At 35.3% G+C, this 288,358-nt stretch overlaps 1 pseudogene; it reads left to right on the top strand.

Moving 5' to 3' along the window:
• The first annotated feature begins 135,139 nt into the window (after positions 1 to 135,139).
• Positions 135,140 to 276,139, top strand: LOC118622425 (annotated as a pseudogene).
• Positions 276,140 to 288,358: the final 12,219 nt, after the last annotated feature.

Raw genomic sequence — 288,358 nt, 5'->3', positions numbered from 1 at the left:
CTGAAACTTATTTTAATTGGGAGATTTATAAAATTTGATCACTATTACATTTTATTTTCCAGTAAGGTCAGTATTGATTTCTTCCCCCCCGTCACCATTTCTCTAGAACTTTGGGACAGGCTTCCACATTTCATCTCTTCAATTTGCCTCCTGTATGTACCTTGATTGGGAACCAAACCAAGAACTTAGCCATGTGCCCCCACCAGGAATCAAACCCACAACCTTCTGGTACATGAGATGACTCTCCATTCAATTGAGTGACACCGGCCATAGACATGGCTCAGTCCTTAAACTTCTGCTTCATTGCCATTGTTACAATCTTATTATTATTCTAAGCTTATCTACTGGATCTAATTTTCTATTGTGTCACAAGGGAATGAAGAAATTGGTGCGAATAAGGATGGTAGGAAAAAAGAAATACTGAACAAAGTTAAAGAAGAGGTATTATGCTACATTTATGGTCCCTTTCATGCTTCCTCAGGTCTACCTTTGTAGGGACTGAATTCAGCTATCCAGTTTGAAGAAGCTAGAGAAATAATAAGCATTCTTAGAAAGAAATAAAATTTTTCATAAGCTCTCTATATGTAGACATACATAGGGATCTAAAGTGAAATTACTTTTAAAACCTGCTGACTGACCCAAAATGGGCCTCAATTCTTCCCCCAAATCATATTTTCTCATTTTCTTTCCACTTCTCTGATATCCTGGAAAATGATGCATGCTTTACTTTCACACTTATCCTTCATCATCATTATTCCCAGCCAATGAATTTGCATCTTACTTCAAGAAAAGAACTTGGACCAACTTCTTCTACCACCTGTCTCTGTCCATCACACGGCCATCTGGCTGTTACTCAGGACCCATCCATTCTGCACCTGAATGAAATCCTTCCTCTTGCCCAAGAGATCTCACACAGTTAGGTCTATGCAAGAAATACTTTTCTTTTTTGCAACTTTTCCCCATCTCTTTGATATATTTGAAATAAAGAAAAAAGATGTCACAGCCTGTTAGAATACTGATGGGAAGGACAGCCAACAACAATGGGAAAACAGTCATAATATTGAAAGTGAATATGTGATGAAGGGAAAAACACTTGAAAATAATAAAGTGGATGAAACCAAGTGCACAAGTTAAGTAGCTAGCTTTTGCCACTCCCCCCTTTTTTTCTTCTTATTGCTGCATGACAGATCACTCCAAACATAAAACAGTGTATCATAAGTTATCATTTTGTGGATCAGAAATTGGGGCAGGCCAGCGTGGGTGGTTCTCTCACTTTAGGAGATGTTGTAGAAGGTCACATACTGGTAATTAGCTGTCAGATAGCTGCTCTGGAGGACTGACTTTTTTCTCATGCTTGGTGCCTTGGCAGGGCTGGCGAGATGACTAGGTGTAGCTGGGACAATTGACGAAAAACCTTCATGTAGGCTACCTACCTTTGCAGTCTCAAGTAGTCGAAGACCTTACAGGTGGCTTGGTTACCTCAAAGGGATAGGGCCAAAGAGTCCAGGCACAAGCTTCAAAGCACCTTATGAACTAACTCAAAAGACACAAAACTTTGCTACAATCTATTAGTCAAGTAAGTCCCTACATTCAATCAAGTTCAATAAAAAGGAAATTAGACTTCACTTATTAATGGGAGCCTTGCAAAGCATGTGTAGTGTTTTGTTTTTGTTTATTTTTTATAATCCTCCTGTATGAACCTTGATTGGGGATGGAATTTGCAACCTAGATATATGCCCTGACCTGGAATCAAACCAGCAACCTTTTGGTGTATGAGACTTTGCTACAACCACCTGAGCCACAGGTCAGGGCTATGCAGTTATTTTTAATCCACTGGAATGTTATATAAGGGAAGACAGTTCACCCATTTGCTGTTGAGGATAAGTCAAATATGTAGATACTAACACCTATGAATTAATTGGTTTCTTGGTGGTTGAATAATGATGCAATATTTTCCTGAGAAGTTCTATTTTTTTTTCAAATGAAAAGAAGCAATGTGATCCCAGATTTTAGTACATGTTAAGCATTTGAAAGTTTTAATTTATTCAGGGATTTATTTAAAATGTTCTAAACATGTTTAGACTCTAAACTTTAAACATGTTTAAATGTTTATTTACTTTTATTTTCTTTGGGAAGATGCCATTAGACATTGGTACCAAAATCACTTTGTGTTTTAGATCTAAAATCACTCTATTGATTTTTTTCTTTTCCAATAAATGCATTTTGATATTTATATTAAATATTGAGTCAGTGAGTAAATTATATTTTATTTGATACATATCAAGTTTTAGATCATTGTAACTTTTGACAAACACATTCTTTGTTCCAAAGTAGCATGCATTTCTGAAGTACTCCAAATTGAAAACAAAATAAGATACAAAGGTTGAACTCAAACTGCATATAAATGATCTGCAATACAACTCATTATTTTTAACAAAGTTCATTTTAACGTCCACAATTGTGTGTGTGCACACATGTGCAAGTTGGTAAAAGAGAAAAGTAATTTCCGAAGTAGAGGCGTGATAAGGAAATCGGAAATTTTGAAAAGAGAGCAGCACTGAATAATAAGTACACCTGGCCAGTGCAAAGAGAAAAAAAAAAAAAAAAACTAAATTAGGGGAGGAAGTGAAGGGAAAACCACAAAGTACAATAACTAGTACTCTCACAATTTGTCGTGTATTTTCCTTATTGAGAGTCTCCCCATCCTTCTGAAATAAGTAATATTCCAGATGTGAACTGGAATGTGGGAGAGAAATTGTCGTGTGGTATGTGCCTAACAGAATTTCAACCAAGTTAGTTTTACTAATGAGATAGACTTTCATACGAAAGGTCGTATGAATAGTCTACTGTTATCATTATCCCAACTTGGAAATAGTAAATGGTTTGATGAAGGTTAAATAAACCCAACTTTTTATGTTGAATATTTAAAGTCAGGAAATCTGTGCCTGGCTGGTGTGGCTCGGTGGCCTGAGAGCTGACCCATATGCTGAGCGCGCCCTGTTGATTCCTGGACAGGGCACATGCCTGGCTTGTGGGCTCCATGCCCAGTAGGGGGCGTGCAGGAGGCAGCTGATCCATGTTTCTCTCTCACATTTATGTTTCTATCTCTCTCTCCGTCTCCCTTCCTCTCTATCTAAATAATCAGTAAAGACATATTTAAAAAAATAGAATTAGGAAACACTATTTCATTTAAATTTAAAGACATTGAAATTATACAAAATATCCATTCAAGTTGATAATTTTAAATTAAAATCAATAAATAGATAAAGTTGGATTTTTGAAAATCAATATGATTTGGGAGTCATAAGTATTCCAAAAGAAGTTCTAAAGTCATAAATATTCAAACTAAGAAAATACTAAGATAATTTTAAAATGTACATAATATTTCACCAAACTACAGATGAGCTTTCTTGTTGCTGTTTGTATCCCATCTGTGAGCAATGTGAGGAAATACAGCTGCTACCAAATTAAATATTATTATTCTGATTTGCATCTTTAGTTCAGTAGAAAAATGATAAAGAAATCAAAAGGAGAAATTAAAGCACAGGTCACTGAGAACAACCAACTGCTACAACCCAAGTAGCAGTTCACATGTGTGTGTTGTCTTCTAAAGTAGAACTATCAGTGTATGAGAGATCCAGACTAAAGTCCCTAAACAAATAAATAAATAAAGCAGAATATTTTAAAATAAAATAAAACCAATGAGTAATTGTCTTGCTTCTATTATTTCACATACAAACCTTTATATTAGTGAGAGTTCTAATTAAAAGTAAGATCTGCTCATCCCTCTTTCTCAAACAGCAACTTTCTGGCACAAAACTACTTGGACATTCTGTATTAAACCATACCCTGGCCCTGGCCAGTTTGGCTCATCAGTTAGTGTCAGGGGATCACAGGTTTGATTCCCAGTCAAGGGCACGCACCCGGGTTGCAGGTTTGATTCCCCAGCCCCAGTCAGGGTGGTGCAGGATGCAACCAATTGATGTGTCTCTCTCACATTCTCTTTCCCCCTTCTTCCTTTCCACTATATCTAAAAATCAATTGAAAAATATCCTCGAGTGAAGGTTAACTATCTATCTATCTATCTATCTATCTATCTATCTATCTATCTATCATCTATCTATCTATCTATCATCTATCTATCTATCTATCTATCTATCTATCTATCTATCTATCTATCTATCTATTTTGCATTTATCTTCAGATAGAGTGGGAGGGAAAGGGGCAGGAAGAGAGAGAGAGAAACATTGATGAGAGAGAGAGAGACACATCGACTGATTGCCACCCACATGTCTCCAACAAGGGCCGGGGACAAACTGCAACTGAGGTTTGTGCCCTTAGCAGGAACTGAACCCGGGACTCTCTGGTCTGCAGGCCGATGCTCTAACCGCTGAGCCAAACCAGCCAGGGCTATATATGTCAATTCTTTAATACGACTGAAATACAGACTGAAATGAGGTGTCAATATTTTGTCCTACTTCCTACCACCTCACCGTCATCCTTACCCACAATACCCTCTCACTTTTTACTCACGTCATTCTTTGTGTTCCAAAGCTTTTTTTATTTATTTGCTATTTATTTTATTAACAATTTTTATGTTTCCTTTCCAACCATTCATCATTCAATGGTCCACTCAAATTCTACATCTGTACTTCTTTAATTTCTACACTCTGTCGAAATTCACATCATCTCTCTGATTATCACATTTTAATTTATTCCTTAAACCCTTAGCTAATTTATCTCATGGTGAATTTTGTTGATCTGTTAAAATAACTCCAAATCTTTTAAAAATATTTGTGCCTCCTTATTGTAGACAGTTGTTCAGTCTCTCAATACATATTTAATACTTCAAATACATGTATTCTTAAGCAACAACGATTACTTGTACAAAAATAACTCATTTAACAGCAGTAACTAATAAATTGAAAATGGAAGAAAACATTATTAAATTTATTTTTACTGAATTTAGAACATAGGTTATTTACAGCCAAACCCTGCATCCATAGGTATTTTTTCATAATACACATTTTATCTTCAGAATTTTTCCTTAATACTTTTATTCCTTGATTTCAGTCTACTAAAAATTGAATTATTTTTTATTTGATTTTCTAATAAGCAAATACATATTAAAATGTTAAAAATATATATTTTTTGCAGTTTTCAACTTGGTGCTTTTAATTATCTTACTAACTGACCAATTTATAAGTATAAATTTTTTTAAAAAACTAATGGTTTTAATTTATAGAATGTTTCAAACATACAATAAAATGCATTATCCTCATTGAGGAAGAAGATTTTAATTCTAAATATTTATTTAATTACTTCTCATTTCTGAAACTACAAATTGGGAATATTTTCTTTGAAAATGGATGTAAAGGACTGTCATATTTTCTTCTTAAAGCTTTCCCAGAGAAATGTTGTCTCCATATAAGGTCACATCCATTAAAATACGCACAACGGAAGTTACATAAGTTAACCCTAGAGACTTAGCTTAAATAAGTAACATGGACATTCATCTAAAAAGAAACATTTACAAAAAAGCATTAGCAGAGATTCTTAAGGCTTTTCATGTCAGCTTAGGGTATGATTATAAAGCAAGTTTTCAAAATCTTTACAACAATGGTATCTTCGTTGAGATAAATGTATAGATAATTTAAAAGAGAATGGAATATAATATATGCTTTGTCATATAAGACATTTCCTTAATAGTTTTTTTTGGCATGTGCCAGCTTGCGTATTTGTTTCTTGAACTTATTAGCACACTCAGTATTGTGTTTAATACAGTAATATGTAGGCAGTCTTGTTTAAAAAATCATTTTTGCACCCAGCTGGTGTGGCTCAGTGACTGAACATCGACCCATGCACCAAGAGGTCGCCGGTTTGATTCCCGGTCAGGGCACACGCCCAGGTTGTGAATACAGGAGGCAGCCAGTCGATGTTTTCTCTCATTGATGTTTCTATCTCTCTTTCCCTTTTCCTTCCTCTCTCTCTAAAAATAAATAAAGAAAAACATTTTCAAAAAATTATTTTTGGAAAAACTCTTTTGAAAAATAAGAAAAGTTAAGAGTGTTTCTTTGAGTTACTTTCAATGATAATGGCTAATTCAGAAATTGGTGTTCTATAGCCTTTAAAAGAGTTTAGTAAAATACCATTTATTAAGACTTCAGGTTTGTGTTGCCTTTCTGGTTTTGAGACAGATATCTGAAAGCAGTAAGACGGACAGCTCCAATAGCTAAAGATATTAATGATTAAAAAATAAATCTTTGGCCTGGCCAGTGTGGTTCAGGATTGAGCATTGACCCATGTGCAAAGAGGTCACCAGTTCGATTCCCAGTCAGAGCACATGCCCAGGTTGTGGATCAAATCTCCAGTGGGAGAGATGCAGGAGGTGGCCATTTGATGTTCTCTCTCATCGATGTCTCTGTCTCTGTCTCCTTCTCTCTTCCTCTCTCTCTAAAATCAATAAAGAAAAAAAATTAATTAAATAAATAAACCTTTGCCCAGCTGGTGTTGCTCAGTTGGTTGAGTGTTTTCCATGCACCAGGAGGTCGTCAGTTCGATTCCCATCAGGACACAGGCCTGGGTTGTAGGCTCAATCCCCAGTGGGGGCCACAAAGGAAGGAGTGAATCGATGGTTCTTTCTCTAAAATCAATAAAAACATATTAAAAAAAATTAAAACTTTATGTGAGTTTTCCATATGTGTTAAAAAGAATAATTAAAAACATTTATAATTTTATTAATATATACTATAATTTTTATAATAAAGCAAATAATAAACATAACACCTTCATAAACTTCTTACTTTATTTCAGATAGTCTTTGAATTTAAAAACGATTCTATATAATTTCAGTCATTGTAAAATAAAAGTATTTTTACTATAATGAAAGTAAATTAGATATCCAAGTAACCTAAATGGCCAGATGCTTGGCAAACACTACACTCCAAAGACCCATTTATCATTCATGGCTGCCCACTTGGCTTATCTTCAAAAGATGTAGTCTGTGATTTGATTCCCAGCATCTGAAACTGTGTGTTTCACTCATTATTATTATTATAGCTGTTTTAGGTCTTTCATTAAATTTTGGAGGACAGTGATGGTCTATCATCATTTTTTTCTTGACAGACTTTTATAAAATGTCACTTTTCTAATAAAACATATAAAAACATGATTTTTCGTAAAAGAAAATTTTACATGAAATAAGCTTTTACATAAAATAATGTTTTTAAATTAAATAAATTTTATAGAAAATCAGTTGATATAGAGATAAGTTGAGGCCTCATTATTAAAAATTATAGACCTATAAGAACTTTGTATTGTTTTAGATGTAATGTACTCAGTTCTGGTTCATTGTGTCTTAGGTGAATTAAGATGATATTACAAATTTATACTCTGAAAAATATTCATGATGAAATTTACTTCCTCCATTTCCCCTATTAAATATATATATATGACTAGCCCTGGCCAGTTTGGCTCTGCGGTAGAGTGTAGGCCCATGGACTGAAGGCTTGTGGGTTCAATTCCAGTCAAGAGAATGTACCTGGGTTGCAGGTTCGATCCCTGGCCCCGGTTGGGGTTGTGTGGAAGGCAACAAATCGCTGTGTTTCTCTCATATCTATCTATCTCTCTCTCTTTCTCTCTCCCTCCCTATCTAGAAAAAAAATCAATGAAAAAAAAATCTGTGGGTGAGAATTAATAAATATACATAATTAAATTTTCTGTATTTTTATTTGAGGCGAACATTTTCCATATTTTAAAATAGAACATTCAGCCATTTAACAAAATATTGTGATAAATGAAAGGCGTACAGGACCTATACCAAAGATGGCACAGGACACAGAGATGGAAAGCAAACCACGTGGTCCCTACTCTCACAGAGCATAAGGTCCAGTAAAGGGTAGTAGTCAGTAGCACTGAAATACTTGGTAAACTTGGTAACAGCTGCAAAAAGGGGGGACCATGGGAGGTAAAACATAACTGTGATGCGGGAATCAAAAAATATCTCAAAGTATAAAAAAGAGTGTCATCAAAGAGAGAATCAGGTTTTCACAGATAGAGATGATGAAACTTTTGACTGAACTATTTAAAGCATTGGAAACGTATCTGTGTATATTGATAACTGAAATGTTAATAGTTTAAAATATTGTATCCAGATGTTAGAAAGTTATCATGATTAGACTTCAAAATTACAGAAATTATAGAAAATTTGATTTGGCAAATAGAAATAAAGGTAACAAGAACCTAAAGAATGAAGTAAAATTATTGCAAAATGTTCTTATCTTCCTAGAGCTTCTGTTTGAGACCTGGATAAAGAGAATAAATTAGAGTGCAATAAAATGTAAAATACCTGTTTCACTAAATCTCTCTACAGGGAGTGCCAGGCAGCAATCATGCCAGCAGTTTCAGTAGAAGTTGGACATGAAAGGCTAGACACAGAGTTCAACAATTCAGGCATAAATTTTTAACAGTCTTGTCATAACATAAAAAGGCTGAATCAGTTATTTATTGATCCATGTAATTCATTTATTCAACATTTTAAAAGTGAGAACTATGCATCAGCATCTGTGTGCTAAGCATGGGAAATACTGCAGTCCAGAGGACAGACTTCTGTTGTGGTCATGAACACTGAGACATCAGTAGCAGAAATGGAATTTTACAACAAGTTACAACAGGGGTGATGAGTGTTATGATAGCAGAGAAACTGGAGAGCGAGGAGAACGCACCTTGCCTAGAAGTTATTCTATAGTCGTGAAACATAAGCTGACACCTTCAGTATGAGCTGCAATTTGCAGGCAATGGATGGGTGATGTGTGCCAGGAATGGCTCACCCATAGACAGAAAAAAAAATCCCACATGTGCAAAACCCATAGAGATGGATTATAGAGGCTGGAGGAAAGCTGTTCAGAAGGGATCTGTGAGGGCATCCAGAGATGAGATCTTGTATTCCCTTGTCCATAAAAAAAAGAGAATCACCAAAGGGTATTAAGTATTGAAACCAAATAATCTGTTCTGTATTTTTAAAACCATGAGCAGCCATAATAAAGAAGTGTAAGTCTGGCCAGTGTAGCTCACTGGTTGAGCATCAACCCATGAATCAAGAGGTCGCCGGTTCGATTCCCGGTTAGGACATATGCCCACGTTGTAGGCCCCATCCCCAGTGGGGGGCATGCAGGCAGCCAATCAATGTTCTCTCTCATCAATATTTCCGTCTCTCTCTCCCTCTCACTTTCTCTCTCTCCAAAATCAATAAAGAAACAAACAAAAAAAGAAATGTAAGGGCCTGTGTTCCTTGCCCTGTAACCTTGACCTGAGGTCATAAGTTTCAGCCTCTGATGAAAAATTATGGCAATGCAGACAAAGCTAACTCTTCCCTTCTTTAAAGTCTCTTCTCCCTTGTTGAAGATTAATGAACATGACATTGTTCATACCCTGACTTCTGAGGCAGGTAGGGAAACACTGAAGTAGGCAGGAAGGGAAGGGACCAGGTTTATGTTATTTTTTCCTGCTTTAAAAAGTCCCACTAGGGATCAAAGACAAGCCCTCTGTTCACAGTGGGCATACAAATAACTTAAGGCAATTCAACCTTGACCTGCTGGAGCCTTCTGTGGAAGTTTTGCTTTCCCTTATTCTTAAGATTGGGGAACTAACTACGGTCAAGCATAAGTTACATACATACCCAGGGACTTCAGGGGCTGTGCTAGAACCAACCTGGGCCTTTGTGGCTCCTGGGCAGCTAGGGCAGGACAGATATTAATCTCTACCCTGAAGGTGCTGTCCCTCTGGAACCTACAAAGTAGGGTCTGCAGAATAAATTAGACACTCAGTAGTGGGAGGGGCTCAGGAAACAAAGCCTGGTTTGTCTTCTCTCCTCTGAGTTTGGTGCATGCACAATGCCTGCTGTGACCTCTCTCTGCTTCGCACAGGAGAGCAGTCAGGGCTGCTGAGGCAGTCTGTGCAGGGACACTAGAGTGGGGCTCGAGTCCATCATTCACAATCAGAGAGGCATCAGAAAAGTCTGCAGTCCTGGGGCCTCTGGCAGCTGTGCTTCCAAACATCCGCTCAGTCTGTTTGGCCCACCTTGTTCCACTTTGAGGAATCCCAAGGTAGGCAATTAGAGCATCTGAGCCGAGGAAGGCGAAACTGCAGAATGACTGTGGCTTATATATGTGTTTCAGAAAGAAAGCGGTGATGCATTAAGGAAACAATCACTGCATGTATTGTAGGAAATAGCGTGAGAGGGAGAACATAAAACAGAGTCCAAGGAAATAATTTAGGAATCATTTTAAATTGTCTATGCAGAGAAATATGTTGATTAGCTGGTCTAGCATAGTATCAAAGAAGCAGGACAGGGCTTGGTGATTTCAAGTTTCATGTGATGATCCATTGAAAGCTAATCTTCAGTTCTTTGACCATTTCTCTACAAATAAATTCCTTTGGTCATAACCACAATCCTTTCATGACCAATAACTGCAATCTCTACATATTCTCAATTTCAAGGGTCTCACTGAACTCAGACCACCAGCCATTTTTCCAGCTCAATCTTTAGATTTTTTCCCCTGGCTTCAATGGTCCTCTAATCCTACCTGGACTTCTAGTACTCGAGGAAAACAAAAAAATCCAGGCTGATGAGAACACCAGCCGCAATGACCAGTTTACAGATTGCAATTTTTTTTTTTAATTGATTTTTAGAGAGAGAGGAAGTGAGAAGGAGAGAGAGATAGAAACATCGATTAGAGAGAACATCGATTGGCTGCCTCCTGCATGCCACCCACTGGGGATCGGGCCCACAACCTGGGCATGTGCCCTGACCAAGAATTGAACCAGTGACCTCTTGGTGCATGGGTTGACACTCAACCACTGAGCCACACCGGCCAGACCAGACTGTATGTCTCCAGCCTCCTCATTCTCCCATGCATATACGTGATCACTTTATATTTTCCTCTCTCCTCAGACTTTCAGCTTCTCTCATCTATTTTCAGTCCTAGCTTATAAAGTTTCCTATTTCATGGAGAAAACAGAAAACAAAATAAAAATTTCCATGACTGCCTTTCACTAAATCTACCCACCTATCTGCATCTGTGACCATTCACTCTGCCTTCTTCTTTACTGTGGAAGAACTCGCCCCATCTAAGACCAGACTTCTATCTGTGCATGAGATTCCAGATCCCCCCACCAACATAGAGTTATTACTTCAGCAATCTATCTGTTCCTCTTCTGTATTAACTTTTCTTTCTTCCTTTTTTTTTTTTTTTTTGTATTGTGTCAGCTGTGCCAAAATACAAATATTGGCACGTATTCCTCCTATATTCTCATTTTAAGAAAATCATCTTTTGATTTCACATCTTTCTTAGGTTATTAATTCTGTTCTTTTTCTTAAATTTATCTTTATTGTTGAAAGTAATATAGATGTCCCACTTTTTACCTCATTGACCCCCTTCTTGGTTCACGCCCCGCCCCATGCCTTCAACCACACTATTGTCTGTGTCCATTGGTTATACATGCATGCATATAAGTTCTTTAATATATCTCTTTCCACCCTCCCTTCCCCCTTTCCTCTGAACAGACTGTTCTTCAGTCTGTTCCCTGCTTTTATGTCTCTGAATCTATTTCGTTCATTAGATTCCACATATAAGTGAGATCATGTGATACTTGTCTTTCTCTGATTGGCTTATTTTGCTAAGCATAATACTCTTCAGGTCCCTCCATGCTATCTCAAAGGGTAATAGATACCTATTTTTTATAGCTGCATAGTATTCCATTGTGTAAACATACTCAGCTTTGTTACCCACTCATCTACTGATGGACACTTAGCGATTGTAAATAGGGCTACTATGAACATAGGGGTGCATATGTTCTTTCTGATTGGTGTTTCAGGCTTCTTAGGATACATTCCTAGAAATGGAATCACTGGGTCAAATGGAAGTTACATTTTTAACTTGTTGAGGAAACTCTATACTGTTTTCCACAGTGTTGCACCAATCTGCATTCCCACCAGCAATTTACTATGGTTCCTTTTTCTCCACATCATAGGCAGCATAATCTCAGACATCCCAAGTAGCAGAATTTTCACTAATACATTGCTTAGGGCAAGAGAAACAAAGGAAAAAATAAACAAATGGGCTACATCAAAATAAAAAGCTTCTGTACAGCAAAAGAAACCATAAACAAAATGAAAAGGGATCACATTGTATGGGAGAACATGTTTGTCAATGATACATGTGATGAAGGTTTAATTTCCAAAAAAAAAAAAAAAAATGATACAACTTAACAAGAGGAAGACAAACAATCCAATTAAAAATGGGTAAAGGACCTAAATAGACACTTCTTTAAAAAGGACATACAAATGGCCAAGATTCATATGAAAAATGCTCAAAGTCAGTAATCATCAGAGAGATGCAAATTAAAACAACAATGAGGTGTCACCTCACACCTGCCACATTGACTACCATCAATGAACCAACAAACGACAAGTGCTAGCAAGAATGTGTTGTCCTTCCTTTACTGTAACATTTTTGTGAAATATTGACTATAGGAATTGTCTCCAATTCCTTTCCTCTTATTCTCTATTAGAACCTATCTAATAAAGCTTTTATCTACACTATTTTATCAAAAATACTCCTGTGAAATTATTATTATCTCTTTGCTAAATCTAATAATTTTCATTTTTGAAAAACATTCTCTGTATTACTTTAAGGACATCATGCTCTCCTGGTTTTCCTCCTACCTCACTGGTCTTCTTCTCAATTTTTTAATATATCTCTGTATGTACCTCTCTCCGGCTATGACATCATGCTTTCATATTCCAAATCTTAGAAATACTCACTTCTCTAAGGGGAGGAACAAAAAGAGTCTGTCTATCACAGCACAAAGCAATTTCTTTCTGCATTACTTCTGTATACTTACATTTTGGGGGACACATATACTTTGTGTCTTACTGTCTTATCATTTTGGCAGCAAAAATAGGCTGTTCATTGTCCAGCACTAAAAGTTATTGCAATCAACACATCTTTGAATCAGCAGCAGTGATAGTAACAAAATCATTGGAGTACTTCAATAGGCTGGTCTATTTTTCAGGACCATCAACCTCAAGATATTAACAGCAACAAAGGCAAATTAGAAAGCAAGTAGAACCTATAGCAAGCACTGACAGCCGACAGGGCAGATGCCTTCTGCCATTTCAGATAGCCAATAGGGACACACTTGGTATGAAGTCAGAGATTCTTCCCAATATCACATACTTTCTTTATAGTACATACAAATTTATGTGGATGTCCAGAAATGTACCCTCTAGAGTCCTGTGGATTAGATGTTAAATGTCTAAATTTTAGGATAGCAAATCAAAATAAATTTCTGGTAATTCGTGCTATCTCTTAATAAGCATAGTCGGTTTTACACTGAGGGCTGCTGCGTGTGAGTTTCAGCAATGTCGATTTCTTTTTCTAAGGTCTTCCAAATGCTAATAAAAACAGAGTATGCATGGAGAACGTTTGCAGATTAACTAGGACTGGCTGTGGATGCCTACCATCTGGTGCTACAAAGCATGCATGGATTAGTTATAACAGCAGAGAAAATGAAATGCTTTGCACAATCAGATGGTAAAATGGCAGTAATGATCTGTGCACATAATCGAAGTACAGTGTGCAGTAGACGGAATCCTGGCAGCCAGAAAGCAAGAAAAAAGCTAGAGTAATTCTAGTAATTCTACCATTGGAAAGCTTACAAATTAATATTGTGGGGACATTACAATGTCCAACTGGGAACAGCATGCACTATATTCCATTGGAAAGTTAGAATTTAGAGAGGTAGCTGTTCTTTTATTTTCCACTAACTAGTATTTATTGGCAAGTCAAATATTGCACTAGAATTTGTAAAAATAAAGCAATAAAGTAAATTAATGTTTAGATTTTTATATGTCTATAAACTGAAGAAATAGATACACACACACACATATATATGTATATATATAAACAAATGAAGAACAATGAATGAATTTAAGCTACCTCATAGTTTTTGGAAAATTATCATTTTACAGCATGCTCAAAAGAAACAGAATCATTAATGAAGGGGAAAAAAAACAAGACGTTTTTATTTCTGAAAAGAGTATACATAAAAATATATTTATACCAATCAACGAATAGTGAGAAATTTCTGAGAAAGTGAATATAAAATATATCTAATACACTGACACACATATACCCATAGAGAAAAGTCATTTTAAAGGTGAAGATATTAGTCCGGCTGGTGTCGCTCAGTGGTTGAGCATTGACCCATGCACCATGAGGTCACTGGTTCAATTCCTGGTCAGGACACATGCCCAGGTTGTGGACCCGATCCCCAGTGGGGGGCATGCGGTAGGGGACCAATCGAAGTTCTCTCTCATTGATGTTTTTGTCTCTCTCTTTCTCTCCCTTCCTCTCTCTCTAAAATCACTAAAGAAAAAAAAAAATTAAAAAGATGAAGGTATATATAGAAATTACATTTCCTTTAGCCTCTATATGCATCTGTTAATAAATTACCCACAGATTTACTTTATAAGTCAGACAAAGCCATGCAATTTATAAGAAATGCAAATATATAAACATAGTAAACCCAACAAATGCAAGGTTATTAAAGATGTGCACCAGCCATGAAAATGAAAGGGATAAAGAAACTATGAGGATATTTGAGTAAATTAGTTATAACCCTAGGAAACAGAAACAATGAATAATTGGTTTGAATAATTGGTTATGAAATGTGGTCAATGAAAGGTACTTGTGATCACAGGCACCAGAAAAAAATAGCTGTTCTTTCTGATAGCAGCTTCAAATAACCAAGTCACTTCAAATAACATGATTTGTAATGAATAAAGAAAAAAAAGAAAGATGGCTGTATGTTTCATTATTAAACAAATGTATGATTTAGCTAAAACATCAATTTGTTAAGCATCATTTTGAGAGAATTATCTTAAAGGAAATATACAATTAAAAATGAATGCAAGTGGTTGAGATATTTGAACTTCATTAGAAAGCTCTGTATGCTCTCCCAACAAATGGGGGAATGTTTAGAATTTAAAATCCTTAAAATTTTTTTTTTAAAGAACTAGATGTTTAAGGTGGCAGGAGACTGGTTTAGATAGTTGGTCCTGAATGGCTGGAACAAGCATTTCACATCTCAAATGCATAAAAAGGAATGAGGCATAGATGCCTAGGTCACAGCAGAGTAATATTCAAGACCGTTCATTACAAAGAGAAGTGGCGTGGGTAAATTTGGGGGTGAATATAGAGGCAAGCGTGTTTTCAGAGCTAAGTGTGGAAACATCACCCACTCCTAACACATACATTTTCTCATTTGAAAACAGGAAGCGGATATGCCCTAGCTGAAGGATGGGTGTGATCTCCTTTATTCATCGTTAACTGTAAATGTGAATCATATCTTCAAAATGCTCCACAGCAACGTCTACACTAGCATTTGACTAAACACCTGGGTGCTGTAATAATCTAGCCAGGTGTGACCTCCCAACACAGTGGGATTTTTTTTTTCTTTTGTTTTAGGACTCTGTTAAAGTATTGATCAACTTTATTGAGTAGAACCGACAAACCGCAACAGTGTTGTTTGAAAGACTTAAGTGTAGAGTATCTCAGGCAAACATGTCACGTGTGCCAGGGGAAGGAGGGTTCCTGTGTTTGAGAACTGGCACCTATCCACCTGCTACATGCTGAACAATTATAGCCACATATAAATACTCTGTCTCAAGAAAATGGCTCCTTAAGGGGGCAACAGAGATTGACCTCTACCCATCTGAGAAATTATTTGAGCAAGATACTTTCAGCCAGCTAGTCACAGGCAGAGGTAGATAAGACAGGCCCAATATGTAAACTACGTGAAGTTACCTAACACATCAGCATTGGATATTTAGAGATTCATTTATGGGAGAGTGTTCATGAAAGGAGGAGTGAGCAGAAGGACTCTCTATTCTAAGGCCAATATCTTCAGGTCTTGGTCAGACAAGCGCACACCCAAATGCGTTGATGTCAGCATAATGCCAATGTCACATTTGAATTAATTCGGATCTGGCATGACAACCTCGTAGAACTGATGAATCTGTTATAAAAATGGTGCATTGCACTTCCTTTCTTGACACAGCAATGACTACCTATCATCAAAGATACCTACTCATTCTGGATATTAGGACCATTTGAATTTATTATGCAGAAGATTTGCCAAGATACTGTTACATTCCCTAATGCTTTGAAATGCCTATTATTTTGTCTTTATAAGGTAGACAACTTGATTTAATTTACATTCTAGATACTGTTAAAAAAACTTAAGGACATTAAATTATACCTATTAAACCAGTTTGATTTTTCCCTTTGTGTTTAGACATTTGCCTTGATTCTATATCAAATTATTTCAGTTTCCACAGTTTTTATGTACATAGGTACAGACATACTTCAGAAATATTGCAGATTCATTTCCACACCGCCATCATAAAGAGAACATCACAAGAAAGTGGATCCCACCAATCTTTGGTTTCCCAGCTCATGTAGAAGGTATGTTTATACCAAACTGTAGTGTATTAAAAATGCAATAACATTTATGTCTGATAAGACCATGTACACACATTAAAATTATTTTATTGTTAAAAAATGCTAACCATCTTCTGAGCATGTTGAAAATGATATCACTGGGCTTGCTCCATGCAAGATTACCACACACCTTCAATTTGTAAAAAACACGGTAACGCCCTGGCCGGTTTGGCTCAGCGGTTAAAGCGTCGGCCTGCGGTCCGGAGAGACCGAGGTTCGGTTCCCGCTAAGGGCATGTACCTCGGTTGCAGTTTGTCCCCGGCCCTGGTTGGTCGTGCGGGTGGCAGCCACTCGATGTGTCCCTTTCACATCGATGTTTCTCTCTCTCTCTCTCCCTCCTGCTCTATCTGAACAAAGAATGAAAAAGTGTCCTCAGGTGAGGATAAAAAAAAAAACAAAAACAAAAACACGGTAACTACGACATGCAATAAAACAAAGCACAATACAACAAGGTGTTCCTGGACTGTGGAAGTCTGCTAATAATTGTTACAGCCAGTGCGTAATTGTTGCTACATTATACAGAATGCCAAGATAAAGGACAGGCAATCTATAATTTTGAATCAAGTTTGTGATTTTAAACACTTTTCCACAATCTGTTAGATCACCCTGGAATATTTTTTCACACCGTTTTTAACACTTAGGAGATTGCATGGCTCACTCTAATCCCATTATATAAGAGGTTGTACGATTATCTGATGTTTGCTGCTTTTTGTTCTTTACTTCATTTTTTGTCACTTTCTGCTGTCAGAATCATGCACCATAAATGCTGGAAATAAGCTTATCTTTAGTTTTGCTATCTTTTCTATTTAATGTGATCAAACAAAGTACCTACAGGAACACTCTATTACCACAGCTCATCCATGCTGCTAGATTTAGTTGCTTTAATCACAGGACCATTGAATCGCTCATTCAGCACTGTGCTGCTTACTTTCAGGGAAATACGGATTGTTCCTGGCATTTGAGAGGTATATATTAACTCTCAAGATTAGTTCTGTCTTTGGACTCAAATTCTAAACAGTTGCCAAATAAGCTTCTTAGTACCCCTTTGAGAATGTGAGTAGAGCTTTATTCCAAAAGATAAATTTTCTCTTTTAATTAATTATTAACTAATTTTTATTTTTACTAAATTTATTGAAATGACATTGGTTAATAAAATTATATAACTTCCAAGTGTACAATTCTATAATACATCATCTGTATATTGAATTGTGTGTTCACCACCCCAAGTCAAGTCTCCTATCATCATTTATTCCCCCATACTCTCTTCCACCTGCCCCACCCCCCCTTCTCCAGCAACCACCACACTATTATCCATGCCCACGAGATTTTCCTCCTTTCTTTTCTTTCTTTTTTTGCTCAATCTCTCTACCTCTCCAGTCCCTTCATACCCCAACAGCTGTCAGCCTGCTCTCTCTCTATGAGTCTGTCTCTAATTTGCTTGTTTGTTCATTTTGTTCATTAGATTCCATATATGAGTGAAATCATGTGGTACTTGTCTTTTTCTGACTGACTTTTTCCTTAGCATAATGCTCTCCAGGTCCATCCATGCTGTTGCAAAGGGTCATTGTTTTGATGACTTTGATGGAAAAGATTGTCAAATGTAATTATTCCACTATATTCTTTCAGAACATGTATTTTACACATTTATTTGTTTGTTTACTTATACATTATCCATCTCTTTATTATGTAGATGACACATTTCTGGGAGATGAAACTTTATTTTATTATTTGTGCTGACCTGACCACCAACAATTTTTTTTTTATATTTGAGGTATCAAATGGAGAGTTATTAAAAGCTTAAAATATATACTGAATTGGTATTATGTCACTTAAACTATGTTATTATAATTTTACTCAATTGATATAAGAACACAATTGAACAATTTACTTTGTGACACAGTGGTATATACATTGCTTTGTGTGTGTGTTGTGTGGATTTAACACTCTCCTTAATTGTCCTTTTTGAAGTGATTAGTTTGTACCCAATATTGTTTTTCTTATTGCTGAAAACAACTTTTGAGATGCATTTTAAACTTGCTTGGAGGACAATCAGAAGATGGCAGAATAGGAATTTTCAGCTCTTGTCCCCCGACCCCCTGCTCTGCACAGAAAACCAAATTAGACAACTACCCATTGAAGAAGGAGAATGTCACTTTATTGGGTTACCCTTCTCCCAGGCAGCACAACTCAGGGGGGAGAGATACACCCCTGATTTCTCTCACGAGGAAGTGAGAGCGTAGTGAGTTCCAGTTTCACCATCTATTTGGGAGGCAAGAACACACTCATGAATAACCCATGATGAAAAAAAATAAATAAAAAGAAAAAAAATATATATATACAAAAATAGAAACAGAACACATCAAAATGGGATGGAGCAAAAGCAATTCTAAGAGGAAAGTTTATAGTGATAACTGCCTATATTAAAAATCAGAAAAAGAAAAGAAAGATCTCAAATTAACAACCTAACTTTGAACTTCATGAAACTAGAAAAATAACCATCTAAACTCAAAGTTAGTAGCATAAAGGATACAATAAAGATTACCGCAGAAATAAATAAAATAGAGAATAGAAAAATGATAGAAAAGATTAACAAAACTAAGAGCTGTTTTTTTTGTTGTTGTTGTTTTGGGGGTGTTTTTTTTTGTAAGAAAAACAAAATTAACAAAACTTTATCTGGAATAACAAAGAAAAAAATGAGAGAAATGCAATTATAAATGAAAGAGGGAACATTGTAACTTATAGCACAGTGATGCAAAAGATCATGAGACTACTATGAATAATTATATGCCAACACCTGGATAACCTAGTTCAACTGGGAAAATTCCTGAAATCATACAACCTACTAAAAATGAATCATGAAGTAAAGAAAATCTAAACAAACCAATAATAAGTAAGTAGATTTAATCAGTAATAAAACACACACACACACACACACACACAGAGCCAACAAACCCCAGGATCAGATGGCTTCATGGGTTAATTCTACCAAAAAAATCAAAGTAGCCCTGGCCAGTTTGGCTCAGCAGTTAGAGCGACAGCCTGCTGTCCAGAGAGACCCGGGTTCAGTTCCCACTAAGGGCACGTACCTCGGTTGCAGTTTGTCCTCAGCCCTGGTTGGGTTGTGTGGGTGGCAACTACTTGATGTGTCCCTTTCATATTGATGTTTCTCTCTCTCTCTCCCTCCCATTATATCTGAACAAAATATCAAAAAATGTCCTCAGGTGAGGATTAAATAAACAAATAAATAAATTAATTAATTAATTAAATTAAATGAATGCCAATGCTTCTCAAACTCTTCAAATAAATAGGAGAGGGAATAATCCTAAACCTTTTTTCTGGAGCGGGAATAATCCTAAACCCTTTTTCTGAGGCCAATATTACTCTGATATTAAGGCCAGACAAGGACATGGTAAGAAATTAGAGGCCAGCCCTGGCCAGCGTGGCTCAGTTTGTTGGAGTGTCATCCCACACACCAAGAGGTGGTGAGTTCAATTCCTGGTCAGGGCATGTACCTAAGTCTCGAGTTCTGTCCCTGGTCAGGGAGTGTGTGGGAGGCAACAAATTGATGTTTCTCTCTCACATCAATCTCTCTCTCTCTCTCTCTCTCTCTCTCTCTCTCACTCCTTTTCTTCCTCTCTTTCAACAAATAAAAAGAAAAGAAAAAGAACCCTGGCTAATTTGGCTCAGAAGTAGCACATCAGCCCATGGAACAATGAGTAGCCAGTTCAATCCAGTCAAGGGCACATACCTTGGTTGCTGTTTGTTCCTGGTCCTGCTTGGGGTCATGTGGGAGGCAACCAGTTGATGTGTCTCTCTCACATCAATGATTCTCTGTCTCTCTCTCTCTCTGTCTCTCTCTCTCTCTCTCTGTGTGTGTCTCTCTCTCTCCCCCTCTCACTCTGTCTGAAGACAAATAGAAAAATATCTTCAGGTGAGGATTAAAAAAAAAGAAGAAGAAGAAAGAAAGAAAGAAATTAGAGGCCAATATCCCGAATGAACATAGATGCAAAAATCCTCAACAAAATATTAGCAAACAGAACTTAACAGCACAGTAAAGGGATCATACACCACGATCAAGTGGGATTTATTCCTAGGATGTAAAGAAAGTTCAGAAATGCAAATCAATAATGTGATACACCACATTAGCAGAATAAAGAATAAGAGTCACATGATAATCTCATTAGATCCAGGAAAAGCCACATACAAAACTCAATATCTTTTTTATGATAGGAGCAATCAACAAATTAAGTGCAGAAGTAATGAACCTCAACTTAATAAATGGTGTATCTGACAAACCCACAGAAGAGATCATACTCAGTGGTGAAAGGCTGAAAGTTTTCTTCTAAGATCAGGATGCTTACTCACAGCTTCTGCTCATCCTAGTACTGAAAGTCCCATCCAGAACTATCAGTCAAGAAAAATAAATACAAGGCATCCAAATCAAAAAGGGAGATGTAAAATTGTCTGTTTGCAGATATGATATTATAGATATGGAATACAACAAATACTCCACCCAAAAACTGTTAGAACAAATAAACAAATTCAGTAAATTTGTAGAATATAAAATAAACAAATAGAAATAACCAGTGCTTTTATAAATGACAAACTATAGTAAAGAGAAATTTAAAAAATAATTCAATTTAAAATAGCATAAAATAAAATACTTAAGAATAAATTTAACCAAGGACATGACATATCCACATATTGGAAATTATTATTTTTTATTTTTTTTATCCTCACCCAAGGACATTTTTCCATTTTTTGTTCAGATAGAGTGGGAGGGAGAGAGAGGACGAGAGAGAGAGAGAAACATCAATGTGAGAGAGACACATTGGTGGTTGCCACCCACACGACCCCAACCGGGGCCGGGGACAAACTGCAACTGAAGTACATGACCTTAGCGGGAACCGAACCCGGGTCTGTCGGGGCCGCAGGCCGACGCTCTGACCGCTGAGCCAAACCGGCCAGGGCTGGAAATTATTTTTAAAACTAGATGAAAAAAATAAAGGAGACAGACACAAATAAAGAAAAAGATACCCTTTTTCTTGGATTGTTCATGGATTAGAAGAATTAATATTGTTAAAATGTTCATACTACCCAAAGTGATCTATAGATTCAATGCCATCTGTATAAAAATTTCAATTACATTAAACAGCACTGGACAAAAATGAATATCCACACACAGAATGAAAGTGGACCTTTATCACACATCGTATACAAAAAATCAACTCAAAATGGTTTAGGTCTTAATTTTAAGATTTAAAACTGTAAAATATCCAGAATAAATATAGACGAAAATCTTGATATTTGTCTGGGCAATGGTTTTTTAAGATACAACCCACAAAACACAGGCAAATAATGACAAATGAGATTGCTTCAAAATAAAAGCTTTTTCATAGCAACAGAAACAATCAACAGAGTGAAGAGACAACTTTGGAATGAGAGAAAATATTTGCAATCATATATCTGATAAGGGGTTAAAATCCAAAATATATAAACATTTTTAAATAGTAAAAATAAATAAATAATCCAGTTGTCATGCACAGATAGCTCATCTGGTTAGAGAATTGTCCCGAGATTATAGGTTCAATCCTCGATCAGGGTACATACAAGAATCAACCAATGAATGCATAAATAAGTGGAACAACAAATTGATGTTTCTCTCTCTCTCTCTCTCTTTCTTTCTCTCTATTTCTCTTTTCCACTAAAAATCAATAAAAATGAGCAAAGGGTCTGAATATACATTTCTCATAAGAAGACATAAAAATGGCCAACAGGTGTATGATAAGGTACTCAGCATCACTAATTTCTGAGGGAAATGAATATCAAAACCATAGTTATATATCACCTCACACCTTCTGGAATGAATATTATTAAAAGACGAAATATAATATTCATGCATGAAGTAATAAATAATAAATATTGAAGAAAAGGGAGAGAACCCTAGTATACTGTTAATGGCAATGTAAATTAGTACAGCCACTATGGAAAACAACATGGAGATCCTTCATAAAATTAAGAATAAAACTACCATATGACCTAACAATCCCACTTCTAAATATAAATTCAAAGAAAATAAAATCATTGTCTCAAAGAATCTCTGTACTCTCATTTTCATTATGTTATTAATAATAGCCAAGATATGGAATCAATCTAAGTGTCTATAGACAACTTAGTGCATAAAGACAATATATACATATATAATATAATATATTTATATATAATAATAGAATATAGAACAGAATATTATTCAGCTTTTTAAGACACTCCGGATGATCCTGGAAGACAGGCTAAGTAAAATAATACAAACGCAAAAAGAAACATTTTGCTCAATATAATTTATATGTGGAATCTAGGAAATCAAACTCATAGAAGCAGAGAGAAGAATGGTAGTTAAGAAGGCTGAGGGAATTGGAGGATGTCAGAAAGGGAAGTGTTATTCAAAAGGTATAAACTTTCAGTTTTGCAGGATAAATGAGTTCAGAAAATCTAAAGTATAGCACAGTGATTATGTTAATACTACTACTGTATTGTGTGCATGAAATTTGATAAGGGATTAAATCTCACTTTTCCTTTTTATTAAATTTATTGAGGTGACATTAGTTAATAAGATCATATAGGTTTCAAGTGTACAATTCTATGGTAAGAGAAAAGACCTTAATTGTTCTCACTAAAGAAAGGTAACTGTGTGAGGTGAGGATATGTTAATTAGCTTCACTGTAGTAATTATTTCACCATGTAAATGTATGTCAAAGCATCACATTATATACCTTAAATATATGAAACTTTTGTCAGTTTTACCTCGATAAGGCAAAAATAATGAAGCTTACTTGAGTGACTGGTTTGACAATGCTTAGAAACAAGTCATTCTTTTGTCATAACAACTTTAGAAAACAACAGTTAAACCTTTTTTAAAAGAATAAAATTTTTGTTCATGGACCTAAAGCATGTGAAGTACGATCAGGTTTCCTAGGAAAGCATTATAGTAGCAAAACATCATGTATAAACTGTTCTTCAAATAAAATTAAACAAATATAACTTTTTGTGTTCACCTTTAAAAGTTTTCTTCTTGCAAGACTGCACCTTAGGCAGATTATTAAATAAATGAAGTTGTTTTCATTTATTAGACTCACTGTTTGTAACTCAAGGCTGACATAATTCTCCATGGTATCTTGGAAACTTAAAGTGGGAATAATTTCCCTGACGTTATACCTGGAAATATTTAAATCTTCTGGTAATTCAACAGCTCTTCTATCCAGAGCTAATACCACTGTATTGTAGTCTATTCCCCAGGAGCTGATGGCTTCTTGACTTTTCAAAATAAATCTCTCATAGAATATTTAGGACACCATTTATTTTCTTAATTGATTAAACTCTATTTTTTTTTTTTTCCACACTGTGTGAGGTAAATCAGGTGTCATGGTCTGAATTGTGTCCCCTCAAAATTCTTATGATTAAGCCTTAACTCCTAGTACCTTTTAAGGTAACTGTATCTGGAGATAGAAAAATTTTAATGGGATTAGATTAAACTGAGACCATTAGAGTGGTGCTAATTCAATCTGATGGTATCTTTACAAGAAGAAAAAAATAAGTAAACATTCAAAGAGACCGTAGGAATGCATGAGCACAGAGGGAAGGCCATGTGAAGACAAGGAACAAGTGGGAGAAGGCCATCTACAACCAAGGAAAGACACCACAGAATAAAATCAACCCCACCGAAACCTTGATCTCAGACTCTTAGCCTCCGGAACCATGAGAAAATTCATTTCTGTTGCTGAAACCACCCACCTGTGGTATTTTGTTGGGACAGCTCTAGCATATTAACTCACCAAGAAATTGCCCAGCTCTACAGTGGTGCTTGTGTTGTTTACATGTTGGGTGTCCCGGTGGTGTCTGCGTTGATTTCTTACGCCAATGAACGTCAATATTCTCTTGAGAAAGAAAGAATAGAAATAGTAAAACTAGTTTTCACTCTTTTACCATCTAACTGTGTGACCTTTTGTGATTCACTTAACCTGTCTGGTATTTTCAAGTCTAAATCTGTCAAGTGAGAAAAATAGTGCTAGATTAGCCTCTTTATAGTACTGTTGTGTTTTTATGACGTTTAATTGTAGTAAAGTTCTTGATAAACTTCCTTGCAAGAGTAAGAATGTAAAATTCTTAAGTGTGCACCTCTCCCCTCTCCAACCAAATATATTTTTTAAAACCCATTTTAAATCTCACCTTATGTTTTATAACTTTTCCAAAGACCCAAAAGTGAATTGGCTGTTTCATTTTATTTTGTTCTCCTTTAATTTTTTTCCTTTATTGATTTTAGAGAGAGATGAGGTGAGAGGGAGATAGAAATATCCATGTGAGAGAACATTGGTGGCTGCCTCCTGCATGTCCCCTACTGGAGATCGAGGCCCCAACCTGGGCCTGTGCCTTGACTGGAAATCAAACAGGGACCTCTCAGTCCATGGGGCGATGCTCAATCCACTGAGCCACACCAGCCGGACATTTTTCACCATCCTTAAACACTTACTTTGCTGCACTATAATTTATCTGTTTATAAGACATACTTTCCACACAAAAATCTTAGCTTCATTGTAGCAAGGATAGAGTCACACATATTATTATCAGTGAAGTTCGAGTACACTAGCACTGTGTCTGGAATATATGAGATGTTCAGCTCAAAATGAGTAAGCAAATGTATGAAAATGAATTAAGTATATACAATGCTATTAGTTAAAATTGGGATTTATGAGGAAACCAAAAAGATAATAGACATTCATAAATATGTGATATTAAAATATTCATATTGTTCAAATTTTTATGATTCTCATGCTACTATAAAAATGAACATGTTAAAATTTTTATTTAACTCATTATTCAATGAGAGAATCATACAGATATTATAACCACCTCAAAAATGAATGAAAAACACAGGCATATTTACATACCACAAATACTGAAATGAATGTGCAAATTCAGGCAATATCACCCTCCTTTCCCTCAAAACACAGGAAAGTATGATTAATCCTGAAAAAGACAGGATTAATTTATGTATCCATATACAATAATTATTTTACATCTCCATTAGTCATTGGCCACTTAAAGAACTGAAACAGCTCCCATATAACCAAGGCATGGTTTTCCATGGCGCCAATTCTCCTTCCCTATAAAATCAAAGCCATACATTTTCAAAGGTTAGCTGCATTTTTTCTTCCTCAGTAGCAAAAGATTGGTGAATTTTAGCTGAAAGAAGATTAATTGCTGCCTTTTTGTTTTTGATGGACAACTTTCCTGTGTATAAGGCATTGGAATAATCATTTGAGGAAAATGTGCATGTGCATGAGGGGATTTTACAGGTAATGCCAGCAAGGTCAGTGTCAGCTTAGATTAACTACGGCTTGGTATCTGTCAGCCAAATTAGTGCTGCCTAGGAGGGAAGGTTAACCTGAACACTCAACTCTTCAGGAAGGTTTTCCTTCATGAATCAGCAATTCTCTCCACTCCCTCTTTTATTCTCTGTGAGGTCAAAAGGGTTTTACTATCCCTATAGGCCCACTGTACTTGCCAATTGGTTTATACCCTTTTCTGGCTGAAAAGCAACTTGTTGCCCATTGTGCTCGACAGACTACTGATAAATTACAATTCAATAGACTTTTCAAAGAAGCATCACTTACTTTGTGTGTATGCATGCACACACCCGTACACCTATTAAATAATATTTCAGCATATGTAGGACACAGGTCCTTTATGAAAATACCATTTTTATCATAGTGAAATGTGTAATGTTTTATTAAAAGGTATTGAGAATAGATCTCTACTGAATTGTGACCTGGTCACAGAATCCATTCTTGAAGTATATCATGCAGTTGATGGAAAATCCTAAGTAGATGTGTGTTTGCACAGTACTGACAGTCTCTCCTTAGATGTTGAGAAAAAAAAAAAAGATAATTAAGGACATCTACAAAAACTCTGCCATGTGTTCAAATTGTATCATAAAAGCAAAAGGTTTAGAATATCGTCTGTCAGTGATAATTTGGAAGGGCCTATTGCATAATAATGGTAAGTACATTTTCTGTAATATTCGGTTTCTTTCTATAGGTAAGTGGCAACTATAGAGTTGTATAATACCTCTACAGAGAACTTTCTGCAAAGAATAGAGGCAGCCGGGAGGTCCTAGCTGAAATATCCTCATAATCCACTGCAGAGTGTTACTGAGCTCTTGCTGTTTTAAGGCGGCATCAGCCAAAACTGAGTATGATGTGCTACTGTGGCCAGACTACGCCTTTCTAATGCAGGACTTTTGCATGGGGGAATCTGCACCTGAGCTGCCCTTTCTGAGACATTGTCAGAACTGAACTACAGCAAATGCCCTTCCACGTTTCCTCTACATAATGCATTTCTACTCATCCTTCGCACTAGTCCCCAGGCATCTCTCTAACATCCTCTTTCTCCTACGGCAGTTTACTCTTACTTTTCCATGTAATTTTATTTTCCATTAGAGTGAAAATATTCAGGGGCATGACCTTTTCATCTTGCTTCCCAACACCTGACATGAAGTAGTCAGCAAATTCTCACCTTGGCATTTAATTACTTTATAGACTGTCACTATTCTAAATTTCCAGCCTAACCGTTCAATTAACTGTCATGCAGACTCTGATTCATTCAGATTAGTCCATTTACTATGCAAAGAGTATCTGAACACTTGAACACAGTTCAAAATAATCAAGCAATCAAAGTGCTTATACTCTTTTCTCCAAGACTAGCTTTTCTCTCCTTTCCCACCATTTCATATGCCACTGGTTTTTTTCAATGCTATGGGGAAGTTTCACTGATGACTATGTAGTGGAAATGTAAAGACCAGAAGTTTTTTCGCTGTGTTGTTGTTTTGTTTTTTTGTGTGTTTTCCCCAGCTCTCTTACTAGCTAATTATTGTACTTTGGAAAATGTACAATAAGAGATTATAAATATTCTCTGTACCTCACTGGATTATTTTTAGTAAAATTAGATAATTTATACAGAAATACTTTGAAACACATACAAATTTCAAAAATTCTATAAATTTCTATGTTCACAAAAAGAAGCATAATCTCATGTAATAGGTTATAAGGCAAAAATAATATAATACTGGGCAAAAATAATGATTTAATTGTTATAGCTAAAAGATAGGTAACAGTTGGAGATGAATAGGCTATTTGAAGTAACTAGGACATCATTAATACAGATTCCACATTCTGGACATAGCCTTTGAGACACTAAAGTTTTATTATATTATTTCCTTAAGTAACTAAAAATCTTAGAACCGAATCAATAACTAAACTCAAATGAAATAGCCAAGCCAAAAGAGATTTGTATATTACCCAAAATGCAAACATATTTGACTGAAGCACTATTCTAGAAAATAACTATATCCTAGAAAATAACTAAATAAACACACTTGAAACACAGTTTATTTCTTTGTAAATGTAATTGGACAGGGACGAGTGACTAAAATGAAACACAGCTGACCCTTGAACAACATGAGTTTGAACTCTGGGGGTCTACTGACAAGGGGATTATTTTCAATATATACTGTAAATATATTTTTTTCTTTCTTAAGATTTTCTTAATAATTTTTTTCTCTAACCTACTTTATGTAAGAATACATTATATAATACATATAATATACAAAATATGTGTAAATCAATTTTCTTATTGAAAGGCATCTGTAGGCTATCAGTAGTTAAGTTTTTGCTATATCAAAAGTTAGTTATATGTGGATTTTTTACTGTTGTGTGTGAGAGGGTCAGTGTTCCTAACCCTGGCATTGTTCATGAGTTAACCTTAGTTTTATTGTATGAATTTCTCCTTTCCACAAATAAAGTGATTTCAGATTAGATTATTGTTAACGAACATTTAATATGTGCAAATTCTCTCTTCTGGATTGGTTAAAGTCTTACATCTAAGATGCTTATTATTTAGTTACCAAAAAGCATCAATTGATACTTAATGTAACAGTACTTCTGAATAGGATGTAATTCTTGTAGGTTGCATTGCATCATTTACACAGCTTATCAAGTCTAATGGCAGCATGTCTCAGTTTGACTTCAAGCACCCACTGGCCTCTTCAGCAGCATGTGCAAAGCCATTCATCCTTATAGGAAAGGTTAAGTTATTGATGGTCGATAAGTCATATTGTATGCTTAAGTATATCCATTTTATTCACAGTGGGTACCATTTCCTGAGCTCACTGTCAAATTCTGAAGTACCTTGGAGATATGGAATCTACAATTTCATGAGGTTAGAAGAACTACATGAGCTTAGATAATAAAACTTACCTTATTTCCACACAAGTATATAATTTGTTGATTGAAAATATGTCTCATACACATTCTTTGCTGTTTATCACACAGATATTTGACTTCCTGAAATGGTTTGTTTCATTAAACTTATAGTAGTGTATTTTCTTTGGCTGCAGCCAAGTGTGCAAACTCGGTGATGCAACACTGTTAGAAATCTACATTTCATTTTACCACCAAATTTCATCCTAAATTCTGACAAGTTTTGATAATAGATAAACATATGCAGCCACTTATTGAGCACATAATAGCACTGAACCAGATGAGATGTATCAGGTTACTTTCCACTCTTACAATTATATGACTTTACTAATTGTATTTACTACCCTCTAGACAAATTAGAATTCCCAAGGAAAGGGAAAGGGAGAAGGAAAGATATTGCTTTGACACTCTAAGATAAGGTAACAGAATTAGACATATCTGGCATAAGAAACCTAATTTCCACTCCTAAGTTTTTAATTTAAACACAGGACCACAACCCAGTGGTCAATTAAAGATGTTAACCAGGAATTCCAAAACATGGTTGAAATAAATGCATTTGTGTGAATTTTTTTTTCCTTTGCCACTATTGGTTTAAAACACACAGTTTATTTGGTGTTTTAGGCAAGATGTGGTCAGATATTTAACTTTCTATTCAGTTCTACCAGTAAATTTGCTTAACTGTTTAGGATTTTCTGTTAAAAATGGCAGTTTGAATAGATGTATATCATATATTGCATGCAGAGTGTAAATTTCAATGGATGGAAATGGCAACTCTTTCCATGAAATGGACAAGATGGGAAGGAGGAGGAGGAGGAGGAGGCAGAGGAGAAGGAGAAGAAGAACATATGCTTAAAAATAAACCACTTCCGCAGTTGCTCTGGCTGAATGGATTGAGCATAGTCCCATGGACTGAGAGAGATCTCAGTTTGATTCCTGATCAGGGCACATGCCCAGGTTGCAGACTCATTCCCCAGTAGGGAGCATACAAGAGACAGCTGATGGCTGTTTCTCTCTCACATTGATGTTTCTATCCCTCTCTAAAAAATCATTTAAAAAAATAAATAAACCATTTGATTAGTGAAGGTAGTTACCAAATTCGGAATCATTCAAGTTCTTAAATTGAATTATTTCATAATGCTACTGAAAGTTGTAGTTGTTTGGATATTAAAAGAATATCAGACATAGATTAAAAGTTTTATTATATTCCTAGGCATTCCTCCAGAATTTTCATCAGGTGAAAGTCCATTTTTTCATCAGGAGAAAAAAAAGTTTCAACCTACTAGAGTTCTATAATATGTAAAGATTTATCTGTTTTTATTTTGTAAATATTTCAAAAGATCTTCATATAATTGCAGTTTTCAAAAATAAAATTAAATATTTATTGTTCAATAAATTCCAGAAACTGTGATATATGCTGTCCTTTTTATTAAATTTATTTGTTCATTTAAATATTTTATTTTATTTTTTTTTAGAGAGAGGGGAAGGGAGAGGGAAAGAGAGAGATAAACATTGATGTGAGTGTAAAACATTGATTCACTGCCTCCTACACATCCCCTAGCAAGGATTGAGCCTGCCACCTAGTCATGTGCCCAACCAACTGAGCCAAACTGGTCAGGGAACTTTTTTATATAAGTATAGTTGGTAAGCAATCTTATATTGCTTATATTAGTTTTAGGTCTACAATGTAAATATAGTGATTTGACATTTTTATAGTATGCAATCTGATCACCTCACTAATTCTAGTAGTTATCTGTCACCATGTAAATTTATTACAATATTATTGACTACATTTGCCTTTCCCTTTTCACTCATGCCCCCAAGTCTTCCATTTTGGTAACCAAACATTTCCTCTCTGTTTCTTTGAGTCTGTTTTTCTTTGTTTGCTTGTTTTTTCTGTTTTGCTTTTAGATTTTATGCATAAGTGAAACTACCCCAGCTAACATCATACTCAAAGGTGAAAACCTGAAAGTTTTTATTTAAGATCAGGAACAAAACAAAGATGTTCACCTTTTCCACTGTTATTTGGCATAGTACTGGAAGTCCTAGCCATAGCAATTAGACAAGAAAAATAAATAAAAGGCATCGAAATAAGAAAGGACAAAATAAAACTGTTACTATTTGCAGATGACATAATATTATACATAGAAAACCCTAAAGAATCCACCCAAACATCAATAGAATTAATTTTAAAAATTCAGTAAATTAGCAGGGTATAAACTTAATATATAAAAATATGTTATGTTCTTATACACTAATAATAAACACTCAGAAGGAGAAATGTATGGTATGTTAATATTTACCAAATTAAGGTTAGTACACTTATAATTTTCAACATATAAAAGTAATAATCATATTTTTAAAATAAAGAAAATAGTACATAATTTGTCCAAAATCACACAACTTATGGTTTTCAGAGCAACATATAGATGTATGTTTTTCAATTATATTTTAAATAATATGTTTCATTGTACACATTGGTCAACTCACACATCCTTGTTCCATCTTATCTCTCTCACTCTTTTGTCCCCTGCCTGCATTGACCAATGCTCTCACCTCTGACAAAATCTTACTTGTTCCTCATTCACAGCTTTGGATACCAGGCTTCTGTCACTTCAATTTTAAATTTCCTTTATATGGGCATTTCTGACCTCCAGGAGCAGTGTTTAAAACACTTGCTTCTCATCTGATGCTATTTACTTTGGGGATTCTACCTGCACCAAAGCTTTGGGTGCGGGTTTCGTGTTGTAACTATTTAATGCCCTGTCTACACAGATTTTACATAATTATTTAGGGTCTAATGATCTCTACCTATCTTATTTTAGAAATATATACATATTTTATTCAAATGACAATGTGCCCTGTTAAAGACTCAAGTTGTCAGGCTCCTATGTAATTAGTGGTAGCCTAATTGTGTTCTAGACAATGAACTGTATAAAAATGTATTCTATGAAGATTAGAGGAAAGGTATTTGCTAATTAAAAGTTAAATTCTTAATTTCTTAATAGGCATCAACTTTTTTATCTTCATTTAGTTTTCTCTCTCTTTGGGACGTGCATGTGGTCCATGTCGCACAATAGCCATACTGTGAGCATCAGGGTAAAAAACACAGTCTAAAGATGAAAGAGTGAAAAGGAAACAAGAAACTGCCTCTCTTTTATTGTCATGCAGCCATTATAGTAATCTTGGACTACTTACTCTGGGTTCATATTTTCTGGGAAATAATAATTATCTACTTGACCAAGTAACTCTAGTTGTGAGTTTATAATATATCTTAACATATCTAGTTAAGAAGCTTAATTCCATTGTAAATGTCAGTAAAGCACTGGCTCTGTTAATATCTAAAAAAGTGATTAATCTCTTCCCAATTGTACCTTAGATAATAACCATCAAGAGTTAAAACTGAATCGAGTATCCATTTTGTTGAGTAGTGTGTCGAGACCAGGGGGAGGAAGAGCAATGGGGTTAAGAATTAAATACCAGTGGTGCATCCTGACTTCGGGATTCTAGAGCCTTTCTTAGTAAGACCTGTGAAAGCAAGGAAGTATGTACTTTTTATTTCCCCTGAAGGACACAGCACATCAAAGCCCTCTTGAAAAAATGAAATTGTAACAGTTTTATATTTATTTTCTCTTAGATTATTTTGGAACTTAAAAGATAAATCTAACCTCAGACCCCAAGACTTTTTATAATATATAAGTCCTCTTGCTCTAATGCAAAATAGCTTTTCTAATGTGGAAAACTATCATTTATGCCACAAGTGCTCTTTAAACGTACAGTGACTGTCCAGTGTCCCAGGAATATGAGGAAGGTCAAGAATGATTCTTTTTATTTAGAAAACTTACAGAGTAATAGAGACAGAATTGGAAAAAAAAATATTTATTACCTCTTGCATTAACTTCTTATTATAAAGCAAGCGAAATATCATCCTCTTTGTAAGGAGTAATAATGATTCTCAGCATTATAGGGAGAGGTGTATATTGATGTTTATGTTTTTATAAATAGAAGAATTTAAAATTTGTTCAATCAAATCAGTCCCAGATAATAAAAGCTGAAATGTTTCTAGGTCTACATGTAACTATGTGACTGACCATGTAAAATAAACTGGTTATCAAAATATGATTCTAGCATTCACATGAGAAATAATTGCTACAATAAAATGTAAATAAAATCATTTTGGATGCTTTAATATATACTTAAGGATCTTAATCATAGACAGAGATGACTTGTTTGAAGCAAAAAGCCCTCTTGGAAAAGTACTTAAAGTATAAAGAAATGTGTATATATATATATATATATATATATATATATATAATATTAATAATAACAATTATTATTATTATCCAGATATGCTCTCTCATGATCTGGAAGCACAACTGATACCCTCAATGCATCTAATAACCAGAGATAGAGTTTCACTCAAAGCACATGAATTGAAAATAGGAAGAGTATATATTTTAGAAGAATTTCAGAGAAATTTCATTTAAAGTTAGACATTAGAAATGCCAGATAAGCTCTTAAAAATAACAACACATGCAGACACACACACACACAATGACAGTACATTCCTGAACAATAGGCACCTCTTTTCATAACCTTTAAAATATTCCAATCACCTCTGCTCTCTAATGTTTCTATTCCTTTAAGATATAATTCTGAATTGGTCAAATCCAAGTGGAAATCAAATGTCAGAGTCAGGTCACTAATGGTAGAAACACTGATAGAAATCCTAATTAGAGCTCGGCATTTAATTATCTTTTTGTTCCTCTCGTTTCAGCATTATCACATATCTCAAATGACTTGATTTTTTTTTTTTTTAATTACTAAAAATAGCTATCCATAAAAAGTTTGTTTAACCCCAAATCTCCAAATTCAAATTCTGGACAAGAATGTTGAAACAGTTTATTTTATAGAAGAGAGACTCATCTTTATAAATAAGTGATATCCTGTGCTCTTTCTTGTAACTGCATTGCATTGAAAATGTACTAAACTATAAAAAACACTCACTGGCTTGAAAACCAGTTTACATTGATTTTTCAGATGTACTGAATTCACAACTGCCTCTAGAAACCTCTATGAACTTTTCACATTCTAGCCATAGAAAATATACAGTAATAACAAACTTTAAAAAAAAATACTCCTTAGACTTCTATGGTAGTAACATTTCAGAATTTTGTGTTATTTCCTAATGCAGTGCTTTTTTGTTTGGTATTTGTTTTCTCAATCTCTAGCATGACAATATTTTTTTAAGACAGTATGTATGTCCTTATCTGTTACCACACTGATTAGGCTGGACTACCTACTTATTTTATCAGCATCGACTGCTTTCCTCAACAACTTTTGCAATGAATATGTGTTCTACGGCTCTAAGTTTGAGAGAAATAGACAATGAGCTTTTTCAGGTGAGAGAGTATTACAACAGTGCCACAGTTGCACTTTCCACGGTTTCAAGTGTGGTGAACTCTGCTACAAAAATATAAAATGAAAAATTCCAGGAATAAACAATTCATGTTTTAAATTGTCCGATATTCTGAGCAGCGTGACAAAATCTCTCGAGGCCCTCTCCAACCCACTCAGGCCATGACTCATCCGCGGTCCAGCTTCTCCTTCCTATTGACTCCCCCACCCGTTAGTCACTTATTACTCATCTCCGTGATCAAATCCACTGCTGTGGAATCATAGCACTTATATTCAAATAACCCTTATTTTACTGAATAACGGTGCCAAGGCCCAAGAGGGGTAATGCTGGCAATTTGGATTTACCAAAGAGAAGCTCTAAAGTGTTTCCTTTAAGTGAAAAGGTGAGTACAGTACAGATGTTTTGAAACACATACCACATTCTAACTTTGATTACAGTATAGCTAACATTGTTCTATTTTATTATTAGTTGTTAATCTCTTACTTTGTGGAATTTATAAAGTATATTTTATCATAGCTGTATGTATGGGATAAACTATATATATATGTGTGTATATATAAATACACACATATATATAATCTGTGGTTTCAGGCATTTGCTGGGGATTTTGGAACATATGCCCTGGGGATAATGGGGGACTAATGTCTTATAAATATGTTCAGAAAAATCAAGAAAGAACAGGATAGATTTGCAAAATTAGGATAGAGTAAAATTACTTTTGTTCAGACTACAGTAAAAATCCTAAATATCCAACAATAGTTTTAATTGTCAGCTAGTCTTTTAATTCAGCGGCTGTCTTCTCTGCCTGTGTATTTCTTTTCTTTTCACACTTAGCCAGAGTATCCGGCTGGTTGCAGTTTGTGTCTTGATTTGAGCTCTTCCTACTGGCTTTGTTGTTGTTTGTGAGTTTCACATTGAAACTCTTCAAGTGTGAAAATGGATTAGATATTTTTGCTCTTTGAGAATCTTCATTAATTTAAGGACTGGTAACCGCCCACCTCGTAAATCTCTGCTCCAGCCAACAGTTTTCCTTTGGATCCGATAACTGTCTTTTCTCAGTAGTGGGTAAAATAGTGATTAGTTGAGCAAAACTATGCTAATGTATGTATGTATCAGAGTCTCATTCAGCAGTTTTACTTACAAAGGGCAATGTAGCGGATAAAGGCTTTGGGACTTCCCAATATCTATTTTAGAGGGACTGGTACTTAAATTTTAAAAGTATTGCTCATATTTATTGGTGTTGTTATGGGATAGATAACCTCATACACTATTGGTGAGATTCCAGGTTCTCTGCACAATGTCAACATATTCTCGATATCTAATAGTAACAACATTGTTGATTTCTATGGCATCCAAAATTCCCTGAGGGCTTTGAATAGGGGTTAATTTTTATTTCTCTAGTGAGTGTATACCATTTAACTCTCAGACAAATATTTACTTAAACCAGAATATATGCCAACTGCCAAACTAAAAAATAGAAAAGAAAAAATGTTAAAAGATTAAAATATGCAAACTTCATTATATAATATGTCTAAAATCTGATTCTGTTAACCCAATCTTTTAATGTTTCATGGAATTTTTTTTTATTTCTAATCTTTGTTAAAATCACAGAGTCTGATAATTCTATGGGTTTCAAAGTGAGTAGCTTAATTTATTCATAGGAATATATTATGTTTTGCCAATTCCATGGAAAGATACATTGGTAGTAAAACCAAGTGGTGGTGTTCCGGTCCAGGTTTGTTGCTTGCAAATTTAAAGCATGTGTTTATGAACCAAAGGGTAAGCGAAAGGAAAGTTTATTTGAAAGACAGACAGACTACTCGCAGCAGGGAGTGGACCCAAGGGGATTTGCCGGTTTGGCTCTGTTGTCTAGGGGTAGATATATACTTTGCTAGCCTCTGGTTGGTACTTTCAAGGAATTCTGTCTTAGCAACACCCATACATTTTAAAGCTTGTGTTTCCCATCTGACTGTGTTCAGCCCTAGGTCATCAATAGGGGTCTTTGTGGCTTTCCTTTTTTGATAATTTCAACTTCTCTCAGACTATTAGTGAGGAGGAGGGGAAAGGCCTTTGGAGCAACTCTATGATTGCTTTTGGTTTCTCCCCAAAACCCTATCTGATTTTCTATAATCCTTTTGAAGTTGACCTGGCTTTCTGCAATAGAAACACACTCAATAGTTTCACAGCAGAACTCATTCAGCAATCCTGTTGCCTTGCTCCTATAAACCAGTAGGTCTATTCATTGGAATAGGTCAGAATGACCAGCACTATATTCTTTAACAGTAAATAAAATTCATTTGCCAACCCATCAAGGTCCCAGAGAAAGGAATGGGTACACTTGCCATTATCCTCTTGCATGAAACCAGCCTTTCTGGGTTTTGTTGTTGTTGTTGTTGTGTAACTGACCTGTGCTCCTTCCAGGAGCTTCTAATTTACATTTCTATAAATGGGGGCTGGGAGTTTCAGGCCTTGGAAGCACAATTACCATTTTGAATTTAGTTTTATATTGATATCTGTAGAGTCCAAATAACCCTCCAGATATGCTGTTCACTGGGTTGCCTGCCTGTGTGCTGAGCTCCAGGTCATTTCAAACTTCCCTGGGTCTCAGCCTCCCCTTCCCATGTTCCCGTCATCCACGGCCTAACCTACCCCTGTCTCCTCAGGAGTAATATGTAAAATCAAATGAGCTGAGTTTTGTAATAAAAAGCAATTACGTACCCCAAAATTTAGAAAACTAGAACTTTATTATTTTACATAATATGTATTTTTAATAGAAAGATGAAGGCAATGCCAGAAGTTTTATTTCAACCCAGTGGTAATTTTATTATATTTTAAAATGTCCTTTGAACTATGACAAACCAAAAAGAATGCAATTTTAAGAATTAACTTTATTGATATTTACCTCAGAAATTTCTTCATATTGCAATGCTAACCAGATGTTCATTTCTAAGATGGTAGTTCAATTAAAATGATGGTTTACTTCCTCTATCAGTTATAGTCCCATTTATTTTATTCTCATAAAATACCAAAGATGTACACTTTTTTAAAAAAACATCGATGTGAGAGAGACACATTGACTGGTTGCCATCCACACAACCCCAAATGGGGCCACGGACAAACTGCAACGGAGTCACGCGCTCTTAGCGGGAAACAAACCTGGGTCTCTCTGGTCCATGGGCCGACCCTCCCCCCGCTTAGCCAAACTGACCAGGGCCCAAAGATGTATACTTTTGATAAATAAAGTTAATATTCTATTTTATGGATGGTAATAAGCATATTTTTTCTCTTCCCCTTCTGTATGCACTATTCCTGAGGCCCCAACATTCATCATTTACTTTGCAGTGGACAGTGCAAGTAAATAAATGAATGAATAAACATTTTAACAAACTATTAATGAACAACAATAAAGTTATATTGAAAATTATATTTCATATATGTCCATGAGCCACTTAAGATCAATAAGTAACTCTAATTCATGTTCAGGTCCCCACAGACCAGCAAAGATTATGCAAATTGCAGGCATTTAATATTTATTTTAAATGATGAAGGAATAGGTAGCAAACCTTAATCTAAATGTTGATAACCATTCTTTCTTTCAATAAAATTAGAATTTGAAATAAAGTGGGTTAGGGAAGAAAATTTAATCATCTTAAGTGTTGATTGAATTCATTTACCATTGCACTAATATTAGATTTAAAAATGTAATAAGGTTTATATGAAGTTTCCTCAAAAAATTAAAAATTGAACTGCCATTTGACCCAGTGATCCCACTTCTAGGAATATATGGTAAGAATCCAGAAACACCAATCAGGAAGAATATATGCACCCCTATGTTCATAGCAGCACTATTTACAATAGCTAAGATCTGGAAACAGCCCAAGTGTCCATCAGTAGATAGGTGGACAAAAAAGCTGTGGTACATATACACAATGGAGTACTATGCAGCTGTAAGAAAGAAAGATCTCTTATCCTTTGAGATGACATGGAGAGACCTGGAGAGTATTATGCTAAACGAAATAAGCCAGTCAGAGAAAGACAAATACCACATAATCTCACTTATTTGTGGAATATAATGAACAAAATAAGCTGATGAACAAAATAGACCCAGAGACATAGAAGTAGGGATCAGACCGACAAAGCTCAGAGAGGGGGCTTTGGGGTGGGGAATGTGAGAAGCAATAAAGCAGATAACTTACATGCGTACATGCATAACCAATAGACAAAGACAACAATACTGTGAAGGGGTGGGATGGGAGCAGCGAGGAAGGTGTCAATGGGGGAAAAAGGAGAGACATCTGTAACAAAAATAAATTAATAAAAAATGTAATAAGGTTTACAATGGGATTCATAAGAAAATGTTTTAATTTACTGAAAAATTAGTAACTTTCACATTGCGAATGAGAGTGACTGTCTTTCAACTTAATTAAATATAAATCAAATCACTTATTTCAGAGTGATGTCATTCTTTTTGTATGACAAGATAGACAAGAATCTTCCAAGTTTACAGTCAATAGACGATGGCTAGGCTGGCAAAAGTCCATTTACCCAAACCTTTGAAAGAGACAAGTGGGATTTTTCTGGCAACTAGAATGTTAAAAAAAAAAATCTTTAGCTCCAAGTGCATTGCCCATCTTAAGAAGCAAATTAAGCCTGTCAGAAAAAGACAAATACCATATGATTTCATTATATGTGGGATCTAATGAACAAAATAAACTAACAAAGTAGAGACAGACTCGTGGATACAGAGAACAGACTGACAACTGTCGGAGGGAAGGAGCGTGGGGGCTGTGAGGAGAGTGAAAAGGTTAAGAAAAGAAAGACTTAGACACAGACAACAACGTGGTGACTGAGAGAGGGTGAGGGGAGGTAGAAGAGAGTAAAGGGATAAATGGGGATTGAAGAAGACTTGACTTGGGGTGGTGAACACACAATACAATATAAAGATGATATATTGTAATACTGTCTACCTGAAAACCTATATAATTTTATTAATCAGTGTCACCAAAAAAAAAATTCAATTAAAAAGTAAATACTACTATTTCATCTTTATCAACTAAAATAATACCATAAAAATGAAACTGTAGATTTCTAAAAGTATATTATATAATTCTCTTGTTCAAAATCATTGGAGGAAATTTTTAAATGTCTATTCTCAAAAACATGTATTAACCTTCACTACCCTATTCAAAAACCTAATACAAATATATTTTAATAAAGGTGAAGCAATCATTGTTATCTTTCCACTTTAACTTTTATTTTTTTAAATATTTTTTTCTGTACTGATTTTAGAGAAAGAGGAAGGGGGAGAGAGAGACAGAGATAGAGATAGAAACATCGATGAGAGAGAACATCAATTGGCCACCTCCTACATGCCCCCCACTGGGGGTTGGGCCCACAACCTGGGCACGTGCCCTGACCAGGAACTGAACCCATGACCTCTTGGTGCATGGGTCGATGCTCAACCACTGGGCCACACCCACGGGGCTTTACTTTTACTTTTAAATTTTTTGAAATATATATGTCACTTATTATATAAATATTTTGACACATTTACTTTCTCCCTCAAAGACAGACCCCAAAACACACATACATCATATTATATTGTTATTTGTTAAACAATTTCAAGTAAACTGCAGATACCACAGTTTTGCACTTCTACCTTTCATAGAATTCATGAAGAATTTCAACGTTGAGACAAAACTATTTTTTAATATCCAGACCGTATTCAAATGCTGCCAATAGTTGTAATAATGGATTATAGGGTATTTTTGCTTAGAGGAAGAGTTTAAATTCTGTGAATTCAAAAGTTGTTTTTAAACTTTGGAATACAGCTCTATACATCGCCTCTTCAATGGGGCCCTGTTACACAAAACCTCACAAGGCTCCCAGTGGCTTAGGGTTTCATTGTACTAAGTAGGTGGGTCCTTTGTCTTCTGTGCTTACCGCCTGGAAGTACCTGATGTGGGAAGAGCTAAAAAATGGGTAGACTCTGGATCTAACGTGGGCTGAGAGTTTGTTGATTCTTTTAGGGTTTACTTCTTTTACTTTCTCTCTACTGTAGAACAAGAGGGCTCATTTCAATGCCCACATTTTTGCAACTAATTTTAAAAATCAGCATTTAAACTCCTTTGGGGGTGTTTTTGTACCTTCCTCTTGTAAGAAATCATATTAGTGAATAGGATTTGTGAATTCTAACAGGTTTAAAATAGGCAGGTATAGCATCCATTTTGGAACTTTCACAATTGTCATGTTCATGAGTAATTGAGAACAAGAGGAATATAGCACCCAGCACCTGCTGCCTGGGAGGTGTCTTCATAGGAAAAACAGTGGAGGCATTGTGAAACCGTTACAATCACATCAAGTTCAAAACCATTCCAAAAATGTTCAACAGTATTTTAAATTGTTTATGCTATTTTTATTCTTCACTTTCTCCATCCATTTTTTTTCCATCTTCCGCTTTTCTGATAATCACTTAAAGATTCATTGGCTTATAAAAACAAAACTATTCTAATATACAGTAAGTTCACTGATTTGAAAACTCTATACAGTAGATTAACCAATGTATAAACTGTTTTAGTTATGTACAATATTTAGTTTACAGTATGTTTTAATAATTGGTGGTATTAGACAATTTGCTCTTTATTTGGAAGTATATTTCTTTTTCAAAATGAGGCATGTTTAAATGTAGAATCAGACACATTACATTAATAGTGTGTATTTATATTATTTAAGTGTGTTGGCTTTTGTAAAATTGAATTTAAAAAGTACTTTCCTATTCAGGTCTAAGTAAAAAAATATTTTCTAATGCTAAACAACACAGGCAGAAAAATAGAAATTATATTTTAGCAGGTGCTAGCTACAGCTAATACGATTTTCTGTCAACACAGAAACTATGAGTAGTATGTTTTAAAGATTGCAGTCAAATTGTTTTCTTCAGGAAATAGAGGCTAGATTCCTGGTGTGTCAAAATGATGCTCTCTGAGAAACAATGAAATTTTGCATCAAAACAACATAAAATTGCCAGCCATAAGACACATGCCTCTAGCTTACTTCAAATTCCAATAAGCTACATTGAAATTCAGGGTATAAGCCTCTGCTCTGTAAATATGGAGACGTATATGGCTGTTGTAAGAATAGAGTCTTGAATCAGGAAAGTACTCTTTTTTCTTGTCCTCCATCATTACAGATGGCATAATCAAAATATATTAAAATAATGAAACTTGTGAAATAATATTTTAGTCACATAAAACGCAGGCTCTCAAAAGCAGAGAACAGATTGGTGGTTGATAGAGACAGGGATGGTGGGTGGGCAGAGTATGTGAAGGGGTAAAAATGTACAAACTTCCAACTGTAAAGTAAGTCATGGGATGTAATGTACAGCATGGTGGCTATCGTTAATAATCCCGTTATTATATATTCCAAGGTTGCTAAGAGAGTAGATCTTAACACAAGAAAAAATATGTGACTACATGTGGTAATGGGTGTTTACCAGACATCGTGGTGATTATTTTATAATATATACATGTACTGACTCATTATGTTATACAACCGAAACTGATTCCTAAGTGTCAGAAAGAAACTGAAGTGTGGGCTCTCAGAGAGCCTGTATAATTAGATAATATCCGAGAATAATAAGTAGGATGGGATCTCACTGGCTCCTATTGATCTAGATGACATAAGAATCACAGAAGACCTGACAACCTCTTCTGAATTTGATCAAGTATTTTCTTAAGAAAATAAATGCAAAAAAATATTTTTGAAAATGTTATCAATAAGGTCAATGATCCAAACTTATTCTGACAGTCTATCTCTGACCTGCTTAGGGTTATTGTGCTTACTAGCCCTTTAAGGATCAGTTTAAATAAATGAAATAACACATTCCTTTGATAAATGCTGTTGATTTTTTCCAAAAGCAAAACAAACAAAAAAATAATTGTTGTTGACCAGTAATTAAATTTTGAGTCTGTAGTTTTATATACATGTATTTCTTCTGAATAAAAATCTACCCAAAGAAACTCTGGAATTGTCCTCACAGATAGTCCTTTCTAGGAGGATAGCAAATATGTAAATACATTTCTGTATAGAATGCTTCAGAATTGCACATTGCGTTTAGTCTATGTTTTCAAGTTGTTTTCCCAGTAATTCTTTAAATATTTATAGAAATGGAACAATTACAGAAGTTGTGAGATACTACATAGAAAACAAGACATATGTGATGGCTTTATTTATTTATTTTTAATCTTCACCTGAGGATATTTTCCATTGATTTTTTTTGATAAGGTGGGAGGGAGGAGGGGAGAGAGAGAGAGACATTGATTGGTTGTCTTCCACAGGACCCCATCCAGGGCTGGGGATCAAACATGTCCTCGACCAGGAATCAAACCCACAACTCTTCAGTCCTTGGGCAGACGCTCTAACCAGTGAGCAAACTGGCCAGGACCGTGATGGCATTTTTAACAAAGAAATACAAACAGGCATATGTAAGTTTATATGAGTTTCATTTGGTTGTTTCTCTTGGATTTTAACTTGATTTATCAGAAGGCATTTTTCTCTAGGTGAGCATTCTTCTCAAGAGACTTTATATTATTGTCAACACTAATTGGATTTACTGTCCCCTCACCCTTAGTTTTTTGATAATCAATGCAATGACCACAAGGTTTTGGTAGATTTCTTTGCCCAAGTGCCAATTTTATAATAGCTCAGCAGACCAGAAGGCTAACGTAAATTGTCTCATGTCCCATAGTTAAGTAGTGGTAGAGCCAGAACTGAAACACATGTTTCTAATTCCAAATTCCTGTAACCTGTAACCTTTAGGGAGATGACTTAGATAACTGTGTATTTCACAGCAACTGTTTCTCGTTTCAGTGGTTACTATATTTTTTTCCCATTTACTTTCTTTTTATTTTCCATTTTTCAGGATGGTCCTTTAATTGCCTTTGGCTAGCCTGGCACTTACATTTTCCATGACATCTATATTTTTAGTCATGAAACTTTATTTTATATGCTATTAAACCTATTTGCTTGAACTTAAGCTTTTAGAGAAAACCATGGTTAAAGCAGTACACTAGTAATGCTGAAATAATTGAAATAATTTGTCTAATTTTAAAAAGTACTGCTCAATAATGCATTAGAGATAGGTGCGTCATTCATTATTCTGACAAAAGATTGTTTTATTAAATGGTATTTACATACTCATGTTTTTTCTGAACAATTCTGGAATCTGTAGTAAACATTGCCACATTTTAAGATTTGACCTTATTTGTTAGGGAATAAAGAATCTCACTGTAGTAAGTAAAATGTTTGAATAATATGCAGTATTTGATAGGAAATTACAAATATTTTCTATTCTCCATTGATTTTAGAGAGAGAGGAAGGAAGAGGGAAAAAGAGAAAGAAACATTGATGAGAGAGAACATCTATTGGCCGCCTCCTGCATGCCCCCTACTGCAGATTTGGCCCACAACTTGGGCATGTGCCCTGACTGTGAATCTAACAGGTGACCTCCTGGTGCATGGGTCAAGACTGAGCCACATCAGCCAGGCTTGACCGTAAATTATAACAGGATACATTATCTCTCTGCTAACTTCCAAAATATTTTGCGGCACTTCTGTAATACAGTCTATCTTATCTGTGAGTGTCTGTCTCCTAAACTAAAGAAGAAACTTATGAATTAGGTCTTATTCATCCTTATAGCAAAACACAGTGATAGACATTATGTTGATTCTCAATTAACATCTGTTTAATTGAACTTTACTGATTAGTAGATATGGTTTTTATGTATTTAAAACTTGCTCCTTACAATGAGATCATTGCTTTGTTTCGTTTGGGCTCAGGAATGAATCTATGTGTCAGTCTTGACAAGTTGAAGGTTTTCATATCTCTGACCACGTGATTTGTTGAAGGGAGGTAGGAAGACCCAATTAGTTCTAAGGAGACACAAAAGAGAACTTCTCTGGGGCTGCTGGGTAAAATGTTTTTTTTTCCCATGCTTGGGAAAGTTGAATAGTTTTAAGGTCTGGAGCAGTTTTAATGTATCACTGAGCTCTAAAATCCCTCTATGCCTGAAGAAAACTCTACCCATGGATTTCTCATTTACATGATCTAAAACATTGTGGGTTTTTGTTTTGTTTTATGTGTGAACCTTGTTTTTGTGTCATTTACAATGGAACCACCATCATATTTATCTTATTTAACATGTACAAATACTCATTCAAACCACTTTTATTGAGTTTCTGTCTTTCAAACTCAATGAGAAGTTCAAGGAACAAGGTTTCTGCAGAAGCCACACAGTGCCTGGAAAAATGCTTTATGGACTGGAGATTCTCTTGCTTGGCCTGAGTTAGACTGAAAGTACACAATTTGATCTTGAATTCAGAAACATGAAAATAAGACTCGTTCACATATATACCCCAAAATGTCCCCCCACGTACACACAGAAATGACACGAGAAGAATTTCAGCCAAATCACTAAATTTGTATGTTTTGATGTCCAGTATGTGCCACAATTAACATGATACTCTTTACCCCAGCATAACCTTGTTTTATCTCCCTTTTAATGGATCTGGTGTGTAACTGGTGATATTCCGGTATGATGTACCTAAGGAGATCTTACAATAAGAAAATTTAAGACAGTTATGCTCTATTAAGATCATTTATCAAAATGCTACTCTATAAAATAAAATCCTATAATATTTGCTAACATGTAAAATCCTAACACACACACAAACAGACTTTCAGCAGTAAAAAAACAAACAAACAAAAACAAACTAAAGGCATGTCATATAGATGTTGCTATTTCACAGGATCATGATTTATAGGGAAGTGTTAGGGAACAAAGAGGTTACATTCTAATTAGTCAGTGGATACTATCTCTGAATAATAGCTGCCCTTAATATGCTGTGTAAAATTAGTAGAAATAAATATTAAGAAGATACAAGTACATGTCTTATGTACAGGAAACTGAAAAATCAAATTCAAGCCACTTATTAGCAAAGGGCAGCAAATCAGATATTTTTGATATAACACTTTACTGACTTCAACTCTTACTATTTAATCAGTAATGATGGGTGGACATTGCATATTATAGTGTACTAGAAAAGGGCTCATTTTAGTAACACAAAGTTAATTAAAGGAGGTTATGCTTGAAATTAAATACCAAAAATAGACTATTTTTGGAGCTGATTTGTGATTTTCTGCATAAGACATACAAATATTCGGGTGACAAATCATAAATCAAATCATCACACAAATTATTTCTGACTTTCCTGGAGTATAAAATAATGATGTTTTATTTAATAATAACACATAATGATTGACCCCAGAATACAATAAGTTAAATACAATACTAAACTAAAATCAGGAGCAGGTTAACAGCTTGCCCTTTGCCTTAGATAACCCACAACTGACAGATGATGTGATGTCTGATGACATACACATTCTGATCTCTTCTCTTTCACACTATGTGTGTGCGAGTGCGTGTGTGCGTGTTTGTGTGTGTGTGTTTATCATAATGGTTTCTTCCAATAAAAGCAGTTCCAAAAATTCTGATAAAATGTAGATCTTAATTAGGGACAGGTGATTCCTAACAAATGACACAGGAGCTGAAACAACGAGTTTACATTCCCACTTCTATTCTGGCCAAAAGTCTTCTCCAGGAAGCTAAATATTTTAGAAAGAAACTTTCCATTAGAAAACTGATTTTCACAGTTTTGGATTGTGCTCTACCTGCTGATATGGAGACATCAAACAGTTCTGAGAGTACTTAATGTTCTCTTGCACCTGGAAACAAAATTCACTATAGTCACTCAGGCATTGAGTGACTTTCTATTTCTCTTTTATTGAACTGAATTTATTGGGGTCACATTGGTTAATGAAAGTACAAAAGTTTTAATGGTATAATTTTATAATACATAGTCTGTATATTGTATTGTGTGTTTACCAGCCCAAGGCAGGTCTCCACTCATTACCATATACCCCACTTTACCTTCTCCTATATCCCTCCACCCCTCTTTCCTTCCAGTGATCACCAAATTCTTGTCTCCTATGAGATTTTTTCTTAATCCCTTTCCCTTTTTTACCCAACCCCCTTCCTCCCTCTCCTCTGCCAACTGTCAGCTTGTTTTCTGTATCTATGAGTCTGTTTCGATTTTGTTTGTTAGTCTATTTTGTTTGTTAGATTTCATATATAAGTGAAATCATACGGTATTTGTCCTTCTCTGACTGGCTGATTTTATTTAGCATAATAATCTCTAGGTCCATCCATGCTGTCCCAAAAATTAAGATTTTCTTCTTTTTTGTGACTGACTAGAATTTAATTGTGTATATGTACCACAGCTTTTTTATTCACTCATCTACTGATAGACACTTGGGCTACTTCCAAATCTTAGCTATTGTAAATAATGCTGGAATGAACATAGGGGTGCATATTTCTTTCAAATTAGTGTTTCAGGTTTCTTCAGATCTATTCTCAGAAGTAAAATTGCTGGATCATAAGGCAGCTCCATTTTTAATTTTTGAGGTGACTCCATACTGTTTTCCACAGAGGCTGCACCAATCTTCATTCCCACCAGCAGTGCATGAGGGTTCCCTCTTCTCCACATCCTCATCATCACTTGCTGTTCTTTGATTTATTGATGATAGTCATTCTGATAGGTGTGAGGTGACACCTCATTGTAATCTTGATCAAGTTATTTATCATCTCTCTACTTCAGCTGTTATCAATAAAAAAATACTTAACAGTCCATATTAGCTAGTTGTTAAGAATTTAGGTATTCAAACTGAAGTCTGGATCTAGGTACCCCAGTCTGACAAATTGCATAATCTTAAATAATGTATTACTTTCTGAGGGAATGGAAGAGAAGAAGGGAGGGGAGATGTGAGAAAGACATATCCGTTGGTTGCCTCCTGCATATGCCCTACCTGGAGCCGGGCATTAAACCTGCAGCCCAGGTATGTCCCCCTGCATGAGAATTGAACCTGTGACTCTTAGGCTCATGGGCCAGCACTCTAACCACTGAGCAACCCATCCAGGGCCATTTCTCTTCATTTTGACAGATAATGGAACTAGGAACCATAATTATGGCATCAAATTGCTCATTGCCACTTTTTATCTCAGTTTTTTCAGCAAAAAAAAATGGGAAAACATAATCATAACTAAATATTGTAATGAAGATGAAGTGTGCATTCAAAGCTTTTATTAAAGAGCTGTGTCATTCAGGACTGAATATATGTTATTATTGCTATTGTTATTATTACCATTACTCTTTCTTATATAATGCCCTGACATTTCTGAAAGATCATGCAAATATACTACAATCTTAGTAAGATACAAAATATAAATAATCCAGTCCGGGCCAATTTGGCTCAGTGGTTGGAGCATTGGCCTGAGGACCAGAGAGTCCTGGGTTCAGTTCCCACTATGGGCACATACCAAAAAATAAAAATAAAAAAGTATACACACACACACACACACACACACACACACACACATATGTAATATATAAATGAAATCTAGAAAATGTCACCAAATAATGTGCATACATGTTCACATGCATGAATACACACTCACACATACACAACTGTTTATATTATGTCACCTATAGGTCCATATACTCTTCCTCTGCATCTGCTCCTATTATTACAGCCTAACAGCTGAGGATTACTTCTAGGGTTTCTTCAGAAATTCCATAGTAAAATATCTATAGGAAAAACTTTTCTCCTGATAATTTTTCTCTGCTTTCAATGTATAATTTTAATGTAGGTATGATCATCTGAGTGAGGGAGACAAAGGGAGAAGGGGGTAGAAAACTCACTCCTGTGGCATTACCGGTATTATTTCTAATGTTAGCATAATAATCATTAATATAAGCATAATAGCTTCATAATTATTTCATCCTTTTTCTCTAAATCAACTAAATGTTGGGGTTAGACCATTTTTTCTCTGTCTAGTTTTTCCCATTCAATTATCTCATTCAGTCTCATGAATATAAATATTATCTATATGCCAGTGAATCCAAACTTATAGCTTTTTCTTAGATATTTTAACTGTCAGAATAAAATATTATATCTATTATGTATCTTCATGCTTAGCAACAGAGACTCATTATTTGAAAAGCATATATACTTTGAATGACTTTTCTCTTGGCAGTTTAATAACCATCTCAAAATCTCAAACATAATAGGCCCCATATAGAATTCTGTATTTGCAGCTTACCACTAACGCTTTCTACTCCTTGTTATATATCCACCCAAGTGTAAAAAAAGAGTCATTCTTGATTCCACTCTTAAGTCTCCACATTAGCATCGTATTACCATCATGTATTAGCTTTGAGTCATAGCTGAAGATAAACTATATCTTACCACTGTACAGTTACTGCTACCCTTACAGTGCAAACTGCTTTTGTGTTTCCAGCATCAATCCCAAGACTTCCTAACTTGTCTCCTTATGTTCTGTCTTTCTTCCAGCAGCAGCCAAAGTAATTCTTTAAAATCAATTCAGTTTATGTAACTCTTCAACTTATTTTTTTTCTAATTATTTTCCATCTCATTTAAAATAGAATTCAAGATCTAGATCTTGCCTAATCTGCACCGTGAATATATTCCCATCATCCTTCCTTTCACTCTGGTCTACTGCATCCAAGTTGTGTTCCCTTCACCTGAAACTGCCTTCCTCAGATATCCTTATAGTTTTATTTCCTCCAGGCTGTCACATCTCTGCTTAAATATTATCTTCTTGCATAGGGTTTTCTTGACTATTCTATCTTAAATAGAATTCTATCTTAAATATTCTATTCTATCTTAAATATTTTATTCTATCTTAAATAGAATTCTCCACCCATTTTCCTATATCCCATTTTATTTTTTTCATAAAATCTACTATAAAATATTTTATGTTAAACTATTTTATGATATGATATAATAAAATATATAATTATAATATATCATATCATATCATATCATATCATATCATTTCATATTTTTAAAATCTTGTCTGTTTATTCTCTGTGTTCTCCTGACAGAATGAAAGCTTCATGAAGGAAGAGAATTTCTTTATTTTGCCAACTCTGGACAACCTGTGTCTAAAACAGTTGTTGAAATATACATTCTTTTTTAAAATATGTTTTTATTGATTTTTTAGTGAAAAAGAAAGAGAGAGAGAGATGGAAACATTGATGTGAGAGAGAAGCATCAATCAGCTGCCTCCTGCACGCCCCCACCAGGGATCAAGCCTGAAACCTGGGCATGTGCCCTGACTGGGAATCAACCAGGACCTCTCTCCATCCATGGGAGGACGCTCAATCCACTAAGCCACACTGGCCGGGAGAAACATTATACATTCTTAATAAATATTTTTAATGTGTAACTTAATTGAACTCTGCCAGTTTTACCTTGTCAACGGACAACATTAAACTTTACTGAAGCTCTTAGATCCTGGGAAACGGGGAAGGTAGAGAAATCCCTTCACCTTTTTGTGTTCTGTGAAACAGCTGATACAAAGGACCATTCTTTCCCATATGACTTACATAGGACTTGGATGCCTCCTTGTTCACCTATCACAAGGCCAGACACAGACCTTCCAAATTCCTATTCTTTGCCTCATAAATACTTAGCTGAATTTTTGTCCCTATTAATCAACTGAAATGCAACTACACTGACTTGATCAAAGTCGTGTCAAGCTTCTGTCTTTCCACATGTTCCTAACGTTTGACCCACATAGCTTGAGTCATACTAGGTGCCTTTACAATCCCCCCGCAAACAACGCCCTTACTGTCCTCTCTAGAGTGTAGACGGACATCACTGCAAAACTTACTGTGATCTATTGTCCAGTCACACTGCCTCCACACTCTTTGTCCCACTTCCTGCACATAGGCCTCTCTAGTCTTGCTTACTTTTTCCTTTAAAATAAAGTCTATTTTCTGCCAGACTTCTGAGGCATTCTTGTCAGAGTAATATGAGGCATCATACTCAGAGTATAATACTTTTGAATAAAATCTCTCCTTACCTAAATCCAGATTTATTTTTATTATTTTTTATTTTTTACTTGACACACTATGTCCTCATTTTATGGCTGGCCCCTATACTCTTACCTCTCTAGAATCCATTTCATATACAGCAACCTGCATAATTTTTTAAATAGCACAAATAAAATTCTATGATCGCCTGCTTAAAGTTTACTAATGACATCCATTTACTTCAGATCCTTAGGACACTGTATAAAGTCTTAATGCACCTACTTTTTTCCACCTCTCTAATCTTATCTCCCAGCATTTTCTCCTTATTTCCCACGCTCTTGCATACTGGTTTCTTAATTATGTGGAGCTGTTTGAGCAAATAACCTCATTAATATTCTTTGAAGACTTATTTTCTATGTCAGTGGATATTGGGAGTGGGGAATGAGTTAATCATGCATTATTCATTTATTATATTCAAATTTTTGTGCAGTATTAGATTAAATATATTATCTTAATAGGGTAGGAGAGATACTTTAAGAACCTCTTTTACCAAGCACTTAATTATAAACTCTGAATGAAAATTTTTTTTTCTTTATTGATTTTAGAGAGAGAGGAAAGGAGAAGGAGAGATAGAAACATCAAAGAGAGAGAACATCATTTGGCCACCTTCGCCATGCCCCCCACTAGGGATTTGACCCACAACCTGGGCATATGCCCTAACTGGTAATTGAACCGGCGACCTCTTGGTGCATGGGTTGATGCTCAACCACTGAGCCACACCTGCTGGGCTGAATGAAAATTTAAAACTGTAATGGTAATTATACATTTATTGACTATAAGACATTGTGCTATTATTTTTAACATTTTTTTTTTTAATTATCAGAATAACCTATGAATTGAGTACTATTGCTTTCAACCTTTTTATAAATGGAAAACATAAGGCTTAAGGAGATCAAATAGGCTAAATATGGACATAAAACAAGTGGTTAAGAATTGAAGATCTCAATGGCTGCACTTAAGATTTCAAAATATATGTTTTATCTTAATACATCATAGAATCTAATTAAAAAACAATGAAGAAAATTAAGAGCATGGTAATAAATGTTTCAAATTTAATTTTAATTATATAATTATTTTCTAATATTCATTAACAATGTCATATTGGCCTGGGAATTTGAACAAGTAGTATAATTATCATTATTTATTTGAATTCTTTAAGATTTTTTTGAGATGAAAGAAACATTATGAGTTTTATTCTTTTGGGTCATCACATTGTAAGTTTTTTAGATATTTTGTCAGTGAAAAGCAATAACTTTAAGAGCTTAGTCATGTTAAGCTTATTGAAATAGTAAAAAATAATAAGTTAAGAGTGATGTTTCTATGGTTCCACAACTCATATGATGAAAATTTAGAATGCCATCTGCTATCAGAAATGTTGTATTAAAATTGTATTTAGTTACAATAATTTTAACATGAAATTTTTCTTACATTATGTAAAGGAAACCTATAGTATTAAAATATAAGACTATAAATGTTCATTAGTACATTTAATACAATATTGAAAATCAACATCAAAGTGTTCAAATATGGGCTACTAATCTTGAAAAGGATAGTTTAGTGGTATATTTAATGGCATTAAAAGTATGTTTACTAAATATTCTCAAAAAAAATCAGTGAATGCACAATGATCATATTTATATTAAACATACTTTATATGTGACATTCATAATTGTGTTGCATATGAAGAATTAGTAATTATGATCGTATTCTCATAGAAAACAGTAGTGTTTTTTGTTAAGAATGTGGTCACTTTTACATTCCGTAATTAGCTCATCTACACTTATAATATTTTCTACAATGATCATAAACTATGTGCACAATACAGACTACAAAGATAAGGAAAATATGTTAGGCCTCAAATTTTATCACTGAAAGGGAAGTAGTTGTGGTGATTTAACAATGAATGATTTTCTCTAATACTTAGTAAGGCAACTGCTGATAACAATATGTATTGAATCAGGGATCAATTTGTTTAGAAAGGTAGGTTTTCTAAGGAAAGAACACTTAGTCAAAAAATTTTCACACAGTATATTATTTTATTTCTTATAAGAACCAGGGGGAAGCTTACTGGCCAGGGTCCTGAGACAGAACTGCAGTTACATGTGCTCTCATTGTCATTACTGGGCATCTTCATCAGACTCCTGGGCGCTGACAGACCTTTGGAAAACTTTTTGGATACATTTTTATTTCTCTTTTAATTTTTTATTATGAATTATTGACAGCAAACAACATAAGACAAACACACATTCACACACCATTAATTTGATCAAACCATACTATATAGAAATTAATACATAATTACCACAATTATTGATGTTTTCTGTTCTTCTACAATCCTGCAATTTACAGCTTTCTAGGAAACTGTTCCTATCTTCTTATCCTTCCCCTGTCTTTCTTGTCCTTTTCCTCACACTCCCACTTTTTCCTTCCCCATTCAATAGTTCTTTTGTAAAATTATTTTTTATTTTCAATTACAGTTGACATGTATCATTACATTAGTTTCAGATGGACACCCCAGTGACCAGACAGTACAAAACTTAATAAGTGATCACCCCAGTAAATCCCATACCCATCCAGCACCACACCTAGATATTAGAATATTATTGACTATATTTGTATGTTGTACTTTACATCCTTATGACTATTTTGTAACAACCAACTTGCACTTTTTTTCATCCTCACCCGAGGACATTTTTACATTTTTGTTCAGATAAAGTGGAAGGGGAAGAGAGAGAGAGAGAAACATCGACATGAAAGGGACATATCGAGCGGCTGCCACCCGCATGACCCAACCAGGGCCGGGGACAAACTGCAACCGAGGTGCCTTCCCTTAGCGGGAACCGAACCCGCGTCTCTATGGACTGCAGGTCGATGCTCTAACCGCTGAGCCAAAACAGCCAGGGCCAATTTATACTTCTTAATCCCTTCACTTTCCCCAAAAAACCTGTCCCCTCAACTCCCCTCCCATCTGGCAACCAACAAAAAGTTCTCTGTATCTATGAGTTTGTTTCTGTTCATGTTGTTCATTTTATTTGTAGATTCAATTGTTGATAGATATGTATATATTGCCATTTTATTGTTTATGTATTTTATCTTCTTTTTATTCTTAAAGAAGACCTTTTAACGTTTCATATAATACTGGTTTAGTGGTGATGAACTCAAAGTAGGTTGCTATTTGAGCCCTGGCCGGTTTGGCTCAGCGGTTAGAGCATCGGCCTGCGTCCCGAGAGACCCGGGTTCAGTTCCCGCTAAGGGCATGTATCTCGGTTGCAGTTTGTCCCCGGCCCTGGATGTGTCCCTTCACGTCGATGTTTCTCTCTCTCTCTCTTCCTCTCTCTCCCTCCCTCTCTATCTGAACAAAAAAATGTCCTCGGGTGAGGATAAAAAAAAAAAAAAAGTAGGTTGCTATTTGAGCTTTTAAAAAAAGCCCAGATTTTTGTGTATTGACTCTATTAATATTATTTGTTCATTTTTTTATTACATTAACATGTGGTCTTCCTTTGTTATATTATTTCCTTTAATTAGTGTTTCTCAGATGTTCTTTATTGAGCTTGCACATTTGAACTTATACACTTACATAAAGCAATGATTTTACTGATATAAATGTATCCATAAATTCACTTTTTTATTGATTCCATATAATTTATTTTCAAATATTTTGTCAACTTCATTGTGTTACTTAGAATTGGGTTGTATATTTTAAAACTTAATATTTTTAACTACTTTAAATTAATACTATTTAAATATTTATTATCAAATATTTTGGACCTTATTTTGAGATACTTTATGGATTTGTTTGCAGTACATAAAAATAATACATCTTGTATATCTGAAAAAATATATATATAATCTAATGTTTTCTTTTTAACTAAATAAGTTCTGCTTTTTTGAAAAGCAGTACATATACGATTTAAAATGTAAAATTATATAAAGAATAGACACATAAATATATGCCTTTATGTGCTCCATCCCATCCTCTTGCCCTCTCTGTGTTATTATTTTGTTTATATTATTTCAGTAGTTCTTTAAATAATTTAAAAAATATTCTTAATTGCTTCTTTCTGACACAGAATGTAATATTATATATCCACTACTTTATACCATGCTTTTTCCATCTACGAATATGTACTAGAATGTGTTCTCTCCATATAAAAATATTTTTCATTTTTTTCAACACTATGATGTTCTGTTGTAGATCATCATGGTTTACTTGATAGTAATATAAATTGTTTTCAATCTTTAGCTACAACAAAAATGTGAACATTACAGTTATAGTTTACTATGATTTTTTAAAAATCATGGGCAGGAATATATGTAGGGTTTTACATCATGAGTATGATTCTGGCTTCAAGAGTAAATACAACCAGATCATCTTTCCCTCTTGTCCATTTTGCATGTCCACTGAGATGGATGAGAGCGCCCCAGGTTTTACCATCGCAGTGTTTTGAAAGAGGTCTGTGTTTTTGCCATCTGGTGAACAGATAAGTATACCATGTTGTAAAACTAGGGAGAAATTAAGCATCTTTCATCAAGTGCTACATTTATTTTAATGTTCTGTGATTTCTGTTTCCATGTGATTTTTTTTGTTTTGTTTTGTTCTTTGATTTTTTTTTTCTTTATTGATTTCAGAGAGAAAGGAAGGGAGAGGGAAAGAGAGATAGAAACATTGATGAGAGAGAATATCGATTGGCCACCTCCTGCATGCCCCCCACTGGGGATCTGGCCCACCACCTGGGCATGTGTCCTGACCAGGAATCAAACTGGTGACCTCTTTGTGCATGGGTCGATGCTTAGCCACTGAGCCACACTAGCCAGATCCATGTGGGTTTTTTTTTTGTTGTTGTTGTTGTTTTAATTTTTGTTGCTTTCCTCTCAGTTTGGGGATCTCTTTAGGTAAAAATTTTAAAAAGAAACTATCTAAATGTTTGTGATATATATTATAAATATTTATGTCAGTTTTGTATTTTTGTTTGCTTATGGTGTATTTCACAGACAGAATTATTTTTCTTGAGTTAGTTTTACACAGTCAAATTTATCAAATTTTCTTTTTATTGATTTTTTTGTTTTTATTTAAATTAGAATATATTCTCCCCATGTAAAGGAATTTATTCACAATTTCTTCTAGTATCTGCATTGTTTCATTTTGTACATTTAGTTTGATATTGTTTATAGTTTATCCAGGTGGATGGTATGAGGAATTATTCAATTTTGTTTTTCAGACAGTGAGCACATAATATTCTCTTATGTATTAAACAGTCCATAATCACTCTTAAAATCATTTAGTCTTACTACTGTCTGTACATTTTGTGATATTGGCCCGTCTATATATTCATGCATGAATTCCACATTGATGAATACTTAATTTTAATGGTAGGTTTTACAATTACAAGAGTAATTATCCCCTCATATTTTCTTCTTCAAAACTTTGCTATCACTGCTTATTTTTGGTGTACATGTATTTTGGGCGGTTGCTTCCATATAAACTTTAGAATCAGAATGATTGAAGAAAGTGATGCACATAGGCTATCAACCTTGACTGCATTCAGGAAATCAGTAAGGCACATTCCCAGTTATTGTCACTAGGATCATGTTAGCGCAGCCATGATAGAAGTTCAAAAACAAAAACAAACGTGGGCTCTAGGAGTAATAATAATAATGACTATTTTTCATCAAAAACTAAGGTAGCCACCACCTGAACTCGCAGTCTACAGCCACATTGCACCTGCTATAAGCCACACGACCAAAATGGACACTTCCACTGCCTCGCCAACTTACTCAGTGCTGACCCAAGTCTGTGCAAATGCATCTAATTAACAAAACCTTCTTCCTGTATGTAACTCCAACCACGAAGAAATCTAGATAATATTTAATGTTTTTCTATCTCTAAATATAGGAGGGTACCTTTGCAAGAGGCTAGGATTGCCAAAATATTAGATGGCCTCTATCTCACAACCGTATCTGTACATTGACCTCTTTAAGGATCCTAAACATTCTTATTTCAAAGGCATTGCTAGATGCATGAAAGGAACTTTATTCAAATAAATACCCTTTATGATTGTTCATTTGTTGGAAAGCTTCCTTGACATTAGCTTGTTTATTTTCCCCTATTTTCTCTCATTTTTGTAAGCAGGACGGTTCTGAGTGATTTCTGTTTTGTGTGAGTTTTCCACCTTCACGCTCCCATTATATTTTGTGAATCTCTTCGTGGTTTCCAAAAACTTACGCAATGCTTTTCAGATCCAATGTGTTTTTATTGGGCTCTTACCCAAGATGATACTGAGGATATCACAGATGTTGTGCCTGATGGAAAGGACCCTGGCTGGATGCCTTTCTCTCTCCTCTGCCTGCTCACCCACAGCTTCCCCAGAACCCAGAGCTCCAGCAGCAGCTTGTCAGTGATGTACTTCATCTCATTTTATGATTCCTAACTAATTACTTCAAGAAGTGAGTTTCAGAATTCTATATAACTTGGAGAAAATTTAATCCCAATTAATACACTACATTTGAATTCTTGGTCATTATTTTCTTTCTGGACTGGGAGCTCAGCAAGCCCACAGTGAGCAGAGCTCACTGCTGGTGTTTCTGGGAGTTTTCTCGTACTCACAAATGTTTCCTTTTAAGGACAGTTATGTATGTTTTTGTTATTTCTATTTATATATTTCCTATTATTTGTCTTTGGAACAGAAAGTCTGCATGTGTGGAGATGTGAGCTTCATTTTTTGTAAGTCCAAAGAGCTAAATTTGAGATTAAAATATTTCAATGCAAGAGAAATTTTTAATATTAGCTTTTTCCAATCCCACCCGTCCAACCTTCTCAGTTTTGAATCTCTTTGAAATCTTCTCTGGTGTCCTGATTTTTTGAAGGACGTGTTTTTTGTCTAGAAAGGTTACTGTACAATAACTTTCAAGACTGACACCCAGCTCTGTGAATAATCTGTACAAGAAATAAAGTTGATGCTATCTATTCTTTTCCAGGACATTTTGTAGTCCTGGTGATGTTGGTGGATATTGCTGTTTAGAATCGTTATTTGTCTTGTTTATATACCTACTGCATTACAAGCTGAGATGTCGATCTGATAATACCAGAGAAAGGCTGCAGATATTGAAGGACATTCTTGAAATGAATAAAACACTCAAAAAGCAAAAAGTCATGACTATACACTCTGGGAGGAAAAAAAAGACCAGTTTTAAATCTCAATTTCAGTCATGTTGAAGAAGGGTCTTTTTCCTTTTAAACAAAATTTAACTTAAATTTTTATTTTTTCATTTACAGGACCGGCCCTGAGAGTTCTATTAAGCAGGAAAAATAACAACTGCTGAATAAATAGAGCAGCTCTCTTCACTCTAGAAGCAACCAGGAATTTGACTTGTTTTAAGATTAAATGATAAAACAAATAGTCACCCAATCAAATGAAAACCTTATGTTGTAATAGATTTTCCCCTTAGTATTTTATACTACCAACTTAAATAGTTGATATTTCATAGAATTTTTTTCATTAATTTTCTCCCCTTATACTCCACCACCTAACTAGAGCTATTTGAACAATTCTGCTACTTACATATACAATTACTTTAATTTATTTTATTGTGATACAATATTTCTTTACACAGAATTCTATTTCTGGATTTCAGAGAAATTAAAAATTAACAAGCATATTTTTGTTATCAATATAATTTTTTTAAAATTTATTATCTTGAATGAATTGCTGATCTACATAAGATTATTTTGAAAAATACAAATTTTAGGAACAGTTAGTATTAGATTAGAATTCTTGCCCCACTCCTGATGTAGACTTTGTATAAATCATTCATCTCTAGCTCTTAGTATTCTCATTCATATGATGGGATTAATAATAGCATAGTCATAGGTTGTTATGAGGATGGAAGCAAAGTATCTAACATGGCGTATAGGTAGGCTGACCACACATCCCAGTTTTCATGGAATAATCTAGGTTAACACCTAAATGCTAACCCATTCCCAAAATGTGTTTTGGACAATTCATTATAATACTAATATATGTGAGTTTCTTGAATATTTATAATATTTTAAAAATAATTAGTGCATTTTTGTGATCAATTATTCATTGAGATTGCTTGGATGCAGTTCATAATTTGAAAATAAAAAATACAATAATATTTACACTAAGGGTCATTAATTTAAGTAGTTCAGACCAAAGATAATTTTTACTTTTATCATTTCTCTTATATTATGTTTTTACGCAGAGCAAGAAATTAAAGAGTGTTTGGAAGCCCATTTTTCTCTAAGGCAAAATGTTAAACCCAAACAGTTTACTATAGAAAGAAAGTTTGAAGATAAATAAGATCTTAATGAAAACAAAAACTCTGGTATTATTCTTGTTACCATGGTATATTCTGGGTTCAAACTTTAGTAACACACAGGGCCAAAGAGGTTCATAGCCAATGTATCAACAGTATATGATAATTTTTTTGAGTTAGCCAAAAAAGACTAACATATTGTTTTTATAATTTTGTAGGTACCTTTGAATTTATACTCATGAAAACACAATTTCAATTACTGCTAATGTGCTGTGTTGCTGGAAATATCAGGAAGGCTTTGCATTTGTTAAATTTTATCTTGTTACTCCATATTCTGGAGACATCATTTAATTCTTTAAAAAAAAATACATGCATTTGGATTCTGATGTTCTTTCAATAGCAATTATTTAAATTGTAGAATCTTGGCCATATTTATTTTCTAAAAATCCTGTTGATATTTGCTCCAATTTTCCTCTTGTGGAGAATATAGAGTGAAGAGTCAGAACTAAGTCTGGTGTATCCTTCTTGTAGTTGACTGGAAGATTTGTCTGGCTCCCTCGGGATTCGGTATCTTTCAAGCCAATTAACTGCCCAGGGAGTATGTCAGTATTGCTTGAACTAGATCACTTTATTTTTCTGGAACTTTGAATGCAAATATTTGTTGTTGTTTTTTAATTCAGGTACATTATATTGAATTACATAACGATTGCTTTGATTCATTTGTTTTATTTTGGGATATGTTAATTATTACTATCTTGGATCATTTGTGTTCTTCAGTAACTATCAATTTCTTTATACTTTTTTCGTGAAACTTTGGTCTTTAATAAAATTTGCTCAGTTATCTCTTATCTGTTCTATATGTTACATCTGTGTCTATTTTTCTTGTATAGTCATCTAATGTGTCCTTAATTTTCTGAACTTAATTTGTTTTTTTTTATTTTATATTTTGTCTCTTCCTGCTCAGTTATTATCTTCTTTTCCTTAGTTGCCATTTCATTCCAGAGCTTTTACTTTCTACAGCTTTGTGACAAAGATTTTAATATATAGGGTGTCCTCCAAAATGTATACACAATTTTGATGATTATAAAGTCACTGTTTATTAACATATATTTTCAAAAGTTAAAATAATCTACAGAGATGAATAATTTATTTTTTTGGTCAACAGCTGTTTTCAGAGTGATGACCATTCTGGTCCGGGCATTGCTGGTAACTCGAAGCCAAGGAACAGCAAACATCAGGAATCATGTCGATCAGTGTGTGTGAACATTCTCTTTCAATAGCTGCTCTCAATGCATCAACTGTTGCCGGTTTTGTACCGTAAACTTTATCTTTAGGTATCCCCATAAAAAAGCCTTTGAATAAATTTTCTTTATTCAAAGTTTAGTATGGCTTCACTCATTATTTCAAACCAGTTAAACCTGAAAAAGAGTTAAAATTAAATGAGTTATCAACTATTATGTGTGTATACATCTTTTGGGAACACCCTGTATTTTTTATAATAACATTTGTTTATATTTTTACTGCCTCTCTGCCATAATCTTTCTGTATGTTTATTTGCACTCATGTACATGTGTGTGCATGTATATGCAAGTTGTGTGTTTCTGTGTCATTTTTATGGCTAAATATTACACTTTTCCAATATTGCTTTGTGGTTATATTGCTTTTTATTCATTTGTTTCTTTATTTTAAATACAGGAATATTTTCTTAAATATTTTACATTTAGAGGACTAACTGAGAAGACATGGATGGGTTAATAAAGATAACAGACATCTTAAATAGTTGCTAGATTGAGTTTTATACAACCTCTATGGAAACTTTCTTATAAGCAATCTATTATAGGACAATAATTGTCTTAGGCACACATGACCTTACACACAAAGGAATCTTATATCATATATGTTTATGTTTTCATGCATCTCTGCATGTGTATGCATGAGTGTGCGTGTGTGTGTGTGTGTGTGTGTGTGTGTGAACTACATTATACATCCTCACAAACTGTCAGGCATCAACATTTGTCAGCTTTTAACACATAGCATTTTTTCTATTTCAAAACATCTGAGGTCTCCATTTTCTGTAACTCTTTCTGCTTGATTAATCTTAATTTTGTCAAGTCCCTTATACCCTTTATTATGTTAAAAATACGTATAAAATTGTTCTCTATAATCTCCAAATGAGGTATTAATATATCCCAAAATAGAGATTAATGGTTTTGCCCACTGTGTAGTGAAATATTAACTGAGAAATCTAGAAATATTCAAACCCTGTACATTCCAAAGAAAGAATGGGTCCTTGACCCACTCCTGGGAGATAACTTAAAAGAACGTACAATATCTTTCCTAATGAGTATCTCTGCCTACATGTGGCCTTGAACATGCCAAAGAGTTTATGATAGCAACGTGATTTATGGCAGGAACCTTGGGCCCTGGTATATCCTTTTGACCTCCAAAGTGTCTGGAGGCTGAAGACTGAGTAAGGACAGTCACACAGATACTATATACTTATGAGAACACTTAATAAAACACCTGGACACCAAGGCTAAGGTTAGCTTCTCTGGTTGACAATGTGGTCATTACCCATCATTTTTAGAACAAAGTAAGTATAATCCATGTGACTCCAAAGGGAGAAGATTCATGGAAGCTTGTACTTCTTCCCTCCTTGACTCTATCCCATGAGTTTTCTACCTTTGCTAAATTTAATCTGTATTTTTTGATCATAATAAAATATAACTGGATATAGCAGCTTTATTGAGTTGTAAGAGTGCTTCTCATTGATTCTGAGGATGATCTTGAGAACCAATGACACACTTCTGTGCATGCCCACCACTTGACGCGAACTTGAAGAGGTTTAATTTAGTACTTCCTGTCACATTACTGTGGAACATGCTTCTCTATTAACCTGGTTTGACTGTACTCATGGTCTTTCTACAGATAATGTTGTTTCAGATGTGGTCTGTTTCATTGTTAAAGATAATGCTGTTGCAGATGTTTGTTGTTTTCATGTTTTATTTGGATAATTTTAGAGAGACAGGTGCAGAGAGGAATATTTACAGTTGAAAAGCAAAAGTTTACTGTTTCAGTAGTATAAATCTGTGATATTTAAAAACCTGGTATTTATGTAATAATTATGAGAAATATTTTCTAGTAAAAAAGTAATGGATTCATGATCCATCACCCCTTTTATAATTCCCTTAAAATATGACACAATTGCTCAAATATTTATAGAATTATACTGAAAAAAAAAAAAATGTGCTGCTAATGACACATTTCAACAAATTACTAAAAGTGTACTCTCTGAAGTCATACTGTCCAAATCCTAGCTGTTCCATACAGTATCTCTGTAATATTGAAGAATTTAACTTATCTACACTGCAATTTCTTTGTGAAATTGGGGTAATAACGAACTCAGCCCATAGGTGTTTTGATTTTCTTTGTTTAGTGGGACTAAATGAAATAATATGCAAAGTACTTAGAAAAGATACTGGCATAAGATAACTTTTTGAGAAATGTGAATTATGAAACTAACGAAACTTTTTATTAATGAGAGTCAAATCTGCAGCAAGCTATTTATGAAACCAATTAAAATATTTTTCTCTTGAAAATATAAATATGAATTCATATGTAAATATGGACTAAATATTTGGTGAAAATTGTTTTACAGTAGTAATTTAAAATGTATCAAAGTCATTTTATGGACACATTACCATAATGCAGTTTATAAAATTAATTTTTGAAACATATGTTTCAATTAATCATAATGCTAAACATTCTGTTATTGGGAAGATAAAAGGGACAGGACATATTAAAAGCTTACAGTATTGTAAAAGTGGAAGTTATGCTACAACTGGCCACCTTCTCTGAAAGTCCTAGCACCTCCCACAGCTGTTTTATTATGATCATAATAACTATAATGTTATTAAGTCTTCATGACACTGAAGAGGTTTAATTTAGTAAATAAGATGCCCTGAGCTACAGTATGCCTATGATTCTTAAAGACATGGCAATTATTTCTAGTCAAACTCAAACAATAACATTAAAGTAATTGGCATTTTCAGAATGAAGTCCAATGTGTTAAAAGCTAAATATATTTAAAGCTTGCTTTATGTCTAACAAATTTATGCCACTGTATATCACACTTAGTCTATTCATTTTAACTGATAGATGAAGTTGTGATTATAGTACCAAAGCAAGCAAAAAAAAAAGAATCCAGTTAAATCAGCAAAGATCAACATAAATTGCATGAGGTCCTTGAATACATGAGCGCTTAATAAATGCAGTAGTGTTAGATGTTAATGGTGATGGTCATAATTCTCTCATCACAACCAGTGGGAATACATAATCACAGTCAACAAGTGGGAATATTTTAGTTTTCCAGAATTTCTTTCTTTTTTTTTTTATGCTCATCATTTTCCCATTTTTGTTCAGACAGAGTTGGGGGTGGGGAGGAAGAGAGAGAGAGAGAGAGAGAAACATCGACGTGAAAGGTACACATCGAGTGGCTGCCACCCGCATGACCCAACCAGGGTTGGGACAAACTGCAACCGAGGCACGTGCCCTTAGCGGGAACCAAACCCAGGTCTCTCTGGACTACTTTTCCAGAATTTCTAAAAAAAAAAAAGCAAAGTGGTATAATTTAATGTATAGTTGAAGTTATAAATAGAAAAAGATAAAATAATACACACACAAACATTGTTTCAAGGTTTTTGTGTTTCTTTTGCAGACCCTTCACTTACAAAATTGTAACAATTTCTACCATTTTGATACATATTCTGTGTTTAGTCATAATAACTAAGGTAGGTATAAGATCTTGTCCATTCAAATGTCATGTACCAGAAATAATGTTTATTTCTGGAGGTAGAGACACAAATTACATGCCTTACCCTCAAGTCGCTGTAGCTGAGTTGGGAAGAAAGCCACTTGATTGCCCAAATGTACCTAATGTTATATAGGTTGTTTTAAAAACAGAAATTTTATATGTTGCTGACATACAAGGAAAGGAGTGAACAATTTTACTTTAAGAAATTAATGAAAAACTTTATAAATAAAATGAATAAGGTGACTCCTAAAAATTATAACATAATGATGAATAATAAGCAAAATAAACATTATCAATGATATGGGTTACATAAAAAACAGTCTAGTAAAATTTTACTGACAAAGACATACATTTCTAAGTAAAAAATAACCAGTATTTTAATAATCAGCAATGTAACAATTCAAATAATAACTCACTTAAGGATTTAATTTTTTAAAACTGTTAAAGCAGAAATATTTATGATGAAATATAGAAATCAAGAAATAGAACAGAAAATAAATTTACTAAGCTATTCTGAGTTTTAAAATATTCAAGGAGTCTCAGAAGGGTTAAAAAAAATCTTGGTAGATTTAGACTTTCTATTGAATTTGTGTAGCAATATAGGTTTTTATATTACAAAAAAATAAAATGATTCTAATATTTTTATGTGCTATTCTATTTTATAGTAATCTCAAATAGAGAAAACACAATTGGTGCAGGCAAAAGCCTTTAAAATCAATATAGCCAAATAAATTCTTTTTGTATTTTATATTAAATATGTCATTTTCAGCCAAGGACAAGTCCTTTTGTCTTTAATCTCATCTCTAAACTTAGGAGTTCAGAATAAAATAATTTGAGCTGAACATTGTATATCAAAGGATATTTTACATTAACATCAAGAATATAAATACAAACACAAGGGAATTTCTATTATATTTTTTAAATACCTTCTCTGACCACCATTTAGTTGTAGAATTGACATGCTGAGTATACCTGCTGGTCTTTTGACACTGATGAGAATTCGATCTCAAGGATGTAATGGGCTAATAATGCCTCATATGACTAGCAAAGGATAAGAGTTCTATTGGAGATAATGTATTTTTTCGTTTCTATGCATTTAGTTCAAGTAATCTGTGTAAGTAATAAACATGAATACTTATATATTCTGAATAGTTTATACCAAAACTGTGATTCAAATGCTAATTTAATTTGTTCATGCATATGTGTCATGACTTACAGTTTAATGACTTAAACCATAATTATTTTTGTTATTTATAATAGTACATTGCAAATGAATTTAGAAAATTTTATGTAATTATCTTCAGTATAGACCATTTGAACTACATCCTGACTTTTTCCTCACTTACCACCCACTCTGGGACCAAACCTGATCCTTGCTCAGCCTTTCCCATATTAAATAAAGTTATCATCATTGACCCAGACTCTGGCTATCATCTTTTATCTGGGATAATTCTAATAGCTTCTTAAATTGTTATTCTACTTCCAAAAATATAAATCGCTCAGAGATATAAAATGGCAGCTGAGTGAATGGAAGCCGCATAGACCATCTCCCAGAACCAAACCGGAATTACAACTAAAATGAAGACAAATTATTGGGAAAAACCAACTGAAAAGCAGCTGTAGAGAACTCATATAACAAGGGAAAGAAAGAGGGCAGGCTGGGACCCTAAGAACAACAGCTGAGTGTGGGCTGTATTATCTGTGAGAAGTTCCCATAAAGAAAGCAGAGTTTTATAAAGAACCAAATCAGCTACAGCCACTCACCTTGGGATTCAGCAGAGGGAGGGTGGACTGGGCTGAAACTGTGTGGAGAGGGTCCAGGGCTCCTGGCTCAGGAGAGAGCTGGAGGGGAGGACACCAGGAGTTTTGGGTTGAATCACTTCCACATAGGACAGTAGCCATCTTACACAAAAAAATCCCTTCCTAGAGCCTGGGTAGAAGCAACAGCCCCTCCCTCAGGAATTCAACACCACCAGGCCAGGACAGAGAACTGTAAATTGAAGCTAATTAACAGCAAGCAATTACCCCAACCACTGGAAATGCTCTTACACCTGAGGATTTTTCAGTCAGCTGATGGCTACAAATTGAGCCTGAGGCTCATCAAGTTACTGAGACTAACAGCCTCCAGGAAAAAACTAAAGGATAACTGAACTTTTCCTTGGCTTGTAAATCTACCAAGAAAAGTAAGACTTGACAGTGGTATTTAACGTGGGTCCTCCAACACTCAAACCCTGTAGAAGGAACCACAACCAGCAGAACACCAACACCCACAGGGAAAATTTGGCAGTCTCCAAAATCAACTGACATAGCCAAAATGGTGAAACAAAGAAACAAATCCCAAATAAAATAACAAGATAATTATATAGGAGAAGAGACAAATAAAATGGAATAAGCATGATATCAGAGGTCGAGTTCAGAGTAATAATTATGAGTAAGCTCAACAGCATGAATAAAGACATAGAAACATTGATAACCAACCAATTGGAAATGAAGAATGGCATAACAGAAATAAAAAACTCATTGGAAGGATTAAGCGGCAGAGTAGAGAAAGCTGAGGAGATGATAATGAATTAGAAGACAGAGTAGGAAAAAATTAGCCAATCAGAGCCTGGCTGATGTGGCTCAGTGGTTGAGCATTGACCCATGCACCAAGAGGTTACTGGTTCAATTCCAGGTCAGGGCATATGCCCAAGTTACAGGCCAAATCCCCACCGGGGGCATGCAGGAGGTGGCCAGTTGATGTTCTCTCTCATTAATGTTTCTATTTCTCTCTTTTTCCCCCTTCCTCTCTCTAAAATCAATAAAGAAAAAAAATCATCTAATCAAAGAACTAAAAGGAAAACACAATTTAAAAACCAGAAGACAGCCTAAGAGAACTGTGGGACAACATGAAGCATAACAACATCCACATCATAGAGTGCCAAAAAAACAAAATGAGCAAAGGTTAGAGAGTTTGAAGAAAGAGTGACAGAAAACTTCACTAACTTGGTGAAGGGAAAAGGCATACACGTTCAAGAAACAGAGAGCCCCAAGTAAAAAGAACCCAAACAGGCACACATCAAGACACATAATAATTAAAATGCCAAAAATTAAAGACAACGAGAGAAATCTAAAGGCAGCAAGAGAAAACCAACAGGTTACCTATAAAGGAAACCCCATAAGACTATCAGCTGACTTCTCAACAGAAATAGTACAGGCCAGAAAGGAATGGCATGAAGTAATCAAGGTAGTAAAAAACAAGGATCTGAATCCAAGACTACTCTATTTGGTAAGGCTAAAAGGCTAAGGGAATATATTAGCGCCAAACCAGAGCTCCAAAAAATGTTAAAAAGACTGCTGTAATAAGCAGAAGAAATAGGAAGAGAAACATAACCACACTAAACAAAAATGGCAATAAATAAGTACATATCAATAATAACTGTAAACATAAATGGATTAAATGTTCCAATCAAAAGACACAGAGTAGCTAAATGGATAAGAAAGTATGAGCTATATATATGTTATTTACAAAAAATCCACCTCATAACAAAAGACTCACATAGGTTGAAAGTGAAGGGATAGAACAAAAATTTTCAAGCGAACAGAAAGGTAAAAAAAGCTGGGGTAGCAATACTCATATCTGATAAAATAGACTTCAAAATGAAGGCCATTAATAGAGACAAAAAAGCCACTAAATAATATTAAAAGGATCTATCCAACAGGACGATATAACAGTAGTAAATATATATGCACCCAATATAGGAGCACCAAAATATGTTTAAAAACTTCTGGAGGACTTCAAAGGAGAAATCGACAGCAATACAATCATAGCAGTGGACTTCAATACTCCACTGACATCACTGCATAGATCCTCTAGATAAAAAATTAACAAGGAAACAGAGACTCTAAATGATGCACTGGATCAAATGGATTTAATAGATATTTATAGAAAATTGTACCCCAAAACTGCAGAATTAACATTCTTCTCAAGTGCACATGGGACATTCTCAAAGATAGACCACATGTTAGAACACAAATGAAGTCTCTCCATGTACAAAAAGATTGAAATCATGTCAGGCATCTTCTCAGATCACAGTGGCATAAACTAGAAATCAATCACCACAAAAACATTCAAACACATGGAGGCTAAATAGCATGTTATTAAACAATGAATGGGTTGCCAAGGAGATCAAGGAAGAAATTAAAAACTCCCTGGAAACCAATGAAAACAAACACACAACAATAAAAAAAAATTTATGGCATGCAACATAAGCTGTCTTGAGAGGGAAGGTCATGGCACTATAGGCCTACCTCAAGAAACAAGAAACAAGAAAAAATTTCTAATTGACTTTCTAATCCTACAATTTAAAGAACTAGGAAGCAAACAAAATGAAAAACCTATAGTGTCCAGCCGATGTGGTTCAGTGGATGAGCATCGACCCCATGCACCAAGAGATAGGTTTGATTCCCGGTCAGTACACATGCCTAGGTTGTGGGCCCGATCTCTAGTGGGGGGGCATGCAGGAGGCGGCCAATCGATGTTCTCATTGATATTTTTATTTCTCTTTCCCTTTCCCTTCTCTCTCTAAAATGAATTAAAAAATATATTTTTTAAAAGAAAAAGAAAAACCTAGAGCAAGTAGAAGGAAAGAAATAGTAAATGTCAGAGTAAAAATAAATGACATTGAAACGGAAAACAATTCAAAAGATCAATGAAACAAAGAGCTGGTTCTTTGAAAAGATAAACGAGGTTGATGGAACCTCAGCCAGACTCACCAAGAAACAAAAAGAGAGGACCCAAATAAACAAAATTAGAAACTAAAGAGAAGTAACAACTGACCCCACAGAAATACAAAGGATACTTAACAAATATTATGAACAATTATACACCAACAAACTTGACAATCTAGGTGAAATGGAAAAATTTCTCAAATCACACAGTTTCCCAAAACTGAACCGGGAAGAGAGAGAAAACTTGAACAGACCATTACAACTAAGGAAATTGAAGATGTAATCAAGAATCTTGCCCTGGCCGTTTTGGCTCAGAGGTTGGAGCATTGGCCTGCAGACCAGAGAGTCCTGGGTTCGGTTTCTGCTAGGGGCACGTACCAAAAAAAAAAAGAATCTCCCAGCAGCAAACAAAAGCCTGGGCCCAGATGGCTTCAAGGGGGAGTTTTATTGAACATTCAAAGAACTAACACCCATTCTCCTCGAACTATTCCAAAAAATTAAAAAAGAAGGAAGACTTTCAAACTTGTTTTATGAGGTCAGCATAATTCTAATTCCAAAACCAGATAAAGATACTAAAATGAAAGAAAACTGCAGGCTAATATCCCTGATGAATATAGATGTCAAAATCCTTAACAAAATATTAGCAAATTGGATCCAGCAATAATGTGATATACCACATAAACAAAATGGAAGATAAAAACAGTATGATCATACCAATAGATGCTAAAAAAGCATTTGAAAAAATCCAGAACCCATTTTTTATTAAAACACTCAGCAATGTGGAAATAAAGGGACCATAACTCGATATACTAAAGTCCATATATGTAAAACCTACAGCCAACATCATACTCAATGGGAAAAAACTAAAAGCATTTCCCTTAAGAACAGGAACAAGACAGGGATGCTCACTTTTGCAACTCTTATTTAACATAGTTCTGGAAGTCTTAGCCACAGTAATCAGACATGATGAAAAAATAAAAAGGATCCAATTTGGAATGGAGGAAGTGAAACTGTCACTATTTGCAGATGACATGATATTGTACATAGAAAACCCTAAAGACTCCATCAAAAATCTACTAGATTTAATAAATGGATTTGACAAGGTGGCAGGATACAAAATTAACATCAAGAAATCGACAGCATTCTTATACACCAATGAAGTCACAGAAAGAGAAACTAAAAAAAAAAAAAAAATCCCATTTACCATTGCGACAAAAAAATTAAGATACCTAGGAATAAAGTTAACCAAAGAATTAAAGGACCTATTCGCAGAAAACTACAGAACATTGGAAAAAGAAATAGAGGAAGATATAAAGAAGTGGAAACATATACCTTGTTCACGGATTGGAAGAATTAACATCATTAAATTTTCATACTACCCAAAGCAATCTATAAATTCAATGCAATCCCCATTAAAATATCAATGACATTTTTCATGAAAATAGAACATATATTCCAAAAGTTTATAAGGAATCACAAAAGATGCCCTGGTTGGTTTGGCTCAGTGTTGGAGCATTGGCCTGCGGACCAGAGATTCCCAGGTTTGGTTCCCACTAGGGGCACATAGTAAAAAAAATGAAAGGCCCCAAATAGCCACAGAAATCTTGAAAAAAAAAAAGAACAAAGGAGGAGGGATCACAATACCGGATATCAGGTTATACCACAAAGCCATTGTAATAAAAACAGCCTGGTACTGGCACAAGGACAGGTGTACAGATCAAGTAACAGAAGAGAGTACCGAGAAATTGACCCAAGACCTTGTGCTAATTAATATTTGACAAAGGTGGCGAGAGCACACAATGGAGTAAAGACAGCCTTTTTAATAAATGGTGTTGGGAAAATTGGACAGCTACATCCAAAAAAAATGAAGCTAGACCACAAACTTACACCATACATGAGAATAAATTCAAAATGGATAAAAGACTTGAATGTGACATTTTATGTGATTCCATAAAAATCCTAGAAGAAAATGCAAGCAACAAAATTTCAGACATCACACGCAGCAGAATTTTCACTGATACAATGCTTAAGGCAAGAGAAACAAAGGAAACAATTAATACATTAGACTACATCAAACTAAAAAGCTTCTGCATATCAAAATAAATAAGCATCAAAATAGAAAGAGAATCCACTGTGTGGGAGAACATTATTACCAATAATATATAGATGAGGACTTAATTTCCAAAATACATAGTGTACACAGACAACTCAACAAAAGGAAGACAAAGAATCCAATTAAAAAATGAGCAGTGGATCTAAATAGACACCTTTACAAACAGGACATATAAATGTCCAAGAGACATATGGAAAAATGCTCAATGACACTAACCATCATTGAGATGTAAATGAAAAGGACGATGAGATATCACCTCACACCTATCATAATGGCTGCCATCAACACATCATAACAAGACAAGTGCTGGCAAGGGTGTGGAGAAAAGGAGACTCTAGTACACTGAAGGTGGGAATGCAGACTGGTGCAGCCACTATAGAAAACAATATAGTGTTTCCTCAAAAAATTAAAAATTGATTTGCCATTTGACCCAATGATTCCACTTCTAGGAATATATCCTATGAAGCCTAGAACAACAATCAGAAAGAATATATGTACCCCCATGTTCATAGCAGCACTCTATGCAATCACTATAATCTGGAAACAGCCCAAGTGTCTATCAATAGATGAAAGTAGAAAAAAAACTGTGGTACATATATGCAATGGAATACTATGCAGCCATAAGAAAGAACAACAATCTCTTATCCTTTGAGATGACATGGAGGGACCTGGAGAGTATTACGATATGTGAGATAAGCCGATCAGAGAAAGACAAATATCACATGATCTCACTTACTTATGGAATATAATGAATAACATAAGGTGATGAACAAAATAGACCCAGAGACATAGAGGTAGGGTACAGACTGACAAACCTCGGAAGAGGGGGGAAGGGCAGAGGGACGAGATAAACCAAAGAATTTATAGGCAAATATGTATAACCAATGGACATAAAAAACAATGCTGAGGGGTGGGTCGGGATCTAGAGAAGCATGTCAATGGGGGGAAAAGGAAAAATTCTGTAACAAAAATAAGTTAATAAATAAAAATTAAAATAATAAATCAGTCACTCAAGATAGAAGGTGGGGAGATTAGCCAAAGAAAATACATGCATAGTCCATTTACACAAACAACAGTGTGGTGAAAGCCAGGTTTGCTATGTGGACTTTGGCAAAGAAGGGGAAATGGGGAACATTTGTAGTAGTGTCAACAATAAAAAAGACGTGCCAAAGGATTTCTAATAAAACAAATAAATTTCAAATGATTTCTTCAATATGGTCTCGATTGTCTTAATTCTCCAAGCTCATCTCTTACTGTAGTCTTCTTGCTCTTCTTCAACCTTCTGAATCCCCTTGCTATGTCTCAATCATACCCAGTGCGGTCCCTTTTGTATAGTTCTGCAGGTACTTTCTTGGATCCTGAAACATTTATTCCATATATATTCATGAAGCAACTCTTGTGTTTCAGGACTTCTCTCAATTGTCACTAATTTTTACCATTTCCTTCCTTCTACTCACTTTGGGCTTTGTTTACTGTCCTTTTTAAAGTTCCTTTAAGTGTAAAGTTAGATTTCTTTTATTTGAGATTATTCTTGTTTCTTGAGATATGCTTGTAATCCTTTTAGGATTGCTTTTGCTGTGTCTCATCGATATTGGGTTTGTTTTCTCATTTTCATTTGTTTCAAGGTGTCTTTTGATTTCTTCCTTGATCTCGTTGTTAACCTACACATTGTTTAGTAACATGTTATTTAGCCCCCATGTCCTTGTGTTTTATTTAGTTTGATTTTTTTTTTTTTTTTTTTTTTTTTTTAGTGATTGATTTCTAGTTTTATGGCATTATGGTCAGAGAAGGTAACTTGATATGATTTCAATATTTTTTAATGTATTGAGGCATGTTTTGTGTCCCAACATGTGATCTATCCCTGAAAATGTTTCATGTGCACTTGAAAAGAATGTATGTTCTGCTGCTTTGAAGTAAAATACTCTGGAGATATCAATTAAATCTATCTTATCTAGTGTGTGTCATTTAAGCACGCTGTTTCCTTGCTGACTTTGTGTACAGTAGAGCTATTCATTGATGTCAATGTGGTGTTAGATCCCGTATTATAATGATAATAGTGTTAATCTCTCTCTTTATGTCCATCTAGATTTGCTTTACATATTTAGGTGTTCCTATGTTGGGTGCATAAATATTTACAAGGGTTGTATTCTCTTGTTGGATTGCTTGCTTTATTATAACATATGGTTCTTCTTTGTCTCTTACTGTAGCCTTGCTTTTAGAGTCTACCCCATCAGGTGTGGCTTAGTGGATTGAGCATTGTCCCATGAACCAAGAGTTTACAAGTTCAATTCCTGATCAGGGCACATGTTTGGATTGTGGTATTTACCCCCATATGGGGCATGCAGGAGGCATCCGATTGATGTTCTCTCATTTTGTTTCCATCTCTCTCTCCTTCTACCTTCCTCTCTCTCTCTCTCTAAAAATAAATAAATGAATCAGTAACAATACTTTTTTTTTTTTTTTTTTTAAAAAGAACTAACACTTATCTTTCTCAAACTATTCCAGAAAATGTAAGAGGGAAAACTCCAAAGCTCATTTTAGGAGTCCAGCATTATCCCAAATCCAAAACCAGATGTAGAAAATCATAGGCCAATTACCCTGATGAACATAGATGCTTAAATCCTAAAAAAAAAAAAAAAATTAGCAAACTGAATACAGCAATTTAAAAAATCATACAACATAATCAATTGAGATTTTTTTCTGTGGATGCAAGATTGGTACAATACTCACAAATCAGAAAATGTAACATACCACATAAACCAAATAAAGGATAAAAAATAAATGATTATATCAATAGATACAGATGTAACATTTGACAAAATCCAGCTCCTATGTATGATAAAACTCTCAGCAAAGTGGGAAGAGAGGGAGAGGGAATGTACCTCTAGGTAATAAAGGCCATATATGACAAACCCACATCTAACATGCTAACATTGCAAATACTAACCATAAATGAGTAAAAGTAAAATTAGTCTTCTGAAATGTATTCTGTGTTTTTACACTTTTAAGTTCCACAAATAAAAAATACATTCATTTTCAAACACACACACACACACACACACACACACAATTGTTTCCCTTAAGATTGGGAGCAAGACACTGACATCTGTTTCACACTCTTATTCAGCATAGTACTGGAAGTCTTAGCCACAGCAATCAGTTAGGGAGAAGAAATAAAAAGCATACAAATTGGAAATGAAGAAGTAAAGCTGTCATTATTTGCAGATGACATTATACCATATATAGAGAATCCTAAAATTCCACTAAAAAACTACTAGAACTGATAAGATTCAGTAAATTAGGAGAATATAAAATAAAATATTCAGAAATCAGTGGCATTTTTATACACCAATAATGAACTACCAGAAAGGGCAACTAAAAATAAATCCCACTCACAATTGCTTCAAAAAGAATAAAATACATAGGAAGAAATTTAACCAAGGATGTAAAAGCCCTGTACTTGGAAAATTATAAGACACTGAAGAATTCAATTGAGGAAGATACGTGTAAGTGAAAGCAAGTGGCGTTTTCAAGGGTAGAAAGAATTGACATCATTAAATGTCCATTCTATTCAAAGCAATCTATAAATTCAACATAATTTTTATTAAGATATCAGAGGAAATTTTCACAGACCTAAAACAAACATTCCAAAAATTTATTGGAACCACAGAAGACCCCGAATGGCAATAGCAATCTTGAGAAAGAAGAACAAAGTTGGAAGAATCATGCTACCTGATATCAAACTATATTACAAAGCCATAATAACCAAAGCAGCATGGTATAAGCATAAAAGCAGACATATAGATCAATGGAACAGAAAAAATAGCTCAGAAATAAACTTACACCTTTATAGTCAATTAATATTTTACAAAGGAAGCAAAAAGATATAATGGGGTAAAGACAGTCTATTCAATAAATGGTGTTGGAAATATCAAACAGATACATACAAAAAAAAAAAAAAAGTGAAACTAGACCACCTACCATACACAATAATAAACTCGCTATGGATTAAAGACTTAAATGCTAGACTCAAAATCATAAAAATCCTAGAAAAAACATGGATAGTAAAACCTCAGACATTTCTTGAAGCAATATTTTTTGTGATATACCTTCTTAGGCAAGAAAAACAAAAGAAAAAATAAACAAATAGAACTATGTAAAACTAAAAAAGTTTTTGAACAGTAAAGGAAACCATCAACAAAATTAAAAGATAATCCATTGAATGGGAGAATATATCTGCCAGTGATATATCTGATATTGGCTTAATATCTAAAATGTATAAAGAACTTCTAAAACTCAGCCCCCAAAAAACAATTCAATTAAAAATGAGTAAGGATCTGAATAGACACTTCTCCAGAGAGGACATACAGATGGTCAGTAGACATATAAAAATATGCTCAGTGTCACTAATCATCAGAGAAATGCAAATTAGAACCACAATGAGATATCACCTCACATCTGTCAGAATGGCTATTAGCAATAAATCAGCAAGCACAAGCTGGCAAGGATGTGGAGAGAAGGGAACTCTCGTGCACCATTGGTAAGAATGCAGATTGGTGCAGCCACTGTGAAAAGCACTATAAAGTTACCTAAAAATATTAAAAATAGAGTTGCCTTATGATTCTGTGATTCCACTTCTGGGAATTTATCCAAAACACTATTTTGAAAGAATATGTGCACACTTATGTTTGTTTCAGCATTACTTATAATAGCCACTGTTTTGAAGCAGCCCAAGTGTTCATTAGCAGGTGAGTGGATAAAAATGCTGTGGTGCATTTACCCAATGGGACAGTAGGAAATCTTACCCATTGTGACAGCCGGAATCAACCTGGAGAGCATTATACTAAGTGTAATATGCCAGTTAGAGAAGACAATTAACATATAATTTTATTTATATGAGGAATCTAGTGAACAAAAGTATCTAATAAGCAAAATAAAGACAGGCTCATAGATAGAGAGGAGGCTGGGGGAGAGGGCCGGGCGGGAGCGGGAGTGTGTTGGAGAGATTGAGATTAAAAAAAAGAAAAAATTCATGGTTCCGGACAACTGTGTGGTGATTGCCAAGGGGTTGAGGTGGAGTTAAGAAGGGCATGAGGGGGGTAAATGGACAAAGGCTTGAGTTGGGATGGTGAACACACAATACCCTGTAGAGATGATGTTTCATAGAATTGTGTACCCGCAACCTGCGTAATTTTGTTAACCAGTGTCACCCCCATAAATTCAATAAAAAGGAAAAATAAAAATAATATAAACATAGATAAAAAGCAAATTACTTTTATTAAGATATATTTATTTTCTTGGGAAAATATTGAACTTAAAGACAATGGTTTGATATTGAATTTTTTTGAATTATTTGATGAATGTCAGTCAAATACTGGCTAACCACACACTAACAAAATAAGTAATTATTGTTTAAAATAAAAGTAGGTGAATGGAAGGTAGATTTTATATGTCTTTGTTAAAAAATATTTTGAATTATTTCTAACTTTTGAGTTAATATGATTCGAGTGTTCTGGCTATTTGTCTTAAGTTTTGTTTTTCAGTATTTAGTATAGCATTTATATACCAAGAATAAAAGTAACAATATTAAATCAGTAACACCAATCAGGAACACAAAAAGTCCAGTACTAGAAAAGGAAAGGTCTGAGGGAAGCAAGCATTCCAAACAACCAAAAAACCCTTTGGGTGTTTAATGAAATGCTAATTTTTATCATTATTGATAATCATAATATTGCCTAGTAGGTGGGAAAGATTAGCAGGTAAACTAAACTACCATTCTCTGGAACATTATCTCAATCTGATGAGGATTTACTTCCCGGGCTTTGTTGACATTTTGGCTCAAATACACTGAAAAAAAATCTTTAGAAAAAGAAATTCCCCAGGCAACACTCCACCTAATGCCATAGCGAACAAGGTCTCTCCAGCACTCCCCATTCCATTACCCAGAATACGTATTTGAGTACAATTATTACATTTTTAAACTAACTGAATATAAATTTCACAGACTATAATCTCAGCTGTTTCTGAAAGGTAAATTTGACCAGGGGTTGCTGCTTACTTTCTGTCTCAAGTTTCATTGCGCTGAGGACAATTTTGGTGTAGTCACAGGGAAAGCAAGTCATGTTGTCATTTTTCTTGGTCTGTGTGTATGTTTCCCATCTTCTTGTCCCCCATTGCTGGGTCTACATTCTGGGAATTTGTGGAGAGGAGCAATGAACAGCATGTAGTTCTTGGAGGAAGAAAGGACGCCCTCTTCTTTCTCAGTAGGCAGCACACAGGAGAATTTTAATGTTCACTTACACTAATCTGGACACTAGGACATTGATTTGTCTCCCTAACTCCTTAAATTTGTCTTATCTCTTCCACTTTTCTAGATTTCTTCTTCATACTCACAATTTAATTAATTTTATTTTGCTTATTGTAGAAAAACTAATTTATATCATCTTCTGGTTTGCCCCCTTTTAAGGTTTATGTTATAAATATTAGGCCCTGGACCTTCAGAATTTGGCTTTTGAAAATTTAGTTTTTGGAAATGAAAATAAATTTTCTCAAACTCTTCTTTTGTCACAAGTTTCAAAATCCTCATTTTAAAACTGAAATTAAGCACTGAATCTGTATTTTCTCTTGATGTTTCTTTTGTAACTATCCTTCCCTGAGACTATGAGTGGTATCCCTAGTAATGTGGTATCCCTAGGATGGAAAGAGACAATGTTTGTCTAGTTCTTCACAGTACAATCCATGAAAACCATGTGGCTCACTCTTATTTTATGTATTGTGCCCTACCCCACCATTATAAATATTAAGTACTTTCTTGACCTATGCACTGAACTATTTTACTGCACCTGTCATTTAATATATACATAAATATTTATAGAAGGACATTTCTATAGTTAAATTATTTGTCTCAAAGTAGATTAGTTTTGATTTTGCATATATATAATTCTATAAAGGAGTGTGGAAGAAGTACTGAATGCAATAGAATAATTTCTAAGGTTTATTGCAGGCTAAAAATCAGTTAATCAACTTCATTCAACCTGTAAATTCTAAAGTATACACTAGCTTGGCAGAAGGAAATGACGACCATATTGAGAGAAGAAATCCATGCTCTATCCATTTTTCTAGTCCTTATCCTAACCATGACTGTATGTGGAGTAAATATGCAATAAATGCTACACAAGTAGCTTAGTTTATCTATCTGTTTACGGTGTTTCTCATTTTACACAGGCAACATAGTATTTGCAAACAGAAAACGTGTATAAATATGTGTTCTGGATTAAAATTGGTGTTTTGATAGTAGATAAAATTTCAATCAGTATTACTAATTTTTATTTTTATCAGAAAGTAAAATAAAATGTATTTAATATAAAGATCAATTGGTTGAAAAATTAGAATATATTCAAATTATTAAAATTTCTCTATGACTTAGTAGAGTTGATTATGTCTGTTACAAACAAAAAATTACTATGAAAAACTTATGTTACCACTTTATTCTGAAATATAATTTATGATAGGTGAGTTCAAATATCAAATAATCGTCAAAATATTCATTAGTATGTTTATTCAAAAAGTGCCTTACAATATTCTAAACATTGTTGTAGTTCTTGAGAAAAATCAAGGCACACAAGAAGAAGCCCTTCCTAGGAACGCTTCTCACTGCTGACACTTCCTGCAAAGCCCCCTGAAGGCCTCCTGGAAAGCCACGGGCCAATGCTTTTCCTAAGTTAGTCCTCCACCTTTTTCTTTGGTAATATTGTGTTGACTACTCTGTTCTTTTTTGTTTTGTTTTTTTGCTGTTGTTCTTTTTCTCCATATAAACTTCACAATCTGTTTGAATATCCACAAAATAATTTGGGATTTTGATTGGGATTGCATTGAATCTATAGATTAATTTGGAAGAACTGACGTGTTGATAACATTGAGTCTTCCTGTGCTTGAATGTGGAATATCTCTACATTTATTTAGTTTTTTATTAAGTTCATTAGAGTTTTGTAGTTTTCCTCATACAAGTCTTATACATATTTTATTAGACTTTTACCTAAATATTTCATTTTGGGTGTTCTATTGCAAATTTTATTGTATTTTAATTTAAAACTCCACTTGTTTGTTGCTAATATATAAGATTGACTTTTGTATATTAACATTGTATCCTTCAACCTTGCTATAATTGCACATTACTTCCAAGAGTGAATTTTCAATTGTTTTGAATTTTCTACATAGACAATCATGTCAGCTGCAAAAAAAAGAGATAGTTTTATTTCATCTTTCCCAATCAGTGCATATTTATAATTCCTGTTTTGTCTTGATACGTTAGCTGGGACTTCCTGTACGACCTTGAGAAGGAGTGATGAGAGCACATCCTTGTCTTGCTGTTGATCTTAGTGGGAGAGCTCCTAGTTTTGCACTAACTATGATCGTAGCTATAGGACTTTTAGATATTCTTCATTAAGTTGAGAAAATTTCCCTCTAATTTTAGTTTGCTGAGAATTTTCTCATGAACGAGATTGAGATTTTTGTCAAATGTTTTGTGGGTTTTTTTGCACCTATTTATATGATCACGTAATTTTTTTCTTTAGCTTGTTGATGTGATGGGTTACACTAATTGATTTAGAATATTGAACCAGCCTTGGGATAAATTCCACTTGGTCATGCTACAAAATTATTTTTACAGTTTCTGGATCTGATTTGCTAATATTTCATTGAGAATTTTCTATAATTTTTTTCTATGAGACATGAGACATATTTTCTTTTTCTATAATGTTTTTGGTATTGTGGCATAATGCCTTTTTTTTTGGTTTCAGGATAATGCTGGCCTAGAAGAAGTTAGGATAGATAGAAGCTACTTCTACCTTCTGAAAACTTATAGAGAATTGGCATACATTTTTTACTAAATCACTGGTAGAAATCGCCGATGAATCCTTCTGAGCCCAGTGCTTTCTGTTTTGAAAGGTTAGTAATTATTTATTCAAGTTATTTAATTGGTATAGGCCTTTTCCTTTTCTATTCTTGTGTGAGTTTGATGTTGTATCTTTCAAAAAATTGGTCCATTTTGTCTAGGTTATTCAATTCATGGACATAGAACTGTACACAGTATTCCACTAATATCCTTTTTAATTTCCATGGAATGTGTATTAACGCTTCCTCTTTTGTTTCCAAAATAAGTAATTTGTGTCTGCTCTTTTTATTAGCCTGGCTAGAGGCTTAACAGTTTTACTTCTATTTTCAAAGAAACATATTTTGGTTTTGTTGATTTTCTCTACTGATTTTTTATTTTAACTTCATTGATTTTCACTCAGATTTTTATACTTTTCCTTCTGCTTGACTTTAGTTTGCTCTTACTTTTCTAATTAATTAAGTTGGAAGTTGATTATTAATTTTTAGATTTCTCTTCTAATATACACACTCAATACTATAAAGCACTCTTTTTATGGCATTCTATAAATTTTGACAAATTATCTTCATTTTCATTCATTTTAAATTTCCCTTGATATTTCTTCCTTGACTTGTGTTATTTAGAAGTGTGTTGTTTCATCTCTAAATATTCTGGGGTTTTCCACCTATCTTTCTGTTACTGATTTCTAGTTCAATTGCATTGTCTCCTGAGAATAGATATTGTATGATTTGTGTTCTGTTAAATTTGTTAATGTATATTTTATGACCCAGAATGTGATCTATCTAGTTGAATGTTTATTGTGAGGTTGATAAGAATGCATATGCCCCTCTATAGATAGGTGTTTTTTCCAGATGGCTTATGTCAGAATTTTTTTTCTTTATCTTTGATTTTCTGTAGTTGAGTAAGATTTGCCCAGGCATAGCTTTCGGACATTTTTTCTGCTTTGTTTTCTCTGAACTTTTTGGATCTATGGTTTGTTATCTGAGATTATTTGGGGAAATTCTCAGCATTCTTCTTCTTCTCCTTCTCCTCCTCCTCCTCCTCCTCCTCCTCCTCCTCCTCCTCCTCCCCCTCCCCCTCCCCCTCCCCCTCCCCCTCCTCCTCTCCTCCTCCTCCTCCTCCTCCTCTCCTTCTCCATCTCCTCCTCCTTCATCTCCATCTCCTTCTCCTTCTTCTTGTTCTTCTTATTATCATCATTATTTTAATTGCTCTTGTCTTTTGATTCTCTTTCTGATAATCCCATTATGTGCATGTTACTTCCTTTGTTGTTGGCCCACAGTTCCTAGAAATTCTGTTGTATTTTTTTGTTCAGACTTTTTTCTCTTTGATTTTCAGTTTGAACAGTTCTCATTGATGTCCTCAAGTTCAGATAGTATCTTCTAAGCTATGCCTCGTCTACTACTAAGCCCATTAAAGGTATTCTTTGTTTCTTTTGCGATATATTTATTTATCTCTAGCATTTCCTTTAGGTTCTTTCTTAGGAGTCCCATCTCTCTGCTTACATTGCCCTTCTGTTTTTGTATGCTATCCACTTTTGCATTAGAGCATTTATCATCTGAGTTACAGATGTTTAACACATCAGTCTGATAATTTCGACACCCCTGAAATATCTGAGTCAGGATATAAAGATCATTATATCTTTTGAAACTGTTTCATTTTTATTTTTTAATTTTAATATCAAGCTAGCTGATGACAGGGGGGCAAGGCAAGTGGAGGAAACCAGATGTGCAGAGTAGTTCAGTGTGGTTTTGATATTGAAGAAATGTGATGTTCCAAGAGAAAATTCTGAGAAGAAGCTGCACCCCACTTTAACACTTTTGAATCTTATATAGATAATAAGGAGCCATTGAAAGTTTTTAAGCACAAGAATGATACAGTCAGTTTTAAATGTTTGAAAATCACTCAGGTTGCAGAGTGGAAAATGAAATAAAATTTAGATAAATAATGATATTGTCGATCTTTGCAAGAGAGTGGCAGAAGTCATAGAGATAGAGAGATGTGGATAATTTGAGATCTGTTTGGGAAAGCACATGGATAGGACTCGTTTTTGTTTTTGAATCGGAAACAATGAGTGAAGCAGTCACGTCTCTGACCAGAGCAGCTGAGATGGTAATGGTGTGTCTCTCTGAGATGGGGAACACCACAGAAGACCTACTGTGGAAGGAAATAAATCAATTTTGTATTATACTTGCTGAATTTGAGCTATTTTTATGAGTAGACATTTTTGTAAGGAGTTAAATATATGAATATGGGGCTCAACTGAGTTCGAAATGTTGATTTGGGAGTTAGTTGCCTCAGGATATGTTCACACAGGGAGCATATAGTTAGTGCTTAGTAACTTATCCTTGGAGTTTTTCTGGATTGAAGGCTGGTCCACTTCATTCTGGATGTATGTTCTTGGGCAAGTTATTTAACATTGTTTTGTCTCACCGATGTGTGAATAACAGACAATAATAGTTCCCACCTTTTGCAGTTATTGTGGATAGTTAGCTAATCACTACATGTAAAGGGCATTGGAAGTTTCCAAGTTCAAAGCAAGTGTTCCATGACTATTAGTTCTTACTATTGCTATTGGTGTTACTATTACAGATACAATTACCAAAATAATACTTTGTTATGTGATACCATTTAAGAACCAGCATAGGAAAAGACATAAAGGAGACCAACAGCAAAGGGAAAATACAGGGAAGAGAAAGAAAAAAAGGAAAAATTATATATACATATATATATATATATATATATATATATATATATATATATATGATGTATTATGTAAGAAAAAATGATGGAGATGGTTATTCAAGATTAAAGTAATAACATAAGAAAAACTTGAAGTCAAAAATGGGTTTTTAAAATAAATGTATTATTACCTCACAGTCTTCACTAGAGGGATGAACATGCTACTTTGTTAATGTTTGCAAATAGAAACAAAAAGAAGAAAATATATATATGTAGGTTGGTGTCAAGAGAATATACGATGAGGCATACATAACTTTTTATCTACATTGCAATTTTTTCTAGACTAATTTGGAACTGTTTTTGAGTGACTGGGTTCTAACTACACAAAGTATACTCTTTTAAAATAGCAAGCAGTGGAGATGTCTTCTTTCAAAGGAGAAACTTATTATATATTTCATCTGTAAATCAATACACTGCCTTATAAATGGGAATTGAATCCACCTAACTGCATCAGCATGAACATGGGTTCCTTATTTTAGGTGTATAAAGAGACTATTGTTATTCTTTTGAGGATAATCTTGCTGTGCAGTTTTTCTGTATATGTTTTAGAAGCAAATGAGGCAGGCTGCCCGTACTGTTCTGTTCAGAGCCTGCTCCCTTTGTAAATGCTGTAACTGGCCATGTTAATGGGTCTGGGGTGGATGTGGCTGTTGGGGGTGTTGCAGAGATAATAAGGGGGATCTGGTGAATTAAGTATATGTGTTCCTGTGGAGTGATGGAAATAGAATAGAATCATAATGAAATTTCAGCCCTGCAGCTGTGTTTCACCTAAAACACTCTGTTCATATGATTTTTCTCTTCCTTAGGCTTCTAACTACCTGAGAGGGATAGAGAAGATAAGCTTCTCTGAGACACAAACTCTAATTTTTACAGAATAAACTTATTCATTTATATAGGTAGAGATGAATAAATATTTTGCTTTAAAAAAAGTTAGACATCTTACTTAGCAATATTTTACATAACAGTATGCTACACGCATTTTAGTATGTGTAATGATCCTTGTAATATAGAGAGAATTATGTGTAGTAGTATCAGACTTGATTCTCATGCAAAATATCAAAACTTATTCTCTGCTAATTTTTATGTATTCTTTCACAATACAAGCTATAATGCAGTTCTTTCATCTTCTGATAATTAAATGTTTATAATGCAAACTACGAGGACTTGGTTAGATGAATTTGGTTAAAAGTTACCAGAGGAATACAATTTCATGCATGAAAATATTGTTTTTCACCATTATGGTATATGAGATTTACAACACCCATAAGAGCAAGCCTTAGATAAACTGATAGATTGTATGGTTACTCAGGGTCTTTCACTCTCTTTTCTGGAGGGATTAGTTCATTCCTCCTTACTGCATGTTCTCTCACGACCCGCACACTGTATCCCCACCCTGTTGTCAGGCGCTCCATGCCTTGCTCTGGCCGGTGAAACAGGCCAGGAAATGATGTGTGCCAGTTCCAAGCAGAAGCTTCAAAAGCCATGTGTGTTTCTGCCAAGTTTGTTTCAGTTTACCCTCTACCACGTGACTGCCATGGCTCCAGAGGTTTGTTTTCCTTCTGAATCCTGAAATGAGAACAAAATGGGTAGCAGGAGCAGAGTCTCTAACGTAACTGTTTCATGAGCCACTGATATTTCCTACAGCAAAGCCAGCTAATGTAGTAGGTTTTGTTAAAGACTCTATCACATGTTCTGAGAGTAAATCAATAAGGACTTTCAGATGAGTAGCAATTGTTTTACAATAAGGTTTTCTAAGGCAATGTCTCAATTTAATTTATATTTGAATTGTCAAAGTCTAATATACAGCATGACACCTAATCGGTAATAAATAATTATCCACTGCCTGATGGATTGATGAATGAATGAATGAACAAATGAATAAGAATATGGCATATCCAGTAATAAACACATTATATTAAGTACTAAAAATTTAATAAGATATGAATACCTTCAAAGGATCATAAGAGGCTCAAGGAAAATTGTGTGAGTTAGGAAAAATACATGTTGAAAATAATTACAAAGACAAAATTAAATCTCTATTTTAGCTCATAGTGTACAACGGGTCTGTGAGAAAAGAACAGGGGAAAAAAATCCAAACCAAGCACCTTCTTGCAATTTCTCTCTGCTGCAGAAATGGTATGTTCCTAATGAGGCAGCTCAGGGTTCTGAGCACTTAGGCCTTTAAACTAGCAAGGTGCATCCCCCAACCAGACTTTAAAAAATCTGTGTTTTATTTTAACATCAGAAGAATACTATTCTGATTTTCTTTTTACACTTTCTGACTACAACATTAACTGTGAAAGATAAAGATACAAATAATAGAAATATATAAAAGCTGTCCATAAATTATATGTAATACATAAACTATAATGATTTCTGAATTTTGCATACAAAATATAAATGGATTATGCATACTGTAACTTTAGTATAAATAATGTAATTTTAACAAACATTGCATATTTTATTTCAAGATATTTGCACATCTTTTCTATCTCAATCAAATGTGCAGAAAACCGTATCATTACCCCTGTTCTCTGCGTTAGGCGAATATTGGAATTTTCACTCACTTGGGTGGATAAAGGGATGCAAAACATTGTCTTGCGTCCCAGAAAATAGTCTCTGCATTTTTGAGCTACATTATCTGCTTCAGTAAGTAAGTGCTGTCATTCCACTTGGTTTTTCACTCCAAGTTGTCAGCTGCAGGGAAACCCAGATTAAACCACCCGAACTACAAAGCAGGGAAAAATACTTAAAGCTGTCTGACACTAAACTTACCATGGCGTCTTTAATTTGTGCAATGGTAAATATTAGCCTCTTCCTTGATCTCTACCATCTAGAACTCCTGATGGAGAAAGCAGTTGGCTTCATTTGTGAAGCTTTTCTCTGAAGACAAGCAAGCGGTAAAAATGCACGAGTTTATCAGAATTCTTTAGAGATTTTTATGTGTACACACTTCATTGATTGTCAGTTTTCTGATGAGGCTTGCTGGAGTTTAGAAAGCTCCCTAGAAAAAAAAGATTCTTGTTCTCTGGGAAATGAAATCATGCTCTGCTAGCTTGGAAACAAGAAAAGAGTGAAGGGGAGGTAATGGGAGAAACGGATTTCACATGTGGGGTTTAAACCTGTCTTAGCATCAGTGATGGGCTGGTGAGGTTTTCCTGGAAAATAATTCAGCGCTAAATTTGGGTGTGAAATATCTCATTCCATGTCTTTGACCTGCACTTACATTATACTTAGAGGGAATTCATTTCACATATTTCCACCAAATTGTTAATACGAAGTAACTGTTATACTTTCAGAATTTGCAGGTAAATAACTATGGAATACATGTGAATAAGATTACTGTAACATGTGGATAACTGGAAAATGTAAGAACTTAACACTCAGATATAAAAACAATACACAACTGAAATCACATTTTCTGTGGGCAAAGAAAAATAGAGTAATTTATGGACTAGAGTATAACCAGCTATCTATAAATCATCACACAACTTCAATATATCTTACTGAGCCACAGATACATCCTCTCAGTGTGAGTATTTTGGATAGGATGTGCAGTAGTAAAGTTGAAGTAACATGAAAGACTGTATTCTTTCCTCTGAAGCGCATCCACTGTAACATGACTACCTAGTGAAAGCCCTCTGCTTTGCTGCTTCTTCCTTTAAATTGTAACCTGTTGCATTACAGTGCTAAGATTTAGAATCTCTGGGTGTTAAAGCAAATACGATACTGATTACCAGATTAAGCTAAGCAAAATTGAATAATATAAATATAAATATTGCCATTTGTAGAAATTGATCATATTGATTCTCTTTTCCTAAATCAGTGATGCACTAAAATAAACTACATCATTTGAGTACATAACTAATTTTTATAGAAGACATACATTAAAGAACAAAAGTGTGATTCGTGGAAATCAAAATATACCCAGAAGACTGTTTTAAAAAAACTGAGCCATAGACTGACTGGTTTGGCTCAGTGGATTGAGCATTGTCCCATGGACTGAGAGGTCCCAGTTTGATTCCCAGTCAGGGCACATGCCTGGGTTGCTGGCTCGATCCCCAGTAGGGGGTGTGCAGCAGGCAACCAATCCATGCATCTCTCTCAAATCAATGTTTCTATCTCTCTCCCTTCCTCTCTCTAGAAAATCAATTTAAAAAAATACATTAAAAATACTGAACTGTAAAATGTACTACAAATTTTCAGATTTTTAAAAAAATATTGAACTAGAAATGACGAACCTTAGTTTTAAAATAAGCATAATGGCCAAGAAAAATTTGGACACAATATCATAGTTTTATTTTAAAGCATAGAAAAAATTACCTAAGCAAAATTGTCTCTTTTTTATGTTAGCTCCTCTACATAGCTTGATTAATTTTTAAATAGCAACTCATTGCATTTGCTACTCCACTTAGCCAGCATCTTTTAGGATGTACCTGAATTTTTACTTGCACTTTATGCAGATACATTTCAAATTTACTTCTACAGGTTAATTAATCTACACCAAAGATGTTTTTGTATTCTAATATTTCTGATCTGTGGCAGTGGAATATATAGTCAGCCATATGCATGTATTACATGTGTGTGCTTCTCATGAAATAATAACTAGTATTTTATTTAAATGTAGGAAGGTAATATACATGCCAACATTTTAGTGACTTTCTGATAATAAATTATTTTCTGTACTATTTTATTTATAACACACATTTTTTATTTATTCAAGACATTGATCTAAATATTTTGTTTTAGTTCTTTAAATAAAAATATACATAGGAAACAAAAATGTAACATAAAGTACTGATGGCTTTCTCTACATGAATATTTTGCTGGTCAACAATATTGATCTAACTTAAATGTGGTGTAAAATGAAAATGAATCTGGACTGGGTAAGGAGAGACTATTCATAATAAGTTGCAAGGGACCAGAAAGAGACAATCGCACTAGGGGGAGGGCTGTGACCTTCAGATCTGTAAGCCTCTCTCAAGTTAGGTGAAAAGTGTTTTTCTTTTATAAATAGGAAACAAGGCTAGAAATAACCAGGTGTGGAAAAATGAGCTAGATGAAAGAGTGTCATAATCTGGTAGTCGCAGAGAGAATTTTATCCTGAGGTAAGGCCGCTTTCAGGAAGTGATGTACGCTGAGGGTGAACCTAAATTCAGGTGCCTGGAGGAAGTAGAGAAGCTTAGCATAGTCTGGTGAACAAACATTTTATTCTGATGAATTAGGGGTGAACAATTCAGCTAATCTTATATGAAATAAATAAAGGGAATTTTAAAGCTCTAAGTCTGTCCTTATCATAGGCAAACAAGAGGGGCATCCCTGAGTTTATTTAAGTCATTTAAGAAAGGATGGTTCTTTGCAGTAAGTTATTTTTTAGAACACAAAGGGTGGACAGATTTCCTAATCTTTACTGTTTTCCAGGACCACAAGGCATAAGTAAAATTCAATATTGTCAGTAATCAACCACTTTAGAGACTTTTCCACTGAAGCTTTATAATTCTTTACCCATCAACTTATCACAATTGAGAGGATAATATAAAAATGCATAAAGATGTGAGTTACACCTTTGCTATAGCTCTGTGTACAATATCCCACAGAGGATACTCCAAGATACCCAGTGAATCCTGAAAGGGCGAATAATACTAAATCCTCTATATACTATGTTGTTGTTTTTTTTCCCCCTATGTATACATACTTAAGATAAAGTTTAATTTATAAATTACTCACAGTAACAGATTACAATAATAGTAAGATAGAACAATTATAACAATATAAAAGTCAGGTGAATGCAGTCTTAAAGTAGCTGTTGCACTGCACTAAGCCTTCTTCCTGTGATGATGTGAGATGATAAAATGCCTTCGTGATGAGAGGAAGTGAAGTGTATGTCCCAGGCACTGTGATATAGTTAGGCTACTGTTGACCTTCTGACATTGGAGGGTGATCATCTGCTTCCAGTGACCCTGGATAATTGAGCCATGAGGATGACAACGCTGGGTTTTAGGAGCAGATAATGTCAATGGCTGGGGACATTTATTATTTTTAGACTGATTGACTGTGGGTAACTGAAACTACAAAATAGTGTGGGTAAAGGAAAAATACTTATTTGGGGGATTAAAGTAGTTTTAAATTAATGTTTCCTACCTGCATACAGTAAGAAAGCTCTCTGACTAGGTTAATATGCCAAAATATTGTCAATGACTTGATATCCACCAATGAAGAAGTGGATAAATTAAACGTAGTGTATTTGTACAGGCATTAAAGTCATGTAGAAAAATGTATTTAAAAATATATAGGTGACAGCCCTGCCAGTGTGGCTCACTGGTTGAGCATTGACCCATGCACCAAGAGGTTGCTGGTTCAATTCCTGGTCAGGGCACATGCCCAGGTTGTGGGCCTGATCCCCAGTGGGGGGCATGGAGGAGGTGGCCAATCTATGTTCTCTCTCATGGATGTTTTTATCTCTCTCTTCCTCTGCCTTTCTGTCTCTTTAATATCAAGAAGGAAAAAAAAATTAACATATAAATGACATAATTGCCGAACAAAATGCAGATCCAATTTTTGTGAAGCATAGAATTACCCCAAACTATTACACGTTAAAAGTCATGAGATAATTTGTTTTGTGATTTTTATTGATTATAGAATTTTGGGTGATATTATTTTTTTTCTATTTGTACTTATCTGCATTTTCTAATCACCCTACAATGATCATAGTTTTGTTATGCCATAATAAAAATATAGTATCTGAAACAAAGATTTTTTGTGTACTGAACGTATATGGTTGAAACCAATAGTTGCCCTAAATTTTCTATATGAAATTGGCCTATAAGGATGTTTATAAGAAATAATTTTAAAGTGTTTAAAATATTTTTGGGTAAATAGTGAAAAAAATATGTTTAGAATAATTCACTTTTATTATAAAAATAACTTGTTAATATTTTCTCACTCCATATGCAATTTCTCTCTCCTACAAATCATTTAATTTGCTATTTTTGCACTCCTATTGAAAGTCTATCATATTCAGGCTTGCATCACGCATATTTATTTACCAATACATTTTTTTCTAATTAGATTGAAAATTCTCAATGATGCAGTAGTGAAGAGAAACCAGACTTTGAATTTCAACTAGGAACATTTGTAACTACTCACTTGTCTCATTAATACAATTACCACCTGCATTATATAATGGGAACAAGCACTACATGGTGGGGATAATACAAATGGTGAACATTACAAAGATTTGAGATATAAAGTAACATAAATCATTATGTGTATACTTTCCTTGGTTTTCTCTACTTTCATCCACACAAAAATAATTTGCATTGATGCTCTAAAAGTCAAGTAGTATGACAATGTCACAGGGAGTTGTAGCAAAGACAGATAAACTACCATGACTCACAAAATAGGTGTGTTTGTGATTTTCAAAATGCATCATGTTGATTGGCTCTAAGATGCTACAGTTATCTAAAAAAGGAAAATAGAAATTTTCTGTATGTACATTATGAAACAAAAGAAAAAGAGGTTAGAATTGGGGCAAAATATAAAAAGTACAATCAACATAAACAATTTTCCCAACAAAATATTGTTTCTATTTTTTAAGTCTTATAATTGGCACATCTTAATTTTACTATTATTTTTTTTACTGCTTTTCTATTTAAACTTATTTTTGTAGAGACACAGTAAATGACATTTTGGTTGATTGTGTGTGTGTATGTGTGTGTGTGTGTAAAATCCATGAAAAAATAAATTTAAAATTACATATATATCTTTATTCTTTTTTTTTTTTATCCTCACCCGAGGGTATTTTTCCATTTTTTGTACAGATAGAGTGGGAGGGAGAGAGAGGAAGGAGAGAGAGAGAGAAACATCGACGTGAAGGGACACATCGAGTGGCTGCCACCCGCACGACCAACCAGGGCCGGGGACAAACTGCAACCGAGGTACGTGCCCTTAGCGGGAACCGAACTCGGTTCTCTCGGGACCGCAGGCCAACGCTCTAACCGCTGAGCCAAACTGGCCAGGGCTATATCTTTATTCTTTTGAAACAATTTTTTTTTTGCATTTCTTGTGTTGTACTTAAATATTAAACATTTAGGAAGATAATATATCAATTAGAAATATTTTATATTACACTTATATATCAATTTGAACATATAACACACATATGGCATTTCTGAGCAATAATGACACACTCAACTGCATGCACAGCACTTTATGTATTTGATTATATTTATCCTCACAGCACATTAACTTTATATTTTAAATCAAACAACTGAGAATAAGAGAATTTACAGTATATTTATTTTTTTAATCAACTAATAAATGTCAAAGATTGCCTGGATGCAAATCCAGATGTGCCCAGCATCTTAGTAGGTGAAAGATTTTACACACACACACACACACCAGAATTTAACTCAATGTTAATACAATTAGCATTAATGTTCTATCTGACTTTATATTATGCTTACATGGAGCATAAGTATTTATGTCATGTAGATGTCCCTATGTATCTATAGATAGTAGTAAGGAAGAATATATATTCATTTTTATGTTTAAAATAAATTTACAAGAAATATGGATTACTATAGAATTATACACTCATGATATGTCAAGAATATATATTCATTTTTATGTTTAAAATAAATTTACAAGAAATATGGATTACTATAGAATTATACACTCATGAAAATTATACACTCAGTTGTAAAAGTACATCAATGTGACAATATTACTTTTAGTTTGGAGTTTCCCACTTAGGAGAATATAATGCATGTTCAGAAAAAAATCAATTGAAAAGGTCATCCATTTTATTTGTGTGTGTATGTTGGGGATCTGACACACAATAATGAAAACAAAACACAGAAATTGAATAAGAAATTACAGCAGGCTTTACCTTCTGATCTCTAAATGAAATGAAATGCTATTCTTTGCCTAAAAAAGAGCAAATTGTAATACAATGAGCTAACTGTATAGGAAAGTTTTTTTTTATTTTTTATTTCTCTACTTTCTTAACAACACATTCTATTTATAAATTGTATTCCTTTCTGTTGACTTGGTGCTAATAGTATACATTATATTTATAAAATATTGTATATTGCTACTTAGGGATATGAATTAAAGCATGTATGTAGTATATGTATTCTTGTAAAGTGAAATGCAAAATAATATATCAAAACAACTGCTAAGAAACCTAAATTTATATAGTTAATTGACTTAACTTTGAGGGGAAAGTAGCAACTTTTATTATTCATGCAGACTTGACGCTATTTAGAAATGAATAAAGAGGTGGGAACATGGTTTGCTTCTGTAGATTTAAATTTTAGGGCATTATTTACATGCTAGGTGGCTTTGACTGAAAATAATTTTAGATTATTGGACAATAAATAAATATAAAACTATAATTTTTATGGATGTTATTTAAAGCAAAATTAACATAAAACAATTATGAATATCTTTTCAAAATTAATGCAGCAACTCAGGCATAGTTATCTGCAAATGCCACACTGCTATTTTCTTATTTTGTCAGTAAAAACCAATTTAAATTATGCTATACAAAAATGCATGGGCATTTTGAAATTTCTGTCACCTGAAGGATGTTTATATACATTTACTTAATTTGAAAGTCTTTTAATTTTTGCATAGAAATGTCATCAGTTTAATGCATTTTGGTAAAAACAGATATATAGTTGAAACAAATTTTTAAACAAGTATTTTTATTTTATTTTTATATATTTTTATACTTTTGCTTACAAATTTATCTTAGGGATCCCAACCAAATACTATAGTCATTTAAAGCAATTGAAGCACATGTAGATATATAAAACCTTTAGTTAAAATGTTTTGAAAGTGAATTTTTCAATGTTTTAAATTGATTCAATATATTCTTGTGATATATGTGTTTTATAAAATATTTCATGGGCAGCCCTGGCCAGTTTCGCTCAGCGATTAGAGTGTCAGCCTTCAGTCCAGAGAGACCCGGGTTCGGTTCCCACTAAAGTCATGAACCTCGGTACCTCAGTTGCAGTTTTTTCCCGGCCCTCTCGATGTGTCCCTTTCATGTCGATGTTTCTCTCTCTCTCTCCCTCCCTCTCTATCTGAACAAAATTTGGAAAAAATGTCCTCGGTGAGGATTAAAAAAAAAAATACTTCATGGGCATTTAAAATATATTCACTACAGTGGTACATTTAATAAGCACAATATAATTTTTCATGTTTAAAATGTAAGACAGCCCTGGCCGGTTTGGCTCAGTGGTTGGAGTGTGGGTGGGCCTGCGGACCAGAGAGTCCTCGGTTGTGTTTCCGCTAAGGGCACATACCAAACCAAAAAAAAAAAAAAGTAAGACATTACTAATATATATATATATATATATATATATATATATATATATATATAACAAAATAAAAGATTTATTTGAATACTTAATCTTTTCCTCCCATTGGAAAAACATATTTAAATCTTTTAAATAAAAATATAATATCTATCTCTTACTTTCCTCCATTATTAATTTTTTCCCTATATTTTAAAGGTAATTTAAACCTTATCTTTCTTAAAAATTCTTTACAAAGAATTTGCCTACTTTGGGGCTCACATAATTGCCTTGCACACAAATTATTTAAAAGCATATGTTGCTCATTCCCACTTGTCTCAATAACTTGTCATTGTTCAGCCCCACTAAATGTACTAAGGTTTAAGAGTTAGCAAACCCTTGCTTTAGTTAAGGAAAAAAAAAGAAATGTTTAGGCAGGTCAAAAGAATTAGAAAACAATTAATTAAAAGCTTTGAACTATTAATCTCATTTTCTGTATTTGTACTGTATCCTAAAATTAGAGTTTACCACTAATATAAATAGAACATAGGACAAATGTATTGGCTAATTTAACCATAAAAATATTGACAACTATAATTTTGGAGGAAGTTGCTACTCGTTAGCTACAGTGTTAATTTTTTGACATAGTGTTTCTCATTTAATTTAATCAAATTGAGGACAATTATATTTTTGCAATATCATATATTTATTTGTATTTACATATAATTATATGTATACAAATTAATAAATCAATAGTACCACTTAAAAAAAAACCTACATTTATATATGTATTAGCATTATTAATATTATTATCTCATATTTCAAAACCAAAATTTAAATAATTCATGGCAGTTTTAATGAGGAAATGAGAAAAAAGAGATGAGTCAAATTGAAATCTATAAGGTTGATAACAGGAATGATAATAATAATGGTCAAATAAAATAAATATTACTATTTCATGCATGTGTTTACAATATGTCAACTTAAAATGTTTTATCATCTTAACTGAAGCAATATGGACATCTGGAAGAGCACACAGATCACAAACGCACAACTGAATAAGCAGAGTAAATGCATTTGAGCAACCACCATACACATATAAGAAATTGCTAGGTCATTTTGGTGCATGCATGTTTAAATGTAATATATAATGTTAAATAGGATTCCAAAGTCCTTGTAGCAGTTTATACTCCCTGTCTGTACTGTATGTGGGTTTCATTTTCCTTTTGAAATGTATTTACCATCCTAAATATTTTTTTTTGAGGCACTTTTCAGTATTTTTGAGACATTTAGGAATTACATGTTATTCTAGGTATAACAATAAAGCTAGTCCATGACTAACCATGCATGATGAACTTCGTCTACTTCTGTCATTAAGATGAAACAATATATAAAGGAAAATAACATTTTATATAAGAACTCGATATACTTTTGAAATTAAGACTTTACAGTTGAACAATATCCTAACACTCGGTGAAAACTTTCTTTCTACCATTGAGATTTTTAAAGCATGAAAAAGCAGCTGTCCAGCAGTTCAGAGAATTAAGGGAGGTTGTAAAGCCCCTTGGATCACCACTGAAGCCATTCATACATAAAATCTGAGAAGGCTTTTGTGGGCTGGGTGTAGTAGGTAATTAATTTGGGAAAATTCCAGAGGTTAAGACCAGATGAGCTGATCTAATTTTTCTGTCCTGCTGCTGCTGAGAAATGGTTGAGAGGTTTTTGTTTATAGGCATTGGAAGAAACTTCTATAAGAGTTCTTTCTCTCCAGTATAAAAACTAAAAATCATTGTGCAGTATGGGTTAAATTTCACACCACAAATCACATAGATGCCATTTTACAATGTGACTTCTTCCAAATGACACTTTCTATAGCTCAGAGAACCAGAAATTGGTTGTCACAGAACTTTAATGAGACTGATGCAATTAGTCCAAGAAGTACCATCGTGTTCTCTAAAGTAGGAATTGATCTAAACACTCAGTATATATAGTGAGACTCATAAGACTTTAATATAAAAGTCAATGTCTATTGTTACTTAAGAAGAAAAAGAATGGACTTAAAAATGACAGTTATTTAATGTCTGCACTGTGAGATACTAAAGAAAATATTGTTAAACTTATGTAGAAGACAATGCTTATTATTAAAAGTATAATCAGTAAACCTCTATAGATGTATAACAAAATTAATGTAAAATTTAGCTAAAATAGTTAATAATAGTCCTGTGATTGTCATAATAATGATATTAGAAATATCCTAAAAATCCTAATGTCACAATTTGTTTAGAAACTGCAATTAAATAATTTAGAAATAATTAATTCAGAAGACAATCCATTAAATTATAACCCTCCCCACAGGTTAACTTGGTGCCAAATGTATTGTTTAATTTATCATTCTTAGTATTTTTAGGTGGCCTCCAGGCAAAGAATGAAGTAATAATAAATAGGGAATAATGGATAATTAGAGGAGGAAATGTGGAACAAAATTACTAAGGGCTTTAGGTGAAGTTCATTATTACTATTTAATAGTGCCCAAGAGCATTCGATCAAATTATAGATCAAGTTTAAAAGTGGGCTGAATGAAATCCTTGTGGAGAAGAGTTTTCTTACTTTTTTTTCCCCCTCAGCATTCAGCTAAATGTTATAAAGTATATTCAAAATCTCTGTCACACATGGTATTAGACCAAGCCTTATGGAGAATCACTTTGGGGAAACTGCATGTGTATTTTCAGGAAAAAAAGTCAGATATATTAGTTTTAGAAAGAGCAAAAAGATAATAGAAACAATGAGAAGGAGAAAGTAAAGAACCTGTAGGCTGTGCGCCATGCAGACTCAGACCATTCCATGATTCAGCAGTAAGGCACTCCAGGGGTGACAGACTGGTTCAGTGACATATTGTAGTACAGCCCTTAGGCCATTTACTACATGGGGAATTCTTGCCTTTCTAACTGTACATATTTTCTCTTTTCTTTTGGCTCACCCTAGAGCATCAAATTTTTTATTATTAAACTTTAAAAGGGTATAAATGCATAATTTATTTGTTTTTCTTATTTTGTTTTATTTCATTATCATAGTCATGACTGTGCACCCCATGAATGCTCACCAGCCCACATGTTATAGAGATATTCCTTCTGGTTTCTTAAGTAAAGCCAGCTTATTTGGGTAATGAGTTAGAACTGTAGAGTTTCTGTGTATGCTGTACGGAACTAGGGGACAGAAATTTAGGGTCAGTAGCAAGGAAGTATGTTAGGCCTATTTATTCAACTATATACTGCAGGCTGAGTGACACGTTTGGAAATTCTATTGGTACTAATAATAACAATGCTAATATTAACAATAGCACCTGCTTACTTCATGAATTCTGAGAAACCGATGTCTTATTCGTGTACAGCTTGACTTCACTGGCAATGCTTGTTATCGTACTAAGTAGCAGAGACTAATTCCCAAATTTCATCATGTTTGGCCTATAAATAGCACTATTTCAAATGTCCTCTATACAAATGATAGCTACATCATTGAATATATTAAAAAATCATTGCGAAAATAATTTCATAGTTGTCTAACCTGTGTTGGAAAATATATTTATTTACAAGAGAAGCATTTGGGGTACATAGCACTCAAGAGAAATAAAAAGAACTAGTTAAATGCATAATAGCATTAAATGAGTATAAAATCTCAAGAATAAATCACCCAATTTTATCAATCACTTATTTGTGAATAATCAGTATTATCTCAATGTGATTCAATCAACAATTCTAAAATACTCACCTTTTACCATGCACTTTGCTGGAACCTGGGGACATGTGGATTGATAGGTACTACAATGCAAAGGATCCAAAATAAATAGGAAAGGTAGATCCAAACTCATCTCTTTATAAGTTGTATGAGCTACGAAAGGCATCAACAAAAAAAGATCATAAAAGACTTAAGAAGAAGAGGAAAATTTGCTGTTTTGTGTGACTGTTTTTTTCATGAAGATGGCAACAAAAGAAAAAAAAAAAAAGGAAGCCCCAGCCCCTCTGAAAGTCAAAACCAGAGCAAAGGCTTTGAAGGCAAAGAAGACAGTGAAGAAAGTTTCCCTCAGCCATTAAAAAAAAAAAAAAAAAGAATAACCTTACATCACCCCCCTTCTCATGCCAAAGACACTCTAAGTCCAAAGGCAGACGAAATATCCATGGAAGAGCGCCCCCAGGAGAAACAAGCTTGACCACTATTCCATCCTCAAGTTTCCCCTGCCTACTGAGTCACCATGAAGGAGACAGAAGACAACAGTATACATGTGTTCACTGTGGAGGTCAAGGCTGGCAAATGCCAGATCAAATCAACTGTAAAGAAGCTCAGTGACATTGATGTAGCCAAGGTCAACATCCTGATCAGGCCTGATGGAGAAAAGAAGGCATATGTTCAACTGGCTCCAGACTATGATGCTTTCTTGCCAACAAAATTGGGATCCTCTAAACTGAGCCCAGCTGGCTATTCCTAAATCTACAGTTCTACACAGTATGAAAAAGAAGAAGGCTTTATTGAAGAGTTATATTTTGAGATAGGTTTTGAGGTCTTTGATTTATATTTTTCTTATTGAACTAGGTGGACAAAGACTCTAAGAAACAGTATTAGAAAAGACCCAACTTATTGGTAGCAATGGTAAGTAGTTGCTGGAGCATAGAGACTGAGTATCAGATAACATTAAAGTTGGAAGGAAGTTGGGTACTACTTTGGAGAACTGTAAACCCAATGCTAAAATTGTCATTAAATATCCATTAATAATGAGAAGTTATGGGATGATTTTAAGAATGGCAAGACTTATTTCCCTTATTTCAAAAAGATCACTCTGATTTATGAAAAATGGATTATAAAAAGAGAAGACCTTAAAGAGTTATCACATGAATAGAAGTATAATATTATTCAGTTAGAAAAATTTCAACTTAATGAACTGGATTGTCTTGAGGAAAATGAGAATCATTGGAGAGATATCTGATAGGTGCTTATTGCATTTTTCAAAGCAGAGATGATTGCAGTTTGAAATTAATTTATAGAATCTCTGCACATGATTTAGGTATGTGTCAGGGTGTTGATTCATTAGGGCAGCAAACAGAAAATAATGACTTTTAAGTTTGGAAAGGATGGTCTGGATGGACCAGGATACTATGTAGTATGAAAGGAAAAGCTGAAATATGAGCAGCTTGGGGGGTAAAAAAAGATAGTCAATTTTGAAAATCATAAACCTGAGGTACTTGTTAGCTGTCTAGACAAAAGTGGCAAGTAGATGCTTAATTGATTTTAGGTATGATGGAGCATATGAAACATACTATGTCTGGATAAAAAAATCTTAGGGAATGCATGTGTGTGTGTGTGTGTGTGTGTGTGTGTGTAAACTACATTAATCTGTTGCCTCTAGTACATACTTAGGTATGTGTCCAGATTGGGAAATGAACCTACAACCTCTTAGTATACAGGATGACGCTCTAACCAACTGAGCCACCTGACTTGGACAGGTCATTAAATTTTAGATTTTAGAGTCTGAGTAAAGGAGACAATGTTAATAAAGAAAACTGAGATGTGTTGGTGAGGCATATAGAAGCTAGGAAAAGAAATCATATCTCAAGACATTGGTCAGTTTTCAAGTGCTGACAGTTTGGGTGAGAAAATTTAGAGACATAGAGACAATTGTGAAGTTTTAAAAAAACTTCACTAGAGTTGTGGTCATAAAAGTCAGATTGATAAAGACTGCCAGAGACGTGAGAACCTCTATCAAATGTAGATAACACTTTCCAGATGTTTGGATAAGATGGGGAACAGAAAAAACAGATGGTAGCTAGGGCACACTACTGGGGTTTTGGAGTGTCATCCATAATATGCTTCCCACAGAAATTTAAAAAAATAATTTACAGGTAGACACAGGATCCAAATGAATGGAATAATAATTATGCAACAAGGCAGTATCGGTTTTAGGCTGGAGGATAAGGCTAAAGTATGCTCTGCTCCACCTCACCCCAAAAAACATTAAACTTTGAAACGAAGCTCACAAGGGAAAGTTTATTTCCTCTGCAGACATCCTTATCCAAACTGTTGCTTAGTCTCAGTAGGGATAGGTGGAATAGTCTGAATGCTCAGTCAGTAATAGATGAGCTTCACCCAGTAAGGAAACCAGAAATAGGACTCAGATTAAGTATATATGCCCTGCCCATATTCAGCACTGAATTATTTTACCTGCTGGTTACAAATTTCACTCATCCAGGGGTTAGTTATCCTCTTTGGAAGAAAAGTACATACGTCTATCAGGTTATCCTACTCTTAGCTCCATTAGCTGCTTTCAAATCACAAATATACCTTCATCAATTACCCTGGTTCCCAAAGAGGGCAGTGCAGAATCTTCCCTGAGAAAGCAAACAGCATGTTACATTAATCTCAGTCCCATCCTGTATCCAAGGCAGAACATTTACTTCCAACCCTGCTATCCATCCAAAATATCTCCAACCGTGGTCTTCAGTTGATTTGACCAATTGTTTCCAATGAGATTAAGTCATAATAGCCATGTAATGCCAAAAATACAAAAAATATTCTCTATTGCCCTGGCCTGTTTGGCTCAGCAGTTGGAGCGTCAGCCCGCGGATCAGAGAGTCCGGGTTTGGTTCCCGCTAAGGGAACGCACCTTGGTTGCAGTTTGTCCCTGGCCACAGTTGGGGTCGCGTGGGTGGCAACCACTAGATTTGTCTGTCTCACCTCGATGTTTCTCTCTCTCTCTCTCCCCCCCCCCACCTTGTTCTATCAGAAGATAAAGCAAAAAAATTAAAAAATGTCCTCGGGTGAGGATAAAAGAAAAATACTCTCTATTTATCTATTTATTTATTTTTTTGTCAATCCTCATCTGAGAATAGTTTTCCATTGTTTTTAGATAGAGTGGAAGGGAGGGGGGAGAGAGAAAGAGAGAGAGAGAGAGAGAGACATAGATGTGAGAGAGACAAATTGATTGATTGTCTCCTGTACAACCCCTACCAGGGCCTTGGGGTCTTGGGGTCCAGGGTGATAACCTGCAACCCAGGTACATGACCTTGACTGGGAATCAAACCCGCAACTTATGGGCCAAAGCTCTAACCTCTGAGCCAAACCAGCCAGAGCAAAATTACCATTTAGTTGAGTAGTTCCTTTATTACTCTGAAGGAGGGAAAATGTGTATCTCTATCTTACTCTGCTACTGTCTCCCCTTCATTCACTGGATATGACTTATTTTCCAGCCTAATCAATGTAAAACCAATCAGGACAAGCCTGTAGTCCCACAAAGGCAGGTTTATGAGCCGATCTCAGTGAGGAAGCACTGGAGGAACTATGGTAGTCTCCACAAAGGAAAAGAGAGAGGCATTATAGGATTTGGGACAAGTGGCATTTTGGTGAAATCTAAAAGAAGCAGGGTTTTGATAGGCTGAAAACAAAGCTGAGCTTTGTGTAAAGGGGTCATCAGGAGGAGGTCTGAATGGGAAAGTGGACCCAGGATCCTGTTTCCATGGAAACTACAAAGTTAATTTAAATGTGGAAGGTTGTATCCAGAAAACCATTATCTGCATCTTTGCACCTGGATTGAAAATTGCTGCTGCTGCCCTGCATCAAAATGACTTACACACCCAGGTAGTTGTGACATGTTTTATTCTTTGCAACGTGCTTGCAAATCACCTCGTTTCTGATGGTGTGGCTTTCAGGTGACAAAGTTTTTCAATGATTAAGAAATCAGAAGTTCCTAGAGAAGGGAGTTGTTTTGACACTTTCAAGCCCCAGCTTATGTTCGATGACGCATCGTTTCGTGTCCGAGCTGGCCTTGTCTGGTATCCTAGCCTAATGAAGAAGAGGACCCATTTTTACTTTCTCAGTAGGTGCCAATTTTTATTTTCTAGTTAGTGATTTTTACATGTCAGGATTTCTTCATTTGCCATTTTCTCAGTCTGGTCTGGAATGGTCTTGCCTCACCTACTCCCATTGGTCACACAGCCTCCTCCCTAATATTCCCAGAAGTCATTGTCAGTGCAGCTTTCTCAGCCTATCTAAAATGTCAGTTGTTTCTCCTAAAACTTATCTCCTCTGAATTACTTTTTTTTTTTTTTTTTTTTAAGCCTTATCCCTTTTACTTCCTCACTGCAGGAAGCAGCCTCTACCCCCGCGATCCTCACCTCAAGCCCTTAGGTAATTTTCTCTCCTTTATTTTATTTTTAAAATATTTTTCTGCATTGATTTTAGAGAGAGAAGAAGGGAGAGGGAGAGAGAGATAGAAACATTGATTGGCCACCTCCCGCATGCCCCCCACTGGGAATCGGTCCCACAACCTGGGCATGCGCCCTGACCAGGAATCCAACCGGAAACCTCTTGATGACGCTCAACCACTGAGCCACTCTGGCTGGACTGATCTTCTCCCCTTTCAATGTACAGTATATTGACTAATGACTGCACTTATGAGGAACCCTGATCTGGAAACACCTTGAATACCTGCACCTGGATTTATAACCCACAGTATTTAAAAAAAAATAATAAACATTTTAAGTTACTTTGGCATAATTGATTATGATACTAGAGAACTGTTATATTTATTTAGCTTGATTACCATCTCACCAGCTATAATGTTAACCCCTGGAGGCAGTGATTTGTTTTTTGGGTTTTTTATTTTTATTATTTCGCTGTTTTACCTTAGTGCTTAGAGCTGGGAATGGCACTATAGTTGCATATTAATATGTAACCATAAGGTGTCCAAAATTTTTACTCTGATAAGCAAATAGAATATTTAATCTTTTAAAAATACTTTGTATGTTTGTTCTGCACATATTCTGAATGCAATAAATTCACGATCCTCTACAACATTACAAAGTAGAAGTACACATTAGACACCAAAACCCTTGACCTCTCTTGCATAGTCTCCACCTTTCATTAAATTACCCCCTATCTATACTTTAGACTGGTTAGTGGTTATAAATGGCTAAACAAACAAAAAGAAAAAAAGAGAAAAGATTGCAAAGGTCTTTTAGACATCTGTGTAAGTTGATAACTAGAATGTTATATAAGACTGTGATTAATAAAAAATATTAAATAGAAGTTAATGCACAATTCTTGCATTACTATCTTATAATAACATGCATTATTAGAGGCGAAAAGGCTGCCACCCTACCCAACGAAGAAATACACATGGGCTTGTTCACTTGCTGAACTAACAGAAAAAAGAGTGGTTAAGGAGCATAGGTGTGGCTGGAGTAGACAAATAAAAAATTATTGTTGCAGCAAATAAGGTTTAAAAGGTAAATTGATTACATTCTCAAAGACCTTGTAAGTTCAACACACTTGAACTTGATCCTATGGGCAACAGAGAGACAACAGAGTTATATGCAAATGAATGAAATGATTTAATTCGATTTTTAGGAAGGTAACCAAAGGTAACATTGATAATGAATGAGAGGAGGGACATTAGAGTAATCCTAGAAAAGGTAATAGAATTAACTTTAAACCATCATAGTAATGATAGAAGAAAAAGGGGGTAGATTGCCAAGACATTTCAGGGATAAAAATCCCACGTTTTTCAGAGCCAGTAGGTTTATTATAAAACAATATAAGAGTGAGGAACAGAGGAAGATTGGACTTGTGTCCTGGGGATGATGAGCAGTGTTATAGTTTCTGTTTATATGGCACATCACGACTTATAAAACACTTTTATTATATTGCTTTCCTTGTGATACATTAATATGTATTAAATAACAAATAGCATTTATATAGTAATCTTAAAAAGGCTCTGACCACTACTAAATCATTTCTTTACAAGATGCTGCATGCAATAATCTTTTTTCCTTATGAAGTAGAGGTTGATTTGTGTTCCCCTCTTCAAAAGATACATGTGTGTACCTACATTGTCTTTGATTCTCCCCATGGTACTAGACAAATGATGTGTTTACAACGAGCCTATTTAATGGGCATGTGTGTAGTAGGTGATGTCTGTGGGTCTCTTAAAAAAAAATATTTAGATGGTACTTCTCAAACTTTGAGCATATGAATTATCTGAGGATTCTGATAAAATGCAAATTCACCTTTAGTGGGTCTTGGATGGGGCCTGAAATTCTGCATTTTTAACAAGCTCCTCACGATTTCAATGCCACCAGTTCATGAGACAGATTTTTGACTAGAAAGAATTTTGACCAGGGTCACACACATGTCTGTAAACACACACACACACACACACACACACACACACACACACACCCCAAAGTACCTTTGCTCAAGCAGTTCTTGCATTCTGAGACAACTACAATGTACCTGATTTAATTTTAAAATTCTAATCATTTTCTAACAGGTTTCAAGGTGCACATAGTTGCTGCCAATTGTATGAGTATTTCCTTTATGTAATATAACTACATTCCACTTATGTCTAGCTTGGCAAGCATTTCCCTGAAGTTTTCTAAACATTTGAGTGGTCTTTTTAAGGAAGAGATCTTATAAAGAACCACCTTATTGTTGCTTGTTTATTAATAGTTCTTTTACTGACAACTTGGATGCATGCCTCTTTATTTTGCAAGTATTTTAAAATTGAAATTACTTTCAAAGCATTTTAAATACTTCTTCTGGCAGTAACATCTGCTTGGAAGCAGAATCCTTAACTCTCCTTTCACAAGTCTTTTTCTTTTTCTTTCAGTGTGGCTCTGGCTGCTGTGGCTCAGTTAGTTGAGCATTTATCCCCTGCACCAAAGGCTCAAAGGCTTACTGGTTCAATTCCTGGTCAGATCACATACCCAGGGTGTGGGTTTGATCCCGGGTCAGGGTGCATATTGGAGGCGACAGTTCAATGTTTCTCTCTTTCTCCCTTTCCCTTCCTCTCTATCTAAAAATCAATAAAACATGTTTGAAAAATAAATAAATAAACTGAATAATGTGTATTTACCACCATTCTTATGGCTAATCATGTGAATGAGCCACATTTCGTTCATGTTACCAGCACACATGGCACTTCTGAGGGTCCTTTTACAGATCACCCTAATGTTCATGTTCTTGGTTCTTGTCTTGCTGGACATGAATTTTGTTCCCATGGCATCTTTCTAAGAAGATACTTCTGACTGTTGGAGTGGACTGCTACCGGTGTTAAACTCTTCGTGGACTCTGTGCTGTGCCCTGCAATGCTCTTCCTGAGATGGAGAATATGTAACCTCAATATGTCATTCTTATCTAGTACAGGGGTCATTTGTCTGATCACACAGAAGGGTTTATTTTCCAAAAAAAGATTCATTTAGCAACAGGCACACACACAAAAAGAGTAGCCTGCAAATTTTTACTTCTTTTTGACACACATGACCCACATTAAAAATGGTGGTGACTACTTTGGTTTTCATCTGAATGAAGAACCTAACAGTACAAGAGTTCATCAGCTCTACCTTGATCTTTTCCTCAATTTTTCAGGGCTATCTAAAAGAGCAAGCCTCAAACAGATTTCATACTATCAGTTTGCTAAGATACAAGAGCAATTTAATAATTATATAGTAATGAGGAACCCCAAACAAGTTGAACTTGTCACTGAATTTTTGCTTAGCTTTATCTAGCAATTATCAAAGTGGTTTTATGAGTTGGTGTGTACTCTAAAAAAATAGCATATATTTTAAAATTATAATAATTTTTTTCATTCCAGTTCTGGTTCCTCTAGTTCTTTCATTTATTAAGTTTCATATTGGATAATAGCTGGGACCTCCACTCAATTGATTTAGCTAATTTTACTATGTCCCAATATATCCTATCTTAACAACTTCAGCTTTATTACAAATCTTAATGATTGTTAAGGCAAGTTCCCCTTCTTTATTTTTCTTCTTAAAGACAGTATTTTTATACTCTTGGGTATAACTTCTTCATAAAGGACTTTTTGACCTTTTCTCACAGAATTGTGAATAATTTAAATTAACCTAGACATCAATTAGAAAGAAAAAAATCTTTAAAATATTAAGTTTATCTTTACATAAGCTTCTTATACATATTTAATTTCTTTTTAGACACTATGTTTTGGTTTGCATAGTGGTATCACTTTTTAAAAGTGTATGTCACATTCTGTATCAGTAGTGAATACAATTGTAAATGACAAAATATCTTTTAAACTACATTTATCAATTATAAAGATAAATCTTTAATTTTAATGTAACTACATTTATCAATTCTTGCCTTGTCATTTGCTCTATAAAAGTTTTATCCAAGAAGTTTGTGTTTTTTTTGCCTCTAGGACACAATAAAGTTTTTCTTAACTTTTCTTTATTAACTTTACAGTTTAACCTTCAAAATTAAATATTCAATCTATCGAGGTTCTGTTTTGTATGTCATGCTTGATTAAGTTTCTTGTTCTCTGTATGGAGATCGAAGTTTCCTGATGCCATCTGCTTAAACTCTCCATCTTTCCCCAATGACTTATTGTAATATGTTATTGCATATGAAATGCCCATGTATACATGGTCTGTTTCGACCTCTCTATTCTTTCTATTGGTGTATCTGTGTGTTCTTACTCATGCCAAATTTAAAACATCACTTACATACACTATAGTATCTTGCTGTTACCTTATTTTAAAAAGGCAATCAGGTTTTTGTGCACACATGCTTATAATTCTTTATACATTTTAGAGCATTTTTAAGGTTTATCTAAAAGAAGAAAAATCAGAAATTGAGATTGTATGGAATTTATATACACTTAAAATATAATGGGCCCTGGCCAGTGTGGCTCAGTTGGCTAGAGAGTCCTCCTGAGCATGGAAGGGTCACGGCGTTACATGAGCAGAGCAGGGACAGTGGGCCAGGTGCAGAAACTCACCAGGGCAGAAAGCCCCGGCTGCCTAGCATGGCTCCAAACTGGGAAAACAAGAACTCAGCTCCAAGCGCAATCTTTCCTCCCTAGCATATCACTGTTCATGCGCTCAGACCCCCTGATCATTTCCCTCTTAAAGATAACATCTAGGACTCAGTTGTACTTCATCTCCAGGCCCAGAAACACAGCAAAACCAGACAAGTGATGCCGAGACTGCCTCAGGAGCAGCTGCATGAACTAATGACCCTCCCCCCTGGCCCGCATGGATCAGCCTAGACCAGGACCCTGAAAGAGCACACCTGGAAAACTGATGACTATTCTCCTGAGACCTTCTCCTGAGACCCCCCTAAGATTCCAGCCTGCAAATGAGAAATAAATATCCTCAGCTCAAAGGTTGGGAATGAAAGGTTGCATTTCCCCCAGAGGAGCACACCTGCACCATTTCCTTCCCCCTGCTGTTTTCTAAGGGACCCCAGGAAATTACAACCAGGGCAGTGATGAGCAGCCGCAGCTAGTCTCAGGCTAACCCCTGAACCTGTCTCCAAGACGCCTTTTCTCTGACTTCCCCGTGAGCCAAAGCAGCCCAGCCCAGGCTCTCCTGTTGCTTCTACGTTCTTCCTGCTTTCACTGTCTAAGTGTGTTTTTGCTGAGGCCAATAAATTCTTTCTTGCTTTACTTTCATTTTCATTGGCCTTAAATTTTTTTCTTTGTTGGCCAGAAGAACAGAGGTCCCAGCCAGTAACTCCAATCAGTAGCAACACATTTGATTCCACATCAGGTCACATACTAGGTTTCGGGTTTAATCACTGGTCAGGATACGCAGAGAAGGCAAGCAATCGATGTTTCTCTCTCACGTTGATCTCTCTCTCTCTCTCTCTCTCTCTCTCTCTGCTCCCTCTCCCTTCCCCTCCCTCTAGAATCAATGGAAAACATATCCTTGGGTAAATATTAAAAAAATGTATAATGAAAATATTTGAAAATTTATAACACAAAATTATATAATTTTATAGAATAAAAATCATGTCTTCAAATTAACAATAAAGTTACCAAAGTTATAAAAGAATGTGCGTAAAGAATATGTGTGTGTATGTGTGTGTGTGTATATATATATTTTTTTATATATATGCCACTTACAAAAAAGGAAATCAAAAAAGTCAATACAGATCTGAAGAAATGCTCATTGGCATTTAAAAATGCAAATTCAAGCAACACTCGGATATCATTTTATACCTCAATTACTGTTGAAATTGAATACTTTATAATTCCAAGTTTTGATGGGGATGTGCAAAATTGTAAAATCCCCTTGGCCATAAGAATATCTTTGAAACTCCCAGAAATCCAAATACAATGTCTTATGCTTAGCAGAAAATACGTGCTTTTTTTGTGTGTTTACAAACTGACTTAGATAATCAAGCTCAAGAAAAATCACATCATAAGAAAACATGTTGACTTGAACAGTGACACAACTTTTATCTTATCTTGCTCAGTAAGGGTAATAAGGCATGCAAATATGTTGGAATTCCTGAAACACATATTAAAATGAATTACTAATGCATACCTCGCACAGATAAAAGGTTACCTAAGAATTAATTTTTATTAAGATAATTTGGGGAAACTTCACAATGTATACATAGTAGATATGCAATCTTTTCTATAAATATTGAGGGAAACTAAACACCAAGTAAAATACAGATTTACATCTCTTAGTCATGATACTTTTTTATTTTCTTGGCTCTCATTTAAATTTTCTACTTAATCAAAATAAATTTTACCCTTTACAGTACATTATTTGTGTATATGCCGCATCAAAAACCTAACTTTAGTTATCTTAAAGCAACAACAAATCTTTTTTCTTCACCATGATTGGCATTCACGTCGTTGTGTGGAGCCCAGGAGCAGCACAGAAATGAATATGGAATCACAGCGCAGATCAGGGAGACCTAGGCTCAGGGAAGGCGGCCATGACAAGAGAACCATAGCTCAAACAGAGTCAGAAGGCACTATGTAAAAATCAAAGCAATAATGAATTTCACTAGACACAACGAGCCCTACTGTCAGTAGATGAATTGAAATCACTTTCTTTTTTCTTTCAGGGGTGAGTGTAGAAAATGCAAATGTCAAGAGACAAGTGAAATTTAGGAAGTCTAGAGAAAAGTAATTCTCTTCAGACAGTTTCTTGTTATGGATTCCATTTCATTTCAATGAATTTTCCATGCATTCTTAGGGGGATGATTAATTTCCCAAATTCTGTCTGTTTACTATCACTATGAAATTCCAAAAATACGATTTACAATAATTATTTACCCTAGTTTATGGAATGATTTCAAAGATAACATGTTTCTCAAGCTAACTGAAGTCGTTAGGTCAGGCACACTGTATTATTAGTAAACATACACTGTACTTTAAAACGTTATATTTGAAAGATATTCTAAAAAAAGAAGCGGAATGTAAACAAAAACCTAGTTCTTAATCCCAATGCTGAGTTTCTGCCATGACTACATCTATTATGACATTATTATAGAATCAGTATTAGTTAGCTAGTCCAGCAGACACAGAATGAACCTTATTTAGGTTTGTACTTTTAGGTAAGACAGCACTAAGCAATTATCATGCTAAATCTGGTACATTCTGATGATGCTAATGATGCTCTGTGAAGCAGTTCAAAAATATAATCGTGTGGCCTGGCCAGTGTGGCTCAGTGGTTGAGTGTTGACCCATGCACCAAGAAGTCACCAGTTGGATCACCGTCAGGGCACAGGCCCAGGTTGTGGGCCCGATCCCCAGTGGGGGGCATGCAGAAGGCAGCCAATTGATGTTCTCTCTCAACAATGTTTCTCTTTCTCTTTCCCTCCCCCTTCCTCTCTCTCTAAAATAAATAAAGAAAAAATATATATAATTGTGTGCGCTTCGTAGATATATTGTTGTGTTTATATACTTTATACAGAACAGTTCTAGAATTATCTTATTCGTGAAACAAAACTTAATTTTTGTAAATACTGAAGTATTTGGGCTCTAGTAATATAAAGAATCAGAAAAATAAAATTGGGGAGGGGACAGGTTTAGCAAAATGGCAATAAATTCATAAATGTATTTTGGACAAACCAGCAAAAGCAGCTGCAAAGCAATGTGCATATAAACGAGGAATGTATTTGTGGGAATGACCTGGTGAGATTTAAGAAAAAAGAGGAGGGGGAGAAAAAATCCACTGGCAGAAAGAAGAAGGAAAGAGAAACATTAAATGAGGAAGGAGGAGAAGCAGGAAGAGGAAAAGATCTGATAAGGGAACTAATCACATTCTTCCTTCACTGCAAACCACGAAAATGACCAGCGTCTGTGACGACAGGCAGCAAGCTGTTGAGGATGTTCAGTGCTTCATTATGGGCAGCATTAACTCCACGGAAGGAACTTATTTCTCCCTCTATTCTTTCCTCCAGGACTGTCTTTTAATATCCACAGACTGAGACATTTTTCTTTTTATTAACACCTCCGTGTCCTACCATACCTTTCATTACACATTAATTATTGACTTTTCATTGTACTTCATGTGTAAAACACTGCCTTGTTTGTTGTTCAGCTTTAAAATAGGGGAGATATATAATTATAATTTTATACTTTTGTCTTTCTAATTAATTGTCAATTTTCCTTATAAGACCAGGGAGAATTGTGAACAATGATTCAATATAATGGACCCTCCAAAATTATATTTTGTTTTTTGTAAGCTTATTTGCATGGTATTTCAAAAACATTTTTTTATATATATTGTTCATTTTGCTATTTTAACCATTTTAAGTGTATATTCCATGGCATTTATTACCTTCACACTGTTGTGCAACTATCACTCTATTTTTAAAATTTCATACTACCTTGACAAAAACTGTTGACCAAATAAACAATTAAAAATATGGAACACTACAAATTCACATGGTGCTCTTGTACATGTGCTAGGCTATGCTTCTCTGTATCATTCCAATTCCAGTATATGTGGTGCCAAGACAAGCCTGTGTGGCTTTTCTCAAAATAATTTCCATGTAGAATTTCAGGAAATCAACCAATGGAATGATGATATTCATAATCATTCACAAGAGAAGAGCAGTGGATTTCCATCAGACATTCTGTTGGGAGAGGCAGTATCCACAGGTATGCAGTTTTCCCACCTACCCTTGGCTGCGTAAGACTGAACCTGGGCTTAGAACATGTCATTACTAAGAGATAAAGAGCCACAGAGCCTGTTCGCAGATGCTCCACTGAGGAAATTTCAAGGGTTTTAGGAGCTCTGTTGGCCACCACTCCACTCGAATGGACTCTGGGAGGACAAAAAAGCCTGCCATGATATCAGATTGGTAAGTGTCCCCAGGGACCCAGGACTGAGTGCAGGCCCACCACTAAGGTGGGAGGGGAGCTTGATCACCTCCCAGGCGGCACAGACGCTGTGGAAGTTTAAATTCTGTGTGATTGTGTGTGTGAGTGACTGTGCTCCACAATACCTGTTATGGAGCCTGCGTGAGTCCCAACCTGTGAGATCGGGGTGCCCTCATATGGCTCAGGGCAGTATTAGGTTCTTGGGGATATTTGAGCTCCACCAGGGGCTCATAATGACCTACCAATGTCAAGAGGTGCCTAAGTCCCCGTGAGGGGAGTGGCCAGGTGGACAAAATGAGAGTTCCCTCCTGGTTGACACCATTCACTGGGAGGTTTGCTTAACCATCTTTGATATCATTATGGGGGGAAGTCCCTCTAAACCCACTGCTATGGAATGTATGATTCAGAATTTTTAAGAGGGGTGCTCAGGAGATTATGAGGTCAAATTGACCCCTAGAAAGATGTTCACCCTCTGTGAATTAGTAGCAGAAATAGTACAGCAGGTAGCTAAACTTCTAGGCACCAAATGGAATTTTCACATGACCTACCAGCCTCAGAGTTCAGGGAAAGTAGAATGCATAAATCAGAACCTTAAGCAGACCATGGCAAAACTATGTCAAGAAACCAACCTGCCCTGGACTGATATACTGCCCCTAGCTCTCTCACCAGTGCGTTGTAGCCCTCAGGCAAAGATAGGATTCTTCCCTTTTGGAATCCTATATGGGAGACCTCCCCCACTGATCAAATTCAATGAAGACATAAAAGAACTAGGAAATTTAGAAATCCAAAAAAAAAAAAAACTACAAGGACTAGGAAGAACCATGCTTGAGGTACATACATGAGTAACCGATAGAATACCAATTTCCTTGGAAATAACGGTACACCCCTAGGGACCCAGGGATCAAGTGTGGGTAAAAGACTAGAAAAGGGAACACCTCAAACCAACCTGGAAAGGGCCCTATTTAGTTATACTAATGACTCCCACAGCTCTCAAGGTTGCAGGTCTGAATACCTGGATCCACCACTCATGGGTGAAGGCAGCTCACCTGTCACATGACAACCAACCTACCTGGAGAGCGACTATTAGCCAGAACAATTCTCTGCAGGTCACCCTCAAAAGAACAGCAGAATCTGCTGATCAGTCTACTACAAGTGCTTGAGGACTCTGCCAGTAGAATTGATGGTCATCACCTGCTGAACTGATCCTGGCACTGGAGCCTGTATCCTCAGTTTCATTTCTCTGCTAGCAGTGTCAACCTTTTTCCTCCTCCTTACACCTTGTTGTCCCCAACCAAGATAGGCCTTTACCCAACACAATGAGACTACTCATCTTACTACAACTAACCTCTCTTAGTAGGGCCAAGCTGCCACCGTGTTCCTGCTCAGAGACTATCCAGTCTGTCTCTGCAAGACTAAGAGACAGTCCCGGTGCAGGCCTTTGGAGAGCCTATCTCAGGAAGCTGGGCCCCAACTCAACTCAGTTTTGTCAGGTACACCTAGCAGCCCCAGGCATGCTATACCTCCTCTTCCATGTGTACCTGGAAGGAAAAAACTTATTGGACTGGTCAGGTTAAGCTGAGACATCGGTGGGCAGGACATAGTTGTCAAGGCACTCCAGGAAAACAGGCCTGGTGGACCTATCAAAGCCATCTGAAGATGTCCGATGGTGGGGGAGTCCAAGATCAGCCACACCATGAGAAAATCTAAGATGTAACAAGGAATTTGACACAGATGAGTCAGACAGTTTCATCCTACTCTCTTTCAATGCTTAAATTCAACATGCCCTATGACTTAGAGCCCCATCTGGATCAAAATCTAAATTCAGCACATCACAACTCTGGTAGCCCTAGGTAAATAACAGTGCAGGTCGGGCAACCATTCAATAGACCAACTCTGGTGTCACTGTTTCCCAGGGATTTTCTTTGTATGTGGAACAAGTGACTACTTGTGTCTACAAGCTAACTGGACAGGAACTTGTACTCTAGCATTCCTAACTCCCCAGATGAGCATTATTCCCAACAATCAATCTCTTATAGTACCCCTGGCAGCACACACTCAATCAAAAAGGGCCATCCAGGTTACAGCCCTATTAATCAGGCTAGGAATCACCGCAGGAGTAGAGACTGGCATTGGAGGGTTAACCTCATCAGTCTCTTATTACCAAAAATTATAGAAGGACCTTGCAGATGACATAGAACAGGTTGCAAAATCCTTAGTAGCCTTATGGGATCAAACAGATTCCTTTAGTAGTATTACAAAATAGAAGGGGGTTAGACCTACTGACTGCTGAAAAGGGAGGAATATGCCTCTTCTTAAATGAGGAATATTGCTTTTATGTTAATCAATCAGGAATAGAGATATGGCCCAGCAGTGAAATGAAAGAATTACAAAAAGAAGACAGGAATTATCAGAATCTTGAAGTTCCTGAAGTAACATATGGAACTGGGTATCTTAGGTACTCCCACTGGCTGGTCCTCTCTCAATGCTTTTTATAGCACTCCTGTTTGACCCTTGTATTCTCAACATGCTAACCTGTTCCATTTCCTCTTGCTTAGAAACAATACAGCTCCAAATGATGCTTCAAATAAGGGGCCCCAACTACCATTACTCTCCCCTGGATGGTGAAGAACTCTAGTTGCTGCATCCCCTCCCCTTCAACCCCTCTATTCATCAGGAAGCAGTCAGAGAGATTGTCACCCCTCTTCCTCACGAGGCACAAAGGCAACTCCCTGTCCAAGCCCACGCTTACAAATACCATATAAAATAATGTTCTCTAGCCCTGGCCAGTTTGGTTCAGCGGTTAGAGCGTCGGCCTGCGGTCCTGAGAGACCCGGGTTCGGTTCCCGCTAAGGGCGCGTACCTCAGTTGCAGTTTGTCCCCGGCCCTGGTCGGTTGTGCGGGTGGCAGCCACTCGATGTGTCCCTTCATGTCGATGTTTCTCTCTCTCTGTTCCTCTCTCTCCCTCCCACTCTACCTGAACAAAAAATGGAAAAATGTCCTCGGGTGAGGATAAAAAAATAAATAAATAAATAAAATAATAATAATGTTCTCTAAGTCTGCTAGGAGCAGCTTGAGAATCAAGAGGGGGAAATGAGAAGGCAAGCCAGGTGCAGAAAACCCCTTTAGCTCGTAGTGCAGAGACCTTTGTAATCCCCTTTGCCCCATACATCCCCCAACTGCTTAAACTGCAGCAGAACTAGTAAGTCCCCAAATACTCAGAAGCTTATCATGTATAAAAGGCAGCTGGAACCGAGTTCTGGGCTCAGCCTTTGGAGGTGACTCTGCTGGGCCAGCACCAGTGCGCATTAAATAGCTGTTTTCTAACCCTCCAAAGGCATGCAGTCTGTTTCTTCCCATCGACCAAATTTCTGCCACAACAAAACCATTATCAAGTAACCAGATGTAAATCCCTTCACCCCCAACTTGGAGACTTACACAGTTCAGATTGTCTCTCTAGCATCCTGGGCAGCATTGCATTTATTTTAAGTTAAATCTATTTTTATTTTTATTTGCCCTATATTTGAAAATAAGTCTTATTCCAATGATCTATAGATCTAATCCTCTTTGTTCTTCTTTCACAATATCATCTCTAAGAAACTGCTAGGATATTAACCTGCTCCATTTGTGAAATTTTAAATGTAAAATTTCACTCTATGACAGAACCCTCACAGCTGAAGCATCCTCTTATTCCACAATATGCTGGAAATTGAACGGGTTTTCAAGTTTATATATAAGCTTTACTCTTGCTAAATATGTGATTTGGGGAATAATATTTAAGCCCTGAGCCTCATTTTATTCATATAAAAATTTTAAATATGTTATTTATTCCAGAGTTTATATCAAATATATTTCAATATCTCTTTAACTATAGTATACCAACTTTCATTATTGCAGACAGCAGTTCATTATATGTTTCTGTACTTTGAACAAGTAACCAACAAGGTGTCAATACTGCTTTTGGCTCTTACACACCATATATAACTGTTTATTAACTGATATTTATGTCCTTAGTAATATCTCAATTAAAGAAGGGAATTCCCCTATTTTTTGGCTGTCAATAATATTGTTGTTTTTTTTTCTCTTTACCTGCAAGATACTACTTTCAATATTATCATCTCTTTCTTTTTAATTTTATTCTCTCACAAATTTGTGAGATAAGGAGGATACAGGCGGCCCTCTTTTATCGCGGTTAATCAGTTCCAGGCGCTACCGCGATAAGTGAATTTCCACTAAGAAGGATTCTTTATTTATACACAGTCGTCCTTCGGGCTTTGACTTTCGGGGCTTCACTCTATCGCAGCTGGGAAAGTTGAAGTGTGAAGTGGTGAGGGATGACTGTAATACGGTTAATAACCAATTAGAACCAAGGAGAGCCTCACTGGAAGATATCTGATACTATGGAATAAGAAAACATTTGTGGCCCTGGCCGGTTTGGCTCAGCGGTTAGAGTGTCAGTCTGCGGTCCAGAGAGACCCGGGTTCGGTTCCCGCTAAGGGCATGTACCTCCGTTGCAGTTTTTCCCCGGCCCTGGTCGGTCGTGCGGGTGGAAAAATGGGAAAATGTCCTGGGGTGAGGATAAAAATAAAAAGAAAACATTTGTGATTGATCATTATTACTGACATAATTGACCCTTTGGAGATAATTATATTTTGACATTTCTTATGTCTGATTTCAGACAGGTAAATAGATTGTTCTCACACACACACACACACACACCAACCAGCTATTATTCCTGGGGCTAATTTTGTAATTATTGAAAGTATTAATTAAAAAATAAGTCAATATAATTATGCACCCAATAATTGAAAGATTTGTCCCCCAAAATAGGAGTAAATTTATTTGCTCTTTTGCAGTAATTGTTAGAAGAGAAGTAGAACACAGAAAGTCGTTCAAAGACTTTATATTTTGGAAGAAACTCAAGCAACTTCATGATAAAATGTCCTCAAGCAATCTATTTCATCAATATGTAAAGATAAATGGAAAATTTAGTAACAAATTTCAATTTTTGGTATCTTTAGGTTTTAGTAATTCAATTAATGCCAACATAGGTTCATAGATTAATCTGATATTTACTTTGTTAAATATTAGCAATTACTTTTACTCCATTAAAAATATGTGTTCATTTGGTAAGGCTATTGTTGACCTTTGCAATGAAGCATTAAACAAAGCAACAGATGACTTCTGATGCTTTAGTTGGAAATCTGTGTCTAAACGTGTCCCCTGCTTCCACAACACACAATTTTCCAATATGTTCCTTAGCTACTCAAGCTGAATATAGCAATACAAGAGATTTTCATTTTATATTGTCACATTTGATTACTTCTGTTTCAATTCTCGACTGAAACTCTGACATACACATCAATAATTATTATTGTTCCTATTTAAAAGTAAGCAGACAGCCCTGGCTGGTTTGGCTCAGTGGTTAGAGCATCACCCTGCGGTCCAGAGAGACCCAGGTTCAGTTCCTGCTAAGGGCACGTACCTCGGTTGCAGTTTGTCCCTGACCCTGGTTGGGTTGTGCGGGTGGCAACCACTCAATGTGTCCCTTTCATGTCGATGTTTCTCTCTCTCTCCCTCCCACTCTATCTGAACAAAAAATGGAAAAAAAAATGTCCTCGGGTGAGGATAAAAAATAAATAAAGTAAGGAAACATTAAAGGTTTTTTTATTTGTTTTTCTTTTGATTAAAAAGTTTTAGTGCTTTTGTAGGCAGTGTTTGTGTGCATTTTTTTTTTTTTTTTTATTGGTAAGAAACTGAAAATAGTACCTGTGATAGGCAGAGCAAGGGCTTGCTAAAAGAGCCTATTGGGAAAGTTCGCTCGATATTTGTAGAGGCTTCTAAGGTGATTTAGAATCTTTGTCTTGCATTACTAACACAGAGAAACCAAGGCCAAATCAGAAACAATCAAATGGACATACTGAGAAAACCTAAGAATGGGTGCTACAACTACAACTAAGTGCAAAGTATAGACTTTTTACCTTGATAAGCCTTTATAAGCCTTAATTATAATTATTTTTAAAGAATTACTTACAACTGTTATTTCATATAATTTAAAATTGTTAAAATTTTCAATATATTGAATATTACATGAAGTTCTTTATCAACATTATTATCCTTATTTATTTGAAGTTAAGCATGATTGCTATGGAAACATACATATATTTAAATAGTAATTTGCTTAATGATTATGTTATATCATTTGTAAGTTAAGATTTACTTGACTGCAATTCTGAGGAAAATAATACATAAAGGTGAGTCAACCATTGCTGGAATAAACTTTACCTATGCCATATAAACCTGGCCCACATGCTGCTCTCTAGAATAAATAAGATAATGGGTTTGTAAAATAGTAAGCAGGGTAGACTCACATTTTAGTAAAGATTCCTTTCTTCCCAGAACACAAGAATCTGCAAATAAGATTCTCACAGCAACCCACATTAGAAAACTACATTTCCACTACTCACACAGAATTAAGAAAAAAAAAATTGAAGTATTCTTATATAGTACTTTTTGTATAACTGAACTGAGTTATCTGGTTGATAAATATTTTCACTTTATTTATTTTAATTTATTTTTTATCCTCACCCGAGGACATTTTTGCATTTTTATCTTGAGATAGAGCAGGAGAGAGAGAGGAAGGAAGAGAGAGAAACATCGACATGAGAGAGACACATCGAGTGGTTGCCACCCACATGACTCCAACCGGGACCTGGGGACATATTGCAACTGAGGTACATGCCCTTAGTGGGAACTGAACATGGGTCTCTCTGGACCACCGGCTGACATTCTAACCACTGAGCCAAACTGGCTAGGGCTAGATATTTTTACTTTAGACCAGCTGGTATGGGTCAGTAGTTGAGCATCAACCCATGCACCAAGAAGTCACTGGTTCGATTCCCGGTCAGGGCACATGCCCAGGTTCAGGGTCCGATCCCCAGTGTGGGGCAAGTAGGAGGTGGCCAGTCGATGTTCTCACTCATTAATGTTTTTATCTCTCTCTCCCTCTTCCTTGCTCTCTCTAAAATCAATAAAGAAAAAAATATATTTTTGCTTTAATGCAGCATTTTGTTCATTTTTGTTTCAATTTAGATAGAAACAACACAGTTGGAAAATTCTTACTATTTCCAAGTCTATAGAGATGCATATTATATTGACTTCTAATTTTACTGTAGATTAATAATATTGCCAACATTCATAATATCTTAATGTTTACATTCTAATTCATTATCATATGTGTGTCTCAGCATGAGCATAAAAACTATTAACCTATAAACACTAAGATTGAAGAAAGTAGTTATATTTATTGCTCAAAAATTCTGGAAGTTTTAATAATTTATTTTAAATGTGTTGCTGTAGAGAAACTTGATAAGTTACTTCTTTATGTGACATATGCAAGGTTTGCTTAACTTATTGTCACTTCATTTTAAATAAAGACTGCTTAAATTCTCAGTCTTCAGTGTCAGTGTGAGGCTATGAATCCCTGAGTGTTGGCTTGGCTCAGTGTCCATGGAGACAAATCTCAGATTCCACAATAGCAACTGGATTTATATGGCACTATTCCTGCAGTGTATCACTTTGGACTTAATCATATTCTGTAACATAACAGAAAAAATGTAAAGTACCAGACCACTCAAATCTACGCTCAAAAGACTAGAATTCAATTTATCCTAAAAGTATAACAGTAACTCATTTCCAAATGACATAAAGAAAGCAGCAGGCATCAGATAAGTTTATTGCTATTTGTGTGAACTGTCAGGAAAAAGGAGAATTATCTAGTTGAGCATACTGAGAGACTTATTATCACATACAAATCATGAAATTCAATACAGAAAACTGTTCAGATTCATATGTTAAAAAAAAACAAAAAAACAAAAATCCCAGGAAGGAATCAAGATGTTTGCCTTCTATTCTGACCAGTTGAATTTTGAAGGACTTTTATGAACCATTTTTCAGTCTTACACTCACAGAGGCCCACATGTATATACACATAATCAGTTGCCAATCAAGTCAGATTAGTCATGCTAAAGCAAAAGTGTCATGTTTTAATTCCCCTGATCACAATTATTTTGTTTTATCTTCAAAATTATTGATCACTCAAAGCGTATGGATCAATCAATTTTTTAAAAGTCTATGTAAAAACAATCTTAAAATTCAAATAGTTAACATTGATGGAGTAGTGACCGTGTGCTGGGCTAGGTGTTTTAACATATCATGTCTTACTAATACTCATAAAAGTAGAATGGTGTTTAAATCATGGTAATTCTACAAGAAAGATAACAAAACTAGTTCTTGAATTTTCTAGGTTAGATTTTTTTTTTTCATTTTAATTCCCTTTGTCTTTTGCTGTCTACCAAAATTAAATTTTAGATTTTTCCATTATTCATAAGAAATTTAATAAAATGTATTATTAGAAAATTTGAAGAAAATGTAATTCAATACAAGAAGGTGTTTTATTTCTTCAAGGCAAACATTTTATGTGAGATAGTTTCTATTTTTTAAATATTAAGAATATTACATTAGTCCGACTGTTGGGGCCTGTGGTTGAAGGTCGACCCATGCACCAAGAGGTCACCGGTTTGATTCCTGGTTAGGGCACATGCCCAGGTTGTGGGTCCAATCCCCAGTAGGGGGCATGCAGGAGGCAGCCAGTTGATGTTCTCTCTCATCGATGTCTCTATCTCTCCTTCTCCTTTCCTCTTTCTCTAAAATCAATAAAGAAAAATAAAAAAGAATATTACACTATATGTGGTACTTTTTGATTGATGAGTCTATGGATTACTCCATATCTTTTATAATCTACTTGACTCAATTTCATCACTTTTTGCAATTAGCAGAAACATGTCTCATCTGTATCTAAGAGAAAGTTTGTTTTCCCCATCTTCTCAGGTAAAATACAATTTTAGCCTTAATGAGTAACTCTTTTAAATACTACTTTATATGTAAATATGAGTACCCAGTAATGATCCAAAGGAAATACTTAAAGAAGAAATATAAGAAAATATAGAGATAGCAAATAAGTATATGAAAAGATGCTCCACATTATACATTAGTAGGAAAATGTAAATCAAAACAATAAGATTTCATTATACAACTACCAGAAGGGTCAAAATCCTGAACACAGACAACACCAGATACTGGAGACGATGTGGAGCTGCAGGAACTCTCATGCATTGCTGGCAGGAATCCATAATGATGCAGCCTCTTTGGAAGACAGTTTGGTCATTTCTTAAAAAACTAGACACTCTCTTTCCATATAACCCAGCAATCATGCTCCGTGGTATTTACCCAAAGTTTCTGAAAATACATTCACACAAACATCTGCACACAGGTATTCATAGCAGCTTTATTTATAACTGCCAAAACTTGGAGGCAACCAACATGTTCTTCAGTAATGGATAAATAAACTATGGTAAATTCAAACAGTGGAATATTATACAGCACTCCAAAGAAATGAGCTATCGAGCCATGGAAAGACATGGAGGACACTGGAATGCTTATTACTATCTGAAATGAGCCAGCCTGAGAAGGCTACAAATTGTTATGATTCCAAGTATATGACATTCTGGAAAAGGCAAAACTATGGAAAAAAATAAATATATCAATGGTTGCAGGAGGGTGCAGAAATGAATAGGCAGAATGCAGAGGATTTTTAGTGTACTAAAAATATTTTGTATGATATGATGATTTGTCCAAACCCATAGCATGTATAAAGGGAACCCTGATATAAACTCTGTATTTGGGGTGATTATGATGTGTTAATGTAGGTCCACCTTTGGTCAAAAAAAATGTACCGTTCTGTTGAGAAGTGCTGATAATAGGGGAGGCTATACATGTATGGGGGCTGCGGGTATATGAGAAATCTCTTACATTTTATAGTAAATATAAATTTTATAGTAAACCTTTTTCTTAATTTTATAGTAAACCTAAAACTGCTCTAAAAAATAAAGAGCCTTTGTTGGGTAGTTCAGCTGGTTAGAGCGTCATCCCAAGACACCAAGGTTGCAGGATGGATCCCCAGTCAGGGCACATACAAGAATCATCCAATCAATGCATAGATAAGTGGAACAACAAATCTCTCTCTCTCTCTCTCTATCAATAAAAAGATTAAAAATAAAATAAAAAATAAGTTTTAAATAATAAAAAACTGCTTTTTTGCTTTTCAAAAGAACAACTCCCCCCACCCCTGACATTCCTAGCCAATTAAATTAACAAGTGAAATGTTTATCTTCTCTGGAAGATCTAATCACTGTGAATTTACTGCTTAAAATGCCACATCACTGAGCATAGAATTACCATTCACCTCATTTACAACACACTCTGAAGTAAATCTGTTAGCTTCCAAATTGTTCCTGATAAATAACAAAGTAAAAATGAAAATAAAAGGTGGAGACAGCATTGCGTATTTTCTTTCTTCTTCTTCTTTTTTTTTGGGGGGGGGGTGGTACATACCCTTAGCAGGAACCAAACCCGGGACTCTCTCTGGTCCGCAGGTCGACGCTCAACCGTTGAGCCAAACTGGCCAGGGCTATTTTCATGTTTTTAGTCCTCAGATGAATCATATTTACGTTGCAGTTACTCAGTACTCAGTAGTGGAACAGACTTAGAGAAAACAGGGGAGCCTGAGGAAAATAGAGAAGTAAAAGAGATTTGATTTTCCAAAGCCAAGAATGAGACATGGTTTGACTTTATCAAACACGTGTCTCTTTTTCCAGAAACACAAATAGAAAGCTATCTTTCAATATTTTGCATAGCTTTACGATTATTGAACATAATTTTGATTATGTGAACCATTTTAAATGATCTCTAAATAAACTTTAATGGTATGTCATTACTACTTTCTACACTCTCACTGAAATTTACTTAAATAGACTATCACTAACTTAAAATATGTTCCAAACTGACACCTTGCATTGTTTTATTTCTTTTTTAATCCCAGCCTCTAGACATTACCTGACATTTGGTGTTTGTGGTTTCAGGTACTCTGTTGTATAATTTATTGAATAATTTACCATATCCAGATTTTGTTTAATAAATATTTTAAATCTAAGCTATTATTAAAATGTAGGTCACTTTGATTGACATTATTTATTTATTTACAATATGATGGCATCTTGTTTCAAGGATTGTATTTCATTTGGAATCAACACATTTTACTTTTTAGGTACCATTTTTTGCATATGACCAATTATGGACTTTTAGAGTTATAACATTAATCTAGTATAATCAATAGTAGAGCTTGATTACTAGTAGCTATCAAGTCTCTGACTTGGCTAACCCACATGTTTCTCAAATTTTGCATTACTTATAATGTTCCAGTATCGTGTTAAAATGCCATGCCTGGAAGCAAAATTACCTTAAGGAGTTTTCAAGTCCATTTTCTGCAGATTGTTAGCTGAAACCAATTGACACAGATCTCTCATTTCTTCAGGTTTGAAATGTGTCATTTTGAGTGATTGTTCTATTTGCTATTATGCACCTGCTTTGTGGAACTCATCACTGCTTATTGACATCCTTTCCTTGGGTAAATTCTAAACTTAAAGCAGATCTCTTGTCACTGACTAGGTTAATGATTTTGCTTCAGTGTTTGTTTTTCTTCTCTTTAAGTATATGATGCATTTTGAAAGTCTTAGTGTTAAAGGTTAATTTAAATGTTTAGGTCATATAAGACATAAATCTAAAAAATGATGCTAACATAAGCATCATAAAAATATCTCTGGTATTAAAACGTCATGTAGTATTATATTTTACAGTAAATTTTATCTTAATGTTGGACCTAACATAATAACAAATATAAATCCTAGGATGAATAATTAAATAAATAGAATATTAAACGATATTTACATATGAATATATAACCAGGAGATCTTAAAAGGATACAGAGGTGAAAAGCCTATTGTGCAGCTGCTATAAGCTTCTCTTATTGATTTGTATATAGTTTATTCAGAAGTGAAACCTGGCCAGAATCAGTGAAATGCAGCTTCATGATGTTCATGTACCTTGGTTAGCGTGACTTCTGAAACTATTTCTGTGTGTGTATGTGTGTGTGTGTGTGTGTGTGTGTTGTGAGACCCTGAAGCAATTACAATAAATAGAAAAGAAACATAGACAAATACTAAGATCTTGCCTAAAATTTTTAACTAAACATTTGCAATTTTTGATATGACTATGCTATATTCATTTGCATATTCATTTTGCTGATCTAAAAGAATAAAGTTTTGCACATTTCTAGTAAAGACTGCAGGAAAATATGTCCAATATCATATGCTTAGAGTATGCAAGAAAAGGTAACAAACCTCACCATCTTTTTATTCATTGTGATACTAAACTGAATTTTCATATAAAAAATAAATAAAACATTGGATCTGGGTATATAAGATTGGGGAGTGGAAAACAGTCAGGAAAAATAGAAGTTAGTGAAAAGAAATATTCTCTTATGAGACATTAGGATTTGTACCTGATTTTTATTTATTAAAGAGATATACTGCCTAGTTGGTGTGGCTCTGTGGTTGAACATCGACTCACGCACCAAGAAGTTGCCTGCTCGATTCCCAGTGAGGGCACATGCCCAGGTTGTGGGCTGGATCCCCAGTGCGGGACATGTAGGAGGCAGCAGATTGATGTTCTCTCTCATTAATGTTTCTATCTTTCTCTCCCTCTCCCTTCTTCTCTCTCTAAAATTATTTAACAAAAAAATAAAGAGATATATAATAAAATTCTTGCTTTATTAATTTCACTAAGAAACAAAAACCCTCAAGAAATGGACTACAGTAAAATATGTGTAGAATCACACAACAGTGTCTGGAGTTTCTAGTATAGTAAAGGGACATTTTTTAAAAGTTTCTGTAATATGAATGATGCCCTTTCTTCTTTACGTATCAGTAATATCATATTCTGGCTGTTTTTTTCAAATACTAATAGAAAGATTTGAAAAAGAATTATATGCCAATTTCTCAATTATTATGAAAAAAACAAATCTTGACCAATGACTCTTTGGTATCTAGACCACTAGAAAAAACTAGTTTATATAACCATAATTTTATTTCCTAATTTGAATTTATAAATTAATTTTGGGGCTCTCACATAATAACATATTATATTTTGTAATAATTATAATAATGTTTGAAAAGCTGTCATCTATCCTTTTATCAAATATATCATGCTCTGATTCTTATTGTTTATTTATGGTATGATTTATCTGTGAGACTCTACATAACTTTCTAATTTAATTGAGAAATAGCTGTTTTAAACTAAAATATAGTTTCCCTCAGAGATGTGAAGAGAAATTTTAAGGCAATCTTGTACCAAACATGAAGGTAATTAAGCCAATGGTTTTCAGAAGTAAAGACAAGAATATCAGATATGTCCTGTTGAGTATTTGAAAGAAAGATTTGAATTGCAGCCATGAACAGTTATTAATCATGTGACAATAGATAGCCATTATTTCATCTTGTTGTACAAAATACTTTCACATAATAAATGCATTGATTATTTTTTTTTAAATTTTTTTCTTTATTGACTTTAGAGAGAGAGAGGGATGGGAAGAGAGAGAGAGATAGAAACATCAATGAGCGAGAATGTCGATTGGCTGCATCCTGCAAGCCCCCCAATAGAGATTTGGCCCACAACCTGGGCATATGCCTTGACCAGGAATCAGACCGGTGACCTCTTGGTGCATGGGTTGATGCTCAACCACTGAGCCATACGGCCTGGAGTTGATTATTGAAGAAGTAAAAGCATTCATTAATATGAAATATTTTATTATTATCTCACTTATAAACATATTGTCATCAGTATCATAATCAACTTTTCCAACATCTTTTTAGATAATTTATCTCTAGTGTAGTTGTGTATGTGTATGTATTGGGTGTAGGTGTGTTAAAACAGGAAAACACTATGTATATAAATGGCTGTATAAATGTGTACATCATATAAAGTGTGCATATGTAGATTTGTATATTTATATACACCAATGTGGCATACATATGTGTGTGTAATATATATATGTATGTTTATTTACTTTAATTTAAAATATAGCAGCCCCAGCCAGGTGGCTCAGATGGTTGGGGCACCGTCCCATACACCAAAAAGTTGTGGGTTTGGTTCCCAGTCAAGCCACATATGGGTGATAATCGATTAGTGTTGTCTCTCACATTAATGTTTCTCTCTCGCTCTCTCCCTTCCTCTCTCTAAAAAATCAATAAGGGCTCTGGCCAGTATGGCTCAGTTGTTAGAGTGTCAGGCTGCAGTTCAGAGAGACCCAGGTTCAGTTCCCACTAGGGACACGTACCTCAGTTGCAGGTTATCCCCGGCTCTGGCTGGGTTGTGTGGGTGGCAACCACTCGATGTGTCCCTTTCACGTTGATGTTTCTCTCTCTCTCTCTTCCTATCTCTCCCTCCCTCTGCATCTGAACAAAAAATGGAAAAATGTCCTCAGGTGAGGATAAATAATAATAATAAAAAATAAATAAATAATAAGGATATCCTTGGGTGAGTATCACAGCACACAGATTTGTCCTGTTCTACAAGTAGTAGATTTAGAGAAGATAAGTGCAATACTTACAAGCTAAAATGGTAATTAGCTTCTAAAATATACCTAAGTCTAAATTTAGAGGAAAACTGATACACATATGAAAAGATATCCCAAATTGCTAATGAACACACACTAAATCATCAACAGAAGAAAACACTTCATAACTTCTCAGATTAAAGCTAAGTCAAAAGGGAATAAGAATTAATGTGTACATAGAACAATTAAAATTTTTACACACTGATGGTAGGTCAATTTGTTGCACTGGGTTATGACAAATTTAGAAATATACACTGAAGTTAAGAGGTCTACATTTTTGACATAATGATTTGGCACTTATTTACATACTTAAGAGATGGAGATATATATGCACAAACAAACATAGATAGAATATATTTTGTACCTGGAGATATTGCAAGACTCAAATAGTTACCATTTGGAGAATGGATTTATAAATATCAATTCAATATATTTGAATAAAGAAATGCATAGAAGTGAAAATGAATCAACAAGCTATATATACTTGGATAAATATTACAAAGGCAATGTTTAAAAATAATGCAGTGTGGCCCTGGCCGGTTTGGCTCAGCGGTTAGAGCGTCGGCCTGTGGTCCGGAGAGACCCGGGTTTGGTTCCCGCTAAGGGCATGTACCTCGGTTGCAGTTTGTCCCCGGCCCTGGTTGGTCGTGTGGTGGCAGCCACTCGAGGTGTCCCTTTCACATCGATGTTTCTCTCTCTCTATCTCTTCCTCTCTCTCCCTCCCACTCTATCTGTACAAAAAATGTCCTCGGGTGAGGATAAAAAAATAAAAAAAAATAATAATAATAATGCAGTGTGAAAATAGTTAATAGAGTATGATACTATTGATATGGCATTTACAAATATTTCCAATTAATAATATGTATAATTTACAATATAACCATGCATAATTAAACTATAATATACACAGGTGTTCTGAACTCTAAATTCAGGATGGTGTTTACTTCTGGATGGAAGGAAAAGAGAGAATGTAATTATGAAATAGTTGGTACACAAAAAATAAAACTGATATTGTAATATTTAATTCTCAAGCTGGGTTTTGGTTATAGAAAAATTTATTACATTGTTTTGTTTTAATTCTGATATATCAAAATATGTCATTTTAAGAAAAAGGGAAAAAATGGGAAATCTTTCATATTAGAGATACAAAACATTCATTGATACAGGTAGCGAATAAAATATAATTAATGATATGGAGAACAAATTGGACAGGTTTCACAATCTGTGGAGAAAAAAAAATAACTAAAGTAATAAGTGAGAGAAATTAAAAGTAAAATAGGAATAAAAATACTGTGTGTGTGTGTGTGTGTGTGTGTGTGTGTGTGTGTATATATATATTACATATATTACAGAGAGAAAGAGAAAGAGATTTTCCTGATATTGAGAAATTTTAGCTAGCATTTCCAAACAAGTTAGTATATACAAAAATTGTTAGAATCATAATATATAATATTATCCTAGAAGATTTTAATGAGAAAAAAAAATATACCAGGATTATAGAAACCAAAATGTATATAATGGTACCAATGACATTGATAGATTTTTCTTTAAGAATGTGGTTTTGAGACAAAGTCATTTTGAGGTTCCAAAATTCAGAAAACATATTTAACAATACCCTGCCTAATACCTATAAGAAAAAAGGATAAATTGGTGAACATGCACATATATACACATGCACTCACAATCAGAAATTTATTGTATAAATAACTTTTAGATATTCTTATATCTTACTAATTTTGATTTATAAAAATTTTTTCAAGAGTTTCCTTAATTATATGTATACATATTTCAAAAATGGAATCAAAACTAGAACATAAAACTATGGGCAGATAGATTGAACGGGACTTAAAGGTTATAAAAAATGCACTAGAGTTGCTATGTCTCCTAGGCTTTGTAGGGTGGACTATTGTTGTAGGTGTCCTGTAGGATCCAGTGGCACAGCCTCCCTGATCACCCCAGCGGGGCCCTCGAAGTGCACCCCTTGTGTGGACTGTGCACCCTTCTGTTGTGAGCCTTAGGACAACTTCAAGTGTGCCAACATTCACATTATGGGAGTACCAGAAGAAGAAGAAGAGAGAGCAAGAAATTGAAAACCTATTTGAAATAATAATGACAGAAAACATTCCTAACTTGGTGAAGGAAACAGACATACAAGTCCAGAAAGCACAGAGAGTCACAAACAAGATGAACCCAAAGGAGTCCACACCAAGAAACATCATCATCAAAATGCCAAAGGTTAAAGGCATTTGGCTCAGTGGTTAGAGTGTCAGCCCATGGACCAGAGAGTCCTGGGTTTGGTTCCCACTAAGGGCACATAACTCAGTTGTGTTTGTCCCCGGCCCCACTTGGGGTCGTGTGGGTGACAACCAGTCAATGTGTCTCTCTCACGTCGATGTCTCTCTCTCTCTTCCTCCTTCTCTCTCTTCCACTCTATCTGAAGATGAATGCAAAAATATCCTCCAGTGAGGATAAAAACAAAACAGAAAAACACAAAACAAACAAAGACAAAGAGAGAATCTTAAAAGCAGCAACAGAAAAGTAGTTTATTACCTACAAAAGGACTACCATAAGACTATCAGCTGATTTCTCAAAAGAAACTTTGTAGGCCAGAAAGGAGTGGCAAGAGATATTCAAAAGCAACAACCTACAACCAAGATTACTCTATCTGGCAAAGCTATCATTTAGAATCGGTGGACATATCAAGAGTTTCCCAGATAAGAAAAAGCTAAAGGAGTTCATCACCACCAAACTAGTATTGTATGAAATGTTGAAGGGTCCTTTTGAAGGAGAAAAGCAAAAATATGAACAATAAAATGGCGATTAATATATATCTATCAACAATTGAATATACAGAGAAAAAAATGGCGGCGGAGTGAATGGAAGCTACACAGACCATTTCCCAGGACCAAACTGGAATTACGATGAAAATAAAGACAAATTGTCAGGAAAAGGCAACCGAAAAGCGGCTCAGGCCCTGGCCGGTTTGGCTCAGCGGTTAGAGCGTCGGCCTGCGGTCCGGAGAGACCCGGGTTTGGTTCCCGCTAAGGGCACGTACTTCGGTTGCAGTTTGTCCCCGGCCCTGGTTGGTCGTGCGGGGTGGCAGCCACTCGATGTGTACTTTCACATCGATGTTTCTCTCTCTCTCTCCCTTCCTCTCTCTCCTCCCACTCTATCTGTACAAAAAAAATGGAAAATATCCTCGGGTGAGGATAAAAAAAAAAAAAAAGCGGCTCAGAGGACCACATAACCAGGGACACTGACTCAATCCTGGTAGGCTTGCAAAGACGCGAGAGGGGGCTGGGAGCCCACGGTCCGAAGCGGCGTGGGCTGGGACCTGCGGCCTCGGCTGGAACCTGGGGCTCTGGCTGGGACCTGCGGCCCCGGCTGGGACTTGAGGCGAACTTGGCTGAGACCTACGAGCTCGGCTGGGACCTGTGGGCTTGGCTGGGACCTGTGACCTCAGCTGGGAGCTGCGCCCTCGGCTGGGAACTTCCTTCCAGAGCCTTGGCCTGGAGTGACGGCCTTAGCAGGGACCAGCACCCTTAGCAGGGAGCAGCGCCCTTAGGTTAAACTCCCAAGTGGCTCCACAGTGCATAGCTGAAACAGAGGCTAAATTAGCAGCAGCCACTCACCTTGAGCTCCAGCAGAGGTAGGGAAGACTGAACTGGAACTGTGTGGGGACACTTGGGATGTGGAGGGTGCTCAGAGTTTTGCTGAGTTGCAGCCTTCCCAGGTCATCTTACTCCTTCCCAGGGCTCTGGGGAGAGGCAGCGCGGCCACTCCCTCAGAGATTCAACCCTACCAGGTGGCCACTGAAATGCTAAGTGAGGCCTATTAACAACCAGCATCTGCCCCACCCTCGGGAGTTTTTCAGTCAACTCAGAAAACAAGGTTCTTCAGGTGACCACTACTAATAGCCTCCAGGCAAAAAAGCTAGAGGATAACTACCATTCCCTGGGATAGCAACTCTAACCAGGAAAGGAAGACTTGACAGTGGTGTTTAAAGTGGGTCCTCCCTGGCTCATCCAAACCCAGGAAAGGGAGCCACAAACAGCAGAACACCAACACCCACAGGGAAAATTTGACAGACTCCAAAGCCCACTGTGATAGCCAAAATGGTGAAACACAGAAACAAAACCAAATGAAAGAACAAGAGACCTCTACTGAAGATGAGATAAATGAGGTGCAGTTAAGCAAGTTAACAGAACTAGAATTCAGAGCCATGATCTTCAGGAAGCTCAACAGCATGTGTAAGGACATGAGCACCATGAGTAAAAATATGGAAATGATGAACATCAACCAGTGGATAAGGAAAAACCACCAAGAAGAAATGAGGAATGACATATCAGAAATAAAAAACACATTGGAAAGTCTAAATAGCAGAGTAGAGGCAGCTGAGGACCAGATCAGTGAATTAGAAGATAGGGTATAAAAAAGGAACCAAGCAGAAAACCAAAAAGAAAAAAACAATTACAAAGCATAAAGACAGCTTAAGAGAACTGTGGACAACTGAAAACATAATAACATTCATATCATAGGAGTCCCCGAAGAAGAAAATGAGCAAGGGTTAGAGAATATATTTGAAGAAATAGTGACAGAAAACTTCCCTAATTTGGTGAAGGCAGAAGGCATTCAAGTTCAAGAAGCACAGAGAGCCCCAAGTAAGAAGAACCCAAACAGGCCCACATCAAGACACATAGTAACCATGCCAAAAATTAGAGACAAAGAGAGAATCCTAAAAGCAGCAAGAGAGAAGCAACAGGTTACCTACAAAGGAAACCCCATAAGGCTCTGAGCTGACTTCTCTACAGAAACATTACAGGCCAGAAGGGTAATCAAGGTCATGAAAAACAAGGATCTGAATCAAAGACTACTCTACCCAGCAAGGCTGTCATTTAAAATAGAGAGTCAAATAAAGAGCTTCCCAGACAAAAAAAAAAAAAAAAAAAAAAAGCTAAGGAAACACATTAGCACCAAACCAGCACTGCAAGAAATGTTAAAAGGACTCTGTAATTAGCAGTAGAAATGGGAAGAAAAATATAACCACACTAAACAAGAATGGCGATAAATAAGTACATATCAATAATCACCTTAAATGTAAATGGATTGAATGCTCCCATAAAAAGACACAGAGTAGCTGATTGAATAAGAAAGCATGACTCATCTATATGATTTTTAAAAGAGACCCACCTCACAACAAAAGACTCACACAGGTTGAAAGTGAAGGGATGGAAAAACATCTTCCAAGCAAACATAACAAAAAAAAAGCTGGGGTAGCAATACTCATATCTGATAAAATAGATTTCAAAATGAAGACCATAACTAGAGACAAAGAAGGCCACTACATAATATTGAAAGGATCTATCCAACAGGAAGATATAACCTTGATAAACATATGCACCCAATATAGGAGCACCAAAAAAATATTAAAAATCTTCTGGAGGACTTCAAAGGAGAAATCGATAGCAATACAATCATAGCAGAGGACTTCAACACCCTGCTGACATCACTGGATAGATCCTCTAGACAAAAAATTAGCAAGGAAATAGAGACTAATTGAAGCACCAGACCAAATGGATTTAATAGATATCTACAGAGAATTAAATCCCAAAATTACAGAATTCACATTCTTCTCAAGTGCACATGGGACATTCTCAAAGATAGACCACATGTTAAGACACAAACTAAGTCTCTACAAGTTCAAGGAGACTAAAATCATATCAAGCATCTTCTCAGATCACAATGGCATGAAATTAGAAATCAATTGCAACAAGAACATGCAACGACATTTGAACACATGGAAACTAAATACAGTGATACCTCGGTTCTCAAACATAATTCGTTCCAAGAGGACGGTCGAGAACCAAATTGTTCGAGAACCGAAGCAATGAAACCAATAGGAAATAATGGAAACTGGATTAATTCGTTCCAAGCCCCAGAAAATGCCTATTTACTGGCCTAATTTGTATATAATATGTAGAAAAACATAAGTCTCAACAAGAAATAAAAGTGTACAGTATGTCTAAGGGTTAAATTCAGTGTAAAGCGTGACTCTCTCCACAAAGCGTGACTCTCTCTCTGCACTCACACTGATGTCGCAAGCAAGGCGCGCTGGGCCGAATGAACGCCATTCGGCTCAACTCGGCTCATCTCGGAAGTTCGAGTTCCAAATATTTGTTCGGATTCCAAGACAAAAGTTTCTCGAATCTCCTGGTCGAATACCGATTTGGTCGAAATCCGAGGCGTTTGAGAACCGAGGTATCACTGTAGCATGTTATTAAACAATGAATGGGTTACCAAAGAGATCAAAGAAGAAATAAAAAAACTTCCTGGAAACCAATGAAAAGGAAGACACAACAATACAAAATCTATGGGATGCAGCAAAAGCAGTTCTGAGAAGGAATTTCATAGAACTACAGGCCTACCTCAAAAAACAAGAAAAATCTCTAAGACTATCTAACCTCACAACTTAAGGAACTAGAGAGCAATTATACTCTCCCATACAGTGGGTAGCCTTTCCGTTTTGATGATTGTATCTTTCGCTGTGCAGAAGCTTTTGAGTTTGATGTAGTCCCATGTGTTTATTTTCTCCTTTGTTTCTATTGCCTTAGGTGATGTATCAGTGAAAATTCTGCTGCGTACGATGTCTGAAATTTTGTTGCCTACAGTTTCTTCTAGGATTTTTATGGATTCATGAGTCACATTTAAGTCTTTTTATACATTTTTAGTTTATTCTTCTGTAGGGTGTAAGTTGATGGTCTAGTTTATTTTTTTCTGCATGTAGCTGTCCAATTTTCCCAACACCATTTATTAAGGAGGCTGTCCTTACTCCACTGTATGCTCTTGCCAACTTTGTCAAATATTAATTGAGCATATTGCCTTGGGTCCATTTCTGGGTTCTCTGTTCTGTTCCACTGGTCTATATGCCTGTTCTTGTTCCAGTACCAGGCTGTTTTGATTACAGTGGCTTTGTAGTATAACCTGAAATCTGATAATGTGATCACTCCAACAGCCCAAGTGTCCATCAGTAGATGAATGGATAAAATAGCTGTGGTACATATACACAATGGAGTACTATGCAGCTGTAATAAAGAAAGATCTCTTATCCTTTGAGACGACATGGAGGGACCTGGAAAGTATTATCCTAAGCAAAACAAGCCAAACAGAGAAAGACAAGTATAATATGATCTCACTGATTTGTGGAATATAATGAACATAACAGTCTGAGGAATGGGGTAGTCACAGAGACGTGGAAGTGGGGTATAGACTGACAATCCCTAGAAGAGGGGGTGGTGGGGGAGAGATAAACCGCAGAACTTATGTGCATGTATGCATGAACAATGGACATGGACAACAAAGCTGGGGACAGGGCAGGGAGGGTGGGGGAGGGGGGAACCAGTGGGGGGAAAAGGAGAAACATCTGTAACAAAAATAAATTAATCAATAAAAAAGATAAATAAATAAACTTTTGAATCTACAAACAAAATGAGCAAGTAGAACAGAAACAGACTCCTAGATACAGAGAAGTTTTTGTTGTTTGCCAAATGGGAAGGGCTGGAGGGCTGGGTGAAAAAGGTAAAGGAATTAAGATGTGCAAATTGGTTGTTAGAGTGATGAACCTTAAAAGTGGGGGGGAGTGAGGGTGGAACGAGATAAACCAAAGAACTTCTATGCATATATGTATAACCAATGGACATAGACAATAGTGTGGGAAAGGCAGGAGGGGGGTGGGATTGGGCAGGTGGGGATTGATGGGGGAAATACATTCAATAATGATGTATTAGACCGTGGGCCTGCAGACCAGAGAGGCCCCGGTTTGGTTCCCACTAAGGGCTCGTACCTCAGTTGCAGTTTGTCCCAGCTCCGGTTGAGGTCGTGTTGGTGGCAACCAGTCGATGTGTTTCTCTCACATGGATGTTTCTCTCTCTCTCTTCTTCCCTCTCCCTCTAGCTCTATCTCAAGATAAATGCAAAAATGTCCCTGAGTGAGGATAAAATAATAATAATAATAATAAAACGATAAAGATAAGAAGAAAGAAAGAAAGAAAGAAAGAAAGAAAGAAAGAAAGAAAGAAAGAAAGAAAGAAAGAAAGGCACTAGTATTTAGAGAAAAGGTAGATCAGGTGGACTGAAAGGACTTCACGAAGGACCCATACCGGAAGAACTAAGGGAATGCTCATTGGTGGTCCTGGAAGAGACACACACCCACATTGGGTTAAGTCATAACTGCCTCATACTAATATTTATCCTCAGCATGCAAGTTAGATATATGTGTAATTATTATTTTATTCTATTACATGTCTTGAAGTAGTGAAAAAACTTTGTGGAAAAATATGACAGAAAGTTGTTTAAAAACAAGAGTCAACTGAGAAATCATATTTGACTTCCCATCGTTTAGGAGGCTCAAGGGAGAGAGAACAACAGAGGGAAGAAGGGCATGAGGCTAAATGAATTCATGAGAGTTCCAGGACACTAATGTGGGATCTAGGTTCAAAAACAGTTTTGAGAAGAAAGATATTAAAATGACTCATGGATATATTGACACAATTGACATGCCTATATTTAAAGTAAAACAAAAATTCTATTTAATATGACTTATAGATTGAATGAGATTTGTGTTTGAATTACAAAATAAATTTTAGAATATCTCTCACTAGAGTTTTGTTTCACTTACTTACAAATTTTGATTCATGCAAAAAAACAAAAAACAAACAAGAACACCCACCAAAAACAAAAACATTTAATAATGTTTTTGAGCAATAAAACAAAGAGAAGGGAAACAGTAAATGTTCCAACATTTAAGATGTGGACATGTGACCAATTCTCAATTTTAAAAGTACTATAGAGCAAATCTCAATACCATACAATGAATAATAAGCAGGTTGAATTTACTAAGATTTTAGAAAAAGACATCATTCAAGAAAAAATTTCTGTAATAACTCATATCTCAATAAGAGACAGAAATAGTACTTGCTAATTCTGGTAGCAAATTAAGTGGATACTTAATTCACATAATCAAATTTTTCATTAGCAAACATGATTTTATGTAGGAAATATGGGTTCTTAAAGATCCTTGCAATATTTCATTGAACATTTCTATTTAATACAAATAACTGCAGAGGAAATGTATTAATGAGCTTCCTTAAGTGAATCAAAGAGGTTTATTCATCTGTTGTACTTACTTCATGAAGAAATATTTTAAACCTAAAGCCAATTTATTTTTTGTATATTTTTCACAGAAATTATATGAAGCAGCAGGCTAGTCTGTAATGACTTCACTAAGGGAGTGCTTAGAATATTTCCAACAGAGTTCTATTACCTGGATTACTATCAACTGTTCTAGGGCAACACATTTTTTTTTTTTTAAATCTGGGTACTTAATTGTTCATTAACTCAACTATTCATACTTTCATTTTTATTCTACTCATTTAAAACTACCAACTCCAAGAATATATTTTGTTCAGAAAATTATGAATGATAAAGCAGGGGTGTTTAATAAGTTATCCTTAAAAAGGGCATAAAAGATTAAGAATCAGCCTTTTCTAAGCAGATGTTGCTTGCTTCAATATATTTCTCAGCTGTGATTATGTTCACTGTTAACAATCAAGTTATTGTTTTTACTTATTTATAGTTATAGTTAGCATAAGACAAAATTGATATGTATTCTTTCATAAATCACTGTCAGAAAACAGACGTGTCCCGTGTAAGTAACTGCCAAGCTGAGGAAGAGCACTCCTGGTTCCGGGATGTGGTGTAGTTTGGGGGATAGTTGTTACTTCTTCATCAGTATTGCTGTGAACTCGAGTGAATAGGAAAGAGTATTGAAGGGAAAAATTGAACCATTCTAGAAAAGCATTGCATACATATATCAGACTATTATTTCCTGACGTGAAGAGATAGAATATAAGGAAAAACCACTGGCCAGCATGGCTTACTCTCCTACACAATAGTTCATAGACATGAACAGAGTTACTTCTATTTATTTTCCTGGCACTTTTATCAAATTTCTTATATTTTTACCATCATGCACACTTTGCTAGAAAAAAACTCTAATAATTTTGTGCATTGAGAGAAGAAAACAAATAAGTGACTGTCATGTTTCTCTCTATGATGTTATATAAGCCTGTTGTGAAATAGAGGAATCATTTATAGAAAATATGTTTGGGTACCAATGCATCTGTGATGCTATGTTAAATGTACATATGTTCATATTTCATATGTGAAAACAAATCACATTAATTTTGGTCTTAGTTTAAATTTCTAAAACTGGGAGGTTAACTCTTTTATTAAGCCTAAATAAATATTGTTTTAACCTCTCCTCTCCTCTCTCTCTCTCTCTCTCTCTCTCTCTCTCTCTCTCTCTCTCTCTCTCTTCCTTTCTTTCTCTCTTTCACATTTTTTTCCTCTGGTAGGAACACTAAACGTATGATCTACCCTCTTAAATTTTTAAGTGCACAATAGACTATTTTAGCAATAGGTACTATGTTCTACAGCAGATCTTTAGAACATATTCATCTTTAAAAAATTGTTTTCTTTATTGATTTTAGAGAGAGAGAAAGGGAGAAGGAGAAAGAGATAGAAACATCGATGAAAGAGAACATCGACTGGCTGCCTCCTGCATGGCCCCCACTGGGGATTGGGCATGTGACCTGACTGGGTATCAAACCAGAGACCTCTTGGTGCATGAGTTGATGCTCAACCACTAGCCACACCAGCTGGGCAGAACATATTTATCTTAAATAACAAACGCTATACCCATAGAACAACTCCCTATTTTTCCTCCCCTTCAGCCCCTGGAGACCAATATTATACTCTCTGCTTCTATGAGATTGACTATTTTAGATAACCTCACGTAATCGGAGTCACATAGTATTTGTTCTTTCCTGACAGACTTATTTCACTAAACATAATGTCCTTCAGGTTCATCCCTGTTGTTGTATTAGCAATATTTCCTCCTTTCTTTTTTAAATATGTTTCTATTGATTTTTTTTTTTAAAGAGAGAGGGAGGGAGAGAGAGATAGAAACATTGATGTGAGAGAGAAACATGAATCGGCTGCTTCCTGCACGCCCCCAGCTGGGGAAGGAGCCTGCAACCCAGGCATGTGCAAGGACTGGGAATTGAACTGGGACCTCTCAGTCCATGGGGTGACACTCAACCCACTGGCCGGGCTCTCCTCTTTTCATAAATGCTGAATAATATGCATTATATGTGTACTATGACATGTTTTCTTTACTATTCATCTGTCAATAAACATTTAGATTTTTTACATATTTGGGCTATGGTCAACAGATCTATGAAAAAGTGTTCAGTATCAGTAATCATCAGAGAAATGGAAATTAAAATCACAGTGAGAGATCACCTCATGCTTGTTCGTATGGCTGTGATAACAAAAGAAGATAATTGTTGGTGAGGATGTGGAGAAATTGGAACCCTTGTGCAGTGTCGATGGGAATTTAAAGTGCTGCAGCCACTGTGAAAAACAGTGTGGAGTCTCCTCAAAAAACTAGAAACAGATCAATCACATGATCAATCAATCACATGATCCCGCAATCTCATATATAGAAAAAATATGAAATAAGGATCTTTAAGAGATTTATGCACTCCTAGTCTCACTGCAAAGTTTTGTTTTTAATGAAGTAAGTAAATGATACATGTACCATTGTGGTTGTAGTCCAGATTAGTGAGTATATTTACTCAAAGTATACATTTATTTGCTTATAATTTAATAATGGCCTCTTAAAATAATTGAATTTGGTCTGAATGGGTTGCAGCCGCTTCATATGGCTTCATTTGTTTCTACAGTTTTAGACATATGTGTATGTGTGTGTGTGTGTGGGGGGGGGGGGGTGGTTACTAGATTAAATTCAGGTGGCTAGGGATTTGTTTTAGAGTTTGTTAGGCTTATTAGATACAAAGACCTTAGCAAATTTATATTTTCTTATAAAGATATTTTATAATATATGACATAGGCATTTTTTAAAAATTCATATATATGCCATAAATATGTATGTATTTATGATATTTTAAGTATATATGTATTATAAAAATACAAAATTAATGCACTTGTTAAGTAAACATACAAAATGAAATAATACATTAATATTTTGTGCAATATGGAATAGCTTACTCATGGCCTAATTTGGGGAATTTAGAGAATTTCCAAATGTTTGGTTAAAAAATATTATTTGCTTAGTCACTAATTTTGAGAGTATGGATTTTGAGAAAGGAAAAAAAGGATTTTAATGTAGAATAGTTAAAATATACATGGTTTCAGCTACAAATTCCCTTTTTGTAAATGGGGGCATTTATAACTTTTCTTACTGTGTATGAAAATTAAAGACCTATAGATCATATATCTTCAAGTATAATGGAATGGATATACTTCTTACAGGTTTACTTATCAAGTAAATACTTCCCAAACTGCTAGGTATATTTTAATTTGTTGTATAAGCACACAAAACCAACATTACTTAGAAAAAATAGATCTAAGCAGTCCTTCTGCCTGCACAATAGCAGAATGAGGCTTCAGCCCCGGTTGAGCTGATATTTATACTCTTGCATGGAAAATATGCACAGGGAGCAAAGATAAACAATTTTCATAAAGAAATGTCAATGCAATCCCTTGTTAGTATTGATTTTAAAAGACTGTGACAATATCAAGATTGTACCTCTCGTAAAAGTATAAATATAAAAAGGAGACAGAATCATCCACGGAAAAAGAGTTGGTGTCAGAGATGGGAGACAAAATCTCCTATGAACAAAATCACTGATCTACTCGGGAAGTTTAATACAGTTTAACCCTTACGACTAGATGCATATATTTAAAATAAGTGAGAGACACAGGTGTTCACCACTCTTACTAAGTTTTAATGCCATAACTTCTTGTTAAGGGAAGGTAAGTCCTTATCTTTTATTCCCATGCCAAACTGAGATGAATCCACAAAGAATTTAGTCACCTCTAATTCTGCTGTTCACACAGTTTTCTTGGTATTGTTTATAAATGGGGCTGAGAATTGATCTTTGCCCTGGCCGGTTTGGCTCAGCGGTTAGAGTGTTGGCCTGCGGTCCAGAGAGACCTGGGTTTTGGTTCCCGCTAAGGGCATGTACCTCGATTGCAATTTGTCCCCGGCCCCAATTGGGGTCCTGCAGGTGGCAGCCAGTAGATGATGAATGCAAAAATGTCCTCGGGTGAGGATTAAAAAAAAAAAAAAAAAGAATTGATCTCTATCTGCTTTCTAAGTACTTTTTAGCTAATTGTTGTAGAAAATATATGAGTCATATTAATAAAATATCCTGCATACCAGCATATACTAAAATATGTCTAAATGTTGAAGAAAAAACAGTAACTTGAAGATGTCCACCAATGCACACTGACTGTGACAATGCTAGCCCCCCAGACGTCTGTGCTCCTAAAAAACAGCAAAAGTTCACAAATGCCCCCAACCTTTTGTGTTCTGAGACAAGGCTCCCTTCAAACGACTTAGATAAACTTATATTTCCTATTGACAAGACTATTCCATTTTTTTGCCTTGTAAATGATGAGTTGAAATGTTGGTACTCGCTGATCAACCTCAACAAAATAACTGCAAATTTTACTTGAACAAAGCTTAGTTATGCTTCTTTCCTGTCCAGCAAGATTCTTGAGCATTGACCAACCCTCAGACTGGGTCAGCAGTAGAAAAAGGAACAACTCTTTCTTAACAGCCACTGTTGAGAATAAGCTGACCTCAAGGAAAGACATTTCCTGCTCAACTGCCAATCGTACCACTGGCTCATCCCACTCCCTTAGACCCCATTCTTTTGCCTCATTTAAACCTCCTTGTAAAAGAAAATTCCTTTTGGCCTGACCCTTGAAACTCTGGCAGATCTGTGGTCAGAGCATTCTCTCCATCGCAAGTCTCCCTCCCAGAATTTGGTAATGCTTTGGAATAAAGGTGAGTCCAGATTTAGTTTCTTTCTTTATTTTATATTTTTATAATCACTTCCTTGCAGAATATCCTTACTGGAATTATTTTGAATAAGTAGCTGCCCATAATTTCAAGGCAAAATTCTTAAAATCACATTAACATTGTGAGTCTAGTTTTACACCAACATTTAACAAGATCTTTTTGCCATATTTATTTAAAGATATAAAATTACTTGTATATTCGTGATAATAAGTAAATTTAACATTTGTGAGACATATAAAGGAAAATATTTCTTTATATATCTATAAGGTTTATTGGATTATCTAGTGAAAACATTCACTAAATAATTCAATATCAAGGGTAACTTCTCTAACTTAAAAGATAAGCAAGAGTTAGAAAAAAAATAATGAATATGTATTCATAATGTCCCTTGACATACACACACACATACATTATACACACACACACACATACACATACCATGTATGTATGTAATGTATACATAATATTTATGTATACATAAATTTAATATTTATATATCAACTGTTATGGTTGTGTTCCTCCAGAATTTACATTTTAAAGCCTTAACCTTCAATGTGATCTTATCTGAAGACAGGAGATTTAAAGAGAATGTTAAGGTTAAATGAGATCAAATGTGCAGGCCCTGATTCACTGTGACTGTTGTCTCTATAAAAGGAGGAAGAGACACCTGGGGTGTGTGCACAGAGAAAAGGCCGTGTGAGGACGACAAGAAGGCAGCCACCTGCAAGCCAAGGACAGAGGCCTCAGAGACATCATGTCTGCCAGCATCTTAAACTTGGACTTCCATTCTCCAAAACTGTGAAAAATTAATTTCTGTTGCTTACGCCAAACCGTTAGTGGTATTTTGTTATAACGGTCCCTGCAAACTAATACATGGATTGTAGCTATCATTTCATAAACCACCGTTCATCGCTGTAACTTCTTTTGGGCTGTTAAATAATAATTATATGAAACGTCTCTGGATATCAATTTGACATAAACTATTAGCCAACATAATTAGTGAAATAATTCATTTGCATTTAGAAGAAACTGTATCTGGGGTTACAACAGTACTTTGCTCTGAGAGAAGCCACTTTATTTGACCACATGTTGTCTATGTTCAAATATCAGTGTTGTCTCTAATTAACTGGACAGCCTTCGACAAGTTTCTTAATTTTGCTGTGCCTCAATTTTATATATGTGAAATGGTGATAATAATAGCGCCTATCTCGTTACACACATTAATGGAACGATTCATATATAAAACCTTGAAACACACTGCTCCTGGCTTTTAAAAATTCCCCACTCAATCTCAACTCTCCTTCCCTTTCCTGCCTTCCTCGGATTCTCTGCTTGTGGCCCACCCCCTAAGCATTTCCCATTAATAAATCCTCAGTTTAAGCACATGGTCTTTATTCTTTGAAACATAAAGGTAAATTCTCTCCATTTTTTTTCTCGCAAATTTTCAGTAAGTCGTTTCCAGAGAAATAAAAACAGGTGAGAAAAGCATTAATAATGTTCTCCCTAGGCAACCAACTGATGTTCTTTCTCATTGATATTTCTGTCTCTCTCTCCCTCTTCCTTCCTCTCTCTCTAAACTCTAAAATCGATAAAAAATTAAAAAATAATGTTCTCCTCAATATTGTACACCTAAAACCTACGTAATGTTGTATAACAATTATATCTAAATAAAACTGGAAGAAAAAAGACTTTAAAAAAAATTCAGTCAACTATGAATGATTGATTACATTGTTTTTGGTGAGGATTAAAAAAAAATTAAGATAATGATTAATTAATGACAATGTTCTTGCAAGCCCAATGGTAGCTGAGCAGAAAAAGAATAAATGTGACTATGTTTTCTCTATCATATAACATAGAACAGAGATAAGCAAATTCTAGTAATTGATATTTGAAATGCCCCTTATCTCTAGAAAATATTTTCTTCTCAACAGGTTCAATGTAAGAATTTAGCACAATCTTTATAAAAATTGCTATAGGATACAGATTTTCTCCCCAGAATCACACCCGAAAAAAGGTATATCTAATATTATGAGTTCATTTTTATAGTCAGTCCAGTGCTGCAGATTAATAGACAACCTAAAGAGGACAAAGGCTGGGTTCTGAATTGCATCAGATGAAAACTGCATGTACTAAAATATTTTTGTTGGCAACACCTCTCTGGAAGTTGTCATTGAATTTTCCTACTCAGAAGGAAACTGTCAAAATCTTTATTAATAGACAAGAATCAGAAAGGTGAATAAAAAATCTCAGCACGTTCTTTGGAAGGCCAGCAATCTGACATTCATGCCACACTAAACTTCAGACAAAACGAAAGGTTTATAGAAGGAAGATGCTCTTTCACCTATGTGCTTGAAACTCAAATTTTTCCTAGCAGTCATATCCTCTAAATTTTTTCTGGTGAACTGTACACAATATTAAGTGGTGGGGACATATTAATTACAAGGACATCAGAAATTAGAGTTGGGCATTAATGTTTCTAAGTCTGCTGCACTGTAAAAATGTTTAAAAGAAGGTACAAAGCCTGGCTGGTGTGGCTCAGTGGTTCAGCATTGACTCATGCACCAAGAGGTTGCAGGTTCGGTTGCTGGTTAGGGCACATGCCCAGGTTGTGAGCCAAATCCCCAGTGGGGGGCATGCAGGAGGTGGCCAATCGATGTTCTCTCTCACTGATGTTTCTATTTCTCTCTCCCCCTCCCTTCCTCTCTCTAAAATCAATAAAGAAAAAAATGTACAAAAAAAAAAAGATAAGAAATAAGAATATAACTTCTGTGGTAAACTATGAAAGGCAAAGGGAAAGTGTATATGTTCAGTAGACAACGGAATGTCTTGTGAAATAACACATCTTTGTTGTCCTATGAAAACCTGAAAAAAAGCTATTATTGTGGAACATGGGGCAATGGCATGATTTCCTTTCAGTAATAAAACAAATGCAAAAATAAATGAAACCACACCGACAAAACTCAATTCAATTCTGAGAAGCTGAGATGAAATCCATGAGTGGTGTCTCTTAAGTAAAATACAGTTTTCAGTCAACTATAAAGTAGCTGCTATTCAGTTCAATTCGGATAATAATTACATTGGTAGAAATAGTATGTTTAAATATGAATAGAAAACTAGATGGATACATAGAAAATTGTAATTAAATAATAAAGCTGATAAATGATATATTTTATAACAACTAAAAAACATGTTCAGTTTGATGTTTAGATATGGTTTTGCTTTTTACTACTGCTAAGTAGCCACATGTGGAACTTGCATAAATCATACAGAACTCCCATGGACTTTACAATAGATTTAAATAAAGCAAAACTGCTGAAAAAATTAAAACCCTACCAATTTATTAAATAGGGCTAATGAAATAATATATGAAACTACAACTTATCTAAAAGATCTTTTCTCTGTTCGCAATCAGAAATACAGGGAAGGTACTGAGTCCCTCATAGATTTTATATTTTTAGATGTTTCCCTTTCTGTTCTAATTTTCTCATAAATTCACATTTAAATGGTCAAATTTGTATAAGTACACTTTCCAAATGACTGAGATTCACAGTGTAAATTAAAAATTCAAAGTGTGAGTTGCCGCCTAGCTTTTCCTCTTTATTAGTTTGTAGTCCAGAAAAAAAAACAAAACAAACAAACAAAAAAACCAAACATTTGCTTCTCTAAGTCTTAGTTTCTGTATTTAAAAAATATGTTTTTATTAATGTTTAGAGAGAGAGGAAGGGAGAGAGAGAGAGACATCCACGTGAGAGAGAAACATGGATTGGCTGCCTCCTGCACACCCCGTGCTAGGGATCGAACCTGCAACCTGGGCATGTGCCCTGACCAGGAATTGAACTGGAACCTCTCAGTCCATAAGATGACACTCAATCCACTGAGTCACACTGGCCGGATAAAAGTTTCTGTACTTTTAGGAAAGGATATAATGAAAACTGACAGAGATTAATTATTTAAAAAAAAAAAAAAAAAAAAAAAGCCAACGCGTAGTTGGTATTCAATAGATGTAAATTTCCTTCTTGTTCTATTTATTGCTTAAAAATATTACCTTATTGCAAAGAAAAATTAAGATAACAGCAGGAATGCTAAAATTGAGCATGCAAGCTATTTAAAGTTCCACTTGATAATCAAATAATTTAATTTTTCACTCATATTTAGTTATCTATTTACTGCATGATATGGTTAACAATTTATAGTTCACATTTTTAGCTAACATAATAAAAGGCATACTTCTTCATTTTGACTCATAAGATGTATCTAAGTTTGGATTTATTTTTGATTTTTGTAAAAATAGGTTTTTATTGATTTTAGAGAGAAAAAGAGGTAGGAAGAGGATGAGAAACATCGATCAGCTGCCTCCTACATGCCCCTACTGGGAATCGAGTCCTCTACCTAGGCATGTGTCCTGACCTACAAAAAACAGAAGACTTCTCAGAGCATAGGATGATGCTCAACCGATTGAGCCACACTAGCCAAGGCTAAAAAAAAATTTTTTAATATTGCTTTGATTCACTGGACTCTGTGAATATATAGATTATTTTATTTCATCACTTCTGGAAAACTCCTGGCTTGTATATGTTCCAGTGATATCAGTGACTTAATACTTTCTTTGATTCTTCTACAACTCCCATTTCTCCCAGTATCTTCCATGTCTCTTAAACTTATTCCTATTTTTCTTTTTTTCTAAATCTCTCTGATGTATGCTGAATAATTTCCATAGGTTTTACCTTCTGGTTTACTACTCTCTCTTAAAATGTCAATTTGAGATTAAACTAATACATTGGATTTTACATTTCATTACTTTACTTAACGTGTATCTGTGTATTCTATTTTGTAAGTTGCGTTTGTTTGTATACTATAGTATGTGTGTGTGTGTCGGGGGGTGGAGATGGAGAGAGTCATTTTTCCCTAGAGTTTTATCTACAGGCACTTTGTAAGGCCTACAATTCATGAGACTTCATCCTAAGAAAATCTGTGCTGGCATCTGTCAAACTCACGACACCAGAGGTCTTGATGACACAAGAGGACAATTTTTAGCAATATTATCAGCTCAGTGCTTTTTGAAACACATAAAGTATTTATGTCCAGTTCTTACTACACTGATGATATATCCATCTTGAGGAACTTGCTTAATGTATTGTTCTCTTATTAAATAAATTACTTTGCTAGTCCTCAGGCCTTGTGAGGTCATGAATCAGAAGCCATGATTCACCAGGCTAGGGAAACACTTTCAAGGCAAGCAGACTTGTGGGTGACTACAGTGAGACTCTAAGTACTGATTCTGGGCCAGATGGGGGTCGTGGCAACACAGTGAACTACAAGCAGACAAGGCTTGGCTTGAGGGGGAGCATCGCAAGGGAACAAATGCCCCCATCATTGGTTGCTGCCCAATTTATTTTCTTAGCAGTTTCCTTGGTTCCACTGTGTTTGAGGTAAACATTTCCTTGAAATCGCATCTCTGCTGACCTTTCAGCCAAGCCCAACATTCTTACTGTTCCAGCTGCACCTGGATGTTTTCAGCCGAGGTTCTTAACACACTCACTCCCTTGGGCAGTTTCTAACCCAGTTCACATATACTTTGTCCTTGGCCACGACATTCACCCCCTTGCATACTTTGTCGTCAGCTGGCCAGGCCACAAGAATGCAAACCTCAAGGTTACATTTTCTTCATCCACCAAACCCCCAACCCTACATCTCAGAGGTGAGCGCACTGAGAGTTAAAGCAAAGTAAACCACGTGTTGTTAATGTTGAAAAGCAGAGCAGTCAACTGTGAGGATTGCTGACCCTAGCACTTGTTTATAAAGGCTTGACAGTGTGTATTTGCCAAGGGAGTATCGTTGCCTTAACATCTATATTAATTAGTTTTTTTCTCAGTTTTTACGAAATGTGAAAAGTATTGTTTTTTTGTTTGTTTGTTTGTTTGTTTTTTATGGCAAGTACAGAGTAATGCCGCAGCTCCTCCATAGGCAGGACACAAAGGCAGTCGTCCTGAACACAGAATACTGAAATTACTGGGCATCAGGCAACACCAGCATCCATCTCTAGGAAGAAGAAAGGACGTTATCTTCTCAGAGAGTAATGGATTATTAGAAGCCATTTTGTGATTATGTTAGAAGGAAGAAAAAATAAACAAAACAATTGATAGGGTATTTTGGTTGTTAAAATAAATGTGTAGAAGAAAATTAATATTTGTAAAATAATGTTAATACCTAAAAATCAGAAGACATCCCAAATGAGTTATGGATAATATGAAAACCCCAAAAGAATAATATCAGAACCTAGGAAGCACATGGAAAAGTTCAAGGCTGAAATAATTAAGATAAAGATAATATCTGGCCACATCCAACTAAAGGTTTTTACAAGATTTTGAATAGGAAAGAATAAGAAATTAATAATGCTTTTGTATTTAATATTATATATAAACTAACTCTATAGTATATCTAGATTATTTTGAATATTTTTAATTTAATCATTCTTATATTACTGTCTTTGCAAAGTCTTAGGTTAAATATTCTTTTAGTTCAATGATAGCTCAATTTGGGCAAGCGATGCATTTATTTGGTAATCCATTAAAATGTATATATTGTCACTAAATGTGTGTATGTGTTCATGTGTATTTCCATATACTAATTTCAGAATCCCCATTCTGTGTATTAGAGCAAGATGAATTTCACCTGTCAGTTGTAGTCAAGGCAATAATAGAAGTCCTATCTGGCCTCATGGAATGTGGCCTCAGTGAGAATAATTTCAATTGAGGGATTACCTCTGCAATGTTTCAACCAGCAAATGAATTACAGCATTCACTAGAATTTATATATTCTGTGGACTTCTCCAGTACTGATTGTACTGTATCACAATGTTTTATAAGATTTAAAGATTTGTTTGATGGCAGGACGTACACAATGATAGTTAGATAGCTAGAGGGCAGAATTTTTTGTTACTTATAGCTCCAAAAGGGATAAGACTGTTGGGTAAGGTCACATAGGAGACTGTACCCAGGAACAGGGTAGTAGCAAGTGGAGCTGTAGGGAGCAGTTTATGTATCACAATCAGGGCATGGATTGACTGCTTCAAATAACTAAGTTCTTAGGCTCTGGGCCATAGGATCTATCCCTAAGTGTCTGATACCTGTTCACAGTGCATGTAGACTGGCCCCGGAGTGTGGAGCCTGAGCAGAGAAATGAATTGGGTTACAGACTTCATTGGCTCCTCAAGAAAGGGAACTGATCTGCCACTAGCCAGGGCTTCAAAAGGATAAAAAAAAAAAAAACAACAACAGCTATCTTACATACAATGTATGTTTACTACAATTTAATAAAATTTTTATCATATTCTATAATTTTAACATTTTTAGCTCTCTCATATTGTTCTTTATATTTCTAACGGGAAAATATTTTTTCTCGTGCTATAAAATGCTAATATAGATTCAATAATTTATACTATCAACAGAGTCCAAGTCATCTGAGGAAAAAAAAAAAAAAATCAACTGGGACATAACATCACAAAGCGACCTCACTGAATTTGATCTCTTGATGGGCACTGAGACTTATGAGTGACATGACATGAACCTTATTCATTGTTTGTTGATATAACAGCTTGCCTCAGAAATGGACTTTGGTGTCTCTTTTCTGAAATGTCTTCACCAGATCAGGTGTTTGGGAATAGTGTCGCATATTTTAAAGTGGATGAAAGTTCATTGTGATGAAAACCTACATCAATTTTATAAGCCTATCTAAGAACTCTAATAAATATTATTCTGATGAACATAGAGTTTGTACTATCTGTCACTAAAAGTAACTAGGACTTGCTATTTGTCTATACTTCTAACTCCCTATTTACAGAAGAAATAGAGCCATCCGGCGAGAGAAATTTAATCAAATTGAGAATTAGCTAATAGAAATTTCACTGCTTCTGGATTTCTGCAATTCTAATTCAATTTTTAATATAAACTATGAATGTTAGCTATATTTGTTCTATGAAGAGCAATGTAGGACTAAAACAATAAAAAACAGAAGAACTCTCCTTTTTCAAAAGATATCACACTTTTATACGTTTTGCAGGCATTGAGGTTTGGGTTTTGTTTTTTTTTTAATTTAATTTTATTTTTAGAACATGTCTGTTCTAGGATAAGAATATTGTGACAAAAGTCTACACATTGTATTTTAGGTCAATTAAAGAGATGAATAAGAGGATATGTTATTCACAGAACAGCAAATTAATCCCTAGATACTTTCGGAAGATATTCTATTTTCACATTAGTGAATCCAGCTCAAAAACTGGACCTATTCAGCACATAATCTCCCAAATGCTGGAAAATACCAAAGAGAATTGTTCTTCTATTGTTTTTATTCCTAACAAAATAGCATGAGAATTTTTTAAAATTATTTTTTATTTTTTATTATTGTTTTTTAATTAATTAATTTTTGTTACAGATGTTTCTCCTTTTTCCCCCACTGATTCCCCCCTCCCCGACCCTCCCCACCCTGTCCCCAGTTTGTTGTCCATGTCCACTGTTCATGCATACATGCATATAAGTTCTGTCGTTTATCTCTCCCCCACCACCCCCCTCTTTAGGGGATTGTCAGTCTGTACCCCACTTCCGTGTCTCTGGGACTACCCCATTCCTCAGACTGTTATGTTCATTATATTCCACAAATAAGTGAGATCATATGAAACTTGTCTTTCTCTGTTTGGCTTGTTTCACTTAGGATGATACTTTCATGGTCCCTCCATGGAGTCTCAAAGGATAAGAGATCTTTCTTTCTTACAGCTGCATTGTACTCCATTGTGTATATGTACCACTGCTTTTATACCCATTCGTCTACTGATGGACACTTGGGCTGTTTCCAGATCTTAGTGATTGTAAATAGTGCTGCTACAAACATGGGGTACATATATTCTTTCAAATTGGTGTTTTGGACTTCTTAGGGGATATTCCTAGAAGTGGGATCACTGGGTCAAATGGAAGTTCAATTTTTAATTTTTTGAGGTAACACCATATTGATTTTTATAGTGGCTGCACCAGTCTGCATTCCCACCAGCAGTGCACTAGAGTTCCCGTTTCTCCACACCCTCGCCAACACTTGTTGTTTGATGATTTGTTGATGGCGGCCATTCTGACAGGTGTGAGGTGATACCTCATTGTTGTTTTAATTTGCATCTCTCTGATGATTAGTGATGATGAGCATTTCTTGGTATGTTTCTTAGCCATTTGTATGTCCTGTTTGGAGAGGTGTCTATTTTTTTCCTCTGCCCATTTTCTTTTTTTTTTTTTATGAATTTTTATTTATTTTTTTTGTTACAGATATTTTACCTTTTTACCCCATTGGCACCCCCCACCCCACCCCCCCTCCACCCTGTCCCCAGTTTAGTTGTCCATGTCCATTGGTCATGCATACATGCATATAAGTTCTGTGGTTTATCTCTTCCCACCCCCCCACCCCCCATCCCCTCTTCTGAGGGATGTCAGTCTGTGCCCTACTTCCATGTGTCTGGGTCTACTGTATTCCTCAGACTGTTATGTTCATTATATTCCGTATATAAGTGAGATCATGTGGTCCTCTGCCCATTTTTTAATTGGATTCTTTGTCTTCCTTTTGTGGAGTTGTATGAGCACTCTATATGTATTGAAAATTACCCCCTTATCTGATATATCATTGGCAATTATGCTCTCCCATACAGTGGGTAGCCTTTCCGTTTTGATGATTGTATCTTTCGCTGTGCAGAAGCTTTTGAGTTTGATGTGGTCCCATGTGCTCATTTTCTCCTTTGTTTCTATTGCCTTGGGTGATGTGTCAGTAAAAATTCTGCTGCGTATGATGTCTGAAGTTTTGTTGCCTACAGTCTCTTCTAGGATTTTTATGGATTCATGAGTTACATTTAAGTCTTGTATCCATTTTGAGTTTATTCTCGTGTAGGGTGTAAGTTGATGGTCTAGTTTCATTTTTCTGCAAGTAGCTGTCCAATTTTCCCAGCACCATTTATTAAAGAAGCTGTCCTTAAACCACTGTATGCTCTTGCCACCTTTGTCAAATATTAATTGAGCATATTGCCTTGGGTCCAATTCTGGGTTCTCTGTTCTGTTCCAGGTCTATATGCCTGTTCTTGTGCCAGTACCAGGCTGTTTTGATTACAGTGGCTTTGTAGTATAACCTGAAATCTGGTATTGTGATCCCTCCAACTTTGTTCTTCCTTTTCAAGATTGCTGTGGCTATTTGAGACCTTTTTTGGTTCCATATGAACTTTTGAAGTAATTGTTCTAATTCTGTGAAGTATGCTGTTGGTATTTTGATGGGGATTGCATTGAATCTATAGATTACTTTGAGTAGTAAGGACATTTTAATGATGTTAATTCTCCCAACCCATGAACAGGGTATGTGCTTCCACTTTTTTATATCTTCCTCTATTTCCTTTTTCAATGACCTGTAGTTTCTGTGAATAGATCCTTTATTTCTTTGGTTAAGTTTATTCCTAGGTATCTTAATTTTTTTGCCGCAATGGTAATGGGATTGTTTTCTTAGTTTTTCTTTCTGTGTATTCATCATTGGTGTATAAGAATGACATGGATTTCTTGACGTTAATTTTGTATCCTGCTACTTTGCCAAATTCATTTATTAAGTCTAGTAAACTCTTGATGAAGTCTTTGGGGATTTCTATGTATAGTATCATGTCATCTGCAAATAATGACAATTTCACTTGCTCCTTTCCAATTTGGATCCCTTTTATTTTTTCTTCCTGTCTGATTGCTGTGGCTAAGACTTCCAGTACTAAGTTAAATAGGGGTGGCAAAAGTGGGCATCCTTGCCTTGTTCCTGTTCTTAAGGGAAATGCTTTTAGTTTTTGCCCATTGAGTATGATGTTGGCTGCCGGTCTTTCATATATGCCCTTTATTATGTCTAGATATGATCCCTCTATTTCCACACTGCTGAGCGTTTTTATCAGAAATGGATGCTGGATTTCGTCGAAGGCTTTTTCAGCATCTATTGATATTATCATGTGGTTTTTATTCTTCATTTTATATGTGGTATATCACATTTATGGACTTGCAAATATTGTACCAGCCTTGCATCCCTGGGATGAATCCCACTTGGTCATGGTGGATAATTTTTTTGGTGTATTGTTGGATCTGATTTGCTAGTATTTTGTTCAGGATTTTGACATCTATGTTCATCAGGGATATTGGCCTGTAATTTTCTTTCTTTGTTGTGTCTTTTTCTGAATTTGGAATTAGAATTATGCTGGCTTCATAAAACGAGTTTGGAAGTCTTCCTTCTTCTTGAATTTTTTGAAATAGTTTGAGGAGAATGGGTATTAGTTCTTCTTTGAATGTTCAGTAAAACTCCCCCGTGAAGCCATCCAGGGCTGGGCTTTTGTTTGCTGGGAGAGTCTCGATTACAACTTCAATTTCTTCTGTCATTATTGGTCTGCTCAAGTTTTCTATCTCTTCCTGATCCAGTTTTGGGAGACTATGTGTTTCTAGAAATTTGTCCATTTCACTTAGATTGTCGAATTTGTTGCCATATAATTGTTCATAGTAGTTGTTAACAATCTTTTGTATTTCTGTGGTGTCAGTTGTTACCTCTCCTCTTTCATTTCTGATTTTGTGTATTTGGGTTCTCTCTCTTTGTTTCTTGGTGAGTCTAGCTAAGGGTCCATCAATCTTGTCTATCTTTTCAAAAACCCAGCTCTTTGTTTTATTGATCCTTTGAATTGGTGTTTTTTTTTTTTTTTTGGTCTCTATGTCATTTATTTCTGCTCTTATCTTTACTATTTCTTTCTTTCTACTTGCTCCGGGGTTTTCTTTTTGTTTGCTCTCTAGTTCTTTAAGTTGTGAAGTTAGATAGTCTATTAGAGATTTTTCTTCTTTTTTGAGGAGGGCTGTAGTGCTATGAACTTCCCTCTCAGAACTGCTTTCACTGCATCCCATAGATTTTGTGTTGTTGTGTCTTCATTTTCAGTGGTTTCGAGGAAATTTTTTATTTCTTCCTTGATCTCCTCAGTGACCCATTCATTGTTTAATAACATGTTATTTAGCTTCCATGTATATTCTTCTTGCAATTGACTTCTAGTTTCATGCCGTTGTGATTTGAGAAGCTGCTTGATATGATTTCAATCTTCTCAAACTTGTAGAGACTTAGTTTATGTCCTAACATGTGGTCTATCTTTGAGAATGTCCCATGTGCACTTGAGAAGAATGTGAATTCTGTAGTTTTGGGGTGTAGTTCTCTATAGATATCTATTAAATCTATTTGTTCTAGTGCTTCATGTAGAGTCTCTGTTTCCTTGCTAATTTTTTGTCTAGAGGATCTATCCAGTGATGTCAGCGGGTTTTTGAAGTCTCCTGCTATGATTGTATTGCTATCGATTTCTCCTTTGAAGTCCTCCAGAAGTTTTTTAATATATTTTGGTGCTCCTATATTGGGTGCATATATGTTTATGAAGGTTATATCTTCCTGTTGGATAGATCCTTGCAATATTACGTTGTGGCCTTCTTTGTCTCTAATTATGGCCTTCATTCTGAAATCTATTTTATCAGGTATGAGTATTGCTACCCCAGCTTTTTTTTCTTTTCCATTTGCCTGGAAGATTTTTTTTTTTTCCATCCTTTCACTTTCAATCTATGTGAGTCTTTTGTTGTGAGCTGGTCTCTTGTAAACAACGTATAGATGGGTCATGCTTTCTTATCCAATCAGCTACTCTGTGTCTTTTTATGGGAGCATTCAGTCCATTTACATTTAAGGTGATTATTGATATGTACTTATTTATTGCCATTTTTATTTAGTGTGGTTTTATTATTCTTCCCATTTCTCCTGCTAATTACAGCAGTCCTTTTAACATTTCTTGCAGTGCTGGTTTGGTGCTAATGTATTCCCTTAGCCTTTTTTTTTTTCTGGGAAGCTCTATATTTGGCCTTCTGTTTTGAATGATAGCCTTGCTTGGTAGAGTAGTCTTGGATTCAGATCCTTGCTTTTGATGACCTTGATTACTTCATGCCATTCCCTTCTGGCCTGTAGTGTTTTTTGTGAGATGTCAGCTTAGAGCCTTATGGGGTTTCCTTTGTAGGTAACCTGTTGTTTATTTCTTGCTGCTTTTAGTATTCTCTCTTTGTCTTTAATATTTGGCAGTTTGATTACTATGTGTCTTGGTGTGAGCCTGTTTGGGTTCTTCTTACTTGGGGCTCTCTGTGCTTCTTGAACTTGAATGCCTTCTTCCTTCACCACATCAGGGAAGTTTTCTGTCACTATTTCTTCAAATATATTCTCTAACACCTGCTTATTTTCTTCTTCTTCAGGGACTCCTATGATGCGAATATTATTCCGTTTCCAGTTGTCCCACAATTCTCTTAAGCTGTCTTCCTGTTTTTTAATCGTTTTTTCCCTTTTGGTTTTCTGATTGGTTGATTTTTTTCTACCCTGTCTTCTAATTCACTGATCCAGTCTTCAGCCTCCCCTACTCTGCTTTTTAGACCTTCCAATGTGTTTTTCATTTTTGATATGTCATTCTCCATTTCTTCCTGTTGGTTTTTAATTTCCAACTGGTTGATTTTCAACATTTATGTCTTTACTCATGGTGCTCATATCCTTACACATGCTGTTGAGCTTCCTCAACATCATGGCTCTAAATTCTAGTTCTGTTAACTTGCTTAACTCCACCTCATTTATCTGATATTCGGTAGAGGTCTATTATTCTTTCATTTGGTTTTGTTTCTGTTTTTCACAATTTTGGCTATCACAGTGGGCTTTGGAGTCTGCCAAATTTTCCCTGTGGGTATTGGTGTTCTATTGTTTGTGGCTCCCTCTCCTGGGTTTGGATGAACCAGGGAGGACCCACTTTAAACACCACTGTCAAGTCCTAGCTTTTCTGGTTAGTGTTGCTAGCCCAGGGAGTGGTAGTTATCCTCTAGGTTTTTTTTTTGCCTGAAGGCTATTAATACGGGTCACCTGAAGACCCTTGGTTTCTGAGTTGCCTGAAAAACTCTCTCAGGTGCTGAGTGTAAGAGGTTTTCCCGAGGGTGGGGCAGCTGCTGGTTGTTAATGGGCCTCAATTAGCATTTCAATTGTACCAGGTGGGGTTGAATCTCTGTGGTAGGGACTTCTGCCTCTCCCCAGGGCCCTGGGAAGGAGTAAAATGACCACAGTCCTGCGTGGCTGCACTCAGCGAAAGCTCTTAGCACCCTCTAAAACCCGAGTGTCCCCACACAGTTCCAGTCCAGTCTGCGTTCCCTCTGCTGGAGCCCAAGGTGAGTGGCTGCTGCCAATTTAACCTCTGTCTAGACTCTGCGTCCTGGAGCCGCTTGGGACTTTTAACCTGAGGGTGCTGCTTCCAGCCAAGGGCAGCCTCAGCTGTGGCACCAGCCAAGGGCGTTGCACTCAGCAGAAACCCCAGGACCGAGCCACGGTAGCAGGACCCTGCCGAGGTGGCAGAAGCTTCCAGTAGAGTCCCCTGGTCCCCGCGAGTCCGTGAGGCACCAGCCGAGGGCTTACCATGCAGAGTTTGCGGGACACAGCCTTGGTAGCAGCGTCCCGCCAAGTCCCCTGGTCCCAGCCAGTCTGTGCGGCAATAGCCGAGGGCTTAGTAGGCAGCAGAGTTTGCAGGACTCAGGCGGGGTCGCAGCCGAGGCGGCAGCAGCAACTTCCCGCCAAGCCAGCTGGTCCCTGCCCAGGCCGCTGAGGACCGTGGGCTCCCGGCCCCTCTTGCTTCCTCGCAAGCCTACCAGGATTGAGTCGGTGTCCCTGGTTATGTGGTCCTCCAAGGTGTCTTTCGGTTGCCCCTTCCTGAAGATTTGCCTTTATTTTCGTTATAAATCCAGTTTGGTCCTGGGAGATGGTCTGTTTAGCTCCATTCACTCCGCCACCATTTCTCCTCCATAATGAAAATTTTGATAAAGTTAACCAGAAAGCATACAAAAATCTTAGTAGAGATGAGTAATGGAGCATATACTTCATTCAGGGGTTCACCTGAAGCAAAGTGAATACGTCGACCTTCAATCGCAGCACAGAGCAGTGAAGACAAGTTGAGTTCTGAATTCAGGGTCATTACCAACTTCAACAACTTGAGGGATTTGAACTTCAGCTTTCTCGCCTAGAAATAAAAATAATAATTGATTTTCTATGTAATAAGAAATGTTCTTAAGATTTTAAATGAGATTTCAAATTATATCTGAATGCTTTAAAAATGTATAAAATCTAATCATGACTGATGTGTATTAAGTAACTTCAGATGATCATTTATAGATGAGTTGATGAAGATGACAATTTAGTTTTCTCCAGTGCTCAAATCACTTTTAATATAAATATATAACCCAGCTGGTGTGGCTCAGTGATTGAGCATAGACTCATGTACCAGGAGGTCACCAGTTCGATTTTCATGGCACATGCCCAGGTTGTGGGTCCAGTCCCCAGTGGGGGGCATACAGGAGGCGACCAATTGATGTTCTCTCTCATCGATGTTTCTATCTCTCTCTCCCTCTTCCTTCCTCTCTCTCTAAAATCAATAAATAAAAAATAAATAAATGTATAATTCTGTCACAAAATTACATATATAATAGATATTCAAAATATTGTTTGCTGATATTATTGAAATTTTTAGAAGTTCTCCAATGTTATTATGAGCCTATCATTGTTTTAAATGCTGAATAAATTTTAACTTGCAGGATCCTCATCATAACCTAGGAAATAAGTATTCTGGAATGAATGTGAGAATAATTTTTTATTGGCATTTGAATTGCTAAGGGACTCTTGATCCTATTTTCTTAAATGTTTCTTATTACATGTTGCAAATGCACACTTTTATTTAATAGTAGAACATAGATATCCATGCTCAATAAAGAAGGAAGAACTTTTAGATTATCAATGGATAAAATTTAAGGTTATTGACACTAGTTCTTACAAATATTACCCTAGCTAGTAAATAGATTTCTTCCCTTGAATTTTATTACAAAATATTATTGTATATTTTATTTGAAAACTATTTTCTTTCATTTATATTTACTAGGAGAAGTTCATGGAAGTATCCTCTTCTTTTTCAGATGTTCTGATTCCTATGAAAACCAAACAATAATTGTGTATACTGCAACATAAATCTTTGGACTTTTTGCCTGAAAACTAAAGGGTTTAAACTCAATCATCTTAAGAATTCTCTCCTTCCATAAAAGTCTGTGAGGTGGTGTATATACAGGGTCTTCACTGGCACCAGATGAATGCGTGGGAGTCACTACTTGCTTACGCTCAGGACCTGAAACCTTCCTGGGCAGAGATTTCCTAAAACATGGTCCAGTTTCATTTGAGAAAACAGGGAGAGAAACATTTTAATCATCTTCTGTGAATATACTGTTGCAAACTTAAGTTGCACGCAAATTTATTTCTTTGTCTCCTACTGTGTGTTAAAATATACTTGGATATTTTTTATAGTCATTAATAGGCAATTTGTCCAGTTACTACTCATTATATTACATTGGACACACTTCGTTTTCTGATGTAACTTGCTTCATCTGTGTAGCCATCTGGGTTTAAAACCCATATTTACAACGAAGAAAATAAAATGCGAGAGAAACATCTTTACTCTCCATAAAAACAGAATCACCCAATATGATCAGTGAACAGATTCTAGTTAGGGAGGGTACTATGTTATCATGCATAACATTCATAATCCCTTTTCTAAATCTCAATTCCCAATTTAATCTACTATCATTTGCTGACAAAACTGGGCCTACAATCAGCAGTGTCCTGGTCATTCGTGACCACTGATTATTTGGACAGCTTACTACTTTAGATGGAAGTTAATCACACAATTGATGGTAAATAGTTGCAAAGCTTACATGAGTTGAATGGTAATCTAACAAAGAATTTATAAGGAGAAATCTGATCCACTCTTTAGTTTTATAATGTTTGGAAACATTAAACTTATCTAGTTCTTTTTCTCCTTTACACATTACTGTGCCCTTTTTATTTCACATAGGATAAAATCAAAACACTTGGCCATGTCCTAAGGGCTCTTAAGTGAGCTGGACCAGTCTCTGCTGGTCTTGTTGGGCTACTCTTTGCCTGAACCACTATGCTTCAGTGGTAGCGACCTTGCTCTTCATACATGCTTTTCATTCAGTCTTTCAATAAATGATGCTTTCAAGATATGGGGAAGATGAAAACCTGAGCTGGAGTTCATATTTCATATAGTTTGTACTAATATCCTTTCCAGAAGGTGGATGGTGGTGAGAAAATAGTGATTGTCACACAGAGGACTTGTGGGAGTGGTTGCTTACCTAAACTGTTATAGAAATATTTTAATATTATCAACTGGCCATAGTATAGGCAGTCACTTGAACCCAAAATATAAATACACATCATAAATGTTCTAAATTACTCTTGTTTATTACCTTTTAAATAATAAAGAATAAAAATTTATCTAACATTAGATGAAACAAAGACAAATGATCATAATTTATTTGGTCCTTTAATTAATTGCTTTAATCTATGTTTATTAATATTAATCAATATAGCTTAATATAGTAATGTAAAATAAAACAGCCATTAATACCTTAATTGCATATATGTTGATGTTTGTTATCCATTGTGGTGTCAGTTTCCCTTAATTTTTAAGTAAAACACTATAGCTTTTGAAATTCTGTACATGGTATATAATTGTATTTATTCAGTTGTTTTTCAGTACTTCCATTACATTTTGTTTTGCAAACATATCTATTTGAATATTCATTTTCTTCATTTTTTTCCAATTAAGTCTAATCACATCTCTGAAAAGAGAAAATAAAACTATATAATTTATAACCCAAACCATTACACATATATATTTGTGTGTGTATGCGTGTATATATAAATATATAGTAAGAAAAAAAGTCCAAAATAGAAAAGAATTATGTTTTATTTCTTAATTGAGAAAATCAAATCAGTTAAACAAAAAGAAAGATTTTAAAAAACTAGGACATGACTTTGTTCCTTTAAATTTCTGCAGTTTTGCCACTCTATGGCATTTATGTGTGTGTAGTACATACATATTATGTATACACAAATTATACACGTATATCTGCATATATATTTATTTATAATATATAAAACAGTAATATATGTATAACATTGAAGCAAAACATAATGGTAGCAAGTGTGTATTAATTCTTTTTTGACCCTAATGCTAAGAGAACTAAGTATTTAATCAACTACAAAAAATAATAATGAAAAATTTTAAATAAACAGGTCTTTTAGACTGTATAACATAATAATTGACTTTAATTATTATTGATTATTTGATTTTCCACATACTTACGTCTTTATATTACATGGTGTAACTATCCATTTGTCTCAAGTCCCTGGAGTTGTACCCCAGGTAACAGAGACCTTCATCGTGTTCTCCCCTCACTACTACACCGGACACTATCCTGTCACAGAGTTCTTTTACAACTCAGACTTGTTGTTTTTATTCATTCTTGGGCTTAAAAACCTCCATTACTTCCTTTCTCATTGCCAAGAAAATAAACACCAACCTCCTTGGTGTGCATTTTGATATGGTTCACAGCCTGGCCCACCATCAGTACATACTGCCTCCCCCAAACCAACACAGTCCGACACTGCATCCCCAAACCAACAGTCCCACCTGGCTTCCTCAAACCAACAGTTCCACACTGCATCCCCAAACCAACAGTCCAACGCTGCGTCCCCAAACCAACAGTCCCACGCTGCGTCCCCAAACCAACAGTCCCACGTGGCTTCCTCAAACCAACAGTTCCACACTGCGTCCCCAAACCAACAGTCCAATGCTGCGTCCCCAAACCAACAGTCCCACGCTGCGTCCCCAAACCAACAGTCCCACGCTGCGTCCCCAAACCAACAGTCCCACGCTCCGTCCCCAAACCAACAGTCCCATGTGGCTTCCCCAAACCAATAGTTCCACACTGCTTCCCCAAACCAATAGTCCCACACTGCATCCCCAAGCAAGACAGGACTGGCTCCAGACCCTATTCCTGCTATTGTGGCTGTTCCATTGTCTCCCGTAAATTATTACCCTAAGCCTGAAAGGACTTGAAGAGTAGCATTCTCATTCGGTAGCCAATGTTCTTTAAACAGACTGTATTTGCCACATGAGATATATTGTGAATATTGGAAAACAAAGACATGCAAAACACAGTGCTCTTTCAAGCTGAATCCATCTTCACTAACTTGACAATGCCTCCATTTTCTCATGAACACTGTATACTTTCACATAGCTTTTAAAGAGATTTAAAGCTTTCTTTTCTTCAAAGTACAACCATTAAAATGGTAGGAAGGGGATGCAAAGGTGGAAAAATGACATTAAAATCTTCCTGAGAGTGAAATCTTGTGCCTGTTCTAGACGGTAAACGACCACATTTTGGGCACCTGAAAACGTGTTACCCAATGCACCTCCATGATAATATGGAACTGTTCATTCCTGGTAAATGAAGCAAGGTAGAGGTGGACACAGGGCTCTGCCTCCTTCTCTGCACCCCGCAGGTGCCTCGATAGCCCACTGAGCGGCCAGCAGAGCAGAGGGACCTGGCCCGAGGCTGCTCTCCCTTCCCTGGGTCCTTTTTAGATTCTCTGACTTCTGGGCAAAGTATCTGATACTTTGCAGGGAAGAAAACGAAAACGAGGAGAAGAAAGGGGATGTGTGAGAGGGGTGTTCCTGCTTAGAATGCGGGCCCCCATAGCACGCACCTCATGCTCCTGATTTAAAACTCAAGGGAAAGGAGTGTGGGGGGAGGCAGAAGAGAGTAAAGGGGGAATAGATGGTGACGGAAGGAGACTTGACTTGGGGTAGTGAACACACAACACAATATACAGATGATGTATTATAGAATTGTACACCGAAATCCATGTAATATATTCACCAATGTCACCCCAATAAATTCAATATAATTTTAAAAATTGTATTTCATAGACCTATTAATTTTGTAATCGGCTCATTTGTAAGACTGTATTAGGGTCCTTAACAATCTGAACGTGTATCTTAGCCATTCTGGTAAGTATTCTACAGACATGGTTTTGATTCTGCTCAATCTGTCCTCTGTATAGTTTATAATACTAACTTTTTAAAGTTCTTTTTTTTTTAGCACCTATGTGTTCTCTTTTCTATTTTAGCAGATGTGATAGCTTGTATCAAATTTGTACAAGCTAGCCTCAATAACTTTATTCTAAGCATATGTATACATAGATTTATAAATGCCTACTCAGATAACTTTTTTCTCATATACTAAAATGTATAGATATGTAAATATGTTAAATAATATATATTACTCATTAAATAATACCATATATTACAATATATAATATACATAATATATGACATGTTATAAAATAACATGTTTTATATGTTAATGAACTGTCATGATTTGTGAATAATGTATGTTGCATTAAATTAAAAACAACACTGCTATTTGTACATATTTATTTATTTATTTTTATTTATTTTTTTTTTTATCCTCACCTGAGGACATTTTTCCATTTTTTGTTCAGGTAGAGTGGAAGGAAGAGAGAGGAACAGAGAGAGAGGAGAGAAACATCGATGTGAAGGGACACATCGAGTGGCTGCCACCCGCACGACCAACCAGGGCCGGGGACAAACTGCAACCGAGGCACGTGCCCTCAGCGGGAACCGAACACGGGTCTCTCCAGACCGCAGGCCGACGCTCCAACCGCTGAGCCAAACCGGCCAGGGCTATTTGTACATATTTAAAGAATGTAAATTATTTTTATATTATACCCTTATACCAAATTAAAAACATTTCAAACTTTCTCTCACTTACTGAAGTTTTTATTGTAAGCCTGAAAAAATACTGTTTTTGATTCATAGTCAGAAGTTACAGATGAAATCTTTAAACACTTGAAATGTGCCAAGTTAAAGAGAAAAATGCAAAATATGTGCTGAAAAATTCATGAAGCTTATCAGTTTGTGTCACTGGAACTCAAAACAAAGATTCGTATTTCAGAGAAATGCCCTGAATGCAGTGCTGGTAACATCCCACCGGGAATGGTTTGTTACATCTTACTAAACACTTTAATTCAGTCATACCCTTTTGTATTTACACTTTCAACATGTTTCACTCCAGAGGAAATGAGAAGTGGAGAATCAAATCTGTTACCTGCCTGTTAACTGTATTAATATGGAAATTTTGATTTGTAATGAAGTGACTCATTTTCATCAAAGACATCTATAAAGACAATCAACATATAAACATTTAAAAATAATTTATTTTAAAACTATTACTTGAAAATATCATTTTAAAAAATAATTAAAGAAATAAATGACCTCATTTTGCTTCCTCTTAGAGTTTCATATAGATTAGAAAGAGGGTAGGGAGCTACTCAAATTATATGAGTATGATAAATTCTATCATCTATATATTTACCTATTTATTTCCATACTTTCATCCAACTACCTATTCAGTTATCATATGTTTAATGCATCTATCATACCACAAAAAATAAAACAAGTCTTATCTGGAACATATAAGATTTAAACTTAAACCTTCAAAATGCACCATTAGTGGCTATATTTCATGAAAAGTGACTTGCAATTTCTAGCCTGGATACAATGCATTTCATTTATTTTCTCTTAGCTCTGTAGTACCTAAGGGTCATGGTCTGTAGGTTGAAATTTATATAAAACAGAAATATAGCCCTGAATATTCAACTATGTATAATCACAACACTTTAAAATGCCAATTGTGTGTTTTTTTAATATTATATATAGTGAATGTTTTTTCTTTTGTAAAGGAAAAATAGAAAGAAAAAAACAACAGAGAAAAACACCTGTAAAGATAAGTGGAGAAATGGCATTAATCAGCTATTAAAACACTTTCATTATTTTATACTAAGTTATTTCAAGGTTAAAGAATATTTATGGGAGGTGATGGAGTGTCAGGCAATTTTTCTCTGTAACTATTCAAATTTTTGTTCAGTATTCTCTCAATAAAAGAAAATATTACCTACTTGATGGGTCAACATTTTCATATAACAAACATAATTTGTTAAGTCACTGATTTGGTATGCTTATTACCTTTAATAATTTTGTTACCCCAATATTTGTCAATAAAAATCAAGTGTTATTTATTTGCTGCCCAGGCACACACTAATTGGTCATAAAAGTTTGGTTCTAAGGTTCTCAGAGTTTAAGATGTAGAATTCAGATAGATCACCATGCCAAAAAATGGTGATATTACGTAAATTCTGAGATGACTTCAGAGATGCATGTTGATTCCATAAATAAGGATCACTTATTCCACCCATTTTCATAAGATTAGTTTCCTGTAGTATTAATTAGGATTCAGTTGAACATATTTATACTCAAGTTCATTTCACAGAATACAACAATATAATAGACTAAATACACAACATAGTAAAAATATCACCAATTAGAAATTGCTAAACATTATCATTTTTTTCACATTGTTTTCCACAATAGCTCAGGACACTAAAAATAATCACTTATTAGATTTATAATTTCTCAAATTTTTATAAGGATGATCAATCAATACAAGTTTACACTTTTTTTTTTTTTTTTAATCTGAGTGACTTTTAAGTCTTTACCAGGTAGGTGTATTTCACCTATGTCCAATCACCAAGAAAAACAAGGTCAAAACAAAGTCATTGAAAGTCTCACACCCTAGTATGTTACTCCTTGGGATGGATGAATAGCTTCAATTTTCTCAGTTCCATGACAAAGAGAATTGGAACAGTTCTGTGGAGATCCATAAGATGCTGACTGTAGCCAGATGAAAAATGACATTTTTTTTTGTACTGTTATTGGCAAGGTTAAAGCTTTTTACAAATAAAAAGCTTAAGTTTTTCTCAGAATTCAGTTTAGTTTCTGAGTCATATTGTCTAGCTGAATTGGACATTTGGGGAAACTTTCTGAAGTGTTAACTACATTTGGAGATACCTGAAAATAAACTCTAAATTTCTTTAGCGTGACAAAAATACTGCACTTTTTTGAGATTTATTTCTCACATTGACTTAGTAAAGGTATCAAAAAACATTTTCCTTGTGTAACAGGTTGCTGTGACAATTATATTAGATGCAATGATATGTATGGAAATATTTAAATGCAAATAAATTAATACAGATTCAAAACGATCTAATTAAAGAGAAGTAAATAAGAAACATAGGATTTGGAATTTGGCTTGACTTAATGATTCCTGTTTATAAACAACACATATATTAGACCTAAGGTCCTGCTCTACAAAGTTACATTTTTTAAATAAATTATGTTCACGATTTTCTCCAGAAAATTTCTCTAAAATATGTTTGAATGAAAAACAAACAAACAAAAAAAAAACAGTATTAAACAGGCAGTTTTAGGACCTTGCCAACAGAAGGATTGTTTTTTTATTTGTCTTGTGTAGTAGATAGCTAGCTAAAGTCTAAGGATACCAAGTCACAGAAACTAGGCAAAGAAGTTCTATTCTTCACATTTCTCTCTATCCATGACATTTTTTTTTTAAATTTATTGATTTTAAAGAGAGAGGAAGGGAGAAGGAGAGAGAGATAAAAACATCAATGAGAGAGAACATCCATTGGCTCCCTCATGCTTGACCCCCCACTGGGGATCAGGCCCACAACCTGGGCATGTGCCATGACCGAGAATCAAACTGGTGACCTCTTGGTGCATGGGTCAGCGCTCAACCACTGAGCCACAATGGCTCGGGTATCCATGACTTTTAAAGCAACATTCAGCTATTTTCTACACCTCTAGAGATGAGATGGATTTCTTTTCAAGAAATGAATAATTCTGAAATCTTGCTTTCTCAACGCCAGCCAAACTCTGTCACTAAAAGGGTTGATGTTTTTTGCTTCTTTTATGACCTGTACAGGGGCAAAAACTTTTTGTCATGATGATGTTATTGGAGAATTTTGTGGATTGCCCTTCTCCATTGTTATTGAGCATGTACTTGGGATGCTGCTGGAATAAACATTTCTGGAGGCCCCTATGGGAGGATGAGATGTAGTAGAAAGCTTTATTTGCATGGAATTACTTCCCTAGGTTTGCAATGTCCCATTTCCCTTAAACCAGTCCTGGAAAAGGTGCAGCTGGGGACTCAGCAGGGCTAGAAGCAAAGCCAGTGTCTAAAGTTTCTATTGCATAGTGGAGATAGTCTGGCATAGCATTAGGCTATTTGCAATCATTATTTCATTGTGTGTGGGGTCCACATGGCTGTGGGTCATGTGGGCCGATGCAGAGGAGCATGCTTCCTGCAACATGAGAATCAGGAGTCCAGCACACAAGAGAGCAAGAGAGAGAACTATTTTGTTCAGGAGCTTAAATGTCAAATCTTCCTACACTTGCAGTAGCCACATCTATTCTGGTCAATGACCTGTTTCCAGGTGTGACTCAGAGGCAAGTATGTTCCTATGTCACCCAGATTTTACTAGGCATGCATCTATTTGTCCTTCCCTTTACTCCTTTCCTGTTATCAGTAACTGGGTTAATTACAACGATATCAATGACAATAAATCCGATTATAAATTCTTTAATTTCCCAGGCTTTGATGCACAAGCAATTGTATTCTGTAATTAAAAGAATAAAGTACAGTAGTCCCCTTATCTGTGGGGGACATGTTCTAAAACCGCGGTGGATGCCTGAAACCAGGGATAGTACCGAACCCTACATGAACTATTCTCTTTCTTATATATATGTTGGTGTAGGTAGCAAGATATTAATAATGAAAGGAAGCAAATCGAACCAGAAATCTTTAAGTATGTCAACTAGGGAACATAAGCCTGCTGGCTTCACACACACCCCAGGAACCACCAATGGTCCCCCCCATATCATTAGGGAAAGGGATGGAACAATAAAGGAGAAGTTAAGCACATGTACAATAGGATGAAGATGGCGATCATAGAGGCCTGTCACTCTAGCCTAAGAAAAGGAATCGGATTGGATAAGAGACACAACCCCAGAAGATCTAGGAAATAGATTAGTTAGGGGGTGAACCCATCAGAAGCCCAGGAAAGCTTGGAAATTTATTGGTTATTTTGTAAAGAGCTCCTGGCCCTTCCCAAGCTTGACATAATAAAATCGCATAAAACAAGGATCTATGTCTTTCTCTTTCTGTGTTTCTTTCTCTGTCACCTAGTAACATAGGCTCAGCCTGTGCATGTGTATTTCATAGTTGCATAGTAGCCATGTGGAAGTAGCACATGTGGACCAGCAACCATACAATCTATGAACGGGCCCAGCCGAAGCTCAGCAGGGAAAACCAGCTAAGCCCGCTGGATGGTGATAAAGGCTGGACTGAACTAAGCTTTAGAAGCAATGGCACAGATCTTTGGACACTAGATTTTATTTTGACCTTGATGAAGACAAGACTGGATCTTTTTGTACCATGGACAAATGGAGCTGAGACATTGGGAACCAAAGGGCAGACTTCTCTTTCCACTCTAACAAATACCACCAAGCCCCAACCCTCACGTGGGTTTCCTGGGATGCTTTACTCAAGAACATTGCAGGAACCCCACTTCTTCCCACAACACATACATACTTTTTATAACATTTGATTTTAACAATATAAAACCATTAGAGCAATATATTGTAATAGAAATTATGTGAATGTAGTCTCTCCCCCTCTCTCTCTCAATATATCTTACATGCCTTTTTGCTTAAAAGGGATACTTTACGGCTACCCTTTGGAATATCTGAATTGCCAATATCACTACTCTTCTGCTTTGGCGCCATTATTAAGTAAAATAAGGGTTTCTTGAAGAGTTTGTTTATTTTATTCAGAAAATTTTTTTAAAACACACTTGCATTGTTAATATTAGAAATGGCTTTGACCAAGGTTATGGTTCCTAAGATACTTTGACAGCATAGATCAAAAACAAGCAAACAAAAACATAGTTCATTTGTGTTTTGTACATTAAATGTCAGGATTTCTGAGTATATTTGATTTTGTTTTTTGGGGAAATTTCTATTTCTAAAATGATTTTTGCTTATTAAATAATAATTTTATCTACTTTGAAACCTTCAAAATAATGTTCTGTAATTGGGTTTATTTTGAGCATTTTAAAAATAACAAAAAATTAAAGTTAGATTTCAGAAAAATATTATGTTTTTGACTTGCTATTCTAACATTCATAACAAATCCAGCCTTTTAAATTAATTATCTTCTTATTTTAGCACTATTTTTAATGTATTATTATAGATTTGATTGATTATGCTGGCTACCCAGTGTTATTCTCATAATAAATACCTGCTGTGTTTTAGCTATCAATCATAGCTGTCACATACTAATCTAATTTTGTTTTTTAATGTTTGAAGGATTAGTAATTAAACTTGAGATGTTTAAGTGCATACAAAAGTTTTTCAAAATTGTGTTACCTTTGATATCATTTCCTATGAATAAAATTTCAGATAAAAGAGACATCCCCATAATGTAATACTTATGAATCATCTACTCTGAATTAGGACCGGTGCTCAATGCTTTCACATGCTAATTAGTATTCAGAGAGGTTAACCTGCAGATTGATAAAACCATGCCTTTTCTATGTTAACTCTGATTAGATGCACTGTCTTTAATTCGGTACACAGTATCACATCAACAAGTCGCTCCCTGTACTGAAATGGCAAGGGAAACCGGAAGACTGGAGTCAGAGATGATTTCTTGCTGTCAGGTATTGCACAATAAATAGAGGACTAGATACAGGAGATTGGAGTCAATGATTACTTAATATTAGATACTGAACAATTGAAGAGAGGACCAGACATAAGAAAATAAATAATTGCATTAAAATGAAAATTATACTATATTTAATTATTAAAAAAAATTAATGCTAATTTTTATTTAAATCTAGCATATATTTAGAACTACATTTTTTTAATTGTATAATGGATGCTTAGATTACATTACAGAGTATATCTTTTATACCTGTGCTCCCCAAACTCATAAAATGTATTTGTAGCAAATGTTATTTATTGCTTAATTTTGACTATTTACCTAAATATTATTTTATTCTTTACATATGAGCATTTATTTTTGCATTTTTAACTTACAATTCCCTAAGTTGAAATTTGTAATCCTATGTGCCTTCTAGAACTTAAAAAAAACTATTAAAAAAAAATGAGTTGAAGTTGAAGATGATTATTTCCACCACTATTGTTTTTCTTTAATAATCTCATGGTACCAAATTTTTATACTGGTTACATTTAAGAGACTGCCAAACTATTACAGATTTTCGTATTAGTGAGATTTTATTTTCCTCTTTTAATTAGATTGTAATTATGCTGTTGCCCCAGATATCTCTCCAGTGACCAGGAAAAATACTTAATGACTGCTTACTATTCAGCAAGAATGAAGACGGGATGTTTTTGTGAAGAAACAAAACTATGGTCTTTTTTTTGTGTGCTTTTTGTTCATCTGTTTGCTTCTTCTAGTGGATATTTTTACCACTGATTATTATTGCCACTAACATGAGCACCCTTTTTAAAATTTCTTCTGAAAAACATTAATTCACTAAGTTTTAAAAATATTTTTAAGATAAAAGGTAACCAGAAAAATAATGTTGCATTTTTAAATGTTAAATCAAAAGTTAGTTCTTTCTCTAGCTAAGAAACACCTTTTCTAATAGAAAGCTTTTCCATAGTATAGTTTTTCTGTATAATAACCAGAGTTTGGGGGACTAATAACCACATCACATTTCAAAAAATGGCATTAATATCTAATATTTCAAATCTGTTTTCCATTCACAAACAAAATTGTTATATGCAGAATGTGATACAAAATATAATATCTAAATTAAAACTGTTAGCAAGACATTGTTATTCTGATATTCTTCCCACTGATAGAACAGAAATTATCAAATGGGTTTACTGACAGTTTCAATTAACTAGAGAGGGTCAGGGGTTATGGATACAAAAAGAACTAATCATATCCCCAGATTCATCTGGCATAGCCTAGCAACTGTACCGCTGAGGAGTACTTTGCAGTAAATTATTCAACACCTACTGCCACTGCCCATGAGCTTTTACAAACTGTGCTATCGACCTCATTCAGTGGGAGACTCAAAGTTTGCTCTGCAAAGTAGACTTTGGGGCAGATAAATGGAACTGTATATTTGATTGCAATATTTCTCATTATTTTTGCAAACATCTTTTTTTTTTCTGCTAGTGTCAGCAGAGACCTCTCATCTGTTGATGTCCCACGCCTTCTTGCTTTGGTTTGTTGTGTTGGGTCAGGGGTGGCATTTTTCTGGCTTAAAACTAGTATATGTTGCAACCCTTGTCTCTTTTCCATAAATTATATGTGATCAAGAACCACTTTCTTATATACTCAGTATCTAGACTGTGCCAGGAAACTCACTTCACCCACTCTCCCATACTCTGTAAAGGTTAAACATGTCTGCTCTTTTTCCTGTACACTAGGTCTTTTCTTTCTTTTTTTTTTTTTTTTTTGACAATAAATGTGCCTGAGGGCATTTGTCATCTTCAGAAAGAAGACCCCTGTGAATGAAAAACACTAATGTGCTTGGGAGAGCAGATCCCATAAACCCACAACTGTCTCTCCATCTGTAGAACACCTGTACTCTGTGCCAAAAAGGAAAATTATGGAGATGCAATATAATTTTGTAATGAAGAAATTCAAAGCTATTAAACCAGAGGTCTGTGTCCAAATCATTTAGACAATAAAAACTTCTCTACTGTTTTAGAATATCACATTTTAATCATCCTATTACAAGAATTTTCTGTATTTAATTCCAAGTAAATTACGTAATAGATGATCAAATTGGTAGTACAACATATTAAGTTTAAAAAATTATTTTCAGAATATTTTTATGCCTTTATATAAATCTTTAAAGATAAAAAAGTATTTTACTACTTGAAAGTTTGGAAATCATGAAATACAATGAAGAAAATAATGAAATCATTTTCAGATCTACAGTTCTATAAAAATAAAACATTGTGAATTGTATGAGGAATGTTTTTTCTATTTAAAATAAATGTTTCCATGTAATCCATGAATTCTAACTTAAAATTAAATTAATATAGAGAAAATTACTACACATAACTACAAATATCTAAAATGATTGTAAGTTAGAGCATGAAACCATATTAGACAAAGCAAGAAAAGGTACAGATAATTTTGAAGTAAATATACAAGAGTCAACTCCAAATTTTAATTTTAGAATTAATGATTCTGGAGTACAAAAAGGTTAATTAATTTAGTTTGTTTTAATATAGCTGGTTATCTGAGCTGCCAATACTAAAACCAGTACTCTGAAGTATTTAATACATCATTTTTAATCAAAATTATATAAAAACTGACTGTAAAATCCCGGGAAAAAAGAAAAATTGAGACATATATCTAAAAATAATAATGTGTGTCAAATCAGTATAACTGATGTGTATAATCCAGATGTATCTCAGAGTTTCAAGACAGTATTCAACATCAGGAAGAGACCCAGATGGGAAAAAGGCTGTTTAGAAGATACTCTACGCTTTACTGCCACATCGTTGCTGGAGTGTTTAATTCATCAAATTAAATACGGCCCGGCTGCTGTGGCCCAGTGGATTGAGCATCATCCCATGGACTGAAAGGTCCTGGTTTGATTCCCTGTCAGGGCACATGCCCCGGTTGCAGGTTCGATCCAATTAGGGGGAGTGCGAGGTAGCCAGTCATGTTTCTTTCTCACGTCGATATTTCTATTTCTGTCTCCCTTTCTCTCTCTCTAAAAAATATATATATATTAAAAAAAGAAGAAAAAATAAAAATAAATTTCTACAAGTACTTAATAATAAGCTTTATCATCTCTTACATGTTTATTCTACTGTAGCATATATGTCCATTTTCTTTAAACGTTCCTCTACAATTTACTTTTCTCGTTTGAATATGTAACTTCGTATTAATTTCTGGAGGAAAGTCATGTTCTTGCCTTTGACTTGCCTTTTTATCTTGTTCTAGTGTTTTTTGATATATGTAATATTTTTTAAACTTAATGTTTGATTTAAGGTTGTCACCAATCATATACATTTTTTTTAAATAAAAAAAAATAACCAAGACTTATAAAATAGTGATTTCTGGTAGAAAATATATTTAAAAGTACAGAACTGAGTAATGCAAATACTAAAATTTCAAACTCAAAAATTGGGTTGGGGAAGATTGTTTAAGAAATGGATTGATGCCCTGGCCCGATTGGCTCAGCGGTTGGAGCGTCGGCCTGCGGTACAGAGAGACCCCAGTTCGGTTCCTGCTAAGGGCACGTACCTCGGTTGCAGTTTGTCCCCGGCCCTGGTAGGTCGTTCGGGTGGCGGCCACTCGATGTGTCCCTTCACGTCGATGTTTCTCTCTCTCTCTCTTCCTCTCTCTCCCTCCCGCTCTATCTGAACAAAAAATGGAGGAATGTCCTCGGGTGAGGATTAAAAAAAAAAAAAAAAAAAAGAAATGGATTGATGCCTGGCTGGTGTGGGTCAGTGGTTGAGCATTGACCTATGCATCTAGAGGTCATCAGTTTAATTTCCGGTCAGGGCACATGCCCAGGTTGTGGGCCAAATCCCCAGTGTGGGGCATGCAGGAGGAGACCAATTGATGTTCTCTCTTATCAATGTCTCTATCTCTCTCTCCCTCTCCTTTCTTCTCTCTCTAAAATCAATAAAGAAAAAAAAATAAATCTTAAAAAAAAGAAATAGATTGAATGTAAACTGAAATATAGATAAAAAGAATATATTTACTCTAAAGCACAGAGAAAAACTAAAAACAAAAAAATGATACACTGGGAAATCATGAAAGTCATCATACATATATTTCTGTAGATTCAGAAAAAAAAGAGAAAATTAAGTAGAAATGCATGGAGAAATTAGAGGTTATAATTTACCAGTTTTCAAAAAAATAAACTGCGTAAACACAAAGAAAACTACCCCTAGACATATCTGAGAACAAATGAAACAAAAAGACAACCTTAAAACATCCAAACACAAGACATATTATCTTCAACTGTCTCATCACAAATAATGGAAGCCAGAAAATAAAGGGATGGTAGTTTGAAAGTGCTTTCAATCTAGAATTTTATAACTTTAATCTAATAAAATGTCAGAGATGAAATTAATACATTCTTAGAAAATAAGCAAAACAAGCAAAATATTAAAAAAATAAATTATTTGTGCAAAGTAACAAAGATTCCAAATGAAAGTATAAAAATGTAGAGCAATAAAGTCTAAATGTCTGGGTTAAATAAATAATGAATAAAATCTAACTCTATAAAATAATAATTTTAATGTATTTGGGGTGTCTGAAACATATATCAAATTAAAATATACAACAACAATAGCATATACATTAGTAGCTGATAAAAGTTTGAAGTTATTTGTGTTTCTAGGAAGTTGTAAAATAATTTATATTAACTCTGATATGTCAAATCAAGTTGTAATCTCTAGAGTAAATAACAGAAAGTGAAGTATATAAAAAAAATGATTCAGTTGAAGAAAAAAATTTAATACTTAGTCAATTCATAAAACTGAGACTATAGAAACAGAAGGAAAAGGAGCTATATGTAACAAATGGTAACATAAAAAAGCAAGCATAAATATATAAAGAATGACAGTAACTGAAAATGAACTAAATAGTCCAATTAATAGAAAAATATTATGCTGGATAAAAGCAGAATTTTATATATATATATGAATATATTGCTCACTGAAGATATGCTTAAATTCTAGGAATAAAAAAAAAGTTGAAATATAAAGAGGTTAAAGGTATGTATATATACACACACACACACATATATATACACAGACACACAGACACACATTGCACAAGTATACTATTACCAGATAAAGTAAATGTAAAAATAAAAAAAAAATTACTAAAAATGGTAAGTATAATTTCATAATGTTAAGTACTCAGTTCATTATAAATAATTTAGAAGTCTAAAATTATATATAACTAATGAAATCTCACAGTATATAAAGTAATAATTAGTTAACAGTACTAAGAGAAGAAATAGGTAAATTTAACACCACAGTAGAAAATATAACTCAAATTTTCTGTCTTAATATGCAACAATAAATATCAAATAAATAAAATATATAATATTTATTATGATAAACAAATGACATAATAGATATAGAAAACTTTACACTCAAAACTAATAAACATGTCATTTTCAAATGCATAAATTAGTAAAACAATGCTATATCAAATTTTACACAAAAATTAATTGGAAATGTAAATTAAATGGACAAAAATCTAAGAAAAATATTTACCCCAATATAAAATTTGAACACTCATATATATTGAAATATTGAATTTACAGTTACAACCCCCTCTAGAAAAACAAAGATAACTTCAAGATGATTTGCATTCAAGAAAGAAATTATGTAAATCTTATATACTTTTTCAGAGAAGAGAAAGGGAACATATCTTAATTCATAATTGAGTCCCATTTAAACTTGATGCCATTAAAAAATTAGGGCTCTCTTGAAACAATAACTTGAAAGAATGTATGGAACCCTATTTTCATTGCAGTATTATTTACAGTAGCTAAGATATGAAAGCAACCCAATTGTTCATGGGTAGATGAGCGGATTAAAAAGCTGTGGTACATTTACATAGTGGAATACTACTCAGCCATACAAGAGAACAAAATCTTACCCTTTGTGACAGCGTGAATAAACTTGAAGAACATTATGCTAATTGAAATAAGCCAATCAAAGAAAGACAAGTGCATGATCTGACTCATATGTGGAATCTATTGAACAAAATGAACTAACAAGCAAAACAGGGATAGATTCATAGAGAGCAGGAGGACAGCTGTCAGTGGGAGAGGGCTAGTGAGGGGGTGGAGGGATAGTGTTACCAAGAAAACTCATGGACAAGGACAACAGTGTAGTGATTGTCAGCAGGGAAATGGAGGTGAGTGAGAAAGAATAAATGGTGATGGACGGAGACTCGACTTGCTGTGGTGAACACACAATACAGTGTACAGGTTATGGTTGTGGAATTGTGTACCTGAAACTCATACTGTTTTATTATCCAGTGTCACCCCAATAAACTCAATAAAACTAAAAATAAATTAAAACAAAATAGAGCCAGAGCTGCCTTGCCAAAGAACTGCCTTGTATGTCATACTTCAAACCTTGGAATGTTAAAAACAGGACAAAATAGCCTAACCAAATGTTTTTCCCAAGGAATTCTTTGCAAAGATAACAAGAAATTAGGTATTATGACTACCAAACACATGACTATTGGACCAAAAATTAAAACATTGTTCAGAATTAACGCCACTATGTTGTGTTATCTGCTCCAATAAAAATACTTTATTTTTCTTGATGTAATTGTTTCCTTTCCCCTTACCATAAATATCCATTGCCTTTGTCTTCTAATGGAAACATCCTTTGGGTTCCTGCCTGAATTGATTATTCCTGGATGGCTATTCTTATTGATCTCAATAAATGTTTTTTTACCTATCAAAAAAAAAACATAATAATAAGGCTGATATCTCTTATACACATATATGCAAAATTCTTAATGAATTATTAGCAAATGGAATACTAATTATTGGTATAATGCTGAATAATGTTAAAACAATTATCCTTTTCTTATTAACAATTTTAGGAGAACCATATTTATTATTTCATCAATAAATGTCATCATTTATTACATTAGGTATCATGATGGCATTAAATGATGACAAAATGACTATTTATTTTTTTTTTTTGCTTTAGAGAGAGAGGGAGAAAGAGAGAGAGAGAGATTGATCTATTATTCCACTTATTTATGCATTCACTGGTTGCTTCTTGTATGTGTCCTGACCAGAGATCAAACCCACAACCTTGATGTATTTGAACAACACTCTATAACCAACTGAGCTACCAGGCCAGGGCTGCTGTAGAATTTGTGTAGTTTTCCTTTATCAGACTAATTTACATTCAGTCTCTAAGTTTCCAAAAGTTTCTCTAGTGAGGAGCTCTTAAAACTTTTGAATTAACTTATTTTTTATTGATTGATTAATCATATGATTGAATTATATGATTATTCTCTTTTATTCATTACAATAAATCAAAAAAAGGTGAAAAAAAATTAGAAGAGAAACACAAAAACCATCATTCAATTATGGCATAATTTTGTACATAGAACATGAGATGAATATACATATACATGAAGAAAATTAATGAGTATGTAATGTTGATACATAAAATGTTGAGTTTCTACATTGTAATATTAAATAATTAGAAAATTATTCATGGAAAAGTATCATTTAAAATAGCCACAAAGTATTGAATAAATTGCCCTGTTAAAGATTGGAAAGAACTCTTCACAGACAAATATAAAATATTTTTTAGAATAGTGAGAAATACCTAAGTTAGTAAAAGGATATAACATGTTTAAGAAATAAAATGCTTAATACTCTGGATTTGTCAATTCTCCAAAAATTTACCTATAGATTCAATGGAGTTACAGTCCAAAATGTGGTATTTTATTGGAAAATAACAAGATAAATCTAAATTTATATAGAAGAGAAAGAATCAAGTTGAGAGAAATTGTTATGCTGTAAAAATTAAATATTGGCAGTAGAGACAAATAGCCCAATGGAACATAGTATAGTACAGAAAATCTCCCCTAATATCAAAGATTACTAGAATTGTGACAAATTTTGTAGAAAAATATAGTGAAAAATAGATGGTTTTTTGTTTGTTTTCAAAGATTTGTGCTAGATCAAGTAAATACCTATTAAAAAATTCAAAATAATTTTATTTTATTTTATTTTTTTTAGTCCTCACCCGAGGACATTTTTTGATATTTTGTTCAGATAGAGTGGGAGGGAGAGAGAGAGAAAGAAACATCGATGTGAAAAGGATACATCGAGTGGTTGCCACCCACACGACCCAACCAGGGCCGGGGACAAACTGCAACCAAGGTACATGCCCTTAGCGGGAACCGAACCCGGTCTCTCCGGACTGCAGGTCGATGCTCTAACTGCTGAGCCAAACTGGCCAGGGCTCAAAATAATTTTAACCATTAACTCACAACATGGATTAACATTAATTCCAGGTAAACTGTATCTCTAAATTATGAAAAATACTTAATATTCATAATTCATAAACTTTTAGCAGGTTAAGCTGGGTGCATATCTTTATGACCTTACGCAAAAATACTTTCTTTAGCTTAAAAATGTTAAGCAGATTGAAACATAGTGATAAGTTATATTATACAATTAAAAACTAGGTCTATCAAAAATTATTTCTAATTATTTCCAACAAGGAATTGGCTATTAGTAAACTATAGTCCTTATCTTTCATTTTTATTGGTATGTTGAATGTTTTTTTCTGTTCACTTCTAATGTTTTATTTTTTAACTACTATAAAAACTGTGAAATGATTCACAGGAATTCATAGAGCACACAAACTTTGGCTTTTTATTTAAAGGAAAAAGATAAGGTACAGCCAGAGAAAGCGAGTGCAAGCAATTATTAGAGTTCTTAGAAACATCCAGATGCAAGATTACTTGGGCCTTTATTCACGAATAGACACACTTATTCAGTCTGAATCACCAGAATCTGTGCAATGAATCTTGGCTTCAGGAAGCTCAAGACAGAAGTTCCCAGTGGAGTCTTTTATACCTCTTTGGTCAATCCAGGCTGTCTAACTGATTATGCCGGGTGAAAATCTCCAGTAAAACAACTGTCCTTCGAGATTGCCAGGGGAATTTCAGATCTTAAACAGCATGTCATGAACTCCACTGCCTTTATCGTGGCCAAGAGTCTAAGTCAGAAATCCGGAGGTCCCTTAAGATAAAGATACAGAACTCCCAGTCCAGCTATAAAATAACTATCCCACACAAACATCATATTCTGGATGTGAATTTATTTTGCTTTATCCAGCTCAGTTCTCAAAATACACTTCTTATCTGAAGACTCATGTCATTTTTCTTCTTAAACTTGTAACTTTTAATAACTAATTTTAATAGATGGTATATAAACATATGACAAAAATAAGTACATGTTGTACACATATTCAGTTAAATAAAAACATAGATTGTTAAGTAGCCAGATATATTACCCCTTTCGGTTGCTTTTGTCCTATATACTCTTTCATTTCTAAGATGTCAGTTACTTGTTTGTTAGACCTTTTAATTTTCACCTCTAAATCTCTTATGCTCTATTTTGTCCTTTTTATTCCTTTAGCTCTCAGTGTTTGAACCTGAGTATTTTCCAGCTCACCAATGCTCTTTATCCTCTGTTCAATATGTTGTTGAATGAATCTACCGAATCCTTAATTTTAATTTTTGGGTTTGTATTTTTATGATTTCTACTTGATTTTTATTCCAAATTTCTGGTTAAAGTACTTACTTTGTCATCAATTTTTTTGAATATATCCATCAGAATTATTTTATAACCCATGTCTATAAACTCAAATAACTCCATCATTTTGTTGTCTGTACATGTAGCTATTTTTATAATATTATTTTGGTCCTAGATATTCTTGATAATATGTTATTGAATTCCATATACTATGTAAAAACTTTGCCGAGCCTCTGGATGATGCTCTCTTTTTCCAGAGAAGATTCACTCTTTGCTCTAAGAAACAGATAGAGTGGGACATACCAAATTAAGTAGATGAGCTGGCCCACTCCTGGGCTACATTTTTAGTAAGACCTTTTCTACCTCTACTTTGCTTCTGCTTCTGGGGCGTAGCTCTTTAGGGTTCTCCAACTTGAAATATGAATCATTTACCAAGACCTCTTTTTTACTGGTGAACACTGAACTACAGTTTGATTTGGTTGTTGTTTTGTTTTATTTTTACCTTCTCAGACCTACAAGACACTTGACCTTTCTGTTTCGCTTTACAAAATTCATTCTACTTCACGTCTTAAATTTTTGCCTTGGGAAGTTAAAGAATTAAAAAAATGCTTCAAGGGAACAAACACAGAGTGGCCTCTACTTCCAGGAATAGCTTCTAGTAATAGGGATCAAATGCAGGCTCCTCACCAAAACAAATATAAATTAGAGATATGAGGAAGTGAAGAAGGTCTAGGGAACTACATGAATTGAGACAGTTCAATGATCTGATAAGAGGCTAGGGGCGGAGAGTTATCAGGGCAAAGTTCTGAGAGAGAGAGAGAGCTGCACAGAGACAGTTACATTTGTCTGCAGAGGGCGTGTGAGGGGACTGTTGAGTCCAGGGAAAGACTACACGAAAGGAAGAGTGGGAACACTCTCCACAGGACCAGAATGATCTGTTTCCCATCAGCTAGAGCAATTTTAAGTACAGCTGTTTTAAAGTAAGCTTACAGAATGAACAGAGTGTATCTGAGTAAAAAGGAGGGAATGTCGATTCTTTCAAGCAGGTAATAGGGAGTTGGAAGTACAAAAGAAAACCTGTATGAGTGAAATCTGAGTGATGAAATATATTTATAGCAAGATTGAAAAACAAAACAAAACTAGGAATTATGCTAATTGACATTTAAAATTGGTTTCATCTAATCTACTAATTCAATATGTACTTATTCTCCCTCAAAATAATAGAAATCACCTAGCAAGGTGGAAATAGTTCATATGCTTCTGAAATAGAAAAAGTGCTGAGGAACTGTCTTCTACATCGTTAATTGGACAAATAAATAACAGCCCTGCCTAGATTACAACAAATAATGATTTGCAAGAGATCACGCTAAAATAATTCCAGTAAATCAGCAGTAGTGTGATAGAAAATAAAGACAGATAACACGCTCCCACAAAGGATGTGAGATGTGACATCACCTTTGTAATCAGGCTTAGATGACATTCTTCCTCAGGTGACAGCACACTAGCTACAAAGGAGTTTAAAAGGAAACAAAATAAACTTGAAATAATCATCAAATGATGAAAATAAATGAAATGAACACCCCTTCCTTTACCTCTACCTCATTTTTAATCAGTGACCTTTATTCTTTAGTTCAAATATCACTTTTTCAGAGAGAGCTTCTCTGAGACCCTAATCCAAAATAAACCTTAATCATAATTACTTTTACCAGGATATTTACTATACAATAAAAATAATTCATTCTGATGCATCAGTGGGAAAGAATGAGTAGAAAAGGGGAGACAGTCTACCAGAAGAGTGTAAGGTGTGTTTTTCTGTTTTCCATCATATTTAATTGGCCTTTACCTAAATAAAGTAATTTAGGTAACTTGAGGATAAATGAAAGAATAGAAAATCAACCAATTGGAAAAGAAAAACCACCAAGAAGAAATGAAGAATGTAATAGCAGAAATTAAGAACATATTGGAAGGATGAAACAGCAGAGTAGAGGAAGCTGAGGACCAGATCAGTGAATTAGAAGACAGGGTAGAAAAAATGAACTAATCAGAAAACCAAAAAAAAAAAAAAAAAGAATATATAATTAAAAAAACAAGAAGACAGCTTAAGAGAACTGTGGGACAACAGGAAGCATAATAATATTTGCATCATAGGAGTCGCCGAAGAGGAAGAAAATGGGCAAGAATTAGAGAATATATTTGAAGAAATAGTGACAGAGAACTTTCCTAATTTGGTGAAGGAAGAAAGCATTCAAGTTTAAGAAACACAGAGAGCCCCAAGTAAGAAGAACCCAAACAGGTCCACACCAAGGTACATAGTAATTAAAATAACAAAAATTAAAGACAAAGAGATAATTCTAAAGGCAGCAAGAGATAAGCAACAAGTTACCTACAAAGGAACCCCCATAAGGCTTTCAGCTGACTTCTCAACAGAAACACTATAGGCCAGAAGGGAGTGCCATGAAGTAATCAAAGCCATGAAAAATAAGTATCTGAATCCAAGACTACTCTATCCAACAAGGCTATCATTAAGAATACAATAACACCAAACCAGCACTACAAGATATGTTAAACGAACTGCTGTAATTAGTAGAAGAAATAGAAAGAAAAATATAACCACACTAAACAAAAATGGTAATAAATAAGTGTATATCAATTATCACCTTACATGTGAATGCTTTGAATGCTCCAATAAAAAGACACAGAGAAGTGACTGGATAAGAAAGCATCACTCACATATATATTGTTTACAAGAAACCCACCTCACAACAAAAGACTCACATAGGTTGAAAGTGAGGGGATTAAAGAAAAATTTTCAAGCAAACAAAAAGAAAAAAAAAGCTTAGGTAGTAATACTCATATCTGATACAGTAGATTTCAAAATTAAGGCCATAACTAGAGACAAAAAAGGCCATTACATAATATTTAAAGGATCTATCAAACAGAAAAATATAACCTTGGTAAATATATATGCACCCAATATAAGAGCACCATCATATATTAAAAATCTTCTGGAGGACTTCAAAGGAGAAATTGATAGCAATACAATCATAGCAGGGGACTTTAACACCCCGCTGACATCACTGGATAGATCCTCTAGACAAAAAATTAACAAGAAAACACAGACTCTAAATGAAGCACTAGATCAAATGGATTTAATAGATATCTACAGAAAATTACATCCAAAACTACAGAATTCACATTCTTCTCAAGTGCACGTGGGACATTCTCAAAGATAGACCACATGTCAGGACACAAACTAAGTATCTACAAGATCAAGAAGATTAAAATCATATCAAGCATCTTCTCGAATCACAATGGCATGAAACTAGAAATCAATTGCAAAAAGAACATGCAAAGACATTTGATTCCTGGTCAGGGCACATGCCCAGGTTGTGGGCCCAATCCCCAGTAGGAGGTATGCAGGAGGCAGCCAGTCGATGTCCTCTCTCATCGATGTTTCTATCTCTCTCTCCCTCTCCCTTCCTCTGTCTCTAAAATCAATAAAGAAAAAATAATTTTTAAATGAATAAATTATGAGTGCTTGAATTTTTGTTAAATAGGTCTCTGCATAATTAAGGTATAAATGTGGGTTTGAGAGGCAAGACAAAAGTTTTTCAATTAGTGACCCTGGTCATGTTTTTCTAAGAAAACCTTAGCCCAGTGTTAATTTAGAGCAGCAGTATTCAACTCTATTTATTGCATGACACACACAAACTAACTACTAAAATTCTGCGGTACACCAAAAAATGTATTATGTTTCCTGCTGATCTGACAAAAAAATAGGTATAATTTTAATTCATTCACATCAGATGGCTATTGTGTTGGCTGTTGTCATTTTTTTATTTGACAGTCTAAGGGAAAAGAGGTCAGTGCTCCTGACTAAATAGTCAGGTATTGCATGTTTTAAAAATTCTCGTGGCACACCGGTTGGAAATTGCTGATTTAGAGGAAGCATCTAAGGACTGACTCAACATAATATAAAGTTGCCAGATCAACTACAGGACTTCCAGTTAAACTTGGGATATGAAATTTTGATGAGATGTGCACCTAATATAAGTATGAATTGCTGCTTATCTTAAACTGAAATTATTGTGTATCTTGTATTTTTATTTGCGAAATCTGGCAACCCTAAATACTGTGATAAGAAAGGGCAATGCCATTTTGTATTACATTAGCTACACCCAATTCTCAGTTCGTATTCATTCGCTTCCCTTGTGCTAAAGTAAGAGGTTTTATTGTGATTCTGGCACAAGACTGACCTCTTATTCCTGACTTGCTGCTCGATGGATGGAAGGAGACTTGACTTCAGGTGATAGACACACAATATTGTGTACAGGCAACGTGTTGTGGAATTGTACACCTGGAAGTTGTATGATTTTGTTGAACCCCAATAAATTCAATAAGAAGGGAACAAATTAAATAGGAAAAGAGACAGGGATTGTCAATTGGCTCTTATTTTGAAATTAACTTAGACACATTCTTCTGTTTGAAAATAATCAGTTTATGATTTTTAAACATCATTCTTGCCTACACTATGGTGATAATTCCTCATTTTGCAAATTATTGGTAATTTCAAAGGCAGCCTAGTGGTGAATTGGGGGAAAATAAATCTCAGACCCTTTCAATATCATTTTGCAAATATCTCTTTAAAGTTTCTCATACTTCATCATTAATTCACGCTAACAACTTGCCTCATCCCTTTTATCAGAAAACCAGATTAATTAATGTTTCTAAGTGCCTTCCACTGAGATAGAATATTGAAATGTGCAGTAAAAAAATATCTTTTGAATAATAGAATTGCAATGCATGTCTTTTAAAGTGCATGGTAACTGGGTATATCACATATTTTATTGTGTGCTGTTGTTGCAGTTAAAAAGCACAAAAGACTCATTGAAAACGTATTTTTCCCCATAACAGAAGGGCTCCATTAGAGACACACAGTTGAGCAAAGTCTAAAACAGCAAATATCAACTAGAGTGCACTGTCTTTCTTTGGCATCCGCAGCAAGAGGCAGACAGCAATTACATGCAGCCGCTGGCCATGGGCAGCAGCACCACAGCCTTACAAGCAAAATACAATGAAATCAGGGAGCTTTTTGCCATGAAATTGGGGGCAAGAGGCTTTGCTTTGCTTGGTGTGGCTGTTTTATTTCTGTGTCTATTTACTCATATGCTTTACATTTGTTGTGTGCTGCAGCCAGAAGTTGGCTCCAGTAAATGAGGGGTGGGACTTGATGCTCTAGAAGGTTGCTGCTACTTCTAAACTTCTCCCCTGGGGAATTTGTTGTGCAGGTATGGGTAATTGAACTTAGAAATGGGAAATAAAGAGTCATCATCCTGATTAAGTCCAAAAAAAAAGAAAGACTATTTCTTTGTATAAATGAATCATTCGTGATGTATGAAGATATAGGGAACTGAAGAAATATGTTATTGTTTCAGAAAACTCGAGTCCCTTCACGTTACTCTGAACAGAGATGGCTGAAATCTGCCCTAGGCTGTCTTCTGATCTCGCAGTGGGCTGCCAGTCAACTCCGTGAGATTTCCTTTATATCATTGGGAAACCAACTCATACATTATCTAATACCATCTTTTTTACAGGTACCTAAACTCTTGGTTTTGTAGAAGAAAACTGTACTTTTCCTATTTATCTGTCATATGTTAAAGACAGGATAGTTCAATGTTACCAAATTGTTGAATTCAATGAAATAAAACAATAGATAGGAAACCTTTGGGTAACACAGAACTGCAGTTAAAAACTCACATTTTCATCCCTTCAGTATAGGCTTTGTCATCACACACACACACACACACAAACACACACACACACACTCCATATTCAAACAAAAACTCCATAAATCTTTGTTACTTTATTGAAAAACTAGAATGCATACTGTTTTAATTGCCTGTATCTGTAAATTACAAAAATATTGAAAATTAATTTCTATAACTTCTCTCTAGCTTTTATCCTGACGTTTTCTTGTGCCTAGCATATGGAGATTTGCTAAGTAAAAATATTTCTAACCTGAATTAATGTAATATGCCCAAAAATAATTATCCCTCTCTCTAAAAACGCACACTCTCCACCTGTTTTAATCGGCTCCATGAAAAAAAGATTTAAAATATATCTCATAAAAAGCCTGTTTACTTCCTTAAATATTTGACTTTGATTTACTTAGATTCCAATCAGTGAAAAAGAATGAGTTTGAACAAGTCACTTACATGTGCAATTTTAAATGTCTCAAAAACTGTTTTAATTTAGACAAAAAAAAAGAAACATATTCTGAGATACATCATACTTTTGGTTCAAGATGCAAATACTTTGCAAGTTAAAGTATACATTTTATATAAACACAATCAAATTCTGCAACAAATTTATTGAAAAATATTTGGAAAAATATATATTTTCATGTTCTTTCCCAATGATCAATGCTTGCATAATAAAACTATGTTTGTTTGTTTTTCTGCTTTTTGTTAGTTTGTTTATAATACATTTCACATGAGCATCTTCTCTGAGCCAGACCATGTGCTCACACATTACAACTAAAAAAATAGAAAATAAAAATAGAGATTAAAGTAGGAAAAAAATGCTATGTGAGTGGTATATAATACTCCACTTTGTTTTTTTCTAGATAGGTCAGGTTAAAATTTTTTTAGTAAGGTTACGTTTTGACTCCTGGTCAAGATACATACTGAGGGTATGGGTTCAGTTCCCAATCAGGGCACATATGGAAGGCAACCCATCTATGTTGTCTCTCACATCGATGTTTCTCTCTCTCTCTCTCTCTCTCTCTCTCTAATCCCCTTTCTAAAATCAATAAGCATATTCTGAGGTGAGGATTAAAAAAATGTAAAAAAATAGAGGGCAGCAGATATAGTTATTTAGGTATACATGGAATCAGTTTATTTATTTCTTAAATTGAGTGAGGCTATTAGTATATGATACAGAACACTCTTCATCCTTTGACTACTCAAGTTATTCCATACCTCCACTGTTATAATTAAACAAAAAATAGCCACCAGAAACTTGGGATTGTGACCAAGAATGTTTTGTTCAGATGTCAAAATAATTCAATAATAAAAATTGAAGAATTCTATATTTATAAGTGAATACTTTTTACCAGACAGCATTACAAGCATAGAATTCTAATAATCATTTTTTAATAAAAAATATGACTTGACCTAATTTTTAAAATATAATTTTAATATATTCTATTTCTGGCTCAATTATGAATAATTTACTTTAATGATTTAATACAAAATTAATATTCTAATTGAACTCTGAAATTATACCAATCTTGAATTTCTGATCTTTACTAAATGGAGAACAGATACATTTTTATAAATCTATAATAATTTTTTAAAGTTTTAAAAGTTTCAAGCTAAAATTCTTACCATTCAAAAATGTTAATACTTATTACTATAATGAAGATTTGTAATAAAAGAGTGATCAACTGTGGAACGCCATTAACAATGTCTTTGGTTAATTTTGGAGAACTTGATATAAAAGTCATCAAGACAGAAATACAGGAAAAACATCACTTGTTATTAAGTCATTAAAGTTATTCTGAATGTTTTTTGTTTGTTTTTATTAATTTATTTTTGTTACCGATGTTTCTCCTTTTTTTCCCCGTTGACACCGACCTCCCCATCCCCCCATCCCATCCCCAGCTTTGTTGTCCGTGTCCATCGGTTATGCGTACATGCATGTAAGTTCTGTGATTTATCTCTTTCTCCCCGTCCCACTCCCTCTTCGGAGGGTTGTCAGTCTGTACTCTTCTTCCAAGTCCCTGGGTATAACCTGTTCCTCAGACTTTATGTTTATTCTATTCCACAAATAAGTGAGATCATGTGATATTTGTCTTTGTCTGCTTAGCTTATTTCACTTAGGATAATACTCTCCAGGTCCCTCCATGTTGTCACAAAGGAAAAGAGATCTTTCTTTCTTACAGATGCATAGTACTCCATTGTGTATATGTACCACTGCTTTTTTATCCATTCATCTACTGATGGACACTTGGGCTGTTTCCATCAGATCTGGTTCTATTTACAATAGATCTTAGCTATTGTAAATAGTGCTGCTATGAACATAGGGGTACATATATTCTTTCTGATTGGTGTTTCAGGCTTCTTAGGGTGTATTCCTAGAAATGGAATCACTGGGTCAAATGGCAGTTCAATTTTTAACTTTTGAGGTAACACCATAGTATTTTCCATAGTGGCTGCACCAGTCTGCATTCCCACCAGCAGTGTACTAGAGTCCCCTTTTCTCCACACCCTCGCCAACACTTGTTGTTTGATGATTTGTTGATGGGGGCCATTCTGACAAGTGTGAGGTGATACCTCATTGTTTTAATTTACATCTCTCTGATGATTAGTGATGTTGAACATTTCTTCATATGTCTCTTGGCCATTTGTATGTCCTGTTTGAAGAGGTGTCTATTTAGCTCCTCATTCCATTCTTTAATTGGGTTCTTGTCTTCTTTTTCTTGAGTTGTATGAGTACTCTATATATTTTGGAAATTAACCTCTTATCTGATGTAACATGGGAAGTTATGCTATCCCATACAGTGGGTTGCCTTTCCACTTTGATGGTTCTTTCTTATGCTGTGCAAAAGCTTTTGAGATTGGGGTAGTCCCAAGCGTTCAATTTTTCCTTTGTTTCTGTTGCCTTAGTTGATGTATCAGTGAAAATTCTGCTTGTGTATGATGTCTAAAATTTTGTTGCCTATATTTTCTTGTAGGATTTCTATGGATTCACAAGTCACACTTAAGTCTTTTATCCATTTTAAGTTTATTCTTGTGTATGGTGTAAGTTGATGGTCTAGTTTCACTTTTTTTGCATGTAGCTGTCCAATTTTTCCAACACCATTTATTAAAGAAGATGCCTTTACTCCTCTCTATGCTCTTGCCACATTTGTGAAATATTAAATGACATAATGTCTTGGGTCCATTTCTGGGTTCTCTGTTCTGTTTCACTGGTCTATATGTCTGTTGTTGTGCCTGTACCAGGCTGTTGGGATTACAGTAGCTTTGTAGTATAACCTGATATCTGGTATTGTGATCCCACCTAACTTGTCCTTCTCTTACAAGATTGCTGTGGCTATTCTGGGTATTTTTGGTTCTATATGAACTTTTGAAGTACTTGTTCTAGTTCTGTGAAGTATGTCATTGGTATTTTGATGGTGATTGCATTAAATCTATAGATTGCGTTGGGTAATAATGACATATTAACGATGTTAGTTCTTCCAATCCATGGACAAGGTATGTGCTTCCACTTTTTTATATCTTCCTCTTTCTTTTTTCAATGACCTGTAGTTTTCTGTGAATAGGTCCTTTACTTCTTTGGTTAGATTTATTCTTAGGTATCTTAATTTTTTTGCCGCTTTGGTAAATGAGATTATTTTTTTAGTTTCTCTTTCTGTGAGTTCATCACTGGTGTATTAGAATGCCATCAATTTCTTGACGTTAATTTTGTATCCTGTTACTTTGCCAAATTCATTTATAAAATCTAGTAGATTTTTGATGGAGTCTTTGTGGTTTTTTACATATAGTATCATGTCATCTATGAATAATGACAATTTTACTTTCTTCTTTCCCATTTGGATCCCTTTTATTTTTTATTCCTGTCTGATTGCTGTGGCTAAGACTTCCAGTACTATGTTAAATAAAAGTATCAAAAGTGGGCATCTCTGTCTTGTTCCTGTTTTTAAGGAAAACGCTTTTAGTTTTTGCCCATTGAGTTGATGTTAGCTGTAGGTCTTTCATATATGGCCTTTATTGTGTCGAGATATGATCCCTCTATTCCAAGATTGCTGAGCGTTTTTATCAGCAATGGGCGCTGAATTTTGTTGAATGCTTTTTCAGCATCTATTGATATGATCACGTGGTTTTTATCTTTCATTTTGTTTATGTGGTGTATCACGTTTATTGATTTGCGAATATTGTACCAGCCTTGCATCCCTGGAATGAATCCCACTTGGTCGTGGTGAATAATTTTTTGGATGTATTTCTGGATCCGATTTGCTAATATTTTGTTCAGGATTTTGGCGTCTATGTTCATCAGGGATATTGGCCTGCAGTTTTCTTTCTTTGTAGTGTCTTTTTCTGGTTTTGGAATTAGAATTATGCTGGCCTCATAGAACGTGTTTGGAAGTCTTCCTTCTTCTTGAATTTTTTGAAATAATTTGAGGAGAATGGGTGTTAGTTCTTTTTTGAATGTTCGGTAAAACTCCCCCGTGAAACCATCTGGGCCTGGGCTTTTGTTTGCTGGGAGAGTCTTGATTACCTCTTCAATTACCTTAGTTGTTATTGGTCTGTTCAAGTTTTCTATCTCTTCCGGGAATAGTTTTGGGAGACTGTGTGTTTCTAGAAATTTGTCCATTTTGCTCAGACTGTCAAATTTGTTGCCATACAATTGTTTATAATATTTGTTAATGATCTTTTGTATTTCTGTTTGTCAGTTGTTATTTCTCCTCTTTCATTTCTGATTTTGTGTATTTGGGTTCTCTCTCTTTGTTTTTTTGGTGAGTCTAGCTAAGGGTCCATCAGTCTTGTTTATCTTTTCACAAAAACCAGCTTTTTGTTTCATTGATCCTTTGAATTGTTTTTGTGTGTGTGTGTTTTTTTTTGTTTGTTTGTTTGTTTTTTTCTCTATGTCATTTATTTCTGCTCTGATCTTTATTATTTCCTTTCTTCTACTTGCTCTGGGGTTTTCCTTTGTTTGCTTTCTATTTCTTTAAATTGTGAGGTTATATAGTTTATTAGAAATTTTTCTTATTTCTTGAGGTAGGCCTGTAGTGCTATGAACTTCCCTTTCAGAACTGCTTTTGCTGCATCCCATAGATTTTTGTGTTGTTTTTTGTTCATTTTCATTGATTTCCAGGAAGTTTTTAATTTCTTCCTTGATCTCCTAGGTAACCCAATCGTTGTTTTATTATATGCTATTTAGCCTACATGTCTTTCAATGTCTTTGCATGTTCTTGTTGCAATTGATTTCTAGTTGCATGCCATTGTGATCTGAGAAGATGCTTGATATGATTTCAATCTTCTTGAACTGGTACAGACTTAGTCTGTGCCCTAACATGGGGTCTATCTTTAAGAATGTCCTATGTGCACTTGAGAACAATGTGCATTCTGCAGTTTTGTGGTGTCATTCTCTGTAGATAGCTACTAAATCCAGTTCTTCATTTAGAGTCTTTGTTTCCTTGTTAATTTTTTGTCTAGAGGATCTATCCAGTGATGTCAGGCGGTGTTAAAGTCCCCTGCTATGATTGTATTGCTATTGATTTCTCTCTTGAAGTCCTCAAGAAAATTTTTAATATATGTTGGTGCTCCTATATTGGGTGCATATAAGGTTATATCTTCCTGTTGGATAGATCCTTTCAATATTATGTAGTGGCCTTCTTTGTGTCTAGTTATAGCCTTCAATTTGAAATCAGATATGAGTATTGCTACCCCAGTTGTTTTTCCCTTTCCATATGCTTGGAAGATTTTTTTCCATCCCTTCACTTTCAACCTATGTGAGTCTTTTGTTGTGAGTTTGGTCTCTTGTAAGCAACATATATACGAGTCATGCTTTCTTATCCAATCAGCTACTCTGTGTCTTTTTATAGGAGCATTCAATCCATTTACATTTAAGGTGATTATTGATATGTACTTATTTATTGCCATTTTTGTTTAATGTGGTTATATTTTTTCCCCCTATTTCTTCTACTAATTACAGCAGTCCTTTTAGCATATCTTGCAGTGTTGGTTTGGTGCTTATGTATTTCCTTAGCCTTTTTTTGTTGTTGTTTGTTTTGAAAGCTCTTTATTTAACCTTCTATTTTGAATGATAGCTTTGCTGGGTAGAGTAGTCTTGGATGCAGATCCTTGTTTTTTGTGACCTTGATTACTTCATGCCATTCCCTTCCTGCCTGTAGTGTTTCTGTTGAGAAGTCAGCTGAGAGCCTTATGGGGGTTTCTCTGTAGGTATTGAGTTGCTTTTCTCTTGATGCTTTTAGGATTCTCTCTTTGTCTTTAATTTTTGGCATTTTAATTACTATGTGTCTTGGTGTGGGCCTGTTTGGGTTCTTCTTCCTTGGGGCTCTCTGTGCTTCTTGAAATTGAATGTCTTTTTCCTGTACCAAATTAGGGAAGTTTTCTATCACTACTTCTTCAAATATATTCTCTAACCCTTGCTCATTTTATTCTTCTTTGAGGACTCCTATGATTCAAATATTATTATGTTTCTAGTTGTCCCACAGTTCTTTTAAGCTATCTTTCTGTTTTTTAATGATTTTTTCTTTTGGGTTTCTGATTTGTTGATTTTTTCTACCCTGTCTCTAATTCACTGATCCAGTCCTTAGCTTCCTCTAGTCTGATGTTTAGTCCTTCCAATGTGTTCTTTATTTCTGCTATATCATGCTTCATTTCTTCTTGGTGGCTTTTTATTTTCAATTGGTTGATTTTCAACATTTCTATGTCTTTACTCATGGTGTTGATGTCCTTACTCATGCTGTTGATTTTCCTCATGATCATGGCTCTGAATTCTAGCTCTGTTAACTTGCTTAACTGCATTTCATTGATCTTATCTTCAGTAGAAGTATCATGTTCTTTAATTTGTGATTTGTTTCTGTGTTTATTATTTTGGCTATCTCAGTGGGTTTTGGAGCTTGCAAAATTTTCCCTGTGGGTGTTGGTGTTCTGCTGTTTGTGGCTCCCTCTATTGGGTTTGGATGAGCGAGGGAGGATCCACATTAAACACCACTGTCAAGTCATACTTTCCTGAGTAGAGTTGCAAGCCCAGGAATGGTTCAGTTATCCTCTAGCTTTTTGCCTGGAGGCTATTAGTCATGGTTACTTGAAGAGCCTTGGGTTCTTAGTTGAATGAAAACTCCCTCAGAATTTCAGTGTTAGGGGATTTCTTGAAGGTGGGGCTGATGCTGATTGTTAATGAGCCTCAATTTGCATTTCAATAGCCCATTTGGGTGGGGTTAAATCTCTGAGTGAGGGTCTGCTGCCTAACCCCAGAGCCCTGGGAAGGAGTAAGATGGCCACCGTTCTGAGTGTCCACAACTCAGCAAAAGCTCTGAGCATCCTCCAAATCCTGAATGTCCCCACACAGTTTCAGTCTATTCCACCCTCCTTTTGTCAGAGCCCAAGGTAAGTGGCTGTGGCTATTTCAGTGCTCTGTTCCAGCTCTCTGCACTGTGGAATGGGCTTGGGAGTTTAATCCCTAAGGCACAGTTCACAGCTAAGACTGCTGCTGTCCATGGGTTCCCAGCCCACTTCTCATGCCTCTGCAATCCTACCAGGATTGATTCAGTGTCCCTGGTCATATGGTCCTCACAAGCTGCTTTTCTGTTGCTTTTTTCCAAAAATTTGTCTTTATTTTAGTTGTAATTCCAGTTTGGTCCTGGGAGATGGTCTGTGTAGCTTCCATTCACTCTGCTGCCATTTTGGAATCCCATGTTTGTTTTTATCTTTGATTTCATTATAGGTGCCCTCCTTCCTCCCGCCCCCTTTGGCCCCCTTGATGCTGCCCACACCCCTCCTAGGCCTTCACCACGTTATTATCTATCTCCATGGTTGATGTATATATGCATATATATTCTTTGGTTTATCTCCTTCCATTCTCCTCACCCTCCTCCCTTTGGAGGTTTGCCAGTCTGTTCCATGTATCCATGCCTCTGGTTCTATTTTGTTTTCTGGATTCCACATATAAGTAAGATCACGTGATATTTGTCTTTCTCTGGTTTATTTCACTTTGCATAATAATTTCCAGGTCCATCCACACTGTCACAAAGGATAAGATTGCCTTCCTTTTTACAGCCACATGGCATTTTATTGTGTTAATGTACCACAGCTTTATAATCCACTCATCTGCTGATGGGAACTTGGGCTGTTTCCAGATCTTAGCTATTGTAAATAATGTTGCAGTAAACATTGGGGTGCATAAATTCTTTCTGATTGCTATTTCAAGGTTCTTAGGACACATACCTAGAAGTGGGATCATTGGGTCAAAAAGAACTTCCATTTTTAATTTTTTGAGGAAACTCCATACTGTTTTTTACAGAGACTGTACCAGGCCGCATTCCCACCAGTAGTGTACTAGGGTTGCCATTTCTCCATATTCTCTCTAGCACTTACTGTTTGTCAATTTATTGATAGTTGTTATTTTGATTGGTGTGAGGTGATACCTCGTTGTAGTTTTTATTGCATCTCTCTGATGATTAATGACCTTGAGCACCTTTTCATTTGTCTATTGGGGCCATTTGTATGTCCTCTTTAGGAAGGTGTTTATTAATGTCTTTTGCCCATTTTTTAATTGGATTGTTTGTCTTCTTGGTGTTGAGTTGCATAAATTCTTTATATATTTTGGAGATTAACCCCTTATTTGATGAATCATTGGAGAATATATTGTCCCATAAAGTGTATTTCCTTTTTGTTAATTAGTGGTTTCTTTTGTTGTGCAGAAGCTGTATAGTCTGATATAGTCACATTTATTTATTTTTTCCTGTGTTAACCTTTCTCTTATTGACATATAGGCAAAAATATTGCCCCAAGAAATGTCTGATATTTTACTGCTTATGTTTTGTTCTAGGGTTTTTATGATTTTGCAACATACATTTAAGTCTTTTATGCAGTTTGAGTTTATAATTTTGTATGGAGTTAGTGTTCTAGTTGCATTTTTTGCATGTTACTGTTCAATTTTTCCAGCTCCATTTATTGTAGAGGCTGTCTTTACTCCATTCTATGCTCTTGCCTCCTTTGTCAAATATTAATTGACCAAAAAAGCATGGGTTGATTTCTGGGCTCCCTGTTCTGTTCCATTGATCTATATGCCTATTTTGGGGCCAGTACCATGTTGTTTGATTACTAAGGCCTTGTAGTATAGTTTGATATCAGGTAGCATGATTCCTCCAACTTTATTCTTTTTTCTCAAGATTGCTGTGGCCATTTAGGGGTATTTTGTAGTTCCATATATATTTTTGTATGTTTGTTCTAGTTCTATAAAATATACCATTGATATCTCGATAAAAATTGCATTGAATCTGTAGATTGTTTTGGGAAGTATAGCCATTTTAATGAAGCTAATCCTTCCTGTTTATGAACATGGTATATGATATTACTTATTTGTATCTTCTTCAATTTCTTATACTGTATATATAGAACCCTAAAGATTCCACCAAAATACTAATTGATCTGATATATAAATTCAGTAAAGTAGCAGCATACAAAAATATCCAGAAATCAGCTCCATTTTTATACATCAATAATGAACAATCAGAAAGGAAAACTAAAAAAAAATCCCATTTACAATTGCTTCAAAAAGAATACAATACTTAGGAATAAAATTACCTAAGGATATAAAAGACTTGTACTTGAATATTGGAAAATTATATTCTCAATATTTTGTTTTGTATTTTTGTTGTTGTTGTTAATCCTCACTCTAGGATACATTTTATATTTTTTTAAAATAAGTTTTTATTGATTTTTTTAGAGAGAGAGGGAGGGAGGGAGAGAGAAACAGAAATATCAATGTGAGAGAGAAACATCAGTGGCTGCCTCCTGCATGCCCCCTAATGGGGATTGAGCCCAAAAACCCAGGTATGTACTCTGACCAGGAATCGAAGTGGGACCTCTCAGTCTATGGAATGATGCTCAATCCACTGAGCCACACTGGCTGGGCTTTGCTATTTCTTTTTAGAGAGAGTGGAAGGGAGGGACTGAGAGAGAGAAAAAGAGAGAGAGGGAGAGAGAAACATCAATATGAGAAAGACACATTGTTTGGTTGCCTGCTGCATGTGTCCAGACTGGGGCTAGAGATTAAACCTGCATCTAGGTATGTGCCCTTGACTAGCAATCAAACCTGCAACCTTTCATTGCGAGGGCTGACACTCTAACTACTGAGCCACACCAACCAGGGCACCTCAATATTTTAATTCAACATGTCTAAACTATATTCAATAATGTATTCAAGCATTGATAATAATTTTAAACTAAAAAGCTCTCAATTACATTGATTCTAGAGATGCTATACACAATGAATTCCAAAAAGAAATCACACAGGCATGTATAAGAAAGCATATCATTTGAATTAAGCTCCTAGATGACTTTAGAGAATTTTTTACTGAATAAAATAAGATGTCATTTGCTTATAATTGGCATTTTATTTTTTTAAAAAAATATTTGCCTATTTATTTTCTCTGAAAATATTCTTATTTCCAATGACTAATTTAAATTAAAAATGTGTTATCACTTAAATATCACATCTATGTTGAAACAAATTTAAAGTAATTTATGTCCAGATAGTGTAATTGCGAGATTCTAAATGAGCTTAAAGCAGAAGACTACTTTCACCCCTGAATGAGTATTGTCTGCCCTTTGTTTAATCACATTTTTTTGCAACCACTTATGAGCTTTTTTGGGTTATTAGAACTACAGAACCAGATATAGCAGTTAAAAATACAAGAAAGAAAGAAAAATGACAATGTCTTACTAATAGAACTTTGAAACTTCTTAAACCAGATAAGGACAATTAATTACCATTAATATTAACAAAAAAGCTTTAAAGTTAAAAGCTCTGAATTTGATCCCAAATATACTAACTTTGTGAGTAAAAAGACTAAGATTATGTTATATAAAATTAAGATTAAAATCTAGTTCACTGAATTATTTTAAAGATCAATTAAGATTATATATATGAAAGCAATTTCTCAATTTGATAAACAATTAGCCATCATGTCTACAAAAGCTCTAAAGGATAAAAGTGCCCTCTACTAACTAAATTATTTTATATAAACTTTTCTTTTTATTTCTATAGAGTCCAAATATCATGTCTCTCATAATTTGTTGCATCACATTATATTCTGTTTTGAAAAACACATATGCCTATTATAATAAATACAGCCTTTTATCAAAAATAGAAAAATAGAGCATTTTGGAAAAACCTAAAGAAAATATGGAATGTATTAAAGTCCTGGTAGCAGACAGAAGAAAAACACATGTAAAATGAATAAAATGAAAATAAGTGAAATACATATTTTTAATATAATCTTTAAAAGCAAAACAGAAATGTAATGACATTGTTTTTAAAATAATTTGTACCATTATGGGTGAATATTTTTACAGATTTGAATTGTTTTATAAAAAATTATAAATGTGTAATATTTCTGTCTCATCATTCTCATTGATTCAATTAAATTTAAATCTGCTAAGCAAAGACATATCCAATGACATCAAATTAATCATTATGAAAATCATTTCTTCATTTCTTGTTACTGTTTGTTAAGAACTTAAAAATAATTCATTGATTTTAATAAATATATTTTATACATTTAACCTTCAGGTGTTTCTCTTAATTTCAAAACCCCCAAATTGACGAAGTCAAAATATCTGTCAATTCTACATCTGCACCAGGAACACTGTTTTGTTGTATTTCTCATCATAAAAATCTTCTCTGGAAGGTCTTAAACCATTTCTCTACTTCTTTTTATAGAAAAACTTTTTGAAATATTGCTCGTCTCCACTTCTCCCTGTTTTCTCTTGGATCTAATCTTAACAAGATTTCAACCCCACGCCCACACTACAATAACACATATCAAGATGTTCTATTGTCAGTGTTCAATTTTTAGTCCTCTTCTCACCTGACCCATGAACAGTATATTTCACTCTGTGTTGGTTGTAAAATCAACACCGCAGAGAAATCCACACTGGAGATATAAATGTACAAATGTTCATTGTCCAATTAGTGGTTTCAGCCATGACCTTGGAAGAGATTACCAAGTAGGTGTCGGGATAAAAAGGACAAAAACCTCTGAGGACTGGGACCTCGAGAACTCCAAATTTAAGGAATAGAGTGATAAAAATTGACAAAGAAGAATAAAACAGAGCAGCCTAAAATCTAGGAGGGAAATCAAGAGTATGTTTTGTTCTCTGTGGAATCTAATAAAATAAAATAAACAGACAAACAACATAGATTCAGAGACATGGAAGCAAAAAACAGACTGAAGAACCTCAAAGAAAAGGGGGAGAGGGGCAGGGAGAGATAAACCACAGAACTTACATGCATGTCTGCATAACCCAGGAACACAGACAACAGTGTGGGGAAGGCAGGGTTTCTGCAACCGAGAGGAGGGGGATCGATAGAGGGAAAAAAAGGGAGGACATCTGTAATACCTTCAACAATAAAGATATATATATATATATTTTTTAAAGTATGGTCTGTTCTAGATACAGAAAAATATCTCTTTTTATTTGAACTCGTACATTCTTTTATTTTATTTTTTATTTTTTTGTATTTTATTTTATTTTATTAAATGTATTGGGGTGACATTGGTTAATAGAATCATATAGGTTTCAGGTGTAGATTTCTATGTTACAAGATCTGTATATTGCACTGTGTGCCCTCCACCCAAGTCAAATCATCTTTTGTCATCATGTATTAGGTTCCCTTCATCCTCTACCCCCCAAAGTTTTTCCCCAAAGAAGGAATAATACTACTGATGGTTCACTAAGATGAGTATTGATATTTGACCATTAGATTTAGAATTGTGAAAACCACCACCAAGAGGTAAAGAGAGGGTAAGATGAAAAATTGAAGAAAGTAAGCAGAACATAATACTTTTGTAGATTGTTGCTTTGATTAAAAATAGGGAGATAGGGCACAAGTTGACGAAACTGGGAATGTCGAGAAATTTCTGATTTGTAGTATTTTTGTCAACTGGTTCTTCAAAATCATAGACAATAATGTGTTTTCATGTGGATAGATAGAAAAGGTAAACTAGATTAAAATATTAAAAAAATAGTCAGTGTCATGTCCTGATGTCTTCAAATAGGTGACCAAAATTGGAATGAGTGCACTCACAGAGCATTGAACCCATCCAGGAGCACAGGCAGGGCTGTGTGTCACATGGAAAGGGAGGAGAGGAGGTACCTGGCAGCTGATGCTGTGATAGGTGGGGTAGGCATGCAATTTGATTCAAGCTTAATCATTTAAAAAAAATTTTTAAATAAGCCCTGGCAAGTTTGCTCAGCGGTTAGAGCATCAACCTGCAGTCCGGAGAGACCCGGGTTCGGTTCCCTCTAAGGCACATACCTTGGTTGCAGTTTGTCCCCGGCCCTGGTTGGGTCTTGTGAGTGGCAACCACTTGATGTGTCCCTTTCATGTCGATGTTTCTCTCTCTCTTTCTTTCTCCCTCCCACTCTATCTGAACAAAAAATTATATATATATATATATATATATAGTTTTAAAATAAAACTGCAAATGATTTCAAATCGGATTAGAGATTGGACTATCATACTCAAGTGCTATAGAAAAATGCCTCATGATTTTTAAAATACAACTATGTGTGTAGGTGTGTTTGTTTACTTTTGTTCCTCTCCTGGCCCCCAGCTTCCTCTTAATATCGTTAGTGGCGTGTTCTGACACATCCTTAAATATTATTTCATAGCAGGCAGATAGAAGACGAATTCTGGGAAGGCCTTCTATGACACAAATATGTTCCTTAAGAGTGTGCTAAGCACAGGACATTCCCAGTAGAGGAGACTTTTTTAAAAAATTATTATTATTTTTGCTTTATTGATTTTAGAGGAAGAGGAAGGGAGAGGGAGAAAGAGAGATAGAAACATTGATGAAAGAGAACATAGATTGCCTGATTCCTGCATTCCCCTCTCTGGGGATTTGGCCCACAACCTGGGCATGGGCCCTGACCTGGAATCAAACCGCTGACCTCTTGGTGCATGGGTCAATGCTCAACCACTGTCACATCGGCCAGGGCTTTCTTTAAAACAAATTTATTAGAATTTAAAGAAAGGAAAGTCACATGGAATAAGACATGATAGGTAAAATCTAATTTATTGATCAGCGAGGATCAAGATAAGAACACATTGACAGTAATGTTATATCTTCAAGTCAGCACATTGAGAGGACAATGATTGTGTTGGAGGCCTTGTTACCACAGTATTAGAGAAGCAAAAAGGTGAAAATGATTGTTTTTCTGTTGAACTTTGTTTGCCTGAAATCTAGTGTATGGTTGTAGTAGATGACATGCAGTATTTAAAATGTAGGATATTATAGTTTTCCAATGATTTGTTTAGTCAGTATGATGCCTGAACTAACCATCACATGCTTCAAAGAGACTTCTTTTGAATTTTAAAACCACAACTTTCCTGCCTTTAAGGTTTGAAAAAAATAGGTTCTGATGTTTTAAAATTCTCAGAATATTATGAGACATATATTACAAAATTCCATCTCTTCTCAGGAACATCTCAGAATAATTCCCCTTCCCTCTTGCATGGTAATGACTGAGATTGCTAAGCATCACAATCATGTTCACTTCGAACAAGAGAATGAGCAGTAATTGGGATCTCAGACGAAGGGGAGGATCTATGTCTTGATTTTGATTTGAAGCTGATGAAGTGAATTAAAAAAAAACAAAAAACTGACAAGCGGGATTTTTAAACAAGAGCTTATTCAGAACAGACCTACAAGGCCCAACCTTATAAATTTCTAATAGAATGGGAAAGTTCATAATACAAATACCTTATCTACCTCTTACCTTATATATATATATCATTTTTTATATAAGTCATTTTAGTTACACTGTTAGATTGTCTGAAGAAGAGAAAAACATAGGTGTCTTAAAATAAATTTTAGAGTTAAGAATTTTGAAAAGTAGAGCTCTGATTTATCCTTTTTCTTGGTGTTCACCATCTTGTTCCAGTTACCAGTGATCATGTCAGTATGAACAAAATGAAGCTCTTCTTTCTTACCGCTCTCTGCAAGGTCATGCAGTGTGACCTAGACAAAGAGTGCTGCTCACCTGCTCTGTGGTCCGGGGTCGTCTAGTCTCCTTGTACTGTGCCTGTCCTTCTGTCTCCAGTTTCTCTTCCAAACATTTAGCAAGTGTCTGTTTTACTTTATTGACTCAATATTTCACGAGAACGGAGTCCTTCCAGAAGACTGACAAGATGAAGAACGCTGTCACCCTCTGCAAACCCTTCCTTTGCGTCCTCCCAAACTTAGCTGATTTAGTTATACATCCATCCATTTCACATAGATCTTCATGAATAGTTTCTCACATCTTCATGTGAAGCTCATATCTAAAATAGTGATAAAGCTTCCCATACTGCCTCCTTGGATAAGACCTGCAGACCAGTCCAGGCTTCCCAGGTCAGCAACTGTGGCCCTGAGCTCCATTGCTCTGCTAATTCAATGGCGTTGTTCACTCCACCTGCCCTCACTTTGCATTTGTTCTCCCTCTGGAAAGTAATTGAAGTTTTTCTTCTTCAACTACATTAGAAACATATGTATATTTCTCAATATCCACTGCACATAGCATTCATAGGTTAAGCAAGTTCTGACTTTTTCCGGCAGTTTTAGTCCATCTGTTCTCTGTGTTACTCTGAGCAGATAGTTACTCTGTTTGCTTCTCTGGCTCCCTCGCTAGACAGTTAATGTCTGGAGGAGAAAAGGTTGGCTTTCTCCATCTTTGTATTCGTTGTGCCCTGTGCTTAGCCATGGGAAGTGCTCAGTGACGAAATGAATGAATTTTAATATTCTTATCTACCAACAACATGACAGTCATTATTTGTACTTCCTGGGTGTATCATGATTTTCACATGGTACATTGCTGAAAATGGAAATGTAGCTTTCTTCCTTTAAAATAATCTGTCAACTATGAAAATCAGTTTTGTATCCATTTTATGGCAAACCCGCACAAGAGGGAAAGCGTCATGCTTAGGCATTTCAGTGTACAAGTTACTATTTGTACTGTCATTTTCAATGATGTCAATAATTCTCACTGCTAGTGGAGTAGCACATAAGTAGCTTTTGGATAATAATGGTATTTTCAGGCAATGTTCCAAAATACACCCTTTGAATGTGATCACCAGTGCTACATTGTTACACATCACAATGTCCTTAGGGCTTTGGTTCTGTGAGGTAGTGTGTCTACTTCTTTCATTTATTTGCCCTTGCCCTGCTGCTACTATTGCTCATAAGGAAAAGTTTCCAACTCAGTTGCTTTTCTATTTAAAAGCTTCTTTGTTGTGGATTATAGTAAATGATTTAGCTAGTTGGCTGTATGCTTGGTGGAGCATCCTCAGGCTTATTTTCACAGCTAAGCAAAATTTTGCTAGATGGTCTTTGAATTCAAAGGCTGCTTTTGGCAACTCCAGGAAGAATAGTGCTGATTATTTGGAAAACTGTAGCTTTATAAATGACCACTCTCCAGTGGCAGGAAATTAATGGCAGATGAGTGGTAGAAAGGTCCATTTCATTTTATTCACAACCTGCATGTATTTGAAGGCAGTAGTTACAGCCTGGAAGAAGAAAACAAGAGAATGTTGTAAAATGATGGAAAGTTCATTGGGGAAAAAAAGATCATGTACAACTGGTTACAATTACTATAAGTAATCAAAGTGTATTGTTTACTTAGGGATGCAAATTAAGGGGTAGACTCTTAGGCAAACCTCAGTGGACAGGTAGCATAAGCAAAAAATATGTCTGCCTTGTTTTAAGCCACTGAGGTTTGGAGTTTATTTATTCCTTCAGGATAATAAGAAGGTTTTGAAAAAGTTATTTGAACCTGATATCAATAATATACTTTTCTTAGCAACATATCAAACATTGTTTGTCTATGTTATTGAGTTGAAACCAGAATGAGTTAACATGTTAGATAAAGTTATATTTTGTTGTGGTTTATATTTTAGTTTGTCTTACCTAAAAGACCTTGAAGAATAAATTTCTTCAGATTTGTGTAAGAGTTTCACATCATTTCTGGGCATATATCTAAACATTTCTAGTCGAGGTTGTGTTATCTCATAAATATATACCTGTTCCAAATAAAAAGAAACCAAAATCTGTGTTTTGTTTAGAATGTGGACTATCTTTAGACTCTGGACTACCCACGGTTGATGTGCATAGCCAAGAGTCTCCATAAGTGTGTGATATTGATTAGATACAAATTTTACACTATTATAGAGACCTCAAAGAGAGATATAAAACCATACATGTCTCAATATATAGCTTTGGATACTAGCCAGCATGAAAACAATGTCCATTGTATTCTATGAATAAATCTTTATTACAAAAGTTGAGTGGTATATTGTAATGAATTGGAACAATGCAATTAGTTGTGAGGTCTTTGAAAAGTTATTACCTTAAGCCTGTGGGGTCTGAATCAATAGTCCTTTGTGCAATCATAACTGAAGTCAATGAAATGAATTCTCCAAGAAGACCACAGAACTGAGTGTGAGCTATTAATGCCAGGAAGATTTTAGCCACTGGCTGACAAGGCAATGTTTTTGAAAGAAAAAGATGATTTATCACTACTGCAAGAAAAAATTTCTGAATCAGTTAGGTTACATTATATGGCCTCTGTTCCCTTGCTGGTGCATTGAATAAGTAAAATAACTTATAGCTGTGGTTGTCATGTTTGTTGCATAGTCCAATATTGTCTTAATTATCCCCCATTATGCATGTTGCTAAGCTAAGGCTAGAATGTGTTGTATTTGTGAGGATAGTGTTAATAATCCATCACCAATATAATCAGACAATGGAAGTTTGAACAAAATAGGTAAGAGAGAGCTTTCTTATTTCATTTTAAATTCAATACAAACAAAATGCTCTCTAAGTGTATGTGCTTAGAAACATACATAGATAGTCCATTTATACATGCATTTCCTCAACTATGAATGTATTCTTTATTCAGTATTATGATACAGAGAGCACACTTTACTATTTTTCCTGTGTACTTTAAGATTAGTAAATATAACCTTGTTCATAAAATAAAGCATTGATTTCATTCAATTCAATATTAACATCAATTCCACTGCACTACAAAAACTAATTTATTAGAGCATTGATTTTATTTAATTTATCAATGAAATGTTATTCATGCATGAATGATAATGTGTCAACTAGTTAAATTTCTCTCTCCCTCAAAAATATATCATTCAAAGCACACTGCTTTCTTTCAATCTTGACAAGTAATTTTTTTTTTTTTTTACTATGTCTATATTAATTTTTAGAGAGAGAGGAAGGGAGAAGGAAAGAGAGAAATAGAAACATCCATGAGAGAGACACATCTATTGGCTACCTTCTGCATACCCCCAAAGAGGATTGAACATGCAACCCAGGCATGTGCCTTGACCGGGAATCGAATCAGCGACCTCTTGGTCCATGGATCAATGCTCAACCACTGAGCCACATCGGCTGAGGTCTTAACAACTATTGCTTGTACAATAGAATTGCTTATACAATTGATCATTTTTCCTTTTTTGAAGGACTAGTTCCAAAATTTTTTTCTTAAATTGTTTTCTTTCAAAATCAAGGCACTATACAAACATCTATTTTCTAAGTTATTCTTTACTAAAATAAGCACATCACATCCAATGCTATATCTTTTCTATATTAGTTTTTGAGCTGTGGGCCATTGCTATAAAATTTTAAAGAACTTCCTGAGGTGGTCTACCTCAAAATGATAAGCTCATCGTAATTTCAAATGAAACATCACTGCTTTTGAAAATTATTTTAATGTTATTTGTTTTTCTGACATATTTGGAAATTCTAAAATATTAAAAATTATTTCAAATTTGTTTTTTCCTCTACCTCTCTGTATATTTTTCCACACATTAAATAAAAGCCATCAGATATTATTAAGATATTATTATTTTTTCATCTTCCTCTGAGAATATGTATAAATATATTTATGTACTCTCAGAGAACAAGATGACATCCTTCTTCATCTAAATGACTTATTCTCCCTTTACTATGATCTTATGTTCTTCCGTATTCATTTTTTAATCTTTTATTCAATTTATTAAAACTAAAAAAAAAAATTACCTATTTCTTCCACCCCATCCTCTGCCTCTGGCAACCACCAATCTGTTCTCTTTGTCTATGAGCCTGAGTATTTGTCTGTGTGTTTATTTTGTTGTTGTTATTGATTTAGATTCCACATATATATTTTTCTGTGCCTTATTTCCGTTAGTATAATACCCATAAGGTACATCCATATCGTCACAGAGGAAAAGATTTTATCCTTTTTTATTGTTGAATACTATTCCATTGTAATGTATGTACACCACACTTTCTTTATCTATTCAGTCATCGATGGACACTTAGGTTGCTTCCATATCTTAGCTATTATTGTACATAATGCTCAATGAATATAAGAGTGCACTAATTTTCAAATTAGTGTTTTGGGGGTTTTGTACAACTATGCAGAAGTGACATTGTTTGGTTATATGGCAGTTCTGTTGTTAATTTTTTAAGGAACCTTCATACTGGTTTCTATAATGGCTGTACCAATTTGCATGGCAACCAACAGTGTTCAAAGGAGCTCTTTTCTCCACATCCTTCTCCCAGCACTTGTTATCTTCAGCCTTTTTGATAAATCCATTCTTATCGATGTGGTGTGATATCTCAATTGTGGCTTTGATCTGCAAGTCTCTGATGACTAGTGATATAGAGCACCTGTGCATGTACTTGTTGGCCATTCATATGTCTTCTTTTGATAAATGCCTATTAAGTTTCTTTGTCCACTTTTATATCAGACTATTTTATTGCTTTTGAGTTTCAGTTCCTAATAAACTTTAGATATTATCCCCTTATCAAATATATAGTTAACAAATATTTTTCTCCCATTCTGTAAGTTGTCTCTTTCCTCTGTTGAGTGCTTCTTTGGTTGTGCAGAAACTTCTTACTTTGATGCAATCGAATTGTCAAGTTTTGGTATTGTTACCTATGTTTTGAAGTCATACCTAAGAAAATCATTGCCTAGCCCTAGACCAGTGTAAAAATTTTTTGTTTGTTCGTGTTTGTATAGTTTCCTTCAGTAGTTTATAGTTTCAGGTCTTATGTCTAAGTCTTTATTTATCTTTTTATTTATTTAATCTTCACCCAAGGACATTTTTGAATTTATCTTCAGATAGAGTGGGAGGGAGAGAGGGAGGATAAGAGAGAGAAAAACATCAATGTGAGAGATACATATAGACTGGCTGCCACCCACACGACACCAATTTGGGCCGGGGACAAACTGCAACCAAGGTACATGCCCTTAGCGGGAACCAGGTCTCTGGTCTGCGGACCAATGCTCTAACCACTGATCAAAACTGGCCAGAGCTTATGTCTAAGTCTTTAAACCATATTGAGGTGATTTTTGTATATAGTGTGAATAAGAATTTAATTTCATTATTCTGCATGTTTATATCTCATTTTCCCAACACCATTTATTTAAGAAACTATCTTTTCCCAGTAGTATGTTCTTGGCATAATAGGTTTATCTTGATAGAATGTTGGTAGCTCTTGTCTATTCAGAAATTGGTCCATTTCATTTAAATTGTTGACTTTATATGCATATACTTCTTTATAGTATTCTATTGTTATAATTTTAATGATTTTGGAATCTGGGACCTTGTGCAGTAGCCTGGAGTTGTATCAAATTTATTGACATTTTATAAAAGAAAAATTTGGTTTTATTGCTGTTCTCTATTGTTTTTCTTTTTCAGTTTTACTGCCTTGTGCTATTCAAGATATTTTCTTTTCTCTGCCTGCTTTAATTTAATGTGTTCTTTTTTCTTTTGATTGGTAAGGTGGAAGTTTTGGTTACTGATTTAAGTAAGATATTCCTTCTTCACCACTATAAGTATTTGATGCTATAAATTTTCTACTAAGCACTATTTTAAGTGCATCTGACAAAATTAGTGTTCTGTGTTTTCAATGTCATTCAACTCAAAATATATTTTAATATCTTCAGAAACTTCCTCTTTAACACAGTTATTATTTAGAAGTATATAGTTTTCTAAATATTGAAATATTTGATGATTTTACAGATATTTATAGATATATTTTAATTTGTTATGGTCTTTGTATTAATTGTATTCTCTTAAATTTGTAATTTTTTTTAATTTTTTTTTTTTATGCTTCCAACTATGGGTTATATTGTTGAATATTCCTTGCACACTTGAGAATGTGTATACTGCTATTGGGTAAAGTGTTGTATAAAAGCATTTAGGTCAAGTTGGTTAATATTGTTTTTTAGGACATTTATACATTACTGATGTTCTGCTTACCTGTTTTATTAATTACTGAAAGAGTAATTTCAAATATTAAAATATATTTGTGCATTATTTATTTCTCCTTTTCTTTTTGTAATTTCTTGCTTTACATATTAGAAATTCTTTTGGGGAGAATACATATTAGGGTTTCTATGTATACTGGATAAAAGACTCATTTATCGTTTTGTAACATTTACTCCATGCTTAATAATATTATTTCTTCTGAAGTCTACTTTGTCTGATATCCATATAGCAATTTCAACTTTATTTTGTTCTGGGTTTATATGATGTTCTTTTGTTCATCTTTTTTTTCTTTTAATATGTCAATGCCCATTTTTATTCCTATTGAGATATAATTTATATACAATAAAATTCACTCTGTTAAAGTATATAGTTCATTGTTTTGTTTTGTTAACATATTTACAAGGTTTTGCAACTATCATAATTACCTAATTACAGAACATTTTTATCCCTCCTTTGCAAAATCCCATACATGTTAGCAGTTACTACATAAATCTACTTTCTGTCTTCATAGATTTTTCAGTTTCTGAATATTTTATATAAATAAAATTACTCAGTATGTGGTCTTTGTGACTGTCTTCTTTCACTTAGCATAATGTTCTCAGAGTTTATGTGTATAATACCATGTATTAGTTCTTAATTACTTAAAATATTTTTTTTTCTTTATTGATTTTAGAGAGAGAAGAAGGGAGAGGGAGAGAGAAATTGAAATATCGATAAGAGAGAACATTGATTGGTACTTCCTCCATGTCCCCCACTGGGGATCGGGCCCACAACCTGGGTATGTGCCCTGATAGAGAATCGAACCAGCTACCTCTTGGTGTATGGGTCAATGCTCAACCACTGAGCCACACCGGCTAGGCTTAATTACGTTTTATGGATGCATAATATTTCAGTTCTAGGCATGACATGTTTGTTTATCAGTTCATGGAAATTTTATTTATTATTGTTCCTTTTGCTATTATGAAAAATGCTGCTCGTCATGCACCAACATCACAGCTGAGCACCAATGTCAAGATGAGTAAGAAGGTAGCTGGGCTTTCTCAGCTGTGCTCCTGGACTAAGTGGACATAATCAATGTACAGCTGAAATCGCAGGGCAGTGTGAGTGTTCAAGTCAATGCCGGTCCACTAGCATATGCCCCAGCGTTCTTAGATGACTCAAACACTTAAAGATATCTTGACGATAAAAAGAAGTTGCTTAAAGAAGTTTTGGGGCAATTTGTGGAAGCTTGTGGTCAAGCCTTGGCAGTAAATGAGCATCTGATTAAAGAAGACCAGTAAGAGCATCAGGAAGAAATGAAGGCCAACTACAGGGAAATGGCAAAGGAGCTTTCTGAAAGCATGCGTGAGCAAGTTACCTCTTGAAGAAGGAGAAGAGCCTTTCACCGAATTCCCTTCACATCTCCAATGCCATCAGTGAGACTCCAACCAGCACTGTGGTTTGAGATGATGACCAACTCGTCCTCAGTTCTGTGACTGGCCTCAGGGACCACATGCGGGGACTTGCTTTGTCTTTTGCAAAGTCTGGATGATTTCCAAAGCTAATCTCTGGGCTCATGCAGAACACCAGGAAAGCGAGAAGTAGAAATCATGGGAATGGAAAAAAAGGAAATAAAGGAGTGTGTTATTTTATATTTTCTAGAGGAGTCATAAGAGGGCAATGCGCTTTGGGTTTTGTTTAATCCCTGGCAATATTGTAAATAATGCTACAATGAAAATAGGGGTGTATATATTATTTCAAATTAGTGTTTAAGATTCCTTTAGGTAAGTTCCAGAAGTGGTATCACTGGGTTATAAGGCAGTTTTATTTTTAATTATTTGAGGTAACTCCATACTGTTTTCCGTGGTTGCACCAATCTGAGCTCCCATAAACAGTGCACGAAGGTCCCTTTTCTCCACATTTTTCCAACACATTCTTTGAAGACTTACTTATTTATTATTTTTATTTATTTTAATCCTCACCTGAGGATAAGTTTATTGATTTTTAGAGAGAGAGGAAGGAAGAGGGACAGAGAGAGAGGGGGGATATTGATGTAAAAGAGAAATGTGAATTGGTTGCCTCCCGTATGCACCCCAACCAGAAATTGAACACACAACCTAGGTATGTGCCCTGATCAAATATTAAGTCCACCATCTTTTGGTGAACAGGACCAGGCTCCAACCAATTCATCTACTGGGTCAGGTCTCATGGTGGTTTGATTGGTATTTCTCTGATGATTGGTGACAAAGAGCATCCTTTCATATGTCTATTGGCCATCTGTATGTACTCTTCGGCGAAATGTCTGTTTAGGTCCTTTGCCCACCAGTGCCTTGAGGGTTACAGTTTTTGTTGACTGTTACCTGATAACGTTTGTTTCATATGATATATATGGGAAAGGCATTCCAGTGGAATTTCGATGCACCTCTCACATTATCTTCTTTCCCCTCTTTCAATTAAGCACCATGAGGGAGATCTCCCAACCTTTTTCTGTGAATGCCTAGTGGGGTTTTAGAAAAGGCTGTGTGATAATATGGAGTCCCCCTATATTTTCAATACTCCAAGAATCTCAACTGCTTTGTTGGAAGTAAACATTTTTCCACCTGTTCACCAGCCACCCTATCTGAACCCCTCTCTGGTTTCCAGGTAAATTTGCCCTGGTTAAGTGAGGGTTCCAGTTTCCTTTCTCCCCATGGGCACCAGTCTCTTCATAGATTTTTGTGTCAAGTGTTTGCCCTACAATGTCAGAAACCAGGTATGTTCAGAAAAACTGCAGACTTGCAATTCGTCCAACTTGTTTTCACTGTATGTTTTTGTCTGATGCTACCTGAAGATTTCTATATCCCTGTGGTAAGCAAAAGCTCCAGGTTATGGTTTCAATATCCTCAACTTTTTTTTTTATAAAAAACACTTTGCTAACATTAGGAAATATGTTTAAATACAGACTGTTTAAAATAAAATGTTACGTGATGCATGAATTTCTAATAATATTTCTATGTATATTTGTAAAGTAAGCACCATAAAAATGACCTTAAATGTATAATGTCTCAAGCAGAATAGAAATGTATTACTTGCTCACTTATCAGTTTTTAATAGATGCTTATGACAGTACAGTGCTCTTCTCTACCGTCACTGAGAGTTACAGGCTTGGATTGCAAGGTTACTTTGTATAGCGATTCCAGAGAGCTGAACAAGAACAAAGCATGGGAGTGTATGCGTGAAAAGCTTTAATGAGTTAACCCATGAAGTGGAACATACCACTTGGCTGGCATACCATAGGCTAAAATTTAGTCATGTTAACATACTGAGGTACACTCGAAGAGGAAAAATGTAGTCTAGCGATGTGCCCAGAAAAAGACAACCTGGCTCTAGATATAAAGCTAGCATTTTCTGGCAAAAGTAGAAAGGATACATACAACAAACTTATTTAAAGAGCAAATTAAAAATGTAACTCATTTTATTGTAGTTCAGATACTCCTAAAAACAATACCCCTCAATATAACAAGCTCAAATAAATCTCAAACATTAAATCATAGAATTATTTAGTAAAGAAAGCAAATACTATATATATGCTATTATATATTCTATTATTGTTGATATTACAGATGTCCCCCAATTTTTCTCCTTTTATCCTCTTTCTCCCAATTCTGCCCCAGCCTAGGCCTTCACCACACTATTCTGTATCCATTGGTTATACATAAATGTATATAAGTCCTTTGGTTATTCTCTTTCCATCCGTCCTTCCCCCCTGAGATAGCTAGGTCTGTTCCATGACTCCATGCCTCTGGACCTATTTTTTTCATCAGTTTATTTTATTTTTTAGATTCCACATATAACTGAGATCATGTGTTATTCGACTTTCTCTGACTGACTTATTTTACCCAACATAATATTCTCCAGGACTATCCATGCTATTGCAAAGGGTAAGAAATCCTTCTTTTTTATAGCTGCATAGTATTCCACTATGTAAATGTATCACAGCTTTTTGTCCACTTATTTACTGATGGGCACTTGCACTATTTGCAGATCTTAGCTATTGTAAATAATGCTGCTATGAACATAGGGGTGCATATATTCTTTCAGATTGGTGTTTCAGTATCCTTAGGATATATTCCTAGAAATAAAATCACTTGGTCAACTGGTAGTTGCATTTTTAATTTTTTAAGTAAATTGCATACTATTTCCCATTGTGGTTGCACCAATCTGCATTTCCAACAGTGTACGAGACTTCCCTTTTCTCCACATCCTCACTAGCATTTGTTATTTAATTTTTTTGATGGTAGCCATTCCACAGGTATGAGGTGATATCTCATTGTATTTTTCATCCATCTCTCTGATGATTAGTGACACTGAGCAGCCTATCTATCTATCTATCTATCTATCTATCTATCTATCTATTAATTTTTATTTCATATGTCTGTTGGCAATCTGTATGTCCTCTTTGGAGAAGTGCCTATTCAGGTCCTGTGCCCATTTTTTTAACTGGGTTATTTGTCTTCCTTTTGTTGAGCTGTATGAGTTCTATATATATTTTGGAAATCAACCTCATATCAGATGTGTCATTGGAAAATGTGTTCTCCCATACAATGGGTTCCCTTTCGCTTTCTTGATGGTTTCTTTTGCTGTGTAGAAGCTTTTTAGTCTTATGTAGTCCCATTTGTTTATTTTTTTCTCCTGACCAAGATGTATCTGTGAAAATTCTGATACATGAAATATCGGGAGGATTCCAAAATGGCGGCAGAGTGAACGGAAGCTACACAGACCATTACCCAGAACCAAACTGGATTTATAATTATAACACAGACAAATAGACAGGAAAAAACAACAGAAAAGCAGCTTGCCAGGACCATATAAGCAGGGACACTGACTGGATCCTGGTAGGCTTGCCAAGGCACGAGACGGGAGCTGGGAGCTCAAGGTCAGCAGTCAGGAGCGGCCTTAGCTGGGAGCAGCACCCTCGGGTTACACTCCCAAGTGGCTCCACAGCACAGAGCCGGGACAGAGGCTAAAATAGCCACAGCCACTCACCTTGGGCACCAGCAGAGGGAGGGCAGACTGGACTGGAACTGTGTCAGGACACTCAGGATTTGGAGGGTGCTCAAAGCTTTGGCTGAGTTGCTGCCACGCAGGACGGTGGCCATATTGCTCTTTCCGAGGGCTCTAGGGAGAGGCAGCAGCCCCTCCCTCGGAGATCCAAACCCACCCTGTGGGCCATTGAAGTGCTAATTAAAACTCATTAACAACCAGCATCTGCCCTACCCTCGGGAAATCCCCTTAAGCAGAGCACCTGAGGGAGTTTTTCAATCAACTGAAAACCCAAAACTCATCAAGTAACCTTGACTGCTAGCCTCCAGGCAAAAAGCTAGAGGATAACTGTACCTTTCCTGGGTTAGCAACTTTAACAAGGAAAGTAAGACTTGACAGTGGTGTTTAACGTGGGTCCTCCCTCGCTCATCTACACCCAGGGGAGAGAGCCACAAACAGCAGAATAACAACACCCACAGGGAAAACTTGACAGGCTCCAAAGCCCACAGTGATAGCCAAAATGGTGAAACACAGAAACAGAAGCCAAATGAAAGAGCAAGAGGCCTCCACTGAAGATGAGATCAATGTGGAACAGTTAGGCATGTTAACAGAGCTAGAATTCAGAGCCATAATCTTGAGAAAGCTCAACAGCATGAGTAAGGACATAGATACGCTGAAAATAAGCCAATTGGAAATTAAAACCCATCAAGAAGAGATAAAAAATGACATAACAGAAATGAAAAACACATTGGAAGGTTTAAACAGCAGAGTAGAGGAAGCTGAGGACCGGATCAGTGAATTAGAAGACAGGGTAGAAAAAATTAATCAAAAAAACAAAAGGAAAAAAAAAGATTAAAAAACAGGAAGACAGCTTAAGAGAACTGTGGGACAACTGGAAACGTAATAATATTCACATCATAGGAGTCCCCGAAGAAGAAGAAAATGAGCAAGGGATAGAGAATATATTTTAAAAAATAGTGACAGAAAACTTCCCTAATTTGGTGAAGGAAGAAGGCATTCAAGTTCAAGAAGCACAGAGAGTCCCAAGTAAGAAGAACCCAAATAGGCCCCCACCAAGACACATAGTAATTAAAATGCCAAATATTAAAACAAAGAAAAAATCCTAAAAGAAGCAAGAGATAAACAACAGGTTACCTACAAAGGAAACCCCAAAAGGCTCTCTGCTGGCTTCTCACAAGAAACACTACAGGCCAGAAGGGAATGGCATGAAGTAATCAAGGTTATGAAAAACAAGGATTTGAATCCAAGACTACTCCACCCAGCAAGGCTATCATTCAAAACAGAAGGCCACATAAAGCGCTTCCCAGACCAAAAAAAAAAAAAGACTAAGAGAATACATTAACACCAAACAAGCACTGCAAGAAATGTTAAAAGGACTGCTGTAATTAGCAGGAGAAATGGGAAGAAAAATAGAACCACACTAAACAAAAATGGCAAGAAATAAGTACATATCAATAATCACCTTAAATGTAAATGGATTGAATGCTCCCATAAAAAGACACAGAGTAGGTGATTGGATAAGAAAGCATGACTCATCTATATGTTGTTTACAAGAGACCCACCTCACAACAAAAGACTCACATAGGTTGAAAGTGAAGGGATGGAAAAAAAATCTTCCAAGCAAATGGAAAGGAAAAAAAATGTTGGGGTAGCAGTACTCATATCTGATAAAATATATTTCAAAATGAAGGCCATAACCAGAGACAAAGAAGACCACTACATAATATTGCAAGGATCTATCCAACAGGAATATATAACCTTGATAAACATATATGCACCCAATATTGGAGCACCAAAATATATTAAAAATCTTCTGGAAGACTTCAAAGGAGAAATCGACAGCAATACAATCATAGCAGGGGACTTCAACACCCGATTGACAGCACTGGATAGATCCTCTAAACAAAAAATTAGCAAGGAAACAGAGACTCTAAATGAAGCATTAGACCAAATGGATTTAATAGATATCTACAGAGAATTACACCCCCAAACTACAGAATAAACATTCTTCTCAAGTACACATGGGACATTCTCAAAGATATACCACATGATAGGACACAAACCAAATCTCTACAAGTTCAAGAAGATTGAAATCATATCAAGCATCTTCTCAGATCATAATGGCATGAACTAGAAATCAATTGCAACAAGAACATGCAAAGACATTTCAACACATGGAGGCTAAATAGCATGTTATTAAACAATGAATAGGACACTGAGTAGATCAAGGAAGAAATTAAAAACTTTCTAGAAACCAATGAAAATGAAAACACAACAACACAAAATCTATGGAATACAGTGAAAGCAGTTCTGAGAGGGAAGTTCATAGCACTACAGGCCTACCTCAAGAAACAAGAAAAATTTCTAATTGACTGTCTAACCTCACAACTTAAAGAATTAGAAAGCAAACAAAAGAAAACCCCAGCGCAAGTAGAAGGAAGGAAAGAGTAAAGATCAGAGCAGAAATAAATGACATAGAGGCCAAAAAACAATTCAAAGAATCAATGAAACAAAGAGCGGTTTTTTGTAAAGATAAACAAGATTGATGGACTCTTAGCTAGACTCACCAAGAAACAAAGAGAGAGAAGCCAAATACACAAAATCAGAAATAAAAGAGGAGAACTAACAACTAACCCCACAGAAATACAAAAGATTGTTAACAGCTACTATGAGCAGTTATGTGGCAACAAATGCGACAATCTAAGCGAAATGGACAAATTTCTAGAAACACACAGTCTCCCAAAACTGGACCGGGAAGAGATAGAAAACTAAAACAGACCAATAACAACTAAGTAAATTGAAGACGTAATCAAGACTCTCCCAGAAAACAAAAGCCCATACCCAGATGGCTTCACAGGGGAATTTTACCAAACATTCAAAAAAGAATTAACACCCATTCTCCACAAACTATTTCAAAAAATTCAAGAAGAAGGAAGACTTCCAAACAAGTTCTATGAGGCCAGCATAATTCTAATTCCAATACCAGAAAAAGACACTACAAAGAAAGAAAACTATAGGCCAATATCCCTGATGAACATAGATGCCAAAATCCTGAACAAAATACTAGCAAATCGGATCCAGCAATACATCAAAAAAATTATTCACCATGACCAAGTGGGATTCATTCCAGGGATGCAGGGCTGGTACAATATTCAAAAATCAATAAATGTGATACACCACATAAAAAAATAAAGAATAGCCCTGGCCGGTTTGGCTCAGCGGTTGGAGCGTCCGCCTGCGGTCCCGAGAGACCCGGGTTCGGTTCCCGCTAAGGGCACGTAACTTGGTTGCAGTTTGTCCCCGGCCCTGGTTGGTCGTGCGGGTGGCAGCCACTCGATGTGTCCCTTTCACATCGATGTTTCCCTCTCTCTCTCTCTCTCTTCCTCTCCCTCCATCTGTACAGAAAAAAAAAATGGAAAAGTGTCCTCGGATGAGGATAAAAAAATAAATAAAAAAGAATAAAAAACACATGATCATATCAATAGATGCTGAAAAAGCATTTGACAAAATCCAGCATCCATTTCTGATAAAAATGCTCAGCAATGTGGGAATAGAGGGATCTTATCTCAACATAATAAAAGCCATATATGAAAGACCTACAGCCAACATAATACTCAATGGACAGAAACTAAAACCATTTCCATTAAGAATAGGAACAAGACAGGGATGTCCACTTTCGCCACTCTTATTTAACATAGTACTGGAAGTCTTAGCCACAGCAATCAGAGAGGAAGAAAAACTAAAAGGGATCCAAATTGGAAAGGAGGAAGTTAAACTGTCATTATTCGCAGATGACGTGATATTATACATAGAAAAGCCTAAAGACTCCATCAAAAATCTACTAGACTTAATAAATAAATTTGGCAAAGTGGCAGGATACAAAATTAATGTCAAGAAATTGATGGCATTCTTGTACATCAATGATGAACTCACAGAAAGAGAAACTGAGAAAACAATCCCAATTACCATCGCTCCAAAAAAATTAAGATACCTAGGAATAAACTTAACCAAAAAAGTAAAGGACCTATTTGCAGAAAACTATAGGACATTAAATAAAGAACTAGAGGAAGATATAGAGAAGTGGAAGCACATACCTTGTTCATGATTTGGAAGAATTAACATCATTAAAATGTCCATACTACCCAAAGCAATCTATAGATTCAATCCAATCCCCATCAAAATACCAATGACATATTTTATAGAACTAGAAAAAATACTTCAAAAGTTCCTATTGACCCAAAAATGTCCCCGAATAGCCACAGCAATTTTGAAAAAGAAGTACAAAGTAGGTGGGATCAAAATAGCAGATATCAGGTTATACTACAAAGTGATTGTAATCAAAACAGCCTGGCGCTGGCACGAGAACAGGCATATAGACCAGTGGAGCAGAACTGAAAATCCAGAAATGGACCCAAGGCAATATGCTCAGCTAATATTTGACAAAGGTGGCAAGAGCATACAGTGGAGTAAAGACAGCCTCTTTAATAAATGGTGCTGGGAAAATTGGACAGCTACTTGAAAAAAAATAAAACTAGACCCTCAACTTACATTATACACAAAAATAAACTCAAAATGGATAAAAGACTTAGCTGTGACCCATGAATCCATAAAAAATCTAGAACAAAATATAGGCAACAAAATTTCGCACATCATACGGAGCAGAATTTTCACTGACACATCACCTAAGGCAACAGAAACAAAGAAAAAAATGAACACATGGGACTACATAAAACTGAAAAGCTTCTGCACAGCAAAAGAAATAATCATCAAATTGGAAAGGCAACCCACTGTATGGGAGAACATCATTGCCAATGATGTATCAGATAAAGGGTTAATCTCCAATATATATAGAGTGCTCATACAACTCAACAAAAGGAAGACAAAGAACCCAATTAAAAAATGGGCAGAGGAGCTGAATAGACTCCTCTCCAAACAGGCCATACAAATGGTCAAGAGACATATGAAGAAATGTTCAACATTACTAATCATCAGAGAGATGCGAATTAAAACAACAATGAGGTATCACCTCACACCTGTCAGAATGGCCGCCATCAACAAATCATCAAACAACAAGTGTTGGCGAGGGTGTGGAGAAAAGGGGACTCTAGTACACTGCTGGTGGGAATGCAGACTGGTGCAGCCACTATGGAAAACACTATGGTGTTACTTCAAAAAATTGAAAATTGAACTGCCATTTGACCCAGTGATCCCACTTCTAGGAATATACCCTAAGAAGCCTGAAACACCAATCAGGAAAAATGTATGTACCCCCATGTTCATAGCAGCACTATTTATAATAGCTAAGATCTGGAAACAGCCCAAGTGTCCATCAGTAGACGAATGGATAGGAAAGCTGTGGTACATATACACAATGGAGTACTATGCAGCGGTAAGAAAGAAAGATCTCTTATTCTTTGAGACAACATGGAGGGACCTGGAAAGTATTGTCCTAAGTGAAATAAGCCAAGCAGAAAAAGACAAATACCACATGATCTCACTTATATACAGAATATAATGAACATAACAGTCTGAGGAACACGGTAGACCCAGAAACATGGAAGTAGGGCACAGACTGATATCCCTCAGAAGAAGGGGTGAGGGTGTGGGAGGAGCTAAACGACAGAACTTTTATGCATGTATGCATGACCAATGGACATGGACAACAAATCCGGTGACGGGGTCGGGGTGGGGGGTGTGGGGGGTGCCAATGGGGTAATAAATGAGAAACATCTGTAACAAAAAAATAAAAAATAAATAAAAATAAATAAATAAATAAAATAAAACCCTATTTACAAATACAAAAAAAAAGAGAGAGTGAGAAAAGAAATATCGCAAATTTTGCTGCCTATGTTTTCTTCTAGGATTTTTATGGTGTCACAATTTACATTTAAGTCTTTTATCTATTTTGACTTTATTCTTGTGTATTGTATACGTTGGTGATCTGGTTTCATTTTTTTGCATGTACCTGTCCAATTTTCCCAACGCCATTTATTGAAGAGATTGTCCTTACTCCATTGTATTATCTTGCCTCCTTTGTTTAATATTTATTGACTATAGTAATATGGGTCAATTTCTGGCTTCTATGTTCTTTTCCATTGATATATATTCCTGTTCTTGTGCCAGTACCATGTTGTTTTGATTACTGTGATTTTGTAGTATATTTTGTCCTTCTTTCTCAATCAAAATTGCCTTGGATATTCAGGGTCTGTATTGGTTCATATAAATTTTTGGAATATTTGCTCTAAATATGTGGAATATGCCATTGGTATTTTAATAGGAATTGTGCTAAATCTATAGATTGCTTTCAGTAGTATGAATATTTTAATGATGTTAATTATTCCAATCCATGAACACAGTATATACTTCCATTTGTTTGTATTTCTCTCTTTCTTTTTTCAATATCCTGTAGTTATCCAAGTACAGGTCTTTTACCACTTTGGTTAAGTTTATTCCAAGGTATCTTATTTTCTCTTTGCCATGGTGAATGGGATTTTATTTTATTTTAGTTTTTTTAGTTGTTCTTTCTGAGAGTTCATTATTATTTTATAAAAATGCCATCAATATCTGGATGTTGATTTTGTATCCTGCTGCTTTGTTGATTTCATTTATTAAATCTAGTAGTCTTTTTGTGGAGTCTTTAGGTTTTCCTATGTGCAATATCACGTCTATGAATAATGACAATTTTATTTCCTCCTTCTCAATTTGGTTGCCTTTGATATTTTCTTCTTGTCTGATTGCTGTGGCTAGGACTTCTAGTAAAATGTAGAATAAGAGTGGTGAAAGTGAACATCCCTGTTTTGTTCATGTTTATAATGGAAACACTTAGTTTTTGCCCATTGAGTATGATATTGGTTGTAGTTTTCTTATGTTGAGCTATGATCCCTCTATTCCTGCTTTAATGAGAGTGTTTATCAAAAATGGGTGCTGGGTTTTTTGCTTTTTTTGTTTTTTTAATGCTTTTCTTGAGTCTATTAATATAATCATGCGACTGTTTTTTAATTTTTTTTTTATTGATTTTTAGAGAGAGAGGAAGAAAGAGGGAGAGAGAGACAGAAACAGGGATGAGGGAGAACATTGATTTGCCGCCTCCTGCATGCCCCCCACTAGGAATTATGCCCACAACCTGGGCATGTGTCCTGACCAAGAATCAAACTGGCGACCTCTTGGTGCGTGGGTCGACGCTCAACCACTGAGCCACACAGGCCAGACTAATCATGCGATATTTATTCTTCATTTTGTTTATGTGATTTATCACATTTATTAGTTTATAAATATTGTACCATTCTTGGATTTCTGGAATAAATCCCACTTGGTCATGGTGTATGATCTTTTTAACGTATTGCTGAATCTGTTTTGCTATTATTTTATTGAGGATTTTAGCATGTATGTTCATCAGAAATATTGGCCTGCACTTTTTGTTGTTTGTAATGTCTTTGTCTGGTTTTGGAATTAGGATAATGCTGGCCTGTGTAAAAAAAGCTTGAAAGAGTTCTTTCCTCTTGATTTTCTGAAATAGTTTGAGGAGGATAGGTGCTAGTTCTTCTTTTAATGTTTGGTAAAATTTGCCTGTGAAGCCATTCAGTCCAAGACTTTTGTTTGCTAAGAGTTTTTATTTTTTATTACCCCTTCTATTACATCAGTTGTTATTGGCATATTCAGGTTTTCTCATTCTTCCTGATTAAGTTTTGCAATAATTTATTTTATAGGAATTTGTCTATTTTATCCAGTTTAGTAGCATATATTTGTTTATAGTATTTTATTTACAATCCTTTGAATTTTTTTGCTCAGTTGTCAATATTTCTTCACCTCTTTCATTTCTGATTTTATTTATTTGGGTTCTCTCTTTTATTTCTTTATGAATCTCACTTAATGTTTATCTTTTCACAGAACCAGCTCTTGGTTTCATTGATCTTTTGTAATTTTTTTTGGGGGGGAGGGTTTTTTTTTTAGTGTCTATATAATTTACTTGCTCTCTATTATTACCTTCCTTCTACTTACTCTACTTACTCTGGGCTTTTTTTGTTGTTCTCTTTCTAATTATTTTAGATGTGGTGTTAGATTGTTTATTTGAGATTTTTCTTGTTTCTTGAGGTTGGCCTATAAACTTCTCTATCAGGACTATTTTCTCTGTGTCATAGATTTTGGGTTGTTGTGTGTTCATTTTCATTTGTTTCAGAAAATGGTGTATTTCTTCTTTGATCTCATTGGTAGTTCATTAACTGTTTAGTAACATGCTATTTAGCCTCCATGTGTTTGAATGTTTTTTTACTTTCTTTCTTTTATTATATTTGATCTCTAGTTTTATCACCTTCTGATCTGAGAAGATGTTTGATATGATTACAACCTTTTTGAATTTGTTAAGGCTTCTTTTGTGTCCTAACATATATTCTGTTTTTGAGAATGATCCATGTACACTTAAAAAGAATGGATATTCTGCCACTTTTTGATGAAATTTTCTGAAAATATCAAACACATGGAGGCTAAATAGCATGTTTTTAAACAATAAATGGGTTATCAATGAGATCAAGGAAGAAATTTTTAAAAATTACCTGGAAACAAAAAAAATGAACACACAACCAGCAAAAATCTGTGGGAAACAACAAAAACAGTCCTGAGAAGGAATTTCATAACATTATAGGCCTACTTCAAGAAATAATAAAATCTCTAATAAGCAAGCTAACCCTACACCTAAAAAAATTGAAAAAATAACAGAAGGAAATGACCAAAGTAAGTAGGAGGAAGGAAATAATGAAGCTCAGAGCAGAAATAAATGACCTAGAAACTACAAATAAAAAATACAAAAAATCAATAAAACCAAAAGCTGGTTCTTTGAAAGGATAAGCAAGATAGATGAACTTGTAATCAGACTCATCAAGAAACAAAAAGAGTAGATGCAAATAAATGAAATCAGAAATGAAAAAAAAGAGTGGTAAAAACTGACATCACAGAAATGCAATTGTTTGTGGGAAAACCTTATGAACAACTATATACCAACAAAATAGACAGACAACCGGGGCAAAATGGACAAATTTGTAGAAACATTCAATCTTCCAAAACTGAATAAAAAAACAGCAGAACACCTGAATAGACCAATAACGAGTAACGAAATTGAAGCAGTATTAAAAAAAATCGAGCAAGCAAAACATATTTGATATTTGAAACTTTAGAAATGTTTTGCTGTTTGAGATATAAAATAAGTGTACTGCCACCTAGCACCATTGGATCAGTTGACACTCTGGGTCAACACAGACCTGAACATACTAGTGGAGCTCTCAAGGTGCTAGTCACTGAGCCACAGACAGCTCAGAGCCCAGCACCATCCCCATAGTAGCAGCCCCATCAAAGTCATGATATACCCCCAGCAACAGAGGCTGGGGAGAAGACATTCATCCCCAGGCAACAAAAGCACAGACCAGCAGCTGAGACCCATCTACAAAAAGTACAGCAAAAACTGAGCAGTAGTTGAGCCCCATGGGGCAGCAGCACTCTCCAGCCGCCATCAGCAGGACCTGGGGCTCCACACGGGCCTGTGCAGATCAATAGACCACAAAAGCATCAGGAAACCTGAGCCCTAGAGAGAAGGGTGTAATCCAGCTGCCTGCCCCCTGGAACTGCAGGGTGCAGGGGTACCAGACAGGCCTGTGCGACCATGCAGGGACTGTGCAATCCTGTCACCCGTGGGACCTGCAGGGTGCTAAAGCAGCAGAGAGGCCTGTGAGACCCAGCAGCCCATAACATAGGCATAGATCTAGGTCCCCAAAGGGATTGTGCTATCCAGTTACCTGTGGGACCTTCAGGGTGTGGGGGCACCAGAAAGGCCTGTGCAACCCAGCTGCACACAAGGTACACATAGAGGATGTGAAAATGGAGGCAGAGAGAGTAGAAGCTACACAGACAATCTCCAAGGAACAAATGAGAATTACAACTAAAATAAAGAGAAATCCTCAGAAAAAAGCGTCAGAAAAGCAGCAGGACGGGACCATATAACCAGGGACACCTGTAGGATCTGCAGAGGTGCAAGAGGGTGGTGGGCTGGGAGCCCACGGATAGCAACAGTCTTAGCTGTGAGCAGTGCTCTTGGGGAATAATGACCAAGCCCGCTCTACAGCACAGAGAGCCAGGACACAGAACGAAAATAGCCACAACCACTCACCTGGGGGTAATGCAGAGGGAGGGCAGACTGGGCTGGAACTCTGTGGGGTCACCTGGGATTTGGAGGGTACTCAGAGTTTTTGTGGAGTTGTGGCCACAAAGTACAGTGGCCAGTTGTGGCCACAAAGGACAGTGGCCAGTTCCCAGAGCTGTGGGGAAAAGCAGCAGCGCCACCCCCTCGAAGATTCAGCCTTTCACAGGTGAAGCAAAAAAATGCAAATTGAGGCTCATTAACAACCAGCATCTAACCCACCCTCCGGAAATCCTCTTATGTAGAAGACCAGGGCTACATTCCAAGGCACTGAAAAACTGAGACTACTAGCCACCAGGAAAAAGCTAGAGAATAACAGAACCTTTTCTGGGCTTGCAAATCTACCCAGGAAAGTAAGACTTGATAGTAGTGTTTAACGTGGGCCCACCCAAGCCCATCCAAACTCAGCAGAGGGAGCCACAAACAGCAGAACACCAACACCCACAGGGAAAATTTGGCAGACTCCAAAACCCACTGAGATAGCCAAAATGGTGAAACAAATCCCAAATGAAAGAAGAATTCTATTGAAGATGAGATAAATGAAATGCAGCTAAGCAAATTATCAGAGGTAGAGTTCAGAGCCATGATCTTGAGCAAACACAACAGGATGAGTAAGGACATTAGCACCATGAGTAAAGATATAGAAACATTGAAAACCAACTAAGTGGAAATGAAGAATGACATAGTAGAAATTAAGAACACATTGGAAGAACTAACCAGCAGAGTACAGAAACTGAGACCAGATCAGTGAATCAGAAGACAAGGTCGCAAAAATCAACCAACCAGAAAACCAAAAGGAAAAAACAATTAAAAAACAGGAAGACAGCTTAAGAAAACTGTGGGACAACTAGAAACATAATAACATTTGCATCATAGGAGTACCCGAGAGGAAGAAAATGGGCAAGGGTTAGAGAATATATTTGAAGAAATAGTGACAGAAAAACTTTCTAACTTAGTGAAGGAAGAAGGCATTCAATTTCAAGAAGCACAGAGAGCCCCAAGTAAGAAGAACCCAAACAGGTCCACACCAAGGTACATAGTAATTAAAATAACAAAAATTAAAGAAAAAGAGATAATTCTAAAGGCAGCAAGAGATAAGCAACAAGTTACCTACAAAGGAACCCCCATAAAGCTATGAGTTGACTTCTCAACAGAATCACTACAGGCCAGAAGGGAGTGGCAAGAAGAAATCAAGGTCATGAAAAACAAGGATCTGAACCCAAGAGAACTCTATCCAGCAAGGCTATCATTCAAAATAGAAGGTCAAATAAAGAGCTTTCCAGACAACAAAAAGCTAAGGAAATATATGAACATCACACCAGCACTGCAAGATATGCTAAAAGGTCTGCTGTAATTAGTAGAAGAAATAGGAAGAAAAATAGAACCACACTAAACAAAAAATGGCAAGAAATAAGTACATATTAATTATCACCTTAAATGTGAATGGTTTGAATGCTCCAATAAAAAGACACAGAGAAGTGACTGGATAAGAAAGCATCATTTATATATATATTGTTTACAAGAGACTCACCTCACAACAAAAGACTCACATAGGTTGAAAGTGAAGGGATGGAAAGAAATCTTCCAAGTAAATGGAAAGAAAAAAAAAAAAAAAGCTAGGGTAGCAATACTTGATCTAATAAAGTAAAATTCAAAATGAAAGACCATAACTAGAGACAAAGAAGGCCACTACATAAATATGGAAAGGATCTATCCAACAGAAAAATATAACCTTGGTAAACATATATGCACCCAATATAGGAGCACCAACATATATTAAAAATCTTCTGGAGGACTTCAAAGAAAAAATCAACACCATACAATCATAGCAGGGGACTTCAATACCCCACTGACATTACTGGAGAGATCTTCTAGACAAAAAAATTAACAAGGAAAAACACAGACTCTAAATACAATGCTAGATCACATGGATTTAATAGACATCTACAGAGAATTACACCCCAAAACTACAGAATTTACATTTTTCTCAAGTGCACATAGGACGTTTTCAAAGATAGATCCCATGTTAGGACACAAACTAAGTATCTACAAGTTCAAGAAGATTGTAGTCATATCAAGCATCTTCTCAGATCACAATGGCATGCAATTAGAAATCAAATGCAATAAGAACATGCAAAGACATTGGAAAACATGGAGGCTAAGTATCATGTTAATGAACAATGAATGGGTTACCATGGATATCAAGGAAGAAATTAAAAACTCCCTGGAAACCGATGAAAACTAATACAAAACAATACAAAATCTATGGGATGCAGCAAAAGCAGTTCTGAGAGGGAAATTCATAGCACTACAGGCCTACCTCCAGAAGCAAGAAAAATGTCTAATAGACTATCTAACCTCACTACTTAAAGAACTAGAAAGCAAACAAAAAGAAAACACTAGAGGAAGTAGAAGGAAGGAAATAGTAAAGATCAGAGCAGAAATAAATGACATGGAGATCAAAATATCAATTCAAAGAATCAATGAAACAAAGAGCTGGTTCTTTGAAAAGATAAACAAGAATGATGGACCCTTAGCTAGACTCACCAAGAAACAAAGAGAGAAAACCCAAATACACAAAATCAGAAAAGAAAGAGGAGAAGTAATAAATGACACCACCGAAATACAAAGAATTGTTAACCAATATTATGAACAATTATATGACAACAAATTCGACAATCTAAGGAAAATGGACAAATTTCTAGAAACGTATAATCTCCCAAAACTGAAACTGGAAGAGACAAAAAACTTGAACAGACCACCAACAACAAAAGAAATTAAAGATATAATCAAGACTCCCCCAGCAAACAAAATCCCAGGCCTGCATGGCTTCACGGGGGAGTTTTACAGAACATTCAAAGAACTAGCATCCATTCTCCTCAAACTATTTCAAAAAATTCAACAAGAAGGAAGACTTCCAAACTCGTTTTATGAGGCCAGTATAATTTTAATTCCAAAACCAGAAAAAAGACACTACACAGAAAAAAAAACAAAAAACAAAAAAAAACTACAAGCCAATATCCCTGATCAACATAGATGCCAAAATCCTGAACAAAATACTAGCAAATCAAATTTAGCAATACGTCAAAAAAGTATCCACCATGACCAAGTGGTATTCATCCCAGGGATGCAAGTCTGGTACAATATTCACAAATCAATAAATGTGATACACCACATAAACAAAAGGAAAGCTAAAAATCATATGATCATATCAATAGACACTGAAAAAGCATTCGACAAATCCAGCATCCATTTCTGATAAAAACATTCAGCAATCTGGGAATACAAGGATCATATCTTGACATAATAAAGGCCATATATGAAAGACCTACAGCCAATATCATACTCAATGGGAAAAAATTAAAAGCATTTTCCTTAAGATCAGGAACAAGATAAGGATGCCCACTTTCACCACTTTATTTAACATAGTACTGGAAGTCTTAGCCTCAGCAATCAGACAGGAAGAAAAACTAAAAGGGATCCAAATTGGAAAGGAGGAAGTGAAACTGTCATTATTTGCAGATGACATGATACTATATGTAGAAAACACCAAAAACTCCATCAAAAATTTACTGACTTAATAAATGAATTTTTCAAAGTAACAGGATACAAAATTACCATCAAGAAATCGATGGCATTCTTATACACACCAATGATGAAAATGATGAACTCACAGAAAGAGAAACTAAAAATACAATCCCATTTACCATTGCAGCAAAAAATTAAGATACCTAGGAATAACTTTAACCAAAGAAGTAAAGGACCTATTTGCAGAAAACTGCAGGTCATTAAAAAAAAGAAATAGAGGATGATATGAAAAAGTGGAAGCACATACCTTGTTCATGGATTGGAAGAATTAACATCATTAAAATGTCCATACTACCCAAAGAAATCTATAGATTCAATGCAATGCCCATCAAAATACCAACAAAATACTTACAGAACTAGAACAAGTACTTCAAAAGTTCATATGAAACCAAAATAGACTTCAAATAGCCACAGCAATCTTGAAAACGAAGAACAAAGTAGGAGCGATCACATTACTAGATTTCAGGTTATACTACAAAGCTACTGTAATCAAAACAGCTTGGTACTGGCACAAAAACAGGCATATCAACCCTTGGAACAGAACAGAGAACCCAGAAATGGACCCAAGGCAATATGCTCAATTGATATTTGACAAAGTTGACAAGAGCATACAGTGGAGTAAAGACAGCCTCTTTAATAAATGCTGTTGGGAATATTGGACTGCTACATGCAAAAAAATGAAACTAGATCATAACCTTACACCATACACAAGAATAAACTCAAAATGGATAAAAGACTTAAATGTGACTCATGAATTTTTAAAAATCCTAGAAAAAATCTAGGCAACAAAATTTCAGACATCATGCGCAGCAGGATTTTCACTGATACATCACCTAAGGCAACAGAAACAAAGTAGAAAATGAACACATGGGACTACATCAAACTAAAAATATTCTGCACAGCAAAAGATACAATCATCAGAATGGAAAGGCAATCCACTCTATGGGAGAGTATAATTGCCAATGATACATCAGATAAGGGGTTAATTTCCAAAATATATAGAGTGCTCATGCAACTTAACAAAAGGAAGACAAAGAACCCAATTAGAAAATGGGCAGAGGAACTAAATAGACACCTCTCCAAACAGGACATACCAATGGCCAAGAGACATATAAAGATATGCTCAACATCACTAATCATCAGAGAGATGCAAATTAAAACAACAATGAGGTATTACCTCACACCTGTCAGAATGGTCACCATCAATAAATAATCAAACAACAAGTGTTGGCGAGGGTGTGGAGAAAGGGGAACTCTAGTACACTGCTGGTGGGAATGCAGGCTGGTGCAGTCACTATGGTAAACACTATGGTGTTACCGCAAAAAAATAAAAATTGACCTGCCATTTGACCCAGTCATCCCACTTCTACGATATACCCTAAGAAGCCTGACACACCAATCAGAAAGAATATATGTACCCTCATGTTCGTAGCAGCACTGTTTACAATAGCTAAGATCTGGAAACAGCCCAAATGTCCATCAGTAGATGAATGGATTAAAAAGCGGTGGTACATATATACTATGGAGTACTATGCAGCTGTACAAAAGAAAGATCTCTTATGCTTTGAGACAACATGAAGAGACCTAGAAAGTATTATCCTAACCGAAACAAGCCAAACAGAGCAAGATAAGTATCGTATGATCTCACTTATTTGTGGAATATAATGAACATAACAATAAGAGGAATGGAGTAGTCCCAGAGATGTGGAAGTGGGGTACAGACTGACAATCCTCAGAAGAGGGGTTGGTGAGGGAGAGATAAACCACAGAATTTATATGCATGTATGCTTGAACAATGGACATTGACAACAAAGCTGGTGACTGGGTGGGGAGGGAAAGGGAGGGTGGAATCAGTTGGGGAAGGAGGAGAAACATCTGTAACAAAAACAAATTAATTAATTTAAAGAAATAAATAAAATAAAATAAATGCACTGCAGTGCTGCAAACAACTATCAGTTCAATAACTACTCATCTCTTTTACACTTACCTATATCTAATCTCAAATTAACATGTATGCTTTATAAAGTATGCAATGAGACAGAGCTGTCAGGGAATGTGTTCGGCCATATTAAGACTGAAGTTCAGAATTGTAAGATCTAAGCATGCTCTCTGGAATTTAACAATCATTCCTGGGCTGCTTAGCTACATGAGGCAAACTGCCCAAAAGAACTGAAACTATAGAACACCCACACAAAAAAAAATCTATTTTTATACACTTGGAAAATACACAGATAGGAATGCTTGTGTGTAATACTTCTATTCTCTAGCACTAAAAATCCATGTTTCTTCTGAGATGTACTTTATTAAGAGGTATATTTTGCTTTTTGAGACGTGGCTATTTTACTTTGACTGATGACCTTGGTCTGACCTTTCAGAAGTTGGTTGATTGAAACACTTCTTCTCTATTTTCTGCAATAGTAATAACAAAAACTTTTGTTTTGCACACAAAGGATACTTCTGTGCTGTGTTCCCCATCCATGTATTTTTGAAATATCATAGTATTTTCAAGGGAATATTATGTTTAAAATGTTATATTTAGAATAAGGCTGTAATCTTAATGTTAAAATCATTAGTAATTCTAATTGCAAATTATCAACTGGACAAGACTGTACTGATTTAATCTACCTCTCTTCCACCTGGTATATTCCTAACTCCATCTCCTAATGTGGCATAATAGCTTTCATTGAAATGACGTGGTCATGATATAAACAGACCTGTTTTTTGAGTTGTTTATAGTTTATTATATGCTGGCACTTTTGATACAAATCATTAGCAATAAAGATGTTTTTCATAAAATACAAAGAAACATACATTTGACATAGAAAATCTTATAGTTGCTAATATTTTTTTTCTCACCCAAGGATATTTTTTCCATTTATATTTTTAAAGAGTGGAAGGGAGGATGGGAAAGAGAGAGAGAGAGACATTGATGTGAGAGAGACATCAGTTGGTTATCTGCTACAGGCATCCCGACCAGGGCAGGGGATTGAACCAGCAACTCAGGTATGTGCCCTTGACCAGTAATCAAACCTGCAACCCTTTGGTTTGTGGGTCTGAGACGCAAACCACTGAGCAACACCGGTCAGGGTTATAGTTATTTTTTAATTAGAATATTTGCTGTGTTACAGAACTATAAAAGATACTGACAGATACATACATATAGAAACATGCATTCATATATATATACATACATGTATACACATGCATATGCACACACATAGGGGAGAACAAGCTATTTTAAGTAAGTTGTAAAAAACTAAATTTCAAATTAAGTTTTATAATATATTATCCATTACTATGTTAAAACATGACCATATTACCCGACAAATAATAAGACTTCCCTTAACTAAGATCCTATAATTTCTCATTCACTTTATATATATAAAAGAGAAAACATTTTTTTAAAAAAACAACTTAAATAATAATTTATTTTTGAATGCTTCTTTGATGTTCCCCTTCTAAATAGGTAATTTTATTGTATCGCTAACAACTGTAAAAAGATAAAGATGAACTTTAAGAATAAGTAATGAGTATACATTTTTCTATTTCCTCCTCAGAACCAATGTAATTATAGTCAAACAGTTGAAAATTAAAATGTAACTATAAACACATATAAGCAAAGATACAGAAGAAGAAATTAGTAATCTAAATCTACAATACATAGATGAACTCCTAGATGAGTAGTTTGTTGGTTGATATAACAGACATATAAACCCTTATCTAAGATAGTCAATTCCTTGTGTCAGGGAGTTTTGAAAAGTCTTTATTAGAGCACCCAGAACTTTAATTCTGACAAGGAATTCTTCTCGACAGACCGGGTACAACAGGTCTACCAATGTACTGTAATCAATTAATTGGTTATTAAAATGGTCTTACAAACAATAGCCTGAATAATGTAGGCTGAACCCAACACATGCAACATCTGAGCTTAATTAAATGTAGTACACAAAAGCTTTTATCATGTCCTCACACCAAGGGTCTACAGTATTTTCACAAAATACGTTTTCCACTTTTGTACTTATTAGTTTTTTTAGCATTTTAGTATTATCCAACTTTGTAAACTAACAATTCTCTCTAGCTATTGTTATTTATGTTTTAATTTTTTGGTGCTAAAACAACAAAACTTTCATTGAAAATGTTCATCAACATCTGCGCTGTGTCTCAGTTTCAGGATGCAGTGAGCAAAAGCACAGTAGGATAGCGTTTTGCATGTATTGTCAGTTCTTTCAGTTTCAGATGTGGTGGTCAGCAGGACTGTGACATTAAAGATGCAAGTTTCATCAATGATGGCCATGAGGAAGAGGGATGAAAGATTACTTTGAATTGTCTGTGAAAACAATAGTGGAATGCCTTTGATACTGGGAATCTGCACTAGTCCACTGACATCAAGGACATTTGTCCTCCCAAACAGGAGAGCAAAAATAGATATTGATGAGGAGCTCAAGCAAAGCAGAAAGAGGAGAAAATGGTTATTGCTCAGGTGTGGCTATGGCAAAGGGTGAATACAAGTGGACAACCCTTCCTTTGGAAAAGCAGGAAACAGTGGGTATTCTTGTCAAATGCAAAAGGATTGAAAAAACTATTAAATGTGCCTTCTGGCAGGTTGTTGGCAAATACAAGCTGTTGTCACCAGATAGTCACAGTTATGTGTTTCTTTTTCTAACTTAAGTATTTGCTGCTTAACAATTTCCTTATTTAAATTAGCTGCAGGGAGATTCACTTTTTTAAAAAAAAGTCTGGTGACATAGAACAGAGAAATCAAATCAGATTACACCCACATGTCCTAGCATATATATCTACACTGGTTGAGAACAAACAATTTGGTTTCCAAATATTTGTAGTCATAAACCAAGATCTCCAGTGAAAGGTGAAAATTTAATAAAGGACTATATTTTAGATTCATTGAGAAGATATAGTATTAAATATCAACTATGACAAAAAATATTTTTATATTGCAATAATAATAACTAACACACAGTATGTACAATAACTCAGCTTTTTTTATACCTTGTAAAACATTTAATTTTTATTATAATTCAATGAGGTAGATATTCTTTAATCATCATCTTAAAGATGGAGGATTGAAACACAAATTGGTTAAGTAATTTTTTAGAAAACATGTAAATAGTAGGAAGAGACTGAGGTTTTTTATCAGGATATTCTCATCAAATATCTATGCTCTTTCCCAAAATATTATGCTCAGTTCTTGATCAATGGATTTCTACAAGCAGTTATAGTCTCACAGAGCCTACTCCTTAAAAAATCAGAATCTCAGTCATTCTCTTATCTGCTCTCATTTTAATTGCACACACAGGTACTAAAACATCTTCATAGATTTGTTCATATATATAAAGACAATTTAAGGATACATGTTAGGATCAAATTATCTATAATATAGTAACATTTAATATATGTGTGCCCTGATTAATTACCAAGTAATCATACTGATATTTGAAATATATATACATATTTAAGAATCTTTTGTATATTACATTACAGTATCTCATTACTCTCTTCAATGTGAAAAGACTATCTTAGCATGGAAAAAAAAAAAAAAGAAGAAGAATATGAGTACTTCAGGAGATATAATCCTGAAATATGTCACTGTTCTGAGATACATGGATAATGATGTCTATAACATATTAATCATCTGTGATATACATTTCACAAAATATTTCTATATAAGTTAGGGTCAACGGAAATAGAAAATTAAATACCTTTGAAAAAATTAAAGCTTCTGGTAACAATTAGGATGTACAAAGTTTATGTATATACTTTTAAAAGAATACAATCTATCTAACAGGGTGAAGAGGGTGTCCAGATGGCTGCCCAGAATGGAAGTCAGAGCTCAAGCAGACAGTAGAGGATATCAGCACAGGGCATGGATGCAACAGAGATACAGTTTGGGTAAATACAGGGGATTAATAAAATAAGTAAACATATTAGAGATGATAAAAGCTGATTTCTTAGAAGTGAAGAAGAAAGGGTTACAAATGAAAAATGGGAGAAAATCACAATGGATTCTTTCTGGTTAAATTGGATACTTCAAGATGAATACATGGCTTTCAATATATAGTGGATAGATAGTTAGGAAGGTACGTAGGTAAGTAGGCAGGCAGGCAGGGTGATAAACATAAACTTGTATATATCTGTATGCACATTCCTGTCTATATTTCCAAGACCTATTCATGAGTAGGCCTGTTATTAGTGATACCTCAGTCACCATGAGCATACCTAGAACACAGTTTTTTCTTCTAAATATAATTTTTCTCTAAAAAAAAACAAGGTTTCTTAGAGAAAATGGTGATTACTAGAGGAAAAGGTGGATAGGGGAGATAGAAAAAGATGAAAGGGGATTAACTAATTATGGAAGACTTGACTTGAGGTAGTGAACACACAATACAATATGCAGATGATGTATTATAGAATTGTACACCTGAAACCTGATAATCTTATTAATCAATATCGACCCAATACATTCAATAAAATTAAAAAAAAAAAAGAACTATAAATATGAATCTAAAACTTCTTGCTTTCCTCAAAAATAAAGTGGTCAAAAGAATACAGAAACCAACTCGCAAGAGCTTCTTCCACTGTCCAAATTAGGAATAATTTTAACATCAAAATAAATAATGGTATCAACAGATTGTAATACATTGAATTAATATTAAACCATGAGTTAATTATGTATATCAATGAATGAATAAATATATTGAATTTATTATTAAGAATGGAAAATGTGCCTGCCTGGTGTGATTCAGTGCTTGAGCGTCGACCCAGGCACCAGAAAGTTGTTGGTTCAATTCCTGGTCAGGGCACATGACTGGGTTGTGAGCCCGATCCCCACTTGGGACCATGAAGGAGGCAGCCAATTGATGTTCTTTCTCATCAATATTTCTATCTCTCTCTCCCTCTTCATTCCTCTCTCTCTAAAGAATCAATAAAGAAAAGAAAATGGAAAATGTACAAGGCATAAGTGTAACCTCCCAGTATAAAGGACATAATAGAGACAGGAGAATTATTTACTATGCATGATTCTGAACTAGATTGTTTACTATAAAAAATTAGTCTAGCAATGGGCAAAATTTTAATACAGTCTGAAGATTAGATGGTAATAGTGTATCAGTGTTAATTTTCTGATTTGAAGGTTGTTTCCTGGTAACAGAAGAGTGTTTTTGTTTGCAGGAACTTAAATAGGTGTTAATGTGGTGTCAAGTCTACAAATTAATGTGAAATGGTTCAAGAGCAAAATTCTTTGTACTTTTCCTAACTTCTCTCATTTGTGTTTAAAAGATACGTTTGCGAACCGAAAAATGGCTGCGGAGTGAACGGAGCTACACAAACCGTCTCCCAGAACCAAACTGGAATTACAACTATAACACAGACAAATCGACGGGAAAAACCAACAGAAAAACAGCTTGCGAGGACCATACAATGAGGGACACGGACTCCATCCCGGTAGGCTTGCGAAGGCGCGAGACGGGGCTGGGAGCCCACGGTCGGCAGCTCGGCAGCGGCCTTAGCTATAAGCGGCGCCCGCGGGTTACAATCCCAGGCGGCCCCACAGCGCAGCCGGGACAGAGGCTGAAACAGCCACAGCCACTCACCTTGGGCTCCGGCGGAGGGAGGGCAGACTGGACTGGAACTGTGTCGGGACACTCAGGTTTGGAGGGCGCTCAGAGCTTTGGCTGAGTGCAGCCACTCAGGACAGTGGCCAATTGCTCCTTCCCAGGGCTCTGGGGAGAAGCAGCAGCCCCTCCCTCGGAGATCCAACCCCACCCTGTGGGCCATTGAAGTGTTAATTGAGGCTCACTAACAATCAGTATCTGCCCCACCCTCGTGAAAGCCCCTTGGCTGAGCACCAGAGGGAGTTTTTCAATCAACTGACAACCCAAAACTCATCAATTAACCTAGACTGCTAGCCTCCAGGCAAAAAGCTAGAGGATAACAGTACGTTTCCTGGGCTGGCAACTTTAACCAGGAAAGTAAGACTTGACAGTGGTGTTCAACGCGGGTTCTCTCTCGCTCATCTAAACACAGGAGAGGGAGCCACAAACAGCAGAACACCAACACCCACAGGGAGAACTTGACAGGCTCCAAAGCCCACAGTGATAGCCAAAATGGAGAAACACAGAAACAGAAGCCAAATGAAGGAGCAAGACACCTCCACCGAAGATGAGATCAATGTGGAGCAATTAGGCATGTTAACAGAGCTAGAATTCAGAGCCATGATCTTGAGGAAGCTGAACAGCATGAGTAAGGACATAGAGACACTGAAAATAAGCCAAATGGAAATTAAAAACCAACAAGAAGAGATAAAAAATGACATATCCGAAATGAAAAACACATTGGAAGGTTTAAAAAGCAGAGTAGGGGAAGCTGAGGACCGGATCAGTGAATTAGAAGACAGGGTAGAAAAAATCAACCAATCAGAAAAACAAAAGGAAAAAACGATTAAAAAACAGGAAGACAGCTTAAGAGAACTATGGGACACCTGGAAACGTAATAATATTCGCATCATAGGAGTCCCCGAAGAAGAAGAAAAGGAGCAAGGGACAGAGAATATATTCAAAAAAATAGTGAGAGAAAACGTCCCTAATTTGGTGAAGGAAGAAGGCATTCAAGTTCAAGAAGCACAGAGAGTCCCAAGTAAGAAGAACCCAAACAGGCCCACACCAAGACACATAGTAATTAAAATGCCACAAATTAAAGACAAAGAGAGAATCCTAAAAGCAGCAAGAGATAAGCAACAGGTTACCTACAAAGGGAACCCCATAAGGCTCTCAGCTGACTTCTCACAAGAAACACTACAGTCCAGAAGAGAATGGCATGAAGTAATCAAAGTCATGAAAAACAAGAATCTGAATCCAAGACTACTCTACCCAGCAAGGCTATCATTCAAAATAGAAGATCAAATAAAGAGCTTCCCAGACAAAAAAAGGCTAAGGGAATACATTAGCAGCAAACCAGCACTGCAAGAAATGTTAAAAGGACTGCTGTAATGAGCAGTAGAAATGGGAAGAAAAATAGAACCACACTAAACAAAAATGGCAATATATAAGTACATATCAATAATCACCTTAAACGTAAATGGATTGAATGCTCCCATAAAGAGACACAGAGTAGCTGATTGGATAAGAAAGCATGACTCATCTATATGTTGTTTACAAGAGACCCACCTCTCAACAAAAGACTCACATAGGTTGAAACTGAAGGGAAGGCAAAAAATTTTCCAAGCAAATGGAAAGCAAAAAAAAGCTGGGGTAGCAATTCTCATATCTGATAAAATAGATTTCAAAATGAAGACCATAACTAGAGACAAAGACGGCCACTACATACTATTGAAAGGATCTATCCAACAGGAAGATATAACCTTGATAAACATATATGCACCCAATATAGGAGCACCAAAATATATTAAAAATCTTCTGGAGGACTTCCAAGGAGAAATCGACAACAAGAGAATCATAGCAGGGGACTTCAACACCCCGTTGACAGCACTGGATAGATCCTCTAGGCAAAAAATTAGCAAGGAACGGGAGACTCTAAATGAAGCACTAGACCAAATGGATTTAATAGATATCTACAGAGAATTACACCCCAAAACTACAGAATACACATTCTTCTCAAGTGCACCTGGGACATTCTCAAAGATAGACCACATGATAGGACACAAACTAAATCTCTACAAGTTCAAGAAGATTGAAATCATATCAAGCATCTTCTCAGATCACAATGGCATGAAACTAGAAATCAATTGCAACAAGAACATGCAAAGACATTTCAACACATGGAGGCTAAATAGCATGTTATTAAACAATGAATGGGTCACCGAGGAGATCAAGGAAGAAATCAAAAACTTCCTGGAAACCAATGAAAGTGAACACACAACAACACAAAATCTATGGGATGCAGCGAAAGCAGTTCTGAGAGGGAAGTTCATAGCACTACAGGCCTACCTCAAAAAACAAGAAAAATTTCTAATTGACTGTCTAACCTCACAACTTAAAAAATTAGAAAGCAAACAAAAAGAAAACCCCAGAGCAAGTAGAAGGAAGGAAATAGTAAAGATCAGAGCAGAAATACATCACATAGAGACCAAAAAAACAATTCAAAGGATCAATGAAACAAAGAGCTGGTTTTTCGAAAAGATAAACAAGATTGATGGACCCTTAGCTAGACTCACCAAAAAACAAAGAGAGAGAACCCAAATACACAAAATCAGAAATGAAAGAGGAGAAGTAACAACCAACACCACGGAAATACAAAAGATCGTTAACAACTACTATGAACAACTATATGGCAACAAATTCGACAATCTAAGTGAAATGGACAAATTTCTAGAAACACACAGTCTCCCAAAACTATTCCCGGAAGAGATAGAAAACTTGAACAGACCAATAACAACTGAGGAAATTGAAGAGGTAATCAAGACTCTCCCAGCAAACAAAAGCCCAGGCCCAGATGGCTTCACAGGGGAGTTTTACTGAACATTCAAAAAAGAACTAACACCCATTCTCCTCAAACTATTTCAAAAAATTCAAGAAGAAGGAAGACTTCCAAACACGTTCTATGAGGCCAGCATAATTCTAATTCCAAAACCAGAAAAAGACACTACAAAGAAAGAAAACTACAGGCCAATATCCCTGATGAACATAGACGCCAAAATCCTGAACAAAATACTAGCAAATCGGATCCAGAAATACATCAAAAAAATTATTCACCATGACCAAGTGGGATTCATCCCAGGGATGCAAGGCTGGTACAATATTCGCAAATCAATAAACGTGATACACCACATCAACAAAATGAAGAATAAAAACCACATGATCATATCAATACATGCTGAAAAAGCATTCGACAAAATCCAGCATCCATTTCTGATAAAAACGCTCAGCAATGTAGGAATAGAGGGATCATATCTCGACATAATAAAGGCCATATATGAAAGACCTACAGCCAACATCATACTCAATGGACAGAAACTAAAAACATTTCCATTAAGAACAGGAACAAGACAGGGATGTCCACTTTCGCCACTCTTATTTAACATTGTACTGGAAGTCTTAGCCACAGCAATCAGACATGAAGAAAAAATAAAAGGGATCCAAATTGGAAAGGAGGAAGTGAAACTGTCATTATTTGCAGATGGCATGATATTGTACATAGAAAACCCTAAAGACTCCATCAAAAATCTATTAGACTTAATAAATGAATTTGGCAAAGTAGCAGGATACAAAATTAACGTCAAGAAATCGACGGCATTCTTGTACATCAATGATGAACTCACAGAAAGAGAAACTGAAAAAACAATCCCGTTTACCATCGCTCCAAAAAAATTACGATACCTAGGAATAAACTTAACCAAAGAAGTAAAGGACCTATTTGCAGAAAACTACAGGTCATTGAAAAAAGAAATAGAGGAAGATATAAAAAAGTTGAAGCACATACCCTGTTCATGGATTGGAAGAATTAACATAATTAAAATGTCCATACTACCCAAAGCGATCTATAGATTCAATGCAATCCCCATCAAAATACCAACGACATATTTCATAGAACTAGAACAAATACTTCAAAAGTTCATATGGAACCAAAAAAGACCCCGAATAGCCACAGCAAGCTTGAAAAAGAAGAACAAAGTTGGAGGGATCACAATACCGGATATCAGGTTATACTACAAAGCGACTGTAACCAAAACAGCCTGGTACTGGCACAAGAACAGGCATATAGACCAGTGGAACAGAACTGAAAACCCAGAAATGGACCCAAGGCAATACGCTCAATTAATATTTGACAAAGGTGGCAATAGCATACAGTGGAGTAAAGACAGCCTCTTTAATAAGTGGTGTTGGGAAAATTGGACAGCTACATGCAAAAAAATGAAGCTAGACCATCAACTTACACCATACACAAAAATAAACTCAAAATGGATAAAAGACTTAAATGTGACCCGTGAATCCATAAAAATTCTAGAAGAAAATGTAGGCAACAAAATTTCAGACATCATACGGAGCAGAATTTCCACTGATACATCACCTAAGGCAACAGAAATAAAGGAGAAAATGAACACATGGGACTACATCAAACTAAAAAGCTTCTGCACAGCAAAAGAAACAATCATCAAAATGGAAAGGCAACCCACTGTATGGGAGAACATCATTGCCAATGATGTATCAGATAAGGGGTTAATTTCCAATATATACAGAGTGCTCATACAACGCCACAAAAGGAAGACAAAGAACCCAATTAAAAAATGGGCAGAGGAGCTGAATACACACCTCTCCAAACAGGACATACAAATGGCCAAGAGACATATGAAGAAATGCTCAACATCACTAATCATCAGAGAGATGCAAATTAAAACAACAATGAGGTATCACCTCACACCTGTCAGAATGGCTGCCATCAACAAATCATCAAACAACAAGTGTTGGCGAGGGTGTGGAGAAAAGGGGACTCTAATACACTGCTGGTGGGAATGCAGACTGGTGCAGCCGCTATGGAAAACAATATGGTGCTACCTCAAAAAATTAAAAATTGAACTTCCATTTGACCCAGTGATCCCACTGCTGGGAATATACCCTAAGAAGCCTGAAACACCAATCAGGAAGAATATATGTACCCCCATGTTCATAGCAGCACTATTTACAATAGCTAAGATCTGGAAACAGCCCAAGTGTCCACCAGTAGACGAATGGATAAAAAAGCTGTGGTACATATACACCATGGAGTACTATGCAGCGGTAAGAAAGAAAGATCTCTTATCCTTTGAGACGACATGGAGGGACCTGGAAAGTATTATCCTAAGTGAAAGAAGCCAAGCCGAAAAAGACAAATACCACATGATCTCACTTATATACGGAATATAATGAACATAACAGTCTGAGGAATACAGTAGACCCAGAAACATGGAAGTAGGGCACAGACTGACATCCCTCAGAAGAGGGGATGGGGGGTGGGGGGGTGGGAAGAGATAAACCACAGAACTTATATGCATGTATGCATGACCAATGGACATGGACAACTAAGCCGGGGAAGGGGGGAGGGGGGAGGGGGTGGGGGTGCCAATGGGGTAAAAAGGTAAAATATCTGTAACAAAAAAATAAAAAAATAAATAAAAATAAAAAGATACGTTTGCAATGTATATGGATTTTATGTTCATTTTCTATATTGAAAACCTTTGTTAAGCATGATCTTATAAATGTACAAATAATAACATTTGAAGGCCACAGACAAGTGGATGAATTCTTTTGGTTACCAAGTACCTTCAAGAGGGTTACTGGTGGCTATATATTTCTAGAACCACTGAACACCTTCCAAATACAGTGTTCTGTCATATACAGTGATGGTTTATTCAGGAATTAATTCTCTGCTAAGACATTTGGTGTAAAATATAGCTTTCTAGTAAATATTCCTTGATCTGGCCTAAGCCAGGTAAAGCATGGTTGCTAGGTAAATTCACACTATTTTGTACTTTCCCAAACATGTTATCAAATTTAATGTAATTACTTTTTTAATTGTGTCCCCATTTAAAATGTTAGTTTCATGAGTTTAGAGTATTGAATGATGGATGAGCAGTTTTTCAGTGGATGTTTTATTATGTATATTTCAAATTATATGTATAATTATTAAAAATAAAGGCAAGAGTCTACCATTGGAGAAAATAATCTGCATTCACTTCTTGTGAGCCCGATCCCCACTTGGGACCATAAAAAGAGAAGATATTATCAAATTTATCAGATTCTAGGATGTGTTTTTGTTATTTGGTGTAGTTTGTTATTCAAATTTTAAATGTATTCTAAATAGTTTTAACAAAACAATGCTTGCCATATTAAACAATCAAATCCTGCTGAAAATGACTAAAATGAACAGTAATAATTGCTGACCTGCTCCTCATAAACCCAAGCCAAATTCTTCTGGTAAATTCATTTATTTTTTTAAGGTTTTATTTTCTTGCATATTTTTAAATAATATGCTTATTTCTATTTTTTTCTGATCTCTCAATTTTTTACTTTGGTTATAAAAACTTACCACATTTTATGCCAAGCAGCTAAACTCACCTCTTCTAATTCAGTAATAATACTTTTTTCAGTTCCTTTATACTTATAATTATAAATATAAGTAATATAACCAAACTTTAATTTATTGTTATAACAATACAGATTTTGCCCCTTGTCCATTATTTGTTGTGAGATGAGTATATTTGCATTTCTATACTTCTCAGCATGGCTCTTCAGTCTATAATCTCCTACTATCATTTGTACTTTAGTATATATTTATGTTTAATCATTTTTACCTTCTTTCTGTAAACTTATTGAAGTCATCTTTTTTTGTCAATTGTAAGAGCTGGAAACTTACATGTTTACCAAAGCAATGTAGTACATATACATACATACATGGTGGGGCAAAAGTAGGTTTACAGTTGTGAGGATGCAAAACAGGAGATTATTCTTGTATTATTATTTATTAATTATTGTATTATTTTCCATACAAACAACTGCAAACCTACTTTTGCCTCACTCTGTAAGTGAACCAGAACAGAAATAAGAAAAACTGACTACCATAAATAAAACTCAAATTTTGGTTTATTATTGTTATTTGACATATGTGTTATTATATAAAAAAAATTATTTTGTTTATTTATCTGAAAAACAATACAATTATAATGTATATAATATTATGTTGCATTATACAGTTGATAATAAAAATAGACACATTTAAAGATAGCATATACTATTTTTTTAATCTATTACTCCTTTTATTTGGTTCCAGCATTTGTCACCTTTTCTTCTATACCAGTAAATATCAATGCCATTCTTATACTCTGGGTTGTAGTAACAATAAGAAGTCAGCTTTGAATCTTTTAACATGCAAAAAGAATTACATTCAATTTTATAGTAAAATACACCTGTTCACCATTGTCAGTGCATCCAGAGATGGATATCATCTTTCACGATGGTTTTTGTATTTATAGTAACAAATCCCAAGGTATTTATCGAGTTGTAATATACCCACATTATCACCTTTAATTTTCAGTGTCATGTTTCATTGTAGTTCAATAACCACCAGTCGAAGCTCTTCATTCACACCATCAATATTCATTGAAAGAAGTGAACTGAACAATGTTGGTTCATTTTCATAAAGTAGGAAATCAGGGAACCTTTTGTAAAATTCAATATTTATTCCACAATTTATAAGAATGTAGAGCAGAGTATTACTTTCATTTCTGTAAATGTGTATCTGCATATGAAATTAGGTCAGATTATTCCTCCCCAAATGAGTTTCCCATAGAAACCATTTCATGAAGACGAAGCAAACTGAAGTATATACTTTTGTATATATGCTCGGGGGTAATTACTAAGAAATGTCCAAACTATTTTGACCCCATCTTTTCAGTAAACCAAACCATGGATTTTTTTTTATTATTATTATTTATTTTAGAGAGAACGAAAGGGAGAGGGAGAGAGAGATAGAAACATCAATGAGAGAGAACATTGATTGGCCAACTTCTGCATGCCGCATGGGGATTTGGCCCACAACCTAGGCATTTACCCTGATCAGAAACTGAACTGGTGACCTTTTGGTGCATGGGTTGATGCTCAAGCACTGAGACACACCAGACGGGCTAAACCATGTATTTTTACTAGATAACAGGGGCAACGTTATTTCTCTTGATAGTCCAAAAAATGTATTCAACATTATTTTAAACCACAATGCTCTTTGTAATTTTCAACCATGGTGTGCATGGGACATACCCGGAAAAACATTAATATTTCTGTGATGCTTTAAAGGTCTGCAATGCTGTATTAATTATTACATTCAAGAGCTTTTTATTCAATTTTTAACTTTCTACCATGAAATAATTACTTGTGAATGGTGCAACAAATGTATCTAAACCTGAATCTTTGGGGGAAAAAATGCTGACACAATGTATTTAAGTCTCTTAACTAAAATGACATGACATTCTACAGCTGGAATAACATCTGTAGTTGCTGTCTGACAGGATAGCTGCCAAACACATGTAACTATTTAAATTTCAGTAGGTTAAACTAACAATTCAGTTCTTCAGTTACATTAGCCACCTCTCAAATGCTCAATGGCCTCTTGTGGTTATTAGCAATCCTATTGGAGAGCACAGACATGGAAGATGCTCATTATTTCAGGAAGTTGTATTGCACAGTGCTGAACAGTAGCAGGAATAGCAAACATTTTCTGGGAAAGGCCAGGTACTAAGTATTTTAGGCTTTGTGGGCTCTATGTTCTCAGTTACAATTACTCAGTTCTGCTGTGGTAGTGGGAAAACAACCACAGACAACAGATGAACCAGGGAGTGTGGCTGTGCTGCAATAAAACTTTATTTACAAAAGCAAGGTAAAACAGAAAACTCAACTTCTACATGAAAAGCCTTTTTAAAAGAAAGGGTTTATGGAATCATAAAGGACCATGTCCTGAGGCATGATGTCTAAACCCCCAGCAGCAGTGCTAAGTGGAGAGGACAACATGTCCACTGAGCTGCAGTTGACTCTTTCACACATCAACCAGGCAAGGGGAAGAAAGATGTAAGCTGTTTCAGAAGAATTTACATTGTAACAGGTAAGGTGGGTGAAATAGGGTGAAGTGGGGGCAGTTCTGAAATAGGTGCAGAGTCCCTAAAGAGTGCTTACTCCTTTGGATTGGTTGTGCACAACAGTCTGAGAAGTTGAGACAGACGCTCCAGGGATACAGTGGCTCCTGGCTCTTCTCTATTAGATAACTTGAGAAATAACCACCACGGAAGTTAATTCCAAGTTCCAATATGCATTCAGGAAGGTAAGCAGTCTTTGTTGGTTTTTCCCTGTAATTGTGAACTGATTAACCCCTTCTGGTCTCTTTCTTCCACCTTCTGGACTGCTGTAATTTAAATCAGGACATCGCAGAATATTCTCATTGTCACAGGTTTGGCCAGATTTAGTCTATGGACTTTCTATTATCATTTTCTTACCCCTGATCTATATTAAAGTGTATTTTGATTGATCTACATGAATATTTGACTACTCTCCCATATATATATATATAATATAATATATATTATTAGAATATATAATATTAGAATATTGAGTGTCTTGGGCATCATGTCCGAAAGGTATTTAACTACATAAATAATACTTACATATAGTCATGTAGTATTTTTAATATTTGTGTACTCATCAGCTACAATAGAAAATGCCAATACTTTTTACCTTTCCCACAGAATTTCAGTAGGTTTTTATCAATATTTTCCAAAGACAAAGTTAAAAAAATTTGTAGTTGAATTTACGTTAACAAATGTGTGATTGTATTTAGGACAACTGGTTTTTGTTGTACTCATTAGGCACCCTTTCATACACTCACCATTTATTAGAATGTTTTACTTAACTTACAATTGAATATTTTGCAATAGCTCATGTGTTATTTATTTATTTATTTATTTATTTATTTATTTATTTATTTATTTTTTATCCTCACCCGAGGACATTTTTCCATTTTTTGTTCAGGTAGAGTGGGAGGGAGAGAGAGGAACAGAGAGAGAGAGAGAGAAACATCGATGTGAAAGGGACACATCGAGTGGCTGCCACCCGCACAACCGACCAGGGCCGGGGACAAACTGCAACCGAGGTACGCGCCCTTAGCGGGAACCGAACCCGGGTCCTTCAGGACCGCAGGCCGACGCTCTAACCGCTGAGCCAAACCGGCCAGGGCTCATGTGTTATTTTTAAAATCATAATTGCAATTCTCTACCAGGGCTTTAAATTTTGTATTATGTGTCTATTTCTGTACATGAGTTATATTTTAACTCGAGTGACTCATGCTGTAGTCATTTAAAGCATATCTGCTTTTAAAAATTAAATGTAAAAATTAACTTTTCTCCTCCAAGTAATATGATGACTCCCAGTTTTCAAGAAACATCTTATTCTAACAATAGTTTATTTTTAATATAATTAGCACAGCTTAATGGGTTCATGGTTGCCTTCCAAAAGATACACCCATGTCCTCACCCTGGAATCTGTGAATGTGATTTTATTTGGAAAAATTGATCTTTATAGGTATCTTAGATTTACTGTCTGGTGTACATAAGAGAAAGGCAAAGGGTAGTTTGGGACTCATATAAACAAGAGGGAAGACCATGTGAAGACAGGGGCAGAGATGTAGTGACACAGTCCCAAGACCAGGAACTTCTCGACCAGAAGCTGGGAAAGGTAAGGAATCATCCTCCCCTGAGCCACTGGCCGTGCTGACACTTTGCTTTTGGATTCTGTCCTCTAAAACTGTGAAAGATCAAACTTGGGTTGTTTTAAGTCACTAAGTTTGTAATAATTTTACAGCAGTCCTGTGCAACGAATACACATGTGTATGTAAAGAATTCATTTTTAATTGTTGTATTGAGACTAGTTGTTTTATAAAACTAAGCATAATATTAATTTAAAAATCATCTTACTTCATTCATTGCAGGGGGTTAATAGTGTGGAGACTAAAAAATTGGGAAAGGCAAATTTTATCTAAACAGAGCAGCAATTTTTTTACTGCCATCTATTTTTTGATATATACAAATATAAATTCATAGTTTCTGATTTTTTTAACTTTTTAACAATATATTTTATGTGAAGTATTTCAATAATTAAAATTTCAGCCCTGGCCAGTTTGGCTCAGCGGTTAGAGCGTCGGCCTGCGGTCCGGAGAGACCCGGGTTCGGTTCCCGCTAAGGGCACGTACTTTGGTTGCAGTTTGTCCCCGGCCCTGGTTGGTTGTGTGGGTGGCAGCCACTCGATGTGTCCCTTCACGTTGATGTTTCTCTCTCTCTCTCCTTCCTCTCTCTCCCTCCCACTCTATCTGTACAAAAAATGGAAAAATATCCTCGGGTGAGGATAAAAAAAAAAAAAATAATTAAAATTTCAAACACACTGTAAACAAAAAAGGGGCCACATACTAAACCTGACAAGGTCAGGGGAGACCTAAATGGCAGGTCCTACAACTTCAAAGGCAGAAAGTAACCACATAGAATTGTCTGAACATAAACATTCTTAACTAGCCTGGCCGGTGTAGTGCAGTGGACAAGCACTGACCCATGCACCAAGAGGTTGCTGGTTTGATTCCTGGTCAGGACACATGTCTAGGTTGTGGGTCAATGTGGACATTGGGGGCACGCAGGAGGCAGCCAATTGATGTTCTCTCTCATTGATGTTTCTATCTTTCTCTCCCTCTCCCTCCCTCTCTCTGTAATATCAATAAAGAAAAAAAAAATTGTCCTGGCCGGTTTGGCTCAGCGGTTAGAGCATCCGCCTGCGGTCCAGAGAAAAAAAAATTTAAGAAAAAAATATTACCTAACTAAAAGAAAGTCGTGGTGGATAATCACATCCTAGGCTTGTAGCTTCCTTGACAGTGGTCAGTGGTCACCTTAAGTAAGCTTATTGTCTTCTTTTTTTTATTTTTATTTTTTAATTTATTGATTTAGAGAGAGGAAGGGAGAGGGAGAGAAAAATAGAAATATCAATGAGAGAGAACATCTACTGGCCACCTCCTGCATGCCCCCCACTGGAGATCAGGCCCACAACCTGGGCATGTGCCCCAACCGGGAATAGAACCAGGGGCCTCTTGGTGCATGGATCAACGCTCAACCACTGGGCCACACCAGCCAGGCTGTCTATTGTTTTTTTGCATCTAAGATAACATACCCTTGGAATGTCAGAGTAATCTCCTTTTTCTAGATCCCTCAGGGTACAACCTGCCCCCAGAGCAGGCTACCACAGGACCCTCATTGTTATCTTGTGCCCTGAATACAATTTTTATGTGCTGTAAATGCCAATTGGTAAGTATCTTATACCTACCAATGTAAAAGAAGTATGAGCCTCAGAGTTTTACTTTTTATCCTATTTTAGAGATTTTTTACTTTGCTTTCTCGCACCTCCCTAATCTACCACCAATTGATTTTTATCTAACAGCTGTATATCTCCTCCTTTGAATCTAATATATAAAATAAGCTGTAAATCTGCCATTCTTCAGAGCATTTTTTCATTCCATTAGGTTTTGCTTCCTTTCAATTATCATCAGTTTGACTCAAGTAAACTCAAAAATTCTGTTCAGGTTTGACCTTTCTGACATTGACGGCACTTGATGACTGAAATTCATAACTTCTTCTGAATCTCTTACTTAGCAACTAGTATAAACTACAAAGACCCAGATATATTGTGAAATTCCAAAAGCTGAAAATTAAAAGACAGTGCCTAGCATTGTAGGGGAGACAAAATTTTACCTCTACCCTCTTAGGGGCTTTGGATGAGCCTAAGAATTAAATTGACATAATAGAGACCAACAGGAGAAAGGTATACCCATTTATTTAATACACATTTTACATGACACAGGAACCCTCCTAATGGAAGATCCAAAGAAGTGGAAGACTCGATGTTTTACCCTAGGGTGAAGAAAGAAAGGCAGTTTTGGAAAAAAAATACTGGACTATGTGGGAAGATAATAATTATTTTAGTAAGATATATTTGTACAGCATTCTCTTAGCTTTAACTGTCAGTATGTTATGATAAGACTTTTAATTTCCCTCTGGTTAGACACTTCCTAATAGGGGTTTTAACTTCTGCTTTCAAGAGAAAAGGGTGGGGAAAGTCAGAGTACCCTTCTTCTACCTGCTGTTTTTCAAGTGCCTTTAGCTCAAAATAATTTTTATGCCAAAGTGATATGTTTTAGGGTGACATTCTGGTCTCTCGCTTTTGCTATGAGGAATACCTTTTTTATTTAAAAGCCAATGAATGTATTACAATTAATTCATTTTCTTACATCATTTTTGTTGTTGTTATTCCCAGAGTTTGCCCAAAGACTTAGCCAGATTGCTGAAATTGCTCTTAGTTTTCAACATCTTTATTCAGTCAACTCCACCTTGTTACTTCCATCTTTATTGATAATTTTGGGTATATTTAACAGATTCTTAGCTATTCTCCCTGTTTTGACATTTTCTAGTTTCTTTTTCTTCACTGTTTCAGGCTTATTCTCTTATTTTATTGAAACATGTCCAAAATAACTTGTGAAGAACAACATTGGTCTCTAGCTTACAGCAAAGCTCATTAGAAAAATGATGTTGGCCTGATTTTAATTCTTTTATTAGAAAATTGTTATAGTTATTCTTTGTATTATTATAAAGGTGAGGATATAGTGTTTTTGGATTTAAGAGAATTTTATTTTATTTGCTTTATTTAATTTAGTTTTATTTTTTTTTAAACTCATCTTTATTGAATGTATTATAAATGTTCCCCGTTTTTTCCCCCATTGAGCCCCCCCTCCTCAATCCTGTCCCCTCCTGCCTTCCCTACACTATTGTCAATGTCCATCGGTTATGCATACATGCATAGAAGTTCTTTGGTTTATCTCATCCCACCCTCCTTTTGAGGTTCATCAATCTAACAACCAATTTGTACTTCTTAATTCCTTCATCTTTTTCACCAATCTCCCTCCCCCTCATCTGTCAAGCAACAAAATGTTCTCTGTATCTATGAGTTTGTTTCTGTTTTGCTTGCTCATTTTGTTTGTAGCTTCCATTGTTGATAGATATGTATTAATTGCCTTGTTACTGTTTATATTTTTGTTCTTCCTCTCCTTCAAGGAGACCCTTCAACATTTCATATAATACTGATTCGGTGATGATGAACTCCTTTAGCTTTTTCTTGTCTGGGAAACTCTTGATATGTCCATTGATTGTAAATGATAGCTTTGCCGGATAGAGTAATCTTGGTTGTAGGCCGTTGCTTTTCATCACCTTGAATATCTCTTGCCACTACTTTCTGGCCTGCAAAGTTTCTTTTGAGAAATCAGCTGACAATCTTATGGGAAATCCTTTGTAGATAATTGACTGCTTTTCTCTTGCTGCTTTTAAGATTGTCTCCTTTTATTTAATCTTTGGCATTTTGATAATGATGTGTCTTGGCGTGGACTTCTTTGGGTCAAACTTGTTTGGGACTCTCTGTACTTCCTGGACTTTTATGTCTGTTTCCTTCACCAAGTTAAGGAAGTTTTCTGTCATTATTGTTTCAAATAGTTTTTCAATTTCCTGGTCTCTCTCCTCTCCTTCAGGCACCCCTATGATGAGAATATTGAAATGTTAGAAGTTGTCCCAGAGGTTCCTTACATTATCTTCTTTTTTTTTTTTTTTTTGCTATTCTGATTGGGTGTTTTCTGCTTCTTTATATTCCAAATCAATGTTTTGCTTCTTGGCTTTACCTACTCTACTATTGATTCCCTGTAAATTATTATTTCAGTTAGTACATCCTTCATTTCTGACTGGTACTTTTTTATGTTGTTGGTGTTATCACTAAGTTCCTTGGAGGTCTCCTTAAGTTTCTTGAAGGTCTCACTACGTCTGTTGAATGTCTCACCAAATTTTTTTAGCAACCTTATAACCTTTTTTCTGAACTCTGCATCTGATTGATTGCTTATCACCATTTTGTTTAATTCTTTTCCTGGAGTTTTGTTCTTTTCTTTCATTTGGAACATGTTTCTTTGCTCCTTCATTTTGGCTGCTTCCTTGTGATTGTTTCTATGTATTAGGTAGAGTTGCTATGACCCCTAGACTTCATAGGGTGGCCTATTGTTGTAGGAGTCCTATAGGATCCAATGGCATAGTTTGCCTGATCACTCCCGCTGGGCCCTTGAGGTATAACACCTAGTGTGAACTGTATACCCTTCTATTGTAATTGAGTTTTGATTGCTGTTGGCATGTCAATGGGAGGAATTTACTCAGGCTGATCAGCTGCAAGGGCTGGATGTGCCCACTAGCCACCCACCTCTGACTACCTTGGAGGATCATCTGTGTAGGGGCCCACCACACAGAGCAAGACTTACTTCCTCAGGGCTCTAGTACCCACTGAGTCTGCTCATTGAGTGTGTTACTTGTAGGGGTGGTTAGGTGGTAGTGTTTCAATGAAATCTGAAACTGTCCACCAGGTATGCTGGCTCTGGGTCAAGGTCAGCCACTGCCTGTGCTCTATCCAGGGCCACCTGGCATAAACTACAAAGTGATCTGCAGATGGCTGCTTCTTGTGCTGGGCTTGAAGGTGTCCAGGAAAAGCCAAGTTGTAAACCATGGCTGGTTGCTTCTAGTGCCAGGCCTGGGGCCACTTAACAAGAGGTATGGGGCTCACTGAGGCCAGATGCTGCTTGTTTGAGAGATCTTAGGAAACTCTGAAACAGGATCCAAGAAAGGCCAATCCTATGGTAAAGCCTTTGGAAACAGTGTGGGTGGGCCTGAAAGTTGGTTAGGGCAGGATCTCAGGGAATCTCCAGGGTGGGGCAAACGGTGTGAGCCAGATTGCTGGAGTCCCAGATATGGCAGCCATCTGCCTGCCTGGTGGGAGAAGGGATCACCAAAGGAACATCAGCCTCTGCCAGTACTTCTTTCTAGGAGAATGCTGCCCTTCCAGCCATCGTCCAAAGGCCAAACAGCTCAGTTCGTCCCTATATGTTCTTAGTGCCCCTTAAGCTGCCTCCCCTCCGAGTTTAGAGGGAGCAAATCCGAGTAAGTCAGTGTGTGGGCCCTTTAAGAGGAGCTGCCTGGGTCTCTAGAAGCTTCAGCCTCCCTCAGACTCAGTTCCTGCTGCTTTTACAGCCAGAAGTAATAGGGACTTCTCTTCCTGGCACTGGGACCCTGAGCTATGCATCTGGTGTGGGATGGGGACCCCTCACTCTTCAGGGAGGACCTTCCCAGCCAAGGTGTCCCTCCGAAATTTTATCTGCCACATGTGGGTGTAGTGGACCAGCCTGTCTGTGCCTCCGCCCCTCCTACCAGTCTCTGTGTGGCTGCTGTTTTAATTTTATAGTTGTAGGACTTCCATTCAGCTGGATGTCAGGCAGTTCTGAATGATGGTTGTGTTGTAGTTTAGTTGTAATTTTGATGTGGCTGTGGGAGGAGGCAAGACCCCATTTACCACGCCGCCCTGGACCAGAAGTCTATTTGCTTTATTTTAATTTAAAAATTATGTATCTTAATGTTGAGGTTTTTGCTTTTATCCTAATATATGTGCTGAATGAATCTTTCAATCTGGTCTTGAATCTTTATATGTTTGTTTTGTAAATTATCTCATAATTTCTTATTATGCATATTTGTTATTATGAATTAGTCCTCTATGTTTATGATTTCTATTTCACATTTTTTTATATTATTTTTTTACTTGGAGATATTTTTCTTTTAAATATTTTACTGATTTTTATATTATCAATGCCTGCTGCTGATTTAGACTATTTCTTTTACATAGCTTTGTATTCTTATAATATTAATGTGGTATTCTTTCAGAATTTTTGTTTGTTATAAGTTGACTCTGCCTTAAATTATTTGTTTTATTACTGATCATATTTTTTTTAAAAACTGAATTTTCATGTTCTGATTGTTGGCCCTATTCAAATATATGATAAGTATAGCATATTCATTTATACACAGTAATGAGGTACTTAAAAAGCTGATTAGAAGCCAAAATCATGTGATTATGCTTTACAATTGGAAGGCTTTGCCTATTGGAATGAAAAGGCAGAGATACAGCAGTTAGCACTGGAATGTCTTAATACAAGGCTCTTGTTCTGGGACACTAGCTACTAAAGTTATTCTATTTTTTTTTTTTTTTAATTTTTAGAATTAACTCTCTCTTATCAATGCCCCTTTTGGGGGGTGATCAATGAATTTGGATCGTTGCATGTGGGAATGTGGGTGTGTGTGCGGGAGGGGATACTGGCACTGAGTATTTTATTCTTCTTGATGTCACAGACCTGCTTCTGTGTATCTACATTGTCTAACATCTGAACAAATGTGGTAGTCTGCAGGGACAATATTGTTCTCTTTCTGCCCTAGTCTCTGACCTATGGTTTGGGCTGCATCCTCCTTTTTCTGTTTCATTAGACACTAATTCTCAACAGTTGCTGAAATTTGTCATCTATTGTCACGATGCCACTACCTCTTATTTTCTTAGTCCTTGCATTTTTTTTATTACAAATTGTTAATAGAGTGAGAAATAATATAAGTGTTCAGTCTTTTGATTTTATGGCAGACAACACCAGCATCTTGCATTTCTTCTCTAGATCTGTATTAGTAAAATCAGAAAACACATTAATAATATCATTCAGAAATCTATATACATTAATAACATAATTGATCACTGTCTTATTATGTTGTATCTTAGAAACCTTTATTATAGGCACTTTTCTAGAGCATTTTGATTTACCTACCCGTATTTTTAAAAACAGTACATAGAGCATGAATGCTAACTTTCAGATAAGAACAAAAAGGAAGATATTGAGAAATAAACATTTTAGCATGAAAATATAGCTAATCGCATTTATCTTGTTGGAATATTATAAAAATGTATGTATGTAATATACATGATAACATCTCATATTCTATCTAGCAAAATGTAGTGCTAAATTTAAGCTACTGTTTTATGTCTTTTCATTTTAAATATCTATTCACTGAGATATTGCAAGCAGAAATTGAATAGATTTTTATAAAGTGTATTTTAGAAGTAGATCCTTCACTGGTATAGGGATGAACCCAAAATCCTGAGATTCTTTCTATCTCATTGAATCTCTAATGACATAGAACATTTTCTGTAATATACCTCTTACAGATCTTCACTGTAAACTGTGGAACTGACTGTAAATCTTATCAGAAAAGAGAAAAAAATCATTTTTAGAGAGAGCAATGGATATGTGGACTCCAAGGACCCTTTCTTGTACATTATATATGTTGAAGAGCTAGCTAAATGTTTTGCTGCAAAACTAGTATTGTAAAAAAAAAAAAAAAAAAAAAAAAAATTAATTTGCATTTTTCCAAGTCCTTTTTTTAAAAATTTATTTTTAGAAAGAGTGGAAGGGAGAGATAGAAAACATCTATGTGAGAGAAACATTGATCAGCTGCCTCCTGCACGCCCCCTACTGGTGTGCCCTGACTGGGAATTGAACCAGGACCTCTCAGTCCATGGGATGATGCTCAATCCACTGAACCACACCAGCTGGGCTCCAAGTAGTTTCTTCTATATTAAAGGCTATGGAACAGTGGTTAACAGAACCATTTAAAGCAATATAAATAATCTTTAATTTAACAGAACATTTGATTAACTACCATTTCAATTTTATCTAACATGATGGATAATGAAGTAATAACAGTCCTTTGATATAAGCAGTAAATTTTTGCCATGGAATGTTTTTTAAAGTCCTAATTTAGCATCTTAAAATATTTATAACAATCTTCACATATCAATGAATGTCAAGGTATGAAAGTACTTGCCTTTACAATGAACATAAAAAAGAAAGAATAGAGATATGAGCTGGAATGAAGGGCAAAAGTTGTTTCAATAATATTGACTTTTGTAGAGGTAGAGGTTCAAAATTTAAGCTTATAATTATACTCAATACCATAAGCCTGAATTCATAACATGCCTACATCATTTTCTCCCTAGATGCCATTAATTGAATTTCTCTGAGTATTAGTTCTCTTATGGAAAATATGGCTAAACAGATCTACTCTCCCAGATTGTTAAAGAGTTCATGAATATAAATTACCTGGGCAGAATCTATGAAAAGGTTTCTAAACTATCATTATTATAAAATATTATTATAAACATGTTTTTTATTGTTTTATTTACCAACTAGTTAGTGATCTCTGACTTAAGCCAAGTATAAAGTTAGGTGCTGGGGAGTCTCTGTGAATGTGAATGGTACGGTCTGGCTAAAATAGAGTTGGCATTATATTGAGCTACAGACATTCAAAACAACCAATTAAAAATTTACAGCTTTTGATGTGCTGAGAAGTAAGCATGCCATTTCCTAGAAAGAATGATGGGAAACCGATTTTTACATTGATTTGTCAGAAAAGGATTCTCAGGACGGCTATGTTTACCTGGGATTTGTAAAGTAAAGAATCAGCCATGTCGAGAGTAGAGGGCAGAAGTTTACAAGAACATGGAAAGTCCAGTTCAAGAACATGGAAGCCCCCTCCCAGAAAGACTCTTTCACACAGTAACTGCCGGCAGAGCATTGTGCCTGAGGCAGCAAGGGAAGCACAAGATACATTATAGTAATAGCTCACAGACCAGATCAAGGAAGATTTTGCAAATTTTATAAAGTGTTTTGATTTGGGGTAGGGGGGTTTATCCTTAGCCAAGGACTCTTTTCCATTAATTTTTAGACACAGTGAGGGGGAGGAAGGGAAAGAGAGAGAAACATCGACATGAGAGAGACTCATAGACTGGTTGCCTCCCACGGAACCCAGACTAGGGCCAGGGATGGAATCTGCAGCCCAGGTGCCTGCCTTTGACCAGGAATCAAAGCTGCAACCCTTCAGTCCATGGACTGACACTGCAACTGCTCAGCCAAACTGGCCAGGGCAAGTATTTTGATTTTTTTTTTAAAGATTAATTGATAGCTATTTAAACATGGAATCACATTACCAATTTTATGTTTTAATATATCCTTTAGCTGTTCAATAAAGACAAGAAGGAATAGGAAAAGGGAACAGTGATAACACGATTTTGTGATTTAGAATGAAAGGCAACATAGTTTTGGTGAAATAGCAGTCAAGATGAACGAACACGTTTGATATACTTTGGGTGTATAAGTAGTGGGGGCGTAACATTTTAGCTCATAATCACATATCACACTATGTACATCCAACGATGCAGCAACTGAATGTGTATAATGATAACAAAGAATTCCATAATTTCTGGGTTTTGCCACTAGGTGAATGGTGGTATCTTTTACACTGATGGGGAATGCTGGATGAGGAATATGTTGGGGGTGGGGGAGAAATAAAATTTCTAACAAGGTCATGCTAAATTTGAAGTGCCTAAAAAGCATTTAAGTAGGTTTGCTAAGTAGGGAAGGAGATAGTGTGTTTGGAGAATCCAGGAAGGGTCTGGGATGGGAATATTAATATAAAGTCATTAATATTTAATTATTTTTTATTATGGATTCAAATAAAGTTACTAGGGGAAATAAATAGAAATAATACCCAAGATATAGCCTTCAATCTTGAAATAAAATAAAGAAACAAGAACTCAGCAAAGGACACTGAAAAGTTAAAGTCTTTGAACTAGGAAATAAAATGGTGTCTTATCTTCGAAGCCAAGAAGGAGAAAATATTTCGAAAGTGGTCAATGAATCTAAGAAGCTAGTTGCTTGAAGACAGCGTAAAGTAGTATGCTTTTATTCAACCTTCCCATAGAGAATGTGAACTTAAAATCCATCCCACAATGGAGAGTCTCCAGGCACGAGAGAAATGGCAGGGAGAAAGTGAGCAAACATTTCTGCGATTCTGGAGATGATGATCTGGAGAAGAGAGAGAAGATGCGCAAAAAACATAAAACGTGTAAAACATATGGCATGCTCTATAGTGTTCCATTTTAAGAAGACAAGTGAGGAAGGAAAACGGTAAGGAAGTCTTGGGATGTGTTTATAAAATTTGGATGGTTTTGACCACTACATTTTGAAGAGTGAGAACTAGGTATGTCTTGAAGGAGAGCAGCTTTGGGGGACACTCATGATGATGAAAATCTGACTGCAAAATATTAGAGTAACAGAAAGATAAAGAAGTAAAGAAGTAGGGTTCACATGTTTTCAGAACTCTTATTGTGAACTGAAAATGATATAGGGCCATAGTCGGAAGGAGATGTGAGGTGAACAGAAGGTTTACTGATATACGCATTACTGTTTATGTGTTTATTTACTTATAAGTAGGAAAAGCAAGTTTCTATGCTGATATGTTGGCTCTAGTAGAGGCTGATAATTTAGGAAAAGAGGCAGAGAAACAAGAAAATATACACAGAAAAAAATGGAGGAACTGGCTGGCCTTTAACAAGAAGGAAACATCCTGGCTGGTGTGGCTCAGTGGTTGAGCACTGACCCATGCTCCAAGAGGTCTCTAGTTCAATTCCCAGTCAGGGCACACACCCAGGTTGTGGGCCAAATCCCCACTGGGGGGCATGCAGGAGGCGGCCAATTGATGTTTTCTCGCATCGACGTTTCTATCTCTCTCTCCCTCTCCCTTCCTCTTTCTGTAATATCAATACAAAAAAAAATAAAATAAAAAAGAAGAAGAAAATGTCCCATTTTAACTAAAGTGGGAGCAAATGAGTGAGTATGTCAGATTATATTCTAATAGAGAATAAGTGAGGCAATATCATTATCTGAGGGTGTTGATAAAAAAGAGGATTTAAGTAGCTGCCAAAAGACAGTTCAGTTCAATAAAGATTGAGATGACCAGTTAAATCCAATGGAAAAAGAATCAAAGGTGTTGAGAATATTTTTTAAATGAATGATTATGAAAATGAATATGAGATATAAAATATGTACAAGAAAGCCAATAAATGAAATGTCTTAATGAGGTGAAATATTTAAGGCAGGGGGACTCAAGGAATACTGAGATGGCAGAACAGGAGGTGCATATCAGAGGGTGGGATGTTTGAAGGTGCGTTTCAATAAAGAACTCAAAGAAAGGGAATGTTAGAGTCTTTTGAAACGAGCATGCTAGATATAGATACACATAGGTGAACTTTCCATTTTTCCTAACCTGCTAGCTTTCCCTTTCACATTGGAGTAAGAAACCATTTTCCATCCTATTGAATGGGTGAAGGTGTCACAGTAGAAAGTAAAAATTAGTCTGGAAGTTTTTCCGTCCTTCATTATAAAAAGTTGAAGATTTTAGAATTTTTGTTGGGGAGGCAAGAAAGAGAAGGTGCAAGTATAGCAGCTGATCTTCTGCATGAAGGACTCAAGCACAAGGCTTTCTTCAACTGCAGGAAGCATTTTCCTTAGGCTTGGTGGAAGAGAGAGAAAGCTGTAGTTCCAGAAGCAGAACAGACCTATATGCTACCCCTGGGAAAGTAGGAAGATGCAAGGTGATGAGTCAAGCAAGGCACGGGAGGATACAAGCAAGCATACACGCGCTTCTCATGGCTTCCGTATGCTTGGAAGAAGCATCTTGGGCAAAGCAACAAATGAAATGTCATTTTTATATATGGACAGAAGTACATCCTCTTTCCCTTATTCTTGACATGGAATAATTTTGCCGGAGAGTGATATAGCACTGGAGGTAGAGTTGGGACTAAAAAATAGAAACTTTTTGTTATTGTTGTTGTTGTTAATCCTCTTCTGAGGCATCTGTCGGTTGCCTCTCACACAACCCCGAGTGGGGCCAGGGATTGAACTGTAACCCAGTTATGTGCCCTTGACTGGGAGTTGAACCCACAACCCTTTGGTCCATAGGCCAACACTCTAACCACTGAGCCAAACTAGCCAGGGATGAAAAATAAAAACTTAAAGAAGAAACCAATATCCTCTTTTTCATCAGCTTCATAGAATGAGGTCTTAGAAGCCAAATTATGTTGACTCAGGAAAACCAACCAAACAAACAAACATTTGTTGCCTATTGCCTACCTTATATTGTAGAGTCACATTCAAAACTTCTTTATGAACATAACCCCCCCCCCCCGCCCCACTCTATTGGAAGCTGAGTAATAGAAATAAAGGCTGTTCTTCATCTCAGGATTCATTTTTTATTGCAAATGCAGCAAGGCCCAAATGAATGCAGAATGTATAGCGGAGGCCATGGGAAGTTCAAGGAAGACTTACTCCTTCTCCGTTTTGGAAGAACACTAAAGAGAGTTGTTATTTCACTGTTAATGGGAACAAATGCAACCATAGAATAACTGGGAAAAGTTTCAAGAAAGTAGTTCTCTTGGGAAAGTGAAACTTTAAGAGATGCTGTTTTTATTCTCTCAAGATTTTGATGAAGAATGTGAAAACAGCCCTGGCCAGTTTGGCTCAGCGGTTAGAGTGTTGGCCTGCGGTCCAGAGAGATCCGGGTTCAGTTCCCGCTAAGGGCACGTACCTCGGTTGCAGTTTGTCCCCGGCCCTAGTTGGGTCGTGCGGGTGGCAGCCACTCGATGTGTCTCTTTCACATCGATGTTTCTCTCTCTCTCTCTCTCTCTCTCTCTCTCTCTCTCTCTCTCTTCTCTCCTTCTCTCTCTCTCCCACTCTATCTGAACAAAAAATGAAAAAATGTCCTCAAGTGAGGTTAAAAAAAAAAAAAGAATGTGAAAACAAAATATCCTTAAATATCAAAACTAAGAATTATGCACTCAGACTGAGTTCCAGAAAGGAAAGTATGCAAAGTAGACCTGCACACGGTGTAGGTGGTGGAGTCGAACAAAGCTGAACCCTGCTGAGCAGAACAGAATCATAGCCAAGTCAACCTGCAGAACCACGATACATGTTTTTGAGCATTGAGATTTGGGCATTATGTATTGCAAAAGAAAACAGTAGGCAACTCAGACAGTTACAGAATTGGGAAGTACAAATTTGACTCTTGGCAACCTGACTCCATGTCCACTGCTTAAAAATACAATCTTCTTTGGTTTCTACTATTAGTAAAAATAAAATTTGGAGGTCATTTACTTAGTTTTTCAGTTATTCATTCAGCATTCAAATGCATTTTGAGAATCTAAAATGTACCCATGTTTCATGAAATTCTAAAAAAAAATTACTATTTTATTGTAATAACTCATAATTTTAGAACTACATTAATAATCTAAAAGTATTACTCTAACTTCCTTGCAGTTAATTCTAGAGAGAAAAGTGAAGGCTAATATAATGTTTTTCTTAATTAAAATATAAATAAAACTTAGGTCAAAGTAGACTTGAGGCTTAACATGATAGCAGACCAGATCTTCTAAATAAGAATATATAACATTTTATTAATTGCTTAACAGTGTCATAAATGAATTGAGATTTATAATTTTATTTCATCTATTACACTTATTTTATTTAATAGATGAGGAATGTGAGATTCAAAATTGTTAAGTAATGTAAACCCAAGGTAATCAGTGGCATAACCTAGAATTTGACTTGTTAGTCTCAAAGGCTATATGTTTGTTCACTCTTCTACAGTGGCATATATATATATATATATATATATATATATATATATATATGCATAGAAATATCCCTGAAGGCCCCAAAGAAATTCAGTACAATGGGAAAGCCTGGTACTTTTTTTTTTTAACCCTCACCCGAGGACATTCTTCCATTTTTTTGTTCAGACAGGGTGGGAGGGAGAGAGAGGAAGAGAGAGAAACATAGATGTGAAAGGGTGAAAGGGACACATCGAGTGGCTGCCACCCACAAGACCGATCAGGGCCGGGGACAAACTGCAACCAAGGTACGTGCCTTTAGCGGGAACCAAACCCCGGTCTCTCTGGACCACAGGCTGACACTCTAACCACTGAGCAACCGGCCAGGGCAAGACTGGTATTTTTGTATGATTCATCAGAAACTGGAATTATGTTACCTTCCCTTTTCCATTATCTGATATAATCAACATAACTTCAAAAGGATAATATAATGGTAATGCCTGGTAATGTAGCCAGAGCTTAATAGTTGACAGATTCTAGAGAAGTAAAGCCCTTAGGATGTTGTTTGAGATTTCTGTGCTGTTTGATAAATATTAAACAGTTATTAATAATAATAATTTATAATATACTATATGAAAGCCTTCCTTAGAAATATGTGAATGTATAGACTAGACCAAATATTTTAAGCCAAATCAATATAATGTATACATATGCACAAAATACACACAAAAACACAGGGAGATCTGTTTTGATGAAAATAAAGTTAAGGATTACAAAAATGAGCTTTCCCAAATTTAAATACTAATGCTTGTGATAAGAAGTGAGGAGTTATTTAACAGGGCTAAGAAATTGTAATAAACTAAATCAGAATGATATGTCTTTAAAATAAATGCTAAATATATAATGATTTTCTTCCTTGTTAATTTTTTCCTATAATTGTCAGTTTTTTATTAAAAAAATAAAATAGGCATTAAGATATCTTATAAATAAATGATAAATCATTAACAATTACAAAAAGATAGAATATGTACTATATTTGCTTAATCCAAGATCAGTGAACCTTAGTATCTATTATCATAACTTTAAAATGTAATAAAAATTTGTTAAATGTGTCTACTAATTGCAAATAATTCCTTAATAACTTCCCTAAACAGCTTATGCACATTTTATTCTTTGTCTTAACTGGAGGTGAAGGATTTTGCTTGGTTTCTAGAAAATAAAATAAAATTTATAATTTAAAACAAAATTTAAAGTAGTAGGCAATGTACATAATACTTAAATAAAATATATGTTTTAAACTTTATGTCCTGAATTAATTTACATTAGTTGATATGGTTTTGAAATTGCAACTAAAATATTAACATTATATTAGAAGGAGAACAAAGCTTGTTTTTCAAGTAAGTTCTGGGAAAATTTTACGCATAAAACAAGGTCTATGTAATTTTGAGATTTCTATTTTAATATTTTTTCTGGTCTAAAAGCTGAATCTATAGTATTTCTCTCAACACTTCAAGAAAAAATATACACATGTTACAGTCTGAACCAGGCTTTAAAATTGTTGAGGGTAATATTGCTTATAAATAGGATCAATTCACATTATTTGTGGTGGAAATACATACATGAAATGCAGAATGTTGATACCTTTATGAGGTGAAATTTAGGAGTTCAGTAGGAAATGCTTCAGTACCAGAAAATGAAGTCAGTATTTAATACACATAGAAAACAATTTATAACAACTATAATTATGCTGGGATTTTTACTGACTCCTCAAACAAATGGTTGCATTTTCTCTGAAGTTTGGGATATGATTATTATTCAATGCAATGGAGAAGTTTGTCTTTGGTGACATGGATTTAACACAAAGCAATAAATTATGTGTTTTTAAAAATGCACAACTCTTCTTTTTCCTTAAAGAAAAAGTCACCCTTTAAAATGTCCCTTCAGATTTTCTCACCTGTTCACAATTGGCTAGTAGCTGACAGTATCTCATTAGCATTATAGTTACATTTGAACTCATTTTAGTTAAATTTTAGAACAGTGGTCAAGTAACAGCTGAAGCAGTACTCAATGATTTTTGTTTTTATTGTGTTTTTTTTTTTTCCAATAATTTCTAAATGAATTACCTAAAAATAGTCTGGACAGCCAGGACTGTGTGGCTATGTTGTTTGAGTGTAGACCTATGCACCAAGATGTCACCAGTTCCTTTCCAGGTCGGGGAGCATGCCTGGGTTGTGGGTTCGATCTCTAGTAGTGGGTATGCAAGAGATAGCCAGTGGATGGTTCTCACTCAGAGATGCTTTTATCTCCCCCTTCCCTTCCTCTCTCTCTAAATAAATTTTAAAAAACTTAAAAAGTAGTCTAGACTATTACAGAAATTCTCTTCATAAGCAAGACAGAGTAGAAAATTGAGGCAGTTGTCTGGCTATAGTTCCCAGATTTTCCTCTAAAAACAAGTTTATACATATATATATATATATATACACACACACACACATGTATGTATGTATACACACACACACACACACACACACACACACACACACACACATATAGTTAACCTGAATCTCGGGTCTAGTAAAACAACTTTTAATCTGTAAATTAATGTACTTCTCTTTGCAAGTGTGCATATAAGTGTTCACATTTTTTGTTAAAGTTTAATCAGATAGCCCTGGCCGGTTTGGCTCAGCGGTTAGAGCGTCGGCCTGCGGTCCTGAGAGACCCGGGTTCGGTTCCTGCTAAGGGCGCGTACCTCGGTTGCAGTTTGTCCCCGGCCCTGGTCGGTCGTGCGGGTGGCAGCCACTCGATGTGTTCCTTTCACATCGATGTTTCTCTCTCTCTCTCTGTTCCTCTCTCTCCCTCCCACTCTACCTGAACAAAAAATGGAAAAATGTCCTCGGGTGAGGATAAAAAAAAAAAAAAAAAAGTTTAATCAGATAAAGGCTTTTGTCACTGTTCTGTGAGGCATGGCATTACAGAGGATTCCTTACCTTGCGCTTTACAGTTCTTGATTGTTACAGGAAAGAAGTTGTGTTTGTTTTTAAAAAGATACCATAGCTTAATTATTTGAGATAACTCTGTGAACTCTTTGGATAACAGTTCAGTCTTTACATTTTATATGGAAAATAAAGATTGCCTTTGTTCTTGAATTTCAATAGAAATGTCTTATCCTTCAATCACTTTCTTCATCTGACTCTGTTCTTGTGTCTGTGAGACTTTGCCCTTATATTAATCTCTGTTTAATTTTTACCTCAAACAAGCCCTGTTCACAGAGATTCCTTTGTATTTTCTCTTCTTCCTAAATTTAGGTTGTTTCAAGTGTATATCATAATAGAAACTTATTTTCTTAATCTCTTCACTAATTTAGAATGCTTTTTTTCTTTAGTAAGTAAATTGGTAGTGCCTAATCCTATATATACACACACATTTTGGTTTATCTTATATATAAATATAGTGAAGGCTGATGCATTTAAATAATATGTTTGTTCATCCAAAATATTAATCAGCATCTATTATGCACCAAGTGCTCATCAAAATAGTGGTAGACATAAGAAAAATAGAAAATAAGAAGAGCAAAACCTGCAGCCATGGAGCTTACCTTACAACTGGGTGGGAAAAGCATATTATAAACCAGCATAAATTTTGAAAATGACATAATATTTAAAAATTAGAGTTTTGGATCTACCTGTATGATATGCTTCTCACATTCTGACTACATCTTCTATTATCTCTTAATATAACAAGAATTTCTAATGTCATGTTTAGAAAGATAAGAAAAATAATTCGCTCTTTCAAAATGACTTCAATATTTTTAAATTATGGGTAATTTAGAACAGTGTCTTCAAAGCTAAATAGCTTTTTTGTAGTCTTACATGACATGAAGTAAATCTACATCAGATGTTGGTAAACATTTTCTGTAAAGGGCTAGATAGAAAATATTGTAGGTTTTGTAGTCCTTATGATCTCTGCTAAAACCACTAAATTCTGCCCTTGTGGTAAAATGGCCATAGATAATACTTAAATTAATAAATATGCTTTGTTTCATTAAATTGTTATTTATAAAACAGGCAAGAGGCCAGATTTTTTCCTTGGGCCATATTTATCAATTAGTTCTCTGTGCTAATCTATTTTATTTGCCTACTCAACCAAACCACTAAGATATTTAAATAAATTAAAAATTAATTTTTTTATTTTCTAACTATTTTGCTGAGTTTCCAGGCTGCTCTTGATTCTTGGTGCAGTGATTTATAAGAAGCACCTGGAGATCAGTCTGCATTTAAATCCTAGCACTATAACTTAATCAGAAATATGACCTCAGGCTTGTATTCATTTACTTAAACTGTGATTCTCTTCATTTAGCCAGTGATGATAATAAAAATATGTGCCACATCACATGTTTTAAAGAGATAATTCATTAAGTAGTGAAAAGTGATTTCGAGATTGGGAAATAATAGGTACTGCATTAACAGAAAGTATTGCTTTTGTAGCGTGAGTAGCTTCTCTAGCTTCCTTAGGAAATAATGTCCATAATATGTTAGAGTCACAAGAATGTGGAGATGTTTTAGGGTATGAGAAAAATCTTTCTGAAGGTACAGAACTAAATTGAGGCCAGTATTTTTTCTTTCTGATACCAGCGATTTAAAAACTGAAGAAAGTTTTGGAAGAAAAATTTCCAGGATATCAAGTTCTAATCAGTTATATTATATTCTAAAAGAGCAACATATTGGTGTATTTTTTTCTGCTGAATTCTATTATAATTTCTTTTCTATCTAATCTTTGTGAAAAACATGTTTGTGTGAAAAGAAAATGGCAAAGACCACATTATTGAACTTTAATTTTACAATAACCAGTGATTGCATGGAATTAAAATTGCTAATGATTATAAATTACAGATAAAAAAAACCCAGAAAATAAAATGTGTATTTGAATAATCTCGAAATGTTCAGTGAACAGTTGAGTGATTTTATGTACGTGGCTGTGTGAGGAAGTTTTAGATTATGTTTATGTTTTAAAAATTATTTTACTTCAGTAACATTTATACCAATGACTTACATAAAACAGCCATGGAAATATCATTGACAGTCAGGCTATCAATATATTGGAAAATAGTTTCTGTCAGAGCAATATGTGTGCAACGTGTTAGTGCTTTTCCTTATGATGAACATAACAAATGCCTGCTGATATGCCTGTGAAGAAAGTGAACCTGCCCACAGCAGATCAATACTGGAGATGGACATCAGTGCTGAAGCATTCACTACTGGTTATTCTAGGGCCCATGGTAGTTGAAGAAGGGCAAACTGTATGCTAATAAGAGTTACAGGTCAGTAATGACAGTGAAATACAGAGTATAACAAAGAGTTTCAAAGTCATTTTTTATTTTTTTTTTTATTTTTTATTTTTATTTTTTATCCTCACCCGAGGCAATTTTTCCATTTTTTGTACAGATAGAGTGGAAGGGAGAGAGAGGAAGGGAGAGAGAGAGAGAAACATCGACGTGAAGGGACACATCGAGTGGCTGCCACCCGCACGACCCACCAGGGCCGGGGACAAACTGCAACCGAGGTACGTGCCCTTAGCGGGAACCGAACCCGGGTCTCTCTGTACCGCAGGCCGATGCTCTAACCGCTGAGCCAAACCGGCCAGGGCTCAAAGTCATTTTTAACATAGAATTCAATCACTAACATTTTATAGGCTTGACAAATTCTTAGAGGCTAACAAAATGTTTTCTAATGTCCAATGTCAGCACATAACAAAGTAAAAACTGATGATACTAATTTAACTATTTTAACATTTGATTCAGCAATAGTGTTTCTGCAATGCACAGTACCGAGAACATTTTTACACTGGAGTCTATATAAATGAATCTACTATAAAACTGTGGATGAAACTTGCATAGACTTTAATGTATTCTCCCCATCTGTCTAATGGTGTCCCTTAGAGATGTGCAATATAGAAGCCCTGTCTGGTGGTAAGAGTAAGAAAATTTCAATTAAATGTTGCTTATACATGACATGAAGCAAACTTTATAAACAAACCCAAGTGCAGAGTTGGGAGGACAGCTTTACAATGATGAGAGACAAAGGTTCTCTAGATCTGATTGTTTTGCCCTAACACATCACATTTACTTCACAGTCTAAGATGTCTGCTCAATCTTCAGACATCTGGACTACATTCTAGCAAAAAGAAAGTTTGGAGAAGAAGCTTCTGTTTTCCATCTATACAACAATTTCTAGATATTGCATGCAACACTTCAATTTAAGTCCTACTGGTAAAACTTAATCACAAGGCCACAATAAAATGCAAGGGAAAGTGAGAAATGTCATTGTTCTAGGTAACCATGAAGAATGTGCCCATGTAGATATCAAGAATTCTAACACTATGGAAAAAAGAGAAAAAGGTAGCAGGTAGAGCAAATAAGAATTCTACCACAGAATTCTTTAAGAGTAGTAATGGCAATAATTATATTAGCTCTCCATGCATGCTTAATATCTAAGGATAAAGAGATTCCAATACTATATTGAACAATTAAATAATTGGCAAGTCCCAATATAATTGCCTTGTCAGTTATTTGTAACAGATAGAGGTCAGGCAATTCTGGAGTCTCTCTATGATAATTACAAAAGGAATCTTTAACTCTAATAATTCAAAATATTTGTTGAGAACAATTAGATACAAAGTCTTAAAGAAGAAAAACTGTATTTTACTTCATATGTTCATCCTTTCAAAAATTATCTGTCCTGCCCAGCCAGTATGGCTCAGTGGTTGAGCATCGACCCATGTGCCAGGAGGTCGCAGGTTTGATTCCCAGTCAGGTTGTGGGCCAAATCCCCAGTGGGGGGGGGGGGGGGGGCGTATGCAGGAGGTAGCCAGTCAATGTTCTCTCTTATAGATGTTTCTGTCTCTCTCTCCCTCTCCCTTTCTCTATCTAGTACACCCACCTATTTTTACTCATTACACATTTTTATTTTCCTCATAGTACTAATCGATATCTGATGTAACATCAATTTTTTACTTACTTGCTTGTTATTTATTTCTCTTACTAGACAACTAATCTCATGAGTGTGAAGACATTTCTTGTTTTGTACACTGCTCTTTCACAGTTGAGATATGTCTGAATTATAATAAATTCTCAATAAATATTTGTTGAATGAATAAATGAATAGATAAACAAAAAAACAATAGCAAACTCCCTTAAAATTAACAGAGCTCTGGACAGTTGAAATGATGAATGGATGGATAAACAGATAGAAGAGAACAATAAAGAGAGGAAGAAAGGAAAGAAGGAGGAAAAAATGAAGAAAGGAAGGAAAAAATGAAGGAAGGAAGGAAAAGAAAGAAATGAGAAAGAAAAGGAGGAAGGAAGGGAAAAAACCCAAATTACTTTCTGGTTGGAAGATGCCAGGGAGAAGAACTAGATGTCTCAGACCTGAGGATGGTGCAGTTGCAGTGGAACAATGTGTGTTAGGTTATGGAAAATCAAGATATAATCTCTATCCTTAAAGTAATATATGAGAAATTATATTATTGGAAATAACAGAATCTTACATCATCTGGAGTATTTCAAGTATCAGTAAATTTTAAGACACTGTTATTGATATTACTGTGATTAGGTAGTTATTAGTAATAGGTCAGGAGCAAAGGGCAAAGCCAGACATTATAAGGATGTCTTTTGGGCAGTTTCACCAGGAAGCTGTAACTTGACACTCTCCAGGGAACCACCCACCCATTCACAGCAGAATCACTGGGGGAAGGGTACAATAAAGGGGTGATAGACTCATGTCCAGTGAAGTTGGGGTGACTAGGAAAGATACTTGCCTGTCAGTCAAGCCTGGGGAACTATGAATTGGCCAGAATGGGTGGAGTCAGTGCAAGTCTGTGAAAATTTGGGAATACACAATCCCCTAAACAAAGAAGTGACTGCTAACCTCTCTTATTTTATTTCTGCAGAAGCCTCAGCTACACTTCTATGTTTGGACTAAGGGAAATGGGACCTTGGAAACTCAAGGATTTATTCCCGTGCAAATAAAAATCACTTGTTTTCCTATTCAAGTCTCAGAAAAATTTTATTTTCTTGGGATATTGTAAGATCCACTCTCACAAGCAATGGGTGGGGTTGAGGACCTTTCCCCCCTCCCCCCAGGAACATTGTGACTAATAGGATGCTGTTTAACAGGGAGTAACAAATAGGTCCTATCAGTTGAAGCACATATCAAGTTACTTAATCTTATGAGATGTATGGGGGAATAAAGTGGGTCAGCAAAGATAGTGTCCCTCAAATAATATCAAAATATGCTTGGCTCATAGTATATATTCACATATTATAGCACATACTTATTTTATTTTAAATGTTACTTTTTAAATTATAGTTATTGTATTAGTTTTCCATTGCTTCTGTAACAAATTACCATAAATCGAGTGAATCAAAACACTACAAATGTATTGTCTGACATTCCGTGAGACCTCTCTCCTTGGCTGTTGCCCTCTTCTCCCATTTTCAAAGGTGAAATGGTACTTGCTCTTCTGCCCCCCTCTCACACCTTTAAGGACCCTTGTGATTACGTTCAGCTCACAGGGATAATTTACAATAATTACCCTCTCTGAAGATCTGGGACATATGGGATAAGAAACCTGAATTTTATCTGCAAACTTAATTTTACTTTCCATGTAAGGTAACATATTCTTAGGTTGCACACATTGTAACAGACATCACTGGGGGAGAAGCATTATTCAGTTTATCAGTTATCATTACTACATACAAAATATTTCAAAATTTTCACAATTTTAAAATATTTTGATTCCAATATATTGCTAAATTACTAAGTGACTAATTAATTAAGGAGGAATCTGGCTTAATTATTGAAGTCGGTGGTAGAGATAAAACTACCTAGCATTGATCTAGCCTAAGATTTCATCATGATTATTATGCCCTATCTTTACTAATTGGAGATAGGAGGGTTGGACAAAATTGTCCTGGTCAAATAGAAATATTTCCTACCATATTCTCAAGCCTTGCCAAATTTAGACTACAATACAGATTAGATTATTATTATTTTTGTTTGTTTGTTTTTATCCTCACCCGAGGACATTTTTGCATTTATCCTTAGAGCGGGAGGGAGAGAGGGAGGAAGAAAGAGAGAGAAACATTTATGTGAGAGAGACACACTGAGTGGCTGCCACCCACAACACCAACCAGGGCCGGGCACAAACTGCAGCTTAGGTACATGCCCTTAGGGGGAACCAAACCCAGGTCTCTCTGGTCCGTGACCCAGCACTCTAACTGCTGAGCCAAATCGGCCATGGCAGATTATTGTTTTGAAAATATGGATAGAGACATACATCTCCATATGCTCACCCTTCCTATGTAGAGAAACCACATTGCCAAGAAAATCACTTAAGGTAAGTATATTTGTCCAGGTGAACCGATAGCAGGGGAAATGATTAAAGAATCAGCTTAAGTGATTGTGGAGGGTGGCAAGTCTGAAATTACCAGGGTAGGCTGTGTTGATGTTCAGTGTTGAGTTCAAAGGTAGTCTGGAGACAGAATTTCTTCCTCTTCAAGAGACTACAGTTTTTTCTCTTAAGGACATTAACTATTGGATGAGGGCGACCCACATTGTGGAGCATGACCTGCTTTCCTCAGTTTCCTGATTAAATGTTAATCATATCTAAAAAAAAGAATTTTGTTTACAAAACATCCATGTCAGGGTTTTGTTTGGGCCGGTGAGGCAGGCTTGTGTAAGAATTCACAAATGAGAGAAGAGAGAAAAGGGAGGAAATTTCATTCACTTCCCCCCATAAACAGGGAAAGGACCCAGGCACTGACTGGCAATACTAGGGCAGGGCAGGAAGAGTGAGTGGCTCTCTCACTGGGGGCTTTAGGGAGGAGGTTGTATTTAAAGTGAAGCAGATGGGGGTATGTGTTAAGGAGTTGCAGTTCGTTTATTATTCAGGAGACAGTCTTGCCAGGTGCCAGGGGGCAGGGTGGTGTTCTTATCATATCTTCTTTAGCCTTTAAAATATGCTTTGGTAAAGAGAAGAAGGATTTCACTTGAAGGGGTTGCAAAGAATTCCAAAGAGGAAGATGTATTTGAAGGGGAGGGAGAAGGGAAGTTTCTATCATGAGAGGCTCTGTGGTGTGAATTACTTTGAGATGCTAAAAGTGGCTGGGGAGAGCCCAGTCCTTACTTATTTTACTGTGGGTAGAAAGGAGGCTTGAAGTTGCAGACACCAGCCACCTCCATGTTTAATTACCAGGTGATTCTCATAAATTGTGGAAAAAATCATAAAAAAAGAAAAACCTGTTTTCTGCCTTTATAATCGAGTCTGATGTTTGACCAAAACCTGGGTATTATGACCCAGTCCAGTGGTATCTAATATTAAGCCTCACAACACAGTCTATTGGGGAAAATGAGTATGCACCAGATGGAGACATCAGAAGTAGATGAAACATCCCTTCAGAGTATAAAGAATATTTGAAGTATTTCAAATATACCATCTTTGCTACTAAGAGCATTTTATTCATAAATGGATAGCAGTCAGGACATATATAGTTCTTACCAAAAATTTGTCAGCTAATTCATTCAGTCATCTAGTAGATAATTAAGTGCCTTCTATAAGTAGGTATACTGATATAAATCAATAACGAGGCAAAACGTCTGCTTGCGCAGGGCTTACCTAGTGGTGAGGTGAGACCTTTCACTCTCTGCTTTCTCCATCCTCCAGAACACCTACAGGAGTCAAACATATTCAAATTTACCTCAGCTTTCCTCAGTCACACTGCAGGTTATTATTTTACCAGGATCTAAATCTTCACAATTTAATGACAGCTAAAGCAATTAACATCTACTACAGGGAATCTAAATGCAAACAGCTTATGCAAAGCAATATCCCTGAAGGATACTTTAAGCACCTAAACCCTAAGGAAAAACGTATGCAAACAAGTATCACTTGAAGTAGTTACCCTTAATAAATATTTATTCAAACTAATACCCAAGAGCAAATTGTAAAGTCTAGCTATCACACTATAGACCTACAAACACATATACTCACACGTGTACACACACAAATGGATATCCTAAATTCTGTCTTCAGATAGAATAGAAAGTACAGGATAAAAAAAAAAAAATTAGTAACATCTCAGATATACCTTGAATTACTGGCCTGTTAGAAATATGCATGACAAGGTATTTCATCAAAATTATTTTTATATGGTTAAATGCAGATTTTTAAGCCAACACACAAACATAGTTTTTGTTTGTTTCCACATTGGTATGTGGCAACACACACGACGCAGGGCAATCTTATTACTTTTTTTCCAAGTATACATTTTTCTTAATCAGTTAGCACTTTAGGCTTGTTTTAACTTAATGAAATTGTGGCTAAAACTCGATAAAAGCATTAACTCACCAAAACTATTTTATAAGATTTAACATCCAGCTATTGATACCATTGTAATAACCTGGTCATTAATTAATAACAGGAAAGGAGCAAAGGGAAACTGAAATTTAGATGCATACTCAATAAGGTCTGGGTGACTTGGGAAGGTGCTTGCCTTTCAATCACACCCATAAACAGGTAATTGGCTAGAATAGGTATGGCTACTACAAGGGTGCAAAATCCAAGATACTTAATTCCCAAACAAAGGGAGTTCCCTCTCTTAGTGCTCTTGACCCTCTTGCTCTCCTGGGACTCCTGTTGTATGGACTCCTGTCGCCATGTGGTACCTACACAATGGGCTGATGGACTGGATCTAATGTGATGCTACGCCAGACTCGACTCCACCATGGAACTGAAATTCTGTGCACTGACCTTGCTTCTAGCTCTGCTGGAACTCCAGCTGCATACTTTCCAGAAGTGGACTAAGGAAACTGGGACTTTGCAAACTGAGGAACATAACTACATGCAAATAAAGCTTTTTACCACATTTCATTCTGTAGTGGAGGCCTCTGGAAATGCTTATCCAGCATCATCCCAAGAATCCCACTCCCACTAGTGACAAAGAAGAGCAACCCATGCAATTCTCCGGTAACACTATGATCTTTGCAAAGTGATGTGATTATGCATGAAGAGTTAGAAATTAAAATCAGTCCTCACTACCTGTTCTTCAATTACTTGTTTTCAAAATGAAAATGCAAGAGCATTGAAGATACACACAAATTCAAAACCAGGAATTACAAAGACCTATGAATTAAAAATTACAAAGAACAGCCTGACTGGTGTGGCTGAGTGGTTGAGCATCAACCCATGCAACAAGAGGTCACTGGTTTGATTCCTGGTCAGGGCACATGACCAGGTTTTGGGCCAAATCCCCAGTGCGGGGCATGCAGGAGGCGGCTAGTCAATGTTCTCTCTCATCAACATTCCTCTCTCTCTCTCCCTCTGCCCTCCTCTCTCTCTCTCTCTCTCAAATCAATAAAGAAAGACAAAAAAAATTAAATTATGAAGAACAGATTTTTGACTTGATATCTGACTATAGAATTGGAATAAATTCTAACAGTTCCAACATTTAATATACATGAAATAATATCATAGTAAACAAAAATTGGGCCTTAGAAAAAAATTAACTTTAACTTGATAACACATGAAAGACTAAATAACAACTGTATTATAATTGAGTGCTGAAACATTTTTTTTTCTTTTTATTGAGTAATCAATCATATATTGCTTTATTATTTTAAAAGTGAATAAGGTTAATCTTTACCAGAATAAAAAACTTTCATGTTGAAATGGTAAAAATGTAATTCAAAGAGTAAGAAAACAGCTTATGACTAAATATAAAAAAATTTGCTAGGCTAAAATAGTAAGTATTCATTAGGAAAAAAATATATTACTAATTGGGACTGATGATAGTAAATTTATATTTTATTTATTTATTTATCCTCACCCAAGGACATTTTTCCATTTTTTGTTTAGATAGAATGGGAGGGAGAGGAAGAGAGAGAGAAACATCGATGTGAAAGGGACACATCGAGTGGCTGCCACCCGCACGACCCAACCGGGGCCGGGACAAACTGCAACGGAGGTACTCGCCTTTAGCGGGAACCGAACCCGGGTCTCTCTGGACCACAGGCTGACTCTCTTAACCGCTGAGCCAAACCGGCCAGGGCGTAAATTTACATTTTAAAGGTAAACAAACTTTTTAGACAACTGTTTGCATATTTGCTGTCCCTCAAAAACTCAGTGCAAAGTATAAACCTAAGCAAATAAAATAATCAATATGTTCAAAAGCCTCCCTTCTTCCCTCCTGCCAACAGCTCATCTCACTTGGATATGTTTATAGCAGAAGACATGAACAGGCAGCTCCAGTTCAGTTCCTTATTAGTTCACAAAGATCTTACATGAAAACCAAAATCCCTTTTGCCATGCTGGTCAAAACATGATTGTGCCTCGTTGAATAGGTTTGTTATGGTTCGAGAAGATTGGTAACGTATCTGAAATGCTTTGTTTGGGCCATTTTCTGCTGAACAATTATAACTGCCAATGCAATAATTTTTAAATTAGCTTAATTAAAAAAATTTTGCTTTGTGTGTTTCTGTCATTTTTATTAAAAAGAGAATGTGATATATTCTGCATAAAAAGTCATTTGCATAAAGAACTAAAGAAAAAAATGCATTTTATCTACTTAAGAAAAATATTTAAACATTTTCAAAGGAAATTATCTATTTTTTACTTGCTAATCACTTGTGAATGCAAATTACAGTAAAAGGTAAATGACCGTGAGAGTGGTCTTCCTGACTTTCTACTGACTTTTTGCACATAGCGTTTGATTTTTTAAAATTGAATTTATTGGGGTGAAATTGGTTAATAAAATTATATGAGTGCTACAATTTTTTTTAAAAAAGCTTATATAGATTATTCACAAGGCAATTCATCAATTTAAAGGGTAATGGTATTAGATGTTGAATACTTAGCCAGAAAACCTAGGTATTTTCATATTTTATTTAAACTTTAAAAGTTTTGTGTTTTTTTATTGAATTTTTGAAGAGAGAGAAAGAGAAAGATCAATGTGAGAGAGAAACGGATCAGCTGCCTCATGCACTCCCCCCACTGGGGACTGAGCCCGAAACCCAGACATATATCCTAACCAGGAATCGAACCGGGACCTCTCAGTCCATGGGACTGTGTTCAATCCACTGAGCCACATCAGCCGGACCAAAAGTTAGTAAATATTGTCCTCATTTTATAAGAAAGCATGCTGAAATTTAAAAAATGTGAGGTCATGAAATAAAGTACTGGCAGAAACCAAGATTATACTCTGAAGTCTGCACCTCACATAATATCACATTTTAAAGACATATTGTTATAAATTCTCGTCACTATAGAGAATAAAGCTTGAACTAAATTATAAATATAGGGATCCTTTTTTTTTTTTTAATCCTCACCCGAGGATATTTTTCCATTTTTTGTACAGATAGAGTGGGAGGGAGAGAGAGGAAGGGAGAGAGAGAGAGAGAAACATCGACGTGAAGAGACACATCGAGTGACTGCCACCCACATGATCAACCAGGGCCGGGGACAAACTGCAACCGAGGTACCTGCCCTTAGCGGGAACCGAACCCGGGTCTCTCCGGACTGCAGGCCGACGCTCTAACCGCTGAGCCAAACCGGCCAGGGCCGGGGTCCTTTTTTATATAGGGTCCTTGAACAGATATAACAAAAACCAAATTGCTTTGAGCTGGCTATTAATTTACTTTTAATTTTTTTGGTTTGAGTAGAACTTAAATATTATTCTCATCCTTTTTTAGAATCTCCTTTCTACCTGGGTTCCAATTCTCTGCCTGCCATTGACATAGCAGTTTCCACCTATTCTTGTTACCTGGATGACCGAAGTTTTTATAAAATGTTGCTGCTCCATTCTCCTCCTGTAACAAATTAATTATTTTCTGTGTCTTTCATGACATAGAACCTGAAATAATTGGTGCTTATGAGAAATGATTAGGTCAAAGTATTACTCTAACTCAAAACCTATTGCCTTTTTAAGAATTTAATATTTTAGAGAGAGATTTAGAAGGCAATACTTCTAATTTGGAGATTAAGCCGGGAAAATGTGAACAAATCATACACACACAAGTCCTTGTTTCACCTGTACACTGAACATATTTACAGTTGAGTTATTATACCAAGAATCAATTATTTTTGTTTAGCATGCTGCTGAGAGATAGGGAAGGACCTAATAGTAGTAAATTTCTAAAAGTGTTTAAAGTCATTATTTACTACAAAGGCAGCAAGTCCTTAATCTAATATATTCTGTTTTAAATCAGTTTTCCCTAATACTAGTCCTGTGCCATTTTAACATTATTCAGTATAAAGGAGTGAACAAAGGTAGATCAGTAATAATAATAAATAATACAATAATAAAAAATAATAATAATTAAGAATACATTTTTTGTGTGCACTCATAACTGTACACCTACTTTTACCCCTCCTTGCATACTCAATTATCTACCTTAAGTATAAGTATATTTGTGTGCATGTATATATATACGTATTGTGTATCTTTATATGCACACCCATACACATATGCACCTGTGATGTGCACAAATATATGTATATACACATACATGTGCATGTATATATACACATACATAATCTTTTATTTTAATTCTATTTATTGGGGTTACATTGGTTAATCAGATTTTATAGGTTTCAAGTGTATATTTCTATAACACATGCCTACTACACAATGTGAAATCATCTTCTGTCACCCTACACAAGGCCCCCTTTACCCTTAACTGTCCCCCATACCCCTTCCCTATGGTAACCGCCACATTGTTGTCTGTGTCTATGAGTTTCAGTTTTATATTCCGCAACTGAGTGAAATCATATGGTTCTTAGCTTTTTCTGAATGACTTATTTGCTTAGCATAATATTCTCCAGATCCATCTATGTTGTTACAAATGGCAATATTTCATCTTTCCTATGGCTGAGGAGTGTTCCATAGTATATATGTATGACATCTTTTTTATCCAATCTATCAAATGATACTTTTGTTGTTTCCATGCCTTGGCCACTGTGAATAATGCTGCAATGAACATGGGGTACATAATCTTTGTGAATACATATTTTCAAGATTTTCAAATAGATACCCAGAAAAGGAATTGCTGGGTCATACATTAACTCTACTTTTAATTTTTTAAGGAACTATCATACACTTTTCAATAATGAATGTACCAGTTTACATTGCCACCAACAGTTAATGAAGGATCTTTTGTCTTGAAAACCTCTCCAACACTTGTTATTCTTGTCTTGTTGATAATGTAATAATAATATAGTATAATATAGTATAGTATATAGTATAGTATAATACAGTATATAATATAATAAATATATAAAATAATAAACAGATATGAGGTGGTAGGTCATGGCAGTTTTGACTTGCATCTCCCCAATAGCAAGTGAAGTTGAGTATCTTTTCACATATCTGTTGGCCATTTGTATGCTTTCTTGGGAGAAATAGAAAGTTTGGGTTCTCTGTCCATTTTTTAAATTGTATTGTTTGTTTGGTGTTGAGTTACATGAGTTCTTTATATATTTTGGATAGTCACCTCTTGTCAAAACTGTTTGCAAATTTCTTCTATTTGGTTTGATTGCCTCTTTGTTTTGTTGGTTTCTTTGGCTACGGGGAAGCTTTTTAATTTGATATAGTTCCTTTTGTTTATTTTTGCCTACACTTCCCTTTCTTTTGGTTCAAATTTATAAAATCTTCTCTAAGACCAAGGTCCATGAGTTTAGTACCTATGTTTCCTTCTTTGTAATTTATTGTTTCAGATCTTATATTTAGGTCTTTGATTTATTCTGAATTAATTTTATACATAAGGACAGAGTGTAATCTAGTTTCATTCTTTTACATGTGGCTTTCCAATTTTCCCAGTACCATTTATGGAAGAGGATTTCTTTTCTCCATTGTATGTTTTTGGCTCCTTTGTCAAAAATTAATTGCCCATGTACATGTGGGTTTATTTCTGGGATCTCAGTTCTGTTCCATTGGTCTCTGTGTCTGTTTTTCTGTCAATATCATGTAGTTTTGATTACTGTCATTTTGTAATATAATTGGAAGTCACGAAGTGAGATACCCCCAGCCTTGTTCATTTTTCTGAAGATTTCTTTGACTATTCAAGGTCTTTTGTATTTCCAAACAAATCTCATGATTTATTGTTCTTTAAAAAAAAAAATTTTTTTAATGTTATTGAAATTTTCACAGGGACCGCACTAAAGCTGTATATTGCTTTGGATACTTATATGGACATTATTAACTATGTTGATTCTTCCAATCTATGAACATGGAATATCTTTCTATTTCATTGTGTTTTTTCATCTGTTTTAATAAAGCTTTGCATTTTTTAGTACACAGGTCCTTCACAACTTTTGTTAAGTTTATAGGTAGTTTAATCTTTTGCTTGCAATTGCAAAAAGAATTTGGTGTTTTCATTTCTTTTTCTGAAATTTCCTTGTTAGTATGTAAAAATGCAGCAAATTTTTGTACATTGTTTTTGTATTTTGAAACATTATTTGTTTATTATTTCTAATATGTTTTGGTGGTGTCTTTAGAATTTGTTATACATAGAATCATGACATCTGCAACAAATTATATTTTATTTCTTCCTTCCCAATGTGAAAGCTTTTTTTTTTTTTTTTCTTTCTCTTGCCTGATTGCTCTGGCTAGGACTTCCAGTACTATGTTGAAGTAGAAGTGGTGAGAGAGTCTTGTCTTGTTCCTAATTTTATAGAAAAAGCTTTCAATTTTTCATCAATGAGTATGATATTAGCTGAGGGTTTGTCATTTATGACCTTTATTATGTTGAGGTATTTTCTGTCTATACACATTTTATTGAGTGTTTTAATCTTAAATGAATGTTGTATCTTATCAGATGCTTTTTCTGCATCTATTGATAAGATCATACAATTTTTATCCTTTGTTTTATTAATTGATGTATTACATTGATCAATTTGCACATGTTGAACCACCCTTATGCCCCTGGAATGAACCCCATTTGATGGTAGTGTACTGTATTTTGATTTGTTGTTTTATTCAATTTGTTAGTATTTGTTTAGGATATTTGCATCTGTATTCAACAAAGGTCTTGGTCTGTACTGTGTCTGTATGTGTGTGTGTTACTCTTGCCAGGTTTTGGCATCAGAGGTATGTCGGCCTCATAAAATGTGTTAAGAATTATTGTCTCTTCTTCAATTAGGAAGAGTTTGAAAAGGATAGCTATCAACCTTTTTTGAATGTTTGCTATAACTCACTAATGAAGCCATCTGGTGCTGGACTTTTGTTTTTTGTAGGGTTTTTGATGGTTGTTTCATTTTCCTCACTGATGATCAATCTTTTTATATTTTTTAATTGTTCATGATTCAGTCTAGGTTATATATTTCTAGGAACTTCCCCATTTTTTTCTATATTATTAAATTTGGTGTCATATAGTTTTTCATAGTATTCTAGTATGATCCTTTATATTTTTGTGATGTCTGTGGTAACTTCTTTCACTTCTGATTTTGTCTATGTGAGTCTTCTCTCTTCTTATTTTAGGGAGTCTAGTCAGAGGTTTGTCAATTTTATTAATATTTTCAAAGAACCAGCTTTTTGTATAGATTTTTTGTAAAGGGTTTTTGTTTCTATTTCATTTAAATCTACTATAATTTGTATTATTTCCGTTCTTCTGCTAACTTTGAGCTGCTTTTGTTCTTCTTTTTCTAATTCTTTAAGATGTAATGTTGTGTTGTTAATTTGAGATTTTTGTTTTGTTGTTGTTATTTTTTGAGATAGGCCGTTAATGATATAAACTTTCCTCTTATTACTGTTTCACTGCATCCCAGAAGTTTTGATATAGTCATACTGTCATTCTCATTTGTCTCTCTCTCTTTTTCCATCTCATCTTTTAACTTTTATTTGGCCCAGTCATTTTCTAGCAATATGTTGATTAATCTTTACATATTTATGCCTTTATTTACTTCCTTTTTTTAGTTGATTTCTAAGTTCAAAGCATTCTGTTTAGAGAATATGCTTGTTATGCTTATTATGATTTCAAACTTCTTAAATTTGTTGAGATGATTTTGTGTCCTAACATATAGTTTATCTTTGTGAATGTTCCATGTGCACTACAGAATAATGTGTAATCTGGCATTCTAGGATAAAAGGCTCTATAAATGTTAATTATGTTCATTTGGTCTAATGTGTCATTTAAGGCCAACATTTATTTTCTTTTTTTTACTTTATTTATTTATTTTTTCATCACCATTTATCCCCTCCATGCCCTCTTCCATTCTACCTACAATCACCCTCCTCCCCTTGCAATCACATTATGGTCCATGTCCATGAGTTCTCTCTCTTTTTTTTTTTTTTTCATTTTTGCTCAATCCCTATACCCCCCCCAACACTGCTCCAGCCCAAGTTGACTGCCTGCTTTCTATCTAATGCCAATATATATATTTTTAATTGATTTTCTGTTTGAATGAACTATCTAGAGCTGTCAATTGAGTATTTAGGTCCCTTACCATGGTTGTGGTTTTGTCAGTTTCTCCCTTTAGTTCTGTTAGTAGTTGCAGTATATATTTTGGTGCTGCCTGATTGGTTGCAGATATATTGAAAAGTATTATGACTTTTTAACATAGTGTTCCTTTTATCATTATAAAGTGTCCATCTTTGTCTCTTGTTAACCTTCGCTATCCTCAAAACTATTTTGTCAAATATAAGTGCTGCTACACCTGCTTTTCTGTGGATGCTCTTCAGTTGGAGAATCATTTTTCATCATTTTACTTTTGAGTCTAAATTTCTTAGATGCTTGTAATAATAACAGTGTAGAATATTTATAATATGAAATGATATAACAGAATTCTCTAGGCTTCTTATGTTTTTCTTGTTGTTTTTAGAATTATTTTTTTCTAGTTAATGTCATCAATTTTTTTAAATCTTTATTGTTGAATGTATTTCAGATGTTCCTCATTTTTCACCCATTGACCCCCTCCTCCCCACTCCCGCCCCCCTCCCGCCTTTTCCCACACTATTGTCTGGTCCATTGGTTATGCATATAAATTCTTTGGTTTATTTCTTCCCACCCCCCAACCCCTTTCCCTTTGAGGTTTGTCAGTCTAGCAATGAATTTGTACTCCTTAATCCCTTCACCTTTTTCACCCATTCCCCCAACCCCCCTCCCATCTGGCAACCAACAAAATGTTCTCTGTATCTATGAGAATGTTTCTATTCTGCCTGTTCATTTTGTTTGTGGATTCCATTGTCGATAGATATGTATTCATTGCCATTTTGTTTATCCATATATTTTATCTTTTTCTTCAAAAAGACCCTTCATCATTTCATATAATAATGGTTTGGTGGTGATGAACTCCTTTAACTTTTTCTTGTCTGGGAAACTCTTTATATGGCCATCAATTCTAAATGACAGCTTTGCAGGATAGAGTCATCTTGGTTGTAGGTTCTTGGTTTTCATCACTCTGAATATTTCTTGCCACTCCCTTCTGGCCTGCAAAGTTTCTTTTGAGAAATCAACTGACAGTCTTATGGGAACTCCCTTGTAGGTAACTAACTGCTTTTCTCTTGCTGCTTTTAAGATTCTCTCTTTGTCTTGAACCTTTTGCATTTTGATGATGATGTGTCTTGGTGTGGGCCTCTTGGGGTTCATCTTGTTTGGGACTCTCTGTGCTTCCTGGACTTGTATGTCTGTTTCCTTCACCAAGTTAGGAAAGTTTTCTGCCATTATTGTTTCAAACAGGTTTTAGATTTTTTGTTCTCTCTCTTCTCCTTCTGGCACCCCCAAGATGTGAATGTTGGCATGCTTGAAGTTGTCTCAGAGACTCCTGACACTATCCTAATCCTTTTTTCTTTTTGCTGTTCTGATTGGGCGTTTTTTGCTTCCTTATATTCCAAATCAATGGTTTGCTTCTTGGATTTACGTGCTCTACTATTGAATCTGTGTAAATTATTCTTTATTTCAGTTAATGCCTCCTTCATTTCTGACTGTGCATCCATCATTTCTGACTGGTCCTTTTTTATGCTCTTGAGGCCCTCACTAAGTTCACTGAGCATCCTTATAAGCAGTATTTTGAACTCGGCATCTGTTAGGTTGCTTATCTCCATTTCGCTTAGTTCTTTTCTTGGGGTTTTGTTCTGTTCTTTCATTTGGGACCTGTTTCTTTGTCTTGTCATTTTGTCTGCCTCTCTGTGTTTGTTTCTGTGTACTACTTAACAAGAGGTATGAGGATATCTGAGACAAGATGCTGCTCGTTTGAAAGAATTTAATAAAACCAGAAGCAGGATCAAAGACAGGCCAATCCTATGGTTAAGCAACTGGCAACAGCTTGGGTGGGCATGAAAGTTGGGTGGAGCGGGGCCTCAGGGAATCACCAGGATGGGGCAACCAGAGTGAGCCAGGTTGCTGGAGTCCCAGATATGGTGACTGTCTGCCTCCCCAGGGAAGGGCTCACCAAAGGAGCAAAGGCCTCTGACAGCACGTTTGTCCCCGAGAAAGCCCCTTCTCAAGCCCTCGCTCCAATGCCAAACAGCTCAGTTCTTCCCTGTATGTCTCTGGTGCCCCTGGGTCTGCCTCCCCTCCAAGATTAGAGGGAGTGAGTCCAATAAGTCAGTGTGTGGGCCCTTTAAGAGGAGCTGCCTGGGGCTCCAGCTGCATCAGTTTCCCTGAGCCTTGGTTCCTGCTGGTTTTTCCAGCCAGAAGTTATGGGGATTCTCTTCCTGGCACTGGAACCCTGAGCGGGGCGCCTGGTGTGGGACGGGACCCCTCAGTCCTCAGGAAGGACTTTCCCAGCTGAGGTATCCTCCTGATTTTTATCCGCCACACATGGGTGTGGAACCAGCCCGTCTGCGTTCGCCCCTCCTACCAGTCTGGATGTGGCTGCTGCTTTAATTCCGTAGTTGTAGGACTTCTATTCAGCTCTATGTCAGGTGGTTTTGAATGATGGTTGTTCTGTAGTTTAGTTGTAACTTTGATGTGGTTGTGGGAGGACATGATACCGCTGTTACCTATGCTGCCATCTTGACCAACATCATCAATTTTTATTTAACTTATTAGAAACAATCATGTCTCATTAAAAACAGATTAGGATAAGATCTTCAATCTATTAAACTTTAGCATAATTTAGCAATCTTCTTTAGGTGATCTTGCCAGTGACCTAGATTATAATTTATTATCAAACTATGTTTAAATATACTTCAAAAATTTAGTGACAAAAATTCTGTTCTAAACTATATCTATTCATAATTTTATATATTATGTACTTAATTTATTTTCTTTGTAGATTTCTACCATTCATTCTAACCTTTCTCAATTGGTTTATAATAACTTCTACTACTAAAACCAGTTTTTAATTAAGTATGAAAAACTTTGATATTTTTATTTGTTAAATAAAAATTTTATTTTCTCCCTTCTTGCTCCTCTCTTTCTAAAATGTGTGGTCTTGCCCTGGCCGGTTTGGCTCAGCGGTTGGAGCATCGGCCTGCGGTACAGAGAGACCCAGGTTCGGTTCCCGCTAAGGGCGCGTACCTCGGTTGCAGTTTGTCCCCGGCCCTGGTAGGTCGTGCGGGTGGCAGCCACTCAATGTATCCCTTCACATTGATGTTTCTCTCTCTCTCTCTACCTCTCTCTCCCTCCCACTCTATTTGAACAAAAAATGGAAAAATGTCCTCGGGCGAGGATTAAAAAATAAAATAAAATGTGTGGTCTTTTCACCAATCATATGAATGCAACAACTGTTTATTTGGCTATAAATCACAGATAAGTCTTTCAAGTCTGTTTCATAAGATCCTTTCAAGAAGTTTTCTTCCTCTTCATGCTCAGTCACAGAAGCAGGAGTAGGAGCCAGAGGACAGAGGTGACAGTGGTCCCAGAGCCCATAGCATACTGTCAAGGAGGCAGTACTATTATGATGATAATATTGAAACTTATTATTGTGGACAGGACCATCCTATGAATTCTCATAGAATCCTCAATGCTCATAACTTGCTGCTAAACTATAGCTTATACAGAAAAATGGAAATATACACTGCTAAAGAAATAACAAAATACCACAGTGCTGAGTACATCAAATTTATACATTCAGTAAGACCAGATATCATGTCTGAGTATATATAATAAACAGGTGTAGTGATTTTAATGTTGGAAAAGATTGTCCAGTTTTGATGGACTCTGAGTTTTGTCAGCTCTCAACTGATGGCTCAGTTCTTGGAGCTGTGAAGTTAAACCTACAACAAACTGATTATATATATATATATATATATATATATATATATATATATATATATATATATATATGGTTGTTGATTGGGCTGGAGGGTTACATCATGCTAAAAAATCAGAAGTATCAGGATTTTGTTATGTTAATGTTATGGTGCTTACCATCCTTAAAGTATTAAAGTATAATCAGAGAGTCTTTTACACTGATACTGATATCCATTATAGTGATATGGATATGGGGTTTAAGAAGCTTTTTATATAACAGATCATGTAGAGCCTGTATTATTCCTAGAACTGGAGATTTGAGGGATATTGATACAGGGAAAGGCAAATACTATGCTACAAATTTTCTAATGAGAGTTGATATAGATGATGAGTCATAAGGGCAGATATTTATGCCTATTATCTCTAATGTGATGGAGATGTATCAACCTAGTGCTGTGGAGTTCCAGTGTGGTGCTGACTCATTATCTGGTAATAAAGTTGATTGTTTCAATCTGATGGTTAAATGTGTACGAGTTGTAAAATTTTCAATTTACCATTACTGATGCTTTGGGAAGGTTGATACACAATTCATAATGTTACTCGATGTTCAACATGTGAGACTACAGTTGCCCTTGTTTGTGAGATTCTCAATGAGTAGCCAGATAATGATTACTTTGAGTATCTTGGAACAGACTTTGAACTGCATATTAGTCTTTAAAACATGACAAACAGAACACTCTAGAGTATATGGAAAAGATAAAACAGCATTTATTTGAAAAATTATACATACATGTTGTGTCATGCACCTGGTGTCTATTCCAGAAGATGCTGCTCATAAAGACAGTGGAAATGAAGAAGGAGGAGGTCCAGACAAGAGAATTTCTGTTCGAACATCAGACAAATGGATAGCTTTTGATAAAGAATCCTCAGATTCAGAAGATGAAGAAGAAGGTCATAGAAATGTGGCTGATCATAAGAAAGGAACAAAGAAAGCTAGAATAAAAAAAAAAGAAAAAAATAAGAGAAAAAAGCAGAATCTAAGGAAGAAGAAGAAGATAAATCCAAGAACAATACTGGTGGAAAAAAACAGTTATCAAAGGAGCCAAATCAGAACAGTTCAGCAACCCTTGAATTTGAGAGTCTCACCAATTTCAGAAAACATAAAAAACAGAAAATATTGGGAAGACAAATGTTTTCTTTTTGAAGACTTTTAGTTTAATCTTATACTACTTTGACATAGACTGTATTTATTTATTTATTTATTTTCATTTATATTTATTGTTGAAAGATATCCCCCTTTTTCTCCCACTGACTCCTTCCTTTCTCCTCCCACCCCTCTCCTATTGTCTGTGTCCATTAGTTATGCGTATAAGTTCATTGGTTTATCTCTTCCTATTCCTTCGCTCTGAGGTTCATCAGTCTAACAACCAAAACTGGCTAGGGCTATTGTTCATATTTATATCTTCTTCTTCTTCTTCAAGAAGACCCTTCAACATTTCATAAATACCGGTTTGGTGGTGATGAACTCCTTTTTTTTTTTATTTTATTTTTTTGTAGCAAATTTTATTGTGAGTTATCTAAATATGAAGCAAATCTTATTTTCTCCACTGTGCTTTATATGAGTTATTAAAATTGATGTGAGTTATTATGTAAAAAAGATCTATTAAAGAAGTAATTGGCTTTTCTGAGCTGTTTTTTTCATCTTTTGTAATTATTGTTATTAAAAAATAGTACTTATAAAAAAAGATTTCTTTATTATTTTAAGAAGTTCTACAAAACGTAGAAAAATATGCATTCTCACTTCTATTTCTTTTTTATTATTAAATTTATTGTGGTTAATAAACTTATATAGGTTTCAAGTGTACACTTCTATGATACTAAATTTGCATAGTGCATTGTATGTCAACCACCAAATTCTAATAATCTTCTGTCACAATATATTTTACCCCCTTTACCTTTTATATCTCCTTACTTCCCTTCCCCCTGGTAACCACCACACTGTTGTCTGTGTCATGAGTTTTTGTTTGTTTATTTTTTTGCTTGTTCCTTTGTTGCTATCAGCTCTACATCCAACTTGAGTCTAACCCTATGGTTCTTAACTTTTTCTGTCTGATGTATTTTGTTTAACATGATATTCTCAAGGTCCATCCATGTTGTCATAAATGGTAGTACTTCATCTTTTCTTATAGCTTAGTAGAATTCCATTGTATATGTGTCCCCCATTTTCTTTATTCAATCATGTTTCCATGTCTTGGCCACCGTGAATAATGCTGCAATAAAAATTGGGGTGCATATAAATGTTTACACATTTTTGGGGGGTAGATATCCAGAAGAAGGGTCATATGGTAATTTTATTCCCTTTTTTTTAATCCTCACCTAAGAATATGTTTAGAGAGAGAAAGAGGGAGAGAGAGAGAAACACTAAGGTCTAACATTGATCAGTTGCCTCCTGTACATGCCCTGAACAAGGATCAAACTGGCAACTCAGGTATGTGCCCTGACCAGGAATCAAACCCACAACCTTTTGGTGTATGGGATGACATTCCAACCAACTAAACCCCTGGCCAGAGTGGTAACTCTATTTTGAATTTTTTGAGGAACCGCCATGTTGTTTTCCATAGTTGCTGTGCCAGTTTACATTCCCACCAGCAGTGAATGAGGGCTCTTTTTCCTCTAGAACTTTTCCAACACTTGTCATTACTTTTCTTGTTGGTAATAATAGCCACACACATTGATAATAGCCACAGTAGCAGCTGGGAGGTGATGTCTTGTAGTTTTGATTTGCATTTTTCTAACAGCTTGTGAAGTTGAGTCTCTTTTCATTTATCTGTTGGCCTTTTGTCTTCTTGGTAGAATTATTTATTTAGGACCTCTGCCCATTTTTTAATTGGATTGATAAATGAATGGGACTATATCAAAATAAAAAGAAACTTTTGCACAACAAAAAGAAACTTCCAATAAAACAAAAAGGCAACCAACATGATGGGAGAAAATATTTGCAAACAAAGCTTCAACAAGGGTTTACTATGCAATATTTAAAGAACTTACCTCTGTTTCTCAACACGTAATCTTTACTGCTGTTTGTTTTTTTTTTTTTTTTTTTTTTATCCTCACCCGAGGACATTTTTCCATTTTTTGTTCAGATAGAGCAGGAGAGAGAGAGAGGAACAGAGAGAGAGAGAGAGAAACATCAATGTGAAAGGAACACATCGAATGGCTGCCACCCGCACGACCTACCAGGGCCGGGGACAAACTGCAACCGAGGTATGCGCCCTTAGCAGGAACCGAACCCGGGTCTCTCAGGACCATAGGCCGACGCTCTAACCGCTGAGCTAAACCGGCCAGGGCTGATTTTTTTTTTTTTAAAGCAAGGGAAAATTAGCACCTTTAAATTTGTTTTAAAATAACTCTTAAAAAGGAAATAAAATACAATAAAGTATGCCTTTTTTTTTTTTTTAACCAACGTTTCACATGTGTGAAAGATCTATAATTCACAAATGCCACAATTTTAGGTTATGTGTAGGTGCATTCCATGATTGAAATAATGCAGAACTCTCTCCACATTGTGAAGGGATTTATTTTTGTTCTCTACACTTTAACTCTGTTTCAATTCATTTCCCACTATATTTTCCTGGAGTTATTTACTTATTGATTTGGACTGAGTGTTTTGTTGGCAGGGTGAACTGTATCAGGAAAGAGACTTTGTATACTGTACCAGAACTTGGCACAATATTTTTCTTTTTTGTATTTCTAACAGAATATAACATTGGATCAGAACTAGGCTCCCAGTGGAATTAAAATGTAAGACTAGAGTTATAGTCATTAAACCCAGTGACATATAACCATCCCATTGCATTCGTTTTTGTTTTAAAAAACATAAAACATTATAACCCACCCACTCTTTCCATCCCTTGGTGCTTTATGGAACGTCTATCTTGAAAAAAAAAAAATATATATATATATATATATATATATGTGTGTGTAGTGATAGATAGAGAGAGAGAGAGATAGATAGACATATATATGTATATGTATATATATGTTTTATTTTTGTAACTTTTTGAATTAATCAGTTCCGTGCTTCTGACAGTTAGACAAGTTCTTTTTAATATATCATTGACAGAGCTTTTTCTCATTATTTCTATTTTATTCAGTTCTCTGAATTTCATATTTAAGACCCTAACATTTAATTTGCTGATTTCAACATTTCATGTTGTATGTACCCTTAAGAAGAGAGCTGGCAAAGCAGATGGAGGGATGTGGAACATCTAGGAGGACTGATGTATTCAGTAGAATGCTCAGAATGACCACAAGCAAATATTTAGTTCTCCTGTTGGAAATGTTATTCACTTGAAATACTTTTGTATCCTTATTGTTTTACATCTTTAGAATAGAACTCTAACCCTTATTGGTGCAGCTAACTTTGAATATGTGTTCTCTATTTTTGATAGCAAAGTTTGCATAAATGGAAGATGAATAGTTCAGGTTGAGAAGATTTAATATCATGGTTAAAGGTGAAATTTTAATTTATCAGAGTTTATCCTCATTTAATCAATTCATGTTTATTTGACAGCCTAAAGCATTAACCTTTTGAAGGCTGAATGTGTCATTTTGTAATGTCTGGTAAATCATGTTGATTTTTAAGGTTTGCAGGATTTAAAAACAGTTTACTCTTCATGCAACACTTGTTTTGTTCTCTCTGGTTGCTTGGATCTTAAAGCAAATTGTAGCCTAAAAAAGTCTTTCTATTCTATTGCTACTTATGACTTGAAGTTTTACTCTCTGTATTATTGTGTAGTAATGAAAACACAACATAGTGAAGGACTAGGCTAGTGCCCAGAGAAGCATGGGTTGAGTTTAGTAGAAAACAGCACTGAGCATAAAACCTTACATAAGAGATCATAGAACGTACTAAGTTTAGAAAAATAAGGACATCAATAACCATAGAAAAAAAGTGTTTAGATCGTTTTAAATTCAAATGTTCTACTCTCACATGCAGAGCACAAAGATAAGGTTTCTGTTGACAATTGTTTCTCCTAAATCCACTATCAATCAGTAGTAGCCTTTAAAAAACTGGACACTTTAGAAAAGTATAGTTGTGAGTGGTTGTGCTGTTTAAAATAGTATTAAATATTGACTTACTGTACTCCAACAAAATCAAAATTAAGTAAGAGTTAAAGTAAGAGGAGAGAAAGCTCAAGGTATTAGCAGCATCCTGATCTAGGGAGAAAAACATACATAATGGACCCGAAACGGAAAGGGAAAAAGAGTCAACTAGTATATAAATGCAACAATTATGTTGCACAGTATGTTCAATTGTACACAAATGCATAATTTTTGAGAAAACGTTAATTGTGTTTTCACTTCATTTTATATAATTGTTCATATGCAGGGAGGCTAAACCTCTGAGATTTTAGGGTAGTTGTAACAAATGCATGTAAGTTGATATAAAAACCTAAGCACTGTACTCAACAGATAGAAATCAGATAAAAACTGTTACTTTCTATTAATGTAATTTTAATTATTATTAAAAATATTATTGCTATAGAAAAATTAATAAACATTTCTGTTTCTATTTTAATGGAAGCTGTTAACAAATATAAAATAAAGGTAGCCTGAATTCATTTAGAATCTGAGGTAAAATTTGCTCCCATGATATCAAACATGTTAGTCAAAAGCAGATATCAAAATATTCAGTTATTTCATTTTAATTTATCTTGAATTTTTCTTTCCTAACAAAATTAAACAACAAATAATCAAGGTATAGTTTATTATTCTATTTTATGTTTGCCTTTCTTTAAGATTTTTAAAAGTGAAAATATTTTAAGAAATGACCTGACCATATTAATATCTTAAGTTGGTGTTTAGAACCATTCACTATTTAAGGTTCTATATCAAAGTCCAAACTCCTCATTATAGTACACAACTCAGTCATAATCTGGCTCTAGCCTATCTTCCCAACCACTGTTCCTCCAATTATTCACTCCAGACCGGTACACTTACCTTTAAACACAAACATAGTGTGTCCTCATCATACATAAATTATTGCATTTCTCTATCCATAATGAACTATTTTAATTCTTCCTTCCTGATTTTGTATATTGAGTTCATATTCTCAGGATCTCACATTTCACTCTTTAATCCTAAAATAATTTCTTCTAAAGACAAAAACAGAACAAAAACAATAACCACAAGAATTCTTTAAATTATATCCATTTGCGGAGTCTAAATTTTGCATGGCTTTTGAGTGATATTAATATATTCTAAGAAGAGAAAATCTTCTAGAATTAAAAAAGAAAGAGCCATAATACAGAGACAAAAATAGGTTTACAGTAGTGAGTATATGAAATACAGTTTATTTTTATATTACTTATTAATTATTATGTTACTTTCCAAATGAACAATTGTAAACCTACTTTTGCCCCACACTCTGGTCTAAGATTCTTCATTAGGCATAATAAGTTTTAACTTAATGAACATTGATGTTGCTGATTTTTCACTACATATTTACACACATGAGAAAATTAAATAGAATTCGAAAATATGTCAAAATTTGATAATCTGATTATCAAAAGGTAGTTTCTTTTTTCAAACACAGTACTTTATGTAAGACTTTTACCCTTCAATTCCTTAGCTATAAACCTTAGAAATCACAATATTTTGAGATATAAAAAAAATATTTTAATAGAGTTATATATTATAGCACAGGCTTATTATCAATATATTACATAATTTTCTTTTTTTTCTGTGTCTTTCATCTAATAGCTATGAAGATATTTTGGTGTATTTCAAAATTACCACAGTAATCAGATTTGCATATTTGACACAGATAAGTGACAGTGTGATTAAATTCAGATTTTAGATCAACCTCAAAATATGTATGCATGCAGAAAATGTGATGAAAATACTGGTAAGTAAAATTTTAATTATATAAAAATGAGCATTTCTCAACCTCCTAGATGGTAATCATCATGGTGAAAATTTAAGTCATTTACATCAACAGTAGTATTTGGGCCAATGACTCCAAACTTTGTTTACTATTTTTTTACTCTGGTCTAATGCTCAAAAGAATATCCTATTGCATGACTTGTTAAATATACATATTTTATTTAATGCATAAACTTTTACTGATATACTTATTTGGTTAAATCCTGACTGTTGCATAAGTGCTACAGAAACATGATAATACTCATGAATTTTGTTTTTCTTCAATAAGGTTTTTCATTTTTTATTATATCTATTTGAGACATGTTTCTCTGCAACCACAATGGCTATGCATATGTGAATTTTCATGTAATATGAGATGGTCTCTGATTACGTCTTCTTGCCATTCTTCCTACTTAACAAGGAGAGTTAAAATAAACAGTGTTGTAATATCTTCTGTGCATATATTTTCCAGATAATGTGTGTTTTGAAGGAGAGAACATATTCTCTATTTTGAGTAACCATCAACTAGTGTTTCTTCCTAATTAATAACTACCAATTTTTTCTTTCTTTTTTTTTATCCTTACCTGAGGACATTTTTGCATTTATCTTCAGATAGAGCAAGAGGGAGAGAGGGAGCAAGTGGGAGAGAAACATCGATGTGAGAGAGACACCCCGTGTGCTCACCACCCATACTACCCCAACCGGGGCTGGGGACAAACTGCAACTGAGATACGAGCCCTTAGCAGGAACCAAACCCAAGACTCTCTGGTCCACGGGCTGATACTCTAACCGCTGAGCCAAACCGGCCAGGGCACTACTGAATTTTTCTAATCTAAGATATATGCTCAATATTTTATTATATTGATACAAATTGCACATATATTTATCTTATAGATAACAGCTGAGTTGAATTTATCAATGTAGATTAATTGACTTGTTGCAAAAGGGAAAATACTTATCACTTAGTATAATGAAATTAGTGATGTGAACAGGGTTTGGTGACAATGGCAATTTGTAGTGTCACTAACTGGGTGTCAAAGTCTTAATATAGTGCAGTTTAAAATACAGCAAGCTAAAAATGAATGATTTGACATACTTTGTTGATAAAAAAATATTATTTAACAAAAATAGCACATTATTAAAAAGAAGATTGAACTTTACAGCTTTCTCTTTCTCTCTCATTTTGTATTTTTGTTTTTTACTCTACTACACTTCATAATGAGGTAGCACCCTCAGGATCTGACTATAGATATACAGATACTTGTTAACAAAAAATGGAATAATTGCTTCTAGTTAGGACTTTGAAAATTAAAATACTTCCTTAACTACAGCATTAATATAGATCAAAAATTAAAATCTCTTAATCATGGCAGAATAACAAATAGCTTTGGTGAGCAGAATGATGATGTTATGGAGAGAACAAAGTAAAAGGAATTAGAGGTGCTGGTTAAGGACAATAAATACTTCTGTGACTCTGGTCAGATTAACTTTCTCTGATATTGTCATGTTTGTTATGAAAGATGCTGGTATGTTATTTCTAAGATCCTTACAACTTTGAATTATTGTTATTTACTATGTAGTGCTATGTTCCACAATAGGTTGGACATCTGGACATTCCCAACTGAATGTGACTTAACTATAGGAGGATAAAATTAATTTAATTATAGTACTGAGTAAGCCAATTATGTATAAATAATTGTAAATAAATTTTGAACATAATCATATTTTTTCTAAGATTTAACATTTTAATTAATGTATCAAAACTAAGTTAATAGTAAATGTCATCAACATTTACATATTTCCACATTTTTTTGTTAGTTTTCCTATTGTGTTTATTTTTAAAACTTGAATCATATTTAACTCATCAAAGGGAATTGACATCTATTTTTATACATATTGAAAATCTTTCTTCATATGGGCATTTTCAATGATGCTGAGTCTTATGATTGGCTAGAAATAACTTCTAAATGTATACCCACATGGTGCAATTTTTTTTGTATTTTTAAAGGCGGATGATTAGGTAAAGGTGAGAGATCATAAAAGAGTACTTTCAGTAGAGCAACTTCATTTTCTTTTTGAATCTACTTAAATGTAGTAAAATACTAGGAAAAAGGAAAATAAAAAAGTATAAGCAGATGTTTTCACAAATCAATTAAACGTTCCACATCTTAACATAAAGGTAAATGACTCATAGTGCCCTCAAGCACAGCTGAGATTTATATTACCATTCAATGACTAATTCCATAATGTATTACATAAAATTGTATTAATTGTATATTTTGGTAAGGATCCAAACTTTCTAGCCAAATACAAACAATGGATAAAACTTATTTTTAAAAATAATATTTATACTGTCTCATATATGTCATTTAAAAATAACTTAGGTTAGCAATAGAGTTATTTGCCTTTTTCTTCATGTTCTCTTTAGTTTAGTTTTAGATATGAGGGTTTTTTATGGGGGTTTCTTTGTTTTGTTTTTTTCAAACAAAGCTGTCAGTAATGGAAAGGGCTGATTAATCTGTGTATTTGTACTGGGTTAATTACATAAGGGTTATTTTGTTAATTTGAGATGGTCTTTGTAAGTACAATCAACCTGTATCTATTAGCCACAAAACAAATTAATTATGCAGTGATCCTGTCTTCATCATATTTCTAAATTGTCCATGAATAATTAAAGGATCTTTTAGTTATTACTTTTGAGACAAATGAAATATTCCTATTCTTCAATTAAGCTGCTGTCATGTCCACACAGCTGCTTATTTTGCTTTGCTATTGCCTCCAAAAGTCCAAGCGAGAGATTGACAAGATTTTGGCTCCTTGGACAGTCCAGTGCCAAGGAAACTAATACTTCCTTTTGATCTATTTGGTATATTAAATATAGAGTATCTCATGTTCCCCTTTTCTAGGATTTCCAGTTACTATGTTACCATAGTGAGTGAGGGGGAAAAAATGTCTTTCAACATAAATTTTAAATTTCTCTTATTTTTATACCTAAAGCTTTTCTCACTGCTTATAAGAAATTGAAGCTTTGTATTGGAATACATTCTCAGGTAAGATAGATTTGAGTGCATATTTCTGCACTACCATTTGCAGAGTAGGTGACCAATGCAAACAGTAAACTTTTGATTTAATTTCTTTTCTTTTTTTAAACTTAAAATTATGATATTTATTTCAAACATTATTGTGAAGATTTTATTGGACAATGTTAAAGGTCCTTGGAAACATTGGTGGTATTATCACCACTAAATATATGTGCATGAATTCAACATCTCTTTTTCTTATTGTGAAATAATATAATTTTTCATCTTGAATAGACTTTGCCATTTTCTTCTAAGCAAGTATTTAGACATGTAATAATTTGCAAAGAGGCAACCTAACAGCACCGCACAACCAAATGGGCATTGAGAACAAAGCCTTTGAGTGAGAGGCCCACAAAGTCTACAGATAAAATTCATTAAAGAGGCATAAAACCACTCCCTTGCCATTACCTGTCCAATGAGGTAACTGATTAGAAGCAGTGAGGAAGTGCTGAGAGTGATAACTCTTAACATTAAAACAATTACTAGGGAATAGGAAGAACTTAAGAAAGCACAAAGATCTGAGATCCTCAGTGGAAAGACAAACACATCTAAAAAAAGGTATATGAGCTGGTTGGTGTGGCTCAGTGGTTGAGCATTGACCCATGCACCAAAAGGTCACCGCCAGTTCAATTCCCAGTCAGGGCACACACCCAGGCTGTGGGCCCAATCCCCAGTGGGGGGCATGCAGTAGGTGGCCAATTGATGTTCTCGCTCATCAATGCTTCTTTCTTTTTCTCCCTCTCCCTTCCTCTCTCTCTCAAATCAATAAACAAACAAAAAATTTAAAACAAGATATGTGATATTATAAACAAAAACAACATACATACTTTGGAATAAAATAATCACACGAAAGTTTCAGGATTCCATTGTCTGATTACAGCAGAGGGTGTATGTTAACAGTGTGTGATCAATTGACAGAAAGAAATGTGGAGGCCTTTTAAATCAGGGGAATTTTATCTCTATGCAATAAAGAGACATTGTAAATTCTAGGTTAGGTAATACGGTAGAAAGCCAATAATGTTAAATTCTTACAATGCAGTAGTTGAGGCAATGGGCCAGCATGGTAACTGCTGGAAACAGTAGCAGTAGGATAGGTATGGCAGACAGAAAAACATTATGGACAAAGTTGATTTAGCTACCAAAGAAAGTAATAATTGTATCATGTTACAGACTAAGAGATTAAAACAATAATATACAAAATAAAGAAAATGGAATATGAGCTAGTTTGCAGAGCATGATATTTACTTTGGTTTGGACTGGTGAGAATTTTGGAAGAGTTTTAAGTGAAAACGTTTATCAACTAGGTCTTGGAAAATCATGGATGAATTAATTTGCATATGAGGTTCTGTAAATACTTTATTATACAAGATTAAAAAAAAAAAAAAACACTGGAAGGGAATATTCTTAAATTTTCCCCCCACATTTTTCCTTGATTAAATGTCATTTTTAAATTGAGGTGGTTAACCAGATGAACTATCTAGGTAGCTAATTAACATTTTAAATATGTTTGGTTTAAATTTAGAAATGATTCAAAGTGAATAAGCAATGATTAGGTCTTATTATTTCAAGATTCCCACAAAAAATTTTTTTAAGGGTAGGGTTGATGTGAAATATATATAGGACAAATACACATGCATAAATAAAATATATTTTAAGTATTAATGACATTCTAAGTGTACTTCTCTAGATGGCTTTTTGACATTAAATAATAAAAATTTAATATTGAATCTATCTTGTGCATGCATGGATTACATAAATTGCTGTGTGTTATATGTTTACATACAAAATAGGAATGGCGGCCAAGTGCGAGCAGGGAACGCACCAGGGATGAGCAGCTGCGAGCTGCTGGGCGCCTGCGCGGTGTCCGACCCCGGAGCCCAGCTCGGAGCCCCCCAGGACGGACGTGCCCAGGAGGGCGCCGTGGGGCAGCCGTGGCTCTGTGGGGGACCAAAAGCTGCTGGATGACTGACAGAGCCCTAGGGTCCCACTGTGAGACACGATGTCAACAGCGGGAGATGCTGCCCAGGAGATTGGGGTCCCCTTGAAAGCTGGGTTTCTGCATGATGGACAAGACATGGGGAACTTGAACACCTGCTGGGGCAATCGCCGGGAGTTTGAAAATAACTTTTTAAACATTGACCCAATCACTGTGGCCTACAGTCTGAAGTCTACCACTCAGGCGCACCTGCCGTCTCTTGGGTGCACCTCGACTTCTGTCCGACGAACGGCCACCGCTTTGCCGAGCACGGCCCCTCAGAAGCCCAGCCTGCCCCCTCTTATTCTCCCCGCAAGTGAAAACTTGGGACCCCACGATGAGGATCAAGATTGTGTGGTTTTGCCCTGGCCAGTTTGGCTCAGTGGTTAGAGCGTCGACCTGCGGTCCTGAGAGACCCGGGTTCGGTTCCCGCTAAGGGCACGTACCTCGGTTGCAGTTTGTCCCCGGCCCTGGTCGGTCGTGCGGGTGGCAGCCACTCGATGTGTTCCTTTCACATTGATGTTTCTCTCTCTCTCTCTCTGTTCCTCTCTCTCCCTCCCACTCTACCTGAACCAAAAAAATGGGAAAATGTCCTCGGGTGAGGATAAAAAAAAAAAGATTGTGCGGTTTTAATGTGTTCAAAATTCTCACACAATTCTCACATGCAAAAGCTAATCGATTTATAACAGCAAGTGGTGAAATTATGAGAGCAAAGCAGAGGAGGTCATTGCAATGTGGCAATGGGTGGATGAGGGACATCTGGGAGGGCTTTGTATTTCATGTGATATTTCAACAAGGCCCAACATAATTGAGTAAACATTTGTCCAGTGAACAATATGACCAAACTCATTTTAGGGAGGAGAAAATACATTAAACTATTTTAGATAGGAAAAATAAAAAAATAAAAAAAGTTTCTAAAATTAAAAAAAAGCATTAATATTCTGAAATTAAAGTGGATTGTCTAATTAAAAATCAGTTTGTATATATGGCGGGACTTACATTCTGATAACAGTCAGAAAAATAAGAATTTATAATATATTGATTGATTTAAATATATATATATATATATATAAATATATATATATATATATAAAAAAATCCAGAGATGTGCATTCCAGATCTGGTATATCTTGTTTACCAGGAACAAATAGCCAATTCTATTTTTGCTCCACTGTCCCTACCCCAGTCTTCCATTTTCAGATTGGCCTCATGATCATTCCAGATTCTAAGCAGGGAAGGAAGAAGTGGGAGCAGAAAGGTGTACACATGAGCTCTCTGCCACCTGTCTAAGAAGGTTATTCAAGATTCCAACACAGCATATGCTGCCTTTTAGCACATCGGCAAGACTTATTTTACATACCATATCAA

Source organism: Molossus molossus, unplaced genomic scaffold (genome assembly GCF_014108415.1).
Source record: "Molossus molossus isolate mMolMol1 unplaced genomic scaffold, mMolMol1.p scaffold_m16_p_9, whole genome shotgun sequence".
NCBI lineage: Eukaryota > Metazoa > Chordata > Mammalia > Chiroptera > Molossidae > Molossus > Molossus molossus.
Note: the sequence above shows the minus strand (reverse complement) of the source record. Positions and strands in the feature narration are given on the sequence as shown.